This window comes from Sus scrofa, chromosome 14, assembly GCF_054392235.1.
Source record: "Sus scrofa isolate SSC_HxYL_T2T_F1_AM1 chromosome 14, Sscrofa_HxYL_maternal_Yorkshire_Landrace_v2.0, whole genome shotgun sequence".
NCBI classification, from domain to species: Eukaryota; Metazoa; Chordata; class Mammalia; order Artiodactyla; family Suidae; genus Sus; species Sus scrofa.
Genome location: NC_139396.1, coordinates 28,110,159 through 28,363,499, shown reverse-complemented (window position 1 = coordinate 28,363,499; position 253,341 = coordinate 28,110,159). Strand labels below are relative to the sequence as shown.

General features: G+C 49.0%; 1 protein-coding gene, 1 long non-coding RNA gene and 1 pseudogene across 12 annotated transcripts; all 3 read left to right on the top strand.

The window, feature by feature from the left end:
• Positions 1–32,714: 32,714 nt before the first annotated feature.
• On the top strand, positions 32,715–252,213 carry PEBP4 (phosphatidylethanolamine binding protein 4). Of its 11 annotated transcripts, XM_084993012.1 has the most exons (9): positions 32,737–33,017; positions 33,132–33,382; positions 46,161–46,297; positions 52,994–53,120; positions 155,521–155,619; positions 238,546–238,591; positions 240,854–240,967; positions 250,126–250,211; positions 251,930–252,213. In XM_084993012.1, exons 3-8 carry the CDS (start codon positions 46,167–46,169, stop codon positions 250,167–250,169), a joined length of 561 nt encoding a protein of 186 aa, XP_084849138.1. In that variant the 5' UTR covers positions 32,737–33,017; positions 33,132–33,382; positions 46,161–46,166; the 3' UTR covers positions 250,170–250,211; positions 251,930–252,213.
• On the top strand, positions 48,288–49,185 carry LOC110256618 (small ribosomal subunit protein eS6 pseudogene; annotated as a pseudogene).
• Positions 169,206–175,578, top strand: LOC146396444 (uncharacterized). Its single transcript, XR_014828316.1, has 2 exons — positions 169,206–169,271; positions 170,983–175,578. It is a non-coding gene; the product is annotated as an uncharacterized LOC146396444 (long non-coding RNA).
• Positions 252,214–253,341: the final 1,128 nt, after the last annotated feature.

Sequence of the window (253,341 nt, the reverse complement as noted above, 5' to 3'; positions counted from 1 at the left end):
AGGGATGGAACCTGAAACCTCATGGTTCCTAGTCGGACCCGTTGCCGCTGAGCCATGATGGGAACTCCTATAATTCATTTTTATCAATTGGCCTTCTTGCTTTTTGTTTTTTCTTTTTGGGGCTGCTCCCAAGTTAGGAGTCGAATCAGAGCTACAGCTGCCAGCCTATGCCACAGCCACAGCAATTGCAGATCCGAGCCACATCTGCAGTCTATACCACAGCTTGTGGCAACACTGGATCCTTAACCCACTGAGCGAGGCCAGGGATCAAACCTGCATCCTCATGGATACTAGTCGGGATCATTACCACTGAGCCACAACGGGAACTCCAGCTTTTTGCTTGCTTCTGTTAAAAAAAACCAAAAAAACAGTATTTCATTTTAAAAATATTTATCTGGTTCTATAAACAAATGCTCATTAATAAATATTAATCAATGCAGAAAACTTGGAAAATATGAAAAATTAAAAACCATTATAATTTTCACCATAAGTAGACATAGCTATAAAAAATAGACAGTGTAACTCTAGGTACATAGTATTCTTTTTTACAACTTATTTTTTCTGATTATACAGGTTCAGTTAGAAAGTAGAAAATAAATGAAGGAAAAATAGTTTGTGTTTACACTACTTTGAAAGATGTACTTTACAACATTTGGTTATTCAGGAACAGTCCTCCACCAGCGAGCAGATTCCAGGTTGTGGTCATCAACCCTGGCAGTCCAAAGATTTTCTAGTCTTATCCTTGGTCAGGAAGAGACTCATGTGCTTCCCTGGAATAAGCATTACTGCGGAGGACCCTCAGGAACCCAGCATAACTTGAAATGGGCCCACTCAAATGCCACAAAGACAAATTGTTCTGTTAAATATTTAATGAAACCAAAAAAAAAAAAAAAGAGGAGTTCCTGTCGTGGCTCAGCCGTAGTGGATCTGACTAGTATCCATGAGGATGTGGGTTCGGGCCTCTCTCAGTGGGTTAAGGATCTGGGTTGCCAAGAGCTGTGGTGTATGTAGTTCACAGATGTGGCTTGGATCCCGCATTGCTCTGGCTGTGGGGGAGGCAGGCAGCTGCAGCTCCGATTCAGCCTCTAGCCTGGGAACTTCCATAGGCTGTGGGTGTGGCCCAAAAAGCAGGAAAAAGAAAATTTAATGAAACCATCCAAATTATGTGAAATCAGTTATTTAAATGATATATAAATCGTGCCTCTACCAAAAACATTTTTCCTGAAAGTAGAAAATAAGAATATCGCCAAACATCACCATCACCGAAACCTTGTATCCCCCCCACCTTTCACTCATGTTTCACTATGGCTGAACTCTTGACCTCAGACTTTCCGCCCCTTTTCTGTATGTATTTATGTATTTATTTAAAAATTTTTTTCAGCCCTTTTTACTGAAACCGTTTGAACTCTATTTCTGGACTGGCATAAAAGCAGTGTCCACGTTGCTGCAAATGTGTTGTATTTCCACTCAGGCATGTGGCAGGCAGAGCCAATCAACCATGTACCCATTATTTCTAAACTGAGACCAGAAGACGCCTCACAATCCACAAGAAAGACCAGCTGAAATGATGTATTGGAGTTGGTGGAACACTTAGAGTCTGGTTTGCAAGGTAGTTCCACCTTGGTTCACTAGAAAGTCTTGAGAATGAGAGAGCAAAGGGAGGAAGCAGCAGCCTGGCTGGGAGGGTGAGCAGAGCCCTCCCCTGGCAGGTGGAAAGGCCAGGTGACTAAGGGAAGAGCTCCAAACTGACCTTGCCTTCTTGCCCAGGGCCTCCCTTGGCTTCCACGAGGGAAACAGAGTTGATGGCCCCAAGCCTCTGAGTTTTCCTGCATGTGGGTTGGGGGAATGGTGAGAAGACAGAGGTGGGGGCAGCAGAAGGTTCTCTCTTCTAGCTCTGCTCCAGAAACTCCTGGGCAGGTCCGGGGTGCTTTTAGCCTCTACAGTGAGAGATGGCACCATTTATAGGTTGGGGCCTTTGCAATCCTAATGGGAAGGCCTGGGGCTGGGGGAGTGGGTAGAGGGGCCAGCTGCACCCCTGAGCATGAAGTGGTCCAGATACTGGGCAGCTGGAGCTCAGCTGACCGGGCTTCTAGCCAAGCTTAAGCCCCACATGCCTCTGGAGAAGCCAGCACTTCTGGAGCATTCCAGCTAGGATGGGCCTACTATTCATTCTGCAACCCCTGCAGAGCAGATGGAGTTATTCAGGGGCAGGTAGGAGGAGGAAGGGACTGAGACAGTACCTCGCTCCCATCTGTCCCCCTTTACCCTCGCTGCCTTCCCCACCCCCACACCCATCCACCGGCCCCAGCTGCAGCTGTGAGTTCCCGCCAGGGCTGTGGCGGCTTATTCACAGGAATCTGGTGGGTGAAAGCCTCAGCTCTCCAAACTAGCCTACTTGGAACAAACCCAAGGGGCCTGCCCTGGTGAGGAGAGCATCTCATGGCTTCCTTGAAGCAAACACAAGTGAGAGTCGGGGAGAGGGAGGCCACCTCAGCTTGGGCGGCGGCCACCGCAGAAATGAGCTGGGGGCCGTTCCTCCAGACTTGCCCCAGTTCCCTCTCTTTCTATCAACGAAACAGTTCAGCATAGGTTTGAGAATAATCGTCACCACAGCCAGCGTCGCAGAGACCTTTCAGGTTGACCAGAGGTTGAATCCACTCCAGTCCACATCATCCAACATTTATGGAACTAGTCATGACAGGCACGGTGCCAGGCACTGACAGTTTGCTTTGGGGATAGGAAATGAGATTGTAACGAAAAAATATATTCTGACAAGTAGGCCTTTTATATAGACTGCAGTAGAATTCCAGAAAACACATTTCTCAATCTCAGAGGACAATTGGTAGGTGGTTTAGAACTGGAAAAGTTGTGAACAAATTCCATTGCTTTCATCTCTGCAAACAGATAAGAGAGCACACATGAAAGGAGCAGCTTAGAGCAATGTAGTGTTTTCTTTGGATTGGCTGCGGCTAAAAGAGAAAGCTAAATATAGGAGGTTTGAGCAAATTTTAAAATATTGTTTTGGGGTCATAGCTATGGGGTGAAGGGCACTTAATGGAATCAAATTGAAAGGCAAATTTGTAAATGGTATTGTTAAAGTGTTTGGCTATCACACGGTGTTAGATGATGATTCCTCGGAATTTGGAGCACTAATTTTGAATATCCACAGAGTTTGTTTTTTAAAAAAACTTGGTGTTGGACTTTAGTCCAAACTTTCACTTTGAAGATAGCTAGGATAACAATCAAAATTGTCCTGGCCAAATCAACTGTTTTTCAAAATTAGCAAGGAATTTGACGATTAAATGAATTCTTATTTCTCGTCAAACTGGTAAGATAAATACACAATTTTTCTCAATCTGTCCTCATAAATATTTTAATGTTAACAGTTGAGTAGTTGCAATCTGAAGGATTTTAATTTACTAGTAAATTTTTTTTAGCAAATAAAAATAGGTAAAGAGCATGCAAATATAAATCACTAGAAAAGGAAATAAACATGGAAGCAAACATCTTTTCAAAGCCTTAACCTCAGTTATTTTTACAAATTGAAAATTAGATCAATTTTTTAATTTCTCAAGGGAACCCTCCTACACTGTTGGTGGGAATACAAATTGGTGCAACCACTATGGAGAACAGTATGGAGGTTCCTTAAAAAACTAGAACTACTGCATAATCCAGCAATCCCACTCCTGGGCATCTATCCAGAGAAAACCATAAGGGAAACCATAGCCTATAAGGGAAAAAGAATGGATATATGTATGTGTATAACCGATTCACTTTGCTGTAACCTGAAACTAATATAATACTGTAAGTCAGTTATACTCCAATAAAATTTTTTAATTTAATTAAAAAAATTTTAATTTATCAAATCAGTAAAGATATTTTTAAAAATTGTCACACTCAACTCCTTCTAGGTGGAAGCATAATTAGTAAAGCAGTTCTGGAAAATAATCAAATGATACATGGAAGGATCCACTCAGAAACCAGGAGTTGGTGTAAAGGTTATTTTAAGCTGAAGACGTTTGAGATGCAACAGATGCTGAAAGAAGGCTCTCAGAGCTTCCATTATTTGACCAAAAGCAGCAATTTCTGGAGTTCCCATTGAGGTTCAGCAGTAAAGAACCCAACTAGGATCCATGAGGATTTGGGTTCAATCCCCGGTTTCTATCAGTGGGTTAAGGATCCGCCATTACCATAGGCTGTGGTGTAGGTTGCAGACATGGTACGGATCTGGCATTGCTGTGACTGTGGTGCAGGCCAGCAGCTGCAACTCCAATTCAACCCCTAGTCTGGGAACTTCCATATGCTATGGGTACGGCCCTAAAAAGACAAATAAAAATTTTTAAAAATAGATAAAAGGAGCAATTTCTAGGAAATAAGTCTGCCATAAATCATTTTTTCAGGGTAGACCTATTCCCCAAATAGATCAAGTAAAATTTACCCCAAATCCCTTTTCTTGGGAATTTGTATGGCCCTGAAGGAAAAAGAAATACACCTGATGGAATAAAATGTATGTTTTAAGGCATAACAAGAAAAAATTAAACATAATACTCTCTCTGTGTGTTTGTTTGCGCCTCCTCCCTCCCCACCTCATGTGCCCTGTGCATCTGCATTACACATTAACCAGAGCTTCTCAAAGATGAGACGGCCTGCTCAACCATAATGGTCCATTTATTTTCTTTCTTCTGATACTAGCAATTCTCCTTAAAAAAACAGAGTTCTTTCCCAGCTCCATAGGGGGTCATGGTGACTTGCCGGCTCACCTAAGGAAATAGAGGTCAGGAAAAGATTTACATACAGGATGTTCATAAAACTAGAAAGAGTGAGCGGGGAAATGAAGGGGAAAAAATAAACTAAGTGTCTTAGTCCATCCAGCCGGCTGTAAGAGAACACCATAAACTGGATGGCTTGTCAACAACAGAAAGGTATTCCTCACAGTTCTGGAGGCTGGGAGAGCCAGGTGCTGGCATATTTAGTGAGATACTGAATATGGTGAGAGCCAGTATCCTGGTTTACAGACACCTGTCTTCTGTGTCCTGACATGGTGAAAGGGGAAAGGGAGAGCTCTGTGGTCTCTTTAATAAGGGCACTAATGCCATTCTTGGGGGCTGCACCCTCATGATCTAGCTACCACCCAAAGGCCCCACCTACACATACCATCTCACTGGGGACTGGGTTTCAACATCTGAATTTGGGGGAAGACAAACTTTCAGTCTATAGCACTAAGTGCCAACCATAGTGGAAAGTTTAAGTAAATGATGGAATGTGTATGACATGCTCTCTCTCACACACACACACACACACACACACACAGGATGTGACTGTGTGTCCTTACCAGCTCAGTTAATTAAGAAAAACTCACATGTGAGAAAAAAGAATGAGAGAAATATCACAAAATGTAAACTGCTTTTTTCCCTAGATGTTGAAATTAAAGGTCTTACCATTTTTTTTCTGTATAATTCAATATCTTTCAGATTTTTCAAGTAATACCTTTTGATGGGGGCTGGGGAGAAGCACAAAAGGAAGTTACTAAAATAATAAAATGATTTAACTGGGAAAGAAGAAAGGAAGGAAAGAAAGAAGGAAGGAAATTTTTTTGCCAGGTCTTTTCTTTCCATTGCTTTCTCAAAAGCAACATATTTGAGCAGATTTTTTTTCTTAAGGCACAATCAGTATTTTAATTGTTTTATTGCATCTCATAGGTCAGTGATAAAAGGTAATGTATGTAACTCAAGTTGAAACATAAGGTTGCAATTTGGTATGTTGAATAACTTGGCATAAAAGACCAGTAAGGTAAATATATGCATGCATCATGACAATATACAAAAGATATAAAAAGTTAGGCAGCGAATTGCTTTTTGAAAATACCTTTTAAACTTGCTTTTCAAAGATAAGAAAACATAATAGAACGTTAAGTAAAAGATATCTTCCATGATTTCAGCTTCAGACTGGCACTTATTTTCAATTCTTCAATCTCCATGATAACATATTTTTGTACATATTTTACTTTTTATTTATCAATCATTAGATATTACATTTCCTTATCTTTCTTCTAGCCTCATGTTGTATGGTGTCTGTTATATTTTTAAACTTTTTATTGTAAATATTTGTAAACATATCAAAAAATTGAAAAAAATTAGTGCAATGAATACTCATTCTCATTACTTAGATTTAACAACTGTTAACATTTTTCCTATACGCTTTTTTTTTTTTCTTGGCCAAAGCGTTTCAAAATAACTTGGTAGACATCACGACATTTCTAAAAAATTTAACATGTGTTTTCTCAAAAAGGACATTTTTCTTCATAACCACAAAACCATCATCACATTTAAGTAAATTAACAAAAATTCCTGATATCATCTACTACCCAGTTGATAGTCATATTTCCCAAACTGTCCCTAAATATCTTTTATAGCTATTCCCCCCCTCCTTTTTTTTTTTTTTTTTTGCTTTTAGGGCTGCACTTGCAGCATATGGAAGTTCCCAGGCTGGGGGTCAAATTGGAGCTGCAGCTGCCAGTCTCTGCCACAGCCACAGCAACACCGGATCCAAGCCACATCTTTGACCTACTCCACAGCTCATGGCAATGCTGGATCCTTAACCCACTGAGCGATACCAGGGATTGAACCCACATCCTCATGGTTCCTAGTCAGGTTCTTTTCCACTGCACCATGATGGGAACTCCCTGTAGCTATTTTCTTACTCATACCTTTTGAACAGTTGCCTAGTATTACCACCTCTGCATGGAATTCACCAATTCTTCTAGAGCTGCAATTATCACGGAGCTTCTTTCTTTGCAAATGTGTTCTCCCAAGGAGTGTTTATTGAGCACCTACCATGTTCCAGTGAAGTGCTGGGTGCTAGAATAATGGGGTGAAAATCAATTTTCCTGCCTTTGTGTAGCATGTGGCCAGTAGACAAGGAGACCGTTTTCTTCAATGGAACATTTCTAAACTAGCAGAAAGTGGGAAACGGTCAAAGAGTGGGAGCTTGCCTCTTTTTTTTTTTTTAAATGCTTTCAATATGTGTAGTTTATTGGATGTCAGTTATACCGCAATACAGAATGCAGCTGTTAGACACACACATAGACACAAAAGATGGAGTTAAAAGACAGCTGGAGATATTCCCTGATAAAATCTGTGTTCTAGGGAGATGAGTCCTTCATAGCACTCACAGAGACTCAAAGGATCTTAAGGTTGGAAGGCCCTTCTCACACCTGCCTCCCCATTCCCCACCCCTGGGCATCGCCCTGTCCAACACTGGGGTCTAGAAGATGTGGGGAAGGGGTAGTGCGGGCAGACCACTGCTTGACCATCCCAGGGACGAGCCTTGTCTTCCCAAGGATGAGACTTCAGAGTTGGGTAGTGACAGCAGTCACTTTGGTGCCCAGCATCTGCTTTTTCCTTGAAGCCAGGACTCAAGCTGGGTGTCACACCGGGATCTGCATCCACGTTAGACTGCCAAGCAGTCAAGGTGAAGAGAGGGAAATCTTTGACCACCACTCTCTGAGGGTCCTCATAGGGCAAATAAGAGCCGAGGAGGACATCTGGGAGCCTGGGACATCTTGATTCGAATATTATCATCCCTCCCCCTAAGTGTGTTCTACCCATTATGCTGTTATCGAGAGAGGCAATGCTCTTGACGTTTATCCTAGTTGAAAAGGACCATAACCCCTCCACTGGAATTTCTCCCTTTTTAAAAAATTATTTTTCTTTTTGGCATATCCTTGAGCAGAAAACATGGCCTTTTCTTTATTCCTTGGTGATCAAAGTGGATTTTTTTTTTCTTCTTCCCAAATCCCTCCGTTGCCTCTGTTTGACTCTGCTTCCTCTATCCTTTCCTTTGGCCCTTTGGTCTCAGCGTCCCCACTGCCAGAGCATTCCTGCCCCTAGGGCAGAAGTGGCCTTTCAAAAGTATTTACTGCCAGGGGTCCTGGGAGACAGGAAGACCCCCTGGGTCATCTGAAGCCTGGTCTGCACTGTCCCAGTCTCAGCCCGCAGAAAGTGTTCCACACCCCCACCCCAGGAGTCCCCTGAGGGTGACAGGTAGCAGGGCTGTCATACTGCAGGGAGTAGGGAGGGAGGAGACAAGAGAAGGAAAGGGGCTGCTGAGCTGGAAGGACTTCCTTTAACTGTTTCCATCTTTTTCTCCTTACCCTCCTTGGCCCTTGTCTCAGAGCATCCCACATACAGTGCATGTACTTTGCCTTACCTACTCTGCTCCTTTTCAGGGCTGTCTTCCTGCCTAGAATGCACTACTCATCCTTTCCTCCAGCCACCCTTCAAGGCCAAACTCAAGGAGTCTTTTCGCCTTTTTTTTTGGCTGCGCTCATGGCATATGGAAGATCCTGGGCCAGGGTTGGACACTTCACCATAGGTGTAACCAGGGTCGCAGCAGTAACGATGCCAGATCCTTAACCAGCTGAGCCACCAGGGAATTCCCCAAACTCAAGTTTTAATTTTTTTCTCGTGTGTGTGTGTGTGTGCGCGCGCGCATATGTGTGTGTGTGTGTGTGTGTGTGTGTGTATTCCTTTTCTTACATTACCTTCCATCATTATCCCAAGATACTGGTCTATCCCTGAGTTAGACAGTAGGACCTCATTGCTTATCTGCTCTAAATGTAATCCAACCTCTTTGTTTTGTTTTGTTTTTGTCTTTTGTCTTTCTAGGGCCGCACCCACGGCATATGAAAGTTGCCAGGCTAGGGGTCTAATCGGAGCTATAGCTGCCAGCCTATGCCAGAGCCACAGCCACGCCAGATCCGAGCCGCATCTGTGACATACAGCACAGCCCAAGGCAATGTGGGATCCTCTGACCTCAAGTTTTTAAATCTCCTCTCACTCTGCTCAGCTTACACTCCTTGCCCAGCTCTGTCCATTCCTCCCACTCCTCACAAAGGGCAAGCGCCAACCCCCCCAGGGGAGCCCCCTCCCACTTTCCCAGGTGCTTCCAGCCAGCTCTGGTAGGAGTCGGGTGATGGTTTTGGTGTGCAGGACAAACCCAGCATCTGGAGGGGAGCCCTTCCCTAACTCCATGACAAAGGCTGGGGTCAGAAAGCCTGCTGTCTGCTTCACAGTACAAAGCCCAGACTCCCCTCCAGCAGTTCCGAAGGGATGTAATACCAGCATCTCTGGGCTGGCTGGACAAGTTCCCGTCAGGTCAGCCTCAGTTCTGTGCTTCTATGTGGAAGAGCGGGGCATCCTAAGAGTGGGGCTGACCTGGGAGTGGAGGAGGCGTGCAGTTCTGCTTTGAAGGTTTTGAATGTGCTCTATCAGTGGGAGGACGTTGTGGCGGTATGGGCTTGACTCCCAGGAAAGATGAAGCACTGGCACTGTAGGTTTTGGGGTCAGCAGCATGGGGCCAAGGTTTAGACCCAGGAATGATGCCCTTGACTCCGAGGGGGGACTATGAGAAGGGGCTCAAGTGAGAAAACGAGGATCCAAGACATGCCCCCAGGGAAGAGGGGTAAAGGGGGTGTTTAGTTGGTGAATCACTTCTGTTGTCATTTTGTCCACGGGCCACTTGAGAAGTGGTGGGAACTCTTGAGCGGTACGTGTTTGTGCACAGTGCCTGGGCCAGTGGCTCCCAACAGCCCTTTCTCTCCCCCTGCTGGTCATGTGATTTTAATTATTAACTCAGAAAGGAGAACTCCCCGCCAAGGGACTTGAAGGCCAATTAAAACTGTACTAACTGCGTTTCACAGGCCCAGGCTGGGACGCATCCTGGCCTAGCCTGGTAGATTCTAGGCCTGCAGGGAACCTAAATTCCTCCCTGACCAGTGCTGCAGTGACTCAGGTGTTCTCCGACAGCAAGGCCTCAGCAGGAGGCAAATCGGAATCGCGAAGTGGGACCATGGCCTGGGCCTGTACCTCCCCTAGGTATAGATGGACCATCTGAGTCTAGAACTTTCTGTAGCCTGATGCCCTGGGGAGGCTCACAGGCCACTTGGGTCTTGGCTCCCAAGCTGTGGGCACCAGCTTGTCTGTTTTCCTCACCCGTGACACCAAAAAAGCACAAAGAGCAAGCAGGCCACCCTGCACCCCGCAACTTGCCTCTGCCTTGTGACTGTGCTTAATATAGGTCAGATGGAAACAGCTCCCAAAATAGACCTTCTCTGAGAAGCAGCTGAGCTTGTGAAATGCTCCACAGAAAGGGAAAGGTGTGGGTGACAGGGGAGCGTCCTTCTCCTCAGGTGTTACGTAACCTGGGCTTAAAAATTGGGGCCAAATATCTGCAGAGAAAAAGCGAGTGGGCCCCTGACTCTGCCTCTCCCATCCCCCACTCCTGCCCCCTGCCCCCAGGCCCAGGGAGCAGTCCAGCTGTACATCAGCAAATTCTCAAGGAGCTGGTTCTGTCCTGGCAAGGTCACCCCTCAAAGCATCACTCTGGGGAGCTTGTCACGCATACCAAAGTGATCACATGACTCCCACCAGGGCTGGCTGGACGCCCCAGAGTGGGGAGGCCACTCCCCTGGGAGAGCTGGTGCAGGATGTGGGTCTCATCTGGCCCATGCAGTGGGGTGTGGGAGGGACAGAGAGGTTGAGGGCAGGGGGCCTGCAGGGGCTGAGGAGAGCAGGACAAGACTGCCAGCCTTGGGGAGGAGAGGGCATTCATTCAGGGCCAGAGGAAGCACCCCGAATCCTGCAGACACAGCAGCCTCTTCCTCTCTGTCCTCACCAGAGCCTCCAGGGGGCCCAGCACACCCCACCCCCATTGCAGCCTCTTCCTTTGCCATTTTGCCTCAGCCGGGAAGAGGGGCTTCTATAATCAAAAAGAGCCGTCTCCCTGGTGTCCAGTGCCCCCACTCTCTCAGGGATGCCTTGCAGAGGGCTGCCTGGGAAGGGAGGCGAACCGAGGAGGGAAACTTCCTGAAGAAGTGACTTGAGAAGAGACAGGAAGTTGGAAGGGGACCCGTGGGGCAGGGGAAACCCATGAGGGGTGTGTTGAGATGCAACCAAAATCCATACAAAGTCTGGGAGGCAAGAGGGAGGGCCTGTCTCCAGGAGAACCCTCAGTGACTGCAGGAGTCACAGGATGTCAAGATTCAGGAAGGCACAAGGGGAGACTGACAGGAAACAGAGGCCCCACCAGGAAGGGGCTTTTTGAAAGCAGGGGTCCTCCAACGTGGGGGGGGAAGGAAAGCAGATTGTTGGGCCTCATCTCAGAGCTACTGAATCAGGAACTCGGAGCCGGCTGCCTACGACATGTGGCTGAACGAGCCCTTCGTGTGACTCTGAGTCACGCTGAAGTTTGAGAATAGCTGAGCCAAAGTTGTGGAAGTTGCCTTTGGGAAGTGGTGACAATGGGGGGAGGTGGCTCTTTCAGGAAATTTGGCTGCGATGGAAAGGGGAGGGGTGGGTGGTGCTTAGCGGTGCTTGGAGAGTGTCTTCACTCGGTTCCCTGGGAGACAGAGGCTGAGATGGAGGTTTGCAGGCCTGGGAAGTGTCTTGGGGTGTGCTCCCCAGGGTGGGGCCACGTGAGGGAGCAGAGGGGGAGGGTGGACTGTGAGGCAGTGATCCAGGCCTCGAAGAGCCCTCTGGGAGCTGTGGGGCCCCCTTCACAGCTGTCCCAGAGTCAAGTTAAGGGGGCTTGGCCCTTTACTCCATGTGTTAACCATGCCATTTGATTTTTTGTGTTTTCTGATGTTTTGACATCTGGAGCTTTGCTGTTCTGGAGAAATGCCCCCCCCCCCCATCCCACCCCTGCACCAACGCTAGCAAATTCCAGAGATAGAATTGTTAGGTTTGCTGAGGGAGGAACATGCTAGGCCAAGTTAGTAAAGCAAAAGAGATTTATTAAGGCACCTGAGGGGCACAGGCTGAGCTCAAGATAGCAGCAGCCCTGACTGTGAGGAGGTGCCAGGCTTTATAAAGGATCCGAGGCAGGAATCTGTGGCTGGATGGAGTTCATGGCAGGAACTTGGACCAGAAATGACGAAGAAGAAGGAGGGGAAAGTGTGTGTGGAGGTCAGGGGTCGAGCGTCAAGTCCCTTGACAGAGGGCAGTGAATCCTTGCAGGAGGTTAATCTATGCAGGCAGTTGTTTTCCGCAGGCCATTGTTTCTTGCTGCCCAAGCTGAGCATCCTTCTTCTGGGAGAGGGTGTCCACTGCAGATCTCCAGGGTGAACAGCCACATTTGGGAGTTGGGGGATGTCTGTCTCCATCCTCCTGGGAAACTTTCAAGAGCATGACTTTCCTATGCAAACCAGCCAATCTGGGGTCCATACCCCGCTTACCAACTAGTTTATCAGGGTCTTACAGTTGGGCTGCTATCCACCTGCCCTAAACATCCCAGAGTCAGGCACCAGAGCCCTATACCCCAGAGCCCATGAAATTATTCAGACTAGCCTGTCCTTAACGTGCTTACACTGCCTTACGCTGCCTTTTTCATGGAAACCGTAATAAAGCTTCTCATATTTTCCCCCCACTCCCCCTGCCTCCTGACCAACCTTGTTGCTTCCCCTGTTACCATGCCTCCTGTTTCTAGGGATCTAGGAGTATAAATCTTTTCTTTCATGACAGTCATCTCCCAGTCTGCATGTCCTACCATACCTGCTTAAAACAAATTCCAAATACCATTAAAACACTAGAACTTACCAGCCATAGGCTACCAGCCATAGGATGGGGCCTGTTCTGGAGAATGGGTGTCACCTTGGGCCAGACAGCTCCCTGTGTCCATTCCCAGAGGGGGTTTGAACTGTGAGCTGTCAGCAGCCAGTCGAGACAGCTAGAAAAATGAATGTCTGAGTCCAAAAGGGGGCATCTGGTTTACTCATCACAGCATCAAGTACAGAGAGTTTTCTTTTCTTTTCTTTTCTTTTTTTTTTTTTTTTTTTTTTTGCTTTTTAGGGCCACACCCGAGGCATATGGAGGTTCCCAGTCTAGGGGTCGAATTGGAGCTACAGCTGCCGTCCTACGCCACAGCAACGCAGGATCTGATCTGCATCTGTGACTTACACCACAGCTCATGACAACACCAGATCCTTAACCTATGGAGTGAGATCAGGGATCAAACCCGCAACCTCTTGGTTCCTAATCGGATTCGACATGACAGGAACTCTGAGTTTGTTTGTTTGTTTGTTTTAATGGCTGCATTTGTGGCATATGGAAATTTCTGGGCCAGGGATTGTGTCTGAGGTTTAGCTGAGGCGATGCTGGATCATTTCACCCACTGCACCAGGCCGGGGATGGAACCCACACCTCCACAGTGACCTGAGCTGCTGCAGTTGGATTTTGAACACAGTACACACAGAGGGAACTCACAGAGAGATCTTTTAAAGATGGAAGCGATGTAAGCATATTTAAGTGCTAGTGGGAAGAAATAACGGATGGGCTGAGTGAGGGAGAGAGGGAGAGGACCAAAGTATAGGAAGAGGGATAAGCCTTGGACCTAGAGAGGGACACCTTTCCTGTTATGTTGGGAGGAAAGTAGAGGAATTCCAGTAGTCCTTGTCTCATTGCTCCTTTTTTTTTTTTTTTTTTCCCTGTAAAATCAGTGTACGGGACTGATGGGTTTTCTGAAGTTGAGAAACAGTTGTAGTGGGAGGAAGTCAATGAATGGGGGAGTCGGAAGGATGGGGCTGAAAAGGGATGTGAGAGTTTAGATTGCAGAGGTGGGGCAGAGTGCCCTGGGGAGCAGGTGGCAAAGACAGAATGGATGTAAGTGAGATAGTCAAAGAACTAGGCCATCATGTTGGATCACCCAGACTTGTGATGCTGAGTTGACTTAGAGGAGGTTAAGATGTGAGTAGAGAAGACAGTGAGCTGGGTTTCAAAGTCCTCGGGGAATGACGAGTTGTGACTAGGAGTTCATCAGCACGTGGCCTCCATGGGGAGGCATGGAGGGCACTATATCAAGGAGGCTGGGACAGGACCCTTAGAAGTGAGCTGTGATGTCCTGCAGGAAAGCGACTTTCCCAACTCGTTCTCCATGTCTGTACTTTACTTATTTAAGCTGTACGTTTATCTGCCTTGTCTTGTTAGCAAACTCAAGTGCAGCTGCTCGCTGCTCAAAAGCCAATAATACTTGAGACAAATGTTGGTTGGAAAGGAAAGTTTGCTTTATTGCTGAATAAAATTTGCTTTATTCAGGAGGCCAGCAACCTAGGGAGAAGGCAGACTCAGGTCCAAAACCCAATTCCCAAAATTCTGCTGCACTCTGAAAGTTTTTGAAGGGAGAATCATGTGGGGAGGGGATCAGAGTCTTCCTTATCTTCCACTGTGTGCACTCTCCTCTCATTGGCTGGTGGTGAGGTAACAGGGTATTATTGGTCCAGGAATTTTTGCTCAGCCTGAAGTTACCATGCTCCACCTGGCTGAGGGCTTTAGGTCCTTGAAGAACTCAAAGGTATTGTTAGGTCTATTCTTTGAAATAGAACCAGGACCCTGCTTTATTTGCTACACTATTGTTTCCTGACTGCTTCTCTTTTGTTCTGCATCCCCTCTTTTCCCTGATTAGCAGCTGCTGAAACCTGCCCTTTGGAACTCAGGGAAAGTCTAGGAGGCTGAATGAAGCCTATTTCCTACAAACAAGAAATGAGGGACACAGAAAGGATTTGTTCCTGAGAAGACCCCACACCGTCTTGCTCAGTTTTAGTCTCATAACTGTGAGGTCTGAGTTAGGAATTATGATTTTGAGGTCTGTTAGATAAGAATCGTGTTTCTTCTTTAAAAAGAACTCTAGAGCAAAAGGAGCTTGTGCAATCATATGATTTTACACATTTGAATAAAATCTGCAGATAATTATAGTTGGGGTGAGAATGCCAACCCCCATGAAGGACCATTTAGGGAGTTTTTTGGGTTTTTTTTTTTTTTTTTTTTGGTTGCACCCACAGCATGCAGAAGTTCCTGGGCCAGGGATTGTCCAGGCAGTGACAATGCTGGATCCTTAACTCACTGAGCCATGAGGGAACTTCTTAGGGAGCCTCTTATTATCTATTCTCTCTCTTCTCTCCATCTTATACCTATCTATTCTCCTTTCTCCCAATCTGCTTATTGAATATCCTCTGGATTTATTATAGCAAAACATATGTTCACTTTAGAACATTTTGGGGAAAAAAAGAAAAAATTAAAATGCAAATGTTGCGGGAAAGGGGACCCCTTCCAAGGCCTGAAAATCGGCTCTTGTCTAACATTCAGAAATGAACTGTCTGAGGAGACACACATGTTGACAAAGCAAAAGACTTTATTGGGAAGGGGCCCCCTGGAGCAGAGAGCAGCAGGGGGAGGGGATCCAGGAGAAGTGCTCTGCCATGTGGCTCACAGTCCCTGGTTTTGTAGGAATGGAGTTAGTTTCTGGGTTGTCTGTCTAGACATCTTGCTCAGTCCACATTTGGTCTGGCCCAGGGTCCTTGGTAGCACATGCACCTCAGCCAAGATGAGTTCCAGTGCCAAGGACTCTGGGAGGTTGGGCATCTTCTCCCTCTTTTTGGCTCCTCCCAAAATTTTCTGGTTAATTTTCAGGGTAGCACCCTGTTCGTTATCAGGGCCTCCGGTTGTGAGACAACTCATGTAAGGAGTTATTATCAACCATGTTTAACTCTATAAACATACACACTCATAAGCCAAAAGCAACCCCCCCGAAATATTTTGACCTTTTTTTAATTTTTCCATTTAGGCTTTTTACTTCATCTTCTTAAGGTGATAACCTATATATAATTTTTGGAATTCTTTTTTAAAAACAACATTCAGGGAGTTCCTGTTGTGGCGCAGCGGCAGCAAATCCAACTAGTATCTGTGAGGGTGCAGGCTCTATCCCTGGCCTTGCTCAGGCAGCCTTTCTGTGGGGTCACTTTGGGTTGCCTCTTGTGCCCGAATAAAGGCCACCGCTCTCTGTCCGGGCAGCCCACTCTGCAGGATTCTCCTTCCCGTTTCCTTTAATAGCTTCCTCCCTGAGGGCCAAGACCAGGATGTGATGAGGGAGGTGCCTAGGATGCAAGACTATAAAAAATCACTCACTTTCACTCCCACAACCCTGAAGGTGAATGTGTCCTTAAGTTTTCATTCTAAGTGCCTCCCTTACATGCCTGAAAGTCTAGAGACATTAAATTATTATTATTATTATTATTATTTTGGCTGTGCCTGCAGCATGTGGAAGTTCTCAGGTCAGGAATGGAACCCACACCACAGCAGTGACCTGAGCTGCTGCAGTGACAACACCAGATCCTTAACCCACTGTTCCACAAGGGAACTCATCCTTTACTCATTTTTGAACCAGGTTTGATGCTATTGTTGTTATTGTTGAGTTTTAGGAGTTCTTTATATTTTGTGGATATGAACCCTTATCAGATTTGCGATTTGCAAATATTTTCTCCTATTCTATGAGTTGCCTTTTTACTCTTTTGATAGTGTCCGTTGATGCACAAAAGTTTTTTCGATTTCCAGGAAGTCTAATTCATCTATTTTTTTTCTTTAGTTTCCTGTGTCTTTGGTGTCACATCTAAGAAATCATTGCCAAATAATGTCATGAAAAATTGCCCCTATATTTTCTTCTAAGAGTTTTGTAGCTTTATAGCTTACCTTTAAGTCTTTGATCCATTTTTAGTTAATGTTTGTATGTGGTGTTAGGTAAGAGCCCAATTTCATTCTTTTGCCTGTGGATATCCAGTTCTCCCAGCACCATTTGTTGAAAAGACTGCCCTTTCCTCATTCAATGGTCTTAGCACTCTTGTTGAAAATCACTTGGCCATACATGCAAGAGTTTATTTCTGGCCTTTCTGTTCTATTCATTGGTCTTTATATCTGTTGTTATACCAGTACCACACTTTTTTGATTATCGAAGATTTCGTAACTTTTAAAATCAGGACACGTGAGTCTTCCAATTTTGTTCTTTTTCAACATTGTTTGGCTAGTTGGGGCTCATTAATATTCTACATGAATCTTAGGATGGATTTTTATATTTTGGAAAAAACATTATTGGTATTTTGATATGGATTGCATTGAAATTGTAGATTGCTTTGGGTAGCGTTGACATCTTCAGCAATATTTTCTTCCAATCCATGAACAAGGGATATATTTCCATTAAGATACATTTTTAATATTAAGAATGGAGCTTGGAAACTATCAAGTGTTCATTTAGAATTGATATAATCATTTTAAAGGGATAATTACATTAATAGATTTATTACTATTCAATCATCCCTACATACCTGAGATAAAGCCAGCTTGGTCAGGGTCAACTATTCTTCTGTCATATTACTGGATTTGACTTGCTAGGATGTTTAGGATTTTTGCTTTTCTAGTCATAAGAAAGGTTGGTAATTACTCTCTTTTGGCTTTTGTTAGGTTTTCTATCACACGTGCTAGTATTGTAAAATGTATTGGGAAACTATATTATTCTAATGGTGAACTTTTTTTAATAGCATTGGAAATATCTGCAGCCATTAAGTTTTTATATCAGCTAGGAACCTTATACAGGTTCAGAGATACAGACATGTAACCGTCTTCATTCCGACATTTTAACAGATACTTAGCTGAAGACAATCCATTTCTGCTGATGACAGAAAACTTACTCTTACAAATTTTAGCCACTTTTATATGATAATCTGAATTCCAAGAGGCACTCTCATCTTTCTGGCATGAGATGAGTTATTTATTTGGTCCTGGTGTCATCCCGTCTTTGGTTCTGTTGCCGTGGGCAGGCATCTGTTAAAGATGTATCCAGCCCAATTTTAGGGTCTAGTTGGCAACAGGCCCATGAACACCTTACATCCTCGTCCTGACGACAGGACCCTCAAGGTTTGTCTCCCTGTCTGTTCACTGCTTCTCTGGACCCCTAGGGCTTGACTGCTTTCCCTGAAGTGCCCAAGGTGTAGGGAACAGTTGAGGTTGCCATTCACCCAAATGACCCACTCAACAATTTGATTTTACCGCCCTTGTTGCCTGTCCTCCAAGACCTCCTGTGCCATAGAAAGCCAGCCGATGGGCCTCTTTGCTCTGGCACTCCTTTTATTTTTTTAATTTTTTAAAAATTAAAGTATTGTTAATTTATAACATTGTGCCGGTTTCTGCTGAACTGCAAAGTGACCCAGTCACACATCTGTATACATTCCCTTTCTTATATTGTCTTCCATCATGGTCAATCCCATGTGATTAGATAGAGTTCCCTGTGTTATACAGCAGGACCCTCATTGCTTATCCATTCCAAATGTAATAGTTTCCACCTCCTAACCCCAAACTCGCCATCTATCCTATTCCCTGCCCCCTACTCCCCCCTGGCAACCACAAGTCTGTTCTCTAACTGGGACTCCTTTAAAACTAAAGGAATTTCTCTTACCTGCCCTTCAGTTTTAACCAGGAGATAGCCAGGGTGCTAGGCACTCTTCAGAGACTCTTTGATGTCTCTCAATATCACCTTCAAATTTTTCTTTCCTGCCAGCTGGTTGCTCTCATTCATTTTGCGGTGAGAATAAACTCCATGTCCTCAGTGATTTCATCTATGATTTTTGATTCATAAAGTTAAGTTTTCTTGAATACAAAATAAAAGTAACTTCTTTTGCAAAAATATAGCCCTGGAAAATCAAATGTACTTTGGAGTTCCCATCGAGGCTCGGTGGTGATGAACCCAACTAGTATCCATGAGGATGTGGGTTTGATCCCTGGCCTTGATCAGTGGGTTCAGGATCCAGTCAGTGCTGCTGTGAGCTGTGGTGTAGGACACAGACACAGCTCGGATTCTGCATTTCTGTGACTGCGGCATAGGCTGGCAGCTGCAGCTCCGATTTGACCCCTAACCTGGGAACTTCCACATGCTGTGGTGTGGCCCTAAAAAAAAAAAATAAATCAATCAAATGTACTTGGCATTCAGGCTCTGTCTCTCCAGTAAGGTAAAAACTGTTTTGAAACTCCAAGCTGAGCAACCACTGCTTGTTCTACCCACCCTGCCTTCGCCATAAAGTAGTGAGTTAAAGGTGGATGATGAGCTTCTGCACAAGTGGAAGAAACCAGGAGTTATTCGATGAAAAAAAAATGCATGCCTAATAAAATATCCTGCAATTTTAGAAATCTTTTTTCTTATACAATCACCTGGATCTTGTATATGTCTAGAAGATAATTCTTTGATAACATCCTCAAATTTTCCATTGTTCTTTGTCTCTTTGTGTTTTTTATTTTTGTTAATTAGAATAACCTATATATTCTGAAAAGCTATCATCTTTATCAGTGTTTTCAAATTTATTAGCATAGTATTATATGTGTTACTCATAATTTTAAAAAGACCTTTGTAATTATGATGATACCCCTTTCCTTACATTACCGGTCATTTCTCTCTTTGGCCTGCATCTGTCAGAGTTCAGTTGCAGAAAATAAAATCCTTCTAACGGGGGTAAGGAGAAAGCAAATGATGTCAGTGTGATAAATAGCATACAGAATTGTTGGTAACACTGAAGAAACAGATTTGAGGTTCAACTCTTAAAGATAACTTCCAAAGACACAAATGAAACTTATGGGGTCACTACTATGTACCCCCTTTCCCCTCAGCCTGTCTTTTAGCACTTCGTAAGAATTACTTGGAGTTCCCTTCATGGCTCAGTGGTTAAAAAACCCAGCTAGCATCAATGAAGATGAGAGTTCGAAACCTGGCCTTGTTCAGTGGGTTAAGGATCCAGTGCTGCTGTGAGCTGTGCTGTAGGTTGCAGGCTCAGCCTGGATCCTACATTGCTATGGCTCTGGGGTAGGCTGGTGGCTACAGCTTTGATTGGATCCCTAGCTTGGGAACCTCCATATGCCGTGGGTGCGGCCCTAAAAAGACAAAAAAAAAAAAAAATTACTTCGATGATGTCTCACAAAGACCCATTAGGTAGAATAAAATAGACCAATGAGTTCTCAGTTTCCATGATTACAAACAGTCAGAAAACTGGACACTGGGCTCTGACATCACTATAGGAGTAAAGTAACCACGGGTTAAAGCCAAGTTGGGATGGACCACTAGCTCTGGGTAGTCCTTGCGGCAAGTACCTAAGAGTCAGCCAGTAGCTAATAACTAGAACCCGAGCTCTGGACTAAGGATGATCCTGGGACTGAATTATTTTCTTGCTAGGAGAATCCTTAATTTAATTCTGCTCTAGAAAAATTAAAAATGGTCCTAAGATGTGGTTTGATGAGACTATGCCTGGAGTCTTGGAGTTCGGGGTGGAGGGAGAGTTTGTTGCGGCAGGATACAAGTAAGGTGGAGAACAAGGAAACATGTGTTGGTGTCCCTGAACCTCCCCTAAGGGGTTTTAGAAGGGTGAACAGTGGATTCACAAACCCAAGCCCCAATTATCTGGTCTGGCTTGGACCCCGGGGCCATCAAAGCTACATGGATGTTCACCATGCCTCACTAGCTGCTGGACAGTGTTGCCACTGAGTTTGTGGGATGCTGGCCTCCCCAGCTGGGGCCAGATAGAGAAATGGATCCATAGTCTCAGAGCCCTTGTGTATTTCAAATCTGTTGCCTCCTAAATGACAAATTCCAAGGTACAGAGTCTAGCTTCCTTCCTTGATTTTTCCAATGAGCTCCTTCAAGTTGCAAGCTCTCCTTACTTCACCCTGTGCCTCAGCTCACCAGCATTTTAAGGAAACAAGTTCACACTCACTGTATCATACCCTCCTCCTCCAGTCTTCACTTATCCAAGATAAAGACTAACTTCTTTAGGCGGTCTTCATATTTAAAGTTGTTTCCAGGTCCTTATCATATTTTATTTTATTTTTTGCTTTTTTAGGGCCGCACCCATGGCATATGGAGGTTTCCAGGCTAGGGGTCCAATCAGAGCCATAGCCGCCAGCCTACACCACAGCTACAGCAACGCGGGATCCAAGCCACGTCTGTGACCTACACCACAGCTCATGGCCACGCTGGATCCTTAACTCACCGGGTGAGGCCAGCAATTGAATCTGCAACCTCATGGATCCTAGTTGGGTTTGTTAACTGCTGAGCCATGAAGGGAACTCCCATATTTTATTTTTCTATTAAAGTATAATTGATTTACAGTGTCGGGCCAATTTCTGCTGTACAGCAAAGTGACTCAGTCATACACACACATATGTTCTTTTCTGTATTATCTTCCATCATGGACTATCCCAGGAGATTGGATATAGGTCCTTGTGCTATACAGTTGGACCTCATTGCTTATCCAATCTGAATATAATAGTTTGTATTTCTAACCCCAAACTCCCAGTCCATCCCACTCCCCTCTTCCCTCCCCCTTGGCAACCACAAGTCTGTTCTCTATGTCTGTGAATCTGTTTCTGTTTTGTAGATAGGTTCATTTGAGCCACATTTTATATTTATTTTTATTATTATATTTATTTAAAATATTTATTTATTTGCTTTTTTTACGGCTGCACCTGTGGCATATAGAAGTTCCCAGACCAGGGGTAGAATCGGAGCTGTAGCTACTGGCCTATACCCCAGGCACAGCAACGCAGGATCTGAGCCATGTCTGCGAACTATGCCGCAGCTCATGGCAACACCAGATCTTTAACCCACTGAGTGAGGCCAGGGATGGAATCCACATCTTCATGGATACTAGTTGGGTTCGTTACTACTGAGCCATAATGGGAGCTCCTGCGCCATATTTTAGATTCCACCTATAAGTGAAATATCTTATCATATGGTATTTGCTCTTCTCTTTCTGACTTACTTCACTTAGTGGGAAAATCTCTAGTTGGATCCATGTTGCTGCAAATGGCATTATTTTATTCTTTTTATGGCTGAGTAGTATTCCATTGTGTATATGTACCACATCTTCTTAAGCCCATATTTTATATATGTTTCCAGCTGGCTTTTTTCCAGGCCTTTGGAGTATCCTCAGGGCTCCTCCATCCTTGGGTGAGGGCAGATACCCACACAGCAGCCCAGGTGGGGATAGCACAGCTTCTCTGTGCCTGCAGGCAGGAGCCAAAAGGAAAGAAAAATGAGTGTACTTTCTCAGCTGAACAACCCAGCAGGGCTTGTGCTGACTGTCAGAAGTCATCAAACTTATGAAGACAGTGCAAGGGTGAGTTGAAAAAACAATCCGAAAACTGTAGCAGAAACAGGATAGTTGCATAATCTCTAAGTATTACCTCACAAACATTTAGTAATTACAAAGAGAAAAATAGTGAGTCTGTAGTAGAGAATCCTGGCTGAGACCGTCTTAACCAAGTGATCAAGGTCAATATCGGCAGTTAAAGGTTGACATCGTACATCGCCTGATCTGATGCACCTGAAAAGAGCAGGTCACCCCTGCGGTATCCTCCCCAATAATGTGTGACCTCGGTATAATTATGAGATGTTTTCCTCCAAAGTATCTGATCAACAGGCTTCCAAAAATGTCCAAAATCATGAAAGAAAGGAGAGACTGAGCATCTTAGTCCATTCGGGCTGCTCTTACAGAATCCCAGACTGGGTGGCTTAGAAACAATAGACATTTATTGCTCACAGTTCTGGAGTCTGGGAAATCCAAGATCAAGTTGCCTGCAAGTTTGGTGTCTGAGAGTTGCTTCCTGGTTCATAATCAGTGCCTTCTCACTATGTCTTCATGCGGTGGAAAGGGTGAGGGGGCCCTTTGGGTTCTTGTTTATAAGGGCACTAATCCCATCCATGAGGGCTCCACCCCCAGGACCTACTCACCTCCCAAAGGTTCTTCCAAATGCCTTAGGGAATAGATTTCAATATATGAATCTTGGAAGGAGACAAATATTCAGCATATAGCAGCAAGGAGCTGTAACTTAGATTGGCACCAACTAAGGAGATGTGATAACAAAACACATTGTAGGATCCTGAAACAGAAAAAAAGGGCCTTCATGTAAAAACCCATGAAATAGAACAAATTCTATCATTTAACAAATAGTATACTACTAAGGCTAATTCCTAGTTTTAATAAGTGTTCTATGGCCATGCAAGTTGTTAGTTAACATTAGGTGAAGATGGGTGTGGACAGTATATTTTCTGTAGTACTTTGTTGTTGTTGTTGTTGTTCTTTTTAGGGAAATTCATGGGCTGGGGTGGAATCAGAGCTGCAGCAGCTGGCCTACACCACAGCCAGGGCAATGTGGGATCCAAGCCTCATTTGTGACCTGTGTTGCAGCTTGTGGCAATGCCAGATCCTTAACCCACTGATAGAGGCCTGGAATCAAACCCACATCCTCATGAATAATAGTTGGGCTTGTTTCTGCTGAGCCACAGTGGGAACTCCTTCTCTGTACTATTTTTGTAACTTGTCTGTAGGTATAAAATTAATTTTAAAAAACCTGCACAAACTCACAGGGTTGGGTTGACGGGGGCTGATCAAAGGGGAGCACTGGTGCATCCCAGAGCCCTTTCCTGTGTACGTCTCATTTGGCAGTGCGCCCACATTTGTGGTTAGAGTTTGACTCCTTCACCAGCCTTAGAGGGGGAAGCTGCCGGAAGTGGCCTCCCTCCATAGCCTAGGTCCTTGGCACAGAAGGGCCCTCAAAGATTTGTTGAATGAATTGAATTGAACAGGATCCTGGTTTCCATAATGGAAGCAGAACCGGCTTCTACTACCAGAATCTCCAGAAAAATTCAAATTGCTAACATCTCTGGGTCAGCCTGGTGTCCTGAGGAATCTGGGCATGGAGCCAGAGTGAAGTACAGTGGGTTTTGAGCGAATCTCCAGCCTATGCTGTCTCTCTGGGCTCCTTCAGAGGGTTTGAGGAGCTAGTTCTGATCTGCAAGATATTGGAGGGGCAGCTAGAGTACAACTCCTGAGAAATTTGTACTCCTAGCCCCTTCCTCCTTTCTGCTGGTATATTAGTCTTTTTCTGATCTGATTTGTAGGAGCTCTTTATGAATTCTGGATGTGGAGGATGTATTGCCTATGTGCAAAGCAGTATTTTATATCTGGGTCTCTTAATGAAAAAAAAAATGTGTGTTTTAAATATAGTCCAGTTTATAGATCTTTTTCATACAGTCTGTGTCTTTTCTGTCATAGTCATAAAGATACTCTCCTGTATTTTCTTCCAAGGGTTTAAAATTTTCTATTTTAATATTTTATTTTTTAATCCACCTGAAATTTGTTCTGGGCAAAGCATGGTGTCATAATCTAATTTTATTTTTACATATGGAAATTCAGTTGTCCTGGCATTTATTGGATAGTCTGTTCTTTCTCTGCTGACTTTAAATGTCACTTCTTTCATGTAACGAAGTGTGAATAAGCAAATAAGATTATCGAGTGTCTACCATGGAAAACTGCTTAGAGCATATCCTCTTCTAGGTGTTCTGAGATTCTGCTACTTTTGTGAGTTAAGCTATTTTAAAACCCCATATATTGTAGATAATGATGTAGATAGCAGATAACTAAAAACCATGCTGAATAATTCTTGTCTATAGAGATGTGAAAAAAAAAAAAATCCTGGGCACTAGAAGTTCATTTGACTTCCCTTGCCCACTACATATTCAACACACCTGATCTATCAATGTGTCCATTCTTTGGCTTGCCCTTTGAACTGGTCATAAAGTCTTTCTAGTTCCTTCATTAATAATGAGTTAAATAAGGAGTTCCTGTGGTGCAGTGGAAACAAACCTGACTGGTATCCATGAGGATGCAGGTTAGATCCCTGGTCTCGCTTAGTGGGTTATGGATCCAGTGTTCCCTGAGCTGTGGTGTAAGTCACAGACACCGCTTGGATCTTGCTTTGCTATGGCTGTGGTGTAGGCCGGCAGCTAAAGCTCCAATTTGACTCTTGGCCTGGGAACTTCCATATGCCATGGGTGCAGCCCTAAAAAAAAGAAAAGAGTTAAATAAAAAAAAATGTTTTTGCCACACCTACGGCATGCAGAAGTTCCCGAGACAGGGATCAAACCTGAGCCACAGCAGTGACGTCATCGAATCCTTAACCTCTAGGCCATCATGGAAGTCTCAAGTTAAATAAAAATTTGGACACATGTTTATATCTGCACAGGAGATGATTTTTACCTTTTCTGAAAAGTATCGTTTAACAGTCATGTATCAAGGACATAGAGCTTTAAGAAAGCCCAAGAAAAATATTGGGTAGCCATTATTCACTTATATAAGCTCTCCCCATGTGGGCAGTTACAATAGGATCCGATTCACAAGTGTTTAGATCCTTTCTTTAGAAACACAGCCCTGAGTGCAGAGGCATGCTTTTTGCTATGATAGTGCTCTGGGTGGGCGGGGGAAAAAAACCAAACAGAATACATATTCTGATACGCCTCGTCAGTATTACGAGGAAATTTTCCAATATTGCAGTAATGGTAGAATCAATGCCGAGCATCTGGAATGCAAGTGCCTGACTCAACAGGGCAGAGACAAGAATTTTCCAGAAGCTTCCTTCCGTCCACGCATTCCTCAACAAATATTTACTCGTTGCCTGCAAGTGCTGTGCTCAGTGCTAAATGCAATAAACAAAGAAGTAAACGTCTCTTCAGTCTGGTGGAAACTGATTTCCTAACTCCAAAGGCAGAACTCACCCAACAAGCCCTTCAAAGGGAGATGCAATAGGATCAGATAAGATGACGTGGTAGGAAATGAGAGCTTTGACATGGATCTGAGCAGGTCAGAGGGCAAGTGCTGCCTCCAGCTATCCCCACTGCTGGCAAGGGCACATCGTCCCTCTCGAGGCTGTCATCTGTGAAGGCCGCAGTGGATATGAGGGCTGACTTTCCGTCCTACTGAGAAGAACCTTCTCCCAGGGCCCCAGGGGGAAGCTGTGGGGTCATCTGTTTAGTCTAAGACCCGCAGGTTCTTCTAATTGAGGAGATAATCTGGTGACCAAAGAAAGACAGTCTTATTACCAAGTGTTGTTTCCCTGGGGACCCCAAGCTCCTCATCAGGCGTTTTCCCAAGACCCCTGCCGGTGCAAAGGCATAGTAGCTGCTCTCAAGGAATACAGAACCCGCCTGAGAAGGCAGGCATTGTGTCCAAATGCAAGTCAAACAGATATGTCGGTTTAAGTGGGGCAGGTCTGGAGCAGCACTGGAGGATAGCTTGAAGAAGGAAATGGCTGTGAGGTGGGCACTGAAGAGAGGTCAGCCAGGGAGTCCTCCAAGGCCACTCATTTCATGCCGTCTCATGCCTATCAAAAAATATCTGGGTGTTCCCGTGGTGGTGCAGTGGAAACAAATCCGACTAGGAACCATGAGGTTGCGTGTGCGATCCCTGGCCTCTATTAGTAGGTTAAGGATCCGGCGTTGCTGCGAGCTGTGGTATAGGTCGCAGATGTGGCTCAGATCTGGCATTGCTGTGGCTCTGGTGTGGGCTGGCAGCAATAGCTCTGGTTAGACTCCTAGCCTGGGAACCTCCATATGCCACAGGTACAGCCCTCAAAAGACAAAAAAAAAAAAAAAAAAAAAAATCCAGGCTAGGGAGCTCCCATTGTGGCTCAGTGAGTTAAGAACCCGACTAGTATCCATGAGGATGCGAGTTTGATCCCTGGCCTTGCTCAGATCCGGCATAGGTCGAAGATGAGGCTTGGATCCCGCGTTGCTATGGCTGTGGTGTAGGCCGGCAGCTGCAGCTCAGATTCCACTCTTGGCCTGGGAACTTTCATATGCCACGGGTGTGGGCCTAAAAAGCAAAAAAAAAAAAAAAAGCCAACCTCCCCCCACAAAAAAAACCAGTATGTATGGGGGGCTCGGCTGGGCCCAGGCCAGCCTTTCAGGAAGGTGCCTTTCCTCCCATCAGATGGCTTTCCTCTCCCACAGGCTCCACTAAGGAGGGCCCTGGTGCCCTGGAGGTGACCTTGAAAGTGGAACACAGAGATTAGCAGAGGGACATTAGGCAATAAAGTCAAACGTAGCCATATTCATAAGCTGTCTAGGGTCACCTGACAGAAACACCAAATCCAGTCCTCAGGGTTGGAAAGAATGGGTCCGGAGCGTGTGGAGAGAAAGAGCAGTGGCTGAGAGTCAGCATGGCTGGCTTCAAATCCAGCCCCCCATTTCTAGCTGTGTGCCCTGGGCAAGGTTTCCATGCTCTCTGTGCCTCAGTTTCCTTGCCTGAAAAATGGGGATATCACTCCATACCTCAGGAAGTACCAGAGAAGATAAAAGGAGATAACATGTGGGAAAAATGTAGAAGAACAGATGGCAAAGGCTCAGTAGAGGTAAGTTAATGCCAATTAATCCACTGAGTTCTTGAATATTTACTAACAGAATCACTTTTCCTATATATATATATATATATATATATACACATATATACATTTCATAAGCAGAATCCTAATGTAGAAAGCCAATCAATGCCCCTGATTGGAGTGTCCCCCTCCTCAGGCCCCAAGACCTTCTGAAGCACCTCCAAAGAGCACAGGTTGAAAACCAACCCTCTAAATCCACCCTTGTCCCGAGAGCAGAATCCCTTCTGCAATGGCCCTGGTAGGGCATCGTGGGCCCTGTGTCTAACCACTCTGCTGATGGGTCCCCGTGGTTCCCCCTGTGGTCCAGCAAGGGCCAGGTCATCTCATCATCAGGATAAGTCCATCAGGATAGGTCAGTTCATCATCATTGGGCTTATGACAGGCAAAAACCTGTCTTTGGGTAGTTCGATCCATCTCCCCTCCAGAGCCACGGAGAATGCAGCTTCCCTCAGCCCTTTCACCCACATCCACCTGGGGTTGTTTTGGGAAATAATTGCATCTGTAGTTGGCACATATAAAATAAGCCAATCTTGAACTTCCCTGGTGGCACAGCAAGTTAAAGATCCAGCGTTGTCACTGCTGTGGCTCAGGTCACTGCTCGGGTGTGTGTTTGATCCTGGGCCTGGGAACATTTGCATGTTTCGGGCCAAAAATAAGATAAGGTAAAATAAGATAATAGAATAAAATAAAATAAATAAAATAATAAAATAAAATAAAATAAAACATAATGGAGTTCCTGTCATGGTACAGCAGAAACCAATCCGACTAGGAAACATGAGGTTGTGGGTTCGATCCCTGGCCTCGCTCAGTGGGTTAAGGATCCTGTGTTGCTGTGAGCTGTGGTGTAGGCTGCAGATGAGGCTTGGATCCTATGTTGCTGTTGCTGTGGCTGTGGCTGTGGCATAGGCTGGTAGCTGTAGCTCCAATTAGACACTTAGCTTAGGAACTTCCATATGCCGTGGGTTTGGCCCTAAAAAGACAAAGACAAATAAATAAATAAATAATAAAATAAAATAAAAGTCAATCCACAAGTTCCTTGGTGATGCTCTGAGTTAAGGATCTGGCGTTGTCACAGCTGTGATTCAGGTCACTGCCATGGTGTGGGTTCGATCCCTAGGCTCAGCATAGCCAAAAATAATAAAATAATAAGTCAATCCATACCTGAGTTCCCAAAGGATCCATCTTGATTCTAGCAGGTACCTTCCTACAAAGCCCCTTCCTTAGCAGTAGGCATCCTGGACAACACCCAGGAGACGAGAAAGGTAAGAAGGCCCAGGATGGCCACCTTCCTTTTTCCTCTGAAGTTTCAAACGACTTTTCCCAGCAAAGAGCAAAAGCCTGGCCTTCTCCCAGGCCTGCTCTTTACTGCTTGCCTGATATCCGAGGATGCTCTGAAACACTGGCCAGTCCTCTGGCAGCTCCGAGCAGGTGCCTGCTGTTGGTGGTTTCTGACTTAATGACTTGGCTGCTCTCACCCCTCCACCGGCAGCCCTACGGCATCTGGCCCTCAGACCCAGCTCGGCTCAGAAGGGGTTGATCCATGCAAGGACTTGTCGGAGAGGAGCTTGGGAGGCCCCAGCCACGAGCACTGAGCCAGGTCTGAGGTGTGCAGGGTGGCTGATCTGATGAGACTCTGCAGGGAACCAATCCGATGTCAAGGCTGGGGGCTCAGGCAAGGATTTCATGCCTGAGTTCTCGTGCCCCTCAAGGAAAAAGGATGAGCTCAGTAAGCAGCCTCTGAGACTCATCACAAATATCTCCTCTGTTGTGACGTCCTCTGCAATTCTGGTCTCATTTCCTTCCAGTGCCTCTACTCTTTGGCCTATTTTATTATAGCTCTTATTTAGTATAGCTCTTATCACAGGCTGCCTGGTTTCACTGTTGGTTAAGTAAATATCTCTCTCATAAAACTGTGGAGGCAAACATTGTGTTGTATTTACTCTGGAGGAGATCCCCAGAGCTTAGAATACTTCTTCACACAGGGTCGGGCCCAGTGGGTGTCAATGAACTGGCAGCTATTCCAGTCCCCTTTCCCAGAAGGGACCAGCTAATAAGTCATCACCAGACCCAGTTTAAACCATTGTTGTAGGGATTTTTTTCTTTTTTTTTTTTCTGTAAAAATTTTTTTTCTTTTCTTTTTAATAGCCACACCTGTGGCATATGGAGGTTCCCAGGCTAGGGGTCGAATCAGAGCTGCAGCTGCTGGCCTACACCACAGCCACAGCAACACCAGATCCGAGCTGCATCTGTGACCCACACCACAGTTCACGGCAAAACCAGATCCTTAACCCACCGAGCAAGGTCAGGGGTAAAACTCACATCCTCTTGAATATTATGTCAGGTCCTTAACCGGCTGAGCCAAAACGGGAACTTCTGTGTTTTTTTTTTTTTTTCTCATTGCACATTGATCTAGTGGCCAGGGCTGATGTATCCTGCACTTGGCCCAGAGAGGACCCCAGTGGTTCTCTGTCGACTGAATAAACTAGGATGAGACACGGAGGAAAGCGTCAGAGAGGGAGGATCCAAGATGTCCTGTGACCATTGCAGTTTGGAAGAACTGAGAATCAGAACTGAGAATTGGAGCCTTTTGCCAAGAAGGGGATGTTTCTACCAATACACCTTTGGAATGAAGCTGGGAAATGTAAGTAGCTCAGGACATCCCAGGATGGGTGGTTAACACAGGCTGTGGATTTGGGCAGATTTGGCTTTGGATCTGGCTCTTCTGTTTACTATCTGACACCAAGCTTCAACTGGAAAATGGGGATAACGTTGCCCATTAAACAAGAGGATTTGAAAGAGAAGTCTGGTTTCATACTCACACACTGCTTTGCAGGCAGCCAATGCTCAGTCATTGGAAGCTGTCACTGTCATGGGAATAGATGTGGTGGCCCAAGGCATCTGAGAGGAGCAGGGCACCTGGAAGTAAGAAGCAGAGATGGGAAAGACCACCCATCTCCAGTCTTCCTTTTCTGCAGAGAGGCCTGGGAGCTAGCACCTGTTGCATTTTTTTGCCCTGCAGCTTCCATCCCATCTCTGGTGGGATGTGGATCCAAGAAAGATCCAAAGCCTCTATTTAGTACGGCAAGATGATGGGGGCTGACTCTGGCTGAGCCAGGCGGATTGTGTGGCCCCTCCGAGGATCTGAAGCCCAAGGACACCCAAGTGGGGATTGTCTGGAAGAGCCACTACTAGTGAACTCTCTTGCAGGGTTTTTTTTTTTTTTCTTCCTTTTTTTTTGCCATATCCACGGTATGTAGAAGTTCCCGGGCAAGGGACTGAACCTGTGCCACAGCAGCAACCTGAGCCTCAGTGACAACACTGGGTCTTTAACTGCTGAGCCACAGAGGAACCCCCATATCTTATAGTTTTAATGGAACCTGTCTCTTTTGGTTCTCCTGAGATTTAGGATGTTTTCTGGTTGAAGAGGGAAAAAATAGAAACAAATATAACATGTGTCACCCACATGCTCCCCCTTCCCTTCTCATCTGTAGGATAACCCCACAACTCATATATTAGTTCACTCTTTCTAAGGATGAGGGAACAGGCCTAGAGATAGAAAGAAGCTTTGCCAAGATGGTAGGTTCCTGATTCGGATGCAATGTGCATGTTTGACCTCAGGAAGAGGAGCCCTCCCTGTCCGGCCCTGCAGTCTGTTCTCTCTTCCCACAGGCTCCTTAGGACAGGAATGGTGGGGCCCGTGTGAAGGGTCTTTGTCATGACCTTGTCAATGTGATGAAAGCCCAAATTGAGAAACAGGTTAGTTGGGAGGTCTTGTTAGAGACAAGAAGAGTACACAAGTCAGCACTTATTTAAGGAAGAATCAATTTCCCAACATGTGTTGGTTTCACCACCTATGGAATATTCTCTTACTTTCCTATCCAGCTCTTGGAAATGTTGTAAGGCTGAGTAACTAAGCCAGAGAGTGCATCTCATGCTGCCCCAAGATCCTCTGATCCAGCCTAAGACCCACATGCCGTCCCTACCCCCACCCCACTTGGTGTGTTCAGTGGTCCAGCAATTCCATCCTTTCTGTGCCCCAGTGCCTTTGCTCATGGGATAGGCGTCTTCTGTTCCTTTGTCAAAGACTCCTCTGACCCTCGCTCCTGCAAGATAACCAGAGCCCCTGTACTCCTGGGATTTTAATTTCTAGAGTTGACCAAGTGATGACACAGAGAGGTCAAGGCCATTGAAAGAATTTATTGTTTACAATTTCCAAGGGAAAGGGGCATACCATACCACCTAGGGAAGCACTAGGGTTGATAACGAAGCAGAAGGAATAAGGGGAATGCATGGCCCAGAGCCTTTATTGTATTTTTCAGGGCAAAGAAGGGGTGAGGTAGGTTAATCAGGGGAACAAGCTTAGAGAAGGTAGCCTGGATAATCTGATCTATAAGGTGGTCTCTAGTTGTCTGGGACCTGGAGTGATTTAGGACACTGGCTTGGTGGGTGAGAGTTACATAAAGGCGTAGTTAGGGGTAGAGAATGGAGGTTGGTAGATTTGTATGTGAAAGCTGTGTTTCAAAGAGAGTTGTTTACTGTCTCTAGGAATCAGCTAGCCCTGAGAAGAGCATCTCTCCCCAGCCAGCAAGACCCCCACAATGTCAAGCCGTCACAAAATGCCTGAAACAATAGTCATGATTTTTACCCTCCTCTTTACCCTAGGGGTGCTTCTCTGGCTGAACTCATGACCCTGTTGGCAATTTTGTTGTTCTTATCTGTTTTGATGTTTATCCTCCTTGCTCAGCTGTGAGCACATCAAGAGCAGGGTCTGTATCTTCTGCATCTTTGCACCTTTGGCATCTGTCAAGTGCCTGTCCCCAGCCTATGTTTAATACAATGATTCTTGGGCCTGGCTGTTCACTGGCATCCCATGAGAAGAAGCACCTAACAATGCTGATGCATAGGCTTTACTGTCAAAGACTGACTTACTTTGTCTGGGATGTGTGAATTCCCACTGACTCCTTCAATTTCCTGGGAGGAGTTTTCCGTAAAGAAACCAAGGTTGTGGACTCAGATGTGGTCATTTAAAACACAGCGGGGGAGTTCCCGCTGTGGTGCAGTGGTTAAGGATCTGATTGCAGCAGCTCAGGTGACTACGGATGCGATCCCCCATGTGGAACCAAGGGTTAAGAGTCCATCACTGCCACAGTTGAGATGTAGGTCGCAGCTGTAGCTAGGATTCTATCCCTGGCCTGGAAACTTCCATATACAGTGCGGCCAAAAAAAATTAAAAAATAAGTAAAACACAAGGGGAGGGTGTTCCTATTGTGGCGCAGTGGAAATGAATCTGACTTATATCCATGAGGATGAGGGTTCACTCCCCTGGCCTTGCTCAGTGGGTTAAGTATCCAGAGTTGCCATGAACTGTGGTGTAGGTTGCAGATGAGGCTTGGATCCTGCATTGCTGTGGCTGTGGCTGTGGCTGGCAGCTGCAGCTCCGATTTGATCCCTAGCCTGGGAACTTCCATATGTCTCAAATCCAGCCCTAAAAAGCAAAACAAAAACAAAAACAAAAAACACAAACGAACCCCCAAACAAACAAACAAACAAAACAAAAAAAGCCACAAGGGGAAACCCAGGTCCTATATGCCAGGGACTTGCTTGGGCATGGTCACCTGTTACGGATGCACCCATTTTGGTAGAACATTACCAACCGGACGCTGAGTCGGCAGGCCTGGCAGACCTTGGCCTTGACCCAGTGTTGTTCTTCTTCAGCTCCAGGCCATGCTCACTGGGGAAGGGGCTCTTGCTCCACCCCAAGCAAGGGTCCCAGTCCTGCTTCTCCCCTGTCTGTGTCTAAGAGCCTTTTGTTCTGAGCAGTCGGATGCTGTCCGTCCGTCTCTCTCAGGGACTCTAGTCTCTGGCTTCCCTCTGTCCCTCTGCAGCTTTTCCTCTGTGCATCCCTAGCGCCTCTTCCACCTGCTTTACCGTGTATCTTGAAAGGTAGGAGAATCACCTCTGTGATTTCTGCTCCTCTCCGTAGAGCCCTTGGAAGGAGGGGGTGCCAGAAAACCCACCCATCCTTCTTTCCTCTTCTCTTCCCATCCTATATGTTAGCTCCTCCCTGGAACTCCGTGGAACTTCCTCTAACTGCCTCCCAACGACTAACTGCTGCCTCCTCTGCTGGCAACTCCAGGAGCCTTCCCCAGACTCTCACTCGCTCAACACCACCAGCCCCTGATCACCGCAAGGGCCAAACTCTAGGGCATCCTGGAGGGAACTTGCTCTCCAACTTCTTCAGCCCAGAAACCTGCCAAGATTTCTCACCTCCCCGCAGCCACCACCCAACAGCTCCTGCACTGCTCTGGGTAAGTGACAGGGCTCTTCTCTCCCTATGGGGTATGAAGTGTGAGGCAGGGATTTCCCGTAAGGACCAAGTCAGAGCCACAGAGCAGAGCGACAGAGAGGAGAGAGAGGCCTCAGGGAAGAGAACTCAGGGGAATTAGTGTTTAAGGTGGTATTTCTGATGTCTTCATTCTAGTGTGATTTGAAGCTGCTATTCTTGGTATTTCTATGCTGGTCTCTGAGCATCAAACATTTCTCTAACTTTCCTAGAAAAGGTTCTTTGGCTCATTTCTGCCAGAGTTCTGGATTTGGGATTAGCATTACTGATTGGTTTAGGTGGGCCTTCCTGAGGAAGTTCCCTTCCTTTGTGGGCTCTTAGTTTCCCTTTCCACAGGAAGAAAGATCCCATTTCCTCCTGTCTTCAAACATGGGAAGAACTGGACATGGGATCTATTCACAAAACGAGGGGCCAGGTAAATACGAAGTCCTGGTAGGCTCTAACTTCAAGTCTCACATCCATGAGGAGGAAAGAAAATTCTCAACCTTCCAAGGACGACAAATGAACCTGAAAAATCCCCATTTTATAGTACATCTGGGGTCTTCCATTCTGTGATTCATATGGAGTTCCCATGTGGCTCAGTGGGTTAAGGATCCATCAATCGTCACTGCAGCAGCTCAGGGTCACTGCTTGGCACAGGTTACGTTCATAATGTTGTACAACTATTGCTACTATGTATTTCCAAAACATTTATTACAGAGGAGTTCCTGCTGTGGTACAGTGGGTTAAGAATCTGACTGCAGTGGCTCGGATTGCTGCTGAAGCACAGGTTTGATTCCTGGCCTGGTGCGGTGGGCTAAAGGAACTGGTGTTGCTGCAGATGCGGCTCGGATTCAATCCCTGGCCTGGGAACTTCCATACGTTCCTCAGGTGCAGCCAAAAAAAATTTTTTTTTAATTATATTACAGAAAAGAAAATCTGCAATCATTAAGCAATAACTCCTATTCCCCAAGACTCTGGAAACCACCATTCTGCTTTTTATGAATCTGATAACTCCAGGTACCTATTATAGGTGGAATCCCACAGTATCTGTCTTTTTGTGACTGGCTTATTTCACTTGGTGAAAAGTGTTCAGGGTTCATCCATATTGTACCATATGCTGGAGTCTCCTTCCTTCTATGGCTGAATAATATTCTACGGTATGTATACACCACATTTTGTTTATCTATTCATCTGTGGATGGATGCATGGGTCGTTTTCACTTTTTGGCTGCAATGGATATTGGCATACAAGTATCTGTTTCAGTCCCTGCTTTAAATTCTTGTGAGTATATGTCGGGGACTAGAATTGCAGAATCATATGGCAGTTCTATGTTTAGCTTCTTGGGGAACCAGTAGTCTAAACTGTTTTCCACAGTGGCTACACCATTTTACATTCCCACCAGCGATGTACAAGAGTTCCAATTTCTCCACCTGCTCTATAACACTTGCTATTTTCCGTGTGTGTGTGTGTGTGTGTGTGTTTAGTAATAGCCATCCTAAGGGGTATGAAGTGGTATCTCATTGTGGTTTTGATTTGCGCTTCCCCAGTGACTGTAGATATTGAGCATTTCCTCATGTGTTTCTTCTTTGGAGAAATGGCTAGTCAGACATTTTGCACAATTTTTAATTGTTTATTTTGTTGCTTTTGAGTTGGAGTTTTTTTTATACATTCTGGATATTAACCCCTATCCAACATATGACTTGCAAATATTTTTCTCTCATTCTGCAGTTGCCTTTTTATTGTCTTGATGGAATGCTCTGATGCTAAAAGTTTTAAACTTTAAGTCCAACTTATCTTTTTATTTTACCGCCTGTGTTTTTGGTGTCGTGTCCGGTAAATCACTGACAACACCAGTGTTGTGAAGATTTCCCCGTGTTCCCTCCCAGGAATGTTACAGTTTTAGCTCTTACTTTTAGGCCTTTGATCCATTTTCAGTTAATTTTTGTGTATGGTGTAGGTAAGGGTTCAACATCATTCTTTTGCATATGGCTGCCCAGTTGTCCTAGCAACATTTATTATTATTCTTACTTTGTCTTTTTAGGGCCACACCCACAGGCATGTGGAAGTTCCCAGGCTAGGGGTTGAATCGGAGCTGTAGCTGCCGGCCTGCACCCCAGCCACAGCAATGTGGGATCCGAGGTGCATCTGCGACCTACACCACAGCTCACAGCAAAGCCGGATTCTTAACCCACTGAGTAACGCCAGGGATCAAACCTGCATCCTCATGGATATTAGCCAGATTCGTTTCTGCTGAGCCATGCCAGTAACTCCCCAGGAACATTTATTGAAAAGATTGTCCTTTACCATTCAATGGTCTTGGCACCCTTGGTGTAAATCATTTTGCCATATATGCAAGGGTTTATTTCTGGGCTCTCTATTCTATTCCACTGGTCTATATATCTGTCTATGCCAGTACCACAGTGTTTTGATTACCACAGCTTTGTAGTAGTTTTTTGGGTTTTTTTTTTTTGTCTTTTTTTTGCTATTTCTTTGGGCCACTTCCAAGGCATATGGAGGTTTCCAGGCTAGGGGTCTAATCAGAGCTGTAGCCACTGGCCTACGCCAGAGCCACAGCAACGCGGGATCCGAGCCGCGTCTGCAACCTACACCACAGTTCACCGCAACGCCAGATCGTTAACCCACTGAGCAAGAGCAGGGACCAAACCTGCTTCCTCACGGCTCCCAGTCGGATTCGTTAACCACTGTGCCACGACGGGAACTCCTGTAGTAGTTTTTGAAATCAGAAACGGAATCCTCCAACTTTATTCTTCTTTTCAAGACTGTTTTGGTTATTTGGGGTCCTTTGGAATTCTATGTAAATTTCATGATGAACTTTTCTGTGAATGTTATGATCAATTTCTGTGAAAAATGTCAGTGATATTTTGATAGAGATTGCATCAAAACTATAGATCACTTTGGGTAGTGTTGACATCCTAACAACATTAAATCTTCCAATCCAGGAACACAGGATTTCTTTTCTTTTTCTTTTCCTTTTGACCACGCCCACAATATACAGAAGTTCTAGGGCCAGGGATTAAATCTGCGTCACAGTAGTGACCTGAGCCACAGCAGTGACAACACCACAGGATCCTTAACCTACTGAGCCACCAGGGAACTCCAAGGATTTCTTTTCATTTATTTGTGTCTTCTTTACTTTCTTTCGGCAACATTTTGTAGTTTTCACTGTGCAAGCCTTTCTCCTCCTTGGTTAAGTTAATCCCTAAGTATTTTTATCGCTCTGGAGCTATTCTAAGTGGAATAAATTTTCCTAATTCCTATTCAGATTGTTCATCGTTAATGTACAAAAATGCAACCAGTTTTTGTCTGTTGAGTTTGTATTCTGCAACTTTGACCAATTCATTTATTAGTTCTGTTTGCTTGAATCCTTAGAGTTTTCCACATATAAAATTATGTCATCTAAAAACAGAGATAATTTTACTTCTTCCTTTTTTTTTTTTTTCTTTTTGTCTTTTTAGGGCCTCACCCAGAGCATATGGAGGTTCCCAGGTAGGGATTGAATCTGAGCTATAGCCAGTGGCCTACACTACAGCCACAGCAATGTGGGATCCGAGCCGCATCTGTGACCTACACCACAGCTCACGGCAATGCCAGATTCTTAACCCACTAAGTGAGGCTAGCAATTGAACCTGCATCCTCGTGGATACTAGTCAGATTCATTTCTGCTGAGCCACGGTGGGAATTCCTACTTCTTCCTTTTCAATTTTTATTTTATTTCTTTTTCTGGTGTAATTGTTCTGGCTAGAATTTCCAATTGTATGTTGACTAGGAGTGATGAAAATGAGAATCTGTATTGTAATGGTTGAATTGTGTTCTCTAAAAATTCATATATTGAAGCCCTAACTCCTAGTCCCTCAGAATGTGACTGTATTTTGAGACAGAGCCTTTAAAGATGTGATTAAGTTAAAATGAGACCATTTGGATAGGCCCTAATCCAATCTGACTGGCACCCTGTAACAAGAAGAAATGGAGCTCCCATTGCGGGACCTGACTAGAGTCCATAGGGATGTGGGTTCAATCCCTGGCCTTGCTCAGTGGGTTAAGGATCTGGCATTGCTGTGACTGTGGTGTAGGTTGCAGATGGGATCCTGTGTTTTGGTGGCTGTGGTGTAGGCTGGCAGCTGAAGCTCCAACTCTGATTCAACCTCTAGCTTGGGAACCTCCATATGCCAAAGGTGTGGCCCTAAAAAAAAGGAAAAAAATTGTTAAAATAAATTAACACAGAAAAGACCATGTGAGGACACAGTAAGAAGACAGGCATCTGCAAACCAAGAAGAGAGGCATCAGGAGAAACTAACCTTGTCGACAACTTGATCTTGGACTTCCGGCCACAGAACTATGAGAAAATAAGTTTTTATTTAAGCTACTAACTCTGTGACATTCTGCTATGGCATCCTGGCAAACTAATATATTTGTTTTATTCCTGATCTTCAGGGAAAGTTTTCCAGTCTTCCACTGTTGAATGTGATGTTAGCTATGGGTATGCCATTTATGGCCTGTATCAGGTTGAGTGATCATTTCTTGTTTTGTTTGTTTGCTTTACCAAGAAAGGGTGCTGAATTTTGTCAAATGCCTTCTCTGAATCAACTGAGATAATCATGTGGCTTTCCCTTTCATTTTGTTAACACGTATTACGTTGATTGATGTTCATATGTTGAAACATTTTTGCATTCCAGGAATAAATTTCACTTGTTCGTGTTATATAATCTTTTAAATATGCTTCTGAATGCACTTTGCTAGGATTTTTACATTAATATTCCTAAAGAATATTAGTCTGCAGTTCCCCTTTCTTGTAGTGTCTTTGGTTTTGGTGTCAGAGTAATGCTGGCCTCATCAAATGATTTAGGAAATATTCCTTCCACTTTAACTTTTTAGAAGAGTTTGTATGACATTTTTAATATCTTTAAAAATTTTTTCCCACTATACAGCATGGGGACCAAATTATACATACATGTATACATAATTTTTCCTCCCATTGTTGTGTTGCAATGTAATTATCTAGACATAGTTCTCAATGCTACACAGCAGGATCTCATTGTAAATCCATTCCAAGAGCAATAGTTTGCATCCATTAACCCCAAGCTCCTGATCCCTCCCACTGCCTCCCTCTCCCCCGGGCAGCCAGAAGTCTATTCTCCAAGTCTATGACTTTCTTTTCTGTGGAAATGTTCATTTGTGCTGTATATTAGATTCCAGTTATAAGTGATATCATATGGTATTTGTCTTTCTCTTTCTGACTTATTTCACTCAGCATGAGAGTCTCTAGTTCCATCCACGTTGCTGCAAATGGCATTATGTCATTCTTTTTTATGGCTGAGTAGTATTCCATTGTGTATATATACCACATCTTCCTAATCCAATTGTCTGTCGATGGACATTTGGGTTGTTTCCATGTCTTGGCTATTGCGAATAGTGCTGCAATGAACATACGGGTGCATGTGTCTTTTTTTTTTTTTTTTTTTTTTTTTTTTTTGGCTCTTTGTGATTTCTTGGGTCACTCCCATGGCATATGGAGGTTCCCAGGCTAGGAGTCTAGTTGGAGCTGTAGCTGCCGGCCTACTCCAGAGCCACAGCAACACAGGATCTGAGCTGCGTCTGCAACCTACACCACAGCTCATGGCAATGCCGGATCCTTAACCCACTGAGCAAAGCCAGGGATGGAACCCACAACATCATGGTTCCTAGTTGGAATTGTTAACCACTGAGCCACGATGGGAACTCCGCATGTGTCTTTTTTTAAGCAAGGTTTTTTCCAGATATATGCCCAAGAGTGGGACTGCTGGGTCATGTGGTAGTTCTATGTATAGATTTCTAAGGTACATCCATACTGTTCTCCATAGTGGCTATACCAGCTTACATTCCCACCAATAGTGCAGAAGGGTTTTCCACACCCCCTCCAGCATTTGTTATTTGTGACTTATTAATGATGGCCATTCTGACTGGTGTGAGGTGGTATCTCATGGTAGTTTTGATTTGCATTTCTCTAATAATCAGGGATGTTGAGTGTTTTTTTCATGTGCTTGTTGGCCGTCTGTATATCTTCCTTGGAGAACTGTCTATGCAGATCTTTTGCCCACTTTTCCATTGGGTGGTTGCTTTTTTTGCTGTTGAGTTGTATATGTTGCTTGTATATTCTAGAGATTAAGCCCTGTCCATTGCATCATTTGAAACTATTTTCTCCCATTCTGTAAGTTGTCTTTTTGTTTTCTTTTTGGTTTCCTTTGCTGTGCAAAAGCTTGTCAGTTTGATTAGGTCTCATTGGTTTATTTTTTGCTCTTATTTCTGTTGCCTTGAGAGAGATTTAAAAAATTTTTAAGAGTTTTTATTTCCTTCTCATTTTCTAAATTTTTCTCATTTTTTAGATTTTTAAGAGTTTTTATTTCCTTCTCATTTTCCTTTCCTATATATATTTCCTCAAAATATATACGGATATATTTTGTGATCATGATGGGGATTATATATAATGTCCTAAAGTTATAATAATTTAATTTGAACTGACACCAAATTAACTTTAGTCACAGACAAAAACTCTACTCCTGTGTAATAATGCCCCCCAGTTTATGTTATTGATTTTACAAATTACATCTTTATTTGGCTGTAACCTAACACAGACAACAACAAAAAAATGTGACACATTGGACTTCATCAAAATGTTAAAAGGTTGTTTATCAAAGTATACTATGAAGAAAATAAAAAAAGGAGTTCCCATTGTGGCTCAGTGGTAACAAACCAACTAGTATCCATGAGGATGTGGATTCAATCCCTGGCCCTGCTCAGTGGGTTAAGGATCCAGCATTGTTTGGCTGTGGTGTAGGCTGGCAGCTGTATCTCTGACTTGATCCCTACCCTGGGAACTTCCACATTCTGCAGGTGCGTGCCTGAAAGAAAGAAAGATCCCACAGAATGGGAGAAACTATTTCATGTAAAAATACCCAATCCAATTCTGACACCAATTCCAATGTGTGCATTTTCCCCCCACACCAAGCAATTCTCTTATACCAGCTAGGTATCCTACAATTCGACTCAATTCTGACACCATTTACCTGGAGATCTCACAGGTTAATGGCTCAGTTCTATAAGACTGCTCCTCTTGCCCCCACCCACTTTTCTGGTGCCAAATGAAAGTCTATGTTGTCACCTGGACTTCTGACCTATTGGCTATAGATTAAAGGTTCCAACAACTCCTTCCTTGGGTTTGGTTAAATTGCAAGAGTGTCTCACAGAACCCAGAGAAACATTTACTTACTAGATTACAAGTTTATTACAAAAGGACATAACCCAGGAACAGCCTCAGATAGAAGAGAGGTGTAGTGCAAGGTATGTGGGAAGGGGTGTGGAATCCATGCTCTCTGGGTGTGCTATTTTCCCTGAATTGCCACATGTTTACCAACCCAGAAGCTCTTTGAATCCCATCCTTTTGGGGTTTTATGGAGGGTTTGTTACATAGATACAGTCGATTAAATCATTGGCCCTTGGTGATTGATTCAATTTCCAGCCCCTCTCCCCTCCATGGAGATAAGGGGTGGGAGGAATTGAAAGTTCCAACTGTCCAATCACGTGGCTGGTTCCCCTGGCAACCAGCTTCCATACTAAGGTGCTTTCCAAAAGTCACCTCAGATGTGACTTTAACATAAACTCAGATGTGGTTGAAAGGTGTTTGTTGTAAATATCAAAACACTGTTATCACTCTTTTTTTTTTTTTTTTTTTTGTCTTTTGTCTTTTTGTTGTTGTTGTTGCTATTTCTTGGGCCGATCCCGCGGCATATGGAGGTTCCCAGGCTAGGGGTGGAATCGGAGCTGTAGCCACCGGCCTACGCCAGAGCCACAGCAACGCGGGATCCGAGCCGCGTCTGCAACCTACACCACAGCTCACGGCAACGCCGGATCGTTAACCCACTGAGCAAGGGCAGGGACCGAACCCGCAACCTCATGGTTCCTAGTTGGATTCGTTAACCACTGCGCCACGACGGGAACTCCCTGTTATCACTCTTATCAGTTAGGAAATTCCAAGGGTTCTAGGAGCTCTGTGCCAGAAATGTGATAAGGACCACATACATATTTCTTAGTATAAGTCACATTATTACAATGTCTGATATCCAAAATACATAAAGAACTCATATAACACCACAAAAAGACAACCTTATTTAAAAATGGGCAAAAAGTTTGAACAGACATTTCTCTAAAGAAGATGTACAAATAGCCAGAGGCTCATGAAAAGATGTTCTAAATCATTAGTCATTATTAAAATGCAAATTAAAACCACATTAGGTACCAGTTCATGCTCACTAGGATGGCTATAAGCAGAAAGAAATAATAAGCACTAGTGAGGATGTGGAAAAATTAGAACCCTCACTGCTGGCAGGAATAGAAAATATAACAGATACTTTGGACAACAGACTGACAGTTCTTCAAAGTTAAACACGAAATTATCATATGATCCAACAATTCTACTCCTAGGCATAATCCAAGAGAATTGAAAGCATATGTTCACAAAACAAAACAAAATGTACACAAATACTTTTAACAGAATTAATTATTCATGATATCCAAAAAGTGGAAATAAATGTCTATTGACTGAGTGGATAAATAAAATGTGGTATATCCATACAATGGAATATTATTCAGTCATAAAAAGGAATGAAGTATTAGGAGTTCCTTTGCAGAACAGCAGGTTAAGGATCTGGCATTGTCACTGTAGCGACCCAGGTTCCATCCCTGATCTGGGGAACTTCCACATGCCACAAGTGCAGCCAAAAAAATAATTAAAAAAAAAAAAGAAATGATGTATTGATACACAATACAACATAATGAAACTTCAAAACACAGTGCTAAGTGAAAGAAGCCAGTGACCAAAACAAACAAACATGTAGTATAATTCCATTTATATGAAACGTCCAGAACAGGCAAAGCTACAAAGACAGAATGTAGATTAGTGGTTCCCAATCCTGGGGGAGAAAGGAATTGGGCGTAACTGCTAATGAGTACTTTGGGCTTCTTTGGGGGTGATGAGCAAGTCTGGGATTAGATAATGATGATGGCTGCATATCCTCTAGTGATTTTTTTTTTTATACTAAAATCCACTGAACACCACATGTTAAGAGTGAATTTTTGGTGTGTGATTTATATTCCGATTTTTTTTTTTTAAGTGGGGAATGAAAGAAAAGAATGAGTGGGGATTTGGTCACGGCAAATCCAGATGGCATGAGTGGAGATTCCAGATGGCATGAGTGGAGAGTTTGATGAGGGAAGGAAAGCATGAGAGGCTGTGTCTGGATAGAGAAAGGTGGTGACACTTGGGCAGTGATAGGGATGTCTGGAGTGGTGAGAGGTAGGTAAAGGAGTCCGGGGGCAAGAGTCCAGCAGATCTGGTTGTCTGGAGGGACCAAGGCATCTCAGGAAGCCAACAAGTTTAGCCTGATTGATGGTGTTGGGAGGTGGCCAGGACCTGAACGAAGGGAAAGAAGGCAGTTGCAGGGGCAGGCACCAGGGGGTCTGGCGATGGTGCTGCCAGATTGAGCAACTGGGCAAAACAGGCTGGTAATGGAAAGCGGGAGCTGCCCTCCCCAGGTTTGGATGTGGCTCCCCGATCTTGGACTCTGAGTACAAAGCCAAGTCCGGTGAATCCCCAAGGAAAGGATCATATTCAAAAACACCAAGAACCACTGCATTCTGTCAGATCTCTCTGTACAAAAACAAGCCCAAGAAGGTTACATAAATAAGCAAAAGGGATCCGGGGCTGGAGGCCAACTAGAATGGTTAGTTTCCTACTGATGTTTATGGAGAAATAGGAGCTATGATGTGAAAATAAGGACAATCAGGAATAGAAATGGCGAATTTGTCAGGCATTCAAAACAGATTTTTTTTTTTCTCTCTTTCTCGGTCTCCCAAGCGGTATGTGGAAGTTCCTGGGCCAGGGATCGAACCGGTGCCAAAGAAGCGACCCGAACCGCTGCCATGGCAAAGCGGGACCCCTAACCCGCTGCGCCACAAGAGAACTCTCCAAAAATAATTTGTTTAGCATCTAGACTCACCAGGGATTGCGCTTGGAAATCGAGACACAGAATGGGTGGAAGCTTGTAGGCTGGGGGCGTGGGAACACTGTAAACAAAGCACTAAGTAAATAACTACAACATAATTTTACAAACGTTTAAGAACCATAAGGAAATGAGTAAACTGCTCTGATTCTGAATGATGTGGATCTAATGGAGCCTGGGGGGGGGGGGGTCACATCAGTTCCTCTAAGGAAAGTACACCTCACACTCCACCAAATGGGAGGGGGCGGGGGAGGGCCAGGGGCGGAGCATAGGGGCTGAGGGACAGGCGGAGAGTAGAGAGCCGTGGCTAGAGAGGCAGGAAGAGCCCGGTCTTGCAGGGCATTGTGGGCTACCTGGAAGATTCTGGGCTTTAGTCCAAGAACAAAGTGAGTAGAAAGGGGGCCGGTAGGGGCACAGCCAAGACGCCGGGAGTGGGCGGTAGAGTGGATGAGGAGCATGAGTCAGACAGCGAGGGTTCGAATCCCAGGTCGGTCACTTATTTCCCACGTGACCCAGGTTGAGGTTAGCGAACCCTTCAGTGCCTCAGTCTCTCGCTCTGTAAAATAGGATTCTGATAGGACCTACTTCAGAAAATTACCACCATGAGGGAATTGGTGCTTAAAGCCTGGTTCACCCTGAGTAAGGAGGAATTGCTGACGTAAGCAACCTCCTCCGGAGCAGCCCTGAACCATGGACTCACCCCCACCTCCAGACAGCCGTTTGTTACCCTAATGGCCTGGCACCTGGGAAAGTTCTGGTTTCTTTAGCGGCTGCCATTTTTTTTCTTCTTCTTTTTTTCTTTTTCGGAATGCACCTGTAGCATGTGGAGGTTCCCAGGCTAGGGGTCTAATCAGAGCTGCAGCTGCCGGCCTACAACACAGCAGCAGCAATGCAGGATGGGAGCCCCATCTGTAACCTACACCACAGCTCACAGCAACGTCCGATCCCTAACCCACGGAGGTTAAGCAGGGAGGGAACCCGCATCCTCATGGATACTAGCCTGATTCTTCACCGCTGAGACACGACATAAATTCCGTGGCTGCCACTTTGAAGACAGCAGTGTCTTGGCCTTGGGTGACCACTCTGCCATCATCATCCTCCGCCTCTGGCTGCCTGTGAGCTCCTTGAATTCAGGGACCATGCTCAGTCTGTACCCTGGCTCAGCATGTGTGAGGTACCCAGCTGGAGAGCTGGATTGTGAATGAATGGCTAGGTGGATGGATCTGTGGAAAAATATTTACACTACCCATTAATTATTGAGCATTACCTCAGTGCCAGGTACCTTACTAAGTGCCTTACGTAATTCATTCATTTCAACACAACCATTTTGTGGGTTGGCTGCTAGGAGACACTGTCCAGTAGGAGGGACCTTGGGAATGATGGGGGTGGGGAGCCTTTGTCATACTTCAGGGAGTATGATTATTGAGAAATGTGTTTGGTCTGTTGCCCCAAAGAAGGGCTTTTACTGCAAGTTGGGGTCCTGGAAGCAGGAATTCAACTGAAAAGCAAGCTCTGCTGAAATGTTTCTCTAAAGATCTAGCTGCATGTACTCTCTACCTACCACCTCATCTTCCTTCGCCCGGCACAAGGGCGACAGGATCATTTTATTTGTTTTTACAAGACGTGGTGCATCCTGAAGAGGTGTGAGACAACACCCCCCCCCCTCCCCCAGCCAAGTAGTGGAGCTCAATGCAGAAACTGGTGTCTGAGGTCCCCTCCCCCTTCCCCTGTGGTGGAGGAACTGCCTTTGATCTTCCCCCTGCCTCTCTGGTTCCAATCAGAGTCCCACACCCTCCTGCCTGCAGGCCTGTTCCCTGAGGGAACGAAGGCCACCCAGGGGTCCCAGGCAAGTGTTCAACGCAGCCCTAGGCCCCCCTTCCTCCTAGTGCAGTGAGTTGTGCAAGCTTCCCCCTTCCTGAGCAGCTCTGCTGGCCTTCTTCTCCAGGGACTATTATTTTGGGAGAGTGCTGAGTTCAGCACCAGTGCAAGGTACAGCCGGGCACACCCTTCTGTCCTCAGCTGGCCCTTCAGAGCTGGCCTCAGGGCCTGGTGGCCCTCCCCTCCTCCTCCCCTGTGCAGCAGCCCCTCCTCCGCAGGGTCACCGTGTCCAACCGTGACCACCATCCGACAGCCCCGAGGCTCTCAAGACAGGTGGCAGAGGAGCTGTGGGTGGGAGAAGCAGAGCTGGTGCAAAGGGCGCACCCCAGCCTCATGCCTGCTCCTAGAAAACCCTGCAAGGTGGGGCCGTCATGAGCACCCCCAGAACCCGAAGCCTGGGGTCACCAGCCTCCCAGAGTTTGCTTTAAAGTCAAAGGAGGAGGCTCAACTGATTGCACAGGGGTAACTCGGGAGGGGCAGGGTGAGGGGGGGCTGTGTAAGAGGCTTATATAAGCCCTCCTGTGCTGCAGCCTGCTCTGCGCCCAGGCGGGCGGCAGGCAGAGTGACAGCACAGCTCTGCTCCGTGGAGGAGGGGCCTCAGCCAGGACTGAAAATTGAGTCCAGCTGGGAAGAGGCCCAGGTCCGCCCAAGGTTCTTGTGTCCGGGTACGGATTAGCTGCTGGAGCCCAGCCTGGCCGGAACTTCTCCCTTGCACTTCTCCCTACTGAGCAGAGGGTTCTGACCAGGTGGGCCCCTAGGGCAGGGGCTCTGGGGTGGGCAGAGCACCCCCTGAGGTGGGCCTGCTGGCACTGAAGGTTCCTTCCGTTCCAGGTGCCCATGGGCTGGACCATGAGGCTGGCTACGGCAGCCCTGTTCCTGGGCCTCACGATGGCGGTCCCCGGAGATGAAGAGGACAGTGACCCATGTGTGTACGAGGCCTTGTCTGACAGCGACGCTGTGCTCTGCAAGTAAGACTGGGTGGCCCCCCACTCCCAAGAGCCGAGCTAGGGGCTCGGAGAGGGGGTGCTTCCAGAACCAAGGGGGCACTGCCTCCCAAGGCAGCCTCTGTGGAAGGCAGAACATAAGGCAGCTCTGGGGCCACTCTGACGGAACATGACAGCAAGGAAAGGACTCAGACTCTTTCAGGCCCCTGCTGTCCAAGGGAGGTTCTCAGGGGCTAGGAGGGTATGCAGATCTGGTCCGCTCCCCCGGGCCTCCAAACCCAAGGGGCCCTGTGGGGCTGTGGCCTCACCCTCTGTGTTGGCACCCGAAAGAGACCATCACTTCCTCCAGCATGGAACGCCTCCTGTCCCCCAGCAAGGTGGCATTTTAAAGGAAAGTGGCATTTATTTGACCGAGGGTGTGTGATTGGACCCTCCCTATGTTTCCTGTTCCCTAACAAGGCCCTAGGGGCGTCGGGACAGGTGGGCCTGTTAGGGAGCGTGGCCAATGGACGTTGTTCAGGGAAGAGTCTGGGTGTCGAGGCCTGGCTTTGTCTCTTCCAAGGGCGCAAGCTTCTCTCCCTTTTCATCAGTTCGGCTCTCTCCTGCCTGTGGGTCAGAAAAGCCAGTCTTCATCGTCCTGGACACATGGTCATCCTCAGGGCTGCCCCAGCCATGCTGCTGGCAACCTCCTCTACCAGCTTGGTGACCGAGTATGCTGGCATCCCTCTGAGGCCATCAGAAGTGAGGCTGGGAGCAAGGACTCTCACTTCCTACTCTGTCTCTCTGAGTGCATTTGAATTCTTACAAACACTACTTTTAGAAAGAGAAATACGTTTTCCCTTAAAATTTTAGGCGGGAGTTCCCGTTGTGGCTTGGTGGTTAACCAACCCGACTAGGAACCATGAAATTTCAGGTTTGATCCCTGGCCTCGCTCAGTGGGTTAAGGATCTGGCATTGCTTGAGCTGTGGTGTAGGTTGCAGACACAGGTTGGATCCCATGTTGCTGTTGCTGTGATGTCGGCCAGCTGTTACAGCTCCGATTGGACCCCTAGCCTGGGAACCTCCATAGCTGCGGGTGTGGCCCTAAAAAGACAAAAGAAAAAAGAAAAAAAAAAAAGTTAGGCAGTTGGATCCAAAAAGAAAAAAAACCACAAATTTTGCTCCTATCGATTACATTTTTTGGCCACGCCCTTGGCATGTGGAAGTCCCCAGGCCGGGGATAGAACCCATGCCACAGCAGTGACCTGGGCTGCTACAGTGACAACTCTGGATCCTTAACCCACTGAGCCACCAGGGAACTCCTATCTGTACACTTTTGAAATCTGGTGAAACAGTCCTGGGTAAAGTTTTGTGTGGGGGAGGGAGGGAACGACTGCCCCTCACATGTGAGCAGGTGCTGTGCTTCCCGGGAGTGGACAGGTCCTTGAGCTAGGACAGTGGGGCCAGGGCAAGGCCAGGCCAGGCCGAGATTAGGGCCCCATCATGGAGTGCCTCTTGTGCTCCCCATGTTCACTGTGGAACACAGAGAACACGGTCACATGTGTATGGTCACTGGAGGGACCAGCCAGCATCCCAGCTGCCCTAGGCTCAGCCCTGCCAACATCCACATGCCGGCACTATGGTGGCCTGGGTGCTGTGGCACATGGGGAAGCTCTGCGGCACCTGGTACCTGCCAGGAGTTCTGTTGGTGATTTAGACTCCTTGAACTATTTCATTGTTGTCAGGAACCCACCAAGTAGGTGTTAATCCTTGTTTTGCAGCTGAGGAATCCCCAGAGATTAAATAACCTGCCCATAGTGTTCACACACCTAACAAGTCCAAGATCAAGGTGCTGGCAGATTCTGTGCCTGGCGAGAACTTACTTTCTGATTCATGGTTGGTGGTCTCCTTGCTGTGTCCTCACATGGTCGAAGAGGCGAGAGTTCTCTGGGGCCTCATTTAAAAGGGCACTAATGCCATTCAAGAGGGCTCCACCCTCAGGACCTCAGCACCAGCAGCCCCACTTCCTCAGTCCATCATTTTGGGGGCTTGGATTTCAACATACCAATTATCCGTATATCTAAGGGCTCCTTAGAAAACAACAGCAGCTCTTTTGTGTGGTGCCTCGAAGGCGGTCGGCCACTTCAGGATGAAGCTGAACGTCTCTTTCCCTGCCACTGGCTGCAAGAAACTCATTGACGTAGACGATGAACCCAAACTTCTTACCTTTTATGAGAAAGGTATGGCCACAGAAGTTGCTGCTGACGTTCTGGGTGAAGAACGGAGGGTTATGTGGTCTGGATCAGTGGTGGGAACAACAAACAAGGTTTCCCCATGAAGCAGGGTGTTTTGACCCATGGCCACATCCTCCTGCTGCTGAGTAAGGGCATTCCCGTTACCACAGAGGACTGGAGAAAGAAAGCACACATCTGTTCAGGGTTGCATGCCAATCCGAGTATTCTCAATTTTGTCCTCATAAGGAAAGGGGAGAAGGATATTCCTGGACTCACCGACTCTCACCGACCCTCGTCGCCTGGGACCGAGAAGGTCTAGCAGAATCCGCAGACTTTGCAGTCTAAGGAAGATGATGTCCATCAGTATGCAGTGAGAAAGCCCCTAAACAAAGAAGGTAAGAAACCTAGGACCAAACACCCAAGATTCAGTGCCTGGTTACTCCACATGTTCTGCAACACACACGTTGGCATATTGCTCTGAAGAAACAACGTACTAAGAAAAATAAGGAAGAGGCTGCAGAATATGCTAAACTTTTGGCCAAGAGAATGAAGGAGGCCAAAGAAAAACATCAGGAACAGATTGCCAGAAGACAGGGCTGTCCTCTCTGAGAGCCTCTACCTCTAAGTCTGAGTCCAGTCAAAAACAAGATGTTCTAAGAGTAACAAATAAATGACATCAAATCTTTAGAAAAAGAAAAAGGAGTTCCTGTCATGGCTCAGTGGAAACGAATCTGACTCGGAACCATGAGGTTGTGGGTTCCATCCCTAGCCTCGCTCGGTGGGTTGAGGATCCAGCGCTGCCATGAGCTGTAGTGTAGGTCACAGATGCGGCTCAGATCTGGGATTGCTGTGGCTGTGGCGTAGGCCGGCGGCAACAGCTCCAATTGGACCCCTATGCTGGGAACCTCCATATGCTGAGGGTGTAGCCCTGAAAAGACAGAAGTCAAAAGACCAAAAAAAAAAAAAAAAAAAAAAAGAAAGAAAGAAAACACCAGCAGACCCCCTCTTTGAGAAGTATGGACTGACAACACTAAGCTTGCCTGCTAGGAAAATGGCTTGTGACTAAATCAGCCTTGCACAGGGAAGCTTTGTCTTTCTGACTGCTGGAGACTTTTGTTCGTCAAAGATCATCACTGAGTGAGAACTTATCAAGCACATATCAGACCCCGGAGCAGAGATCAGGACCTCTTGCATCGGGCACCTCCCCAGGAGCCCTGCTCAGCTCAGGCATTTAACCTTGCCAGGCAGCCCCCCAAAGAGAAGCTCCTCCTCTCACGGGCATGCTTTAGCATCTAGTAGGGAGATCTTGAAGTTAGGACTCAATACTTAAAGATGTTCATCTCTAAGGGAGGAATTTTTGGTGCTGTCACAAGCAGGGGGGAAGCATAAACTTCCAGAATAATACCTCACCTGCTCCTGAGAAAGCCAGAGTGGCCTGACAGAATCAGAGTCAGAACCCTAGGCTCAGTCTTGGTAGTGAGAGAACCATGGTTGTCCAACTCGTACCCAGTGGGTGAACCCACTGACCCAGCGACTCTCCCAGGAACCGGGACCTGCCTGCCCCAGCCCTCTCCTGTGCTGAGAAGCCCCCCTGTCTTCGGACGAGGAACTCCTGTGTCAAGTTGGGGGCTACCTTTAACTGAACCCCATTCTTTCCAGTTGCGCCCCAGGCCCTGCATGGAACAAAGTAGTTTCTCTTCCTCTGGAGGGTCCTGTGGATGTTTGGAGACAGATGTCACGACCCCGCCTTCACCCGCTGCTCTTCTTCCCTGGGTGCCCTCCTCCCATCCTTCAGTTCCTCCTGGGGGGCTTGTCCTGGGCCCCCTGCCTTTGGTTGGAGACAGACCCACCATCCACGCTGAAAACCACACAGCAGAGGGTGGGGTGCCCCCTCCCCCACCACCTCTGTGAAGGCAGCCTCACCTCCACGGGCCTTTTTGTCACCCTTGCTTTGGGGCAGCTGAGATTCTGAGCCTTCTTCCTACCTGGGGAGCTGTTTTTCTCTGACCAGGTTCTTAGCAGTGCTAAAGGGACTTCGGTGACCGTCCATTCAAATGGAAGCCCGGAGAAAAAAGTGACTTGTTAGGGAAGCTGCATGCTCCAGGGGAAAGTGCAGACCCGCCGCAGCAGCCCTTCTCTCTTGCTGGACAGCGAAGTAGCCCCAAACCGAGCAGCTGCGCACATGCCTTGTCTAGCTTTCTCCGGGTCTAGCCCAGCCGGGCACCTCCAGCGCAGGCTCAAAGGAGGCTGCAGTCCAGCCACTGGATGAGACTTACAGGCGACATGCAGGCTTCAAGCCCGTGGCTGGCAGTGCCCACCGGTATGAGGGCTGGGGGACAGACCTCTTTCCTGGTCCCCTGGCATGTACCCTCTCAGGGTACTCTCTGTGGCTTTGCTGTTTCCCTCACCAAATAGCAGCGTGGTGATTTCGCTTAAATGATTTAACATTTCCAGTAATTCTGCTGGGGTAAAAGGAAGAAACCCTTTTGTTCCCCAGCAAAGGCCCTTGTGGTTCTGTTTCCCTCCTCCTTGCACCTGGCCTTTCCTCATTCTGGAGGGTCCCCTCCTTCCGCCTCAGATCTTAACAGCTGCAGTGGCAGAGGGTTGTGGCAGCAACAAACCAAATGCTTTTTTTTTTTTTTTCTTTTTTCATTTTTACCGCTGTACCTGCGGCACACGGAAGTTCCCGGGCTAGGGGTCGAATCACAGCTACCTACAGCTGCCGACCTACGCTACAGCTACAGCAACACAGGGTCTGAGCCACATCTGTGACCTGTGCCACAGCTTGCAGCAATGCTGGATCCTTAACCCGTTGATCAAGGCCAGGCACCTACCCTGCATTCTCACGGATACTATGTTGGGTTCTCACCCTGCTGAGCCACGATGGGAATGCCCAAATGGTCTTTAAAATGCCGCTGTGAAGAGAAATGAAAACTCATCCCTTGAAACACCTTTCATAAAGCTATTAAAACCTTGCCTTTGGAAAGGCAGTATTATAAACTTGAAAGGAGTTAAAAGAACCCAGTATGCTCAGCAAGCCATTGGTTCAGCTAACTGGCTGCAGTGAATAGTCTGTTTCAAGAGGTCTGAGTCCTGGTTTTGGGGATGCTGGCCCGAGGAAGCATCTTGTGTCTGTCAGGTCTGCAGGCGTGGGCTGCTTTTGCCCAGGGCAGGGCCTTAGGAACCACTGGAGGGGTTGGTGGGGATGTGGGGCCCCCCAGTGGGAAGCTGTCCTTGGACTTCTCCCAGGTCCAGACCTCCAGTGCTCCCCCTCTGGATCTACTTCCGTGATTACATACTCAAGGGTCCCCCTCAGGCATCACCCCCAGTCAGCCCAGGGTGACCACTGGCCTCTGTGGAGCCGGTCAGCCACACCGAGCTTTTGGAAAGGCTAAGTGAATCATCTTCACCAAATAAACCCTACACAGACCCTGGGCCTTGGTGATAAAAAGTGACAAGCAGAAGTTGACACAGAAATTTTTGGGTATATCTATTCGAAGACCGTTTTTCCATCCCTGAGTTTCAAATACAGGTACGCCTTTAGGTCTAACCCTGTGAAGGTGGGGGATCCGCCTGCCAGGTAAGCCTGGTTCTCAGGGCACTCGTGCAGGTCACGGGCTTCTCAGGGAGAAAGCAGATAGGTGCGTATGCACACGACAGGCTTTGTTTACCCTTGAGCCATATCTGCGTTCTGAAAGCACAGTGAATGGCAGATTGAGAACCTAGGGTAGGGGCAGTGCGGCACCCAGAGAAGCAGGTTATTTAGCAGATGGGTGGGATTTGCTGTCCTGGAGAGGATATGGGTTATTTAGGGGACAGAAATGTCTGTGCCTCTGAAGAAGCCTGTGCCATGTTGCCAAACCTTTCTTTATGTAATAAGAACATTCCAGAAAATCAATGATGTGTAAATATTATTCTTATGCACCCAGACTTATTTTCAAGACACTGACCAGATTTGCCTGAGGAGGTAGATAGATATAGATATACATATTGCTTTTTAGGGCTGCACTCTCAGCATATGGAGGTTCCCAGGCTAGGGGTCGAACTGGAGCTGCAGCTGCTGGTCTACACCACAGCCACAGCAACGCCAGATCCTTAACCCACTGAGTGAGGTCATGGATCAAACTCATGTCCTCATGGATCCTAGTCGGATTCATTTCCACTGGGCCACAACGGGAACTCCAAGGAGGATGTGTATATATTTTTTGAGAAGCAAACACTGACAGTAATGCACACTTTCAGACCACTGATGACCTTCCGGACTCTCTTGTAAACCTTGCTCTCTACTTTCCCCCACACACCAACCCTATAAATAGGTGCAATTAGGGTCCCATTGTACCGGGGAAGAAACTGAGGTGCAAGAGGTCGGGTAACTCTTGGGCCACACAGGTCACACAAGTGGAGTGGCAGGTCTAGGATTCAACCCCACTTGACTTCATTCCCAACAGTGCCAGACGAAGGCTCCCTAAGACCCTGACATGGGCCAACCATCTCCCTCTGTCCACAGGGGCCTCAAAGTGTTCTACCCAGAGTTGGGGAACCTCGGCTGCATGGTGGTTCCTGAGTGCAACAACTACAGACAGAAGATCACCTCCTGGACTGAGCCAATTGTCAAGTTCCCTGGGGCCTTGGACGTGAGTGAGCCAGCCTGGCTGGAGCGGGAGGGTCGTTGGTGTCAAGTTCCCTGAGTTTGCTCATCTGGGTGACATGAAGCCGCGTGTGGAGTGCACTGGGTTGGGTTTGGACCCAGGACCGGGGGGCTGTTGCCATAGCAGGTGCCTTCTTTAGAGCAGCCCGGCCACCTTGGAGGAGGTTGGGTGGGTGGGAGCCTGCAAACAGGGAGCTTTGACAAGGCTCAGGGGCCATTCTGCCCGGGCCTCTCCCCGCCCCTGAGCCAGCTCCTCAGTCACCTTGGGGACTAGCCAGGGTGTGCTTTGGAGTCGGCAGAGAAAACAGGGAGAGAGGGGCTTGTGGGGAGTTCTTTCTCGAGGTGCAGGGTGGCTGGGCTTTCAGAGTGACCTAAATGGGGAGGACCTGGCTTGTAACGGGCAGTGCTTCTCATGTAGGCTGAACAAGCAGAGGTCAGTACCCTTGATTCTTGGGCAATATGAGACACCCTCAGAAGTTTGCCTGGAGTAGTCTGAAATTTTAAAAATTGAAGCCCTTTAGGGATTGGAAATAACGATTCCTTTTGCTGAGAAATGATTAGTATCATCTTATTCTGGAAGCTTCCCTTGGTTTAGGGATGTGATAAGCCTGGGGAAGGGCCGTAGGAGCGGGAAATGGGGCTGCAGCTGCTGGGGAAGCTGCTCCAGTGTCCTGGTCACCGTTTTTTTTCTTTCTTGACGCCAAAGTGTTGGGGTGGAGGGTGACCCTTGCTTTGTGTGTTTTAATAGGAGGTTCCAGTGTCAACCTAGGCATAAGGACAATGATGTGTCCAGGACTCAGGCCATGAATGGGTGGAGACAAAAGAGTCATAGTCAAGATGTGACCACATGTGCATCGAGGCCAGCCTCCTGGTCCCCTCTGTGTATCATGGCAGAGAGAGGCCACAGAGGACACCATGCCTCTGGAGGCAGTCAGCATAGCCACAGAGAGATGACAGGTGTCGGAGCAGGGGGTGTACACAGATTACTCAGGTGCAGAGGGGCAGGTTTTTCTTTCTTTCTTTAACTGATTTTCGTTAGCAGGGAACACATAGGTGGTGATATGTCTCATAATGTAAGAGGCTGAGACTATGATGCTGTGACAGGCTGTGGTGATTGCAACTGTGACAAACATTCTTTCCTCTGGGAGACAAAGCAAAGCAAGTAATGAGGAGGCCTTCTGGGTGTCCTCCTCAACCCTCCCAAGCATCACACACATGCACATGCATGCACATCAGCCTTCCTCCCTGAAAAACCTTGACCAGGTCACACCCATGGACAGGGAGGAGAAGCAGAGGAAATCAAAGCCTCTGTGATGCTAATTCAGGACAGGTACAGGGCAAGAGCCCAGTCTTCTAGGGAAGAGCATAAGGCTGCCCTGTGGGAGAAGACTCTTGACTTCATCCTTAATTCATTTGTCCCTAAAGAGTGAGGAGTTTGGACCAAATACTTTGCACAGCCCATGACTGTCCCAAGAGGGAGGCTAAGCAAAGGGTGCCATTCCCACTTGCTGTTTCTACTGATGCCCACTAGATGGCAGTATAGGCTTTCCTGAGTATCTGAGTTCCTTGGGAGGAACAGGTTTGGAACAAGTTTGGGAAGTTTTGCATTTGATTGCATAGTCCTGGGTCTAGACACAAAATATCACCCCCTCCAAATCCTGAGATCTCCCATTCTGTCTCAGCCAAGAGGTGGCGTGGAGAAGAAAACCTGGAGATTTATGAAGGACAAAGAGCTGTGCCCTTGGGGAGGACAGAGGTTTCACAAAGGAAGTTTTGGTCAAAGTGGTAGAAAGAAAGAAAAAGTAGCATTCTACTGCTATAGAATTGCAGTTTATGGAAATTTGCCCTTTGAGAAGGCAGGTTCAGCTAGAGTATGGAAAGATACTATTTTTGGGGTAGTACCTACTTTATTATTTTTAAAATTTATTTTATTGCAGTATGGTTAATTTACAATGTTGTGTTAATTTCTGCTGTACAAAGTGATTGTTATAAACATATGTACATCCTTTTGATATTCTTTCCATTATGGTTAATCACATGATATTGATATAGTTCTTTGTGCCCTGCAGTAGGACCTTGTTGTTTATCCATTCTGTGTAACAGGGTTTGCATCTGCTCATCCCAGACGTTCACTCCATCCCTCCATATCCCCTTGGCAGCCACAAGTCTGTTCTCGGTGTCTGTGAGTCTGTTTCTGTTTTGAAGATAAACTCATTTGTATCATATTTTAGATTCCACATATAAGTGATCTCAAATGGCATTTATTTTTCTCTTTCTGACTTACTTTGCTTAGTATGATAATCTCTAGGTCGGGTGGTATCCACTTTTATGCTGGAAACTGTTCATGAGTCAATTCATTTAATGTTCTCGTCAAGTTGAGTATTTCTTTAGTGGAGACTGTTAGTGACAAGTGAAAAAAGTTAACGCCCACTGGCTTGTGCCAAGAAAGTGGGAAGGCACGACTGATTCACAGATTGAAAACTCCAGAGATAACCTCAGGTATCTAGATGCTTAAACATCATCACCAGGAAATTGTCCCTTTACTTTTTTTCTATGCTGTGTTTTGTGTATAGACGCTTTCCTTGTGGTAACAAAAATGACCTCATTCTCTTTATGTTTTAGTAGCTTTTTTAACCCAGTGGGAATAGACTGACCCCTGTCCAACCATTAAAAGTCCCAAGATTTTTCCTGCTTGGATCCTATGTCCATCCTTGACCCAAACAGTCATGTTGGGAAGCCCCACTTGATCTTCAAGGGCCAAGAGCGCAAGAGGATGGTTCCCCCAAAGGAGAATCAGGGTGCAGGTTATCGGAGGGGGAAAGGATGCTGGGTAGGAAACACAAGAGAAGGTCCAGTGGAAGGAAGTAATCAGACCAGGTGCAGAGCTGGAAGGGGGCAGAGCCAGGGTTTAAACCCAGGTATGTCCCGCTCCAAAGGCTTGGCCCCTGGACCACTGGCAGGAGCTCGCAGAGGAGACATGGGGCTGCTGGCTCACACGGGGAGGACTTGCTGAAGGGAACCACAGGAGGCACAGTGGTTGCTAAGGAAGGTGGTGATAAGGAGTAGAGACAGGCCGGCAGCAGTGAGAAACAAGATGCTAGCTAGAGCTTCCCTTCAAGGGTAATGGGGACAGTCACCTCCAGAGAGGGGGCACCTGGTAAAGTGGGGGAGGAAGCAGGTGCTACCTGGAAACAGGGTCCCTCGAAAGGGGGCAGCGAGACCCTGAGTCCTTAGTGATGGAGAAGGGGATGAAGGCATTTTCTCTGGGCCCAGGATCTGATGGAAAAGGGCAAGAAGTGGATGACTGGCTGTGTGGGGACAATGCCTTACATCAAAGGTGATTAAAACAATGCCACCAAAGCAACAGCTGCTGGTAGACACCCCCAGGGAACCCCGCACCAAGAAAGCCCCAAAGCCTTGGAAGGGGGGGCACAGTAGGCAGGGGCCAACACTTCTGTTTCTGACAGAGGTCTTCCTGCCTGCACACCACTGCTCAGGCCACTTCCTCAGACTTGAAGCCTGTACTTTGGGACACCCTGCCCCCACCCAGATGCGTCCTCCTCCAAGAAGCCTTCCCTGACTGCCTCGCTCTGGGTCCCACCCTCAGCCCTGGTGGGTCTCTTCTTTCTCTGAGCATTTTTCACGGCCCCTACCCTCCGAAGTTGGTGTGTTGGTATTTACTTCCCTCTGTCTTGTATTGTAGTTGCTTATTCATACCTCCCAGAGCGTCAACCAACATATAAGCTCTAGGAGAGCAGTACCATGTGTTGTATTTCTTTGAACCACCCGCAGCCCCTGCCAGCATCTCAGACCCCGTGCTGGCTGACTGGGTGGCTGAACGCATGAGTGGCAGGTGGATGGACACCTGCTGGAGTGTGAGCTCTGAGGTGTGAGAGCCCAGTGGTTTGCGCTTGAAGCTGCCCGATGTTCTGGGACCTCTGCAGGACCCAGGCCAGCACTGGTCTCTCCCCAGCCAGGGTGGGTGGGGGCTGGGGGCGGGTAGGAGGAAGCAGGGAAAGAAGAGGAAGTCAGGTAGGCTCCTGAGAAGGTAAAGATGTGCAGGAAAACATAGACAGCCCCGGCCACTGAGAGAGGCCTTGAATTAAGAAGCTTTTCTCCCCTGGCGCTTTGACAAACATTAAGAGGCAAACATCTTAAAACACATCCCTTCTCAAGGCATTGAAGACTGAAAGGCCCCTGAGACGCTTCTTGACTGGGCTTATTCTTCACCTTGAATTTAACCAGCTGGAGTCCTTTTGAAGGGAAGAAATTGCCTCTAAGTGGGGAGCGTGCATCGCATTAGAAGGAAGGAACAAAGAGCACAGCCGTCCTTCTTGCAGTCCCTGCCTTTCCAGTCGGGCCCAGCTCGGCCCTGTTCTCCTTCCCAGAAAGCCGGTGACCCTGAGTGGCCTCCTGCTGGGCTGGGCAGACACGTTCCCATGTCACTCTGGGCCTGCCGCCTCTCTGTGGCTGCCTTTGGGGGACCACCTCTTTGCCCTCATTGGCCTGAGGAAGATACGCAAGTTTTGACACAAACCATATAGAATCCTGGAAGTCTAGAGACACACGCAGGAGGTCAGGTCACAGGCCCTCCTTGCCGCAAGGGGCCTCGGAGTCCCCCAACCCACCTCCCATCCTTCTTTTCACACACAGAGCAGAGAAATGGGAGCTGCTGCCGTCATGAAATGATTAGCCTAGGCAGGACGCAGGGTCACCAATACCCAGAGTCGTTTTGGGCAGAGCAGCCCCTGACCATGCGGGACAGAGCTCCCTGGGCTCGTTTGGGAGAAGGTGGGAGGGGGAGCGTGCACACACAGGAGACAGCCCGCCTTTGCTCCTGGAAGGCAGCGGTGCATGGTTTGGTGCCGGCGATATGAAATAATTCACTTAACAAGTATTGACTGAATACAGGGCCACCCTGTTAGTGCCAGAAATTCAAAGATAAAGGACACTGTCAGTGGAGCTCCCCGTCTAAGATGGGGAGACAGCCGGCAGACCCATGGCAGGGATGGGACTGCCAGTGCTTCAGGGTGTGGGGGTGGCGGGGGGGGGAACCACAGCTATCAAGAGGGCCAGGGCAGCAGCCACGCTGAATTATGGCCAGGAGAGGCCTCCAGGAGGTGACCTTGAGCTGCACTGTACTGGTGACTAGGCAGGGGATGGGGGGGGGCATGGCAGCATGGACAGGTGTGAGTGAGGCTCTGGAGAGGACAGGGCCACTCTGGGAGGGGCCATGGGTGCTGCTTCGTGGGTCCTGGTATGGAGTCTGGATTTTATTGTGAAGCCAGGCTGGGGAGGGTGTGTATGGGGGGATCACCATTTGATTTTTAGGCTGGTGGACATGATCAGATGAGCAGTTCAGGAAGGTGACTTGGGCAGGTGACTGAGGTTCGGGGCGTGGGGGTGGGGGGCGCTGGAAGAAAGGTGAGGCTCAGGCAGGGAGAACACTTGCTGACTGGGCAGAATGGACTGGGGCGTGGGTTTGAGAAACATAGAGGAGTCCCCTGGTCTTGGAGGGACAGGGATCCCGGGGAGGAGTTTTGACCCTTGGTTTCCTTTGACAAGCAGGTGGGTGGCTAAGGGTGAAGGTGAGCATGTTTAATGTTTTTGAGAGTGAAGGGGAGGTGCTGACGAAAGACGTGATTACTGCCCCTAATGTGTTTTCACCAAGCAAGGGACACAGGAGAAGGACTGGATGGACAGGGACCCAGGGCAGTGGCAGCACCTTTGCATCACTGAGTCTGAGGCCCTTGCCTGTGCCCAGAGATAGCTGTCTGATAAGCAGAAACGGTCTGATGCTGGGAAGAGAAGGTGGCACTGGAGGCCTAGCTTGGGGTCCTCCACAGCCTGGGGTGGGGCTGGGCCCCTCTGGGGGAGAATGCAGAGCGGCCAGCAGCAGGCAGCCTGTGGAGATCAGGTCATACAGGCAAGGGAGAGGCTGCTGCGGGGCCAGGCTGGGGAAGGGCCATTGGATTTGCCAAATGCCCTGGCCCTGCTCTTGAGCAGCGTGGGAGGGTGGGGAGGATTTTTAGGACAGGGGGGCTGGGCAGAAGGTAAAGGGTCAGGACAGAGTCAGGAGTCTACTGGGGGCGGGCGGGAGGGGGATCCACCAATGTGCCACTGATGCTTTGGGGAAGAATGAATGAGGCGTGACTGTAACCCAGTGTCTGACATGTGACAGAAGCATAATAAATGGTATAGGTTGTCACATGATAAGAGACTGGTTTGTAGTCTAAAGGATAAAAAGCCCAGAAGAAGGGTTTGGGCTTCTGGAGGCTCTGGAGGAGCTGATGAGGTGGTAACAGAGGTGGAGCCAGGCCTGGGAAGGCAGGCGAGCAGAGCCCCAGCCCCCAGGGGAGGACGCATGTGTGGAGGAAAGCCTGCTCACATGACATTTCATGCTTTGTCCCCTGACTGTGTCCCACCCCAGCCAGGACCACTCAGCCATCTGGTATAGGGACATCTGCAGTCACAAGACGACAAGGTGAAAGAGTGGTGATGCTTGTCACCAGCTCTAACCTCTGCAGTCGGCTTTCGAGGTGGTAGAGAAACTTCCAGAGCTCCTTTCACATGGTCCTCCTAGCAATGTTGGGAGCCAGGCAAAGTAGGGATTCTCCCCACAACTGCTGGATGAGAGATGCTGCCCAAGGTCAAGGTCATGCTCACCAAGGCTGGGGCATGAAGAACCAGCCCTAGACAGCAAGTTCACTGCTCTTTCACCTTCACAGTGTTGCCTCTCAAACCCGCCCCAACTCCTGAAGACTAGCTCCCCATGTGCGTGCGGGGCCGGGGGTGCTGTGCATGTGTCTGTTCCTGGAGCAGCTCCTGCCCCTCTGCCGGACACAGGAGCCAGGGACATGGAAAAAACAAATCCCAGCCCTGCCCACAACAGGCATCTCATAATGGTGAGACTGATGAGTTGCTGTCGTTGTAAAGAGAATGACCTTGGAAGCACTTGTGTGACTGGTGTTTTGCTCCTGGGCACCTTTTGTTGGGGAGCTTCTTGGCCTTGATCTTCCTTTCCAGCCCTCCATCTCCTCCACCACCTCTCTTGCCATTATACCCTCTGCTCCAGGTTTACAGAACCTCTGGTCAGACCTTTCTATACAGCCGCCTGTTCCCAGTCTGCAGGGATGTTGGGTGCGCAGGCAGAAAGGGCGTCTGTTGAGCAACTGAGCATCTGATGTCGGCTGAGAGCGTCCAGTTGAGAGCTGGGGAAACAGGCTCCAGATGTTCTTCAGATCAAATAATGTTTCTTTGAAAAAACTGTGTGGGCTGCTCCACCGAGCAGGCAGATGGGGCCAGAAAGGAGAGTCCAGGAGGTTTGCATCCTGATTTAAAGAAAAAAGGTCATTCGGCCAGCGTGTGTGTTGTGTTGGGGGTTGCTGGGGGGGGGGGGGGGCCTCTCAGCACGCTTGGGATCTGCCCTCAGCAGTCTGCTGGGAGTGTGAGCAGAGGCTCCTCGGCTTTTAAATCGCTGCCAAGCCTTTGGTCAGAGCCGTCTAGAGGGGCGAGCATGTGCACTTTGACTGTAGTGACTTGTCTGCTCTCGCAGGAGAGAGGGAGGTGGCTTCAAGAGGAGTTCAGAGAAAGGTTGTGAGGCATTTTAAATAATTTATTATTTGTTAATGCTTGTGGGTTTGGGGGTGAGGGCGGAGAGGAGGAGGTCGAGAGGCCTCTGCTGGCAGAGCCGCTGCTAAGACGAGAAGCCCACTGCAGTCTGAGCCCTCCTGGGGGGCAGAGGCTTAAGGAAGGGGCTGGGGTGGCTGCTGGGGGCCAGGGGCCGGTGGGGCAGACGCCTGTCATCTGGACTTTGAACGTCTCCTCCCTCACCCATGCACCCGTGACCCACCTGCTCCCCCAGCCCCTCGTTCCTTTTTGGAGCCCATTCAGCCCTAACCATGACCACATAGGGTGGGCAGAATGGTTACTGGTGTCTCTTCTTTATAGATGCAGAAACAACAGCTCAAGAGAGATGTATATCTATGCAGTTTTTAGTAGAATTTTTTAAAGAGCCATTTAAGGTTCACAGCAAAATTGAGTGGAAAGTACACAGATTCTGCATTTGCCCCTTGCCCTGTGCTCCCCTCCCCCCCCTAACCTCCCCCACTACCAGCAGCCCCCACCAGAGTGCTACTGTCATCATCCAGAGTCCAGAGTGTATGGTAGGGTTCACACAATAGGGTGTTGGTCATTCTGTGGGTTTGGACAAACAGTGACAAGATCCACCCTTACAGCATCATATGGAATATTTCCACTGCCCTCAAAATCCTCTGTGCTCTTCCTGTTCATCCCACCTTCCCTCCAACCCCTGGCAACCACTCATCTTTTTCATTGTCTGCATAGCTCTACCTGTCCCAGAATCTCATGTCATTGGAATCATACAGCATATAGGCTTTTTGGATTAACAGCCTAGACTGCCACCCGGAGCGCCAGTCCTAGCACCTTCTTTGCTGTGCAGAGTTTCAGTAAAACTGTCCATCTTTGCCCAAGCCAGTGGTCAGTTGTCCTGTGGCTTAGCTTCCCTTCTGGGAATCGTACTTCCTCTAACTGGACACTTTGGAGTGGACAGGACCCACCCATGTCTGCCCCTGGTGTCAGGGTCACTGCCCTCACCACTTGTTCTCTTGTCTGTTTGTCCAACTACAAGATCAACTCCCTGCGGGCAGGGACCTTCGTATGCTTGGGAGACAGGTTAAGGAGACGGGCAGCTCTGGGGCTGTGAGATTCGTGCTCTGATATAGAGCTGAGTGCAAGGTGCTGCGGGCTGGGTCGTCTCTCAGTTTCAGGAGTGGAAGGGTTACAGTTTTCAAAGCCCTTTCCCCTTCACGGAGGTCCTTATCTCTGATCAGTCCTGAGAGGCGGGCCAGGCAGGGGTCTCTGACTGTGGTGGGAAACCCAAGGCCTCATCTGAGTATCATCACAGCCGTGGATATGGGCTTATTCTAACACGGAGAGATGCTAGGTGTGGAGACCAGAGCTCAGGTGCTCTGGCCCCTGTACTGTGCTTTCCCACGCTGCCTCCGTTCTGATCCCAAGTGTTTAGCCTATGGTGATGCGTACTGACTGTTCTCCATGCAGCCGGACTGTGCTGAGCACTTTGTGAACATTGTCGCACTAAAGCCTTACAGCCACCGGCACCGTAGGGGTGACTGCCTTAGTTTTACAGGTCAGGAAACTGAGGCACAGAAAGATTCCACAGCTTACGAGTGGCAGCATTTGAACCCAGGTCTGTGTGGCTTCATGCCTGACCACACCACAGCACAGCCACCTAAGGAGTACAGAGCACCCTGCAGTGCACCCCAATGGCCGGAGCTGTTTCCCCACCACCACCTCGGCCACCCGGCTCCAGCTCCAGGAAGAAACCAGCCCTAACCAACACAGGGAAGGAGTGGGTTGTGGAGTTCCTCTTGTTCTGTCGCCTCCCTTTATAAGGGGGCTCATGGAGGCCGCACAATATCGAGTAACTTAGCAAAGGGACAGATTGGGGGACCTGCAGAAGTGAGAACACTCAGGGACCGTTTCCTCCCCCCGGCCTGCAGGTCTACTCTGCTAACCCACGTAGGGTCAGGAGAATCCAATCCAATCGGTGCTTGAATTCCCAGGCCTGAGTTCTGCCCGCTACCTGGGGAATGCAGAGACCATAGGTGGGCGGGCGGAGGCAGGCGGGGCCCAGAGAGCTGGGAGGGAGCCCGCCCTGGGGTTGTGGGCGTGGTTTGTGGGCGTGGCTGCGGAGAGGGCCTCCTTTACCTCCTGGGGCTGCATTTGCAAGAGACGACACCAGGGGGAGATAGGCGACCGTCATCCGGCCCCTGGCAGTGTGAGCGGGCAAGGTGGCCAGGGTCTCAGGTGGCGGGAGGCATTGGCCAGAATGACAGGACGGTGGAGACCTACCTGATAATAGAGCAGCGGAGGGTCCCTGATTTGTGTTGAGGCTGGACACCTCTGCATCCCTTGCTCGCCTCTCCTTTGCCAGCTTGCAGTGGAAATGCCCTTCTATTCAAATACACATATGCCTGGACTAGAATTCCTAACTTGAAATGCTCTTGGGGGCCAGTCCCTTAATCAATCAGTGGGTGAAACTGCCAATTAGAATGCAGGGAGCAGGGCCGAGGCAGACCAGCGCAGAGAGAATGCCCTCACATCCCACCTGGCAGTAAAAGTTGATTTAAATTATGCTGCTGGTTCTCTGTGAGGCCCGTTTTGCTCACCTACAAACCTAACCTGCACAGTAGCAATAGTCTTGCAGGACTGAGAGTTGCTGAGTGTGCAAGCTGAGCCAACTCCCTTGGTTTACAGAGCACTTGGAACCTGACAGTTGGTATGAGAAGCATCCAGGGTCCTGGCTCTTAGATCCTAGTTTGTTGTTCATAATGCCGTGACCTTGGCCAAGTTACTTCTCTCTGAGATCCCTTTTCCACCCCTTAAAATGGGCATAGGATCCATTTCTGGTAAGATCAGTGGTTGGTTATCAATCTTAATTTTTCTTGGCCCATCAGGAGCTTTTGGCCCAACTGGCCATCACCTCCTCCTCCTCCTAGAGGCATGTTTTGTCACCTGGCGTTTGGGACCCACTTGATGGAGATCTGCCTTCTCCCTTTCTGGTCTTCACTTCTCGGTCCCCTTTGCTGGGTGCTCCTCCTCTCGCCAGCCTCTCCATGCAGGATACCCCAGGCTTCAGTATTTGGTCTTCACGTCATCTTTATCAACACTTTCTCCCTCGGCAGTTGCACCCAGTGTCGCAACTTTAAATGTCATCTACACTATGTCCTACTCACATGGCCACTGGGGTGTCTGGTAGATCCACACAGGCAACATGTCCAACCCCAGTGCCGTCTCCACTGTCCCCCAAACCTGCTCTGCGTACCGTCTTCCCCATGTCGGCAAAGAACTGCTTCCGCCTCCCTCTGGACCTCCTGGAGTCACCAGTAACTGTTCCTTCTCTCCCACCACACATCAGGAGCCCACCAGGAAATGCTTTTGGCTTTGCTCTTAGAATCTCTCCAGAAGCTGACCGCTTTTTCTCCCCTCCACATTAATGTCCTGGCCAGTCATCCCCTCTCTACCTGGATTATTGCAACAGCCTCCTAACTGGTCTCCTGGCTCCCGCACCTGCCCCAAATGCCCGGCGTGTCCTCGACAGAGCCACCAGAGCAAGCTTGTAAATCTCCAGGTCAGATCATTCTCTCCTCTGCTCAAAACACTTCCATTTCTCCCTAGGTCACCAGCATAAGTGCTGAAGAGCTAGCTCACAATGGCTTACAAGGCCCTATATCACCTGGCCCGTTGTCACCCCTCTGACCCCAAGTCCTGCCATTTTTGCCTCCGCCACTGGCTCAGGCTTCCCTGTGTCTCGTCTGCTTTTTGACCACACCAGCCATGCTGGAGGCCCCCGCACAGCGTTTCCTCTGCCCTTCACTGCCCCCCTCACCTCTGTGGTGCATGCCCTCACCTTCTTCAGACTCTGCCTAAATGTCGTCTTCTCAAGCAGGCTCTCCTCAGCCCCCTCACTCCTCTCTACTTCTTGCCATCGGTATTTGTCCCCTTCTAAACTACACATAGTTCCTGCAGTTGTTATGTTTCCATTTTTGTTTTTTTCTATTCCCACCCTCACCCCACAGCTGGGGTATAAGCTCCATGAGGGGAAGAATCTTTGGTTTATTCCCTAGGGTATCCCAAGCACTAGAACCATCTCCACCACACAGTAGACACCTAATAAATGTTTGTTGAATGAAAGTTATTGAATAGCTAGTATGGGAGATCACGGAAAGCCTATCTGCGCCAATGCAGGACGCAGTCAGTACCTGCTGGCGATGCTCTCCGATGCCCAGTGGGACTAGTGCCATCGGCAGCATGACAGCCAAGGCAGGACAAAGGCTAGAAGACATGGATATGAGGCAGCCACAAGGTTGTGGGTTTTTTTGTTTGTTTGTCTTCAGGGGGGTTAAGGAGAGACAACAGAGAGCAAGAGATGGGAGGGAAATACTCTTTCCCCCTTTGGAAAGGAATAGATCATCATGGCTGGAAACGGCGCTGGGCAGAGAGTACGTAAACCTGTGGAATGAATGCCTCGTCAACAGTGCAAAGATGACTTTAGAAACTGGGTGAGCAGGCTTGGCAAAAAGTTTTGGGGACTAGATTGAAATGGGGATGATGAAAAGCAGGCGTCTCCTGAGGCTGGACAGAGCGGGGGCGGCCTGCAGCAGCGGCTTCCCTGTGCTGTCCCTCTGCTCGGAATCACGCCCTCCTGCCTGGTCCTCCCTGACTCTCTGTGCCCCTTGGGCGATTGGACTGAGAGAAGATCCACATATCTGGGGAGTTCAAGCCCCAGGTGTCCTCTTTCTCACGGAAACCTGTTATTTGGTGACATGCAATGCCCACAAGACTGCTTTTAGTTCTTTTTTGCTGACAGAGGGACAGTTAATTTCAGGTTTGGAGTCTAACCCCTTGATTTCTAACGGGCTAAGACTGAAGCTGCTCGCTAGCTCTCCCGGTATCTAGCACTCCCCAGCCTCCACCTCCCCCATCTCAGATGGGAAACAAAGCCTCGTGAGGTGTACCTTTTTCAGTGTGTAATCGTGGAACGGCAATTTCCCTCCTCCCTGTCCGTTTCTTCCATTCGCTAGAAAAAACCAGGGCTCCATGGAAAGGTGTCCGCAAGGCTGAGATCTCCTAACAGGCAGGAGTGGCAGGTCAATTCCTGCATCTCCCTGGCAACCATCTCTGACCTGGCCCTGCAGACTCCAGCCTGAGGACCGTTAGACAAGCGAATGCAGAAACCCCCCTCTACGTGAAATCCTGGTGGTTTAGAGCAGTCAGTGTAAAACCCAAACCCCCAGGCCATCAAATGACTAGAAAAGCAACATACAGATAAATATTTATCTGATTGCATGGTAGAGAAGAAGGTCTGTCTAGGCATAAAAATCAAAAGACAAAGTCGTAAATGAAGAGAAGGATGGATGTGAGTTACAACAATATTTGAAACTTCTGCACTTTAAAAAAATGCCATAAACAAAGTAAAAATCCAGTGACAAACTGAGAGAACATAATGTGCCACAGATATGGCAAAGAATTATTATCTTTATGTATAAAGAGCTTTTATAAAGAAGGAAAAGATGAATACCACATAGAAAAAGGGGGAAAGGACATTAACAGGTGATTGTAGACAGAAGAAAGCTCATTAAAAATATGAGGGGAAAGCTCAATTGCATTTATAATTAAAATATATATGTAATTTTTAAAACCGATTACAACCTACCAAATTTGCACTTCGGGTTTTTGTTTTTTTGTTTTCTGTTTTTTGTTGTTTTTTTTTAAGGCGAGTTACATTACAAATTGCTCAAACTTTCTGGAAGGTGATTTGATAATGCATATTAAAATTATTCACATGTTCATTGTGTTTGAACAGTAATTTAAATTCTATGAATTTATTCTAATCTGGGTACTTAATCAGAGGCATATACACAAATTGATGTAAAAGGATATTCATTGTAGTGTGATTTAAAAAAGCAAATTGAAAACCATCTAAACGTTCAACAATAGATTGGTTAAATAGAATATGTTTCTATCCATATGAAAAAGTACGACGTAGCTATTAAAAATCAGGTTCTCGAGGAATATTTAAGGCTATTGAAAAGTCTTACAATGTGTTTTTAAGCGAAAGAAACCAAATGATAAAACAGTAATTTCACTATATCCCAATTTTCAAAAATTATATCTTTTTATGCATGCATAAAAAAAACTAGACGAATGTAGAATACATCAAAATGTTAACACTGGATCGCTCCGAGTGGTGAGATTAAGGGTGATTTTTATTTTCTCCTTTACACTTTTCTGTAATTTCCATATGTTCTCTAGTGAATGTGTATTACTTTAATAATAAGGAAAAAAAATGCTATTTGGGGAGGGAAAAAAAAAAGTGAATGCTAAGAGGAAAAGGCTTCAGCTACCCAAATGGTCTGAGTGCTGGTTGCTGTGGAAACTGTAACTTTGAATTGCCCAACTTTTTGTGAATTACTTCCCTGCTCTGCAGGGTTGGTGCTAAGGCTGGATTCAGCATTATCTGGGCAGGCGTGGGCATATGTCGGGGGCGGGGGTAAAAACTGAGGGGCCCTTCCCTTCAGGAGGACTCTGGGTTTCAATCTGGCTCCCTCTCCCCTTCCAGATATGGAGGGATCTGGTATCCCATGGGGCACGCGAAGGCACAAGCTGCCCCGTGAGCAAATTGGCCAGGGAACCAAGAAGAAACCCTCTGCTTCTCTGAAAGGGTTCCCCCAGAGCCCTGATGCAGTAGCTATGGTTCTCATTATTTGGCCTTTCTCCCCGCCCAGCCTGGCACCTAAGGATGGGGTCCAGCAGTGGTGTGGGGAGGTAACTATTGAAATTACCAAACAGCTGATGCGACTCAGTCCCAGGGACAGTTCCCTTATGTGGGGGCATCTAAAAGTCCCAGCCTCAGTTTGAGCCTGCTTCTCTTTACCACCTGGAGAGCAGTCCCTGCTCCAAAGGGGAGTCAGAATGAGGCACTGGCCCCAGGACCTTCCGGGAAGCTGGGAGGCTGGGTACCCTGGGTGCAAAGGCACTTTCAGATGCCTATTCTCGGAACACGAATGTCTCGCTGCCATTTGTGAATCCTGCTCCAAGCTCTCGGGTGTGGAGAACTGGTTGATTTATAGATTGAGGCAGCCACAAGTTGGAATTTTAAAAAGCAATGTGTCCTTTGAGCAGGAGCCCGGGCTGGGGGCTTTGCAGGCTGTCGCTTTGTCCCAGGGACCAGATGGAACTTGTTTTTCTGTTCACTTGGGGGTTTAACCCTTCATGCACTCCCTCCCCTACAGCCCCATTCAGGAGTCACTGCCTTTGGGGCAAGGAGTCAGCCACCAGAGAGAATCCACGCACTTGCGCCTCAAAGATATTTATTGGAAATGCCTCATCTTTTCAATCCCCTGACTTCACTGGATTATTTTGTTTCAGCACAGTGACATGTGCCAGGCACTGCTCTGAGTACTTTGGAAACATTAACCCATTTGCTCTTCACAATGGTTATTATGCCAGTCTTATTGATGAGCTAAACTGAGGCACAGATAGATTAAGCAAGTTGCCCAAGGTCACACAGCTGGTGAGTGATGCAGCTGGGATTTGAAGCCCAGCTATCTGGTTCCCAAATTTATGGCTTTAATCACAAAATAATGACTGTCTCTCAGAGAGCAGGCAAATGGATTCTACTCTTAACAGTTCGGAATTCCTGGGGTGATTCTTCCCATTTAAGCTCTGAGAGTGAAGGCACCATCGGCATAAGATGGAATCCAAGTCCCCGGGATTTGTGCCTGAAATATCACCACCACACCGCGTCTGTCTCAGCTGACCCCCCTTCAGGCTCATCACCCGATACTCCTTAGCTGCAAGGTCCCTGCAGCCTAATAGCGGAAGTCCGGGTCCAGGCCCACCTGTGCTCCACCCACAGCAGGTGTGAACCCAATGGGATCCTGGGTCCCTGAGTTTAGAACTTCTGTTCTTCTGGAAAAGACTTTGTGTCACATACAAGCGTCCTTCCAGCAGGGGTCCTGAGGCCTCCTCCTGGGGTGAGCTCTCTTGCCTATTTAATGGAGCACAACCCACAGGGCCCTGTGAACCTTTGTAAAGTGTTGGAGCCCCAGGCAGATGGAGCTGTTCGTCAGCCCAGGGAAGTCAGAGCAGTTCTTTGTCCCCTGTCTACAGAGGCAGGAGCTGGACCAAGACCGGGGCCATGAGAGAACTGCAGTCAGAGCTGGGAGTCCACGGCACCCCAGCTGTGTAGGAAGAGGCTAAGGAGGCATCAGGTAGGGTTTGTCACCTCCTCACCGGGGTCACAAGTGCACGCAGGAACACCCTGCCTCAGGCTGTGAGGTTGCAGGGATCTGGGGAACTTGAAGCAGTCTACTAAGGAGTCACTGATAAAAATGGTGCTACAATGATCCCACACTTGAGAGCGAGCTGTTCTTTCTAAGCTCACCTTCTGGATAAATGAACCTTTGTCCGTTTATACTCAAACTTAACTTTACTCATTTTTTGTGGCAGTCTTTCTAAAACAATCTAATGAACATAGTTTAACCTCTGTAAAAATGAGTCCATGTCGTCATTGTAAACATCTGTCACAGACAGTGCCCTTGCTACCTACGAGCATGTCTTCTCCGTGGTGGCAGGAGCTGCTCAGTGGTGTTCTAGCCGGGCTGTCCGCGGCTCCTAGCAGCAAAGTCCACGGTCCTGTGGGCCAGTCCAGTCTAGCCTGGAGGGGAGGTAGCCCTGATTATCAGTCCTCTGGGACCGAATTAGAACCCTGCAGGCCGCCTCGGTTGCTCTGCCATGTCTCCTACTGTGCTTCTGACACCAAATGTGGGGGTTTATCCAACAGCCGGTTCTCCAGCTCTCTGTCTATGCCATGTGGAGTCCTCCAATTCAATTCAGTCCTCACACAACCACCTAGACTCAGTTTCAGACTCCACAGGTTAAGGATTCTACCCTGCAAGACCATCCCCACTCTTCAGAAGCCTGTCACAAGCATTGGTGTCAAGGGGACCCACACTTCTCTCCAACCTGATGGAAGGATCAGTGTCCCCACTACACACCCCTTTTCAGGTTCAGTAATTTGCTAGGACAGCTCACAGAACTCAGGGAAACAGTTTCCCCACTATTACCCATTTATTATAAAGGAAACAGAAAACAGCCCAGTGAAAAAGATGCGTGGAACAATGTATAAGGGGGGAGCTCCCATGCCCTCTTCCAGAGCTCCACCCTCCCAGCACCTCAGTGTGCTTACCAACCGGGAAGCTCTCCAAACCCCATCATTTAGGGGTTTTCCTGGAGGTTTAATTACAAAGGCACGATGGGCTCAATCATTGGTAATTGGTGACTGACTCCATCTCCAGCCTCTCTGCCCTCCCTGGAGGTCTCAGGGTGGGGCTGAAAGTTCCAACCCTCCAATGCCTTGGTCTTTCTGGGACGAGTCCCCATCTGAAGCTTTCTAGGGGCCCAGCCACTGGTCATCTCATTGGCACACAAAAGACACTCTTATCATTCTAGAGACCCTCAGGGTCTTAGGAGCTCTGAGCCAGGAACCAAGGACAAAGACCAAATATATATTTCTTGTCCTGTTACCGTTGCGTTGTACAGTGTGGAGAGTGGATGGGTGGTGCTGCAGATGACTTCAGCTATACAAAGGCAGGTGGGACCAAGAAGGACACGTCCCTCTCCAGGGGTTGCAAGTTGCAGATTAACATGCCACACTCCTTCCAAAGGCAGAGGCCACTGCAAGAGGGCAGAGAGAGTCAGGCACCTTCACAGCTGAGGGTCCTGAACCTAAGACTATGCTGGCCTGTGGCAGGTGCCCGATGAGTACTTACTGATCATGTAATTGTCAAGCAAAGGGCTGTTTTGCATCTGTCACCTGGTTTCATGTTATTGTCTTCATCAGCTTCCCTTTGCTGCCCTTGAGTCTCCAGTGAATCTGTGATGCATCACTCTCTGCACAAAAGAGAACAGAAGCCTTGGTTCTGTGTCTGTGCTCTGTACTCACTGTAGACATGGAGTGTGCCCAGGATGGGCTCAGAAAGGCAAGCAGGGATCTTGAGGGCCAGGAGTCTGAGCTGCTTGGTCCAGGTGTCCCACCAACATGGAGTTTCTTTTTCTGGAAGCAGATCTTCCTTGGGAATATAGGTTTTGTTTTATTTTATTTTTATTTTCTTATTTAAAAGAAATTTTATGGGCCCCGCCTACAGCATATGGAAGTTCCCAGGCTAGGACTCACATCAGAGCTGTCGCTGACAGCCTACACCACAGCTACAGCAACGTTGGATCCAAGCCGTGTCTGGGACCTACACCACAGCTCAAGGCAACGCCAGATCCTTTAACCCACTGATCAAGGCCAGGGATCAAACCCGAAACCTCGTGGATACTAGAACGGGTTTGATACTGCTGAGCCACAACAGGAACCCCAGTTTTATTTTTATAAGGAAGGCAGACTTTTTTTTTTTTTTTTTTTAGATCGCTGACAAGTGATAGCTGCAGGGATCAAAGACATTTGTAGGGTTATTTGTTTCTACACAAAACCATCCAACACTGCTAAAATTACTCTTAAAATGTATTTTCCTCCTGTCATCTGTTACTTCTTGCTCCTGTCAATGTTGATTGGTCCCCTCATGTCCCTTCCAATATGCAGCAAGATGGGAAAGCTGATAACCAGGCAGGTCAGAATTATGTCTAAACCGAGAGTAACCGGGCTCAAAGTGAGGAAGTCAGTCAAGTGCCTCAGGTTTCACCCACGAGCTCTGTGACATACATGAGATGCCTGGGTGTGTGGTTTTCAGAGGTGGGGTCAGGAAAGCAGCATAGGGGAGTCAGAGCGTGAGCTTCAAGGTCTACAAAGACAGTTGTGAGTTCGAATTCCAGTTCTGTATCCAAGTAGCTTCGCTCGTTTCTCATCCTCTTAGCCTCACTTGGAAGCAGATGAGAACATCTGCTTTGAGATCTTGGAGCCAGTTGGAGTGCAGAGTGTGCCCCATGGCAGATGCTCCTCCTTCTCTTTCCGATGTTCCTCCGTGTTCTGGACACTTGGAGCTGTGGGAGAGGTGCCCCCCCGCCCCCGGAAGTCATCTCTCATGTTTAGAGAGCCTGTTATGTGTTTTGTGTTCCTCGTCCTTGTCTCATAATTAATGGTCCTGTGGGGTTGGTGCAGTTGGTACCACGATCCTGATATGCAGATGAGAAAGCTGAAGCCAAGTGAAGTTCAGGATCTTGCCCAAGGCCATTTGGGCAGGTAGGGATGGAGCCTTTACCAGAAGCCCTCTCTCCCGACCTTCTCTTGCTTTCTCTGTGCTGCGCCATGTGCCCCCCACGTCACAGGCTCCCCTTTCTACCTTCTCGACTTGCTCATGCACAATGTGAGCTAATAAAACCTTCCTGGCCTTCCTTGCTGTCTCGTGGGGTCCAAGATTATTTGAGATGCTGTCCCAGGCCCCAGGTGCTTCAAGAGACAGAATGCACATGAAAGCTCTTTGGAAGGGTAAAAGCAGTATGCATGTGCGTTCTGCCAGTTTTCTGCAGAATGTTAATCCCTTTCTGATAACACTCAGTAGACGAGATGCCTGCCACCCTTCCTCCCTCCACCCCTACCCCACCTTCTATCTCCCTACCCCCACCGCATGGTAAGAACAACCAGGAGTCAGAGCAGGGCCTCTCAGAAATCCCGCAGTAATGGGAAGACTCGACGGGGCTCAGCATCAGGCCCTAAGCAGCAGGGCGCACCCAAAGAGCCTTCCAGACGAGAAAGCTAACGTGCACTTTTTTTTTCAACTGCCTGTAAAAGCAAGTCCTCTTCATGCCTGGGCTTCTCAGAATTAACAATTTTGAAATCCCAGCTACCTCCTGTAAGCACTTCAGGCCCCTCAGATAGGGACACAAGCTAAGTGAGCCCTGCTCTCTCCATCATCCAGGGCCGAGACTCCCAGGGAGGGGCTAACACTTGCCCAAAGGACCTTGGGCCTTGGGCTGGGGAAGGGCCAGGGAGGGGAACTGTTGGCTGAATGCCTGGCAGCCCTGGGTTCCATAGGTCTGCGTCCAGCTTGCTGACAGCAGATTTTGCCTTCCAGAGAGAAGGGGCGGTAAGAGCTAACTCTGGTCAGGCACTGCCCTAAGTTCTTTACGCAGCATCATCCTTTAATTTCCCTAGCAGTGCTGTGAGGTGGGTGCTGTTATCCCCATTTTCCAGATGAGGAAGCGGGGTATAGCTGGCCCCAGATGCTGAGCTGCAGAGCTGGCCTTCCAACCCAGGCTATCTGGCTCTAGAGGCTGTGTATTAACCACCACGCTTCACTGCATGTCTAGGACAGTGGGCTGTAATTCTCTAAGCCACATTTCCTTGGAAACACCCACAGAAAGGACTAGCAAGGGGAGACTTGGGTTCAGTCTCTCTGCCTCCTCCGTTTCCATGGTGAGGTCTGTCCCTCTCTGCCTTCCTCAGCTCCACCCCTCTGGGAAGTAAAGGAGCCTCCTCAGGGCTCAGCCTCTCAAATTCACCCCTTTATTACCCCACAGGGCTCTCCAGCCTGCCCTGCCCTTCATCCTGGCTGCTGTATTTTAATCACAGATTTTCTCTTACAAGCCCTGTCTTATCTGCCCCAGACCCTTGAGAAAGACTAAGTAACTCCAGAGGAGAAAGAAAGGGGCTAGAGAGAAACTGACAGATGTCTGAGGGGCCTGCCCTCCCTTCCTCCTGGGAGGCGGAGCATGATGGAAACACCTGATTTCCTTGGGCAAGAACATTGATGGTTGTCTTTCAAAACTTACCCTGAACCAGATGTTAGAGCACTTTGGTTTAGATTCGGATAGTTACCATTTTCTGAGATGGTGATTTAGCCCAGGCTGCCATGGCAAAATACCATAGACTAGGCGCTCTGAACGACAGAAATTTATTCTCCCAGTTCTGCAGGCTGGAAAGCCTAAGATCAAGGCACTGGCCAATTCAGTTTCTGGTGAGACCTCTCTTCTTATCTTTTCTTGTAGGTAGCTGCCTTTTCTCTATGCCCTTACATGGAGAAGAGGGAGAGAAGAGAGAACAAGCTTTCTGGAGCCTCTTCTTATAAGGGCATTAATTCCATTATGAGGGCGCCACCCTCATGACCTCATCACCTCCCAAAGGTCCCACTTCCAAACACAATCACATTGGGGGAATTCTCCTGTGACTAGGCAGGTTAAGGATCTGTTGTCACTGCAGTGGCCTGGGTTGCTGCTATGGTATGGGTGTGGCCAATAACAAAACAAAAAACAAAAACAAATACCATCATGTTGGGAACCAGGGCTTCAACATATGAATTTTGGGTGGCCACAAACATGTAGTCCATAGCAAATTGGAAAGACTGAGGAAAAAGCATTTTTAAGGGATGGGTACAAGAACTCGAGTGATCTGATCTGAACATGCAGAGTTTAAGGTGTTCTCAGACATCCAGGGAGAGATGTTGAGTAAGTTTTTATACAGAAGAGTTTGCTGTTCAGAAGAGAAGTCCAGCCACATTAGCACATTAAAAAATGTTCAGCATCACTAGTTATTAGAGAAATGCAAATCAGAACTACGTTGAGGTCCACCTCACACAGGTCAAAATGACCATCACTAAAAAGTCTATAGGAGTTCCCACTGTGGCACAGTGAGTTAAGGATCCAGTGTTGCTGCAGCTGTGGTGTAGGTTGCAGCATAGGCTCGGATTCGATCCCTGGCCTGGGAACTTCTACATGTTGTGGGTATGGCTATTAAAAAAAAAAACAAAAAAACTACAAATAACAAATGCTAGAGAGGATGTGGAAAAAGAGAACCCTCTTACACTGTTGGTAGGAATTTAGTACGACCACTCTGGAAAACAGTATGGAGGTTTCTCAGAAAATAAGAGTAGAGTTACCATAAGATCCAGCAATTCCACTCTTGGGTATATATCCAGACAAACTATAATTCAAAAAGATACATGTGATACCTGGCCCAGAAACTTCTGCATGCCATGGGCATGACCAAAAAAAAAAAAAAAAAAAAAAAAAAAAAAAAAAAAAAAAAAAAAGATGCATGCACCCTGTGTTTATAGCAGCACTATTCACAATAGCTAAGACATGGAAACAACCCAATGTCCAGTGGCAGATGAATGGGTTAAGATGATATGGTACACATAAACAATGGAATTCTACTTAGCCATAAAAAAGAGTGAAATAATGCCTTTTGCAGCAACATGGATGGACCTAGAGATTATCATACTAAGCCAAGTAAGTCAGAAAGAGAAAGACAGATATCATATGATAATACTTGTATGTGCAATCTAAAATACGACAAAACAAAAACAGACCACGGACAGAGAGAACAGACTTGTGGTTGCCTAGGGGGAGGGGGTTAGGGGAGGAATGGAGTGGGAGGTTAGGGTTAGCAGATACAGCTGTTAAAAAAAGAGGGGGTAAACAACTGTATAGCACAGAGAACTGTATTCAGTGTCCTATGATAAACCATGATGGGAAAGAATTTTTTTTTTTTTTGTCTTTTTAGGGCCACACCTGTGGTGTATGCAAGTTCCCAGGGTAGGGGTCGAATCAGAGCTGTAGCTGCTAGCCTACACCGCAGTCACAGCAATGCAGGATCTGAGCCATGTCTGCAACCTACACCACAGCTCACGGCAATGCGGGATCCTTAATCCACTGAGTAAGGCCAGGGATCGAACCTCATGGATTCTAGTCCTCATGGATTCTAGTTGGGTTTGTTAACCACTGAGTCACAACAGGAACTCCTTGAAAAGAATGTTTTAAAAAAGAATGTATATACATGTGAATAACTGAATCCCTTTGCTGTGCAGCAGAAATCAACACAATATTGTAAATCCACTATACTTCAATTTAAAAAGAGAGAGAGGAGTTCCTGCTGGGATGCATTGGGATCCTCAGCATCGGCGTCATGGGAGTGCCGGGATGCAGGTTTGATCCCTCGCCTGGCACAGTGGGTTAAGGATCCAGTGTCGCCGAAGCTGCAGCTTAGGTCACAACTGTGGCTCAGATCTGATCCCTGGCCCAGTAACTCCATATGCTGCTGGGAGGCCAAAAAAGAAAAATAGAGGGAGAGAGAAGTCCAGACTGTAGGTAGAAATAGATTTGAAGTTTACTTCTCCAAGCCACAGTTTTCTTCAACTCTAAAGTGGGATGAATAATGCCCACCTTTTAGGGTTGTTGTAAGGTTTAAGTAAGAAAAACAAGATACCTTTGTGATGTTTTTATGCATATTAAAACCAGAGAGCTAATTCTCAGAAGTTAAATGGCAGAGAGAAGCCTGGCTAAAATTATGACGTAGTGTGTCTTTGGTACCTTGGCCCTCCTCCTGTCATGACTTTCCTGCACCTCTTTTCCGCTTAGATGTGGCAACATCCTCTTTCCTCCCCATCCCCACCCCGATCTATGTATGTTCTTCTCAAACACATCGCATCACAGTGTGGTGACTGATAGCAGCTTAAAATGTTATCTGCCTCAAGGGATATTGCATGCTAAGAAGCTGAACCGGTCTTAAATTTAAAGAAGAAAGAGAAAGAAAAGGAGAAGAAGGGGGATGGGGAAGGGCTGTATATTCCCAATTAGCAGAAAAATATAGAATTTACTCAGTATTAGGTTTTGTTGCTATACTTTCAAGTCTTTCTTAAATCTTTCTCTTTCCATATCAATGTCTACTTTAAGCTTCAGTATCTTTAGCCTATATAATAAATGTATTTTTTAGTATATTTAGTATGTTTGATATTTGATTTAGCTATATATTCATTTTTATCAGTATAGAAAGATATCTATCATGTGTATATGATAGAGAAGCAGACAGACAGAGAACTTCATATACTGTGCATTAAAACAAGTTGACAATTTCTCTGCTGAAGAAAAGAGACACTAATAGTGGGTTTTTAGGCCCCATGTATCAGGTGGTGAGATGGTTTGAGGCTTCTGATACCTCTGAAATTCTGTCCTATCATAAATTGTCACCTCCTAACCTCAATGTAATGCTGATTCTACCAATGAACAAATTAGATTGGGAGAGTCTTAATAACTGCTGACCCTCAGCTTGAAAAAGCACAGAGAAGCCAAGGACAGGTAAGGGAAATGAGAAATAGGCAATATGGTTTTCTAGGTTATCCAGAACTAGAAAATGTTACTGAACAGAATGTTAGGAGAGTTAGTTTAGGAATGCATCTGATTCAGCCCCAGGAAGCTCATGGGGGAAGGAGTGGAAGGAAACTGATGATGAAGCAAGATCAGAAGAGACTCAATGTAGACTAGGGATACTTAGAACCCCCATAACATCCCTACTAAGCATTACAGTCATCAGGTAAATAAGCCTTTAGGATGAGAATTCATAAATAAGAAGAGGCAAAACTCCAAAAGCAGGGACAAAATTCCTGGCTACTACTGGGTGTTAACCTTGACCCATACGATGCTCCAGCTCAGCCTTTCTTTATTCCACACTCAGGATATGACAGTGGTTTTGAAAACTCAGCTCCCTGTTTCTTCTCCCAGATTAGTCCATCTTCTTCCTCTGGGCTTCCACATCATGTTACATCCTAAAGGCATTTATCTCACTCTGTGTCAGGATGTGCTGTTTTGGGAGCATGTTTCATCTTCCCAACTACATCACCGGCAAGTTCAAGGACACTATCTCACACGACACATCAGCCATGCCCCAGGACAAAGGGAGCACTAGGTAGGCAGTAATTAGGCTAGGTCAGGCAAGCGGGATGGCATGAAGAAATCTGTCCATGGGAAGCAGGGTCCATGCCACTAGGCTGGGCTCAGGACTAGGTCTTATCCCCTAGGAGGTAGTCTCACAAAAATGGTAGAATCTTCATCAAGAAAAACTAGACAGGTTACTCAAATGGACCTTAAGATGAGCTTAGCAACAAATCACATATAGCAGCTGAAAGAATCTGTGAACTTGAAGATAGATTGATAGAAATTATCTGAACACACATAAGGAGAGAAAAGAAGGATAAGAGACAGACCAGGAGTTCCCATTGTATCTTGGTTGTTGACGAATCTGACTGGGAACGATGAGGTTTCAGGTTCCATCCCTGGCCTCACTCAGTGGGTTAAGAATCCGACGTTGCTGTGAGCTGTGGTATAGGTTGCAGATGCAGCTCGAATACCGTGTTGCTGTGGCTCTGGTGTAGGCCGGCGGCTACAGCTCCGAATAGACCCCTAGCCTGGGAACCTCCATATGCTGTGGGTGTGGTCCTAGAAAAGACAAAAAAGACAAAAAAAAAAAAAAAAAAAAAAAAAAAGAGAGAGACAGACAGACAGACAGAGCATCCTAGAATTGTGGGACAATAGAAAACGTTCTGTCATACATATAGTTGGAGTCCCAGAAAGAAGAGAACAGGGTAGAAGAAATATTTGAAGAGACAGTAGACAATATACTTTTTAAGTAATGAAAGGCAACAAACTAGCTTCAAGAAGCTCAGACAGCGGTAATCAGGATTAAAAAACAGGAGTTCCCGTCGTGGCGCAGTGGTTAACGAATCCGACTAGGAACCATGAGGTTGCGGGTTCGATCCCTGGCCTTGCTCAGTGGGTTAATGATCCGGCGTTGCCGTGAGCTGTGGTGTAGGCTGCTGACGCGGCTCGGATCCTGCGTTGCTGTGGCTCTGGCGTAGGCTGGTGGCTACAGTTCCGATTCGACCCCTAGCCTGGGAACCTCCATATGCCGCGGGAGCGGCCCAAGAAATAGCAACAACAACAACAACAAAAGACAAAAGACAAAAAAAACAAAAAACAAAAAAAACAAAACAAAACAAAAAAACAAACACCTAGACATATCATGATCAAACTGCTGAAAACCAAAGATAAAGAGAAATCCTGAAGACAACCAAAGAAAAAAATAACGCTGGCATTCTCCTTACCAGAGTATTTCTAGATACTCATGAAGGAAGTATAGTATGTTCTCAGACAACAGAGTTAGGGAGTATACAAGGGGACAAAAGTGTTACCTACCCCAACATTTCTGTGCTTCTCTTTCCTTTATATCAAGGAATTCCTGCCACCTCAATTTCATTTAGTATAGGATATCACTGAGTTTAGATGTCATCAGAAAACCCACTGAGCAAACTGAACCACCCCAAATGATCTACTTAATTTTGGATCTGGAATCCATATGGATCAACCTGGTCCAACCTAAGATGATCTTCTTTTATCTCTGATCAAGTACCTTACTATATATTCACTCAAATATTTCTCAGACTTCTATCAATAAATATAAGAAAACAAGTAATAATTATTTTGGTGTGAAAGTCTGCTGTTTTAGGATCAGATTTTTTTTATTTCTCCATGGGACATGCTGAAATCTGACTCTAGAATAGTTTGGGAGCAATGAGGGGTGTCAGTGTGGGCATCAGAAACAGGTGTTCTCTTGCTAGACAAGATCAGCTGTATCAGACAGGGATAAGGGGCAGCTTCTATTGGAAAGGGAGGCACAGTGGGGTCTGAGGTTCAGCCATGTGAGTCATGCATCCCAATTCACAAGGTCCCAATCTTTCCCAGTCAGTGCTCTCTCCCATAAGAAACCTGACCTTAACTTAGACTGAAATTCAGCAACCTGCAGGGTCAGATTCCATTTCTGGTTCCTGTTTTTGTTGGCCCTGAAGCTACAGGCTACTTGAAGATATTCCATAGCTCACTGAAATAGCATTCTGGTGTGTTTTTCCCCCCAAGAAGGTTCTTTCAGGTTAGTCATAAATGTCCCCTGGTTTTCTGATTGTACCTTGAGTCAATAATTTAATCCCCAAATGTGCTATTTTTTTCTTTAATCTTTCCAGTTTAGGCATAAGAAACCATCTTACTCCACTGTCTTCATATTCATCGTTTCCAACATAGTCTGCTATCTTGCAACTTCATTCTGAGCAACCACATTTGCTAAGTAAGAATCTTTTGCAAAAAAAAAAAAAAAAAAGAATCTTTTGCTATTGCATGTCATAGACTACCAATGGTGCATTTTGTAATGGTAACCTGTTCCCCCATCTTCATAAGCAATTTGATATCATGTGCTTTGGTGTCATTTCCTTCAGGTTTCTTTTGCTGGGTGTCTTGGATCTATGGATTTATAATTTACATCAAATTTGGAAAATTTTCAACTATTATTTCTTCTAGGATTTTTTTTCTGCGTCCCTCCTGCCTTCAGGAACTCTGGTTACATCTGTATTTAGCTACTTGAAGATGCCCATTGCTAACTGAAGTGCCATTCTGTTTTTTTCCTCTTTTTTATTCTCTCTTTTTCATTTTGGATAGTTTCTATTGCTGTATCTTTAAGCTCACTAACATGTTATTCTGTATGGCTAAACTTCTGTTAATAGCATTCATTGTATTTTTCAACTCAGATGTTGCTTTTTTTTAAGCCTTTCCAATCAATGTGGAGTTAAAAAAATATGTTCCATCTCTCTTGGACTATTTAAGCATCCCTACCTTCTTGAACATATGGAATATAGTTATAATAACTTTTAATGTCTCCTACTTCTATCTGCATCATTTCTGGGTCTGTTTCTATTGACTATTTTTTGTCCTCATTTTGCTTCTTTGTGTACCTGGTCATTTTTTTTTTTTTTTAATGCTAGACATTGTGAATTACTACTTTGTTGGGTGGGTGTGAGATATTTTTACATTCTTGCAGATATTCTTGAGCATTGTTCTGGAATGTAGGAAGACTCTCTGCAAACAGACTGATCTTTTTGAGGCTTATGAGCTTTGTTGGGGGGGACCAGAGCAGCCTTTTTCTAGGGCTAATTTTGGTCCACTGCTTAGTATTCTATTGCCTCATGAATTGTAAACCTTTTTTTTTTTTTTCTTTTTTGGACACATTGCAGCATATGGAAGTTTCCAGGCCAGGGATCAAATCTGAACTGTAGCTGTGACCTATGCCACCACTGCAGCAATGCCGGATCCTTAACCCACTGCACCACAGCAGACACTCTTTTTTTTCCCCCCCCTTAATCTGACTGGTGGAATACATACTGTTCCTAGCCCTGTGTGAGCCCTGAAGATGTTCCCCTCTGTTCTTTTGGGAGTTCTTTCCCCAGACTCCCATAGTTTCCTCACATGCAAGTGCTGATCAATACTCAACTGAAGACCCAAGGAAGACTCTCTGCAACTTTCAGAAGTCTCTCTCTGCACAGCTCTCTTTCAGCCTGTGAATTCTGGGCACTTTGACTTCCAGCTCTGTTTTCAACCCAGATTGACTGTCAGGCTCCACCTGGGTCCCCCTCCCTGCACTGCAGCCTGGAAGCTCTGTTCAGGCAGTAAGCTGAGGTCATTGTAAGATTTTCCTCATTCGTTTCCCCTCTCTCACTGATCACTGTCCTCCACTGCCTGACGTTCAAAGCCCCAAAACCACAGATCACATATTTTGTTGAGTGTTTTGGTTGTCTCAGGTGGTAGGGTAAATCCACTCCATCTTGGTTGGAAGCAGAAGACTTTGGCCTATCTTCAAACTGGATCAGACAGATGACCAACCCCAGTTATGCAGGTCTACTGTCCACAAGCTCTCCTAGTTCCCAAATATTACATCAGTGTTGAGTTGTGGAAAACTGAAAGCACGTGCTAGCTCTTTTAAGCAGAGAAGTGCTTACTGCAGAAAAGTAGGTGCTAACAAAATTGTTAGATGGGCTGAGGAATGGGCTCTAGTTTCAGCCTCCAAGAATGACTCCCCCAGGAATAAAAACACTGAGCTGACCTACCAGAGTTGCTGCTTTTCTGCCCCACTGAGGAAGCTGAGGAATCGGGAAGCTGTCCCTGGAGCTGCTGACCTCAAAACACACCACAGCCACTGCATCCAGGGGTCAAGAATCCATTTAGCTCCCATGAAGCCAGTAACTAGACTTGAGAACAGTGAGTCTGGAGGTTTCCATTGCTGCATCTCTTTCCTCATGAAGCTGCCAACACTGGGATCTTGCACGGAAACCCAAGTCTCCACAACTGCATCAGCCTGGGAAGTAGGAGCCGGCCTCTGCCTCACCTTGTTGTATGAGTGCATCCCATTGGTGGACTCGAATTTGCATCCAGAACTCTTAACTGCGAGAGTCTGGGAGATGTAGTTTCTAGCTTCCAGCCTCTGCAGTTCAGGATGGTACACTAGCAGGAGGTTGCAGAGGATCCCAAGAAACAATCACCAGGTGGTAAAGAAGAGTCTGATTCAGGAATGGGATGAATGTGGGAGGTTGAAATGAAATACACAGAATTATGATTTATCAGGACAAAGCTGTATTCCTTTTTTACCTTGTATCCTGTGAATAGTCTCCTTGCATGAAGTTTATAATCTGCTGCATCCTCACTGTGGTAAGTCTCACTGAGGAAGTCTCCAGCCTAGAGAGAGTAGGACTCTTGCTAACTGTGAGGAGATGTTCCAGAGATGGAGGAGGGCTGGGGGCCCTGGGCCTTCACTGTGGGGGTGGTCCCCAAGTCCTCAACTGGTGATAGCACAAGCAGGAACCAGCATATACAGCCACATCCATCAGCAAACATTTCCAAGCAGTGACATTGGGAGTCAGCAACCTGATATAAGTATCAGGCTTGAGTAAAAGGGATTGGGGAGGAAGAAAAGCAAATCCTGAGAGCAGGAGGCATACCCAGCAAGTATTTTACTGTTGGAATGCTCCACTGAAAAGAGCAAAGGCTTTCTCCAGGGCTCATCAATAGTCTGGAGACCCTGGATAGGTCTTGGGGAAGCTACAACCCCCCTAAATTATTTGCAGATTTATTTTTGCGAAGTGTTTTCTAGAGCCCATGTGTTTTTTGTTTTTTGGGGGGTTCTTTTGTTTGTTTGTTTGTTTTTTGGTTTTGCCACATTCGTGGCATATGGAAGCTCCCAGGCCAGGAATTGAATCCGAGCCACAGCAACACCAGAATGTTAACCCATTGCACCAGGCTGGGGATCGAACCTGCTCCTCAGCATCAGCCTGAGGCACTGCAGAGACAATGCCAGCTCCTTAACCCACTGTGCCACAGTAGGAACTCCTACAGTGCATATGTTTTTAAAATTCTCTTTAGGGCTTTATGATATTAAACAGTTAAGAATCCCCTGAACTGTCGTGATTTCTTCTCCAAGAATAAATTCCTTATTTCTTTTTCCTTTTTTTCCTAGTCTTTGCAAGCAGACTGTCCCAATATTGGGTTTTTTTTTTGTTGTTGTTAATTGTCTTTTGTATTTTCAGGGATGAACGCACAGCATATGGAGGTTCTCAGGCTAGGGGTCTAATCGGAGCTGTAGCTGCTGGCCTATACCACAGCCACAGAAAACCAGATCCGATCTGTACTGGCAACCTACACCACAGCTCACGGCAACACCAGATCCTTAACCCAACTGAGGGAGACCAGGGATCAAACCTGTATCCTCATGAATAGTAGTCAGATTCATTTCCCCTGAGCCACAATGGGAACTCCAGACTGTCCCAATGGTTTTTGAAATTATCTTTTTGTTAATGTCACGATGCTGTATTATCATCCCCATTTTCAAGCTATGACAACTGAAGCCCAAGATATTTGAATTTGTTTGAAATCTAAATTAAATTGGTACATGGAGTTCCCTTCGTGGCTCAGCAGGTTAAGAACCTGATATAGTATCTCTGAGGATTTGGGTTCGATCCCTGGCCTAGCCCAGTAGGTTAAGGATCTGGTGTTGCCCAAGCTGTGGCGTAGGTCTCTGCTGCAGCTGCCGTTCAACCCCTAGCCTGGAAACTTCCATATGCCACAGGTGCAGCTGTAAAAAAGGAAAAAAATTTAAATTGGCCATTGAACCATCACTTAGCCTGGAATCTTCACTTAACCCATTGAATCATGCTACCTGCCAGCATATAATTTCTAATTTGATTACCCACTGCCTGTCAAGACCACTTTTAGATGCAGAACACAGGTTTCCTGTCTCGTGTTTTGCTTACAATTGAGTCAAGGGAAACAAAAGGGTTGCTTTTATATTCCAGGGACATACACAGGAAGAGAAGACTAGAATAAGTAGCCTGAGTCAAGGAAGCTTTCTTGGGAGAGATGAGTCTTTAGGCCACTTGATGTTTACTGGATACCATCATGTGGAAGAAATAAGGGCAGAACATTCAAGATGAAGGTGTGGAGCAAAGCTCAGGGGCTGAAGAGATAGAAGGCAACTAGCATTTCTTCAGCACCTGCTCTATACCTGATTCTTATCTAATCACAGTTCCAGGAGGCTGAGATATTATTCTTTACAGTTCATCTATCAGGAAAACTGAGACTCAGAGAAATAAGTAGATTGTCCAAATTAATACATTTTTGAATCATGATAAAAATCGTTCAAATCATTTGCCTGGAATGGAGGGAAAAAAACATTCAGAATTTCAGAAATTTAATCCAGGAAATATAGACCTGTTTATATGTACCTATTTTATTCTTATTAATGCTCCTGCCACTCTTTGGCAAAATGTTACCTCCTAAATTTGGGAATTTGAAATTGATGTTTCATCGCTATAGTCACAGTGATAGTAAAGACAATATGGAAAACATCTGCATTAAAACATAACTTAGGGAGTGCCCACTGTGGCTCAGCAGAAATGATCTGACTAGTATCCATGAGGATGTGGCTTTGCTCAATGGGTCAGGAATCTGGCACTGCTGTGAGCTGTGGTGTAGGTCACAGACATGGCTTGGATCCCCTGTTGCTGTGGCTGTGGTGTAGGCTGGCAGCTGTAGCTCTGATTTGACCCCTAGCCTGGGAACTTTCATATACAGCAAATGCAGCCCTAAAAAAAAAACAACAAACAAACAAACACCTAGGAACTTTACCTTATACCATATAAAAATATTAATTCAAAATGGATCAAAGGCCTAAACATAAAAGCTGAAACTACAAAAGTCTTAGAAGAAAACAGGGAAAGCTGGATTTGTGCAATGGTTTCTTCTTTTTTCTTTTTTCTTCTGTTTTTAGGGCCACCTCCACAGCATTTGGAGGTTCCCAGGTTAGGGGTCGAATCGGAGCTGTAGCTGTTGGCCATAGCCACAGCAGCATCAGATCCGAGCCACGTTTGCTTCCTACACCACAGCTCGCAGCAATGCTGGATCCTTAACCCACTGAGTGAGGCCAGGGAGAGAACTGTGTTCTCATGGATTCTAGTCAGATTCATTTCCTCTGAGCCACAACAGGAACTCCTGTGCAATGATTTCTTGGCTATGACACCTATAGCAGAGGCAACAAAAGAAAAAAAATGATAAATTTTATTATATCAAAATTTTTAAATTGGCAAGAGGCATAATCAACAGAGTAAAAAGGCAACCACAAATGAGAAAGTATTTGAAAATCATATATCTGATGAAAGATTAATATCTAAAATATATAAAGGACTCCTGCAATTCAACAACAGCAAGAAAAACAATCCAATTGTAAAAATGAAAAGAAGGACTTGAATAGATATCTTTCCAAAGATACACAAATGATCAAACAAAGCTTATGAAAAGATGCTGAACATCACTAATCATTAGGTAAATGCAAATGAAAACCACAGTGAGATGCCACCACATACCTACTAGAATGGCTACTATTTTTAAAAAGTAAAAGAAGAGAAAATACCAAGCATTAGCAAAGATGTGACGAAATTGAAACCCTTGCGCGCTGATGATGGAATGTAAAATGGTGCAACTGCTGTAGAAGACAGTGTGATGGCTCCTCAAAAAATTAAAAATAGAATTACTATGTGGATCCAGCAATTCCACTTGTGGGTTAATATCCAAAAGAATTGAAAGCAGGATATTGATAAGGTATTTGTACACTCATGAGAGCAGTATTGTTCAAAATAGCCAAAAGGTAGAAACAACGCAAATGTCCCTTGACAGCGAATTTATGGATAAACAAAATGAGATGTTTTCATGAAATGGACTATTATTCTGTCTTTAAAAAGAAGAAAATTCTGACACATGAGACAACATGGATGAACTTTGAGGACATGATGCTAGAGGAAATAAGCCAGTCAGAAAAAGACAAATACTGTAGGATTCCACGTGTATGAGGTTCCTAGAGTAGTCAGATTCATGGAGACAGAACGTAGAATGGTGCTTGCCAGGGTCTGGGTGATGGGAGAACAGGGAGTTAGTGAGCACAGAACTGCAGTTTTGTAAAATGAAAAGAGTTCTGAAGATTAGTTGCCCAACAATGAACTGCACAACTCTACTGAACTGTATGCTTAAAAATAGTTAAGGTGGTGATTTTTTTTTTTTTTTTTTTTTTTTTTGGGCCTTTCGTCTTTTTAGGGCCATACCTGTGGCACATGGAGGCTCCCAGGCTAGGGGTCGAATAGGAGCTGTAGCCGCCAGCCTGTGCCACAGCCACAGAAACCCTAGATCTGAGCCCCGTCTGCGGCCTACATCATAACTCACGGCAATGCCGGATCCTTAACCACTGAGCGAGGCTAGAGATCAAACCCGCAACTTCATGGTTCTTAGTCAGATTCGTTTCCACTGTGCCAGGATGGGATCTCCAAAGTGGTGATTTTTATGTAAGGTGTATTTTACCACAATTTAAAAAATATATAACCAATAAATGGCATTTAAAAATAGTACAGAAAATATGTTAGTTGGAAAATTACTTTTAACTACTTTAGTACCAAATGAGCTGACTTCTTAATTTTCATTTTTCATAAGCTGATTTAACTAGGTATGACTCTTAGTCCTTCTACTTTCTGCTTTCTTGGTTTCTTAAGATATGGAAGAGGCTGTGATATATGATAAAAAAGATGGTGGGTTGGGTCAAAGACCCAATTATAATCTCAGCCTTGCCTCTGCTTGGCCATGTGAGGCAAGGACTTTATTAAGGGCCTTAGTTATATCCCTGAGACTACTCTAACATTTGCCTCCATAACCCTGAACTCTATATCCCACGTTGTGTTAAGAGACCATACCATACCTATCCATATTGCCAAGGAAGGATCCTTGTTCTCCAAACAGCTTTGACCCTCTGGGCAGTAAATTACTTGTGCCAGACCAAGAGACCATATGAGTGTTTTATGCATTGCCACTTGGGTTTCATAGGAGGGAGCTGAGGATGTGGGGGGAAGCAGATGGAGTACCATGGAAAGCAGGAGGAGCCAGGCTCCATCCCTCTCACCCAGCCTTCTGCCCTGGCTTCTTTCTGCTGCATGATCTAGTATGAGCCACTTATACTTTGTTTGTCTCAGTTGCCTCATAAGCACTCCTTCCTTCCTTCTTTCTTTCCTTCCTTCCCTCCTTAGGCAAGTGCATTCTGAATATATAAAAATGGGGAACTGGCATTTTTGAACATCTGGTTGTGTCAAACTTCTTATATATGTTATCCCATTTAATAAGATGGGGAGAGGAGTTCCAAAGTGGTTTAACATGTTAGGGATCCAGTGTTGTCACTGCTGTGGCTTGGATGGCTTCTGTGGCACCAGTTCAATCCCTGGCCCTGGAACTTTCCGTATGCTACAGGTGCAGCCAAGAAAAAAAAAAAAAAAAAAAAGATGGGTAGATTTAAGGAAGACTTTATTCCCAAGACATCAGTGAGGAAGCTAAGGCTCAAGGAGGTAAAGTAATTTGCCTAAGGTGAAGCATGCTTATCAGTAAGTGGTGGAATCTGAATTCAAACCCATTCTATCCAATTCCAAACTCTACACTGTCCACCACACTACACTGCTTCCTGTCATCTGCCAGGCATTCTCCAAACACAAGAGGTGTCTAGGCACTCTGTCCAGTAGATGACGCACTGTGAAGTGACAAGTGGAACCATAAAGTGGTGTTCCAGAGCACAGAGGAGGGAACCAGGGAGTTGGAAAAATAGAGCTAATGATATTTTTCCCATGTGAGGGTCAGGGAACAGACCAGCTCTGAGATTTGTGACTCTATGCCTGGAGGATGGTCACGGTCTAGAGAATTGCTACCCAAAGCATGGCCCATGAACCAGCAGCATCGGCAACCCCTGGCAGCTTGTTAGAAACGCACAGTCTCAGGCCTCATCCAGACCTATTGAATCAGCACCTGCAGCTTAGCAAAATTCCCAGACTCTGGAGTGCCCGTTGCTGTACCTTCTCAGCTGGATGTTCTCTGGCCCTTCACCCTTTGGCCCCTGGATGCTCTATATCACAGTCGTTGCTGGATTCCCAGGCCAGGACTTCTCTATAGTCTTCTACTTCCTGGGCCTTCTGTCTCCCTGCCTGTTGAGGGTGGTGTGTGTGGGCTCGCATCTCCCCACTCCTCCTGAGGAGCACAAGGTCTGCCAGGTAACATCTGGTAGTGCTCAGCCTCTTGCTCAGAGACCTTAATATTGCTTGGCTCAACCAAAAATAAATTGGAAAAGAAAATTGAACATTGCATCAATTTGGAGCAAGTTTATAAATTCTGCAGCTAAGCAATACCAATAGAAAATGATAGATCGCTGCAGAGCAGGGCGTCCCTGCAGTGATGTATAGTCACATTAGCTGAAATACCGTATTACATGATTCTGCTTTATTACCAGTGTTGGTGGCAGACAGAAAAACAGATTACACTTGAGTTCAAATCGATAGGAACTTTATTTACTGGCCTTTTAAAAACATATCTCTGCACTTTATAAAAACATACGGTAGATGCTATTGATAGAGCTTGTCTGCTTGTTAAAAAGCAATTTGCCCAAAACGAGGCTTTTAAGCTGTAATTTACGGCATTACCTTTTACCTCCCTTTTTCAGGGTTCTGTTCGCCTGGCTATGCTTTGACGACTTCCTTAGACTTCTCTTGCTTTTAATTTTCTCACCCGCTTATCATCTCCCTAAACTCTGAGCTCCCCAGGGCCTTGGAGCATCAAGGAGAAAGGAGCAGCTTCTTCTCTCAGTGAAGGCTGGGGTGTGTCCCCAAAGCTCACTCTTCCATCCTGAGCTCTTTCTGTTGCTCTGGGTTTTGAGGGGGCTCCTGTGGGTTCAGATGGCCCGGCCTCTCCCTCCTGCTGTTTCTCACTCTCGTAGACCCTCCTTTCTCTCTCTCCCCTCCCTCTGAGAAAGGCACGTCTCTCCCCCAGGCCCTGATTGCAATCACTCTGTGTGGCAGGAATATTTCTTCCATGCAATAGCTGTGCAAACTCAGGCTCAAAGAGACCAAACCCAGATCTTCTGACTCCAAGTCAAATCAAGTCATTTTTGAGGCTGGAAGATGTGCGTGGCAGTAAGCAGGTGCTGTGGGAATGCAGAAGGAGGCTAGTGCATGAGCTGGGTTATCCACGAGATGATGCTCCAGTTGGGGAGACAAAACAAAGGTTTGGTTCCAGACCACTGCAATAAAGCGAATATTGCAGTTAAGCAAGTCATAGGAGCTTTTTGGTTTACCAGTGCATATGAGTTACATTTATACTTATTAAGTGTGCAATATGCAATAGCATTGTCTAAAAGAACAATGTACATACCTTAATTTAAAAATACTTTATTGATGGAGTTCCTTTCGTGGCTGAGCGGTTAATGAATCTGACTAAGAACCATGAGGTTGCGGGTTCGATCCCTGGCCTCGCTCAGTAGGTTAAGGATCCAGCGTTGCTGTGAGCTGTGGTGTAGGTCGCAGATGTGGCTCAGATCCCGCATTGCTGTGGCTGTGGGATAGGCCAGTGGCTACAGCTCTGATTAGATCCCTAGCCCAGAAACCTTCATATGCTGCGGGTACGGCCCAAGAAAATACAAAAAAAAATTTTTAAATAAAAATACTTTATTGCTAAAAAAAAAGTGTTAACCATCATTGAACTTTGAAATATTTTGAGTGAGCAAACACTGTTGGAATATGGCACCAATTGACTTGGTTTACGAAACCTTCAATATCTGGGAAGCGCAATAACGCAAAGTGCAGATATGCTCGTACTTTTCAGAGGCACTAATCAGGGGTAGTACCAAAGAGTTACTGATGCTCCAGGGAGTTTGATGAAGAACAGGACAGGTGGGCAGAAGTCAGGGAAGCTTCCTGGAGGAATGAGGACTTGAGCTCAGCCGTGAGGGGTGGCTGCAGGTCAGCCAGAGGAGGGGAGAGACGAAAATGCTCCCCCGCACTCCCCACCCACAGGAGCATCAAGGTAGCCAGCAAAGCAGAGCCCACCGCATACCTGTAGGAGAAGTCTAGGCCTGGCTGTGTGCTGCAGAGAAGTGATAAATTAGCAGGAAGGGCATGGGGGTGGAGGCCCCTGGTTCCTGGCAGAGAACTGAGAGTAGATGGAGACAATGAAAGGGAGGCATCATAGTTCTTGGGCACAGGAATAGCATGGAAATAGTGGTTTAGAGAGATTTATGCCACAGTGATGTGTGAGATCCCGGTTGGAAATACGGGGACTCAGAGAAAGTGCCTGCAGCTGTGCCAGTGGCCCTTCCCAAGCTGGCATAGTCCCCTTGAGAAGGGTGCCAAGCAGTCTGGCTGGAGGTGGGCAGACCTGGGCAGCTATCTCAGGGACAGGCCCCAGCCCTGGAGCTGGGGCCCAAGACTGGTGTCTCTTCCATAGCTCATTTTTAAAGAAGTACCACTTGAAGATGTATTGCATGGGAAAGATAGTAAATGTAAAGAAGTAGAAAGCAATTAAACTTAGAGCACTAACTCCCTTTTTAGTGTTGTCATCTTGATCATCATTAAATGTTTTGAGTTAGCAGGCGTATATGGGTCACAGTTAAAAGTCATTCTTCTACTCAGCTCTCTACCTCTGAAGCAACCACTGTCATCCATCTTTATGTGTGTGTGTGTGTACCTCCTCCAGAGATATTTTACAGGTTGTTGTTTTTGTTTTAAGACAATCAACTCTAAAGGGTCATGGTCAAAGAACATCATGAAACTTCATTTGGTTGTAAAATATTATAAGAATATATATGAAGAGTTTTCTTAGGGCCCAGCAACTTGGGAGGATTAAAAGGTGAAATAAGGAAAGACAAGTCACAGTTAGACTAACAATCCCCCCAAATTCATTCTCCCTGACTTGGGAAGCACCCCTTTTAGGGGGGAATCCCTGGCCTCCCCCAGCCCTTCTACCTCTCCCACAAGACCCCCTGGCACAGTGGACAGTTCTGCTAACTGCACCCTCCACCAGCCACTTCTGCCCCTGCCTGAGGAGCCCCTATCCGTGCAGCATGCCCAGTGCGGACTGTGGTCCCGGGCCTTCCCCTCCTCCAGGCTCTCAGCCAGGTGCACCCCCATCTCCAGTCACTGTCACTGTCCCTGATGCTCCCAGGTGAGGAGTGGGGGATTTGGACATCTAAGACCAAAATAGCCAGTGCTCCCACCCAGCCACTGCTCTGGGGCAGGCAGGTTGCCTGGGGGCCACAGCCTTGCCAAGGGCAGCCCAGTGACAAGGCCCTTCATAGCTCAAAATAGAAAGGAATTGCACCTTTCCCTGCCCCTGCATCTTGGCCTTGACCTGAGACCCCAGACTTCAGAAAAGCTGAATGCTTTGTCCATGATTCCGTTTAACCCTTACAACTCCATGAAGTGGGCAAGGTTTCCAGCTGCATTTTAAAGATGAGAAAGTTTAGGCTCAGGAAATTTAAGAAATCTTCAAGGTCACCCCCGCCCCCATCCACCTGCTAGCTACCAATCAGGGTGATCAGAGGCCATGAAATTGAGGACCAGATTCAAATAGCTATGGGCTGCATTAAGTGGCCTCCTGATAACCAGGATTCCAGAAATGTGGCAACTTGCACACGGAGAAGGGGGAAATGTAGCCAGTTCATTGATGAGGAAACCCTTGGTGATTCCTCGCCCCCATGCAGTGGGTGCCATGTTGAAGCCCACTGTGAGTGGCTGCATCTGATCAGGTCCGTCTCTAAAGTGCAGAATTAGTCAGTGTAGCACTGAACCAAGGCTTCATTTGCAGCAGAGGCAAGATTTCTCTAGGAGGGGTCTTGTTACTGAAATGGTTGATACATGAGTGAAGTGACAAATAAATAGAACTTCCCTCCTTAACCTATAACTCCATGTTAATTGTGCTTAAAGATCACAGAAGAGATGTGAGCCTGGCTCCTGAGAAGGGGTGGATAAATCAGCTCTTTACCTAGGATGTGACTAGGAAATAATAAAGCAGATTCTGGGAGTGACCCGTAAGCTGGCACAAAAGGCAATTCCCAAGTACAGGTGGTCCCACATTCTTAACACCCTGGCGGTGTGCCTGGGACACAGGACTGGCATCCACAGGGGACCCCAGGGGAATACCAAGGAGAAGTATTCATTTGGATGTGTGAATCCTGACTTCATTGAGAAAATCACTAGCAACTTTACCAGAGCAGCTTCCATAGCAGCAATACTACAGAAGCCAGAAAGTGGAGGCGATTAATGCCTATGGACTGTACTCAGCTGGGTGTCTTCAGAGTACTTCTTTTTAACCCCAAAGACTAGACAGTTCAGCTTCTTTGTTTCAACAAAAAGGCAAGCGTCAGCTCCCTGAAAATATAGAGAGGGATCACGGTTGTGTCGTGACCTAGGGCTAGGAGGTAGACAATAGGGACTGGCAACTGGCATCGCTGAGCTGGGCACACGTCTCGTGGAAGAGACTAGCACCAGGCTGGGTCTTGTGTTTGGTCTTCAGAGGGAAAAGGGAGGAGGCTGGAAACAGCCAGACCTGAGTTTGGATTCTTGTTCAGCCCTGTACTGTCTGTGTGACACTGAAAAAGTCACCCAGACTCACTAAGCCTCAGTTTCCTCATCTGTAAAAGGGAGAAATAAGAGAAATGGCCTCACAAGATTGTTGGGAAGATTCAGTGAGATGATTTTTGTGAAGGACTAGACATTTATAGGCTCTCAACAGATAAGGGCTGCCTTGTTGACAAGTAGCAGGGTGCACATGCTCTAGGACTGGGTGGGACCTGTTTTCACTATTAACATCAGTCTTTACTCGTGTTGCCCAGTACACCACCATGTGCAAAGAGATGTAATAGTCTATTCTTATGTCCAAGAGGTGTGCACTTCATTTGAAAGTGTGCAGTGAATTCTTTGTATAAATGTTACCTGGTAATTATTTAACAGTAAATGCCATCATGACTCAGGACAAAGATGGCACTGCAGGGTGGGGCTTTCTAGAAAAGGTGAGCCTGGGTAAGACTTGCATCACCAGAGAGAAAAGGAGAAGGTTTTGCAGACAATGCAGGGGACTAGGATGAGCCAAGGCATGGAGGCAAAAATTCACACTGGAGGACTCTGCAAAATTGAGGAGAGGACATTGGGAAAATATGGTGATGGTATGTGGAAGTGAACTTTTCATGTGAAAGCTAGGGACAAGTGAGAAGCATGCTCCAAAAGAGGAAAAAGGAAGGTGATATGCAAGTCAGGGGGACGATATGCATGTCCACTTCTGGGCCCCGCCCCCCGACACACACCCCTTCCTCCTCGTGTTCTCAACAGTTGTGAGTTCTCAACAGTTGTGAACTGAGTGAATCTCATCAATTGGCCCTTCCTTGATTAACCTCTCTCCTGGATCCCCGAGTCAGATTTTATCTTTGCTTCCACCTAACAGCCACTGCGCCCACCCCACCCCCCAGCCCGCTGGGATCGGAGAACGCAGGTCCTGACATTATAATAGGCTCTACAGAGAGGGAAATGCTATCATCCGCCTTGGTGACAGCGGGCTCCCAGTCCTGCCAGGGAGCTTTAGCAGCGTCCTAGTCTTCCTTGTCTTGTTAATTAGGAGAGCCTATCTCACAGATTTGGGCAACGACTCTCAGATAGCAGCTCTTCAACCTCCATAAGGGCTTCTAACTAGGTGGTAGGACCAGGTGCATTTTGTGCTCATTCCAAGGAGGCCTTTGGGTTTGGGGTTTGTGTGCAGGCCCTCTCCCCAGTGTGGGAGCAAAGCAGCTGCCAAAATAGCTTGACTCAGTCCCCTTCCCTTCAGGGATGTGTGTCCAGGTGTCAGGGGGCCTTTGAACTTCAGCATCAATATTGTGCACACCAGAGCTGAGAACTGGTGAAACCAGCTGATGGTGGAGTTTTCGCCCTCTTTTTGTATTCCCCGTAAATAGTATACAGTAATCAAAGTTTAAGCCGCCCAAGATGAAATAATTGCTTAACAATCATATAAGACAAAATGATTCAACAAATGACAATGAGGCCCCGTGATATACAGAACAGATGCATTCAGTGTACCATATTATAATGTGCTAATACAAGATTGACAGCACAATAATAGGAGTGAGCAGCAATTCAGCCTATAATTCCAAACCAAATGTGAGGCTGTCCACAGAACTCAAATCCTAGCAGGCTGCAAAATTAGAGGTAACACCGCGCAAGGTTCAAGACAACTCATTAGCAGGTTGGCAGAGTGTTTCAGGAGCAAATTTGTCTGTCGAAGGAACTAATTTTGTGCCATCTTCAGCTCAACTTTTTTTTTTTTTTTTTAAGTGTGCAGATACAGTCTTCCCTGGAGAGGAATGCAGAGGTGGGAATTGGAGATCTGGTCATAGCCCTTGGGGCACAGTGGGGTCACTGCTGTCAGCTTTGGAGCAGCCAATATTGGGTGTAATGTGGGTATGTTGAGGGGTGTGCCATGGAGCTGACACTCTTCTCAACATGGAATAGTGAAGGGTTGCCCTGCTGGCTCTGGGGGAGCTGTTCCCCTATCAGAAAGGGTTTGGGTCAAGAATGTAATTAAGGGAGTGCTAAGGATCCTTCCAGATCGTGAATTTATGAACTTCTATATAAGAATACCTGCTTTGTGCAGGTACCTCCACTCTTCTTTTAAGGATGCCTGGGGTTTGTTTGAAGCAGGGCTAGTAAGGCACACAGACACAGAAATGATTGTCATAAAGGAAAAAATTTTTATATTTACAAATCCCTAGAAACTGGAGGCAGGCAATGCAGTGGGGGGCCACATGGGGAAGCCCCAGGGTCAGTCAGGGGGCAGAGGGAGTGAGGGGGACTGCAAGCCAGAGCCTTTATTATAGTTTCCACGGGTAGGAAACAGGTGAAACAGAGTAAGCAGGTTTAGGGTTGGCTAGTTTGAATAATCTCATGGGCTCTGGAGCATAAGGGCTATCCCCCACTGACTGATGCCTGCCCTGAGGTGATGCGGGCAGGGGGATGATGGCCCAGAGTGTGAGAGCCTAGTGAAGAATTAGGGGGTAAGGACTCTGGATTTGATTGGTTAGCATAGGAGAGGCATGCTCTGCTTATAGGAATTAGCCAGCCCTAGGAGGGATGGTCCCCACTCTCACCCCCAGAGTCAGTGAGACCCCAAGATAACAAAGCATCAGAATATGCTGATTAAAAGGCATGAGTGATGGACACAGTTTCATAGCCATATACCATCAGCTGCCTTCTCTCTCCTGCCAGTCTGAGGCTTCCTGCTTCCCTTGCCCCAGAGCCCAGGGCATGGTAACATCACCATCTGCATAGGACAAAAAGTCACGGTATGTTCCCTAGTGCCACCCCAATCCATGATCTGTGGGGTCAGGAAGGGAAGACTTCCACCACCTTTTGACCAATGAAGCCGCTGCCAAGCTTCTCCCCATCTCTCCTCACTCAGGGGCTGCCTGGGTCTGGACAGCACTGGACATGTCACCGGGGCTGTCTTGGAGTGTGACTCAGAAATCCTGCACCCCTCAGCTCCACCTGTAACAGGCTGTGTGGCCATGGCAACCCTGCTTCACATTTGGGGGTTTTAGTTTATTTCCCCAAAGAGAATTAGAATCAACCCGTTCTAAATGCTTCATTCCTCTGAAAAATTGGGGGAAAAGATGGGGAGAAACAGCAGAAAAGCGAAGGAGATGGGTTTTGTGTCACATAAAAGGAGTGACAGCCACAAGACCAGAGAAGCCACCCAGGTCCCCTCAGCCCTCTTCCTCCATCCATCCTGTGGAGCTGAGATTCTCCCAGTGATGCTGATGCTAATGATGATGAGGAGGAAAATAATAGGAATTCTGCCTCCCTGGAGTCTCCAGGCTTTTATGGGTACACCTTGTTTAATTCTCACAACAGCCCTAGGATAGAGCAGCTCTTCTCAGCACTATCAGACAGCTGGGGAAACTGAGGCTGAGAGAGGTTGAGTCACTTGCTGGCTGTCACAGAGACAGTAGGGAAGAACCAGGTCTCAGCCCAAAGCTTCATTCCCATTCACTGCACCCTGCCGCTCCCTCTGCCATGGACAGGATGGTCCAAAGAGGATTCCTTGGAGTGTATCCCAAGCAGCAGTAGATATTAATCCCAGGAGAGGGAACTCCTAAGAGGGTGAATGAACCCCCTAGGAAAGGTGTTGCCCCATGGGGACAGCTCTGGAAATGAAGAGGCTCGCTTCTTTCTTGCAGCAAATATTTTGTGTCCTTTAGATGCCTGGCCTGGCTCAAGGCACCGAGGACGCACAGCTATGAAGGAGACTGGGCCCTGAGTCCGGGAGCTCTAGCCTGGTCAGGGAAGGGGGCAGACAAGAGAAAGTGAGCAGGTAAATACAATAGCTGTAGAGAGCACCAGGCTCTGGCCCTCCCCGTGTCAAGTGCCAGACTCCATAGAAGGCACAAGCCCTCTATCGGAGGCCAGAGGGCCACCGCTCCTGTCAGGGACCAGATCAGCCTCCCTCAGGACTCAGGGAGTCAGCAATTGTGTCCAAACAGGAGGAATGCAGCCTAGCTGCTAGCTAGGTGCACCCGCACCCCTCAGCCCCCTTCTCAGGCCCAAGTCTGGGTGCAGCTATTCCGATTTGCAGCCAAACTTCAGCACATGCAGAAATATGAACAATATTTTCAGCTGCAGGAACACAATAAACATGTTAGGCACCCCCTTTTGTGCAAGTGCAGCAAGCCCACCTGAATGAGGTAGAATTTCACGATATTTTATGATGAAGTAAACATCTTTGAAAATATTTTTTTTCTTCTGTGGGGGAGGATGAAGAGATTTTGGTAATTAAAACTTCCATCGATCACTGCTTAGATAATTGCATTGCTGCTGCAGATGGGTGTTGAATCATGCAGTTTCGTTTTCAAGGTTGTGGGTACCCCAAGGCCTAGCCTCACACCTCCCCTGGTGAGAAGCACCCCTTCTCCATACTCACTGTCCTCCCCCACCAGCATGAGGCGGCACTGGGACACTTAGGGGAGAGTCCTGGGCCTGCCTCAAATTAGCCCTGTGGGATCATGTATGTGGCTTAACCTCTCTGGACCTCAGGTTTCTCCTGTCAATTGAAGAGGTGGAACTCAATTATCTTAAGGTTCTTTCTACCTCTTTTGATGCTTCCTGGAGTTGACCTTCCCCATGAGAGCTGACCATGTTACTGAGTCCAAGCTCATGCTACTCACTACATGACAGGCTAATCAATCAAGAGATGAGCTTGTTGGGGCAAGGAATAGTGACTTTATCCAGAAAGCCAACAGTCCGAGAAGATGGTGGACTAGTGTCCCAAAGAACCATCTTACCATCTCCCTGAGTTAGAATTTAGGCTTCTTTTATTCTAAAGGGGGAGGGTTTGTGGTTAGTTGCTGCCAACTTCTTGGTGCTGGAATCCTTTGTTCTTGTAGCTGTCCTTGAAGGTCCAGTCCCAGTGTTCCTAATTATAAGCCTCCAACAAGACAAATGTTATTCTCTGTTCTGCTACTTTTTATTTCTCTATGAATGAGAAAGTATTACACATTTAAAGGTCAGAGCCATGAGAATCAGCCATCCTGTGTATTTCAGGCTATAGGCAACATTCTTGCAGCAGAAGCAATAGAATACAAAGGTTAAAGTAAAAAAAAAAAAAAAAAAAAAAAAAAAAAAAGTCCTGTGGAGTCAGATTTGTTCTTCCCTGTTACAATCATGTCTCCACACTGAATTTTATCTCATCTCTGCTACTGACTCACATGTCTGTAATGCACTTATTAAGTCCTTGTGTGTGCCAGGCCCTGTGCTACACTTACAAGCACAAAGATGCCTAAGGTCCACTCTGCCTCTGGGAAGCTCTCAGTATGGTGGGCTGGCAGAAGCAAACACATCACAAGGAAATCTGCTGAGTGTCTTTCTCACTCTGGTTGTGTTGGCCAGCCTGTGGCACCATCAGCTGTAGTGAGACTTTGATGGAGGATTAGCTGTGGTAAAGCATTTCCCCAGGGGCAGGACCTGTCCTCTCCTTCTTCCCCAGGAGATCAAGTACACAAAGGAGATACTGGTGGATGTGCCCAGAGCCACACTCAGTCGAGAACAAGAACTATAATTTGTAACTCATGCTCTGGCCCATGGTTCTCTGATGAGAAATCAGATCAACACCATTCTAGATGCCTCTAGGATCTGGCCATGGTCGCTTGACTGTGATGACTACAGTTAAAGAGCTAGAATACTTTGGAAAGAAGGGGCATTTTCCCCTCGGCTTCCAGCATGACCTGGGCATTCAGCTTGCTGCTCTGTCCCAAGGACTCCAAGCCTCACTGATGAAGCCAGAGATACACCCTGTGTGTTCTTGCACTTCGCACAGGGCTGGCCAGGAGTGAGGAGCCCCAGAGCATGGCTGGCAAGAGGAAGGCAGGAGACCCTCTTTCTGGCTGGTTCTGACTCCAGAAACGCCACACACTCTCTGATCTACTTTCTGATCAGAACTGAGCAACCAGATGACTCAGAGCCTCAGCCAGCAGCAGCAGCAAGCTCATTAATTTGGTGCGTCAGGTAAACTGACAAGCGGAAAAGTGCAAAAGCTCCACCCAGAGATGGGAACTTTCAGCAGCACACACCCCCCCGCCCCGCCCCTTCCACCTTTTGGAGCCCTCTCCCTGAACATCTGCATTTTTTGTACAGATTTGACCTGCAGTGTAGGCTTTAAGTAGAGGTCCCTCAATCCCCTCTTACTGCTGGATTCTCTAAACTTCCATGCCAGGAACTTAGCTCCTTTCTTCCTTCCCCACCCCCTCTCTACTCCCCCCCATCCCCACTAGGAATTGCTTGGGCAGTCAGCCTCCGTGTCTGTGATGGATTCACCTGCAGACACCCAGCCTGCAGTAGCGCTGGAGACCCCAAGTGTTCTTTCCCCAGCCAAGTCTCATTCGGAGGGGAGTGTGGGAGGGGATGGAGGCACTGAGGCCCTTTGATCGTACTGCCTTCTTCCCTGCCTCCCAGTCATAGACCAAGGCAATGACAGAGCCTATGCATGTGACCATGGAGGGATGGATGGACAAATGAATGGATTGAATGGATGGACAGATGGATGGATTGGATGGATGGATAGACAGGTGGATAAACTTCCCCTCTGTAGTGGGATGGAGAAATTCTCACTCTGTATCTTTCTGCCTCTCCCTCATTCCATGTCTCTAACACTGCCAGCGTCTCTGAGGTGGTGTTTATGCAGGTAGCCCATGTTTCGCAGGACTACATCAAGAAGCTGTTGTCAATTTGAGGAAAACCCCCGGCTTCCCACATGTGCATTTGTCCCTGGCAGTTTTTTTTCCTTTTTTTAAATTGTTATTTCCCCAATAACAGGAGTGAGGAGCCCCAGGGCACGGCTGGCAAGAGGAAGGCAGGAGACCCTTCTATTGTACAGCATGGTGACCCAGTTACACATACCTGTATACATTCTTTTTTCTCACATTATCATGCTCCATCCTAAATGACTAGACATAGTTCCCAGTGCTACACAGCAGGATCTTATTACTAATCCATTCTAAAGGCAATATTTTGCATCTCTTAGCCCCAAGCTCCCAATCCACCCCCACTCCCTCCCCCTCCCCCTTGGCAACCACAAGTGTATTCTCCAAGTTCATGATTCTCTTTTCTGTGGAAAGGTTCATTTGTGTGTCCCTGGCAGTTTTGCAGTTTTGTAACTGGACTGGGAAGGGGTGGATGGGCTCCCTAGACTTGAACCACTGACTGGAAGCCCCCCTGTTGCTGCCCATTGTGTGTCTGCAGACTGTCGGTCTTGGACCTCTCAACTGGGTGTCTGGAGCAAGAACCCCTCTCCTCTCCTCTGGGTCCAGTGAGGGCTGTAATAAGTGCCTCCCTGCTCTTGCTGGCTGCACACATGAGCACAGTACCTGGGCTGTGTTGGGTTACTTAAGTAAGGGCAGAGAAACCTGACTCCTGAAGGCATGACATTGCCTGCGATGACCGACCTGCTCAGGGGGCTTATCTAAGCCTTGCATTGTCCTTCTGGGTTTGATTCTGAACCAGGAAAAGTAGCTCTTCAATGACATGTTCCTTATACACTAATAGTCCCTTTATTTCCAAGTCCCTGGCCTCATCCATACATCCAAGGAAGGGAGGGAGTGAAGGTTTTTGAGCCACCAAAACAGTTGAAATGGCTCAGAAACTTTAACTCTGAGGCTGAGAGATTCAGTTTGAGGAGGTCCCCCCCTCCCCCGCCCCGTCAGATGTATCACTAAGCCTTGTCACTTCTCAGCTGTTTTCTAATAGAAGAGCCTGGTTTGGGGAGAAAAATCTGAAACATAATGTCCACTTGACATATGTGTAAGGGCAGACAAAAAAATTATTTGAAACCCATACCACAATTAAAATAGCTCATGTTTGTGAAAGGTGTCTCTGTTCTAGACACGTGCTATGTAATCTACCTTTAGATCTTCACAAGGACTGTGTGAAACAGAAACTATTATTGTCCCCACTTTAAAGATAAGAGAGGTTAAGTAACTGCCCCAGGGTCACATAGCAGCTAAAGAGAGGATCATCAAAATCATTGGGATCTTTTTTTCTACCCTTAAAGCCACAGAAATTTGCTTACATTTTTTTTTTTTTTTTTTTTTTGTCTTTTTGCTATTTCTTGGGCCGATCTCGCGGCATGTGGAGATTCCCAGGCTAGGGGTCCAATCGGAGCTGTAGCCACTGGCCTACACCAGAGCCACAGCAACTCGGGATCCGAGCCGCGTCTGCGACCTACACCACAGCTCACGGCAACGCCGGATCGTTAACCCACTGAGCAAGGGCAGGGACCGAACCCACAACCTCATGGTTCCTAGTCAGATTCGTTAACCACTGCGCCACGACAGGAACTCCTGCTTACATTTTCTTACTGACCAAACCAGGTATTGGCTTTGCTCTGGGGAAATGTCTCACCGGAGAAGTAGCTTTGTTTGAAGAGTAGAGGAAACAATTCCTAGCTCATTCATTAACTTCTAATTTATATACTTCAAGTTCTGCTTATTTACACAACCCAAGCCCTGTAAACATCCCCTGCAATCAGTGAAGCAGGTTTGCAGTGTGCCCTGGGGCTGTGAGCTGAGATACAGATGGGATCTGTCACTGCTGCCCTGAAAACTTCCTTATCGGATAGTGACCCCCCTCCTGAGTTTCTGGTTTTTCAAGCGCTTCCAGGTAATCTCATGCAAATCCTTCCTGGAGTGGGGTCGGAAGAGACAAATCCTGAGAAGCTGAAGAATGGGTTGGATACTCTCTTCCGGGTTCAGTCTGTCCTTCCACAAACCTTAGCTGAACTTCACCCAGGGCACGCTGTACTGGTGATGCAGAGACCTAAGACGCCCTCTGTGCCCTGGAGGAACTTGAAGAAAGAGTCGCAGACGCGTTACTCTAGTGTATCTATGTATGGGCTGCAGAGGATGTACGATTGTAACAGAAGTGACTGCAGAGGAGAGAACATTTGAGCTGACTCTTGATAGCCAAGAAAACCAAGTCTAGAAAGTTTGGAAAGAGGGTTCCAGGTGGAGGGAAGAGTAAATGCAAGAACAAGAAGATCTGGAAAGCCTGGGAGAGATTTTGAAGCATAGCCTGAGACTTGGGTCTCAGGGCAGTGTGAGTGGAGGAGGACCAGGAAAGACGAGGTGGGGTGCACAGCCTGGCCCCTGATCGTCCCAAAGTTTGTAAACAATTTTTTTTTTATGGTCGTACTCATGACATATGGAAATTCTCAGGCCAGGGATTGAATCAGCCACAGCTGCAGCCTGTGCCACAGCTACAGCAACGCAGGATCCTTTAACCCACTGTGCCAGGCTGTGAATCAAACCCTCACCTCACAGGGACCTGAGGTGCTGCAGCTGGATTCTTTTTTTTTTTTTTTTTTTTGTCTTTTTGCCTTTTCTTGAGCCTCTCCCTCGGCATATGGAGGTTCCCAGGCTAGGGGTTGAATCGGAGCTGTAGCCACCCGCCTAAGCCAGAGCCACAGCAACGCGGGATCCGAGCCACGTCTGCAACCCACACCATAGCTCATGGCAACGCGGATCATTAACCCACTGAGCAAGGCCAGGGAGTGAACCTGCAACCTCATGGTTCTTAGTCGGATTCGTTAACCACTGCACCACGACGGGAACTCCTGCAGCTGGATTCTTAACCCACTGTGCCAACAGCAGGAACTTCAACAATTAAAAAAAAAAAAAAAGTCAGCTGGCTGCTATTTGAGACTATTACTGAAATAATGTTTCCTAAGGAGGGAGAGAAAGGGGTGGAGTTAGCCTTTGTGGGCAGGGAATCCTGCTTAATAGCCAGTGTGCTCACTCAGGGCTTGAGGAAGCCAGTGCATCATTTTGCGCTTGAGTCTCCCTGGTGCAAAGGTGGCTCATTGCTGGCTCCGGGGGATAAAGTCATTGTTTCACTAACAAGATTGACTCCCAAGGAGGCAAGGGAAGAGATTTCAAGGTTTTGGGGAAATGGCCTGAATAGGGAATCAGGGAAGCAGCCAAAGAGCCCACCTAGAAAACTACATCAGGAAGTAGACCACCGAAACCTCCATTTCTTCAAGCCCAGATGAACAGCTGAAAATTACTTGCCCCTGGAAAAAAAAAATAATAAATTCCGCATTATCATTTCAATGGCTCCTCACATAAATACCAAAGAATCAGAAAAGCTGGTGCCTCATGTTGCTCCCAGAACCTAAGAAATGGTATCTTTCAGTTATCGGATTTTATTTCTTTGCAGCGTTACATTTTATACATATTTATTCATGCAGAACAGAAGCGCAGCGTTATTGAGGCTGCCATGGGAGCGGAAGGAAAAGCTGTTATACATAAGAATGCACCGCATTTACATTGTCGCACTTTGCAACAATTGAACTATATGCAACTGTGTTTTTTTTTTTTAATAATAAAAAACCTCTGGTTTGCATTTAATTTGTTGATTTTTTTTCTTTCTATCTTCTGAATTTTCATGTGCCATAGCAATGTGAAGGGGGGTGGGGTCGAGATCCCTGAAGATACAGAGGGTGGGGGGCTAGCAAGGGGTGGGCTAGCAAGCGACAGGCGCTTTCACGGGGAGGGGCGGAGGATCCAGAGCAAGTTTATAACTATTTCTTTTTTAACAGATGCAGTTAACTGAACTGCCAAACATTCATCTTCTGATTTAATAACTCATGCTCCCTGCATGGAGACAGGGGTATTATAGTGCTGGATATTGCTCCTCAGGCTTTTGAGTGTCAGTGATGAATCCCATCTTCTAATAAAACACATTTTCATAGTAATTGAAATAATAATTTTTGGCCTCTTCATTTTCCCAGGTAGTTAAAAATGAGTTTTTGACTTCCTTCCCTTTCCCCTGTTCTGACCTTTTTTTTTTTTTTTTTTTTTTTTTAATTGAAATTCCTTCAGCTCCTGCAAATGCACAGAATCTGAGTTTCTGGGATCTGTGCTCTGGTGGCCTATATGCTGCCTCCACAGTCACAGCCCCAAGAGGGGCTCCAAATCCGTAGAGCAAGTTAGGGAGATTGAGACCTGGAATTCTTGGCTGGGTTTGGCTTCTCACCTGCATTTGCTTATTAGCAAACTGAGCTATTCCCAGGAAAGAACAAACACGGTAACCAGGCAGCTGTGGGGAGCCCAGAGGATCAGGGAAGGGCCCAGGCCCTACAAATCCTGAAGCTCACACACTAGGCCAATCCCTAAGTCTCCCCTAACACCCCAAAGTCAAGATCCCAGACTGTCCCTCCCCATTCTATATGCACCCCTCAGGCTGCAGGTGACCTCACCCCAGGGAATTAAAATGTGTTAAGAACAGCATTGCTTTTTGAAGAATAAAATGTAGGAGGGGTCCATGTGGGCAATGATGACCTTGCACTGAGTGTAATACACTTAATCTGCAGGTTCCTTTTTTATTTTTTTTAGGGCTGCACTGGAGGCATATGGAAATTCCCATGCTAGGAGTCGAATCAGAGCTGCAGCTGCCAGCCTACACCACAGCCACGGCAACATGGGATCCGAGCTGCATCTGCGACCTAGGCCGCAGCTTGTGGCAACGCCAGATCCTTAACCCACTGAGTGAAGCCAGAACCCACATCCTCATGGATATTAGTCAGGTTCTTAACCTGCAGAGCCACAATGGGAACTCCTCTGCAGGTTAGTTTAAATGCCGTGTTGGTGAATTTAACTGGAATGGACAAATATAAAGTTGTTTCCTCAGACTTCTTTTCCTCTCATCCCTCCTTCCATGGTTGACAATGAAGAGAAAGAAAATACAACAGATCTAAGAACAGTTGAGACACAGCCTCTCTGGTAACTGTATCCGCTTTGGGAGATTTTTCTGGCCCTTTCTCTTCATATCCACCCCGGGAAAAACGATGTTGGTGGAACCTTGCTCAATTTAAGCTAGAATTTAACTTTGCTTATAGGAACTCTCTCCTTTCTGTATCCAATCTTTCCTAATCTGGTAAAAAGAACTTGGAAGACAGGAATCAGGATTTGGAACTAGTCCCAGCCAGGAAATCAAAGTAGCTGTTGAGTAAAAATGGTCAGGGCAACTGGAAGCCCTCGGAGGCAATGCCTGCCTTTGTAGTCATGGAAATAAGTGTTTTTGCTCTTTCATTTTCTGAGGTGTTTCTCCCCTCCCCCCCCCCACTTTTTAGGGCCACACTCATAGCCTATGGAAGTTCCCAGACTCGGGGTCAAATCAGAGCTGCACCTGCCAGCCTACGCCACAGCCACAGCAACAAGGGATCCGAGCTGCATCTGTGACCTACACCACAGCTCACAGCAACACAGGATCCATAACCCACTGAACCGGGCCAGGGATTGGACCTGCATCCTCATGGATACTAGTCGGATTCATAACCCACTGAGCCAAAACAGGAACTCCCCAGGGGTACTTAAAAAAATTTTTTTTTTTTTAAAAGGGTTTTGACTTCTTTCCCTTTCTCCTATCCTATCAGAAAACTCACACAGTCCTGCTATGTCCCAAGTAGCAGAGTTCACCTGCTCTCTGCAAACATACAGGCTGCAGCCAGCATACTCAGCACCATGTCCAAATTGCAGAAAGGAATCCTGTCCTTGGGTCTGATCATCCCTAGGCCAGGAGGCATGGTTTGGCAAGGGGAGCAGGGGCTGGATTTCAGCCCCCAGCAATGCTGGATTTCTTACCTGAGGCTTCTGTGCAGTCCATCCATTGCTTAACTCTGCTGGCAGTAGATGGTAGCTTTTGAGTTCAAAAGACCCAGATTCAAATCCTGACTCCAGGAGTGCCCATTGTGGCACAGCACTCAAATCCAACTAGTGTCCATGAGGATTTGGGTTTGATCCCTGGCCTCGCTGAGTGGGTTGGGGATCTGGCGTTGCCATGAGCTGTGGTGTAGATGGCAGATGCGGCTTGGATCCAGCATTGCTGTGGTTGTGGCATAGACCAGCTGCTACAGCTCTGATTTGCCCCCTAGCCTGTGGCCTTTAACAAAAAAATCCTCACTTCACCATTTCTATCTGTGTCATCTTGGGCAAGTAGTTTGATTTAATACATAATAGTACGTATATCATAAGAAGGCTATAGGAACTAATTGAGATGCTATTTTAAATCTCTTAGTTGCTAAATCTGCCTTGACTATTATTATTCCAGAGAGGGCTTTTTTGGTTCTTTAGTACCCATGAGAGGCAGGAGTGAAAATAATGTTTACACCATGGCAGGGTGACAAAATGTGGGTCCAAGCCTGGATGTGAATTGCCCTGAGGACAGAAGTGCTGGGCTAAGTGATCTGATTAGCTAAAGACAGGAGGGGGCAAGAAAGGGGAGAAAACCAGTGGCCTATTTGACCTTGGCTTCTAGACAGAGGTAGGACTTCTGCTTCATTTCTGGGGTCATCTACCCCACCTGTCCTGGCTTCTCTGTGAGCATTTCAGTGGATTAAAGGGTCTTGCTTCACTGAGGACTTTGGGTTTGGGGGTGGGGGCAGCAACAGGAAGTCTCTTTTATGTCTCTGCCCTCATTGCCTAGTTGAGCAGGAAGGAAACAAGTCCAGGACATCTGCAGATCATCCTCCTGAGTGTCCCCCACACCCCCACCTAGGGCCATTCTTAATGCTGAGATTTTTGAGATGAGCAAGAGTTATTCCAAAACAAAGCCCCTTCTCTGGCAGAGGCCAAGGGATGCTTTGGAAAGGTGAGGAGAAGCCATTTAGAGCCCACAAATCTCCTGTTTAGAAAGACCTGTGGCCCATTAAAAAAAAAATTTTTTTTAGTAGACATTTTTTAGAGTAGTTTTATGTTCAAACAAAATTGAATGGGAAGTACAGAAATTTCCCATATACCCCATCTCTGCACATGCGTAGCCTCCTTGACTATCAAAATTCTAGAGAAGTATTAGATTTGGTACAGCTAGTGAACATGCATGGAGATGTGATTATCACCCAGACTCCATAGTTTACCTTAGGGTTCTCCCTTGGTGTTGTATATTCTGTGGGTTTGGATAAATGTATAATGATACATATCCATCATCACAGTATCATACAGCAGAGTTTTAATGCCATAAAAATCCTGTGTGCTCCACTCTTTTGTCTCTCCTTCCCTCCAGCCCCTGGAAACCACTCATTATTTTAGCTGTCTCCTTAGTTTTGCCTTTTCCTGAATATCGTATTGGAATCATACAGTTTGTAGCCTAAGACTGGCTCCTTTCACTTAGTAATATGCATTTGTCTTTACGTTGATTAATATCTATGTCTTTTCATGGTTTGATAGCTCATTTCTTTTTAGCACTGAATATATCCCATTATCTGGATATGTCATAAGTTATTTATCCATTCACCTACTGAAGGACATTGTGGTTGTTTCCGAGTTTGGATAGTTATACATATAGTTAGTTGCTGTAGCTATCTGTGGGCAGGTTTTTGCATGGACCTAAGTTTCCAGCTTCTTTGAGTAATACCAAGGAGCACGATAGTTGGATTGAATGGTAAGGGTATGTTTAATTTTATAAGATACTGCCAAACTGTCTTCCAAAGTGGCTGTACTATTTTGCATTCCCACCAGCAATGAATAAGAGTTCTTGTTGCTTCACTCCCTCTCCAGCATTTGATGATGTCGATGTTCTAGACTGTGGCCATTCTGATAGTCATCTCGTTGTTTTAATCTGCAAATCCGTAGTGATATTATGAGCATTTTTTCATGTGCTTTTCACCACATGTATATCTTATTTGGTGAGTGTCTATTCAAGGGCTTTTGCCCATTTTAAAAATTAGGTTGTTTGTTTTCTTACAACTGAATTTTAAGAGTTCTTTGTACATCTGGAATACCAGTCCTTTATCAGCTATGCCTTTTGCAAAGATTTTCTCTCAGTCTGACTTGTCTTCTCATTCCCTTGACCCCATTCAATTTTGTTCCCTCTTCCTCTGTGTCCAGCAGACCCACAGCTTCTTATCTCCCTCTAAGAGATACCAAGAAGCCAGACCAGCTGTGGGGTGGGGGGCATGACGTCCTAAGGAAATGAGTGGGCTTATGACCACCATTCACTTCAGACAAACACAGTCATTCATTCCTTAAACACTTACATTTACCAGGCACTGTTCTAAGTCCTGGGGATGCATCAGTGAACAAAACAGAAAAACTTCTGAGTCTTTTCTGAGAGCTCACTTTCTTTCTTTTTTGTTGTTATTGTTGTTGTTTGCTTTTTAGGGCCACACCTTGCGGCATATGGAGGTTCCCAGGCTAGGGGTTGAATCAGAGCTGCAGCTGCTGGCCTACCCCACAGCCACAGCAACGTGGGGTCCAGGCCAAGTCTGCGACCTACACCACAGCTCATGGCAATGCTGGATTCCTGACCCACTGAGCAAGGCCAGGAATCGAACCCACATCCTCATGGACACCAGTCAGATGTGTTTCTGCTGTGCCACAGTGGGAACTCCTAGAGCTCACTTTCTGGTAAGAAAGACATATACTGAAAAATAAACAGAGAAGTATACTGGAAAACATACGTAATTGTATAGCTTTGTAGAAGTAAGTACAATATGAAAACAAAAAAGTGAGCAGAATAAGGGAGATTGGAGGTGCTGCCTGGGGAGGTTTGCCATCTAAATAGAGTGGCAGGGAGACCTAAATAGGTCTCCATCGAGAAAGGGACATTTAAGCAAAGAGGATACCACAAGGGCAGAGAGATCAGGCAGAGGGAGCAGTCAGTACAATGGCCATGAAGCAGGAGTGTGCCTAATGTGTCTGAGAAATTGCAAGAATGTGGCTGGAGTGGAGCAGAGGAGCAACCAGGAGAGGAGTTCCTAATGGATGTGATGTGGATGTGAGAGGAAGGATAATCACAGATGACAGCAAGATCTTTGACCTCAGCCATTGGATGGACATCATTAACTGAGATGGGGAAGAGCAGGTGTAAAGGTGTGAGGGTGGGGACAGAGATCGGGTATTCTGTTTTGGAACAGAATGAGACAGCTTTGAGACAGCTTGGTGGAGACATCAGGTAGCTGTTAGATAGGTTTGGAGTTCAGGACAGTTTGCGTATCAGACTGGGCTGAGAGCTGTAACAGAAGGAAGACTAAAACCCAGCCTCTCCACCCCTATCTCTATCTAGGAATCCCTGGGCAGTTGGAGGGAGTACAGGAGGGCAATGCATAAAACACGCACACACCCAAGAAGGCAGCTCCTGCCAGCCTCCCTTGAGGCTTGGGGGCAGGCGAACAAAATCCAAGCTGTCCAAAATTACAGCAGAGAGACAATCAGGACAGCCCCCAAACACCTTAACTGCTCACTTCTAAGAAGTCAGCAAGAAGAGGAAACCAGGGTGGCATTTTACCTTACGCAGTAGCAGTAACTGACACCTCAGATTTTTTTGGAAGATTATCACAAGGGCTCCTCCTAGTCCATCTGCGTTCCCATTCACTACAAGGCAGGTAAAGGCAGAGAACGGAGGCTGAGAGGGGGCTCCTTGGCTGCAGGGCCAGTCACTTCAGCCCTCCTGCTCTCTTGGCTCTGCCTGCAGCCACCTGTCAAGAAGCCAGATCAACTTTGGATCAGGCCAGGCTGGGCTGGGTGCTGCTGTCTGTGGCCTGTGCTCGCTGTTTAAAGGGAGGAGAGCTATGACTATGGGTTCAACCCCACATTAGACCAATGTTAGGCCAAATCCCTAATATCCATAACCGAAGTCCCAAGGTTCACATGTCAGCTGTAGTCCTCATCCTGAAACAGTCAGTGTTTTCACATTAAACATCCCAAGCAAGAGCCGTGTTTTCACATTAAACATCCCTGAGTCTTTCTTTCTTAAGTGGCAGATGGTGAATTTCATGCAATGACGTGAGCAAAGGCCCCTCTATTTCCAGCCTGGAACTCAGAATCTGCGGAGAAGCTGCATCCTTGCATCCTGTACACTGAAGCTCTTAGGGGCGGGCTGGAGGGACCTGGGGGTGCGGATGTGTCTGAGAGGGCTGGGGCCAGGGAGGGAAGAGCAGTGAACTGGCCTTTGTCCCCAGTTCTCCAGGAGGGAAAGGGGAACCAGGGCACTTCGGGAAGCCTGGGCTGGATGAGGAGGACAAGACCTGCCATCCCCAACCTGAAAATCTAGTGCTTTAATAAGCGGAGGCTGATATTAGAACCGGTGTGCTCAGGGACCCCAGAGAGATAGGCAGCATGGTACAGGGGGTGGAGGGGTTACTGATGGACTGTCTTTGCAGGCTTGGGTCTGAGCGAGAGTAAAACTGAGTTATGAAAGAGGGCCAGGTTAATGAAAACATGCATGGTAACAGCCCATCCTCAGTGATTTCCACCCAGCTCTGTGGTACATACTGACCCAAATATATTGCCTTGCATCTAATGTCCTACACCCAGCCTTTTTACCTCTAAAGACAGAGAAAGATTTATAACACAATAACAACCTTTAGGAATCTCAGCCCACTCCTGGACTACTCTCTTAGATCCCCAAGGGAATTAACCCCGTGGGGAAGGTTTAGGATAATATCGGGGTTTGGAATTCTCTATTTGGAGGACTTGCCAAGAAATTCGATTGAGGCTTCACCTCCCACACTCTGGCCCCTCACCCCTAATACACAGACAGACTTTCCTGAAGTTTCTTCAGCTGGCCTGTCCTCCTGCCACACCTTTGAACCCCTGAGATCCGCTGTCCCCTTACCTGGGGTGCCCTTCCCAGCCTTCCCACTGGACTAACTCCTCTTCCATTAGAGCAAATGCAAGCATCACCATCCTTTGGAAGTTCTGCAGTCAAGCTGCACTTTAATTCCAGTTATTGCTTTTTTTAAATTATAAAATTCATGTTCAGTGCAGAAAATATGGTGCTTATAAAAAAATGAAAAAACAAAAATCACCCATCATTTAGAAGACATATAGTCTTCTGTTGTTTTTTTTTTTCCTTGAGTGTTTATATGTATTCTAATTGGGAGCATACTGTACATACTGTTTTGTGATCTGCTTTCCCCTCCTCACTTAAGGGTATATACACTTAAGCCCCAAATGGGGGCAGTTTAGTATAGTGGTTATGTGTGGGTGGGCTCTGGAGTCAGAATGTCTGGGTTCAAATCCTGATGGCACTGGCTATAGTCCTGAGACCTGAGCGAGTTACTGCGTCTGTTTCCGTGTTTAGAACAGTGTGGTTTACACCGAATTTTAATCTATAATTTGTTTTCTCTCTTTCTCACTCAACTGTGAGTTCCTTGAGGGTCAGAGAATGACTCTCGGTCTTTCTGTCCTCAGCATCGAAAATAATAAGGGTCCCCAAAATGTTAAATGCATGAAAAGACCCCAAAGAAGGTCTAGCACTAGGAGTCAGATGTAAGTTCCTGAAACAGAACCAAAGATTTGTCAGTTCAGCCTTGCAGATGCTGGGCCTTAGCTCAAGCGGGACAATGCATTGTTTTCTGAGGCTCTTGTTTGTCAAATGGGGACGCCAGGGCGGTTGTGAGACAAGCAAGACGTCTTTGTGGACCTGCTCTGTAAACTGCCAGAACTTTGCAAGTGAAGTTGTGAGCTCCTGGTATCACGTGGCTCCTCCCGGGCTCTGAATGGGGGTACTGGCATGGACCGATGTACTCAAAGGAACAAGCAAGAGGCGGGGCTGTACGCTCTGCTGCTGAGCTTCGCGGCTCCTCGGGTGCCTCCTCAAGTCACTGGTCTTGAGTCGGAGGAGTGGATGTTGGGGCGCCCAAGCCGGGAGACCCAGGGGCGCGCCGGCCACTGCGCAGGGTGCCCCTTAATCCCGGCTCGGGTACGAGCCCTCCAGACCTATCTGGGCGCCGCAGCCACTCGGGCCCTGTTATTAGCCGCCCCCACCTTCCCCCAGGACCCATCCTTCCGCCCACCAGATCCGGTTGGGGGGGAATCCTTTCCCCTCTTCTCCGGGATCCGGGCGGGGAGGGGAGGAGGGTGGTGGCTAGAACTGAGTCTTCCTTTGCCTCCTACTCTCCGGCAAAATCCGATTCTTTTCTGAGCAGGATGGGGCGGGGGCGGGGGGCCGCGTGCTTCGGGCGGAGGGAATTCCTTCTCCCGCGGGCCCGGCGCCGCCACCCGCCGCAGCGCCTGCCCTTTTTTTAGCTCTTTCCTGGGGCTCCTTCTCTGCGCGGCTGGGGGGTGGCGGCGCGCTGCGCGTCGCTGTGGGGGAGACCATCCCCTACGCCCGCCCGCCCTCCGCGCGCCCCGCCAGGACCGGGGTAACCGGAGTGGAAAGGCCAGAGACGTTAGGGTCCCGCCGCCGCTGCTTCCGCCGCGCCGGTGGGTAGGCAGCTGGTAGACTTGCTGGAAGGAGACCCGGGGTGATTCCCATCCGCCTGCAGCTCTTCCAGGGCTGCCCTGAGCAAGGAGTTGTTTCGTCATTTTGAAAAAACACCTTCCCCCCGCCCCCCAGGCTGTTTCAGAAATGGCATTGAGTCAGACCTGAGTCACAAGAGAACGTGGCCACCCCCCACATCCCTGGCGATTCTTCCTAGTCCCGCCCGCAGCCCCGCGATGGGGCCCCAGACGCCTCGGCCTCCGCCCGCCTCCTCCTCCCATCCTCCCCGGGCGAGCCCCGCCACCCAGCCCGCCCCCCCAAGCCCACCCCACCCGATGGCTGCGATGGCAGCTCATCTGGGGACGGTGAAAAGGCCACCGTCTGTCTCCTGCCCCCGGGCACGGCAGGCCACCTGCCCCTGACCTTCCCACGCAGGTGGAGCTGCTGGGGGTCGGGCTGAGCGAGCGCTCGGCGGTGGCCAGGTGTCTCCCGCGGTAGTTTACTGTAGCGCTAACGGCCCTCAAGGACTTGGTCAGCTCCTTTCACCTCTGGCTACCTGTGTCCTCATCCCTTCCACCCTCTCCTGAGCTCTCTGCGGAGAAGGTGCTACACAACTCTATTTATAGTCCTAACAAGCTGCCTGCCGGAGCGGCTTCCATCTGCAGCTCTCAGAGCCCTTTACAAATGCTAATGAATGGAAGCTGCTGCCTCCGGAGTAACTTAGATTCCCCTCCTCTCTTCCCCACCCCCACGATTTCCCAGTGGGGAAATTGAGGCCCTCAGTTAGGCTGCGGAGGTGTGATCAAGCCCAGGTCAGAACCCCTAGTTTCCTAGGCCCTTTGTTGGTTCTGCCTTGGCCACAGGTAATACAGGTCCTGGATTAAGTTCGGAGGTCAGACAGCGCCTGTCCGCAGTGCGCTGATCAGTGGAAGAGGTGAGCATAGGAACCCGTCGTTAGAGTACAAATAGGTGGCCCTACAGAACTGTTTCTGCAGAGAACATTGTAGGAGCAGAGAAGTCTCACCCAGCCTGGGAGGGAGGGGTTCTTGTAGTTAGTGGCCTGTTTTATAATCAGGAGGCTTCCTGGAGAAGACCACCTGAGCTGGGTCTGTAATTGAGAATTAGAGTTAATCAAGCAAAAAGGCAGGGAGCATCATGGGGACAAAACACAGGGTGGAGAAAGGAACAGTTCCGAGTTGCTAGCAGTGGAAATGTTCTATGTACTGAGGTGGGAGGTGAGGCGGGAGGATCTTGGTGCTGGCAGGGAAAGGACCTGGCAGACAGGAGTTTATAATACATCGTTCTGGCCAGGAGGTGGCGGGGGGGAGGGGGGGGGCTCTTCAAACCCCTGTAGAAGAGAGGAGACTGGAAGTTGGGAGACCAGTTAGAGATGATAAAGGCCTGGACCAGGTGCTATGGAGAGGACAAGGTGCATTTGAGACATGATTGACAGTTGCCTAACTAGAAATGCAGGGTGATATAATCCCTCCTGTCCCGTTAGGCTGGCAGAGCAAACCTCTTCCTGGGAATTCAACCAAGTATCACCACCCAGGTGGCACCCTTCTCTCCCTCTCTCTCTCTCCTTGACATATGGAATTGCCTGGCCAGGGATTGAATCTGAGCTGCAGCTGCAGCAATGTCAGATCCCTTAACCCACTGTGCCGGGCCCGGAATGAAACCTGCACCTCCACAGCAACCTGAGCAGCTGTAGTGGGATTCTTAACCCATTGCACCACAGCAGGAACCCTTCTCTTTTGAGCTGGATGCCTAGAGCCCCTTGAGGACAGGCCCTACCCTTGGTCTCTGCCATGGCAATTAGCAGCTGCAGACAGTTTGAATGCTGGTTCAATGAATGGTGCTTTCATCAGATAAGGTTAAATAAAAGGGGGTGGGAAATATTCTCTACAATTGCAGCTAGAAGGACATAGGCATGCAGGACCTTACACTGTTCAAGCCCTCTTCACACTTCCACAGGACGCCAACTCTCCCTCTACTTTTCCCCATGAATCAGAAAATGCTGCCAACTGCCATGAATACAGCTTCAGAAGCTGTAGAAGGTCTTCTAACCAGTTTTTAGGGCTCTGCTTTCCAACCAAAAAGTCATGGAGCACCTGAAATGCATTCCTTTTGGAGCAATCTGTGCAGAAGATGGGCATGCATGATGGCCCTTGGGATACACGGTCAGGAGGGTGACACGGAGGGACTCATCCATGTCAGCAGTTTTGCATATTAAGGTAGCAGGAATTCAAGGCACTCGGCCTTTGCTCATTTAATTCTCCACGGTGTCTGTGTTTTGCTGGAGATTCCTACTGCTGCCTTTCACTGCAAGTAGTCTCCTCTGGTCATTTCCTAATATTAAATCCCAGTGGGTCTGCTGTGGCCACGAAGAACAGTATACTAGTTAAGCAGGTGGATACCTGTCTAGGTTCAAATCTGTCTCCTCCACCCCTACTAGATATGTGACCTTAGAGAAGTTAAGTGATTCAGCTTTTTTGAAACCTCAGTTTTCTCACCTGTACATTGGGTGTATATTAGAGCTATTGTGAAGTTCAGAAGAGTTAATGTCTATTTAAGTACTTTGACCAGTACTTAACTTAGAACAACACATGGTCAGCACTCAATAAATATTAATCATTATTAATATTGCCAGAGTTGTCTCTCCTACATTTGATATGGCTGTACTTCCAGCCTTTTTACCAGATGATCAACCCATGCTGCTGCTTTGGGGTCCTATGAAGTCTTCCCTCCATCCCTTCCTTTAAGTCCTGGCTATTTAACTGTTGACCCTGTGATTGTTGAATCACTCTTCTGGGGACAAGAAAATATACTTCGTTTAGAAGAAAAGACTCATTTTTGATTGAGGGTGAGATATTCTTTTAAAGATTGACCAGGATATGGAATTATAGAATATTAAAGCCAGAAGAAATCTTGGAAGTACCAATTTAAGCTCACCCTTTTCAGAGACACAAAGAGATGGAGTTGTTTGTGTAATTTGTGGCTGATGGAGGCAAGAACCCTGGCCTCCTGCTTCCGGTGCCTCCCTGACCATCAACCATTGCTGCTGGCTTTGCCAGGCTCTTCTCTCACCCACACCTTCAGGCCATCCAAGTCCTTTTGGTCTTTGCTTTCCCCTCTCTCCCCTCTGCCTCTGGTCAAGCCTTCTCTTGTCTAGTCCAAAACCATACTAGTGGTCTGTCCCTGTATCAATCAGGCTTCAACCAGAGAAACAGGACCAGTAGGAAATATATAGCAGGGGTTTTTGGCTTACATAACTGTGGAGATGGCTTGGCAAGTCTCATGCGTGGTGTAGGACGTCAGAAGAGGCAGGCAGGAAACTCTTGGGCAGGAACTGATGCTGCCATCCACAGGCAGGAGTTTTTCTTCTGGAAAAATTTAACTGACTGAATCAGTCCCACTCAGATTATCTCCAATAAACTCCTTTACTTAAAGTCAACTGATTGGAGTTCCCATTATGGCTTAGCAGGTTAGGAACCCAAAATGTTCTAAAATTAGGTTGTGATGATGGTTGTACAACTATAAAAATAATAAAGTTCATTTAATTATTTTTTTTAAAAAAGAACCTGACTTAGTGTTGAGGTTGCAGGTTCCATCCTTGGCCTCACCCAGTGGGTTAAGAATCCCAAGTTGCTGCAAGCTATGGCATAGGTCGAAGATGCAGCTCAGGTCCAGTATTGCTATGGCTATGGTGTAGGCCTGCAGTGGCAGCTCTGATTCAACCCTTAGCCTGGAAACTTCTATATGCTGCAGGCATGGCCCTAAAAAGAAAAAAGAAGAGTCATCTGTTTAACCACATTAATCACGACTACAAAATGCTTTCACAGCAACACCGATATTTGATTGATTAACTGGACTCTGTAGCCTTGCAAAGCTGATACATAAAACCGACCACCATAGGTCCCTAGTTCCCTTGTCATTTCTTCTCCTTCTAGCCTAATATACTGCTGCCATATTTATCTTCCCAAAACTATGCCTAGCTCTCCTTTTCAAAGTTTTCCATGGTGGTCCACAGGTTACAAGAGAAAATCCAGCTTGCCAACGGTGTCTCCCACATAAATCTTCCATTTAATTTAATTTAATTTTATTTTATCTTTTATTTGTTTGTCTTTTTGTCCTTTTTAGGGCCACACCCGCAGCATATGGAGATTCCCAGGCTAGGGGTCTAATCAGAGATGTAGCCGCCGGCCTACGCCAAAGCCACAGCAACACCAGATCTGAGCCATGTCTGCGACCTACACCACAGCTCAGGGCAACGCTGGATCCTTAAGCCACTGAGCGAGGCCAGGGATTGAACCCGCAACCTCATGGTTCCTAGTCGGATTTGTTTCTGCTGCGTCATGGCAGGAACTCCTAAACCTTCCATTTTAATCAAACCCATCGACCCTTGTCTTCTGAATAGTAACCATGCCTCTGACTTTCCCTCATCTAGTTGCTTCCCACTGTCCAAGCCCCACCTCTTCTTTAAGGACATTTTGTTTGGTTCCTGCCACAGAGCTCCCCGACCCATGCCCTCACTCCCACAGAAGCCCTTCTACCCCTCCCTCAGCACCAGAGGCCTCCGTCCCCTGCACCCCTCACTGGCTGCTTAGCTAAAGAAGCAGGAGAGATGAGCTCAGGATGCAGAATTGCTAGGGAGACCAGGGGAGAGCCACTATTACTGCTTCTCCCTCCCCCCAGACCAGCCAGTATGCTGGTCAACCCCTAACGCATTGCTCCTAAGGTCTTATTATTAAAGCGAAAGATCAGGTCCAGGTTATCATAGATGGCAACTCCACTTCTCTTCATTTCCCCTGCTTACCGCCACTGCCCCACACCTTTCTGTCAAGAGAGGTTCCTAGTCCTTGATATTGCTTTTTAATCAAGTTGGCATCCCTTGGACCTAAGGAAATTCATAACGGGGAAATGGGGATTGGATTTAGCTTCCTTTTTGCAAGATGAGACAGTTCTGGAGATGGGTTGCATATCAGTGTGAATGTACTTAGTGCTACTGAACTGGACACTCAAGAATGGTTAAGATGGCACATTTTATGGCATGATATTCTAGCGCAATTGAAAAAAAAGAAAAGATGGGAAGGTACCTTTAAGAACAAAGGTGTTAGGAAAGGTAAAGGCAGAGAGTGTGGGATGTGTTGAAGGGAAGGACAATTGACTGATAGGATGAGAACTTCAGGTGCCAGGTGGGAGGAACATAGCAGGCAGTGAGGTCAGAGAGAGGCCCAGTGTGTTGAATGCCATACGAAGGAGCATGGAGGCTAAAATTTGGACTTTGATTTCATGTGTTGCCTAGATGGGTCCTCTACTGTTCTCTTCAACCTTGACCACTATAGAATCATCACGGGTACTCTGTGGGCAAGTGCGCCAAACTGTTATCCCAGTTCTATGCCAGCCCAATCTCTTCTGCTAAGCAGACCCTCAAGGCTCACCTCACCTGGGCCTGAGGAGGCTCGTTGCACCTGGATGCTTCTGGATGCTTCCTCTGCTGCCTTTGGTTTAAACGGATCCTCCCTGGAGTGTTTGAGCTCCAGCTGCACCGATAGAAACTTAACAAGATCCCAGTCTGATTAGCCAGACTCCTCTTCAGTTGAATATACATAAGCAGCCTCAGTGCTGCAAACTCCACACTTGGCAAATTACGAGCTCTGCATCAGAAGCTCCTTGGATTTCTCACCCATGACTTCCTCCTGAGGCGAAGGCTCCATGGGGGTGGGGGTGGGGTGATGGCCATGGGATGGGGTTACCTGGAGGTGCTGCCTGGCTTTTCTTTATAGGCTGGGCTCTTCTCCTTCTAAAACAGAAGGCTTGTTGAAGTAGAAATGGGCTGGCCTTGGACATTTTGGAGTTCAGTTTGTTGTCACTTTAAAGTGTTTGGATGTCAAGGGCACACTCAGGCAATGCTGACTTCTGGATAGAGCTGTGGCCTGGAGGGCCACAAGAGAGGCCCCTCAAGGTAGCTCTGTTCCTTATTTAACATAAGATTTTTAAGGTTCAGTTATCTTCTCTTAAGTCTCAGTTTTTTCATCTTAAAAATGAATGTAATAATCCCTTTCCTGCTTTCTGAGGATATCCGGAAGATGAAAGGATGCCATACTTTGAGATGTGAATGGCAGGATGAACACATAATACTATGCCTTCTTCAAGAATGCTGGAACTAAACATTTGCCAGTGAGGATTTATCATGATGCTCCTTGTCCCTATATATACCAAATGGAAACAGAGGAAGAAAATTCTTGTTCTGAGGTTGATGATAAACCTTAACATGAGTAGTCCCTCATTAAAAAATAGGCTAATTCCCTTCTTGGGCCACAGCACTAAAAACAGCTCAGCTCCTTTGATGCCTTAGCTATTTTGATGTCCAGCATTTAAGAAAGGAACTTGATAGGAAAAGCAGATATCTAGATGATTCCTTTCACCCGTTTCTTCACCTACACCCCCCAGCTTTGACCAGCTGTATCTTTTCACCTTTCTCACTGGGACCTGGGGATGAAGCCTCCTTAGTTATAATGCCAGCAAGAACAAAGTGCCTCAGTCCTGTCACCTCAAAGAATTCTACCACACGGGCCCCCACACTCTACAAAACAGTGGAGGAGATGGTTGGGATAACAACCAAGAGTTTGCCTTGTAATACCATTAAACATGGACTGTGCACTAGGCCCAGGACCACCCCTATTTCAGGTAGTCCTCAGGGATTGCTCTCCTCCTGCACCTGCTCCATCGATTCCTGTCCATCCTCATGGCTCATCCCCACTGCTCCCTGACTCAACACACTGCCTCAAATATGTACAAAATGAGACAGATTGAGAAAGAGGCCCACTAGGAATACTTCAGTATTTGATATCAGTTACTGGCTTCTCAGCTTAGTAACCTGCCTCCACCTCCCTCTTTTATTCTGGACTCTGCAGTCCACTAGAATCAACCCTATAAGCTCCCCCATCTTGGGGTTCATATGAAAGACCCACCACATCAGTCCTTGGTTCGAGAGCCCTACCAACCAGGCCAGGTCCGAGCCCACCATCTTGGCTTCTAACTCCAGTTCTGCTTTTTACTTGCTATGAATCTTTCTCTTTGCATGGGGGCCAAAATACACTCAACATCAACCCTTAACTCCTGGTGGTCCTTCAAGAGTGGTTATGAGTGTTTCTGGGAGAGTGAGAGGCAAGAAGCAAAGAAAAGGGTATAGCCTTTGGTATGCAGTGGGAGCCTCATGTGGTATGGAGGTTTTGTCTATACACTGGGAAATCTTTCTGACAGCATCAGGGCATTAAACCAAAATTAGTGAGTGTGTGTGTATGTGCACGCGTGCGCATGTGCACACACGCGCGTTTTGTAAATAACTCCAATGTTCACTATAAAAACTACCCACATTTTTAAGGAAGGAAGTGAGGGAGGGAGGGAGGGAGGAAAAAAAGAAAGAGGGAAGTGTTCTTACTCCCATGTTAAAAGATGACCAGTAACAACAGTATGAACTCCTCCAAATTTTTATATCTATGACATATCTTTGTGTATTGGCTTATAATTTTAATTTTGTTCCATGGACGAGTGCACCTATCCATGTCATCAAACACTCACCTATCATTTTTAATGGCTAAATGGTATTCCATGGGATTATGACTTTACCAGACTTCATACCAATTCTTCTTTTTGGACATTAGGTTATTTCTGGGGATTTTTTTTCCTTCACTATTATAAATAATTTGGCATCAGGAAAACCCAGACATAAGTTTTTAACTATACTATATTTTTAAATCCTTATGATAAAATCCTAGAAGAGGAATTAATAGGTCAAAGGATATGTACTTTTTCAAGATTTTTTTATATTCATTGCCAAATTGGCCCCAAGAAAATTAACTAGTTTCTATTGCCATACCTTCAATACTTTAACAACACTGGGTATTATAATTTGTTAAAGTAATTACCATATTGGTAGGTGGAAAATAGTATCTCCCTCTTTGATTATGAATTAGGTTAGAATTATTTCATATGCTTTTGGTCATTTGTATATACTTTGTGATTTTTCTGTCTGTTGCCCATTTTTCTACTCAGATTTTTTTCATTTTGTTTGGTCAGAGTTTTTAATACAATGAGGACATTATCCCCTTTGTCATTTTCTTGGTCTTTTGTTTGCTTTGTACTGTATTTATGATGTTCTGTTTGTTTTCTTTTTTTTATGCAGAGGGAGGGTACGTTTTTGCATAGTCTAATCCATCGCTCTTTTCCTCTGTAATTTCTACTTTGAAGATATTATTGGGAAGCCCTTCCCTACTCATTAGAGCATTCTTTCTCATTTAATGTAACTCTGAATCCTTGGCACCCAATACTTCGTGCTATTTTATTTCCAGAACCCTGGCTTTCAGGGATGCATTTTGTCCAAGACTCACAGGGTAAAAGACAGCTGTGGTAGTGAGGGGAATATGGAAAATGTACATTTGAACACGGAGCTCACATAATAGAGTCTTGGAGGGCTGGGAAAGGACTTTACATCTGTTCTGGTCTCCCAGTGGCAATCTGACAAGTCAGACTCTGCTTGAACATCCCTAGTTATTTCATCTGGGGATTTAACTTTTTTTCTGAATCTTTAGAAAAGTTCCCTGAGTTCAGAATAATGTCAACATCTTTCTAAGCGCCCCTTTCCCTGGAGCTTTCAGTACCACCAGAACTGTGCCCTGACATGTCCACCCTGTGCAGGGGCAGAGGTCACCCCAGACAATTATAAGCAGGAGATAGAGTAGAGGGATTGACCTCTCCACTATGAGAATAGTGATATTCCACTACTGTTACGGAACTCAGATTTGGCTGCTCATTTCTCAAGAATCCAATACTGAGAGACAGGTTTTGGGTGAAAGGGAAGATCACTTTATTAAATAGAGAAAGCTGGAAATCCAGGAAGAAGGTGGACTCATGTCCTAAAGAACTCTCCCCTTGTCAACTGGGGGCAGGATCTTTTAAAGGGGAGTTTTAGGGATCCATAAGTGGAGCAGGGGGCACTAAGTGCAGAACAGCAGTCAGCTCCAACAGTCATCTTGACATTGGTCATGCAGTGGTCTGCTCAGTGTCATCTTGATTGTTTTAAGCACAGTTAATCTTCAATTCCAGAGTTAGTTTGTTTCCATTTCCTTGAGGCCAGGTCTTGGAGTTGTGTAAGGTGGAACAGCTTATGTGGTGGCTGTAATCATGTAGTTAACTTTTTCCACCTAGTGGGGGTTTCAGTATCTGCAAAACAGCTCAGAGTATATGGCCCAGAATATTATCTATAGCCCTCGAAGAGCAATGCAATGTTTTTGACTTTGTTTAATGGCTAAACTATTATTATTTTGTCTTGTTTGACTTTGTCATTTCGTGGAGTAAATTTATTCTTTGGTTAAAGTTTTTCTACAGACAAGAGGCAAGTGGAAGACATGGGGGTGGGGGTGTCAGTCCCGGGAGGACCCCATAGGGTCCTACTCAGTTATGCTATTAGCTATGGAAATACTGGCTGCAAGGCTTTGTGCTTTCATACCTGGGCCATGATGCCTCCACCAAGGTTTGAAAATGCCTTTTTTTCCTTTGTGTGTGTGTGCGCATGTGTAAGCACACATATACACACTCACATGAGCTTGCAGACACACTTTCTAACTTCCCTCTTCTGGTGGTTAATCCTAAGTGGGAAAAACTATCTTTATAATTTTGGAGAGGGGGGTGGGGCTGTGAAGCAAACAAAACCTTCAGTAGAAAAAGTAAGAAAAAGATGTGCATTGAGCATGTGCAGAGTAATTTTTCCTCTGCATGCTTTATTAAAGAATTATATGACATAATTACACGTTATAATGTCTTTACACATATTTATGGTAATTATGTCAATGCACATTTGATGTTCTGTAATTACAGTAAATACACAACAATCCTGACAAATCGCTTGATCAAGAATTCAAATTCCCTAAGTGAAGACTGGGAGAAAAGACATTAACCCTTCCGATTCCCGATTGCCCAGTGCCTGATTTTTCCTTTGCCTTTTCCTGGCAGTCTTGGAGGTTCTAAAAAGAATAAAGGTCTCTGGGTGTCATCAGGGTGCAGTTACATTTATTTCCATCCGGGATGTTCCTGAGACATCCCTACAGCTACATCACATCACTTTTTTTGTCTTTTCTATTATAGTTTATTACAAGATATTCAAAATCACTCCCTGGGCTATGTAGTAGGTCCTTGTTATTCATCTATTTAATATATAGTAGTTTGTACCTGCTAATCCCAAACTCCTAATTTATTACCCCCCCCTTTTCTTTGTCTTTTTGCCTTTTTTAGGGCTGCTTCCCGCGGCATATAGAGATTCCCAGGCTAGGGGTCGAATCGGAGCTGTAGCCACCGGCCTACGCCAGAGCCACAGAAACACGGGATCTGAGCTGCATCTGCAACCTACACCACAGCTCACGGCAACGCCAGATCCTTAACCCCCTGACCAAGGGCAGGGATCGAACCCACAACCTCACGGTTCCTAGTTGGATTCGTTAACCACCACGCCATGATGGGAACTGCCCCCCTTTCCCCTTTATTAACCATAAGTTTGTTTTCTATGTCTGTGGGTCTATTTCTGTTTTGTAAATAAGTTCATTTGTATCATTTTTCGATATGTAAGTGGTATCCTATGGTACTTGTCTTTCTCTGACTTACCTCAGTGTGATAATCTCTAGGTCCATCCTTGTTCCTGCAAGTGGTATTGTTTCTATTTCCTTCTTTTTTATGACTGAGTAGTGTTCCTTGCTATGTATATACATGGACCACGTTCAATCCTCTAGCTCCCAGAATCATGCACTGGGATTTTCCTAGCGAGGCCCTGATACTGCCACCAATGTACGGCACTGCAGGCATTCATTATGCCAATAGCTAATTTTCTTCTCTTATATGAATATTTTCCACTATTTAGTCATCTCTCAGTTCTGGTTTTGCAAACTAGGACCAGTGGCCAGTTTATCAAAAACAATCAGCAGTTGACGTAATTGTTGTCCCAACCAAAGTGCTTCTCTTCTGTCCATCTCAGTTCCTGCTAAAGTATGGAGGAAGTGTTTCTTTTCCTCTGCCCTGACAAGATAAGAGCCATCCTTAGAGTTCCTGCTGTGGCACCGTGGGTTAAGAATGCAATTGCAACAGCTCAGGTCGAGGTGGAGGCTCAGCTTTGATCCCTGACCTGTCACCGTGGGTTAAAGTATCCAGCACTGCCGTAGCTGCGGCTTAGGTCACTCCTGCAACTTAGATTCAATTCCTGGCCCAGGGACTCCATATGTCACGGGTGCGGCCATTAAAAAAAAAAATCCAGGAGTTTCCATTGTGGCTCAGCAGAAACGAATCTGGCTGGTATCCATGAGGATGCAGGTTCGATCCCTGGCCTCCCTCAGTGGGTTAAGGATCCGGTGCTGCCGTGAGTTGTGATGTAGATTGTAAATGCTGCTCGGATCTGGCATTGCTGTGGCTGTGGTGTATGCCAGTGGCTACAGCTCCAGTTAGACCCCTAGCCTGGGAACATCCATATACCATGGCAGCGGCCCTAAAAAGACCCCCCCCCAAAAAAAAAATCGTCCAGATTAGAGCCACTTGTGGATTCAAATCATAAATCATTTTAGCCCAGAGAAGATGCGCTGAGCTTTCAGGAGGTAATAGAAGAAACCAAGTCCAGGAGTTCCTTCCGTGGCTCAGCAGTTAACGAATCTCACTGGAATCCATGAGGATGCTGGTTCCATCCCTGGCCTCGCTCAGTGGGTTAAGGATCCGGTTTTGCTGTGAGTTGTGGTGTAGGTTGCAGACGAAGCTCAGATTCTGCATTGCTGTGGCTGTGGTGTAGGCTGGCAACTGTAGCTCGATTCGAACCCTAGCCTGGAACCTCCATATGCCGAGGATGAGGCCTTGAGAAGCCAAAAAGAAGAAGAAGAAGAAACCAAGTCCAAGATGTGGAATTCAAATCCCCAAAGAGACAGAACAATGGTTTTCTACACTGGGTTTCCTCCAGTGGAAGGAATTTACTATGAGGCAAGTTATAGAAATGAAAGTACCCAGGGCTAGTGATGGGTGACCTCTCTTGGGAGAAGGGTACCTGTCTACCTACTTCAGGGCCCTTGAGTCAATAGATGTTGAGGGGTTTGAAAAGTTAAAAGCTTTAAATAAATGTAAGGAATTTGCAGTAAACTCTTTCCTGCACCCAGCATTGCTCTCCCTTAGTATGGAAGCAGGAAAGCCCTCCCTACTTGCACCCACTGATTCCATCCCACCTCTGTGACCGTGAGAAGCTAATTATCCCTGGTACAGGTGCTCTTAAAGAGAAATTTCACTTGATCCCCACAGGTGGAAAAAAGAAATCTGTTACACTGGTTCAGACCAGTGTGTGACAGGACCGAAGCGAAGGCTGACTAATGATTCCTATAAGTAGCCAGCTTATTGACTAATCTATTTCTTAGTCATGAAGTAGCCATAGTCCATACATACTGAAATCAAAGCAATTACAGATTTAAATAAAGCTGGAGTCCCTAGTGCAGAAAATGCTTGTTTTAGCCCAAGATGGAGGCTAGAGGTGAGGGACCTGTTACTCCCCCGGTAATGCAAGCGCCTTGCTTCTCGGGCTGGTAATTGCTGGGGGCTAAGGTAGGCATCTCACTGCACTAATGAAGCCCTGTTCGTTTTTTTAAGGCCTCACTTTCTTTGCACGCAGCGCCTGTACTGCCCAGAAACACAGCACATCTTAGCATTTTGCATTTTTCAGAAATTTTGCGTCTCTTAGTCTTCTTTCTTTTTAATTGTTCATCGCTTAGGACCTGGTAAATTTAGACGCATGTCTCATCCATGTATTGAAACATGTGAGCAAGTGAAATGGAAACAGATGTAGCATTTTCTTTCTTATTTTTTTTCTTTTTCGTGAGGACTTTGCATGGCCAGGAACCGTAATTCATATTTTCTTCACACTCACAAAAGATTCTGCTGGAACCAAGTTTGTGTTGGGAAACAGATTTCTCTAGGCTCTTTCTGGTTGAGCGTTGTGGTGGTGTGTTTTTCACTGCTGTTCATTTACCAATGGCTAGAAAAGGTGGGCTCAGAGGGGCAGTGGAACAAGGCTTGCTCCTTTAAACGTGGGTTCAGAAAAGAAATCGCAAAGTTTTGTGCTCTTGGAAGGTGGGAAGGAGGGCAACTGACCAAGATGCGTTCGTGTAATCAGAGCAAGGCCATTTCACAAAAGCAATTTCTTGCTTGGGAACAACAGGTAGGGGGGAGAAAAGAAGAAAGAAACTCAGCTCTTTCTACTTTCTAAGGGTTGATGCTTTGGAGGTGGAGGGCAGGAGTTTGAAATTAAATATTCGGAAGAGAAATCAGCAAGAGGCAAAATCTCCAGCAAAAGATGTCCATTAAGTCTCAGTGATGGGATTGCCCATAAAGTCAGTTTCAGCCCCCATCCCCTCCCCTCCCTGGCCTCGTCCCCACCAGCCGGTTTGGGAGTTCAATAACTCCCCTGGAGGGACTGCACTTTATTCTCTCCAGGTCTGTATAATCCTTGGCTGCTGAGCCACCAACTGTGGTCCCTGGGGATTGAAAATTAATTTCTTTCCCTGCCCCACGCGTCTGATCCCAGCTGGCCCGTGGCTCAGCTGGGAGTTGGGGTCAGATGCGCGAGACCGCCAGGTGCTTGGAGTAAATGATCAGGGCCTTGGGCCCAGAAGGCTTCTAACAATACAGAAATGGCATTTTCCACTTAACTCAATTGCAGTGCGCCTGGCCGTCTCTCTGCACCAAGATTCAATTATCGGGGCCGACGTGTGTCCCCCCTTCCCCTCAGTCCTCGCCTGTGCTTTCTGGGGAACTATGTCGTGTCCTTTTTCTGGCAACTCTGGGTGATGGGATTCCAACAAGCAAGAAAGAATTTTCTGCTGGTTGTCAGCTCCAGAGCCAATTCTAATGTGCTGTGGGTGGTGCCGTGGCAGAGTGCTGGAGTGTTCTAGCTGTGTGACCTTGGGCAAGTCACTTAACCTTCCTGAGCCTCAATGTTCTCCTCTGCACAACAATAAAGTTATACCAGATGCTCTCTGGTCTCAGAGTCTAGTTTTAAAATCCCAAGGTATCGGCATTCCTTGGTGCCTCCACGGGTTAAGGATCTGGTGTTGTCATTGCTGTGGCTCTGGTTATTGCTGCGGTGGAGGTTTGATCCCTGGCTTGGTTGTGGCCAAAAAGTAATAATAATAAAATAAAATCCCAAGGCATCTAAGCACATTTCACTGAAGGTCCCAAAGCACTTTCTTGTCCAGGAGTGTGTTCAGTCTCAAAAATTAATTCAGAAGAAACTAGACTACAAAGGTATGAATAAAGGACATTGCAGGACCCAGAAACTGGTGCAGCTGGAACTCAAGTCAGGTGTTTGGGCCTCTAGCCCAAAGTCTCATGCATCTCCTTCCTCAGTCGGCCCAGTGGTCTCTGTGGAGCTCTGCTTGTTAGAAGTTATTAGAGGCCCCTTGCAGGCCAGAAATGGATGGGGCTGGGGAGGGAAGTAGAGACTGTCACCCAAGGGCAAAACTCGCCTGGCATTTGTCCCCTGGGGGCTGCCTTCCTAGGTCCCCAGCCTCTCGCTCTTAAGCTTGGGAAGCTTTGAATGGAAACCGGATCCAAGTGTTGCTGATTCAACGATGTTTGCCCAAATGCTGTTTCCTAAGAACTGTTGGATGCCCAGGATGCCTTCTGAGTCTGTTTTCTTTTTCCAGCAAGCCCGTTTCTTTTCCTGGAAGTGGGACATGGCATGAAGCCGGTGGAATCTGAACCCCAGTCTATTCCAACTCCTTTCTAAACTTGGATCCCACTGCACTGAGAGGCTCTGGGAACCCAGCAGCGGCCCCTTCCTCCCACCCTCCCTAAGGGTCCTGGAGGCAGTAGCTCTTAGTAAGCACTGAATGCGGGCAGCCACCTTCCTGCCCCTGAGCGAGGCTCCGCTCCATACATGTGTTTATGTCATCTTCAGACCACATTGGGAGGAAGGTGGTGGTGCCTCCGTTATGCAAACGAAGACCAGAAGTTGTGGATGGCAGGCTTCACCTTCAACCCTCTGCCCGTAGCCCTTGCCCTTTCTAACATCACACACACACACACACACACACACACACACACACACACTTGCTGTGAAGATGTACTCCTTTTTAGACCAAGGAGAACTCCTCCTAGGTGGCACAGCTTTGAACCACTTTGTTAAAAAGGCAGCCCCAAGTCCTGGGCCAGATCAGAGCTGCTGTCTCATCGTTGCTTGTCTTCCTGGTTGTTTGAACACAACTTTCTTCTCTGGCTTCATAGTTCTCCCAGCAGCCTGGCTCGATCCAGGAAGGAAGCCCTGGCTTTGTTCCTTTCCCAGTCCCTGCTTGGTCCCTTCCCACTGCTGGCCAGTCCTTTTGTCTTATTAGTCTAATTTGAAACGCTAGCCAGGAGTTCCTCCTGTGGCGCAATGGGATCGGTGGTGTCTTTGGAGTGCTGGGATGTAGGTTCAGTCCATGGCCCGGCACAGTGGGTTAAGGATCCAGCATTGCCACAGCCACGGCTTAGGTCAAGACTGTGTCTTGGATCTGATCCCTGGCCCGGGAACCCCATATGCCGTGGGGTGGTCAAAAAAGAAAAAAAGAAAAAAAAAATCTTTGAGCTCTGAAACACTAGCCAATAGGTCCTAGCTGCATCCCTCCCACCTGTCTACAATCGACATCCTTTTCTGTGGCCCCATCCACCCTGACCCTAAAGCTGACCCTAAAGTGGGGGGGGGGCTTTGGAGGAAGAAGGGCAGTAACCCTTGCTTTATCACTCACTGGTCCATGTCCTTGCACCCACTGCTTAGCCTTTCTGAACCACAGATCTTTCTCTTAAAAAGGGGATCATAATAACACCTCTTCTCGGAGTTCCCACCGTGGCTCAGTAGTTAACGAATCTGACTAGGAACCATGAGGTTGTGGGCTCAATCCCTGGCCTTGCTTAGTAGGTTAAGGATTCGGTGTTGCTGTGAGCTGTGATGTAGGTTGCAGACTCAGCTGGGATCCCGCGTTGCTGTGGCTGTGGCGTAGGCCAGCGGCTACAGCTCTGATTAAACCCCTAGCCTGGGAACCTCCATGTGCCAAGGGAGCAGCCCTAGCAAAGACAAAAAGACAAAACAAACAAACAAAAAACCACCTCTTCTCTCAAGGGTTTCTGGGGATCCAGTGAGTCAGTATGTGTGGAGGTGCTTGGTGAAGTGCAGATCACCAGGTCAGGTCAGACCAAGTCCCCCTGCACCCGCAGCCCCTACTCTCTCTCGCTCCCTGTTTCTTGCCATCCAGCCTTTATCAAATGGCCACATGTGCGGTCTCCTTCTCAGAGTACACCCCGGTCCCCTCTCCCAGCCCCAGCCACAGGCTGGTGGCATTCCATGGCAACAGAAGACAGACTAAAGCCACAGACACGTGGATGTCTGGGGTTGGCTTCATGCAAAAGAGATCAGAAGCCCTGGATTTTGACATCTTTCAAAAAATATATACATATATATATATATATATATATATTTTTTTTTTGCATAAAAAGTACATGTGAAGAGTGAAGAGTTGTAGTAACACCCCAGGCCAAGTAGCACATTCAAGACAGCATGGCAGGTGACACACAGGATGTCAGAGAGCATGACAGAAGCACTGGGGATGTGAATAACATAATGCCGCACGTCGGCATCGCCGGCAGAGCCAGGAGGACTTGGCAGCAGGCATGGAGATGCCGTCTGGGTCAGAAGATGCCAGGAAGAGCTGGTGTGTGAGCAGTAGCAGAAGCAGCGCTCGATCCTCATGCCTTTATCTCAGCTTGCTGCCCTTTGGTCGACCTCAGGTTGGTCGCTCTCTCTCCCCACTTTCACATCGACACTGTGACGCGCCTTAAAGGCAGGGCCAGGTCTGCAAGCCTTTGGTCTCCACCAGGCACAAAATAGGCCTACTAACCAATCAATAGCCATCATTTCTTTTCTTTTCTTTCTTCCTCTCTCTTTCTTTCTTTTCCTCAGTGCCTCTGTAAAATGGGAGAAAAATTCCAACCCTCTTCTAAAGCACTAGTTTTTGTGTTCCTGGAGGATGGTGAAGCCATCTACTAGGTCTGCCCTGTGCTCATCTTCATCCCTGAAGGATGACGACCTCACCCCTCACTCCTGCCTGCAGTCAGTGTGGTCCCAGGCACTGATGGGAATTAAGATGCTTGGTGCTTTCCGGATCTCTGCTGGGGGACTGTGTTAGGGTGAAGGGGAATAACGAACCTCTGACTCTCTGGAGTGACACTGGCTAGTGCTTCTGAAAAAGAGACCAGTGGAGTTTCCATCATGGCTCAGGGGGTTCCGAACCCGACTAATATCCATGAAGATGTGGGTTCAATCCCTGGCCCTGCTCAGTGGGTTAAGGATCCGGCATTGCCATGAGCTGTGGTGTAGGTCGCAGACACAGCTTGGATCCAGCGTTGCTGTGGCTGTGGTGTAGGCCAGCAGCTGCAGCTCTGATTCAACCCCTAGCCTGGGAACTTCCATATGCTGCAGGCGCAGCCCTAAAAAAAAAAGAAAAAAAAAATTAGAGACCAGAGACAAGGCAAGGCACTTTTGTCTTTAAAGGGAAACTGTTGCAGTCTCTCTGCCATCCCACCTTTTTGCCAAACCTCTTTTTTCTTGGTGACACTCATCTCACCTAAAAAACACAGCTGAGAAAAGGAAATTTCTCCTTCCTCCCTACCTGCTAAGGCTATTACCAAACATCTACTGCTTCCACCTGCGGGACCCCATCTCCTCCTTTCCACTTGTCTATTTTTCTCTGGCTACCAGACATTCAAGATTGATCTGTTTCTCATGGCTCCAAGTGGAATTTGACTCTGAGCATGGAAACAGCCAGGCAGAGCTGACAGCGCTGTCAGATAGTGAGCATAGCTCCTGACATACGTGCATGAGGGTGAGCGCATGCACCCTCGTGCGCGTGTGCGCGCACACACACACACACACACACACACACACACACGGCTTCTTCACAGGATTCCCTCTCCACCCTCCTCTGGCTGGTCCCACCTGTTCATCCTCCCCTGGTCCAGCCCAGTGCACCATCTTGGGGCCCGAACTCCATTCCAGGCTGGCCGACAGCCCTCTCGTGCCTTCCCCTCCTCACAACCCCAGGACGGGCCCGGGGAGCTACATATACTCCGCTGGATAATGAGTTGAGAACTCACAGCCCCTCGTCTCTCTCTGGCTGATGACTGACACAAATGGAATTCATCTTTAATCATCTGTTAACTCGTTGTCTATTATAGCTCTTTAATAGCACCATAGATATTCTTAATGAAGCATGATTTAAGGTATTTACAGCGCACGGACCGACAGACATCACTCACGGTGTGCAGGTAATGAGGCATAAAACGGCTTTTGAATTCCCCCCAAAAGAGAAAGCGACAGACACAGAGAGAGAAAGAGCTCAGCACTGGGGCAAGGAGAAAAAATTAAGAGCCTTGTGTTGTAAGGTTTGTTTTAAAATGTTTAGGCATTTGAAGTCATCTGAGCTCTTTCAAGGTGTTTGGCTCACAGGGTTCAACAGCTACCCCCAGGGAGAGTGGCAGGCTTGGCTCCCGAGAGTTCTCCGCAGCCACCGCAGCCCAGGCCTCTCTCCCGGTGCATTTCGGGGCTCTAGGGGTGCTCCAGGCCCCAAGTGTTCCTCCATATGCTGCGCAGGCCTTTGTCTGGTTTCCTCTGCTCAACCCAGTGTTCCCTGACAGTGTTCCTGGGCATCCCGTGTTGGAAGGAACAGTGATAGAATGGGTGGCCGCTGTCCCCACAGGGAAGGGGCTGGGGTTGCCTTCCCATCTGGCAGGCAGACTGCCTGAGGCTGGTGGCCTCTGCTCTAGCACTACTTATGTCAGGCCTGAGAGAGACACAAGACCTAGAATATCCCCTCTTCCAACCCTTCCTTTCACCAATGAGGGGACTCAAAGCTAGCCAGCTAGTCAGTGGCCAAATCAGAGTGGAAACCAAGGTCTTCTCTCCCTGGGGGTCAGACACCCCTCCCAGTGCACGGCGGCGCTCTGCAGCCCCTGCAGACCCCACATAACCATAAAATAGGATCTAAAGGGACCATAGAGACTGTGCAGGCTGAGAGACTTCTGCACAGGGCGATACCTTAAAGGTAGAGATCTCCAAAGCAAAAGCGACCCCTTCAAGGGCTGTGTGCCAAGGTCTGACAGCATAGAAACTACGGGACCTGGCTTCCAGCTCTAAGCCTTGCATCCCTTCAGTGGGCCTTTGAACAGACTTCCCAGCACCCTGTTCCTTTCTCTTTGCCCCAGAGGGATTGGCCCTGCCTGCCTCCTCTACAGTCTAGGTGCTTTGTAAAGAAGGCACATGAAGAGGTGGGGGGGACGGAGATGAACAACATCGTTCACAGGGATGGAAGCTGTGTGATTGTACCTCGAGGCCCAGGTCACCAAGGGTCCCCTCTTCGTGCTGCCTCTGCTACTGTACACCGTCTTTTCCACATGCGCTGTCTGTACTTGGTCTGAGCCCGAGGCCAGGGCTGAGCTGATACCACGTTGTCCGCATTCCTGTGCATCGCGTCCCCTTTCTGCAGCTGACTGTTGTTGGCCACTCGGGTGGTGGTGGATACAGGCAGGGGCAGGCACCCCCAGGCTCTTCTGAGGAAGCAGACTTGGGATGCTCTGGAATGGGTGCCACGCCCCTTAACTGGCTTTGCTGGGTGTAGACGGAGGCTCCCTGCCCTGCTGGCCTTCTCTCTGGAGAAAGCAAGACGTGGGAATGGCAGTGGATGGCTTCAGTTACCCCTGGCTCAGCAGCCGAAGGAGAAGATGGGGTGGAGGTGGGACGGGACAAGATCCCCCAGGCTGGGGTGTAAGGATGCCCATGTCGGTTTGACTAAGGTTACCAGATTCTCCTCCCACTGAACCAATCTGCCTCCGCATCTGCTGCCTCTTCCCATGACTCCGAGGAGCTGGTGACCATGGGAGGGAGCCAGACACCTTGATTTATGTGTGCATGTGTGCGGCTTGGAGGGTGATGACATTCTGAGGACATGGAGAAGAGAAGGGGGTCCCCAGCACCTGCTCAAGGATGGGGTCCCTATAGGAGAAGAGCATCGAGCTAAACTCAAAGGGTCTGGCATTTCTACCCCTTTTCCATGTGTTCCTTCCTGCCCGGCCTCTGTGATCCAAGCAGAGAGCTGAGCCACCCCTCATTCATTCACATACAGATTCATGCATTCATTCCTGGCCAGACGTGGCACTAGGTGCCAAGTGGAACTGTGCAGCTTGCCCAGAGGAGCTCATGGTTGGGTCAGAAAACAGAGCCCTACTAAAGAAACGATGTCTCACGATGGGTTGGGGGTAATGGCAGTGAGAGATGCCTCATGGGACAGGAGAGCAGGATGAGTCTGGGGAGGGGGGAACCATGATATTTAGGATAGATTCTCACCCTTAAGGATGGCAAAGCATTGCTTATAACGGGCCACGGACCAGCCTTCTAATACGTACAGACTCGAGGATGGCAGGATGGGAGCAGGCCTTCCAGCTTCTCCTACAAAATCCGCACACGTGACAGTGAACTTACCCTTCTCCCCCACCCATCCCCGACTCCCAAGCAGCCCATTCCACTTCTGCTCAACACTGACTCTAGAAAAGTCCTCCTTTAGGCCACACTGACATCTGTGCCTAGGTCCCTTCCACCAAGGCGCCTGCTTCTACCCTTCAAGAAAAAGAAGGCTTATGTGGGGGATTTGTGAGGACCGGACAAGGGGTGGAAGACTGGTGGGCTCCAGGTGGTCCCAGGAACAGAACTCCCACTGTACCATTGTCCTCACCCTGGTCACTCTGTCCCGTCATGAGTCTTGCCTCCGTGTGACTTTGATTTGCCTTGACCCTGACTCCTATCGCCCCTGCTAATGCAGCCGGTTCAGAGTACTGCTGAGGGTAGAAGAGGATTGACCCAGCCCAGCTCTTCTCATGCCAGAGCACACACTGGCTGCTTTATGGCTTGCCTGCCCCAGGTCAAGTGTCCACCACGGGTCACTCAACTGAGGACCAGGGGTTGAGATCAGAGAAGGGGGTAGGGGTCAGGGTTCAGATATACTGGCCTCCTGCTGAAGGCCAGGGTGGCAGGTTAATGGGTTAGGAGCACATTTCCAAAACCCCTCGGCTGGAAGGAACTCCTCTCTCTCTGAACCCCCAGAGCCGGTATCATCCCCGCCAGAGTTCATCTTCTAAGCAGAACAGAAAAGAGCACACTGAATACAGTTGCCCAGAAAGGGAGGAAAAAGCACGCTCACCTTTACTTACGGTGATCCTTGAAATTTTCCAACTGGCAAGGATTTCCTAGGGGGCTCGGCCTCACTGTAATTTACAGTAACCTCCATTCTCTTGGCTGAAAAATGCCAGCTGAGAGCTGTGTAAGTGTCTGTGGAGAATTTCTGGGGCCTTGTCTTGGTTTTTCTTCTGTAATTATTTCTGGGATAATATGAGCCTGAAGTTAATGATTTCTGTAATAGTGGTTTTTTTTTTTTTTTCTTTCCCAACTGTGTGGATAAGGCTGTGCTTTCTAAGAAGGATATGAAATAACTTGCTCTGAAGATGGAGAAGCCAAGGCCCCCAGGAGTGAGTGATTGTTAGAAATGTCACTTGAGTGTGGTGATGGGAGGGATGAGAGGCACAGCCTGGCTAAGGGCTCCCATGAGTGTCTTTTTGTTTTTTTTTTCTTCTGTAATGTCATCCTCACCCTTGATTCAGAATCGGGGCTCTTCAAGCTTCCCAGAGAATGCAGGAGTGGCCCTTGTCACAAGTAAAGTCATTACTTAAGAATGTTTCTGAAAAATACAAATGTCTGGGGGGGAAGAAGAAGGCTGCCATTCTACCACCAAAATCTATTTGAGACCAGGCCCATGAAGGCCTATTTGTTCCTCTTTTCTAGGTGATTCTGCTGAGGGATTGGCCATACGGCAGGTCTTTGAGCATCATCAGGTGTGTCCCAGCCTCCCCTGCGCCCGATCACTCTTGTTTTAGTGCCTGCCATTAAGCAATGCTTTTAGCAAAGCATGTGTGTGACACTTAGATGGAACAACTAGTTGCCTAGGAAACTGTCCATTCTATACATGTTCCACTTCCTGGTATCGTTTGGGTCCAGCTGCCTCGATTGGCCTTCTTCCTTAACCTTCCTTTGCCACCCCCCCCCCCCATTATTAGGCCGGCTGCATTGCTCCTAATGAGGGCCAACTACATAATTTCTGGGGTCCAGTGCAAAATGGAAATGCAAGACCCCTAGTTGCGATTTTTTGAGAATCTCAAGATGGCAACAGTAGAGCATTAAACCACACGCTGCCCTGCTCCTTATAGCAGTGAAAAGGACCCTGTACACACTTTCTATGGCTCTGTAGGATTACTGGAGTCCTGGCCTGGTGACAGAGACACGCCCCCTTCCACATCATCATAATAGCTTTCTAAAGCACCACATGTTCAACCCCCTGATTTTTAAGCACCGCCCCCATTAGCCCCCTCAAAGACAAAGCTCCTATAATTGTAGGAACCAGGAATGACTTTTTGTAGATCCTCTTTACCCTACTCAGAATATAGGCATATTTCTTACCTCCTTCACCCCTAAAAGAGCCTCAGAATTGGCAGTCTGTTCAAAACGAAGCGTACTCTGTCCGGCTGCGCGTGCCGCCTCTGGCCACCGCACCAGAGCCTTTGAATCCTCCTAGTCCTTTCTGCCGTCAGGACCTAAGGACCTCCTCCTCCATCACAGTCTGCCCAAGGAGCCGTTGTGAATCAATAGGCCATAGGTTTCTCCAAACCTTTTGAATAGCAGTTTGTATTTTCAGTCTGTCTCACCTCTTATAATGAAGTCGATGAGTTTACCACCCAGTGTGTACACTAACAGCTCCTTTCCTTTGTATTAACTGCCTGCTTTTCCAAGTGTCAGGAGTTCCCCCTAGTTCCTCCTGCTAGGATTTGATGACCAAGACTGTGTTTGGACATTTGTACTCTTAGCAACTACAGACTCTTTGCTCCTTCCTTATCCTCCCAGCCTCCACTGGTGCTCCGTCTCCCGTTCTCTTTATTTGCCTAGTTTAGTGGCCCCCTCTCTACAGCACTCAAAACTGAGGACAGCACCACCATGCAGGTATATGATGGTTCTACGCAAATGCACAGCACTAATTTATGCACGTTTCCTTCTAGTTAAGCGCAACCTTTGCTGTCCTTCTGGCTCACAGCGGCCCCTTGGGTGTCTCTAGGGAATAGCCTGTAGCAACTCTGCTGCCTTTTTCTTAGTTTTTCTCCCCGAAGGATTTTTTTCTTCCTAGGAACTCATCTGCCCCTATCTCTGCTCTCACATAGCCTCCCAGGGTCAGCCGGGATTTGTCCCCATCCGGTGGCATTGCCGCCTGCCCAAGGATTTCCTGACCATCTGAGGGCTTGGAGGTTCATTGCATGCTTCCTTTCCCAAACAATTTATACAAAGGTGTAGAATAAAAGGCCTAGAACTGAGCCCCCAAAGACTAATTTAGAAGTGAACAGAGTGCTTTGTTTGTTACTATCTCTAAGCTGTTCCCTATGAATGGAAAAATATTTGGCACCAAGTTTTTTAATTTTGAAAGTAACCTTGTCAAAAGCTTTTGAAAGACTAAATGGAATTTTCTTTCCCACTAATTTATTTACCCCCTCAAAGAACTATAACAGCATAAGGAGGCATGATTGCACATTAAAGAAATCCTACTTTCCCCTCAAAGGGCAGCAGAACGAGGAGCCCTGGCTTTGGAATCACACAGAACTGGGTTTGATTTTTGCCATTGCCACTTACTAATAATGTGCCCTTAGGCAAATTACTCTATTTCCCTAAGCCTCAGTGTTCTCATCTTTAAAATGGGAATAATGGGGAGTTCCTGTCTTGATGCAGCAGAAACAAATCTGACTAGGAACCATGAGGTTGTGGGTTCGATCTCTGGCCTTGCTCAGTGGGTTAAGAATCCGGCGTTGCTATGAGCTGTGGTGTAGGTCACAGACGTGGCTCAGATCTGGCACTGCTGTGGCTCTGGCATAAGCCAGCAGCAACAGCTCCGATTAGACCCCTAGCCTGGGAACCTCCATATGCCATGGGTGCAGCCCTAAAAAGGACAAAAAAAAAAAAAAAAAAGACCAAAAATAAATAAATAAATAATAAAAAAATAAAGTGGGAATAATGGTGCTGACCTTGTATGTTGGCTGTGGAGTTAAATGAGGCAAGGGATCTGGGATGGCTGGACTATAATGGGGCTTCAGTGAACAGTAGCTATTACTGGTTTGATAATCTTTTTTTACTGATTGCATCAATTTGTACATCCAGGGTTCGCTTTCTATGGAAAGGTGTTTGGTTGGTGGTAAAGTGCTTGGCTCTTTGCACCATTAGTTATGTATTTTGCTCATGTGTCTTGCATGCCCATTGCTGTACATCTCATGTATGTAGGGGACAATAAGAGCCAGCCCCAGTCCCAGCCTAGAGGAGCCCCTGAGATAATGGCAGAAACAAAGGTACCAAAGCTAATACAATGTAAACTAGTCCTTGACACAGACAGTCTCTCAAGAAACTGATTCACCTTCTTTCTAATCGAGTCTTTGGCCAAAGGAGATTTGTATTTTTCCAAGATACCGCTGAAAATTTGTCACTAGGCAGGAATAGCTTAAAACCCTCCCCTTCCTCATTTCTGAATATTCTCTTATATTAAAAGAACTAGGTTTTGGGGACCCCTAGCCCACAGTGGCACATTTCATCCACATCCACACCTGTGTATTTTTATTTATTTTTTTTTTTAGGACCATACCCGCCGCGTATGGAAGTTCCCAGGCTAGGGGTCAAGTCAGAGCTACAGCTGCCTGTCTGCACCACAGCCATAGCAACACAAAATCTGAGCTGAGTCTGTGACCTACACCACAGCTCACAGCAATGCCCGATCCTTAACCCACTGAGCAAGGCCAGGGATTGAACCCGCATCTTCATGGGTACTAGTCGGGTTTGTTAATGCTGAGCCACAAGAGGAACCCCCCAACTGTGTATTTTTAAAAAATCTTTAGGGCCCGCAAGTCTCTGTGATTCACTGGATCTAGTTTTAAAGTAGATCCAAAACATCCTGACCCATTTTGAGTGTAATTTGAAGTGGGTAAGAAAGGTAAAATCTGTGTGATATCTGAAAAATATTTTATACTATCATCATCAGAATTTTTTTTTAAATGGGTTTGGAGTATAGAATCCTCCCCCCCCCCCAATTTTTTTTTCCCCAACAAATGTCTTATTTGCAGCTGACCAGTCACACTTCCTGGGTTTCTTCTAATGAACACACTTCTTGGAATTGGGAGAAGACTTAGAAGTCACATGCCTGTACTCCCTTCATTCATGTCCTTCTTTCTCCATTCAGTTCACTCTTTGAAAAGCACAGCAGTACCTTCTCCATGGCCATTCCAGCGGGAGTTTAGGCAAGGGACTGAGGCCACTATTTTCAGTTTCATAGGATGAGACAGGACACTTGGTGGTGGGCCTTTGGGTGGACAAGCTGGGTAGTGGGAAGGAAGGCACCAGAACAAGCCCCCACCCCCGTTATTGTTCCCATGCATAAGCCTTGCTTAGCAGCCTGTGCAAAGAGGAAAGAAAACCCCACATGTCGTCTTACAAATCAGAGTGCTTCAAGTATTTGGTTTGTGCTTTTATTATTTATTTATTTATTTCGTCCTTTTGCCTTTTCTAGAGCTGCTCTCGCGGCATATGGAGATTCCCAGGCTAGGGGTCTAATCGGAGCTGTAGCCACCGGCCTACCCCAGAGCCACAGCAACGCCAGATCCAAGCTGTGTCTGTGACCTACACCACAGCTCACGGCAACGCTGGATCCTTAACCCACTGAGTGAGGCCAGGGATCGAACCCGCAACCTCATGGTTCCTAGTTGGATTCATTAACCACTGCCCCATGACAGGAACTCCTGGTTTGTGCTTTTAATAGTTATCGTTTCATACACCATGTCTTTTTTTTTTTTTTAATGATTTTTATTTTTTTCCATTATCGCTGGTTTACAGTGTTCTGTCAATTTTCTACTGCACAGCAAGGTGACCCAGTCACACATACATGTATACATTCTTTTTCTCACATGATCATGCTACATCACAAGTGACCGGACATAGTTCCCAGTGCACACACCACGTCTTAATCACCCTTTGTAGTTGTCCTAACCCTCCATCAGAGGAATTCTTCACATTTTGCTTTTGTTTGTGTTTTTGTTTGCTTTTTTATTTTTGCTTTTTAGGGCTGCACCCTCGGCATATGGAAGTTCCCGAGCTAAGGGTCGAATCTGAGCTACAGCTGCCGGCCTACACCACAGCCACAGCAACACCAGATCCAAGGCGCGTCTGTGACCTACACCACAGCTCACGGCAATGATGGATCCTTAACCCACTGGGTGAGGCCAGGGATCGAACCCACATCCCTGGCGGGTTCTAGTACCTGGCAGTACTAGTCGGATTCATTTTTGCCGCACCACAGGGGAACTCCGAATTCTTCACATTTTGTAATAACCCATTCATTCGCCTTCAGGGAAGGTGGTCATTGAGACAATCTCCTCCCTTTTTGCATGTGGGGAAACTGAGGCTCTGACAGAACCAGACATTTAGCTCAAAACCTCCCCCTCCCACCAGTCCTTCTCCATTCCAGCATTTCCTCCAGGCCTTGACAGCATGTAGCCCCCATACCAGGACACACCATGCCACCATGCCAGTAAAAACAGCTCTGTCTCTAGGTCCCTAAGGGCCCCACCCCTTCCCAGCACCGCCTTATTGGGTCACCTGACCAATAGGCCACTGCCTCAACTGGGGCCAAATCCCAGGGGACCAACACCACTTCCCAAGGCTGAGCCACCAGCCCAGCCACTCACCCCCATCTGGCTGGGCTCGGTCACCCCCAACAAGTGTGAAAACGCCACCTTTGCAGGCCGGAATCCGCAAGAAATTGGAAACCTGCTGTTAGTTCCATTCCCACTCTCTTTTCATGTTTGCTGTTATTTTTTAACACTTTTTTTTTTCTCATAAAAGCACTATCCTCTTCCCCAGAGCTTGCCTGTAGCGAAGGCATGGTCTGTACAACTGCAATTATTTCAGAGAACAGATGGAGTGAGGAGCAGAAAGTCTGTTAATAGTAATAGAAATGCTACATGTTAACCTGGACAGCACACGATGACAGTCCCATGACTACCCGTTCTGTTCCCACCAGCTGGGCCACCAAAGTAGGAATGAGATATTCACAAACACAGCCATCAGCCACGTAGCCACCTAAAGTTAGAACTCAAATTCCTTCACACCAGGGGCCTTGGCGACGGCGGCAGCTCAGGCCGAGAACAGAGGGGGCCCGAGCCACAACTCAGCACCAGGTCAAGCAGAACTGCCCCAGCTCTGCTTCAACGGCTAAGGCTTTCTGGTTCAGCAGAGGCCCAGGCCCAGTTTTCAGGCAAATGTTGAACTTGCCGACTCTACCCAGGAGCCGATTTAACCAAACGTTTTCTTTGGTCTCTTGGGAGGCAGCGTTAGGTCTGGCTGAACTGATCTTGACTCTCCTAGGAGGCAGTGGGTGAGTGAGAGGCCTGGCTGCCCCAGGCTGAGGCCAGAAGGGTCCAGGCAGAGGCGCCCTAGCAAGAAAGCTGGTGTCGGGACCAGCAATACCAAGGGCTTGTCCATCTCTGGGACCAGAAATCTCTTCCCCCTTCTAGAATGTAGAAAAGAAACCAGTGTCTTATGCTGGCAGAGGCAATGGGTAGATTTACTTCAACAAACATTTCTTAAGCACCTACTATGTGTGAGACATATGCTAGGTACTTCGGGAACAACAAGGAAATCATGGTCCCAGCCTTGAACAAAATCATACATACATGCAAGAAGGACCAAGAGAAGCCCACACATAACCAGATACATAGTGATATTTATTGGAGATAAGTGCCCCAGCAAAGGTACAGACCGAATGCTATGGGGGTGCAAATAGTAAGGTCATCTTATCTGGCTCAAGGGGCTCAAAAGAGGTCTTCATAGAGGAGTGGGGGAGCATTTGAGGTGTATCTTGAAAAATGGGAAGGATTTTTCCGTGAGCAGAGAGACCAGTACAAATAAAGTCACAACAGTAGGGAAGCAGAATCACATTGGAGACTTGATGCGTCCCCAGTTTGCGTGCACATGTTGGGCCATGGGATCAGCTGGGCAGGCTGACTGAAAGCAAGCTACCGAAGGCCTCTGAAGCCAGGTTACAAAGTTTTACTGAAACCCTACATCCAGGGTGAGACAGGTAATCAGACAGATGATCAGGCAGTTGTGTGCTGGCCAGAGCCAACTCTGTCCTCCTCTTTCCAGTTCTGGATTCTGTGGCCTCACGTTGGCAACTTGGATGGGCCATGGTGTGACTGTTTACTGTGGAAATGGGCAAGGGCTTCAAATCAAGACTTGTTTTTGTTTGGCTGTGTGTTTGTTTGTTTGTTTGTTTGTTTGTTTCGGGAGAACTGGTCTACCAAGTCAGCTTACTCTAATACAAGCCAACAGCACATCAATGGGAAGGGAGGCAGAGAGGTAAGAAGGCCAGTTAAGAGACTGTTGAAATAGTAGGGGCGAGAGCTAGTTCAGATCTCACCCCAGGGTGTCAGAGAGAAGGAGGAAAAGTGAGCATGGGTTTTAGAGAGACCTAAGCTCAGAAATCAAAAAGAATTCGGCACCGTTGGAGAGGAAAGAGTCAAAAGATGATTCATACTTTTAATTTGGTGGCTGACAAAATGGTAGTGCCATTCACAGAAATAGGCAAGTCAGAGGAGGTCTGGTGAGCGGGGTGGACATGAATGTAGCTTTGGAGATAGACACAGTCATCCGACAAATAATTCGATCAAAGAAACGAGCCACATGCCCTGTGTTGCTTGTGAGCCCTCTTTTCCTTTCCCTTTCTTCAGTTCCCTCCTCTCCCTGCCTCCCATGCAGTCTGGATAATATCTCAATTCATCACTCAACAGGCAGTGATCTCTGCTGCCTGCTTAGCTGTGTATGAAGCTTTAAAATTTAAATAAGTCCCTCAGCTTTAGGAAGACAGAAATGTGGCAGTGGACCAGAGTGGGGGCTTTGAGGAGTGGGTAGAGCACAGTGAACTCTCCGGGATTTGAACTCACCACTCAGCTCACCAGCGCCCCCTTGGCGTGCAGCCAGAATCCCACAAGCCCGCCCTCCCCCAGCCATCTTGAGTGGGCAGATGCTGTGGAGGGACCGCCATCCCCAGAGGACTGGGCAGCACAGTGGCAGAAGGCACTTGATTCAGAGATGCCGGAACACGTTGCCAACAAGTACATCTTTGTAGTATGTATGTTTTAAAATTATACAAGCATCCAGAGACCTAGGTGTGGAGGAACCTGCGTCATGCAAACAAATACCGTACTGTTGTGAATAAAAGTCAACGTCAAATCTGTCCCTCTTCCTCCTGACCTGTGCCTGCCCTTCTGTGTAGGGAGGAAAGGGTGGAATTGGGAGACGAGGGACATGATTTCAAATCCCAGAGAAGCCATTCACTTGCTCACAATGGCTGGCATTTACTGATTGCTTAACATGTGCCAGGCATTCTTCTGAGCCATTTAACTCACTTAATGTGCATAACAATCTAAGAGAAAAAGCACTACGATGATTATTATCTCTCTTGTAGAGACAGCAAATCTGATGCCCGGAGAGTTTAAGCAGCTTGCCCAAGGCCACCCAGCAACTGAGTAGAATTCACATCACTAAAGCATATCCTCTAATGCTGAGCTTCCGTTTTTCCATCTGTATTCTCAGAATAATACTCTCTATTTAGCAGATTTTCCCTGTAGTGGCACCTTGTTCCCAGTAACATGACTCTGGCCACAGCAAATGATGGCCTTGACACTCTTGGAACCTATATCACCCGCTACCTCCAGCCTCCACATTCAGCTGTTGCCAAACCATCCTTTATTCTTCATCCTCAACTACCACCTTCCCTGTGAAGACTGACCTCACCACTGCCCCCATTCTGCACAGAAGTATTTGGTCCCTGTCCTGTGTTCCCAGAGCCCTTTGTGTAAGTCTGTCCCAGCATGACATGCTGTAGTTGTTTACTGTGCCGTAGTTGTATACATGCCTGTCTCCCTCGTTAGTTTGTGAACCATTCAAGGACATCTCTGTATAGACAGTGTGTGGGATGCAGCCCTGGGGAGCTGAACTAGTTGAAGAAACAGAGCCCTTTAGCCTCACCAGAAGGTCACTGTGAGGCCGTGGTAATTGCCTTCAAATGTCTGAAGGGTGGCCATGTACAAGAAGGACAGGCCTTGTTCCATGCAATTCTCCAAGAAAAAACAGGAACAGCTGTGAGATTTAAGGGCAGATTTTCGCTCCATGAGACGTAGCCCTTTCTAAGAATCTGAGCTGTACGTGAATGAATCGCCTCCCTGAAGAGTGAGGGTCACCCACCGCTGGGAGTGCCATGGAGACGCTGGATGCTTGCTGGCTAGATTTGCTTAAGGAAACTCCTCCAGCACTCCAGGGTTCTCTAATCTGTCCCACTCCCACACCAACTTTGCCTTTGTTTCAGGCAGAGATCCCTTCCCTGGGACTTTCCTTCAAATCTCCTTGGCCAGAATATGGCCTCCCCTTGGTGCCGAGAAGCTGGGAGACCCCGTGTTGTAGCCCTCCAACCTCTATGGCAGAGGAAGGCAAGGAAGGATAGCTACCCCACAGTGACTCTGTAATGGCATGAGCCCCGTCTTCCGGGTTGAGGTGCCCCTGTCCATGTAGCCCAGGAAGTGGGCAGTTTTTGTCAGCAGTTATGGAGAGAAAGGCTGTTCTGGATGCCAGCCTGAAATGTGAGTCAGTCCTCAGGGATGAAAGGCATTAGGCTCAAGGGGCAACACCCGGACTGCATCCTGGCGAGACCATCAGCCCTGGTGAGGAACAGCTGTTACACTCAACCTCCCCCAGGAAGAAGGCTCTTAACTAGATTTCCCATACAGAACTTTGTGGGGGAGGTTCAAACACAACCAGCCCACCATAGGCTAAATTTGTATTCCAACCAACCTTGTAATGAATAGTGGGAGAGAAGGGTGACTTGTGTTTGTGACTTCAGCTTCTTGATTCAGTGCTCAAGCCCCTTGGTCTTCAGGTCCCCAGACACAAGGGATCCTGGCCAAGGTTGGGGGGAGTCTGTCCTCTTTTTGCAGAGGGCACACAGTCTTCCCTGAAAGCACACGAAGCAGAGGAAGGATCCCTGGGTTTTAGTCAGTGGTAGATTTGGTCAAGTACCTGGGGGAATCAGCTCGTAGAGTTGTAACTTTACGTTCGTGTTACCTGGGAAACTTTCACTTCGACACCAATGCCTGGTCCCCGCTCCAGACCCCTCAAGTCAAGGGTCCAGCCTTGGTAGCTTTGAAAACTCCTTTGGTGATTCTACTATTCAGGCAGGGCTGAGAACTACTGCTTTGGAGAGTATGGCTCTCCACTCACCTTGACAGTGAACCTTATCAGGGCATTAGCTCAGTTCTCCGTTCTAGGACAAGTGCTGTAGGCAACAAGCCACAGACATAGTCACATCAGAACATGAGAGAAATGCAACGCTAGATACCCCCCAGGTTCCTGCAGTCTCCACATGGGCTTGATGGATACCAGAGTCATAAGGAGTCAAGGGGCTTGTTCTGAAGTGTACCTGGGATTTGTTTTCAGTAGATATGATAAGACACGCTGGCAGAAATGATGGTCATGAAGGAAGAAGTCTGTACTCCCAGATCCCTGAAGACAGGAGTCACAGCACACCATTGGGGCCACATGGGGAGGCACCAGAGGCAGAAGGAGTGAGGAGAAAGCTTGGATAAGAATCTTTATTGTGATTTTTTTTTTGAGGGGGGTGGAAACATTGGCAAGGGAGAATAAGCAGGGGAGACCTGATTGGGATTGGCTAGATGGAATAGTTCTGATGGGTTCTGGACCATGGGAGCTGCCCCTGGTTGTTTGGAACCTGACCCCTAAGTGAGTCAGTCAAGAAGAGTGGCTCAGGCCAATAAAAGAGATGGTGTAGGAGTTCCCATCGTGGCTCAGTGGTTAACGAATCCGACTAGGAACCATGAGGTTGCAGGTTCGATCCCTGGCCTTGCTCAGTGTGTTAAGGATCCGGCGTGGCTGTGAGCTGTGGTGTAGGTTGCAGATGTGGCTCAGATCCCGTGTTGCTGTGGCTCTGGCGTGGGCCGGTGGCTACAGCTCCGATTAGACCCCTAGCCCAGGAACCTCCATATGCCCCGGGAGCGGCCCAAGAAATGGCAAAAAGACCAAAAATAAATAAATAAATAAATAAATAAATAAATAAATAAATAAATAAATAAAAGAGGTGGTGTAGGGGACTGTAGGTGATGGCTCCGGATTGGTAGGTTTTGCGCCTGTAGGGCCTGCTCTCTGGAAGTGTTTGCGCTCTCTGGGAACTGGCAGCCTCTCCAGGGACAGCAAGACCCCAGACATCAAAATATCAGAAAATAAAAGACATGATTCATAGAAGCCCCAGCTTCTCAGCACTTCTAGGACTTAGAACTGTCTACTGAAATCTTGTCATACTCCTTCCAAAGACTGCCTTTCAGTCCTCCTCTGTAGGAAAGGCAGGGCACACAGACTCCGTCAGTGGCAGGGTGGCTAGAGGGGGCCACGGAGGTTCCAGAGCACACCCGCACGTCAGGAGGGCCCCTCTGACCGGGCATTTCTACGTTACAGAGGGTGTAGCATGCTGCCTGCCTCTAAGGACCATTCTTGTGCTGTGCTGACCCATCCCTCACCACATCAGCCTAAAAGCCCCCACTGGATGCCACTCTGTCCACCTGGATCCACCCCTCACCCCACCACCAGCGGAGCTCTCTCTCTTTAACCCATCTCTGGCCATGTCATCCCCACACCCCTACTTAGAAACCTCCCTGACATATCCATCACTTTGCTGGCCTCCTCTGCTGCCCCTCCAGCTCTCTGTCCCTCAGACTTGGGGGCTCCATGCTCCAGACACAGAACAACTTGTTGCTCCCTTTCATATCTCATGTCTTTGTACTTGCTGTTCCCAGTGCCTGGCATGGCCTTCCCTCCTGGGCAAATTTCTATTCATCACGACCCAGCTCATCCCAGGCAACATCCTCTGTGCGGCCTTATTTGGTCACCCCCTGGCAGAGCTAACCACCTCAGGGTCATTTCTGCAGTGTTAACCTTGTGCCTGGTTGGATCCCGAAAGGTGCTTGGATTCTTTGCATGTGTATCCAGCTCCCCATCACACTACCACCTCCTCAAAGGCAAAGGCCACATTTCTCTCATATCTTACCCTCAGCCCCTCTCATGGTGCTTAGTGAGAGTGCAGTCAATGCTTGTGGAATGAATGGATGGATGGATGAACAAGTCAACAGTGGAACCACCTGGGCCTGGCAGTAATTTGTTTCATCTACTCATTCAAAAATATTTATCGAGTGTCTTCTACATGCCCCGACACTAATTTATGGGGGTATAGTTGTGAGCAGAAATAGACACAAATCCCGCTTTCAAGAAGGTTCTAGTCTTTCTAGTCTTGTGGAGAACACAGACACAAATCAAAACTTATGCCAATGCACGTATATTTAACTATCAACTGAGATTGGTGTCTGAGGGAAAGAAATGTGAGCATGGTTAACAAAGGAAACTTAACCTGCAACAAGGGTCAGGGGACGCTTCTAGGGAGAGGTCACCCTGAACTGAGTTCTGAAGTATGAACAGGAGTTCACTAGATTCAAGGGGATAGGGTGAAGTGAGGAAATGTAATACAAAGACCATGGGATAGAACAAAAAGGCACATGAGAGTAGAGTAAGGAGTAAGGGGCACGTGTACACGATGACAAGGAACAGTAGGAAGGGCCAGATTATTCAAGGCCTTGAAGCAGGAGGATTACACAACCTTACTTGTATGTGTTTGGTTTTGGTTAAAATATAGCTGATTTACAATATTGTGTTAGTTTTAGGTGATCACAGCAAAGTGATTCAATTTTATAAAACTTTTTCAGATTCTTTTCCCTTATAGGCTGTTACAAAATACTGAGTGTAGTTCCCTGTGGTATTCAGCAGGTCCTTGTTGGTTATCTATTTTATATATAGTAGTGTGTATATGTTAATCCAACCTCCTAATTTATTCCTCCCCCCCTCCCCTTTGGTAATCATAAGTTTATTTTCTCTATCTGTGGGTTTATTTCTGTTTCATAAATAAGTTCATTTGCATCATTTTTAAAGATTGCACATGTAAGTGATATATGGTATTTGTCTTTGGTTTACTTAGTATAATAATCTATGTTGTCACTTAGGTCCATCTATGTTGTTGCAAATGACATTATTCCATTCTTTTTTATGGCTGAGTAGTATTCCATTGTGTATATATACCACCTCTTCATCCTTTTATCTATGGATGGACATTTAGGTCGCTTCCATGTCTTGGCTATTGTGAATAGTGCTGCTTTGAATATAGGGGTGCATATATCTTTTCAATTGACCTTACTTGTGTTTTGAAAAGATGTTCTGAATCAGGGTGAAAAGTTGATTAGGGGATCAAAACAGATATGAAGAAATCAGTTAGGAAGCTGTTACAGGAAAACAAGACAAACAGTCGGGGGGAGAGGTGGGGTGTGAATGCACTTAGGGCTTGTAGGCTCTGAGGCAGAGCTGGAAGATTTTGTCATATGATGGCTTCAGTTTACTCTGAAAAGTTATCACTGAGAAGCGTAGACCACATATTCTATGACTCCATTATGTGAAATGGTCAGGTTAGGCAAAAAGGAGATTATAGAGACAGAAAGTAGATTAGTGGTTGGCTGAAGCTGGGAGAAGTAACAGGAAATGATTGCAAATGGCACAAGGATTCTTTTGGGGCTGATGAAAATTTTCTAAATTTAGATTATCGTGATGGTTGCACAACTGTTAATTGACTAAAAATTGTTGAAATGTACGCTATAAAGGGGTGAAGTTTGTGGTATGGAAATTAAACTTCAATATAGCTGTGTAAAAAACGTCACCTGGACAAGCCCAGATCTGCTTATCCCTCTATGTTGTCGTCATCGTGTCAGTGTACCAGGATCTATTGACATGGCTTCTCGTACCTTGCTCACGCCCTGTGCTACAGAGCCCAGGGCCCTGTTTCAGCAGTTTCCCTTACCCCACTGTCCCCCCAAAATGTGATGAGGATTCCCCAAGCTCTCCCTACCTCAGAGGACAAAGCCATCCCTCTTTACCTCTTAGCCAGCTAGAGAAAGACTAGAGACCAGCATCTCTAAGATAATACTATGTGATTACTATACATTTCACTTTCTTCTATAATTTCAGTTTATTTTTAGCAGGTAATATATTCACATGGCTCAAAAATCGAAATGAAAGAAGAGGCACATAGGAGAGATTTCCATCCCACCTCTGTCCCATCTACCCACAACACCACTGCCACCCACATCTTTTTTTTTTTTTAAGTATCTTTCTGGAGTTTGTTTATGCAAATACAAACCAATGTGAAGAAATAGCTTATATTTTTCTTTCTTATGTAAAAGTAAGGTGCTAGATATACTGTTCTGCACCCTGCTTTTTTTCACTCATTTATCTTGAAGAGCTGTCAGATCAGATCGGAGAGCTCTTCATTGTTTTTCGCAGCTATGAAGTATTCCATAGGGGGTAGGTATCAATGTTTATAAACCAATCCCCAAATGATGGACACTTGAGTTATTCCCAGCTTCTGCTCTTACAAACATGGCTGAAATGAATACCTTTTTTATGAGTCACTTCATAAATGTGCAGATATTTTTAGGGGGAAAAGTTACAGAAATGGGATTGCTGAGTCAAAGGGTAAATTGCCCCATTTTTGTATTCTCAAAATGCAAGCCTCCCCACAGCCTTGCCAGCAGATCACACTGTCGAGGTCTGGGGTTTGCAGAATGCTTGACAAGGGCATGGATTCCATCCTGCTTTCTTCAAGCAGGATTACCTTCTTTTTTAATTAAATTAAAAAAAATTTCTGTGATAGGAACATGAGATTTACCCTCTTAACAGATTTTAAAGTGTACAACACAGTGTCATTAACTACAGGCACCAAGTTGTACAGCAGATCCCTAGAACTTATTCATCTTGTGTAATTCATACTTTATACCTATTTAATAGCAATTCCCCCTTTCCCCCCTCCCCCTGCCCCTGGCAACCACCATTCTGCTCTCTACTTCTTTGCCTTCTATGAGTTTGACTATTTTGGATGCCTCCTACAAGTTGAACCATGTAGCATTTGTCCTTCTGTGACTGGCTTAATGCAGTAGCATAATGTCCTCATGGCTCATTCATGTTGTCATCAACCACAGGATTTCCTCCTTTTTTGAGGCTGAGTAATATTCCACTGTGTATATAAACTACATCGTCTTTATCCCTTCATATACTGATGGATATTTAGGGCTGTTTCCACATCCTGGCTGCAGCGAATTATGCTGCCATGAACACGGGAGTGAAGATAGCTCTTCCAGTCCCTTATTTCAGTTCTTTTGGATAAATACCCCAAAGTGGGACTGCTGGATCTTAAAAGCAGGATTAGTTCACATTATATCCAGACACCCCAGAATCCACTGAATGGCCGTTAGAACCTGAAGGAAAGGAAATATCTAGCTCAGTGCCCTCAGTGCCCAGAGGGGAGAAAGACTTAGCTGAGATGCCCAGCCCGCAGTGCAGTGTATTCGTGGATACCCAGTGCATCCCTGGCATTTGCCTGGTCTGTGTGATACCCCCAAAGAGGTAGAAAACAGTCTCCATCTCAGGCAAGAAGACGTGTGGCAAGTACAGAACTCCCTGGAGATGAATCCTTTGGTGACCGTGTTGACTGCACATCCCTCTCTCTTGGCTGTGCTTAGAGGCTGGGCCGCCGTGGTCAGCCATCAGTGTGCATAGCAGGGGACTGGCTCATCTCCTTTACCACCACCCTCCTCTGCCATCCTGTCTGCTCCGAGGACCTGCAGAGCAGGTGAGAGCCTGGGTCAGACTTCAAGGAGTCTGGCCCAGAGCCAAGTTCTTGAAAAGGCTGTTTGCAAATTTATCTGGTGAATGCCACCCTCACCTCTGCCAAATATTTGCTAGGGTGCCTCTGTTGGCAATTAGGGTCTTTGAAAGGGCTGGGAACCACCTCCCAGATTGCACTGAGAGAGAAGGTACAAGACCATTGCCACGGAAGGCTGCTCTTTCCTGCTGAGTTTTTGAGGAGGTCTGCTATGGGGTTGCTTAGCAAGGAGGAGCTCTAGGTTAAACTTCAGGATGTAACTGCCTCAGGGAGCGCCATGCAACAGGGGCTCGTCAACAAAGACCAGTCTCCAGCTTCACCGAGTAAAGAAGACACCAGTGTAGGAAAGCTGCCGGTGGGGGTGGGGAAGGGCAGGACAAGGGGGTGGGAAGGAAGAGGAGGCTACCGGCTAGAATTCCCCTGGGCGTTGTTTAACCAGGAGAAGAATGAGGGTTCTGGGATTGCTTACAGTGGCATTTTTTTTTTTCAAAGTACAAATCTTTTTCTCTAAGCATAAAAGCAATGCATTTTATTGCAGAAACTTTGGAAAACACAGAAAAGCACAAAGAAGAAAATGGTTCATAATTATCCCATCACTTAGAGATAATCAGTCAACATGTCAGTTCCTATTTTCCTGGTCCTCTTTCCACTGAGGAGTATATATGTGAATGGAAATGTATGTTTTTGGTTGTCTTCTCTTCTGGTTAACCAAGTCAGTGAGATCGTATGTTACATAAGATTTTACAACCTACCCATTATTTCTGCATGCCTTTAAAACTCTGGGAGTAGGAGTTCCCACTGTGGTGCAGTGGGTTAATGATCTGGTTTATCTCTGGCATTGCTGGTTTGATCCCTAGCCCTGCGGAGCTGGCATTGCAGCACAAACATGAAAATATTATATGTCAATTTTATAGGCAAAAATGGGATTTTATTTTATAATCTCTTCATATGTTTGTTGATTTGTATTTCTTATCTATTTTTCCACTGGGTTATTACTCTTTTTCTCATCGATTTAAAGAGTGCTTTATAGGAGTTCCCATCGTGGTGCAGCGGAAACGCATCCGACTAGGAACCATGAGGTTGTGGGTTCAATCCCTGGCCTTGCTCAGTGGGTTGGGGATCCGGTGTTGCCGTGAGCTGTGGTGTGGGTTGCAGACATAGCTCGGATCCTGCGTTGCTGTGGCTCTGTTGTAAGCCGGTGGCTACAGCTCCAATTAGACCCCTAGCCTGGGAGCCTCCATGTGCCGCGGGTGTGAGCCTAAAAAGACAGAAGACAGAAAAAAAAAAAAAAAAGAGTGCTTTATATATTAAGGAGCTTAAACTTTTATCATACATGTTGTGGCTGGGTTCTCCCAGCTTATTGTCTTTGGATTTTATTTCACTTTTTTTGTCATATAAAAGTTTCAGAATTATATCTAGTTAAATATATCAGTCTTTTCCTTCATGTCATTCACTGTTAACAGTTTGGTGCATACTTTTCCAGACATTCTCTGTGCATATACGAGTATATCTATAAATATATATGTAGTTAGGTATGTAGTTTTCCTGCACATTTCAAATGATATCACACACACTATTCTGCAACTTATTTCACTTATTAGTATATTGTGGATATTTTCCATATTAAAATATAAAGAATGATCTAACTCTAACAGAATATTCCATTATATGAATTTACTATTCTTTGATTAAATCAATTTTTAAAGATTTTTTTCTCATTTTTCACATTCATTCAAATCTGGAGGGTTTGGGGTATGAAAGAAATAGAGACTGAAGTTCATTTTTTCCACATGGTGAGTCCATTGTGTCAATAGCATTTGTAAAGTAGACTGTTCTTTCCCCACTGATTGGAAATAACTTTACCGTAACTTGATCATGTATTAAATACATCTTTATGAAGAATACAGGTTTCTCTCTAAGTTTTCCATTTTGTTTCCTTGTTTATTTCTTAATCAATACCACATTGCTCTATACACACACACACACACACACACACACACACACACACACACACATTTTTTTTCTTCTTTTCTAGGGCTGCACCTGCGGCATGTGGAGGTTCCCAGGCTACGGGTCAAATCAGAGCTGTAGCCGCTGGCCTACGCCACAGCCACAGCCACACAGGATCCGAGCTGCGTCTGCAACCTACACCACAGCTCAAGGCAATGCCAGATCCTTAACCCACTGAGCGAGCCAGGGATCAAACCTGAGTCCTCATGGATACTAGTCAGATTCATTTTCCACTGAGCCACGATGGGAACTCCTAACTTTACAATATATTTTAAAATCTACAAAATCAGTACCATCCCCTACTTCTTTATCACTCAGTATTGCCTTGACTATTTCCCCTCCTCCTCCACCTTTTGCTTTTATTCTGAGCTTTAAGATCCTTCCATGAATCCCTCAAAGTATCTATTAAAGAATTTTGATTGGAATTGGAATTGTGCTGAATTAACTAATTAATTATGTATTGACATATTTGCAAATGATTGTCTTAACGTAAAAGCATAGTATGTTTCTCTCCATCTATTCAAGTTTTCTTTTTATGTATGTTGGTAATGTTTGGTTTCTTATTTAGCCTTGGATTTTTTATCAGTTTTATTCCTAGATGTTTTTATATTTTTATTACAATTGTAAGTGAGATTTTCAAAGTATACTTTCTGACAACTCTTAGTCTTTAGGAAAGTACTGATTTTGTGTGCGTTTTGTAACCACCTTACTGATTATTAGTCTAGTTTCCAAACTGCTTCTTTTGGATTTCTCCTGTAACCAATCTTGTCATTTGCAAAACAATTAATTAAAAGACAGAAAGAGTATAGATGGATTTTTTTCTTCTTTTACAGTATTTACACTTTGTTTCTTTTTATTTTCTTGTTGCTTTGGCTAGAACCAATTCTTGGATGTATCAGTTTTTTCTCTGTAGGATTCTACTGGGACCACACACACACACACACACACACACACACACACACACAGGCTCCTTGGGATATGATCCTACTTTTCCCCTAATATTTTTATCTCTTTATCCTTTTCTTCTGAGTTCTTGGTGATTTCCTTGGGCTTTATCTTCAAATTCTCTCACTAAATTTCCCATAACATCTAATATGTGAGTCACTTCTTTTGGATTTTAACATTCAACATTTTTTTTTGGTGGGGGGTGGGGCCGTGCCCACAGCATGCAGAAGTTCCCGGGCCAGGGACCAAACCCACACCGCAACAGTGACCTGAACCACAGCGGTGACAATGCTGGATCCTTAACTGCTATGCTACCAGGGAACTCCAACAAAGAATATTTTTACCTCTAAACTATCTGTCTCTGGAAAGTTGCCAGTGATCCCCCAGTTATAAAAGCCAGTGCTGCTTTGTAGTGCTCTCCCTCGATGACTCTGTTTCCCTGACCCCATCCGCACTCCTTCCTTGAACCCTTTTTTCCTCTTGGCGTCTGTGATACACTGCTTCCCCGGTCCTCCCCTAACTCCCTTCCCCTCAGTGTCTCCCCTCCCCACCTGCCTCAGTTCCTGAGCTCCACTCTAGCTGTTCTGCTCTCACACTGTATGTTCTCCCCAGCAATCTCATCCATCGCTGAGCCCACTACCCACATGCCAAGTCTTGGGAGAGTTCCAGCCTCATGGCTCCATTTAAGGCACATCTCTGCCTAAATGTTTCAACACCAAGCTCACTTTCTCCCACCTTGTCTGCTCCTACTGTTCATGGTACCATCATCCACCTAGTTGCCCAAGATGGAATCTCGGAGTCCTTCTGGACCCCTCCCTCTCCCTCACTCGCCCTATCGAGTCACCTCATGCTGGTGATTCTATGACAGAAATGCTCCTCCTTTCTCTCTGTCTTGATTACTGCTTGAATTTCCAAGCCCTGGTGATCTCTTTTCAGAGTGTCCTAGTGATTTTTTTTGCACTGCTTTTAGTCTTTCCCTCATCTTCACCATGTGCCTTCCCAGAGCACGCTTTTAATTGTGTCAGCTATCTGTTCAAACAACTTCAGTGTAAACGAATTCTAAAAACTTTAGGACATGTCAGGTTTTTTATCGTCTGGTCCCAGTAACCTTTCAGCTCCATCACCCCCCGTTCCTTTCTAGATGCCCTGTGTTCCAGCACACCAAGATCCTTGCCCTTCCCCAGACCCTCCATGCCTCTGCCCGGACCCTTCCCTTTGCCTGTAGAGTCCTTTACCTGACCCCTTACCTGCTCATCCTTCAAGATTAAGCTCAAAAAACAACTCCATGCAGCCCTCCTGGATTCCTGAGGTGGAGGGTGTAGACTCCATCCGCTGTGCTCCCACAGTATCTGATAAACCCACCTCCACTTTGCCACTGCACGTAATGCACTACAGTTAGGTCTATGGCTGTCGCTCCCTCCAGAGCAAGAGGAAGCCCAGGTCGCTCCTTATTTAGCTTCTCACTTCTTACCCTCCCACTTCCTTCTCCTCTGTTATACTCGCAAGTGTGTCCATATTGAAGCCAAACCCAACTATGACCCACTTATTCCACATCTGCATGCGAATGGTTAAAAAGAACCCAACCACAGAATGTAATATTACCCAGTAACCTTCCTACAAACCCAGGGAATACTCAATTTCTTGCTTCCCCAAATGTCTATTTCACACCTTCTCTGTCCCCACACTTCCTATAGTCCCTCTTCCCCTGATGACCTTGCCTCTAATTCACTGAAAAAATAGAAGTAATCAGAAGTCTGCTTCCTCATTCCTCACCAGCACACCTTCCAATGCCCTTGCACCCGGACCTGTATCCTGTGCCCCTACAAAGGCCAGGCCCTCCAATTTCGTTCTGGATCCTGTCCCTTCTCACCCTCCCAGAGTCCTGGCTCTGCAACGAACCCTCTTCTTTCTGACATCTGTGCTTCCTTTGCTGCTGGATCACTTCTGTTGACCTGCAGACATGCTTGATTATCCTCCATCTCCTTAAAAACTTAAAAAGAAAGAAATCCCTCGGTTCTTCCTTGTCAGCTGTCCTTCACGCTATAATTTCTTTGTTTTTTAAAAATCATCTTTGGTAACTACTTTCAGTTCATCATCTCACATCTCGTCTCCACCTATTCCAATCAAACCTCAGTCCTTTATACCTCACTACACCGGTCTTGCCAAGATATAGGGATCTGCAGGTTGTCAAATTCCATTGTTATATCCGTGTCCTCTTCTTGTGCTACCTTTCAGCAGCATTCGACACAGCTGACCTCCACCACACACTTCCTGTCTCGGTTTTCATGATACCCACCTTTTAGGTGGCTCCCCTATCTCCGTGGTTACAGTCTCCTTTGCCAAGTTTCCCCCTCGCCTCTCCATGTTAGTATGTCTAGAGTTCACGCATGAGACCTCTTTTCTTCCCCAAATCGAATCCCTCCATGAATAATCTCATTAATCTATGGATTAGGGACTATCTTGGGTCCTTGGGAGTCAGTGATTCCAAAAGTTATATATGCAGTCCTGATCTCTCCTCCAAACCCCAGTCTCTGACTTATATACTTTAAGAGGCATTTCAGGAGTTCCCGTCGTGGCGCTGTGGAAACGAATCCAACTAGGAACCATGAGGTTGCAGGTTCGATCCCTGGCTTTGCTCAGTGGGTCAGGGATCCAGCATTGCTGTGAACTGTGGTGCAGGTCACAGACGTGGCTCAATCTGGCATTGCTGTGGCTGTGGTGTAGGTTGGCAGCTGTAGCTCCGATTCGACCCCTAGCTTGGGAACCTCCATGTGCCGCACATGCGGCCCTAAAAAAAAAAAAAAAAAAAATGGCATTTCAAATGTAACATATCTGAAACAGAGCTCTCAATATCCCCCTCAGGCATTCTCCTCTCCAAGTCTTCCCCATGGCACCATTCACCCAGTCACTCAAGCCAAAAACCCCAGTCATCCCTGGTTTCTCTTTCCCTACCCTTCCTCCCCGCCTTACTGTCCAATCCATTAGCAGATTCCACTGATGCTACCTAGAAACACTTCCCCAGTCCATCTACTGGTTTGTCTATCCATCGCTACCATTCTGGTCCAAAATGCCATCATTATTCCTTTTGCTACTGCAATAGCCTCCTGACTGGCTTGCTGCCTCCTCTCTTCCCTCCCGCCCACCATATACTCTCTACCTAGGCACCAAGACAGTCTTCAAAACTTAAATCAGAGCATATCATGCTCCTGGCTAAAAAACCCTCCAGTGACTCTGACTGCACTTAAAATAAAACCCTATCCTCACCCAGGTCTGCAAAGCCTTCTGCGGTCTCCACCCACCTCTCCAACCCTGCATGTCCACTCCCTGGACGTGCTTGCCTCCGGCCACGTGGCGCTCTTTCTGTTCCTCAAACCCTCTCTTGTTCCTACTCGAAAGCCTTTGTAGTGGTTGTTCCCCCCTCTCAGAATGCTTACTCCCTCCAACCCCACCTGATTTTCTTTTAATCATAGCACTGATCACAGGTTGGCATTTCCTTATTTTTTTATTGTTGATGTTTGGGTTTTTTTTTTTTTTCTTTTTTAATATGTGTCTTTACCTAGAATAAAGGCTTCCTGAAAGTATGGGCCATACCATCTTGTTCTCTGTCGGATTCCTAGCACCTGGAACCATTTTTGGCACAGAGTAGATGTTTGGTAATTCTTGTTGAAGGGCCAAGTGAATCTGAGTCCTCCTTGCAGTTGACGCAGTTCCTGACACAGGGTGAGCCTTAGCTCCTGTATTTGCAGAATTAATGGACATGTCACTCCAACTACACTGTGAGCTTTTGGAGAGCAGAGCCCTGTTTTAAACTCTTTGTTTCTTTCACAGCACCTGGCATGATGTTAGGGACTTCCAGGTGCTGAGTAAATATGGTGGTTTGATTTATCCTTCTTCATAAAAGGAAAGCCAAGCTATTAAGCTGCCTACTTCGCAGACTTCGTTTCTCTGAGAATAAACATGTGACCCAAGAGGAATGTCATGAGAACAAGGATGAACGGAATAGGAAGCCATAGGGGTTGGTCAGCCACTCTCAGCTGGAATTGACATAAAAGGAGAGTCTGTATCTTGTAGATTTCCTATCCAAACTCTGGCCCTGATGCTACACTTCTTTCTGGTGAATGTGTTACAGGGTGCAACCTATATCCTGGTGATGGTGGATCCAGACGCCCCCAGCAGGTCCTCTCCCAAAGCTCAGTTCTGGAGACATTGGCTGGTGACAGATATCAAGGTAAGCAGGCCAGGAGGCGCTTTCTGATTCCTTGGGGATTGTGGTTGGAAGATTATTGTTCCTTGCGGTTCTCGGCTCTCATTCAGGAGGTTCAGGGACTCTGATGAGTGAGCATCTGTGTCAGGTCCCCCCCTCCCCACCCTGCCCAAGCACCCAGCCGTCACAGCCTCACCCATGTTTTCTAATAATTCCAGAAAATGTCCCAGGATCAGTGATACGCAGGTAAAAGGTTTCCATGATAAATAGGGAGAAAGCCCGGATTTGTAGTGTTTGCAGATTTCTGTAGTGTAAAGACTCCCACCACGGCCAATTTTAAGTTACAGTGATGCAGTGACTCAATCACAGGTTTTCTAAAAGTGTAGCAATTGCCTCCAGCGAACCACTGCCAAGGGCCTGGATTTGGGGAATACCAGGTGAGTCTGTGCAGTCCAGGTGGCAGGACTGGCCAGGGCACTCTTGTAGGACACCCCCTCCTGGGCCGAGGGGCCTGGAGAAGTCACATAGAAATAATTATGAAGGAGCCTGGCTCTGTCTTTCCACGGTAGTTCTGAGGAACACAAATATGGTGACTTGTTAATGGGCATTAGGTGAAAAAAACCAAAAAAACAAAAAGGCTCTGTTGCCAGATGTGTTTTGGAAACTCTGGGTTAAACTGTATTAATCCCTTTGCTTACCGAAGGGCTTTTTAGAGCTTTTAATATCCTAGTATGCGTTATATAACATGCATTTATTTTCCATCTCACTTGATTGAATCTTTTGTTCACGGGCACCTGGCAGTGCACTTTGGGAAAATCCACACCGGTGTCAGGCATCCATGCATCTATGTCTAGAAGCGAGCGGAGTGGGGGTGGGGTGGGAGGGCGTGTTGGGGTATGGATGGCATGGATGGCCTTTGCGTATTGCTTGTGCAAAGGCACTGATTCAGTAAGATAGTAGGAACCCAGACCTGGGAAGACTAAGTGTGGATCCAGGTTTGGCTGGTTCCCAACTCAATGGTCTCCATCAAGTCATGGAATCCCTCCTGGCGTTTCATCTTCATCCCTAAGATGAGGCCCTCCTTACGTGGTTGTTGTGATCATTCCATGAAAAGGCAGAGTTGGCAAAACACAGAGCACACTACAAATATAAGGCATTTCCATTTTTCCTCCTAGAGCTATGGGGCAGAGGAAGGGGTATCGGTCTGAAATAGCTATTGACTCTCCTGGGCCAGGTGGGGCTCTTACGACCACCAGAGGTGAAACATAGTGGGGGAGTTACCCTGGGAACCAACCCCCCTGACAGTGACCACAGGCCCTTCACAGGATGCCTAGGGGACAGCCCATTCAGAGGCATCCCTCCAGGGCAGCTCCTGGGACGGAGCCTGAGCCGGGCTGCTGAGGGGCAGGGCTTCCCTGGCCAGGCACCCCTCTTGGCCTGGTGAAGAGCCTTGGAAGCCCTGTAAATATGCAGAAGGGAAGAGCTGAGGGCGACCCACACTATGAGGGCACTGAAAGGAAGACAACACAGAGCAGAGCCGCTTTCTACGCTCAGGACTCCCCAGCGGCCACGAGAGGGGAGCTTTCAAGGAAAGGACTGCTCTGGTCTCATATTTACAGTCCGCCCTGAACAGGGCTGCTTGGAAGGAGGTTTTCTCTCAGGAAATTCTGAGGCCAGACTTCAGACGCTGTGGTGGATGGAATCATTTCAGAGTGGAGGAGGCCTGGGGGCTGTGAGGCTGCCTCTCTTCCAAGCCTGGGGTCTCCCCCCACTGCCACCCTCGCCCCAATAAAGGATAGGACAGCTTCCCAGCACGAGCCTGTGGCACAGACATGAACTCGGTCTCAGCAGCCCCACTTTGAAGCAGAGCAGGTGGCAGGTGGCAGGTGGCAGCTAGCTGGCGGGGTCGCTAAGCTGCCGAGCTTACCAGGGCCACCTGCCCGGGTGCCCGCTCAGGCCGGAGGAGGCTTGGGTTTCAGTCGTGTTTTCACCCCGGTGCCCTGCTGCAGGGGTCCAGCAGGAAGCAGCGGCTCTTCTCAGCTACCTCACTCAGCCTGCCCGCCAGCCCCCGTGTTCCGCCAGCTGCACAGCCAGTATAGAAACCAGGCCTGGGTAGGTCTCAGGCTGTGGACCTCAGCCAAAGGAAGAGAGGGCTCTGACCAAACCCAGAGCACTTCCTTTGTGTTGGTGTTAGCTGAGTTGGTCTCCAGCATCAAAGCACGTTCAAAATCAGCTGGCAAGCTTGTTAAAATGCAGATTCCTGGGCACCACTTGGGTCAGTCTGAAGGGGACAAGGCATGGCATGTGCCTTCAGGAGTTTAGCAGCTGGAAGAACTGAGTTTGGTGTCTGAATGGCTAGGTCGTTGTTACCGTCACCTCTTTGTGGCACAAGAGAAAAGCACTTTTGAAAGTTCCTTTTGATCCTTGCAGTCACTCAAGAGGTTGGGTCTTTGATCCAGGCCTCCCAGCTTCAAACGGCCATCCTATGTGGTCGGTTCGAGTCCACTGTGGTGAGAGGCATGTCACAGTGCCCTTTGGGTAAATGGAAACTATAATCTCTGCGGTTCCCCATCGTCCCTGGGCTCTGTTTCTGCTTAGCTGTTATGGCTGGATGCTTCCAGGAAACCTCCCCAGGGAATGCTGTCTTGGTGAATGAAAGTAAATCCTATGTATTAGCGTAACCCTTAGCAGTAAGTGGCCTCAGCAATAAGGGAGGCCATAAAGTCACTGCAGATAGAGAGAATATCAATGGCCCTGCAGTGGGCCCAGAAGCAAACTTGGTGAATCTTGGCTGGTATTGTTATTTTGTGGTGAGCTGGGCCACGCCAGTGGAAGCCCCTCTGTAGGGACAGTTTTTGGACTGTCTGAAACAGAACATCAGGCATTTCTTAGGAATACATAAAATGTCTACAGCCCCCCAAAGAGAGGCTGGGGTCTAGGATAGAGTAGGATAAAGCTCTATTCCTTTTTTTTTTTTAAGGGCCGCACCTGCAGCATATGAACGTTCCCAGGCTAGGGGTCCAATCAGAGCTGCAGTTGCTGGCCTACACCACAGCCAGAGCAATGTGGGATCCAAGCCACATCTGTGACCTACACCACAGCTCATGGCAACGCCAGATCCTTAACCCACTAAGCAAGGCCAGGATCCAACCCTAGTCCTCATGGATACCAGTCGGGTTCTTTATTGCTGAGCCACAAAGGGAACTCCAAAGCTCTAGTCCTTAAAAAGTAGGAACTAGAGTGAGATCCACCAGGAGGAACCAGGCATTCATGGTACGTTGTTCATTTATTTCAACAAGTGTAGATTGACCATTTTTTGCTATGACGTAGTGTTTCAGGGCAAGGAATCTGGAGCTAGGCTATTGTGGTTCCAATGTAAATCCCCCAGTGTTAGTTTTGTGTCTTGGGGTGGGGGGGTGGGGGAGTTGCTCGATGTGTGTCTCAGTTTGCTCACTTGTAAAGTGGGGATACCAGTTGTCTCTACCTCACACAGTTGTGGTGATGTTTAAACGAGTTTTCTTAAATCCTTAGAAGAGGACCCAGGACACAGAGTAAGTTCTATGTAACCACCGTGAGTTATCATGATTGCTCAAAGTTAGAGGCTCTACTGGCACTGGGGTTACAAACACAAACAAAATAGGGGGCGTTCCTGCCTCTAAAGGCTTCTGCTCTTTAGAGGAGGAGAGGAAGAAGGCTGCAGTGCCTGGGTGGGATTTCTCCCTATACTCGTGGGTTCCCGTTCACTCAGGAACAGGACCGGACTTTAGTCCCCAAACCTGGCCAGACCATCGCAGGCAGGGACTGGTACGTCAAGCGTGCTTTCCTTCTGGGCCCCCTCTTTGAAAATCTCTCATTGAATGAAAGCAATTTTGAACAGAGCATTGACACATAACGTCTTTTGTGCCACATCCTCAGCTTTTCTTTTAAGATGATTTCAGTTCTGATTCAATGTAATTAATAATCTTCGTGCTAAAGCCTAATTAAGATATCAATTAGTTTGCATCATTCATTTCAGAATAAACGCTTATTGGTGTTCATCTTCGATTTGTCTCTGAAATTAGTGCTCAGGGCTTTTCGTGCAGACATTTTCATTAGATTTTTTTTATTGTTAATGGGAATATTGAACACAGGAAGGTAGTATATTAATACTTTCCACAAAGAATATCATGATTGGTGACAGAGAATGCTGAGAACAATTAAGGAGACAAAAAGGAGTACCTTTTTTCTTCCAAAAAAGAAAATCTTCCTAGAAACCGTCAATGATTCTAAAATTTGTCCTGAATATCTTTTTTGTTTTAAGAAAGAAAAAGAAATGGCAAGTTCATGTTCCCTTTTCATTCAGTGCCCTCAACCTTTGGCAGCTGTAAGTGCAGGCAATTCTGGGCTGCATGAAAAGGACCTTAAGGCTTCATTACTCTGTCTGCTTCTCTATAGAGTTGGATTTGTCCATAATGAGAGGTGGGTTTTTTTTTTGTTTTGTTTTGTTTTGTTTTAAGAGGACCTCTAAGTGTGTTTGGTGAATGAGATAAATGGCAAATCCAATAAACAGGGCTGGGATCATAGCCCCTCACTTCCCAGCTATGTGGTTAGCACGTGTCAGGACTCGTGTTGGAATTACTGGTCCCGCCACTGAGAGATCTCAGGCAAGTTACTTGATCTCTCTGAAATGGTGGCTTCTTGTCTGTGAACCTGACACGAATCCTTACACTTCAGGATTGAGACAGGAAAGGGGAAATTACATATGCCAAGAGGAAAAGCCTCCCTAGAGAAAGGCACTATATAAAGCAGCAAATTTATCCTTGTTCCTAATCAATCTAGCAGATCCTATAACAACTTAAATATATATATAATTATATAATCTGACTTTCTCTACACTCAGAAGCAAGCTAATGATAATAAACAAAAGAAGAATAAGCGATCTTTATCCCGACCACAAGTTCAGATGAAAAGGAAATAGTGTTCATTAATTTTTTAATTTAGACCTGAAGTTTTAGTTTTGCTGCTGATATTTGTATACTCGTCCTTGCATTCTTTGCCCTGCCCTGTGAGCGTCCATTTCAAGTAATAAACACCTGGAAGACATGACTTACGGTCCCTACGAGCATGTAGATTTGGACGGAGGAACCCTAAGGAGCATTTGGTGATGGGGACAGTGCAGCAGGGCCCTGGTTATAAACCAGACATGTACATGGCCGCTCTGAAGGGAGGGGGAAAGAGCCACACTGTGGGGTCAGATGAACCGGGGGAGGATCCAGGCTCTGCCACTTCCAGTTGGGAATCTCGGAACTTCAGTGTCTTCTCCTTACAATGGGTGTGATGATACATCTGTTTCCCAGTGTTCAATGAGTTTAGGTCTCATGACACAGAAGAGTAGAACCTCGATCAGTGTGACTCTCTCTCTCTCCCTCCACCCCCTCCTTTAAGATTTAACCACGGGAACCACTTAGGATTTCGTGACTTCCCTTAGGCTGTTGGACTCAACGTTTTGCAAAATAAGAATTCCAGGTAATGCCCCAATACGAAAACCCAGTGGTAGGAGCACTTTGGCCTCTCAAGTCTAGATGGATCCACATCTTGGAGTTCCCGTCGTGGCGCAGTGGTTAACGAATCCGACTAAGAACCACGAGGTTGCGGGTTCGGTCCCTGCCCTTGCTCAGTGGGTTAAGGATCTGGCGTTGCCGTGAGCTGTGGTGTAGGTTGCAGACGCGGCTCGGATCCCGCGTTGCTGTGGCTCTGGCGTAGGCCAGTGGCTACAGCTCCGATTGGACCCCTAGCCTGGGAACCTCCATATGCCGAGGGAGCAGCCCAAGAAGTGGCAAAAAGACAAAAAGACCAAAAAAAAAAAAAAAAAAAAAGAAGTGCACATCTGGCTGGGAGGACCTGGCCTGACCCTGACTTACTTCGGTGGCAGCAGCAGTTGGGGGAGCGGGGGGTCTGCCCCGCCGTTCAACATCAGGGAACTGCCCTGTGACCACTGGATCACAGCCCACTCTCGGGGCTGGGCTGCAAGCACCAGCCAGGCCTACGGGGTGCTTCCCACGGGCAGGGCTACACTTCATCCCAGCCCCCTCTGCTTTCATTTTAACATAACCCAGCACCCCTCACAATTTCCTTGCCGCTCACTGTCCTCACTTGGCTGTCATTGTCCCACCACATAGATGCCTTCGCTCCCTTTCAAAACAATTTAAATAAAACATGGCTACAAAGCAGAATATTATCTTTTGATGAATGTTTTTAAAGCCCTTTAGGTTTTCATGGTAATTTGCGGTGTAAAATTATTTGGAGATAAGAGCCAAATTAGCTCTCGGATGCCGAGGTCGCTGTGTCCTGTTATCCATGTGAGCACTGTTTAAATATAATCAGCCCTTAGACTAATGCAGCATAATTGTTCATTTGAAATAGCTTTTTTTACTCCATTCAATGAGTCATTAAAATATTCAAGGGATAATGCAGTGAATTGGAAATGAATTTATCATATTATCCCATACATACTGTAGTGCTTCAGGTAACTAAGGAGAAAGGGAGGGAGAGAGAGAGAGAGAGAGAATGTGAATATAACGTGCACAGGCGGGAGGGGGGCAGGATGTACAGGAATACGGGAAACAAAGCTTTTTAGGTGGTTTATGGAAAGTGTGTATAAAGAGGCTGACCGGGAGAGGTGAGAAAAAATAGGGAAATGCTGTTCTTTGAAGAGCGCTCGCCTTCTCTCTCTCTCTCTCTCTCTCTCTCTCTCTCTCTCTCTCTCTCTCTCTCTGCACTCTGAGAATCTGTGCTCCACCACAGCTCTGCTGTTAACTTATTTTTATCAAATATGTTTATATCAGAAAGTCGTTATGGAAACCAGTTCTGCCATCCAGGAGAATTCCTGGATCAGGCAGAAAACTCACTCTCTCTCTCTCCCTTTCTCTCTGTCTCTCTCTCTCTCTCTCTCACACACACACACACCCCTCACTCGTGCATACACAGCCACAGATGCACCGAAGGAAACAGCACAGTCTTGTTCACCCAATCCTGAACTCACCTCTGACAGGGACAGAGGGTGGCGCTCCTGGCTCCCCTTGGTGGGCAAAGCTGTGAAGTGGCTGAGACTGAGACCAACAGCCCCCACACACCCTGCTCCACCCCACCCCACCCGCCCTGACCCAAGGAACCTGGGCTCTGCACCATCCACAGCATCCCAGCCCCGCACCCAAGCACGTGCACTGAGGCAGAGACAAAGAGGGCCCGTGGCAGCATATTTGACACAGATTTTTATCTCCATCCCAGTATAGGACACAGGTCCTATTGGCGTGCGTCCTATACTGCACCTGGAATACTGTCTTCTGTTCTGGCCACAGTATTTTAAGAAAAGTGCTGAGCAGCACGAGCAAAGCAGCCAGAAGGGTGAGGCTCTGTATAAACCCCAGCAGGGGAGCAGAGATGGTTCTCCTGCTGAACCGCTAAGCGAAGCCATGAGAACTGACTTTCAAGAGTCTTTAAAGTCTTCCCTTAAAATTTGAGCAAATCAAATTGGAAAACAGGAGATCCTGCTGTGTCCTGCTGGGGAGAATTAGAACCAGTGGGGGAAATTTACATGGAAGTCAATTTTGGCTCCATGTAAGAAAGAACTTTCTAAGAATTTGAGCTGCCTGAGAACTGAGCTCGTACTCCACAGAGGAGGGAGTACTGAGCACTTAGGGTGCTTATGCACGGGTGACGGAGGAATGTCACCCTGTGTAGAAGGTAGAGCAGTTGACCTAAGATGTGCCCCACTGGCATCTACAGTGTTTCTGCCTGCCCTGCTTCCCCTCCTGGGTAGAATGACTCTTCTTAGAGCTTATATCCTCATAACATGGTAACAACAATAATAATTAAAGAAGGAAGAGGGAAGAGGAAGAAAGATAAAAGATAAAACATTTGCACACTTGGTGTGTCGTGCTGGACACTTTGCCTTCGTGAATTTCTCATTTCATCCTCACAAAAGCCCAAAGAGGAAGGGAACCACAACAAGAAGATTGATGCCTGAAGGGCTAAGCGACTGTCCAAGATCTCCCCGCTGGCAAGTGACTGACTGGGATTTGAACCCAGAGCCTGCGTGCATAATCGTATTCATCTCCTTAGTTTAGGTGGAGTCCAGCCCTGCTAGCCAGGCCCGGTTCCTGTGACAGTATATGTCAGGCCAGCTGTGGCTGCTAAGACATGCTGCTGTGAGCTTCCTGGCCCTCTACCCTTAACCTCCATCCTTGGCCATGCACACTTCCACCGCAGCATGACCTTGACAATGGGCAGCTTCTCTGACTCACTGTGAGCAAAGTATTCACCTCCCTGAGTCTGTTCCCTCAGCTATAGAAGACACTAGGCAAAAAAAAAAAAAAGAATATCACAAGCCACATAGGCATATATGCAAAAAAGTATCATTAAAAAAAGGGGTGGGGAGACGCTAGCATTGAACTCACAGAAATATGGTGAGGACCCTATGAGTAAATTACCCACCACCTGGCACTTAGTAGGTGCTACCTATTTGCCAGTTCTCTACCCCTTCCATCTGCTATCACCCTAAATCCTCCGCTAGGAAGCTTAGAAAGTTGAACCTTTGGCAGAAAGGAGCATATGTCTCTCCCAAGAGGTAGGACAGGGCCTGGCAGGAGAATGAGCTGCCCACGTGGTTACTACTTAAAAGACCTTAAGAGAAAAAACCATCACAGGCATAGGACTTAATAGAGATGTGCAGGAACCAACAGTTGAACTGCACTGTGTCCAAGACTATGGCTATTAAAAAATAATAAGACAGGCAGATGATAGATAGCTTGATAGATAGATACATACATAATTTGATGAATAAATGTCAGTGAGTTTAAAAAGTGTTTTTTCTGGAGTTCCCGTCATGGCTTGGTGTAAATGAATCTGACTAGTATCCATGAGGACACGGGTTTGATCCCTGGCCTCGCTCAGTGGGTTAAGGATCCAGCATTGCCGTGAGCTGTGGTGTAGGTTGCAGACAAGGCTCAGATCTGGCATTGCTGTGACTGTGGCATAGGCCAGCGGCTACAGCTCCCATTCCACCCCTAGCCTGGGAACCTCCTCCATATGCCACAGGTGACCCTAAAAAGACAAAAAAAAAAGTATGCTTTTCTTGCTCCCCAGTTGGAAAGACAGGGCTAACATACAGGAAGCAGAGGGTAGAACTCACAGTTAGCATCGAGTCTAACCGGGACCTTTAGACTCAAATAGCTGTGACGGTTCAGATCACTCTCCCCTTTGCAGTGAGGCAACCACACCTCCTTCAAGGCTCAGCTCAAATGTCACCTCCACTGAAAGGCTTGCTCTGACGTCCCCAGACAGAGTTAGTCAGTCCTGCCCTGGGCTCCTACCGCACTCAGTTACACGTCTGTTGGCCTCCTTGTCATGTGGGTTTATGATTAGAGTCTTTTTTTCCCTTTTAGTCCATGAGTTCCTGGAAGGAGAATTGTGTCATATCCTCAGCACTTAGTGCAGTGTCCAGGACTCAGAAGGCCTTTGGTCCATGTTGAATAAGTCAGTGAATGAAGGCATGAAGAAATGAATGAATGAAAGAGTGAAGGAAGGGATGGATGGGTGGATGCGTGGATGCATGGTGGCTGAGCAGGTGCATAGGTGGCTGGATAGGGTGATATCACATTGTTATGACTTCACAGTGGGGACAGGAGTTGTGCTGGGCCTTAAATTACAAACAGGCCTGGAAAAGTCAAAGGATATGAGAGACAGCATTCCAGGAAGAGAGCAGAATAACTAAAAGCTCAGACATTTGAATGGAGTAGGAAAAAGAATCACAAACATAGAATTAAAAGCCAAGATGGCCGAGTTAGTTAAGGCCTTTATAACCTCTCCCTAGATGGTTATTGCAAAAGTCTTCTAACTAATCCCCCTCCAACAGTCTCATCCCCTACAAAAATATCTGTCTGTCCCTCATGAGGTGATTTTTCTAAAATTAAAATATAGTCATGGTACTTCTCTACCCGGTGATTCCTCAGTATCTCAGAACATATTTCCTATCTAGTCGGTGTATTATTAAAGGCCTTGGGGCTCTGGCCCTGCCTGTCCCACCAGCTCCCATGGGACTCCTGCTGAGATGCATGTGGTGTCTCAAACCTTCTATGTGATTCAGGCCTTGATGGACCATTTCTTGCTCTGGTCCCTGTTCCTCAGAAGCTTTTCTATAATCTGCACTTAGGTGCTTTATAGGAGTTAAGACTTCTAGAAGAATTACATCTTTAAGGTCCAGAGAGAGCTGAGATTTATGATCACAGAGTTCACTTCCAGAAACAGGAAAGGGAAAAAATGTGGATTCCTGAATTTAGGTTGGTGAGTGTAATATCAATTCTATATCAACATTCCATGACCGTTCAATAAGCAGATGGTCTGAGACAACAGAGAAAAACACTGAACGCCGCACAGGCTCAGTAAAAACAAGTCACACCTGACTGTTCAGACTTCCTTCCAGTGATCAATGCCTTTGTCCAGTGGACCAAGAGAAAGCACTAAGCAATCACAGTACAGCTTGACTGACCAAGGCTTTAGACCAAGTCAGTCACGGTATCCTTGTGGGCCAGGGGGAGAAATATGGCTTCAATGACAATTGTGTTTGGTGGGTTTGTGGCTTGTTAACAAACCGTCCTAGAGGAGTTCCTGTCATGGCGCAGTGGTTAACGAATCCGACTAGGAACCACGAGGTTTCGGGTTGGATCCCTGGCCTTGCTGTGAGCTGTGGTGTATGGCGCAGACGCGGCTCGGATCCCGCGTTGCTGTGGCTCTGGCGTGGGCCGGTGGCTACAGCTCCAATTAGACCCCTAGCCTGGGAACCTCCATGTGCTGTGGGAGCAGCCCTAGGAAAAAAAGGCAAAAAGACAAAAACAAAACAAAACAAAAAAAAAACGACAAACTGTCCTAGAGAGTGTTGACTGATAACTCAGTGTCAATCAGCCTCAAGAGCAGTCCCTAGTGATATGCCACAGGATTCTGCTGTAGACCCCACGTGTTCAGTATCTTTGTAGATAGAATGCTCACTGAGTTTTTAGGGCACCCAAAATTTCAAGGAACTGCTATATGAAGTGTGACAAAAAGGGTAAATTTCAGCAAATTTTAAAGGATGGGCCTGCATTAAAAAAAAAAAGAGACAGAGAGAGCGAGCTCCCATCATGGCTCAGTGGTAATGAACATGACTAGTATCCATGAGGACACAGGTTTAAGGATCATTGGGCTAAGGATCCAGTGTTGCTGTGAGCTGTGGTGTAGGTCGCAGATGCGACTCGGATCCCACATTGCTGTGGCTGTGGCCTAGGCTGGCAGCTATAGGTCCTATTCGACCCCTAGCCTGGGAACTTCCATATGCTGCGAGTATGGATCTAAAAAGACAAAAAAAAAAAGATTAATAGAGATTAATCTAAAATTCTATATTTAGTTTCCAAATCAGTTGCACAAGCGCAGAATGAGGAAGATTTGGCACAGCAGAAGTTCATGAAGGGAAAAGATCAGAGGAGTTTTCGTTAATTTTTAAGCTAATTTTAAGCTAATAATAGAATGTCAAACCATAATGCAGGAGTTAAGAAAGTTAATATAATCTTAGATCCATCAATAGAAGTAGAGGCTTTTAGATCATTGAAGATTATAAATCCCCTTTTCTGCATCAGTCAGACCACCTCTGTTCATTCATTCATTCATTCATTCAGCATATGTTCAGCGCATCTTAGGCAATAGGTTTCATTCAGGCATTACAGGCCAAACGTTTATAAAGTCAGATCCTTCCAGTGGGGAGCGCCTTGTCTAGTGAGGAGAGCAGAGCAGTAGATCAGTGACCACAGTGCAGAGTGGAGAGGGTTGGGATGGAGTTAAGTCCCAGGAACCACAGGAGGAGAGAAGGTGGGCAAGGAGGAAGGCTCCACAGAGGAGGTGACCCTCGAGCAGATTAGAAGCCACCAGGTGAGCAGGTGAGGGAAGGGCTTCCAGGCAGAGGGAGCAGCAGGAAGGCCAGTGCTTCTGGCGCAGAGCAGGCAAGGGGACGTGTACAGGGGAGAGCCTGGTGAGAGCGGCCAGCAGGTGAGAGAGCAGAGGCCCTTAGCCCTGACTGTGCACCCATCTGAATCACCTGGGAGGTGGCACCCAGACCAGCTAAATCAGAGCCTCTGGGAATGGAGCCCAGGCATTGGGTTATGTAAGGTCCTGGGTCCTGCAGAGTGCATCTGGGAGCAGGAGAGGAAAATGGGGAGTTGTCATTTAATGAATGTAAAGTTTCAGTTGTGCATGATGATAATTTTTAGGGGATCTACTGTACAACATCAATACTGTACTGTACCCTTAAAATTTTAAGAAAGTAGGTCTCATGGTAAGTGTTTCTGTCACAATAAAAAAAAAAAAGAGAGAGAGAGAAAGAAGAAAGGGAAGGAAGGAGGGAGGAAGAGAGAGAGGGAAAGCAATCAAGCATCTGGGATTGACAGCCACTGTTGTGGAACTTAGTGTCCAAACTCGGCACATGGGCTGTTGGAGGATTTTAAACAGGAGAATGAAAACCACCTTGTGTTTTTGTTTGTTTGTTTTGTTTTGGCCATGCCTGCGGCATGCAGAAGTTCCCAGTGACCCAAGCCACTGCAGTGACAATGCCAGATCCTTAACATGGTGAGCCTTAACATGCTTTGTGTAGGGGGTAGCAGGGTGGCCACAAGAGGCCCTTTGCTCCTCAGAGAGAGAAAAGGGTGGCTTGCACCAAGGCAAGAGCAGTGGACATGAAGAGGACAACTTTGGATCTTTATTAAGAACCAGCAGGACTCACTGATGGATTCAATGTGGAGGGTGAAAGGGGTCCAAGGACAACTCTTAGACTTGGGGCCTGAGCAAAGGGCAGTGCCTTCACTTGATGGGGAACGCTGGAGGATGGGCAGGTTGGGGCGTGCGGGTGGAAATCTCAAGTGATGTCCTCAACATGTTAGTTCTGAGATGCTCCTTAGACCTCCAAGTGGAGATCTCAAGCAGAAGATTGAAATGAGTCTGGGAGTTGGAAGAGACGCCCAGAGAGGATGCCTGACTTTGGGCTCCATGGTGCGAGGGGCATTGACAGTTATGGGGTTGAGAGGAGACAGGCAATGCTCCAGAAGGCGCCATCTGCCAGGGACGGGGCCAGAGCTTGGGCGCAGTGGTCTCTGGGCTACTTCCTCCAACTCTCGGCTGCCAGGCTTGTATAAGTGAGCCCGACACCAACCTGCCTGGAGCAGAGCACCACACTGGGAGGAGAAAGGCAGTGAGGCGGGAGCTGTGCAGGCTATTGGAGGCTGTGAGGAATCTGTGCTCTTTAGTCAGAGACTGGGCATCCCTCCGGAACTTGCTGGCTGGGAGATGCTGGCTGGGAGACGCTGCCCTGGGTCTGCCCCTCTGTTTTCTCACCCTCAGAGTAAGACAGTTGGGTGGGCGATAAGGACCAGCACGGAGAGTCTGTGATTCCACACTTGATCCTCTTATCAGCAGTCCTCAACCTTTCTCTCTGCCAAAACATTATTCTCATGCACAACACACTCCCCTGGGCCTCCCGGCACATAAAACAAGCTCCAGATTCCTTGCAATTCCCCTGCACTTGCCCTTCCGGTCAACAAAGCGTTTCGGAGCCCAGAGCACCCAAGAGAGTGCGTTCCTTAGAAGGGGGATGTGGAAGCTGCTCCCATGTATTTTAAAAGGTAAGTCACTTGAGAGAGCTTTATTATTAGCAACACCCGACTCAGAACTTACTTCCCTAGTGATTTACCATCCAAGGTTGGGACTGGTGTCAGGTGGGTGTTGCAGAGCTCAGCCACACACCTCAGGGGACAGGAGTGGGCCAGTGGGCAGGGCGGGGCCCGCACAGCTCTGGGTTGGGATTGTCAGCCAGCAGCCTCCTGCAGCTCCTGGAGGAGGACTGCCCTGTGGCAGGAGGCGTGCTGGGGCCGCTGCAGGAGGCCAGGCACCAGAGAGAGGGACAGAGGGATGGGGAGGAAGGGCCAGTGGCTTCCCAGCGCTCTCCTGCCAGTCTCGGCCCAAAGAGGCAGTGGAATGGGTGCGAAGAGATCAGAGGCCAAGGGGGCAGGAGAAAACGAACCCCCCCCCACCCCCCACCCCCTCCCTCCCGCTGCAGTGGGCTCTGCTGCTTCCCAGAGAGATGGAGAGGAGGAAACCACAGTCCTCGGGTGCTCGGGAAGAATCTGGCTGTGAGGGAGGGGCGGCCAGGAGAGACTTAAATAAGGTGGAAGGACGGCGCCCAGAGCTCCTTGGGCTGCTGGCCTGTCAAGCCCTTGGCTAAGAATGAGCTTTTTCCTTTCAAAGAGGGTGGAAGTCACTGTTTTCTTGTCTCACTTGATGAACAGATTCTGGGTGGCAGGAGTCACCATAGAAACAGGTGCTATCTTAAGCAAATGAGCCTTATTAACCTTAAGAGTGGTGGAGTTTTCACAAGATTGCACATATAGGGTAGGAGGGAGAGCAGGGTTTGGTGGGGGGAGGGCCGACGTGGCTGGGGAGCCGTGCTGGGATGGCTCTGGGTGTGGATGTGTGTGTACGTGTGTGTGTGCATGCACGTGCATGCATGTCTACATGTGCTCTTGCAAAACTGTTTCCCAGGAAGCAAGCTCATGTTCTGTCTTTTCCCTAAGAAATGCACACATACCCCAAAGAAACTGCAGCCTTCTTGGGAACTGGCCTCCAAGTAGGAGCAGCCAGAGCCCTGCCTCCACCCCTGACTCTCCCAGCACTGTTTCCAGTCCCTGTGTCTCTGGCATGTCAGGAACAGATGCCCGCCAGGGCCTCTGCTGCAGGAGGCAGTGCGGTGCAGTGGTGGAAGCCATTCTTATGGCCGCTCTGTGATTCTGAACCAATGACCCACCTCCTTGAGCCCCAGTCTGTAAAAAGCAAAAACACCACATGCTTCACGGGGCTGATGCGATGACCTGGGTTGATGTGGAGCACCTCCCCCGTCCCTCCCCCTGCAATGGGCCTCCTTTCTGGGGTGAGGAAAGGAGTGTCTCCTCCCAGGCACAGTTGCAACCTCACAAAGATTTTCCAAAGCCAAGGTTAATCTTTCCTGGCACTATCTCATCGCATAGGTTTCCACTCCTACTTGCTATGATGTTAGGACAAATTGGCTGCCCTCAGGGAGGTTCCCATCGCTGGGTGGGGAGAGGGAGGATTTTAAAACCAGGAAGTAATGAACTTGGTAGAGAGAAGAGCTATAGCAGCTCAAAGGTGGGGGGCAGGGGGCAGCAGAGGAGGGGTGGGTGGGGCTCTGAAGGCCAGGTAGGACTAAGGTAGCATGGAGGAGATGTCCAAGAAAACGGGATGTATATTCACCTCTTGAGGCAGATGTGGCCAAATTCTGGACTCTTCCTGAAAGTTAAATAAATTGGCACTCTCCCACAGGATCTGGGAGTTGTGCATATTGGTTCCAGCAAGCTCGTCTGCTGCCCTCTGCAGCCCCGCCTTGGGCAGGACACTCAGCCCGCTCCTGTCTGGCTCCAATTCCAAGAACATAAACCTGAACTATATCCCTGGGGCTCCGAGGACCAGCCCCACGAGGCCCCAGCGTGTGTACTCTGCAGACACAGGATGGAGCCAGCCTGTCCAGGGACTGTGGCCTGCGAGGGCACAGCAAGAGGAGACTGTTATTTTCCTTTGACTAGAGGAGTGGAGGGTCCTAACACACACCTGAAGCCAGGACAGGGTTGGCAGCCTGGCTGAGGGGTTATTTCCTGCCTCAGAGATTTCTGGATCTGCAGAACTGGAAGGGCCCTCAGATGCGTGTGGTCCTGCTCCGCTCTTTTACACATGAAAAAATCGAGACCCAAAATCTAACCCCATTGGCCCCAAATTGAAGAGTCCCAACTTTTAGTCCGACTGCTCTTTCCTGTCACTGTCATGCTTGTTGAATGAGAAGCCACTGATTGGCTCGTGCCTAGCGGGCCTGGAGCGGTCGCTGAGTGATTAACCAAGTCTCCAGGGGAGGAGAAAGGAACATTGATCCTGGACTCCCAGCTCTCACCTCCACCCTATCTCAAAATCAAAGTTTGGCATTTTGTGAGCTTCACCTGGCCAAAGCCAAGGGCTGCAATTTTAGTGGTTCTGGGAAAGTTCTACCAATCCACCCATCCCTTTCTCCCAAGTTATCTTCCCCATTGGCTTCAGAGGTACCTGGAATTCCTTAATAACAGGGAAAGCATCATACTGCAATTGAAGGTGAGGCTTGAAGGTGAGGCTGAAAGGGCTGCTTAATGGAACTGACCTAAGGTCCAAACTCCAAGTGGCCGTGAACAATATTGGAATTTGGCTGGGCCTCTCAGAGGAAAACAGAGCAGGAGGTCACTGGGCAGTGAAGGAAAGTGCGACATGGGGAGATGGAGTGGGAGGGGAGAGTCAAAGCAAAGGAGGGGGATCTGAACCCAGCTGTGTCTCCCCCCAAGGTCCATGCTCCTTTGCTCTGTACCAGCCACTCCAAACACTAGGGCTATTCCCCTTCCTAGTGTTACACCCAGAATTTAATTTATAGAAGTGACTGGGTGATGATGCAGAGAGATCAATGCCATTAAAGGAAGTTTTATTACTCACAGTTCCCAAGAGAAAGGGGGCGTTCCAGACCATGCAGGACCACACGGGGAAAGCACCAGTGTCGGGTCAGGAGGCAGAAGGAATGAGAGGCAAGGATGGTCCAGGGCCTTTTCTGTGGTTTTTGTGGGAGGGAATGGGTGAGGCACGGTAGGCAAGTTTGAGCAGTCTTAGGATTAGAGAGTTTGAAGAATATCATAGGGCTCTGGGCTGTGGGGTGGTCTCTAGTTGCCTGGTACTTGGCCCTGAGGTGATTAGGACAGGGAAATATTGGCTTGGTGTGTGAAGGTTAGCTACAGGAGGTGGTTGGGGGCATGGGCTTCAGGATCGTTTGGTTTGTAAGTGAAACGCATGTTTGCAGCCAAGTTGTTTGCTATCTCCAGGAATTAGCTAGTCCTGGGAAAGCAGTCTCTCCAGGATTAACAAGCACCAGGATGTCAAAGCATCAGAAAATACGGAAAATGAAAGACATGATCGATACACCTGGCACCCCCTTCCCTCTGAAAGCTGCTGTCTTGTAAATATTCTGCTCAAAACCCACCTTGTCAGCCTGCCTTCCTTGTGACTCCCCGTCTGTGGCCTCCCCTTTAGCACTTGGCCTGAGCCACACAGTTTAGCACTCTGTCTTCTTTCCTGGTTGTCCCATGGCACATGCCCTGGTTTCCCAGTCTCCAGGGAAGGCTCTGCTTGCCATCTTCCTGCCCTGGTGCACATCCGGCCCTCTACCCAGAGCATGGCTGCTGTTCTTGGCATCAGCCCTTGCCAGCCACCCACCCTTCTCACCCTTCTCACCCTACCCTTCGTGCTTTCATCCTCTGGCCAGGCTGTCATGCTCCACTGCATTGTTCCCCCCATAGACAACCGCAAGGCTCTCTTCCTCTGGTCCTCTGACCACATAGACCCCACAGCCTCCTCCAATGAACACACCCCCTCCACTGAGTGCCACTTCTGCTCACCACCAGCCACCTGCTCCCACCTTCAAATCTCTTCTCTTGCCATCACCCTACCAAAAGTATCCTCTCTTTCCTCCTCTCCCAAATTGGAGCCGCCTCCATTTCCAAACTCTGCTAAGGCCCCCGGCATCACCTTCTGAATCACACTGAACTCCTACTAGTAGTTCACTGACTTTGAGTTGAGTCATTCCTCTCCCTGGGCCTCAGTGACCTCCCAGGTAAAATGCGGAGTTGGCCGGCATGGTCCCCTAGGCCCTTTCAGCTCTAACAGTCTGGGATACTGACTTTCTCCATAGAGCTGTTCCTTGCAATATGATGAGTGTGTCTTCTTAGGTAGCATGTAGGCAAAGAATAGGGTTCTTAGGCCTGGCACGTCCTCTCCATGCAGCCAGTGCAGAGTGGCCTCCTCAGCTGCTTACTAATGGCCAAACCATGCACATATAATGGCTAGATAATCCCATTAAACTCAACCATGATTTTCTGGGCACACCTTCTGAGTTCACCTCTCTGCGGGGCATTGTGGCAGCTCTAAAAGAATAGGATTAAAATCCTGCCCTCAAGGAACTCAAAACAGTGGGGAAATGAATTACACACATACACACATATACATACCGTGTTAGAGAATTGGCAAGGGAACTGGATGAATTTATAGGTTAAAGAGCCAACTTGAGTCACCGCTTTAAGTCCTTACTTTGAACTTGCCAGTACCGGACTCTTAAACATCTGACAACATGCCAGTGTGTGAAGCCATCATAAACACTGAGGGATCACCCGAGTGCAGGCAGAGTGGCTACCTTGGGCTCAGAGGTGGTACCTTTGGGATTTGGGCAATATGCTTCCAGTTTTAAGTTTCCTTACCTTATTGTCCTTTTAACCAGAGGATGCTCAGAAAGTTTCACATTTCAGCACACAGACTGTACCTCTGTAGTGTATTGATCACTAGTTTATTGATTAAATAAACTATCCAATAAATGTGAAGAGTTTCAATTAAAAAAACTTTCATGGGAAGTATGAACAACTTTAATATATAGAGAGATACCAGAAGTTCATAAATCAGTATTTCCCAAATCAGTTTTCACATGTGCTCCTTGTTGATAAAAACAGGATTTTTATTAGAACTCAACAACGTGAATTTCATTGAAATTTAAGGTTATCTACTTCTAGATATTAATACATGTTTTAAAACTAGAATTATTTTTGGAGTTCCTGTCATGGCGCAGTGGTTAATGAATCCGACTAGGAACCATGAGGTTGCGGGTTCAATCCCTGGCCTTGCTCAGTGGGTTAAGGATCCAGTGTTGCCGTGAGCTGTGGTGTGGGTTGCAGACTCGGCTTTGATCCCCGCGTTGCTGTGGCTGTGGCCTAGGCCGGTGGCTACAGCTCCGATTGGACCCCTAGCCTGGGAACCTCCATATATGCCCCGGGAGCAGCCCAAGAAATGGCAAAAAGACAAAAAAAACGAGTTATTTTTAAAAATCACACTGATGATGGAGTTCCCATTGTGGCGCAGTGGTTGACGAGTCCGACTAGGAACCATAAGGTTGCTGGTTCGATCCCTGGCCTTGCTCAGTGGTTTGGGGATCTGGCGTTGCTGTGAGCTGTGGTTTGGTTTGCAGATGCGGCTTGGATCCTGTGTTGCTGTGGCTCTGGTGTAGGCCAGGGGCTGCGGCTCCAGTTGGACCCCTAGCCTGGGAGCCTCAATGTGCCACAGGAGTGGCTCAGGTAAAGGCAAAAAGACCAAAAAAAAAAAAAAAAAAAAAAAACACTGATGAAAATATGCACAGACATATCATTGAAACAGAGGAGAAAGGTCTAAAAAATATTAAAATACCCAATGTCTGATTAAGGAATAATTTCAAAACCAAAGGGAAAGAATTGATTATTCCATAAATGGTTTGGGGATGATTTGACTCATCATTTAGGGGGAAAAAATGTTGAAGCACTTTGTCATAACGTAAAATAAGTTCTAAATGGATTAAATATTTAAATGTTAAAATTTGGGGAGTTCCTGTTGTGGCTCAGCGTAGTGAGCCAACTAGTATCCATGAGAACGTGGGTTCGATCCCTGGCCTTGCTCAGTGGGTTAAGGATCTGGCTTTGCCATGAGCTGTGGTTGTTAGGTTGCAGACCTAACTCCGATCCTGTGTTGCTGTGGCTGTGGCCCACAGCTGCAGTTCCGATTCAACCCCTGGCTTGGGAACTTCCACATGCCCTGAGTGTGGCCCTAAAAAAAAAAAAAGGAAAGAAAAAAAATTGGATGGTAAATGAATACATACACACACACATATGTATGAATATGTATTTCTCTGCTATTGAGATAGGAAAAGACCTTTTAACATATACTTGCAGAGGCAGAAGTGAAATAATTGATCCATTTGACCTCATAAAAACCTTCAAAATTCCATAGATCAAAACCTCCTAAGTCAAAATTAAAGCACAATCAACACATTGAAAAAAAAAAAAAGGATATATACAATAAAAAAAAATAGGTTACTATTCTTAACATATGAGTCATTGAAAATCAATAAGATAATACTGTAATTGTCCATTACTCATGAGCTGTTAAAAGGAGTAAAGGAAATGAAGTAGTATAGAAACTGCTTAGGGCAATGCCTCGCTTACCTTCAGTAAATGACATACACTCAATAAATGTTAGCTGTTCTTACTTACTTACTTACTTTATTTATTTATGTCTTATAGCTGTACCCGTGGTACATGGAAGTTCCCAGGCCAGGGACTGAATCCAAGCCACAGCTGTGGCAACACCAGATCCTTTAAGCAACGGAGGATCCTTTAACCCACTGCACTGGGCCAGGGGATCTGAGCCATTGCAGTTGGATTCTTAACCCACTGCACCATAGTGGGAATGCCTATTAATTTATGTTTTAATAAATAGGAAAATGGGCAAAGGACAAAAATAGGAAATTTTTTTAAAAGAAACACAACATAAACACATGAAAAATGAAGATTTACATTGGTAGACAGAAATGCAAGTCAAACAGGAAAGCATTGATATCTCTCCCTCCTGCACACCAACTGTGGCCATTAAATTGGCTATGTTTTGGGTTTGTTTCTGAAAATAATAATAATGATGATAATAATAATAACATAGTGCTGATGGGAGTATAAATGATTGAAAACCCTTTTGCAGCATTATTTGGCAGTATGTTTCAAACACCTTTAAAATGTATGTAGCCTATGACCCAACAATCTCCTTCTAGAAATTTATACTAAGAAAATTATAATGTATGTGAGCAACAATTTGTCCACACAACAGTGTTGCTTATAATAGTGAAATATTAGAAACAACCTATTTATCCAACAAGCAATGATTGTCAAATAAATTACTGTCTGTAGAATACTATGCAGCCATTAAAAGGACTGAAGATGAATGTGTAAGGACATCGATAAAATACTTGTGCCACATTGTTACATGAAAAGGAGAAGACTAAAAATAACCATATAGAGCACAATCCAAAATTTCCCCCCAAATTGGAAAGTGTATATACCAAAATATTCATAGTAGTTAGGTCTGGGTAGTAGAATTATGACATAGCTTAATTTAGCTATGCTCTTTTAGCTAGCTCTTTTTCTAAATTTTCTATAATATGTATTTGTTATAATCAGACTTGAATGTTGTTTTTAAAAATTAAATTGCAGAGTAAGAGAATCTGATGATCACAGCTATGGGGAATATAAAGAGAATTAGGTAAGATCCCTGTTCCAAGGAGTCTGTGGTTTCTTTGGGGAGCATTTATGCATTATCTCCACACCACAGAGCCCTGAGAGCCTCCTCACTCCCCCCACCCCACCCCAGGCCTCCCATTGCCATGCCCCTGTGGTACCCAGGGCACACCTCTCTGATACATCTGACACTTGTAATTACAGGTTTGCACTCCTGTCCTCCTACTAGGCTGGAAGTTCCTCATAGCAAAGCCAGGGCCTTTCATCTGTGTGTCCACCAGAGCACCAGACTTGGCACTGAGTAGGATTTCCCCAAATGTTCTTTGAAAGAGTAAAATAAACTTAGAACAAAACTGATAGCTACCAACATAAGGCAAGACATATTAAGTGCTAAGGAATTGCACAGACAGTGGGGTAAGGTCATAGAGGGAGACTCTGGTTATGACTGGGATGAGCAGGGAAGGCTTTGTGAAGGAGGAAGATGCTGAAAAACACCCAGAAGCATGGATAAGATAAGAAGGTCCCACCCACCCTGCCCTACCCCCAACCCCAGCTTTTTCACCTCCATCTTAAAGCCACCAAAAAGTATTCTGCTGGAGCCCTAAGAGGTCACCCATTCAGGGAATCCCAGTGCCACCCTTACTTGCCACTATTCCACCCAAATGGGCTGGCTTTCCTGTATTAGAAGAACACTGACCGTGAACGTATCCCACCAGCTCGCTTGATGCCTGTCTATATAGATTTCTGCACATTCGTAGGAAACCTGTTTTAAGACTCCAGTGGATTTAAACATTAGCAGCCCTAAGGTAGGGATTTTATCTGACTTGTTTATTGCTTTACCCCCAGGGCCTAGGACAGTGTTTAATGAGTAGGAAGTGCTAATTAAATGTTTGTTGAATAAATTAAATATGATAGCTTAAATATTGGCTTACAGGGCTCTGTGCTATATTACACATATACGTGATAACTACACACACACACATACATACTTCTGTAGCTGCCTTGTGAATATGCATTGTGTGTTTGTACATAAGGTAAGCAGAGAACCCTAAAACAAGTGCGCACACGTGAGCACACGCATGCACGCGCACACACATGCACATAAAATTTGGGAACATATCAAAAGGAGAAGCCCACAGCTTTCTCAGGAGTCAATTGCATCCTTTGAGAAGAAGCTTCCAATAAAATAGAATTTGGATGGTGTCACAGATAAATTTGCCTTTCTAAAAGCTCCCAAATTAAAATTTGTGAGAGGCTTGAGCACAAAAACAGGATGGCAATGACTAGAGATGAATTTGCTTTATCTGCGTAGCTCAGAAATCCTCTCTGTGCCATTTGGGTTGAGGAAAGAAAGCTGCTGACTGGGGGTGCTGGGCGCCTGTACCTGGCTGCCTCCAGCCTCCCTCTCTGCCCCACACACTGAAGTTCTCAGGGAGCCCCTGGGAGTGCAGCCCCTTCCTCCCTCAGCCCCAGCCCACCCCCAGAAGCCCATGTAATTCAGCCTTCTCTGAATGTGTGTGTCGAGTGGGGAGGCTGGTTGTCTGCATGAAGGCAGTATTTTAGGTTAATGGTGCCTGTGAAATTACCCGGCTGAGCTGACTATTCTTCTGGGCCTCTGGCCAATCAAAGGGCGCTGGCAGCACCCTCCCCCACCACCCCCCCAGTAAAAAAGTTACTGCTGTCATATTGTTCCAGCATCTTAAGCCCTGGGGGATCATTGCGTGTCCCAATCACTCACAGATCCCAGCGCCTCATGCTAAAGACTGTATTTAAGGGTAATATAAACAGTTTGATCTTTAAAGTACCCTGGATGCATAATATCTATACATAGTTCTTGAATTTTTATTCTAAAAACAATTAGCCAAAAAGCCCTTTTTATATGATATTTGCAACTACACTGACAGTAACAGCAATTAAACCCCGTCTGTTTGCTGAGAAGGGAGCCAACTCTCCATTTCTCCAGAAGCCTGTAAAATGTACAAATTCAGAGCTCGAAAACTCAGCCTCTGAAGGTAACCACAGGACCCTTCAAGGTCAGGCCCCAGCCCAGCTTTTATCTCCCCGTCAATCCCACATGAGCCCGTCATTCCAACCAGAAGTGCTGTATTCCCAGGGTTTCTCCCAGTGCTGAGCCTGTAACAGAATGTTTTCCTTCCTCTTCCGTCTTGTAACCTGCCCATCCTTCAAGGCACTGTTCAGATGCCCCCTGACTTACCTCAGCCGTCCTCTGACTCCTGCATCTGTCTGTCCATTAAGAGAAGCTTCCGCAAACCTGTGGGGCAGTCAGCTCCATACATCCCTGCTCCCCTCGTGACTGCAGTCTCCTTAAGGGCAAAAGAGCATCTGGCTCTGTGATGTGTTGAAAAAATGAATGAGTGAGTGAATGAATGAGTGACTGAATCATCCAACAGCCCACACAATGGAAGGCTGACAGAAGGAGGCTTCCAGATATCTGGAATAAAGACTGTGCTGCCAGGGCTGAGGGTCAGAGATGGGGGTGTGGGGGCAAACTTTAATTTAGACTCCAGCCAGGAAGCTTACCCCCAAACATCTTAGTGCCTCTCCCTGAGGGCGATCTTAAGTTTCCTCTGTATGCTTTCCTGATAGGAACATGTTTTTCCTATTTTTAACTTTTACCTATTTTTTGCTTTCATTTGACGAATATATTTTAAGCGGTCACTCTGTGTCCCTCTATTCTAGGCACTATGGATGAATGCATCAGTGCACCAAACTAAGGTCCCTCTCCTCGTGGAGCTTACCTTCTAGAGGAGGGAGACAAACAAGCCACAAGAGCATAATAAAAAAATAATCTGCGAGTTCCCATCGTGGTGCAGTGGTTAACAAATCCGACCCACGAGGTTGCGGGTTCGATCCCTGGCCTCGCTCAGTGGGTTAAGGATCCGGCGTTGCCGTGAGCTGTGGTTCAGGTTGCAGACGCGGCTCAGATCTGGCGTTGCTGTGGCTCTGGCGTAGGCCGGTGACTACAGCTCCGATTTGACCCCTAGCCTGGGAACCTCCATATGCCGTGGGAAGTGGCCCTCAAAAAGGCAAAAAGACAAAAAAAAAAAAAAAAAAAAAAAAAATCTGAAGCATTAGAAGAGGTAGGGGGGCACACAGTTTGCAGAATTAAAACTGTGCTCAGGAAGGGGCTCACTGAGAACATGAGATTTGAAGACTTGGGAGAGGTGAGGGACAAAGCACACAGAAACTTGGGAGGAGAGCCCTCCAGGGAGAGGGAGGAGCAGTGCAAAGAGCCTGGGGCAGGTGCACGTCTGCTGTGTTCAGGAAAGAGCTGAGAGGCCAGTGTGGCTTCAAGGGAAGCAAGAGAGAAAGCGTGGAGAGGAGTTTCGGGAGGTGAGGGAACCAGCCGTGCAGGGCCAGGCTTGCTCTGTGTGCAGTATGTGGGGCGGCAGTGAATGGGTCCTGTGAGCAGAGGAGGAGGGTGTCGTACATGGGTTCGAGCAGGATCCCTCTGGCTGCTTCCGGGGAGAAGGCAGGAGCAGGGAGACCTATCAGGAGGCTAGGCAGTAGCCTGGGCAAGAGATGACAGAGTGGCTGTGGTAGCTGACGGGTCAGAGAGCCAGAGAAAAGGCCAAGCCTGACACCCTCTATTCTGCATTAGAAAGAGAGTGCAGTGTTACTGCGTTAACATGAACAAAAGGGCATGCGCAGCCACCTCCCCCAAGTTCATCTGGGTGACAATGAAATGCTACAGTAGCCCAACCCAGCCTTGAGGTGCCCAGGCCCTAGGGCTTGCAGGGCATGGAGGAGCCCATGACCCCCGCCCCAGAAGGCCTAGGAGTGGGTCAGTGGGTCTCTCTGAAGGCAGCGTGTTGGCATAAAACCAGGACTTGTTCTAGGCATGGCCCTCCAACCCCATCCCCAGCAAGTGACTGCCCTAGACTTCCTGCTAAGCTTGAAGTGCTTCATTTGAAAGGTGAGGAGTTTGGGCGCCGTGATCTCCAGGGTGAATTCCACTTCTGAAATCCTCTGCTTTCAGAACGTCTCCACTTGGTTGACTCCATGACAGCTTACGTTCCATCCTAATGACTTCAAAACTCACATGAACATGCTTGGTGTATAACTCTGTCTTTCTGTTTAGTTTTTTAGTTACATTATTCCAGATAATACTCTACTTGCTTGCCAAGAGAAGGGAAAAAATGACATTAATTAAAGATTTGGTCTGTGTCCTAATCAAAAATTTAAAAAATGAATGTATCATACTGTACATTCTGTAACATAGCCTGCTTTTTTACTTAGCAATATATCATTAACATTTTCCCATGTCAACACATATTCTTCTAAACCATGATTTTTAGTGCAGAAGTAGTTTACCATATGGATGTACTATAATTTACTCAGCCAATTCCTTACTATTGGACATTAGGTTGTATCTATTTTTTTTTTATATATTATTACGAACGCTACAATGAACCAAGTTGTGAATAACCACTCTTTATTCACCTCTGTCATGACTTTGTTAGAATAAATTTTCAGGTCAGAGGTTTCACACATTCAAAGGCTTTGAGGTACATATTTCTAAAATGCTACTCAGAATTTAGAGTTTCTCTCAATTTGAAATCCATCTAACATAGTAGCATATGAACAAGCATCAGAGGACGATCGGGTTTTAGAGCTGAAGGGAGACTAAGCCATGCAGTGGTCCAGGTCCTTCCTCTCCCAGGTGAGGAGACTGAGGCCCAGGTTGCTGTGGGACTAGACGTGTGTCCCAGGCCCCCTGGTGTGTGTATGAGACTTCGAACCCAGCTGGGAAGCAGCAGATGCTGCGTGTGCCCGACCCTGTCAACCCCAGTCCTCACTGCTAGAAACAAGAGGACCCCAAGGCCCCCCAACTCCAGCACAGCCACCCCACCTTTCCCAGCCACGCTGCTCCTCAGAGCAGCCTGCCGTGCCCTCTTTCCCGCTTCACCCCGTGTTCATCTTTGCCCTCATTGAAATGGTCCTGGCTTTGACCCTCTCACTGCCACATCTGGCAGAGGCTTGTCATTTCAAATCCCAGCCGCATCTCTGTGACCGTTAAATGACATCTCCCATCTTGAAATGCTTCTACCGTGGTGCTTCTACCATGATTTTCCTCTCGGGTTCTCCTGGCATCCCTTTCCCGTTAGGCTTTCCCAGGATGAGCTTGTCCATTCCCCCTGCTTCCAACACACTCTGCCATCCCTTCCTGAGCCCAGACCTGGGTGTCCATTACCCGTGTGTCTCTCTGGTGCTCCGCAAGCCCACTCTCAACGCATTCAGCATGAGCTGAGCACCTTCCCCTCCTCCACTGCCCTCCTCCCGGCCCCTCCCCCTCTGCAGCATCGCAGCCACCCCACCCGTCCCCGAACCTGCCACTCAGCCTGGAGCCTCCCTTCTCCCCACCTCTCTCACTCTCCAGCCACTGCCTCACACCCCCGGAGTGTCTGGAGCGGGACAGGGGACTTCCTAACTGGTCACCTGCTTCTGTCTTTATACTCCCAAGTCTGTCCTCCAGCCTGTCACCAGAGAATCTTCCTAAGAGGGGCTGCTCTCAGCAGACCACTCCCCAACTTAACCCCTGAACACTTCCCACACAGGTACACCCAACACACGGCCTATAGGGCCCTCCCTGACCTGCCCGAGCCTCATTTCTCACCAGTCCTGCCCCCGGGTCCCCTATTCCCGCCCCAGCAGTAACAGCCTTCCCATGCTGCTCCCTGGCAGATCTACGGGTCCTCCCTTCCCAGCCCTCAGCTCAACCCCAACATCTGCTAGATGGTCTTCTAAGGCTGAGCTTAGACATCTCGCCCTGCGCCAGGCCTTCCTGTGGCCAGCCTTCTTTCAAGAGGCATTGAGCCCATCTTCCCCAGGAAGCCACCATGGCTCAGATGTTACTCCATCAGGGAACTTAGCACAGGAGTGCATGTAGCAGCAGCAATCGTAGCAGGACTTTATCTTTCTCACTCCCCAGCTAGACTCATGTACTTGGGAGTATACGCTGTGGTTAATCCTCATTTCCAGTTCATGTTTGTTGATTGAATAGCAGGGGCAGAAAAGAGCAGATGTTATCATTACTAGTTAACACCTCTTTGCTATTACTGGCCAACTAGAAATCTGTAGTTTCTGGCTGAAAGGAGAGGATATGAGTACTACTGAAACAAAAGTGATCCACCTGGAGTTCCCACTGTGGCTCAGCAGGTTAAGAATCCAGTGTTGTCTCTGTGAGGATGTAGATTTGATCCCTGGCCTTGCTCAGTGGCTTAAGGATCCTGCACTGCCGTGAGCTGTGGTGTAGGCCACAGACACGGCTCAGATCTGGTGTTGCTATGCCTGTGGTGTAGGCCGGCAGCTGCAGTTCCAATTTGACCTCTAGCCCCAGAACTTCCATATGCCGCAGGTGTGGCCATAAAAAGAAGAAAAATAAATAAAATAAAATTAAGTGACCTGCCAGACAAAATGCTGGTATCCTGGCCTCATCCACCTCTGCAGTTCCCAGACCTGGAGAACAGCCACCAGGCAAAATCAGTTTGAGATTTCAAGACCCTGTGTGATTCTTGTCCTCCTGACCATGTCTACAGTACCAACTCTGCCCGCTGACTTAACTGACACATCTAAAAACAGATGCCAACTCTTCAAGTTCACTCGCTTGAATACTGCCCCTCTTCCAATCTAGCAAATCCTGCACCCCTGCCAGGATAGGCATCTTGGAAGTGTTCTCGAAGGAACCCACCCCTGAATTAGAGGGAGCAGCCGTCTTCCCTTTGTATGACTCCTGGGGCATCGGTCATCAGCTCTCCCCATCGGCTCTCTTTCCCACGCTGCCCGCCATAGAGCTGTGTAAGGAGTGTCGGCTCTGATGAATAACCTTTGATCAGTCGGTTGAAAATCTGACTGTTAGAGGGACAGAAGAGAGATTGTTTGCTTTCTTCACTCTCAAAACTGCTGTGGCAACTTTTTTTTTTCCTTTTTTGGCCGCCCCGCGGCGTGTGGCCTTCCCAGGCCAGGGATCAGAACCAGCCTACTCTGCAGCTGCGACACCACCAGATCCTCAACCCACTGTGCCAGCCAGGGATCAAACCTGCGTCCCAGAGCTTCAGAGATGATGCAGATCCCATAGATCCCGTTGCGCTACAGCAGGAACTCCTGCCATGGCAACTTTTCAAAAACCACCAAGAGATGGGTTTTCAAGTCCAGAAATAAATCTAGCATTTTCCCGAAGGTCCCATCCTAATTCTGGGGAAAACATGCCCCCAGTACTATAATGAATTAGAGGACTCTTTTCTTGGTACTTCTAATCCAGAACCCTCCAGAATGGACAGTTTAGAGGGTCTCCTGCTGGGAGACAAAGATATGGATGACATGGGTGGGAGGGAGAGCAAGGACTTTTTCAGTTTCTAGTCTGCACTGGGCACTTTCTGCACATCCGTTATCTCATTCCATCCTCACTCAGCATTGCAAGATGAACATGAGCACTCATGGGCCTGTGAGGAGACTGGGATTTGGAGACATTTATTCTGTTCTTCTGGGTCACATAGCTAGTAAAGAGCAGAGCAGAAATTTAAGCTCAGCTCCAGGTCACCTTGGAGCAGCGATGAACCCAGCAAACTCCGCTCCACGTTCGTCCATCCTGTCGCTGCCCCCTCTGTGGTCTCGTTAACAACCTACCAGATGCCAGACAGAATTTGTAGATGTGATCTCTTGGACTCCTCACAGGACCCTGTGTGGCAGCTAGTGTTCCCACTGAAAGCGAGGAAGCAGGCTCAGAGAGGATACCGGATTCCCCAGGTTACCCTGCCAGCCCTGGCTCCCTAACAGGCCTTTCCTCTCCATCCCCTGCCTGATAACACGGAGCAGCATCCATGGTGCAGCATCATGCAGCGGTCCTGTCCCAAACCAGGCTTTGTGTTGAGACTCCTCCACCGTCATCCTTGCCTTTTTAGTCTCTGACTGCCCTCTGCCCCACCCCCACCCTGGAAATGTGGCCTTCTCTGAAATGCCTGGAGGATGCTTGGGATCCTACAAGGCTGGAATGCTGACCTGGGCTGCTGGGCAGGAGGTGCTGAGGAAAGGTCTGGGTCAGGCTCCCACAGATGTCTCAGAAGTTCAGGGAGTATAACAGTTCCATTGCCTAAGGCCTGGTGACCTTCGTGGTGGGCCTTTGAGGGCCAATGGCTTTTTTCTTTAAAAAAAAAAAAAAGAAAGAAAGAAAAAAGAAAAAAAAAGAGTAATCAAGACATCACTGAACATTTTCAGTTTAGAGTCCATTTTTCTGGAAACAATCTCCAAAATAAACTCCTCTAAAAACATTAAAAAAAAAAAAAAAAAAAAAAAGACATCACTGAACCCCTGGCCCTTGCTGTGTCTTCTCACAGTTTGAAGGAAATGCCGAGAGACCTTCCCTATTTAAAGCTGATGCCATGGGGAGGCTGAGTCCCCCATGGTCTATGCTAAACTGTCTTTTGTCCTGAAGCAGAGCCAGGCAGGGTAACAAAGTGTTCTGAGTACCCTGGGGCCCTGAAGCAGGCCTGGCCACACCTCACAAGCCTACAGGGCCTGTTTGTGGCCATGGGCAGGCACTGCATGGCCCACCTTGGCCCCCTGGCCTAGGCTGTGTCTCCACATCCCCCCTCCCCAACCAAAGGTGGCAGAGCCCCAGAGGGAGCTCAGAGCGTCTCTGATGCCCCACTCCCACCCGGCTCCCTGCCTTTCTCCTCGTGTCATCCCTGTTGACAGAGAATTATGTAACCTCCGAGGAAAGGAGGCCTGGAGTGCTCCCCAAAGCGGCGAGTGAATCTGTTCTTGCTGCCGTCATTTTCTCAGCAGGAATCTGCTCCATGCAGACTGGATTTAGGGGTTTTTCCTGGATGCTTCTGTTTCATTTAACATGCAAGGGCTAATAACTTGTCACAATTCAATAAGGCGGTGGTTACAAACACCCAGGCGGCTGCTTATTTAAATGCAGGTTTGTTAATTAGCTTCTCTTAACAAGGCGTGTGCTAAATCAGGCACCCGGCTGGCAGCACCCAAGCCTGGCACGTCTCCCAGGATGTGAGGTTGGCTGGGGGGTCACGTCCAGTGGCTGCAGCAGGGTCAGAATTCAAGGCTGGGAGGCCTGTCCTGGCCACTCCACTGCCTCAGTTTCCTTAAAAACAAGGTACTGATAACAAATCTTTAAAAACAACTGCAAGACAGTCACAGTCTGCCTCTTCCTGCCGGCCCTGGTCCTTTTTCCTGCCTTTGTGTCCTGAGCGCCTCCTCCCCTTCAAGTGTGTTGTTTGTCTTTACTTTTGTTGCTGTTCTATGTGGTCCCCATATCGTCTTCTGAGTCTTCCCCCTTCTCTGGCCCCCAGATCCCCTCCCATGTCACTAGGTACTCAGTTTCGGTAGTGGGGTATCAGTGATGGGACAGAAGAAAACGACAAGGCTGGAGTGCCTGCTGCATGCCAGGGTCCAGGAGGGCACTTGGCCTGACCCACCTCTGTCATCCTCACAGCGGCCTAGAGATAAGGTGTCCTTGGCCCCCTGGGGCTCAGAGAGGTCATGTAGCCTTCCCAGGTTCACTCAGCAGTAGGAGTCGCTCTGGGCCTCACCCTCCCAGCCTGGCTCTGCCTTCTGTCCTCTCCACTCGTGATGCACATGAAGAGCTCAATCAACAGGCGGTGAAGGATCCTTCGCCTGCTGTCCTTGTGGTGCAGGAGGTTAAGGATCTGGCATTGCCTCAGCCGCGGCGCAGGCTGTGGCTGTGGTTCGGTCCCTGGCCAGCTGACTACATTAGCAGCCAACAAACAAACAAACAAACAAAAACAGGCCTTGAAGTTAGTGCTTCTCATTGCTGCCTCACAGTGATCCCTCCCCTGAGATCTTGGGGAGCACAATGACCTTGGTTGAATCCTGGAGTCTGATTCTACCCAGAGCCTTCAGGCCTCTCCCGGGCCCGTGACCACCAGCCACAGGAAAGCTGAGAGAGCCCATGGGAACAGCAAGAAAGCACTCTTGGGGTGGCTGGCCCCTCGTGAGGCCCTCCAGGGCAGCCCTGGGCACCTTGGCCTAGTGAGGAAGCTGAGCTCATGTGAGGCCAAGGCCAGAAGGAGCCTGCTTTCTGTAGACTCCTGCCCCTCCCGATTGAACTGCCACACCCATCTCTCCCTGCAGGGAAGGAGGATTAAAAGCACAAAGAGAATTGCTAGGCATCATTCCCTCATTCTCAGGAAAGGACTGAGAAAGGATCTAAATATAGAAAGGAAATCAAGTGAGGTGGGAATAGGGGAGACAGAGCCTTAAGAAGCCCCAGGTTGCCCAGCCCTTCCCCAAAGAAGCAGGAGGCCAAGCCCACATCCCTGGACCCAAACCTGGGCAAGCCCAGCTCAGTGGAAAGGCCAGGCATGGCTGTGCGTGGACCACCCATCCAGCACCTCTGGTGGAGGTTGGACTGGATTCTGAGCAGAAAGGCTGGGGACACCAAGGGGGCTTCCTGTAGCCCTAGCAGAGGTGAACACTAGGGTCCCAGAAAGCTAATCAATAGGTCCCAGCATTCCACACTGACCCCAAGGTGTGCTGGGGGAGAGAGGAGGGGGTGTGGGGGCAGCTTCACTCTCAGACATCCTGAGGCAGGCTGCTCCCACAGCTGGGCCAGCCTCTGAGAACAGGAAGGGTCCTTAACCCTTGGAGGATCATGGGCCTGTCTCAAGAGAAATAGAAAAGCAGGCATGCACAAATGTACACAGTTTTGCAATCTCTGACCATTTACAGACCCACTTGAAGTCTGTTCATGAATCCTAGGTTCTGAACTCTTGCTTAAAAAGGTCCTAAGAGACTTTTCTCCTAATTAGAACTCCCGTGTGTCCAGATAAGATTTTCCGTAGGTGATCCGCGGACCCTGTCTGACAATTGAAGTGCTCTAGAACTATCTGATGGATGGTTTGAGTATTTTCATGCCTCAAAGGCAGAGGTCTGGACTGGATAGTTTGCACAATGCTTAGCACATGCTGCATTCTCTACAGATTCGTGTTGAGTGAATGAGCGAGAGGTTCCTACCTGCTCTGTGATTTGGTGCCACATTGTTTTTGTAATTTACACAGTCATCCTTCAGAGGTGGTGTTGAACCCACTGGAAGGTGCCTCATGTCATCAGGACTGACATCGGGACCTCTGAGTGGGAATGTGGGAGGGTGTGCTGGGCACCACCCCCTACCTCAACCCCCCCGCCCCCCAGCGCACACACACCAAATCTGTTCCCCAAGCAATTGGGCATCTCGCTCCAGTCCAAGCTGACACAGACAATATGGAGGGACCGGGAGGGGATGGGAGGAAGGATATGACATCCCAAATCCTCCCCCACAGAAGACACAGATCGAGCAGACCCGCAGGCCCTGTTCTTAGGGCATGGTCTTCCTAGGCCCAGGTGTCCTGGGCCTGGCTGCGGAAGGCCCGGCTATGCCGCCTCCCCCCGGAGCAAGGCAGTGACAGGAGCCTGCCATGTCTAAGGTCCAACATGACACCTCCAGACATAAGCTGGGAGCTGGAGCCAGAGCCAAACTCCAAGCCTGAAAATGTGAGGGTCTAGAACGGACTGATGCCAGGCAAGGCGTTTGGTCTCCCATATTCCCCCGGTGGCTGGGCCACCTGACATCGCCAACTGAGGCGGGGAGTGGCTGTGTGGGAGACCTGGGTACAGGGGGAGGGAACTCCTACCCCCGCCCAGGCCTTGGATCATTTGAAAGGCAAATGTGCTGGGTTGCCTAGGGAACGGAAGAAAAGGGACTTCCCTAGCACCGGTGACTAGTAAGGGATGGAGATGGGAGCTGTGATGCTGAGAAAATTGTTTCCAAAAAAAAAGTAAAAAGCGGTGACTAAGCAGCCCTGGTTATGTAAAGCGATCCCTGAGGAAGTGTGGGGAAAAGCCTGGAACCCACCCCCGTGTCCCTCCTCCCCATTCCCAGCCTGGTTCCTGCTGCCTTGGGGAGTTTCCACCAGCCCCTGCCCCCTCCCCTTCTCCCCGGAACTCCCTTCTCCTCCACAGGACCTCCGGGAGGCAGGCCCCAATCCCTAGGGTGGGGCTCTCATTCCCCAGAGCAACCAAAGGTGATGGGCAGGCGTGGAAGAAGGAATGCCTTCCCTGACCCAAAGGGGACCCCTTGGGGCTATTCTGGGACCTCTGCTCAGAAGAGAGCACCAAGGTGGCAAAGGGTCATTTGCCAATCCGGAACGGGGGGCTGTTCCATTCCGAAGACAGGAGTTCCAGATTTGAGCCTCAACACAGCTGCTTGCAACTGTGAGCCTGAGCAAGTTATTGAACCTCTTTGAGCCAGTTTCCTGAGTCGCAGATGGGCGCTAACGTCTACCCCACAAGGTCATTGGAGTAATGAACGAAGACACCTCTTGAGCAGTTTCAGGCACAAGGCTGATGCAGGGCAGGCACTTGACACGTGTTGTTTCCTTTCCCCTAAGCCAGGAACCCTAGAGACCCTCTGATCCTTTTACGGAAGGGAGTGTGTTGCTGATCATTAGACGTGCTGGGGATCCAAGGAGTCCAGCCATCCCTGTGTACCTCTGCCTAGTCTCCTCCAGCTGATCCCAGCACCTTCTCTGCCTGGAGGGCCTGTGGCAAGGTGAGCCTGTGCCTCCAGGCTTCACATTTCCCACCCCAGGTGTCCTCCCTGGTCCTCTCAGAAAGCTATAAAAAGGTCTTGGGAACAAGGGCCTCTGTCACCAGAGTAAGTGACCAGGCCTGAGTGAGGAAGGAAACCTTAATCCATCACCTGCCACAGGAAACTGGGAATTGACCCCACTTTGAACTACACCCAGCAGACTTCTGTGCCTCCCCCTCTCCCAGGAGGGTTTCATGTCCAATCAGAATTCCCCAGGCTATAGTTTAAGCCCTATTTCCTCCCATGTACCCTCCTTGGACAATAAAAACAGCTCATCCCTTCTGTATGCTTATACTTCATAAGCCCCAAATATGAAGAAAAATAGCGTTTAGGGCTCAAAGCTTGAAACCTAACATTTTCCCAGAAGCCCAAGGGTTTGGAAAAGCCTTTCATTCCATTTTAAGCACCATCCCCAGCACTTCTCTTGGAATGACCCTTAAAAGGCTCCCCTAGGTCACATGGATGGACTTGCCAGGCCTCTGGAGCAACTGCGCTGACCCCACAGCAGCAGAGGCCCAGGGAGAAGAGCAGAGACCCCCTCAGCAGAGGCCACGGCAACCTCGGACCCCCCCTCCCACTGCCCACTGGCAGGTCCTATTTTGCTCTGCCCCATGCTGTACTCACGCTCTAGACTCTGGTTCAAATCCACCTTCTCCCAGGCCCAGCGAGGTGGACTGGAGGTTTCCTCCCGGGATCCTCAGAACCTCTTCTATTGGCTGTTGAACTTCAGCTGAACCTCTCCTCGAAGACCAGGCCTTCCCCATGCTTCCCAAGGCGAAGTGCGAGGCCTTCCGCAAGTAATGGATAGGTGTTTGCCGGGCCAGTGAAAGATCCCAGTGGGGACTCTACCCGACCTCCCAAACCACTCTTCCTGCAGTGGAGAGGCCTTGGGGGGCCAGGGTGCCGTCCCAGACCCCAGCCTGGGGCTTTCAGTCCCCCTCAGATAATGGTGGAGACTTGAAGCCTGTGCCCTCCATGATCTTAGGGCTCCGTGCCTGGCTTCTGAGACGCCCATGAGGAGCACAGGCCTTGCAGCCAGAGACACACACACATCTAGCCCGACCCCTCTTAGCTGGGGGACCTCCGGCAACAAGTCCCTTACGTGTCTGCACCTCAGATTCATCATCTGTACATTGAGGCCGATACCAGTGACCTCAGGGTTGTGGGGAGAAGGGGTGCCTGGGACACCAGAGGGCCTCAGAAAATATCAGGTGAGCCCGAGGTGGGGCACCTTGGACCCCACAGGGGCGTAGAGTTCTCCTGCGGGGAGTCTGGGTCCCCTGGGTTTCCTTTCTTGGGATCAGACGGCACCTGGAGCCAGGCAGCTGACTTGGTGAGGAAACCCCGGCCCCCGCCTCCCCCTCCTCCCCCGCCCACCTTCCCACCACCTCCTCCCCAGAGGCTCATAATTGGTGTTGTGAGGATTAGTCACCATGCCAGCGCAAGGCTGCCTCCCCCACAGCCCAGGCCCCCCACACAGGCAGACGGGCTGAATGCTTAATTGGAGTTCCTCACACCTCCAAGGACAGCCTCCCACAAGACGACAGGGATGCAGAGCTGGTGCAGGCCCTGACCCTGGAGTGGGGCTGACAATGGGCCGAGGACGTTGCTGTCCCCAGAAGGCACCCTTCCCATGACCTCAGCAGAGCAGAGAAAGAAGGCTGGGAGCCTGTCTCAGTACCCAGCACCCCGGCAAGACAGGGCTTCCAGAACCTTCTCCTAAGAGGCTTGCTGGGAAGTTCTCCACCTGGGGCCTGCTCATCTCAGCAGAAGGGGCATCAGCAGAGGCCTCTCTTCCCCTCCTGAGATCACAAGAGAGAAACGGGGGCACAGGAAGGCAGGGAGAGGCCACTGGGTAGAGGAGCTCCTCCACCGTGCAGGGCCCCTGGGTGAGGCTGCAGGTGGCCGAGGACACACCCACGCTGTGTCCCCCTACACACATGCTCCTGTGTGCCCCATAACTGTCTCCAGAGAGGCTGAGAGAGGCATCCCAGAGGCAGCAGGACCTGGGCTCACTGGTTTGTCTGCCCGGGACAGTTAGAGGCTGTTGGTCCCCGGGGAGTGAGGTCACTTGTCACCTTATCGGTGCTGACCTGAGTGAGATGGACACTCGCTGGGGAGCACAGGTGAGCTCAGATCAAGCAGGAGAGCCCAGGTTCAGGTGGGCACCAGCTCAGGGGTGCTGCCAATTAGGGACCTGCCGTGGTGGGACTCTGTCTCCCTCATGGGGGAACCGCCCCCCTCCCCGAGTTAGGAGGGAATGGGGGATGGGAGGAATCAGTGTGCTGGCCCTGGGAAGTGGCGTGAGGGACCAGAATGAGGAGCAGGCTGTGATTTCTCATTTAGGGCCTGGGGAAGCCAGAAAGAAACCTTCTCCCACACACCCTCAGCCTCCCAGCCTTCCCATCTAATTGGATTTCCTCGGCCTCCCACAAGGTTATCCTTTGCGCCAGGAAAATGCCTCACAGTTGGATTCTCCCCCCCTCCCCACCCCCAAGAGGAAGTCTGGGGCTTGGAGCAGCTCTGCCATTCACAGCATTCCCCCACCCCGACCCCCCAGCCCCAGTCGCCACCCTCGGCTGTGAGGGTGACAGGAGTGCCCTGCGGGGAGGTGAGGCAAGGAGCCCCACAACTTCAGGGCAGACCCGGGGCTGCCCCTACTCTCCTCCCTGCCCCTCTTCCACCCCAGGCCAAGGCCACCCTGGCTCAGGCAGCTCCCACAGCCTAAAGGGATCCCACCCACGCCTCATCCTCCCTAATCTACTCGTCCCTTGGGGCTTGCCCCTCTCTGGAACCCACAGCACCCTGACCGAGGCTGTTCTGGTGGAGTGTCCCACAGCAACTTAGCCCTTGGTCACTCTCTGGGCTTCATGTGGCCCCAGCTAGAGTTACCCTGAGGATGAGGCCAGGTCCTGCAGTTCTCAGACCCCTCCAGAGCCTGGGCTCAGGGGAACAGCTACGTAATCCGTGAGGTGTACATTCTGAACCCAAGGCTTCTGTCCAAAGGGTCTGCTTAACCCCCCGTATCTCAGGGAGCACAGAGGGGAACTTCTTTCTGCCCACGGGAATCCATAGAAGGCAAGGTTGGTGCCCTAAGGGATCGATACCACAGCTGATGTCACATGTTACACGTGCTCAACACAGAGAAGGTGCCATATCGCTGCCCCTCACCTTGTGGTCCTTGCCGTGTGACTGCTGTCCAGGAGGATAGCCAACCTCAGCCAAGCCTCTGGCCATGCTTACCTGTCCCCCATTATAGCCCAGTGCTGTGTCCCTGCCAACCCCCTGGGCCCAGCAGGGAGGAGCCCATCGTCTGCCTCATCTGGGTCATCTGCAGTCTCAGGTCCAGACAAAAGGGTCAGGCACAGGTGCCAGACACGGCCCAGGCCACACCATCATCCCCTGTCTCAGCTCTGCCACCAGCTCTGGCTGTGGAACTTGGGCGAGGTTCTCACCTGTCTGAGCCCCCAGTGCCTCTGGCAGCAAAAGGTTTGATTTACAATGTGGATGCTCAGAAGTACCCTTTGTGCTAAGTTTGCCCCACACTTTGGTCTCCATACTCCTTGCCTTACACCTAATTTAAGCAAATATCATTTAAAAAAAAAAAAACTTACATAAGGCCTGAATTTACCATTTTAACATCCCCAATCCTCTGCCTTGCACCTTCTCTCCTCCCTTTCTTCTCCTCTGATCCCCTCACCTCCCCGCTGCCCTCCCCCTCTAGCCCTGTGCCTGAAGCTATTGTCTCCCTTCCATTTTCTGTGAAGGATCGGGAAGCAGAGGAGAGAGAGGCACGGGGCTGCAGCAGCCATCCTGTCCTCCTGTGCAAACCCTGAGCTTTCTCTCTTTTGGCGTCAAACTGTGAAAGCGCATTTTCCCAGCTGGGTGGCAGGTCTTGTCCCCTTCTCTATCTGGGAAGCTGTCCTGGAGCAGCTGCACCCCTTCCATCCTGAAAGTGAGAGATGTTGGGGCTGAGGGAGTGGGGCGGATGGAGGAAGAAGGGGGCTGGATCAGAGTGGAAGCAAAAGGCTGAAGAAAATCCGAGGAAACAGGAAGGAGGTGCGCCTGCCCTGCGGAACGCAGAACTCGAACTCGCCTCCCAGCCTTTCACTCCTTCTCTCTGGCCCATAGCGCTTGTCTGCACAGTGGCTTCCTGCTCGTCCCCCTCCCCTTTAGACCTCAGCCGGTGCTGATCCCTCCCCCATCTCTCCTCCCAAGCCTGCCTTCCCCTGAGACCCATTTTCTCCACCCACCCAGAGCCAGTCTGTGCCCCCAAGCCCGTCTTCAGGTAGGCCTGGCTCCTGAGTCTAGCACCTCCTGGTGCTTTGAGAAGAAAGGCAGAGGCTGGGCTTACTTAGCCCCCACCCTGGGTGCCTGGATCAGAAAAATGCCCTCACACCTTCTCTGTCTCCCATTCTATACCCTGCTCCTAAGTTGGTTGCCAAGTGATTGAGTTTGAACCAGTTGGGAAATAGATGGTGGGATCAGAGTTAGGGTGGAATTGGTGTTTGCAGATAGGGAGAGAAGTAGCATCAGGGAGTTCCCTGGTGGGCTTAGTGGTTAAGGACTCAGCATTGCCACTTCAGTGCTGTGGGCTTGATTCCTGGCCTGGGAACTTCTGTATGCTGTGGGCGTGGCAAAAAAAAAAAAAAAAAGCAAGCAAGCAAGCAAGAAATAGCATCAAGAAAAGCTAAGGAAAAGTACAGGGAGGACTGATGGGAAAATCAGTGGTGGAGAAGGGTGGGAGAAGATAGAGCATCTGCCTAGATGAGAGGCCAGTGGTTTGAAGGCTAAGGGCAAGGAGGCTTGCATGCAACCAGCCCAGCTGCAATTCAAAGCGTGTCCTGTGGGGCACGCATAGGAAGTCCCCGAAAGTCCCCTGCAAGACTGTATCTATCAGCTTCAAGATGGATTGCTCTTTGTACCTTAGAGAACTTTCATCTTTTCTCCCATCTATGAGTAAAAGGAGGAAAGAAGAGGTAGCAAAAGGTTTGAAATGGCTTCTGGAGGCCCAGGTACCCCACCCCCAACTCCTTGGCGTGATCCTAGCACCCAACACGTGAACTTCAGCTTCGGTATTTCAGGATTCTGTTCTTCAGAGAAGGGACTACCCGTGAGGCTTTCCATGTGCTATTCTGGCACAGGGGTGAAGAAGGGGAGGGTCCAAGTGGCCCCAGGCCCTGCAGAGGTGATGGCATCTGTCCTGGGCAGCCCTGGCCGCAGACCCACCTGCCTGCCCGGTTGGAGACACCCTCGGATGTGTCTATGAACCGCTGTTGTTTTGGGGGTGAGCCCAGATGACCCCCGCTGTCCCTGGTGGGGACAGATGGGCCAGAGAAGCTACCGCCAGCGCCTCCAGAACGGGAAACCCCCCAAGAGCCTAGGAGTCAGGCAATCCTCCCTGCCCACTCAGAGATTCCGGAAGCCCTTCAAGTCTGGAGAACCCGCCTCCCCAACCTCTCTCGCGCTTCCTCTGTCTGTCTCCTTCCCGCGACTCCTGTGAGTGCACAGGAGGGCTGAGGGAAGCCCCGTGTGCCTGTGATGAACGGAGCTAATTTCTGGTTTGCTGGTATGCCGCAGAGACGCTGCTGCCTCCGTTCCCCTCCTTCCCAGCAAACCCTCTCCCACACACAGACAAATAGGCTGCATATTTAATTGGAATTCCTCACACCTACAGGGTAAAGCCTTGTCAGTAGAAATAGAGCCCACAGCCAGCTGGCTTCCCCCATTCCACCCACCTTGTCTCTTAAAAAGAAATCCCCCCCCCCATACGTGAACACCCACCCACGGGCCCTTGCACGTCCCTCCCAGCATGGTTGTAAAGGAAGGATTCATTGGCAGTGACGCTCCTTTCCTGGGCTGCTCCAGCTGGGCCCACCCGGCAGAGACCACCCAGAGGCTTCTCCCTGGCACACGGGCCCTGGCTGCCTTCTCATCGCCCACCTCGGGAACCCCTGGCCTAAGCTCTTGGGGCTCTGGGGTCCTTGAATGTGCTGAGAGGTGCTGGCTGCTTGGGTATGGGAGCTGAGATGAGGGGGAGAAGGAAGGCGAGCCCTGAAACCTGAGAACATTACCTAGAAGAGACCCAGTTCCCCATTCTAAGGACACCACTTTGCCCCTTTCTCTCTGGCATCTCTCCCAAACAGGGAGGGTAGAGACAAGACCAAGGAAGAAGGGGTCCAGGGGAGGAGCAGGTGACAGACCGGAGGGCCCAAAAGGGCAGGGGACAGAGAAGGGGTGAAAGACCCCCAGGAGTTCCTATGGGGGTGCATCCTGCTCGGCTTATTTCCCAAATGGCAGCAGAGGAAGGTAAAGGTGGAGGCACCTGGGGAGGCTGCGCTCCTCTGGACCGCCCCAGGGATGCTCAACCCGAGCCCTGCCCAGGAACCGCATCCTGGTGGGGACAGATGGGCCAGAGAAGCTCAATGCCAGCGCCTCCAGAATGGGAATCGCCACCCCGCCCCGCCCCGCCCCGCGCATTCAGGGTCAGCAGCCTCAACCAGGCTTGCAGGGCCTCCTCTCCATTGGTGATCTTTCTCTTGGCACCTGTCCCCTGCAGGGCCTCCTTCCTCCCCGGTTACCAGTTACTGCTTCCTGTCACAGTGAGCCTGGCGCAGGGCCCCACCAAACCTGTGTGTCAGTGAGCAGACAGCTGCCTATGGGGCTCTGAGGAGCGCTGTGACATCCTCGTTCTCCCCCACAAAATATCATCTCAGTTTGCTGAAAGTTCACCATTAGTGACTCATTTCTTTGGGTTAAACATAGCCCTCCCTTTTTAAATGCAGCTGCTCTAGGAAAGGGTAACTCATTGAGTTCTTAACATCCTAGCGTGAATGGGGATATAGATGAGATCTAGGAGTCTGCGAGGAAGGGAAGAGGAAGTGGAGAAGGAGACAAAGAGGAGGGAAGGGAAGCTATTGAAAGGCAAGGAGAGACCAAAAAAAGGAACGGCCAGAAGCAGCTCAGTTCTACCTTGAGTGCCTTTTTCACAAGCCAACCAAGTTCCATAGCGAATTAAAGAAGCCCCTTTATTTAGGTGGACCATCTGTGATTTACAAAGGACATCCACGCCCATCCCCAGTCCATCCTCACAGCTCTGGGAAACCAGAAACAGGGAGGTTGTTGTGCCCCTTTTACAGTTGAAGAGACTGAGGCTCTTGGACTTTGGAGGACCTGCCACCTAGCCAATGAGCAGGAGAGCAGGACTCTGCCTGCTTTGTACAGAAACCAGGCCTCTAGTCACAACAGGAAAGGTCCCAGTAGAGAAATAAGAATGAAAAAAAAAAAAAAAAAAAAAAAACTGGTAGGAAGGGGGCAGGGGATGGAATGAGCAAAGGCAAGGCCCTCCACAGTGGGAGCAGTGAGCACACTCCAGGCCCTAAAGCCCTCGCCCCGAACTGGAACAGAGCTGTAGAGGGCACAGCTCCCCACTTGCTCGCTGGTGACAATCTGAGGCCAGCATCCAGAACAGCCCACGGATCATGGAGTTGGCAGCCTTGCTCCCCAAGCATCCATGCAGGGGCCAGGAAGGCCTGCGGAAGGCTTTGCTGGCCTTGGGTTTGAGGAGGTTGTGGACAGAAGGGGGTAGGCTGGACGCGGGAAGGTCCCCAGAGAGGGAATGAGGGAAGCAGGAAGAGACCCCAGGTGTCCTGCCCAGAAACCCCACAAGCTTCCAGGCCCAGCTTTCCTTGCTTCTCTCCTCGCCCTCCTTCTGTTCCCGCCTCTCTCTCGACTCACTGTTCTGTCTTCCAGCTTTCCACCCTGCAGGACGTGGCCTGTCCGCCATATTGAAACTGTCCCCGTGCCTCCCTCTTAACGAGCCAGGTTAAATATGCTGCAATCAGAGTAATAATACACCTGGGCTGGTTCTCGAGCGAACTGCCTTTTGTACGGCAATAGGACATTAATAGCAATTATTCTGCTTTGTAATTGGAGCTTTAAATACTAATTCAAACAGCCAGAGGAAAACCAATTAGTGCTAATTTATCTCTATGTGTTTTCCAGAGCTGGTGTCTGTCACACTGTGAAGAAATAGGTTGGTAATTAGTACAGTTGGGTGGTAGATAGAAGTAATTATCAGATTCTTTCATTTTTCTTTGGGGAAAAAAAAAAAATGGTGGGGGTGGGGAAGGCCGAGATAGGTTCTGTAAGTCTTTGTTCCCTTGGAGTTTAAAGGGAGGGCCCGCATTGGCTCTGAGATCCCAGTTCTCAGCATCCCAACTGTACAGGTATTTCTGAGAGGCAGGTGAGCTCTGGCGGAGGCTGCGCTGAAGGCCTTAACAAGGAGCCTCCAGCTAATAGGCTCATAGACGTACCACCAACAGCTTATAAGAAGCAGAGCGTTTCCAGGGAAATGCTTGTGAGCCCCCAATCTAAGCTGACCACAGAGGAAAGGGGACAGTGGGGCCTGGGTCCCAGGCCAGCCTCTCAGTCTCCAGCTGTGTGGCCTGGATGGAGGTACTAAACCTCTCTGGACGTTGGGTTCCCCGTTTACAAAATGGACAGAATAACACCTGTCTCACAGGGTTGTTGTTAAAATTAAATCAAATAATGTTTATACTGAGCCTAGAACCCAGTAATACTAGATGGGAATTGTTGAGTGCTAACCATTTGTCTGGGACTCTGCTAGATGACTTTGTGTATATTATCATCTCTAACCCTGCAAAACCATGGGCCAGCTCACTGTGCTTGTTAGTGTATTTCCCTGTCCCCTCTCCTGTCCATACCTTTCGCCAGCCGTGTGATTCAGGAGATATTAGTAATCTCACTAAGCCTCAGTTTCCTCATCTATGTAAGGGGGTCATAACAGTTCCTTCCTGAGAGACTGATTCTGAAGAGGAAAGGAAACAGTGATTCTAAAAGCTCTTAACAGAGGCCCCCTTATCATTATCAGTATTAAATCGTTGTTTCATTGCATATAGTGTTGCTGTCCTCTACACAAACCCTCTATTGAGAGATATGGCACTATAAATACATTTTATTAACTAATCCTCAAGGACTTATCAGATGTGTGATACATACTCACTACCAGAGCAGGCCTGCTCACAACCATTTCTAAACACAAAGCTAGCACACCCTGAACGACAGAAGATGGGAGAATAATGGCATTTCACAGAGCTTCCCAGGTTACACAGTGCCTTCACAGATCTGATTCCAGTGCCTTTTCACACGTCTCAGAGGATTCGAGTGAGTTGCTCGAGAACATGGTAGAATCAGAATCCAAACCCAGGCTGCCGGCTGCAAAATCTGCCTAGGCACGACTCACCAGATGCTTGTTGAATGGGCACGTGTGCTTTCCCCTAAACCACGCAGCCTAAGCTGCCGAAGGGTGTCACATTCCCCTGAGTGAGGAGCCAGGCTGCCAAGGAGAAGTGAGACGGAGGCACGGAAGTCAGAGGCGCCAGGGGCCATGGCCGGGCTGGACAGCTTTGCTCAGCCTGGACGAGGCTTCTTAACATATGGAGTTAGTAGGCGACAGTAAAAACTTGGGAGACTGCATTTAAAGATCTGGGGTGAAGATCCGGCCACCCAGGCTGTCTCCTGTTGTCACCGATCCCATCCCACCCATTCAGGGGATCTGCCTGAACGCTGCAGGCGTATGAGTGTGCCCCCTGGGCTGGGCCTCTGAGGACAGCAACTGTGAGGTGGGAGAGGGAGGAGGGTGTAGGGGGTGTAGGGTCTGCAAAGACCCCAGGAGGGGCCAAACACACCAGCTCAGGAGGGGAAGTGCTGGGGGGAGGGGGCCGTGGTTGGGGAGGGAGAATTGGCCATCACATGGCAGAGGGTGAGTGCGACCAGGGCCACCACCGCTCCCACAGAAAGCGCAAGCAGGGCTTTCAACGTAAGGAGCACCCTGCCCACCAGCCGCTCACTCACACAGGGGCCGCCTCGCCCTGAGGAAGCGGAGCCTTCTTCCCAGTCACGCAAAGGTCACACCATGCTCTGGGCTTTTACCCAGAGGGACACCTCTTCCCTGGGGGCTTGCGGCCACCCTAAGTTTGACTTGTTTCGAAGGCGGTGCTTGAGAAGGTGAGGCTGGTCAAGGTGGCAGGGTGGACACAAGAGAGGCCGGAGAGCCTGAGGGGAGGAGCGTGTCTCCGAGGCGACCACGGCTGGAATGGGGAGACATGAAAGAAAGAAAAGGGTGCGGGGATGTAAGAATGAACAAGGGACTCACTGGGCGTTGTCAAAATAATAATAGCAATTAGCTATGACTGGAGGGTGACGGGTAATTTTAATTGTCTTCTTCCTGGTATTTTCCAAATTTTGGTGTCGGTATTTTCTAAATTTTCTACATTGAGCATAGTTCTCTTTCATACTAAGAAAAACAATGAAGCTTATTTTTAAAAAAGGAAGGGACATATGTTGGAGACATTTTGAAGGAAGAACTGACAGAATTTGATAAGTGACTAGATAAGGGTGATAAAGGAGAAAGATAAATCAAAAATAACTTGGAGGTTTTGAGACTGGGTGATGCGGAGAATGACAGGGAAGGACAAGTGGCGGGGGGAGTTGGATCGTGGGTGAGACCGTGGAGGGCACTCATTCATGAAGCAGAACAGGGGGCATGCCAAGAGGAGCGGGCTCTCCAGACTGCATGCTGCCCTGGGGACACCCTTACCCCAGCGCCCAGCCCCAAGCTGCACACAGACCCGCCTTTCTTGGCAGGACGTTTAGAAGAGAGGCACCCAGTCAGGACCCTGCGGCAGACCCGGCGGTGACCAGCCGGCCCTCCCTGCCTTTCACCTGGGCAGGAGCTTAATGCACGACAGGGAGCAGGGCTGTGGCGTGAGGATGGAGGCTGCAGAGCACGCTGAGCATGCTTGCTGGGAAGTCCCCAAGAGTCCCTGTGTCACTGGTGATGGCCATGTAGGGATGGAAAGCAGGGGATCTCATCTCTGGACAATATAGGAGCCACTCCTCACATTAAGAAGGGTCTTCCTGAATCTTAGTTCACAGCCAACCCCCTTCACCTCCAGTTGTCCACAAGTGCACTGTTAGTACCGAGAAACCCTTTCTGCTGCTCCTGGTTGACTAGTCTGCAGAGGCTTTGGACCTACCAGAGCCTCAGCGACTGGCTGTTCCAGGTCACAGGAACACCCAGGATAGGCAAAGACTCTTCACTCTGGCCTCTAAAACTCTCTGTATCTGCTGGTAACTCGGCAGGGGTGGGTCTCCTGAGACTCTGAGTGTGAAGTTTGCATCCTGACTAGTGCTGGCCAGCGGGCCAGCCACAAAGCTGCTGCCTCTTCCACCAGGATCACCCCGACTCCCTGCCCGCCCCCTGCCCCCCTGCACCTCCTGCACCAGCCCTCTGGGCACCGGGCCGCCTCACTGAACCACCATTGCCTTAAAAGACTTCGCATTGACTGAGCCTGAGGCCCCACCCGAGGCTGCGTCACTGTTTCCTTGGCAACCAAAGGGGTGGGTGAAAAGTAACACACAAAGCAAACAAAATGAGCTCCACACGGGTGGCCGAGAGTCAGCTTAGCATCCTGGGGCCACGGATTACAGGGGGTGTCTGCCAGACTCCTCTCGCTGAGGCTGGCCAGTGGGGGAGGCACCTGAGAGCCCCCCATCCCAAAACTCAGTCAAGGAGCACTTCACAACAGGCCACAGCCACAGGCCTGCTCTCCCTCTGCTGAGAGCTGTCTTGCCAGGAAAAATGAGATTATCTGGTGAGGGTCCCACTTCTGTGAGCACTGGGCGCTAATGAGACTAAGATGTCAGCCCTGAAAAGTTGTCAGTCAGGAGGAGCGCAGAGCACCAGGGAGCACTCTCAGCCAGCCACCGCCTGCCCGAACTGGCCTGATGCAACCTGGGCGCTCCCAGGGTTCCTACAGCAAAGATCTTACAAGGTCCACTGAAGGAAAACCCTGACAGGTGTGTGCCTGAGAGTCCAACGTGCTTTTCAAAAAATTTTTTGTTAGGTTCTAAATATATCCATCAAATACCCAGATCTTAAGTGTAAAACCTCTTTTTTTTTTTTTAACCTATTGTCTAAGTCTGGGCTGCCATGACAGACCATAGACTGGGTGACTTATAAACCACAGACACTTATTTCTCAGGTCCTGAAAGGCCAGAAGTCTGAGCTGAGGGTGCAGCATGGCAGGTTCTGGTGAGGGCCTTCCTCTAGGTTGCAGACAGCCCACTTCTCAAAGTGTGCTTACTTGGAGAGTAAGGAGGAGGGGAAGCCGGCTCTCCCTGGGTCCCCAAAGGGCACTAATCCCCAAAATGGGGCCCCACCCTCCTGACCTCATCTAATCCTGACTACCTCCACCAAACCCCGCCTCCCAGTACATTGGAGGGTAGAGTTTCAATGTATGCGTTTTAGGGAGATACAGGCAGTTGGTCCACACCATGTCACCACCGCCAAGATCAAGACGTGGACTGTTTCCGCGCAAAGGCTCCCTCTTCCCAATCCATATCCCCCCCGCCCCCGAAGGTGACAGTATTCTGACTGCTGTCACAGTCATTTGGCTCATTGTTGGCTTTGGTAAATAGAACCATCTAGAGTACGTGCTCCCTTGTGCCTGGCTCCTGCATGGCATTCTGTCTTGGGAGTCAAGCACGTTGTCACCAAAGTCAGGGGCTCGTTCTTTTTCTTTCTTCTGTGCAGTGTACCTAGTGCTTCGGCAGGTCTCAAGGCTTTCCAATGTGTGTTCTTCCCCAGGTCCCTGACCTGCAGCTGTTCCTTCCACCAGGCCGCAGGTGACCAGGGACCCCGGTTGTGCTCAATCCCAGGTGTGCCCTTCTCTACCCCACTGAGAAGTCACGTAGGGACCCGCATGAGTGGGCATGACCCGGTCCTGGCCATAACCTTGAATTCCCTCTAATCTACCCCTGCAAAGAGGGGGGAGATTATTCGAAAACTGCGGCACTTTATTATTAGAAACATTATTTGTTTGTGATACATCTCACAACTGCTGGTACCACACCAGCATGTCACAGCTTTTAGGCTGAGAACTGCTAGTCTAAGTGGTGTGTTTTCAGAAGGAAAGGAAGGCCATTTCCTGCCCCCAAAATATCTCTCTCCCCTACCCCACTGCTTCTCTTCAAGTTTCACGTAGTTAATTTACTGTGCTGTATCACACGGTCCCAGTGTCCTCTTTTAAAATGCAAGCGCTCCTGAGGGGAGAGAATCCATTAAGCCCACAGTACCTTCACGTGGCTTCCAGGGGCACCCAAAAGCACGCGTTCTGAGGGCTGGCTGTGCACCGGGACCTGTGCAAGGCCTTTGCCCACACCTCCTCTCCCCACCCAACAGTAAGGTCAGGAGGATGGTCTTCTTAGGCCCATTTTACAAATGAGGAAACTGAGGCTTGGAGAGATGAAATAACTAGCCTAAACTAGCCATACAATTCTTAGGTTGCAGAAGCAATCCCTCAGACCCAGTTTAGCCTCCTCCAGAGCCCATGCTGAGACCCAGCTGGGTGGCTAGGACATACCAGGTATTTACGAGCAAGGAGAGAGAAGGACATGGAGAAGAGAAGGGCCAGACACTGCCGAGGAGAACAGTGACAATGGGGCTGTAAACCAAAGTGTCAGAGGAAGAAGAGACTTCACAGTGGAATCCACGCTCTCCCTGCCACTGCCCCAGAGCCATTAAGGCAAACTGACCACCACCAGGTGACCCCACACCTTTTCCGTTCTTGGGGACCCTCAAAGGATGTGTCACAGGCACCAGGTCACACTTGTACAGAGATGTGCACAGGCCTTCCTGACTCAGAAGGGCCAGTTTCCTCATGTCCCTCCTGGGGCACAGAAGAAGGCCCAGTTGGAAACTTCCTGGAGCATTAACTCCATGCCAGGCACCCTGCATGAAGAATTTCAGTCTATACAGCAACCCTGGGGCATCGGTATTCTGAGGCCCCATTTGTAAATGAGAAAGCCAGTGCTCAGACAGTTGAGTGCATTGCCACGAGGCTGCAAACTCCATGAGGGCAGAGATCACATCTCTACAGGGTGTCACCTACTGCCAGCATCTCCCACTCTGCCTGGCATGTCCTGAGTGCTTTTCTGCTTGGCATGGCACCTGCCTGTCAGTCCCTCAGAAGTGTGTGGCCTGGTCTTCCTGACTCTGGCAAGGACGCCCTCATCACCAGGTGGCCTTGCAGCCACAGGACTAGGCAAAGACCCAGGGCAAGGGTGAGGAAGGCCTGACTCCAGGAATGGAGGCATGGCCTTCCAAAGGAAGAGGGTATATGTAGGGGGTCCGTCAGGTTAGGCCAGGAAGCTGGCGACCCCGATCTGTGGTGTGAGGTGAGAGCACTTCCTCAAGAATAGCGCCTGCCATGATTCCACCTGTATATGTCCACTGCTCCTGTGGGTATTAATACTCCCTTGGGTGTTAGGCACTGTGTTAGGCTGTGAGATAACAATAGGTGAAACGTGCTGGTGTCCTCAGGGTCTAGAAGAGGAGAGATGCAAAGCCCACCATGGCCACAGGCTGTGGAGGAGCCCTCCCAGCTGTAGAGCTGACACCTGTGAGGCCTCGGGAGCCGTGCTGAGCAGGGGGCATTTGTTAGACACTCACAAACTCATGGGCACGTGTCCCAGGAGCTTGCGTGGGGTTTTGAAGTAGACCTGGAATCTTGTGGAGAAGGTTTCAGCAGGAGGGTAAGCAGGTCGCATGTACTTTGTGTTGTGCTGACCTCAGCAGCGTCAGTGGTGGGAGCGGGGGGACATGGGGGTGGGCAGGGAACTGACCAATGACACGTGTTATGGAGGATTCACACATCATCAGCTGACACCCTCACATAGCAGGCAGTACCTCAGCCGAGAATACCGAGCTTGAGGAGGGACCCCGGGAGAGGGTGGGAGTTAGCCCTGAGGAGAAGGTGCATCCCTAGAAGGAGGCAGACGCAAAGGCAGCCTCCTCAACTTACCCAGGATGGGGGCCTGTGGGTGTGCAGTGGGGTGTGTGTGTGCCCATGCACATGCACACACACACACACACACACATGCACACACACGTATTGGATTTAAGAATGAAGAGCTGGAGTTCCCATCGTGGCTCAGTGGAAACAAACCCTACTAACATCCATGAGGACTTGGGTTTGATCCCTAGCCTTGCTCAGAGGGTTAAGGATCCAGTGAGCTGTGGTGTAGGTCGCAGATGCAGCTCGGATCCCACGTTGCTGTGGCTGTGGTATAGGCTGGCAGCTGCAGCTCCGATTTGACCCCTAGCCTGGGAACCCCCATATGTCATTTTAGGGTGTGTCCTAAATGACAAAAGACAAAAAAAAAAATTAAAAAAAAAATAAAGAAGAGCTTTAACGAAAAAAACCCCCATAGCTGGGCCCCATCCACCCAATGGAATCATGGCCTTGTGTGTTTGGATAATGAACACAAGGCATGCCCTGGACTGAAATTCAGATTTACTGTTGTTTTTTTCTTCATCCCTGGTGTATTGCTTTGAATGATTTCACATAGGAAAAGTTGAGACCAAGCAAAGAAATTGAAGAGCATTTACCCTGAGGAAGCAAAGCTCTGAAGAGAGAGTGTAAATCCTTCCGGAGTGTACGCTCCCTGAGGTCAAGGAGCAAGTCCTTTCCACGTGTCTCTCCTCTCCTGGCACTAGGGACCTGGCATGCAGGGGTTGTCCAGCGACAGCTGAACAATGCGTGAATGACATAGTTGAAAACAGTCACACAAGAAGAAAAGTTCATCTTATTCTGTGGGCCCGAGCTACAACCATGGAAGTTATGCCAGGGAGCTAGGTGAACTTTCTAACAATAATAATAGCTAAGCTTAGTTAGTTTAGTAGGCTGGGCACTGTTTGACATGGAGCATGTCTTGTCACTCTTGCAAAACCCTGCAGGGCAGGGCCTTATATTATTCCCATTTTACAGAGGAGGAAGAAACAAAAGCAAAGGAATGGTAAGTCACCTATCCAAGGTCTTAGAGTGACAGTGCAGGATTTAAACGCAGACCCTCTTGCATCCAGTGTGGACTGCTCTTAAACACTTCCTTCTAGCCATGAGAACTGCATGGCCGTCTGACCACTGCAGGAGCGGCTCACCAACCCACCCATCCCCAGAGGAGCCAGAGCCAAGAATGAACAAGTCGTGTTCGGGGACATCATGAAGGGGATTCAAGCAGCAACCCAGGGGGTGGACTGGGTGACTTTCCAGGCTTCTTCCAGCTCTCAGAGAAGGTTACTCTGTATCTCAGTCCATTTGGACTGTTATAGCAACTTCCACAGAATGAATGGCTCAGAACACAAACATTTATTTCTCCGAGTCCTGGAGGCTGGGAAGTCCAAAATCAAGGTGCCAGCATATCCAGTGTCTGGACAGCTGCCTTGTATCCTCGAATGGCCGAGAGAGCAGAGAGAAGAAGCAAACTCTCTCCTGCCGCTTCTTCTAAGGGCACTGATCCCATCGTGAGGGCTCCACCCTCAAGACCTGCTCACTTCCCAAAGGCCCCACCTCCAAACGCCATCACACTGACACCACCAGGGCTTCAACATGTGAATCTGAGGGGAGCGTGAACATTCAGTCCATAGCACTCTGTCATTTTTTTTCCTTTGCCCTTGGTCATCTCTGTGAGGGAAGGGTTGCCTGCTGTTATGCTGTTCGAAGTGGAAAGAATGCTGGCTTGGGTGTCAGGACCCCGGGTTCTAGCCTGAACTTCAGGGAGCTCTGTGCTGTCAGGTGAATCACAAAAGTCCCTTGCTGAGGTTTTGCAGCTGTAAAACAAAGATGGGAAATCTCTAACCCCTTCAACTCTGAGGTCCCACAGTCCTCTGATGCGGTGTCGGGGAGGAAAAGGAAGACCACTGTAGGGAAAAGGGACCCCACTTTACTTTTTATGCAAAAATAATTCTACCCTTCTGGAACCCTGCAGTCCCTTTGATCATTAGAGGCATGATTGTTAGAGGGCTGCCCAAGAAGAAACCAGTCAGGTTAGGATCAGGCCATTCATCGCCATGGAAGTTGGCCTTTTTGCCCTTCAGGACAGAGAACCTGACAATCTAGGGCGTCTCAAAGTTGATCTTGCTTTTTCTCAACCATGGGCAAGAGCTGATGCCAGAAATACCCAGAAAAACTGATGGAGCAGAATTCTGGCTACATCTGCAGTTAGGCATCTTGAAGGGCCACCCTGCATTTTTCAATGGCATGCTCCCTGCCACATGGTTTTTCCACCCCTCGGTTGCTGTTAGAGAAATATATTTATATACATGTAAATATCTCTTTCCCTGAGGGACAGTGAAGCTCAGCCAAGTGGGAATTCAGTGTGATCCAGTAGAATTTGTGATGAAGGAATTTCACTGGGTCAGGGAGCAGTGACTTTTATTCAGGGCATCACCTGGTTAACAAAAAAATTGCACAGCTCCTGGAAACACATGAGATTTCCTTTCCTGTTTTTTTTTTTTTTTTTCCTTTAAATTAACGGAGGGTATGTCATTTCTCCCATTTTTGCCAATTTAAATTGCAATTTTTTGGAGACAATAAGCAAACTAACAGTAGGGGTTAAATAATTTGTTAAAGGGTCGGGGGTGGGTACAGAGGAGTTGGGGTTTGGAAAGGGGGCTGGGGGCCTGGAATCTGCCAGTAGCAGCAATAAATGCAGAGTTATGCCTCAGGCATAATATATCAAAGAAAATATAATGCATCCAGCTTAAAACTAATGATTGCCATATAATTAGATGAGAAGCATTGTGCTATAAATGTGTATTCTTTAGCGTGCTGTGATTTTACTGTAAAAAAAAAAAGAGAGAGAGAGAGCGAGAAAGAAGGAGACAGAAAAACACAGAGCCCAGCAACATACTATAAAAAGAACCTTCTGTTGACTTCTCTACTGTTTAGTATTCCTTGGCTGTTCTCCCTTGGGAGTGTGTAATTAGTACTTTATGAAGAGTACATTTAAAGCAGTTTAATATTCACCTCATTCAATCTGAAACAATGTGATCCATGCTTAGACAAATCAGTGCTCCTTGCTGACATAATCTGTCAGAACATTACCTCTGAAAAGACCTTTCAAGAGGTTTGGATGTTAATTAGTTGTCTATCATGTATAAACAGAGCAGTGAGCAGAAGGGGCTCCGACAGGCCAGAGGGATACGTTGGGAAATGCATTTTGTATGAACGCGGCTTGCAGGGGGGTCTTCTCTCTCTCCCCGCCTCCCCCCATCCCCTGTGTCGGCAGCCACGCATGCTTTGGACCTCTTCCGGGCAAGGAAAGAGTTTTCCGGTGGTTTCAAGGGGCACCACCAGCCCCCAGAGGGTGCTGGGGACACTCAAGGGGTTCCCTCACATACTCTCCCACCCTCCCCCGCCTCTGACACCTGCTGGCTCCCTCGGACCAGGCCACCTGCAAGAGTGACAGGAAGCATGACCTCATAGGCCCACCTGGCTTGCTGGGAGGCTCTAGGCCTTGGCACCTGGCTGGTCCCACCTCCTGTGGGTGGAGAGAGCCCGGAAGAACTGGAGGAGCCGGCAGCCTGATGCCCATCGCCCGGCTCACCTGGAAGCTCTGCTCTTCTGGGCAGCCAGGCCACTGTAAACAGAGTGGCCGGTGCAAGAGAGAACTCCCACACATGGCAATTCACGCAACTTCCTTCAACACCCCGGCTTCTCATGGGGCCAGCAGGGTTCAGAGCGTCCAGGGCATAGAGTTCAGACCCAACCTCCAGGGTGAACCTTTGCCACCATGCATCCTGCAAGGACTGGGGTGGAGACCCTCCCTTTGGGAGCTATCTAGGCTTCTGAACTAGCTGCCCCTTTACTCTGGACTTAGAATGCCCTCGTGTGAAGCACTTCCTAGTTCATCGAAGATGCTTACTTAGTATTGTCAGGACATCATTCTGTTCTTGCCAGTTTTAGGATTCCAAGATGGCATGGCTGCTGGCAGCAGGACCCTGCTTCTTGCCAAGGGTCAAGCACCTCCCACCCACTCAAATGTTTCCCCCACCTGCCTTTCTTTCCCCACTCCCAGCATCCCACCTTCCTGCAGTGGGCTCAACCCCCACAGCCTCTGTGTTTAACATTCATTCCATAAGCAGCCACTCAGCACCTATTGCACTGTGCTGCATTCTAGGGCAGCAAAGATGAATAAGTTGTGGTCTCAGCTCATGAGGCATTTACAGACCTATAAACTTATCATTACAGTTTGGGGTAGTTATAAATAGTGTAAGGGAGGCAGTATAACCTAATGGTTAGGAGGGAGGGCACTGGGGTCATACTGCCTGGATCCAGGTCCCAAACTCATCACTTAACACCTAGGTGACCTTAGGCAGGTTATTTAGCTGCTCTGAGCCTGTTTCCTGATTTGTAAAATGGAGATAAGACTATTTCATAGGTTTTTGAATGTTAAACGATGTAATTCAGTAAAGTGCCCAGCGTAAGGCTTAGGATGTAATAAGTGCTCAGTTAATGTTTGGCTCCCCAAACAGTATAACAATCGGAGCGCAATCAAAATTCCTAGAGTGGAGTTCCTGTCGTGGCTCAGTAGTAACGAGCCCGACCAGCATCCATGAGGACACGGCTTTGATCCCTGGCCTCCCTCAGTGGCTTAAGGATCTGGCATTGCCGTGAGCTGTGATGTAAGCCGCAGATTTGGCTCTGGTGTTGCTATGGCTATGGTGTAGGCCAGCAGCTACAGCTCCAGTTCAGCCCTGGAAGCTTCAGCAATTGCAGCCCTAAAAAAAAAGAAAGAAAAAAAAAATGCCTGGAGGTAGTACAGGGAGATAATAACTGTGCCTAGGTAGTCTTAGAAGGCTTCCTGGAAGAGATGACATTTGAGATGTGTTTTAAAGGACTGAGTAGAAGTTTATCAGATAGAGAAGTAACCCAAGGGCTTTCAAGATACAGGAACAGTGAATTATAGGTGGAAGGGTGTTTGGGTTGTGAAGGCATGGCCCCTGTGCACTGTGTCACACTGCTGAGTTCCAGCCAGGAAGACTGTGGAGGCTGCAAAGTGAAGACCTTTCAGAACCAGCTGTGCGATGGCACAGGACACAGAAGGGAGTGCTCCAGGTTCCACGGCTGGGTGATGATGGGGTTCTTCCAGCAGCTGAGGAACTGGTCCTTTTCACTGTGTTTCTCAAAAAGAAGAGTCAAAATCTCAGACATCCCTGAAACCTGGACCCACAGGCCGAGCTAGGGTGCCAGGAGGCAGCAGGACATCAGAGAAAGTAGGACCACCAGCTCTGGTCAGTCGTGGCCCAGCTCCAGTGCCTATAGCCATGAGCCTTCCCCTTCAGCATTGCCCAAGCTTGCCGCATATATTTACTACGTGGGCCTTTTCAGCAGGTTTGCCAAGCTCTGCCCTGGAGCCCATGGGGTCGCTCAGGGAACATTTGAATCAGTACCAGATGTTGGATACCAGAGATTCCAAATGGAAAAGCCACAGACATTTGGCCGGGATAATCCTGCTGTGTGACCTGGTGCTTAAAAGCCATTTTTTTTTTTTTTTTCTTTGTTGGCTGCCCCAAGGCATATAAGAGGTCCCGGGCCAGGGGTCAGATCTGAGTTGCAGTTGTGACCTATGCTGGATCCTTAACCCGCTGTGCCAGGTCAGGGATTGAACCTATGTCCCCCTCGCCCCAGAGGAACCACCGCCGACCCCTTTGTGCCATGGCGGGAACTCCTCCAAAGCCATTTGTAAAAAGGTCTCTAGGAGAGATGAGCTGGAGTTAAAGGGAACACCAGTAGTTTCTCTCTGTGGGCAGGCTTGATCGTTGTTGATGAAATTTTTCACACATGAATGTCTATTTCACGGAGTTAGTATCCCCACTTTTTGAGTGAAAAATGGAACAGCTGAGAGGGGAAATGACTAATTTAGGGGTCCCTAGTGAATATCTTCCCCAGGTCCCATGACCTCAAGGCCAGTGTTCTTTCCATCACACAGCATGGCTGCGGCTGAGCCCCAGGGCATCCGGGAAGGGAAGCTGGGGGTTCAGGGCTGTGGGCGACCGGCCAGGAGGGGAGCACGTGTGCTGACCGTTAGTCCTGGCGCCTCTTTCTTGGCATAGAGACTGCCTTTATGTGCATCTCAGATTTCATTTTTTACCACAGGCCTAGCTATCTTGGAGCTTTTTCAGCCACTAAGTCAGGCCTCAAGAAGCGCACCCCAATTTGCTGTGTCTCAGGAGTGATTCTAGCCCACACCCGTCAAGCTCACTAACTGCCTTCGAGGGCAGGGATGCCTGATCTCCAGGCCCAGCTCTCTCACCAGGCAGCTGTGCAACCTAGCACAGGCCGCCTTCCCTCTCTGTGCCTCCCTTTCCCCCCTGGGAAATGGAGTCAGCAATGCCCACCCCCTCCGCAGCCCACATGGGGCGCTGGGAGAGTGGATGAGATCATGTCTGTGTGCTACTTGGCGGAAGGAAGCAGCGGGAGGAGAACAAGGTAGTATTCTTTTCTGGACCTCACTGGGCAGTTGCCATGAAGTTGCTGTGATATACAAGCCTTTCAAAGGCCTCTGGAACCCGTCCCAGGAATGCCATGGGAAGGCAGTGTATCAGAACCAGCTTGGGCTTCCGAGTAGCTGGGGGGGTGAGTTCAAAGCCCAGCTCAGCCACTTACCAGCTTTGGCAAACCACCCAATTGCTTTCGGCCTCAGTTTCCTCTCCTGTAAAATGGGAATAACCCTAACCACAGAAGGTTGTGTGGTTAAGGATTAAATAAAATAATGCCCGGCATTCATGACTAAGAACGCTGTGGGCCTTGTCAGGACACCTCTTTGTGTTTCTCCCTGGACCATCTCCAGATAAGCACAAATGTCCTACCGCACCCCTTCAGGACAGCCCTCAGCAGGAGGGACGAGCTGGCCTTACCAAGCTCCTCCTTTTGAAAAGTGAGAACCGGGGCAGTGAGCACAGGCCTTTCCCAGCATTGCCCAGGCAGCCTGTGACCCACAGAGTGCAGGGTCTGAGGCCAGAGGACTGGGTGAGGCCGGGTGGTCCCTGGAGCCCTGTCCCCTTGGGCAGTGGGGGAGGGGCCCCAGCCTTAGCACCCAAAACTCTCAGCCCGGCCAGCTGTCCAAGGGCAGCAGGCCCCAACACCCTTCACCTCACCAGGTGCAAAGTGAAGGCCTCAGTGAGCCCCAGGCAGAAACGAACTGTCCTCCTGGTCTCTTTTTGTAGGACAGGAAGGGACACAAAGTTGGGGGATTGGACGCATAAAGAAAAGGTCTCATTGGAAAGGAGTGGTGATGGGGCCGTGGTTGAGGTTGCAGCCGAGGCAAGCAAGGAAGCTGAGAGATCCTTCCAGCAGAGGGTGTGAGAACCAGCCACAAAGCGGCTGAGGCCTCCTGCAGCTCACACCAAAGCTGCTGAGCCAATCTGGCCGACGGTCTGAATTAGTCACCAGTTTTGACAAGGAGTTGCATCAGTTACATAACAGCCTCCCTTGCTCTCCAGTGGGTCTCCTGAGCTGGGCTCTCTCTGGGTGAAGGTGCTGGCTGGTGCAGGGTGAGGGGGTCACCATGTGAGAGCGCCAAGGGCCTAAGTTTCCGGCAAAAGTCCTCCCCAGGCCTGCTCCGGCCCTGCAGGGCCAGAAGGAGGCGCCAGCTGTTCACCTCCTGTCTGAGTCTTTGCCACCCTGCCTCCTGAGCAATCCCACGCTAGCCTTGCAACCCTAAGGCTCTGTGCTCTAAGCCTTAGCAGGAAAGATGCCTCAGACGAGGAGTTAAATTGTTCCTCCACTCACGGCAGCTCAGAAGCCCTCGGAGCACTTCCCCTGCTTAATTGGTTATAAGACATCATTATAATAATTATTATCAATAAGCATTTAGTGAGCACCTTTGGTTGTGCCCTGTTCAAGGTATTGGTGGGGCTACAAAGGTGAATAAGACACATGTATGCAGCAGCAGAAGTAACTTGAAATTATAACGCCTTTCCTCCAGAAGGAGAGCACTTTCCATGAAAGAACTCAAAGCCATGACCCCCACTTCCTGCTGAGGGTCAGATGTGATCCCTGCATTGAGGGCTGGAGAAACCAGCCTTGACCTGAGAAATGCCCGGAACAGTGTAGGCTTCTCGTGATCGAGTGGATTTATCCATCCACTGCTCATGGCTAAGTGAAGAGCAATAAATGTTTAACAGTATTAATAATGGGTGATGGTGATGATGATGACAAAAATAATGTCAGAGGAGTTCCCATTGTGGTTCAGCAAATTAGGAGCCCGCTAGCATCCATGCAGATGCAGGTTCAATCCCTGGCCTTGCTCAGTGGGTTAAGGATCCGGCATTGCCATGAGCTATGGTGTAGGTCAAAGACGAGGCTCAGATGTGGCGTTGCTGTGGCTGTGGTGTAGGTCGCAGATGCAGCTCCAATTAGACTCCTAACCTGGGACTTCCATATGCTGCAGGTGCAGCCCTAAAAAGCAAAAAAAAAAAAAAAAAAGAGCAAAATAATAATAACAATGTCAGAGAAGAGTACATGTGTCCCATTCTGCCCCCAAGTCCTTGGGACTTCAATCCTTCCTTCCTTCCTATTGGCTTTTCTGTTACACTCACAAGATAATAGAAACAAAGGATAGAGGCTTGGGAAACATTTAAGAATCATTCACACAGACTCCAAGCAGGACTTGACTAACTGGTCCAGGAAGTCACCATTACAGCAAGTGGGTGAACACAGGAGTCCTGAGTGAGGTGGGGGCTTCTTGGGCCCATCCTCCCCTTCCCAAGCCTGATTTAAGGGATAGTCCCCAGCCCAGGCCCCAGGGGATAATGGTAACTTCAAAGGCCCATTCCCTGCCAATCATCCTTCCAGATTTGTGACAATTAAGAACCAGCAGAGATCAGACCTCACTGGTCCAGCCTTCCCTTTGTACAGCTGGGAACACAGAGGCCCAGACAGGAGAAGTGACTCAGTCAGGGCCACACAGCAGAGCTGGGACTCCAACTCCCACTCTTTTATCACACTGTGAAAACCAGCAGAGGTGATGGAGAGGACGGGTGAAGGGGCACTGTCAGGGGCCCCCACTTGCAGATTCCACATGACCCACAGTTCCTGCCTCTCAGGCTCCATAGCAAGCAGGTGACAGCTTTGCACAGAGGAGGAGCAGCTGCCCCAAAGAGGACATGTGAGTGGCCGTGATGCCAAGTCAGTGTGTTTCTAGAACAATGAGCCTTTCCTCCGTGCTCAGCTCCCTAGAAAAGAGCTGAAGGGGTAAACTACCCTTAGGCCCACAGGCAAATTCCTGGTGAGAATCGAATCCAGCTTCTATCTCCCAGCAATCTCTCCGGGTATCTACTTGAGATGAGCTTTCCCAGCAATATTTACAGCCAATTAGAGAAAATTAAAGGACTAACTGGGAAACCTAGTGTCAGTCTAGGCCACACAATCGCTCACTCATTCAACAAACTTCACCGGAGTCTCTGCTGTGTGAGGATCCACTGTGAAGAAAATAGGGTCTCTGATCTTAGTACCTCCCCATCTAGTGGGTAAGACAGGAAAGGAGCACGGGGAGAGAGGGCCATCTGGAGCTGGGAGGCCAGGCAACTGCAGAGCCTGGGTGCTGGGCAGCTGCTGAGAAGCCAGGCTGATGCAGTCCCGTCCATTTGCTTTCGGTTTTCTCTTTGCCCATCGTTCTTCCTCTCCCCCAAAGCACAGATTGCTTTTTTTTCCCCCATGGAAACATGCCCCCTCAGCATCCTCTAGCTCCAGCCTCTGCCTTCAAACTTTCCTTTCCCATCATTTTCCCCATTTTGGACCCAAACTGAGCCCACACCCTATTGATGAATGGATAGATGTAGAGGTTGTGGGGAGGAGCCCCACCAGACTCACCCAGACAGATGTGCTCTGTCCCCCGCACAGCTGTCCGGGCAGCCCATCTGCACTCACTTCCTGCCTCCCAGCTCCAGCCCCTCACACCTCCCACGCAGGGGCGTGGGAAGTCTGGTCCCAAAGCCAGTGTTGAGCACCCCCACCTCCAGCACAGCAAAGCCAGTAGCCCAGGACCCCGGCTCCCACCCTCTACCCTCCCCCACTAGAAATGGTGGCCTGGAAACGACTTCAGCAAGGTGGCTCTTCTGGAGGGCTCTGCCTCAGGGTTCAACCTCAGGCTCTGGGCAGCTGCGGGAGCCGCCCAGCTCTCTCGTTCTCCCAGCGCCATCTGTCTCTATGAAACACTCTGCAGCATCGCTGATCTGATTTCATTATTTGGTCAGAACTAAAGTGCTCTGCTTTGCTCTGGCCAGGTGTCTCTGAGGGAAGGGAAAACTATTTTCAAAAAGTTTGGGGCGCTCCCATGATGGCTCAGCAGGGTAAGACCCCAACATTGTCTCGGTGAGAATGCAGGTTCTATCCCTGGCCTCACTCAGTGGGTTAAGGCTCTGGCGTTGCCCCAAGCTCCCGTGTAGGTGGCAGGTGTGGCTAGGATCTGGCATTGCTGTGGCTGTGGTGTAGTCCTGCAACTGCAGCTCCAATTCGACCCCTAGTCTGGGAACTTCCATATGCTGCAGGTGCGGCCCTAAAAAGAACAAAAAAAGGTTTGGTGTGAAAAGATGTCCCAGCTAAAAGTCTACCCCAAGACCCCTATACTGTTGACTCATTGTCAAAGTCCGCATGGTGCCGCCAGTTTCGATGCTGGGAGGTGGGAGGAAACGGGAAGTCTCGAGAAGACATGACTCCTCTGGAAACCTGTAGGTTTCTGGGATGCTCTCAGTTCCCTCCTGGCTCCCGAGCAGGGTGTGTGCATTCTCTGGGGCTAAAGGGATGGTTCAAGCAGCTCTGCAGCTCCCTTGAGCAAATAAATAAATAGGAGTTCCCGTTGTGGCACAGTGGGAACAAATCCAACTAGGAGCCATGAGGTTGCGGGTTCAATCCCTGGCCTCGCTCAGTGGGTTAAGGATCCAGCGTTGCCGTGAGCTGTGGTGTGGGTCGAAGACGCGGCTGGGATCTGGCGTTGCTGTGGCTGTGGTGTAGGCCAGCGGCTGTAGCTCCAATCCAGCCCCTAGCCTGGGAACCTCCACATGCCATGGGTACAGCCCTAAAAAGCTAAACAAACAAACAAACAAACAAACAGAACTGTAGCCCTGTAGCCCCCAGTTCTGGCTCTGTACACAGTAGGCACTTTTAAGGGTGTGCTGAACTGGACTGCCAGGCTACTCCCTGGCCACCTGCTTGCATCAAACAGGCAGTGGGGAATCTAATTAACCTTTTCTTGCTCTTAGGAAATTCGAGTTGTGCAATCAGGAAAAGGAGAGACATGGCTGTGATATGTCTCCATGATGGAAAATGAGGATGATAGACTATTAGAGGAATGGGAAATTTGACTGTAAAATTAACAGGTATCTCCTACTCAACTCAAAAGTTTTTCTTCAATACTGTGTCCTAAGGCAGTGGGAGTTAGGGAGAAAAAATGATAAATTGTTCTCTTTTCCTGGAAACAGAAATGTCTTGGGAGTGTACGCAAACCCTAGAATCCTACACCTCATGAACAGTGGGATTGCCCGGGTGGGAACTGGCTTCTCCAGGCAGAAATGAGCCCCAGAACAAGGGCTGGTGCCAAGAACAAGAGCAAAGAGCTAACCCGGCCTGTCTAGTTGCAAGAAGGTTTTGTCTTCCCTGACTGCCATTTTTAAATGAAGAGAAATTCCAGTTCACCTCACTCTTCCCATCACCTCCACGGACATACACAGCCTTTGTATGTGACGTAGGTCAGGCAGCACTAGCCTTCACCAGGCTGGAAGCCCATTAACCAGGGATGTTGATTCAGGTTTTTCAAACTGCTCACTTAAGCTGCCTCAGGGTGACCAGACAATTTTAGAATTAGGTTACTTTATTTTCAGTGTTTTTCTAAGTATCTAGGAAAGAAAATCTCTTTCACAAAGACATTCATGTCACCATTTTCCACTTGACAAATCTGGCCACCATAGCTATGGCAGAGTCTTTGAAATTCAGTCCCAGCCTGAAAACTCTGATCACCTGATGCTTCTGAGCCTCATGTAACAGAAAGAGAAGGTGGGTGAGAGATGGCTGATGACAAGAGGGATGGATGACAGCTGGGCAGGAAGGCAGGCTGATAAGCCTGCAGCAGGCAGAGCCCCAATCTTCTCCAGGGTCTTTGCAGTAGGCTGCTTGGCGAAAGGAGAAGCACCTTTGTTTTAGGAATGGTAATTGATGCCCCTGTAGTTTTAAACAAGAGCAACTCAAGGTTTTCTGTAAATATGTGCGCGCACACACACACACACACACACACACACACACACACACACTCCCCTCCTCCTCCTCCAAGGCAAGGCTCCTTTCCACTAGCCCACCAGGGATTTGGGACTGCTCTCCCTACTGCAGATTTAAGAGAAAGAGACAATCCATGTTCACCAGTTCACCCAGATTCTTCCTCTGGTTCATCATGATAGGGAAGCCGTAGGACCATGTAGATGTTCCTGGGTATCGGACCTGAGTTCCTCAAGGCAACTGGACCTTGCTGGGAAGGGACAGAGCTTCATTCTGACCCACAAGTGTCACATGTAGTCTTGCGGGTCCTTGGAGACCACCATAGGGGTCATAACAGCCTCTGTAGGCTTCTGAGTTGAGCACCCTGGGCTTTGCCCTCCTAATCTAGGGACCTTGGTTCAGGGTGGCCACCCTCACCTACCCCAACCCTGACTAGAAGCAGGAGGCTTGACCTTAGAGCCCCTGCCTCACAGATTCCCCGGGACAGATTTCACAACCCAGCGCCAAGTTTTACTACAAGTTTCAGACAAAGAAGGTGTGTCAGAGCCGAGAGCATGCGTCTGCCCGCTGCGTGGGCGTCAAGTTCAATACCTTCTTGTCAACACTTGAATGTGTTGAACATCACTCACAAGGGCATTCTTTAAGAAACCTATTAACTTAATTACCCAGGCTTTTTTTTTCTCTCTCTCTCTCTCCCCCTATCCATGCATCTCGTATAAAAATTTGGCTTTCTTCCTCTCTGAGATACTTTTGATGTAATTCCTCTCCCCTCGGCACAATACCATCTTGTTTATTTCTCTTAACAGTTCATCAGGGTGGCTGCCCTGGGTAGACTGACTCCTTGGCTGGGGCTTAGTGCTGCGGGAAGCTGGGAGAGAGCCAAGTGTGACCTTAGTGACGGGGGAGTGGGCCCTCTGGCATCCTCCTTTCTAACTGCCCAGCAGGAGTGGGAATGGCGAGCAGGAGGGCAGTGATGGGAAGAACCAAGCTCTTACAGGGTATGCCCTTGCTTCTTCCAGAAGGGGAGAGAGGGGGTCACCCCGAGACCCAGGTCAACCAACAGGCATTTCCTGAACACCAGCCATGTATGTGCCCAGAACCATCCACTTAGATCTTGGAAGACGAGAAAATTCTGCCCAGCTGTTTTTCCAAATCCCAGCCCCATGCACATCCCAGCCCCTGGGAAAATGAAAGACTCAATTTGTTGTAAGTTATCTCACACTGAGACTCAGGAGATCTAGGCTGTAGAGCCACACTGCCTGTACGTGGTGGTACTGTGGATGCCGGGGCCCTGAGTCTTTTCCTCGGTAAAATGTAAAGATGGTAGACCTCACTAAAGATCTCTGAACTCCCATCAGGTCTCATGCAGGGCTCATCCGCATCCCGTCCCACCCCCTCACCCCCCACCCCGCCCCTGCCAGCTGTCAGCAGCCACCCCCTCACATGGGGAATCTGCTCAAAGGAAGGGAAGGAGTGGCCATGTCCAGAGAGGCAAATGGCCACCACCCCCAGAGAGCTGGTCCATTGCTGTGTTTGGTGGCCAGGCCCTGGAATGATGACTCCTCTGTCCAGGGAGGGACGAGATGGGAAGGCGCCAGGGCCAGGGCAGGCGTGGCTTTCAGCTGTAGTGGGGTAGGTAGAGGCCATGAGCCCAGGGAGGCAGCTGTGCTCCTAGGGCTGACATTACATAGAGAGGGCCTCTTGCCCCCCGGGCTTCTAAAGCAAGAAGAGCTACACCGGGGCCCAAGGGACATGTGGCGGAGGGACCAACCCTCCAGCCCTCAGCTCCCATTCACTGTATTGTGGGAAATCTGGGCTGCCAGCTATGATAAGGCAAGGACACACCCCTTAGCTTTCTTGCCAAAACCACGCATGACCAAAAGGCCATTTTCAGACCTTTCCAGCCATCCCCATTCTCCTTCCTCCTTCTAGGGAAGTGAAAACACTGGAGCAAATTTAGAAGCTCTGGCAGAGCTCTGTGGGATACCCCCTTCTGACCCTACACCTCAGATTGTCATTTCCCTAGTCCCAGGGGCCCCCCTAAACTCTCTGTGGACCAGGGTGAGTTCGCAGCACCAAGAGGGCATGGCAAGTCATCTGGGTGGAATTACGGAGTTTTAAGGGACCCAATGGGTCCTCTGGTCAAAATCCCCACCTTCAGGCAGGTCTGCTGCTAGGTCACACTTGCTGTGAGCTCTCCCAACTATATGGTGATGGCAGAGAAAGGCCTGGTCCACAGTCAGAGCCTCAGGGCTTCCGAGGCAGGGAGGTTGTTTTCCCAGGAAGCCCTTGCTCGTGAGGAACCCCAGGACTACCTGCTCTTTTTCCCACCCACCCACCCTGACTCAGGGCTGATTAAAGGCTGGTGACCTCTGATTCACACCCCTGCCCCAATCGCCACTCATCCCCGGCCACCCCTCCATCTGAGTGCAGCTGGAGAAGAGGAGGAGGGCTGGTGGAGGCTGAGGGTTTGACCCTACACCCGAAGGTTGGAAAATTAGAATCACAAGCCCTCAGTGTCCTCTTCCCAAGGCATCTCCCAAGTAGTTTCGCTCTGATGCAACTCTCCGCCTAGCGGGTTCTGTGACCTGGGATCCCCGAGGCTTGGGCACTTCTGGGGAAGAAGAGAAGGCACCCTCTGCTCTCCACACTGTGGCCACGTCCTGTTACATTCCCAGCTGGTGGGCTTCTCTCCCCATCCCCAGAGGACTCCTCTCCTCCATCACGCCCAAGGAGCCTCAGTCAGGACACCCTGTCTTAGGGATTCCCCTTTCTCTCCAGACATGGGAGGATCCAGGCTGGAGGGAGGGCAGAGTAGTGAAGGCTGCTTTCTCTCCCTACCATACCTCCCTACACAGTGTGTACACAATTTGTGTGTGTGTGTGTGTGTGTGTGTGTGTGTGGACACATGTGCATATCCAAGTTGTTGGAGTTGACTAAAAGCCTAAGCATTGCATAGACCAGGGCCTGGATCCAGGCAAAGCCCCTCCTCCCCCCACTCCAAGCTGGGACAGTCATCTCCACCAGTGCCAGGGCCCACGGCTCTGTGGGAGAGCGCACACGGCCTGGGGCTCCTGCTCTCACACTCCCTGAGAAAATCCCTGGGGCCTCTGTGGGAAGGCTTTTCCGGGAGACTTTTATGGCCAAAGAGGAAGTCTGGGGCATCATTGAAACAGCCTGGGCCAAGGAGTGGGCAGACACCCAGCAGGAATAGAGTCAGGCCGCAGCCTTCTCCATCTAAGGAACCTTTAACCCCTTTCCTAGTCTCAGGCAGTTCAGGATCCCCAGGGTCTCACTGCTGCCCCTCACTCCCCTCATGTGCACACACCTGTGTGCATGCATGCCAATACACATGTATAGGTAACACACACACAGAGCCTGCCCTCCTGCTCACATCACACTGACTCACACAGATCTGATCATAGCAGGCTCTGGCCCAAAAAAGCACTGAACTTAGAGCTGGAAGGAAGCCTTGAGGCTTGGGCATCTTCCTCAAGAAGTTATCTTTAGTAGTTCTCTTGTGGAGCAGCAGGTTAAGGATATGGCATTATCACTGCAGCATCCTGGCTCACTGCTGTGGCATGGGTTCATTTCCTAGCCTGGGAGCTTCCACATGCCAAAGGCATGGCCAAAAAATAATTATCTTCATTATTTGACAGAAGAGGCCACTGAGGCTCCCAGATTCAATGTCCAAGGTCACTCAGCTCCAAGCCCAGAACCCAGGTCTCCAGAGCCTCTCACGGGTCACAGATGGGGAAGCTGGTTCTACACAAAGGCTTGGAGGAGAGGCAGGGTCTAGACAAGGAGGGGAACCTCCAGGGGTCCTGCACTAGGAGGTATCCTTTAGAGCTCTGATGTCCAGTTCAGTAGCCATGAGCCACACGTGCCAATTTAAATTAAAATTAATTAAAATTTAATAAAAGGTTTAAAAGTTCAGCTCCTCAGCCACACTAGCTGCATTTGACGCGTTCACTAGCACGTGTGGCCAGCAGCCACTGTAAAAAACAGTGCAGGTCCCGAACGCTTCCATTCCTGCCGAGTGTCATGCTGACCGGATGGTGCCCATCAGGAGGAGGCAGACCAGGGGAGTGATGTAAAGAAGCCTGTTTTCAGATGGAAGGCTGAGGTTCATGGAGGAAGGAGAGGAGGAGAAAGAGAAGAGGGCAGAAGAAAGGAAGGAAGAGGAGGAGACCAGAGAGAGGAAAGAGAGAACAGAGGAGGAAGAGGCTGCAGCGAAAGAGGAGGGCAGGAGGAAGGCACCGGAAACCTTGTGGCCAAGAGCGGACCTCTCCCCCAAGGCTGGGGACCTGCACCCTCCCCGTTCTACTCCATAAAGGCCAGAGAACAGAATCACAGACCCCACAGCAAGGGCCCACAGCCAGGGCCTCTGGTGGTTTTCCAGAGCCGAGGAGCCCAGCCTGTCCCCACACAGATCAGTCCTGGCAACCAGGACTCACTTCTCCCAGGGTGGCTTCCACACCTGGGCTCCTAATTCGTAGAGAAATGGCCGTGCTCCTTCTGTTGGTGGGAGGTGGGGGGCATCTACCAGGGACATGCTGAGGCCCTTCCACAGGTCACTGCAGCAAAAATGCTTCTAGGAAAAAAAAAGAAGAAAGGAAGCAAGCAAGCAAACTGAATCTAGCGAAATGTAAATGTTTCTTCTGCCACAGGTTGGGTGCATTTTTCTTTCCTTTTTTCTTTTTTTTTCAGGCCGCACCCATGGCATATGGAAGTTCCCAGGCTAGGGGTCCAATCAGAGCTGTAGCTGCCGACCTACACCATAGCTCACGGCATCGCAGGATCCTTAACATACTGAACTAGGCCAGGGATCGAACCCATGTCCTCATGGGTTCTTAACTCACTGAGCCACAATGGAAACTCCGGGTGCACTTCTCAAGCCAGAGGACAACGCCTTGACTCAATTGCATAGACACAATCCATTTCATCACTTTCTCCCATGGTCTTCTATGCAAACATTTGAGGGACAGCATTGAGCTGGGCAAAGAGCATCACGTCTGAAATCAGCAATTCCAGGATTTAATCCCACCTGTGCCACCTAATGACCTGGACAAGCAGCGGCCCTCCCCCCACCTTAGTTTCCTGCCTTGCGGGGTCATTGGGATGATCGAGAGCATTAATGAACGTGGAACGCCTGGTACCAGGCCATCACTGTTGTGTGTCAGTCCTTCCCCTCTGGCCCCAGGAGCCAGAGCAGCACGGGGACAAGAAAGATGCTCTGGAGGAGCTTAGGGCCAGAGGGGATGCAGAAGAGCAGGCAGCTGCAGGTCTAACAGAGGGAGAAACCCTGGGGGAGAGTACCTGCGGAAAGCTTCAGAGCAGAAGAGAAGTGGATACTAGACTGGAAAGATGAGAATCAGAGGAGAACATTTGAGACAGAAAGTACAGAGCCAAGTTCACAGGGAAACTGAGCTCTTATTTGTTAAGCCTGAGGAGCTCTCAGCCTTGCACGGGTAAAGCCTCCAGCCAGAGGGCGCCGGTCCCACCCCAGGCCACCTGGCCATCCCTCGTCCCTCCAGGTCCCACCTCCCCGTCAGGTTGCCAATGCCTCTGCAGGACCTAAGGTTAGTAATATGTTGACTCACTACGGCCCATGCTCACCTCGGTGCCCCCTTGATGGCACTCAGGGTCCTCTGGGTCAGGAGGGCACTGGAGAAAGTAGCCTGCCCCTTTCCGAAAGGTTTCCTGCCCCCAGGCCTGGGTGTGACCCAGAAGAGATCTAGGAAGATCCAGAATGGTCCTTCAGCCTAATTTGAGCACATCTAAGGTCACTCGAGAAATTCCAGCAAAGGGGAAAGAAATCATCTCTTCCCTTTAGAACTGACTTCCCCAACACAGCCCGCTTTGTTATGAGGTGCAGGCAGAGTAACCGTGGACTATGAGTCAGGAGGCTTAGATCACAGGCCAGAAGGACACCTGGATTCCATTCCCAGATCGGGGCTATGATCTCGGGCAAGTCACTTAATCTCCCGGGAGTTTGGGTTCCCCACCTTTAAATGGGGGGTGATAAGCCTTGCCCTTGCTGCCTCTTTGTGAAAGAGGGTTAAACGCTGCTCCCGTGGCGTGAAAGTGCTTGATAGGCCTCAAGAGAGGAGAGTGGCTGACACGCGTCCTGAATGGTGGTTGTTACTGTCTAATAACCACGACACAGCCTCCAAGTGACTCACCTGTTTGCTCTCGGCACCTCTCTTCAAGGTGCCTTTTCTACCGGGGTGCCACCTGCCTAGAGCCACATGTGACCCGGGGGCAGTGCTTTTCCTGCCCTGCATTGTCAGGGGGGCCTGTCTCCCAGGAGAGGGCACATGAAAATGAGAGGTTGGTTAGGGGCCCGGGAACCTGCATTCGTGGGATCCTCTGCCCTTCACTGACCCCAATTATCTGCAGATGGCCTGGAGGCAGGGCTGGGCCAGCGCCCAGATGGGAACACTGAGGCTACAGGCTGACTCATAGATGAGTTTCTTGCCACTGGCAGACCTTGTCATGGTGGCTTGTGGCTCCTCTCCAGACTCTGACCAAAAGACCACAGTTCGTCCACAGTTCTGGAACTCTGGGGAAAGCAAATCGGCCTGTTGCTCCTTCCTCCAGGACATGGGGCCTCTGAATTCTGCCCATCTCACTTGCCTCAGATGCTACCAGCCACCACGACCCCCTGGCTACCCCCAGAGGCTTGTCCGTGGCAAGCAGACTGAATTATTTCCACTACCCATCATATCCCAAGGGATTTCATGTTCTCCTGACCAATTTCTACACTCAAACTGGGGAGCGGGATGCGGGGTTCTCAAAGAAAAACCTGAGCCTCTCAGTGAGCTAATCCTGGGAGCACAGGGGCAAGTATCTCTTTAAAAATACTCCCTGCATGGCAGGTCACTGGCCTGCAGCCACAACACCCAGGGCTGTGATCTCACCAAGCTCCAGGAAACCAAACAGGGTCAGGCTTGGCTAGTCCCCAGCGAGCAGTGAGACCTCCCAAGCAAAACACAGGTGTTGCTGGTGATTCAGCAGGCAAGCCCCTCCCTCCCGAGTCTAGCTCTTCTCTCAGGTGAAGGGAGTCACACTGGGCTGATTCCCCAGCTCCTATCAGTACCAGGCAGAGTAAGGGGCAGGATGCCACCACAGTGGCTAGATGCTCTTTTCTCTGGGCCACGTGTTACAGATGTCGACACTGTTCTTAAAAATCAGGGTGTAAATGCTCCCTCCCTCTCCATCTCCTGGCAGCTTCCTAAAGCCCTAAGGTCACTGTCAGGCATCTCCCTAGACTCCTCAGGCTGTTTCAACCAGATGAGGGATGGAGGAGGGAAAGGCAGCCTCCATGGGGCCCCAGGCCCAGGAACTAAGGGGCCCCCAACCCAAACAGCCACGGTCTATGGCTGCCACCACGATCCAGGCCTCAGTCCCCAGGATGGTCCCTTCTGGTTTGGGAACAAGTGAGGATGAAAGGGGTCCATTAAATGAGGGCGGTCATTAGTCTGTTTTATGAGCACACAGATATTCATTACACCCCAACCCCGTCATTAGAGGCTGCAGTGAGAGAGAGCTCGGGGCCCCTTTTTTATTGCTGCAGATACTGAGGGGGTTTCTCATCCAAAGGGAGCTCTGCCTCTGCTTCCCAGCAGGGGGCCCTGCTGGGGACAAGGTCAGTAGCCTCCACTCCCAGCCTGACTCTCCCTTTCCTGCTCCTTCATCCCCAGCACCCCCTCCCTCCCCCAGGCAGCCCCAGGGGAAGGTTCAAGCATCTCAAGGAGAGTTGATAAGGGTCTGGGGTTTCTTGGGGATGAGGAGGCCCTGAAAGAGCCCTGGCCTGGCCGCTGGAGTCCAGAAACAGGGGCCTACCTTCCCCTACCAAGTACCACGGTCGGGTGGAGAGCCTATTCATGCTTCCTCCAAGAAGCCCTCCCTGCCGAAGACTAGGCCCTCTATAAGTACTCTTCTCAGCACTCATCATACCTGTAATTACCTCCTGACTCTCACGTCCCCGCCAGACAGTAAGGCTCACTCTCATGGGCACGGCCCTTGGTACCCAGCGGGACCTCAGTAAATGTGGGCTGTGTTGGCATTAGCCAGGAGCCAGAGTCAGTGAACTGGGGTAGAAGAGGAGATTTCTCCTAGCCCCAGTTCCTCTCTGCCTTCTCCCACAGTGCAAATGACCTGATGTCCTGATCACTTGCTCAAGGCCGCAGTCAGTAAGTAACTGAAAAACATCTGCCACATTGCCCCCAGCTTCCCTCCTAAATGTAATTCCTTCACTCAGATTCCAGTGAGGAGCTATCTGGCCCCTTCCTGGGGGGGGCTCACCCAGGGCCAGCATCCAGTGGGCCAAGCCCACTCCTCCAGGGCCAGCCCCTCATGAGGTAGAGAACTACTGGCTGGGGGAGGTGTTGGCAGAAGAGGGGCGGGGGCTCACCCTCTCCCCCATTAGGGCTAGAAGTGCCAGTGGTAATAGGTTGGAGCCCACCCTGCTGGTGCAGGCCATCAGGGCTGAATGGAGCGTGGCCAGACCCCACAGAGAGGAGTGGGGCTCTGGAGCTGGCAGATTAATCAGCTGTCGTTTGCTTTCATTAAAGGCCCCTTGCTCGTCACGCAGCCTCAGATGCCAGGGCGATTAACTGCTCACAACAAAAAAGTTATGGGGAGAAGTTTGTCCCAACTCCCCATGGCATATCCTAGGGATTGGCCTGGCATCCTAGGACACCAGACTACCAGTAGAAGGCCTCTGAGGTCCAGCCACATGGGCAGGGACTGAAAGGAGGCAGGCTGAACCCCCACCCCAGGAGCCTTTGCAGTCAGCAGCTATGCAGGCCCGAGGTGACGGGCCCCTTGACCCCCTTTGGGCTTCTTCCCTGCCACCACCCCGTCCCCTTTCCTCCCATCTCCTTATGGCCCTGGGCACTGTCACCTGAAACTGCTGGGTCCTCTTCAAGTTTGTGCAAAGACCCATTTCAACACATTCTGGGACGTGATGATCCTGATCGGGCCGGCAGCCAAGCACCACAGCCGCCCTGAGCCCAGCTCTCCACCTGCCAGGCAGGAGAGTGGGCACCGGGTCCCCTGCACACGGACCTTCCCACCGGCCTGTGGGGCTCAACTGAGTGGCCCTTAACAGATGCCACTCACTAAAGGGGCAGTATAGCAACCCAGGCTCAGCTGGCCCTGCAGGAGAGGGCCGTGGATCCCCTTCCTTGGTGGTTCCCAAGCATTCCAGAGACGTATGGGACCAACTGTGAGGTCAGGGTGGAGTTTACTGAGCTCAGTCTCATTCGTTTTTTCCCTGTGATTGCCAAGCCCCACAGATTGGCATTTGCCTGCCGGGCACAATAAAAGGTGACACAACAGCGTGAGAGCAAGCTCTCAGCCTGGCTGGCAGCTGCTTGGGCCTGGACCCCGCAGACCACCAGTGGGCCACGTTCTCTGTTCCCTTAGCTGTGACACAGTAGGCAGGGGCATGAAGGCCCACCACATGGGCCCTGGTGTGGCCAAGGAACACAAGGGCAGACCGGCAGCTCATTGGCAATGGCAGCCTTGCCCAGGCATCTGTGAAGAGAGATAGCTGAGCAGGTCACTTGGCTGCAGGCCTCCTGCTGGGGTCAGGGCCCTAGAGCAGACAGCCCGCCACCTGGGCCACCTTACACACCTGCTCTGGTCTTTAGTCTGCAAGAAAGAGCAGTGTTCTCTTGCCTCCTCCTTACTCGGAGCCTCTGAACACTCAGGGGATAAAAATACCCCTCTTCAATGAGACCTGGGAATGGGGAGCATGATGGGGGAGAAGGAAGCACCAACGGATGTGTGTCCAGCACCTCCTGGAGCACCCGCCAAGCAGGGCACCCAGGCACGATCACACGGCTCCCCGATCAGCAGGAGGCTGCCTTGCCCATGTCCAGAAACTCAAAGGTTCAGGATAGTGAGTGACGCCAAGACTCACTGATGAGGCCTGTTTTCTGTGGCTTTCAAGCGGCGGTGCAGGGAAGAGGGGGTACACACCAGGCCAGGCCCAGCCACTCCCCACCTCCTGCGACCACCCAGGAGCCCAGCCTGTCAGAATGATCTGACTTGAGAGCTGGGGCCACCTCAGCACCTAAAGGTCAGCCAGGTCTGGGGAGGATCAGCCTGGTCAGGAAGGGTGATCCCATGGGGGTCTGGAACCTGGAAGAGACCTGGAAGGGGGCACTATCAGGGACAGGGGTACAGATGGCTCCCGCCATTGCTGCCACCACCGTTCTGATGAGGAGCCCCCTGCCCATGCCAGAGACCCCAGGGCCCTGAGAACAGGACTCCAGGGAAGTGCTTCTCTGACTTCATTGTGCCTGCAAATCACTGCGAGCTCTTGTTAAAAGAAAAATTCGGATTCACACTATGGCTCGGGTGGAGCCCAAGATTCTGCATTTTTAACACATTCCCATGTGATACTGCTGCTGCTCTTGAGTAGCAAGGGGCTAAGGGACCAGGGCCAAGTTCACTGTTAGTCCTTCCAAAAAGAGCAAGATGTGATTTGAAAGAGAGACTGTTTCTGCTTATTGTCACCCTTTCTAAGGAGCGTAGGCTTTCACGGAGCCTCCAAGTTTGCCAGCAGCTTTTCTTGCTCAAAAGTCCTGATCCCCAAGCTTTCTTCCAGAAAGTCCTTCTCTCCTTCCTTCCTTCTTTCCTCCCTTCCTTCTTTTTCACAAGGCAGCCCTGGGTCCAAGCCCTTTGTTGGGGAAGGGGAAAGAGGCCCCAAAGTCCAGACTACGCTTTATCTTCCCACTGGAGCCAAGTAGGGAACGTGAAATGGGGCAAAGGAGGGAGACAAAGCAGAGGACAGAGCCCAGGAGCTGGATCGAGAACCTGCCAGCCTCTGGGGCCTGGGTTCTCTAGGACAACCAGCAACCCACAGATGGGACACGGGGAGGACAGAGTAGCACAGAGACAGCAGGCTATTTTCTGGTTGGCAGGAGAGAGCAGGATGAGACAGGCTGGGGGAATGAGGGGCACCTCTTAGGTAACAAGAGGAGACGGTAGGACCAGTGGGGCCGGGAGCCAGAGGAGGCTGCTGGGCCAAGCACCCTGAGAGGCCTTGGCCATGGGTGAACGCTGTGAACCTGGGAAGCCCCGCCATAGCTCTTACAACCACCTGTGAGTGTTCCAGACACCAGAGATGCCTGACCACTCACAAGCCTTGGAGTGCCGCTCCCCAGGCCAGGAGGGTGCTCTGGGCTGCCAGGCCCCCTTTGCCCAGCTGGAGTTGGGGAGCACAGGTCTGGGCAGATGGCCTCCTTCTGGCTTATAGGTCGCCTCATCCTACCCCGCAGCCCCGCTTTCCTCCTGGCCTTTCCTCCTGGGGCTGCAGCTCCCCGGCCAGAAGGACTGGATGCTGGAGATGGAAATGCAGGGGGTAAGAGCTGGCCCGAGGCTGCAGCCCTGCAGCTCCCTCCCCTGGGGGGCGGGGAGGATGCAGTTTCTCAAGCCCTGTTTGTTTGGGGGATTAACTGCAGTGTTTCCTGGTTGCTCTGCTGCTTCAAGGGGACGGGCAGGCCAGCCTGCAGCTCCAACTGCAGCAGGGGTGGGAGGGCAGGGGACACGCCCCACTCCAAGTTGACCCCTCTCCCACCTCGGCTCCCCTTCCTTTCCGCATCTCCACCCTTTGGCGCTCAGGCTCTGGAGGGTAGCAGAGAACAGCTCAGTTCTTACTCACAGACCTCAGTCCTCATCGCTCATCTCTTTGGCCTGGTCTCCTGCCAAAGGCCCGGATATTCCCACACCCGCTCCTCCTGATCCCACAGTCCATTAGCCACCGGCCCCCTTCCCGAACGCCCCTCATCCTGCTGCTCCCCTCGAGTTCAGTCCCTGACATTCCCATCAATGAAAGGCTGACCATGTGCGAGCGTGTATGTGAGAGTGTGTGTGAGTGCGTGTGTGAGCACATACCTGTAACAGTGCCTTGCAAGTGTGCATGAGTGTGTGAGCATGTGTATATGAGTGCATGTTGTGTGCGTATCGATGTGTACGTGAGCTTGTGAACACATGTGTAAGTGTGTATGTTGCATGAGTCACGAGGTGGAGGGCTCTGTGTATGACCGTGTGAGTGTGTGTGTGTGAGACTGTTGTGTGTGTGGGCATCTGTGCATACGTGTGCAGGTGTGGGGCTGTGTGAGAGTGTGTGTTGAGTAAGAATGTATGTGTGTGTGAGCACATGTGTGTGACTGTGGGCATGTCTGTGTAGGGGCTTATGTGCATGAGTAAATGTGGGGGCTGGAGGCTGCATTAGCAGGTGTGTGACTGTGAACATGTGTATGTGTGAGCAGGTGTGCATAAGTGTGCACATGTGAGTTGAGGGTGTTGCGCGTATATAGGTGAGCATGCACGTGAGTGCACTTGTCATGAGTGTGAGTGAGTGTGCATAAGTGGGGGGCTGTGAGTGTGTGGATGTGAGCACGGGCGAGCCTGAGTGAGTGAGCCCCCCTTCCCTCCTCCAGCTCTCACCCGGCCACCCCCCCCCCCCGACCCCAGCCCTACCCCCGCCTTCTCAGACTCGAGAGTGACCCGCAGGCCTCTGGTCTCCCTCCCTCCTGCTCCCATCCAGGGCCCTGCCCCAGCTCCAGCCTCTCCTGTCTGGCCCCCGCGGCTCCCACCCTTCCCAGCAGCTTTGGAAAAATCTTGCCACCGTTTGGCTTCCCTTGCTCCCGCCCCCAAGCACTTTCTGGCCAAGTTTCCACCTGAGAGCAGAGCCAACAGCATCCTTCCCTCACCCCGATCCTTTGTCTGACCCATGGCCGGACCCCCCTGCAGCCCCTGCGTCCTGGGACAGATCTGCCTCCTGTCCCTCCTCTGGGAACCCCGAGTCTCTGTCCCTGAGTGGGTGTGTGTCTCCGCGGGATGGGGGAAGAGAGAGGAGCAAGAGGAGGAAGGAGGCCGGGCTCAGATGGTGTCATTAGGAGATATTAATGCCTCTCATCAAGGCGTATTAATAAACATTATGTGCCACGCGCTCCGTGCCCCCCGGGTGAGTGCAGGCCCAGCGGGACAGGCCCACGTTCACAGCCGAGTAACCTCCAAGCCCACGGCACAGCCATTAGCCTCATGAGGATGACCCTGCCAGGAGGCTTCCTGGGCCCATCACGGCAAAAGAGAGCTCACAGGATGGGTTCTGAGGGCAGGCAGATGGAGGCTGGGGCAGCAGCCCTTGCTGTCCTCCTGCCCCCACCAGCAGCAGCCTCGCCCCTCTTGTTCTGCACTGAGCCGGGGGAAGGGGAACCGCCTGACCTTTACACTTGAGTGGCACCGCCAGACTTCAGACTACCCCATTTCCTAATTCACAAGTGTGTGAGGAAACCAGGGCAGGTATCATTATGGTTGCCTATTACAAACCCAGAAACAGAGATGCTGAGAAGTTAAGTGTCTTGCTCAAAGTCATACAGCTAATTGGTAATGACATTGGGCCGAAGCCCAGTCACTGATCCAGTGGGGCTGCTTTTAACTGGGTGGTACCATTTCTCCAGTTCTTGCGGCGCCAGAAGCCAGACCACAAAGCTCAGCTCCCTCATCAGGGACCAGGGCCTCCGTCCTGCCAGCGAGGAGGGGGCATCTCCCGAGGGTCACAGCACCTTAGCAGGAAAGGGGCTGAAAGGCAGCGATCAGAGCGGGGCTAACTTGCATAAAGATGCTGGAGAAAATGTCTGCCACATCATAGGCACCCTGCAAGGGTGGTTCCCTTTCTTTATGTACTGACCACGACGTCACTATTAAGTTATTGGACCCTGAGGAGGTGTGAGCAGGTGGAAGGCTGAATGGCCCGTTCTCTTTGTTTTTCAGCATTGCAGAATTATGCTGTAGCAGGGTGCAAAACTGGTTATTCACTGTGACAACCACAATGCTATTTAAAATTACACAAGGTGTTCCCCGTGATAAGAACTAGTGTTTTAATAAGATCGCTATCCAAAATAGTTAAGATGAAAGGAATTGGGGAGCTAAAAATATAAAATCCGAGAGATTGGGAAGTGTTCTTATGAAAAATACCCAATTTCCTACCTGATTCCAGATAAATGAGGCATTCAGGCAAGATGTTGTTGATACTGAAAGCTTCAGCGGTTGTTCTGTGTTATCTAGAAAATGGCAGTCCTTTGCCTAAGCTGACATTAGCTATCTATTCGTGATATTTTGCCCTCAATCCATCTTAATATTCTGTCTTAATATTTTATTGGCTATTTCTAAGTGGAACCTGTGGCATATGGAAGTTCCCAGGCTAGGGGTCAAGTTGGAGCTGCAGCTGCCATCCTACACCACAGCCACAGCAATGCCAGATCCGAGACTTCATGGCAATGCCAGATCTTTGACCCACTGAGTGAGTCCAGGGAGCAAGGCTGCATCCTCATGGATAACTAGCCAGGTTCTTTACTGTTGCGCCACTTGGGCAACTCCCCTAACCCTATCTTGATGCTACGTCCAGAGCACGGGTGACCTGTGACAGGCAAGGGTCAAAGAGGGGTGAGGGAGTTCCCGTCGTGGCGCAGTGGTTAACGAATCCGACTAGGAACCATGAGGTTGCGGGTTCGGTCCCTGCTCTTGCTCAGTGGGTTAACGATCCAGCGTTGCCGTGAGCTGTGGTGTAGGTCGCAGACGCGGCTCGGATCCCACGTTGCTGTGGCTCTGGCGTAGGCCGGTGGCTACAGCTCCAATTCAACCCCTAGCCTGGGAACCTCCATATGCCGCGGGAGCGGCCCAAGAAATAGCAACAACAACAACAACGACAATAACAACAACAACAAAAGACAAAAAAAAAAAAAAAAAGAGGGGTGAGCCTACCAGCTCCTGCAGCCCAAACCAGTCTCTGAGCTCCAAAAACTGGAAGTAACTAGGGCAAGTTTCCCCAAGCAAGGGGGTCAGATAGGAGTTCAGCCAATCCAGATCCCAAAAAATAACAGGAACTCGAAGCTGGTACCTGCGTGACAAGAAGCTTTGGGACTCAAATGCAAAGAAGAGAGCCTGTGGTGTTCTCAGGGTGGCTATCTCTGTGCAGAAGTGATCCAGCAGATGATTTTTCTGTCCAGTTTTTTTTTTTCTGGGTCTTAATTTTTTCTGCAATGAAAATATTGTACTTTAGTGACCTGAAATAAAAAGTTATAGTTTATAAAAGGGAGGTCTTGGGGTTCAGGCGTCCTAGGCTCACCTGCTCTGAGTAAGGCCATGGTCCCGGAGTTCAACTCCATCTATTTCTGACCTGCCACATGGGCACTGTCCCAAAGCCTGGCACCACCCAGATTCACAGTTGCTGAGCATTCAGAAAACAGAAAGCCTGGTCTGGGATCTGTGGACCCAAAGTTTGGGTTGCTGATAGCTTCAGTTGTCAGGTGTTAGAAACACTGCCTGCCATTCAAGCCTAACCCCAGCCTACATTTCCAGCCTTAACTCAAGCTTCTTCCAGACCCATCTATTCTTTTCATACCTTGTTTACATTGCTCATACAGTTTCCTCATCTTAAACTGCTTCTCCCCTATCCTATGCACTGGAAAACTCCTATACACCTTTCAAAGCCCAGATTGAGTACAACCTCCTTTCAGTAGCTTTCCCTGATACAGCTTCCTTTCTCTATGCTCCTCCATCGTTTCCTATAGACTTCAGTTATTTAGGCCTAAAATAAAATACAGTTATTTCTTTGTCAGTGTACCTGCCCCACTAGAGTATGAGTTCCTCAATGCTGTAAAATGAGCCTTAATTCCTATTTCTTAATTCCTATTTCACAGGCCTTCTCATTCATTGATTCATTATCTCCCCAGCCATCATCCCTCAGGGCCAACTCCGTGCTAGATACTGTGACAGACACACAGGTGCAAGACAGTATGGCCTACTTGGGAGCCACACCCACATCCACTTGGGCTGGAACAAAAGGTTTGGACAGCCTATACTGTTTAGGCCACAAGCAATCTGGACCCCAGCCTTGGGAAATCTTGCCTCTTAACCCAATGTCACAGACAGTGGTGAGGCCCGGGTGGAGCCCCTCCCTTCAGGCAGCCCCTCCCTCCAGGAAGCTGATCAGCCACACCTCACCCCAACCCATTTGGCATCTGAACACCGAGGGCAGTAACTGACTGAAGATCTGAAGCCAAACTGGGAATCAAAACCCAAGGGTCCCATTGCCAGTTAGGGCCAAATACCAGAATCTGCTGGCCATCCATTGGCGTTCTCTAAAGACGGTGTTCACCATGCAGTCCTCTGCCCATGAAGGTGCCAGGAAGAGACCTGCCAGGTCTTTGATGTTGTCACTTCTTGAGGGAAACTCGTACATAAAATAACTGGCCATGTTATACCCTGGAGTCTGGAAGGAGGGCTCAGGTCTCTGCCTCCCTCTCACCATTTCCCACGGACTCCACTCCACCCTCTTCAGTGGCCAGCCCTCCTTTTCCCAGCCCCAGGGCAAAAAAAAAAAAACAGGCCATGGGATTAATTGATCGCAGCCTTTCCCTTGGAGCAGCACAGTCTCCAGGGCTGGGTCCTCTCCAGGCTGGCATTGGGCGGCCTGGCAGCCGCAGCCCCAGGGGATCTCAGAGCCCGGGAGCTGTCAGTGCCTTCCACTTACTTACCCCTTGTGAACTGAAGAATCCACAGATTGCCGGGTGCCACTTTCCCATCTTGTGCCTTTTCCTAGATCCTTTGCCACTTGGCAGCTTGCAGGCAGCTGTGCAAAACTGCCAGGAGCTCTCTCGTTTAGTGCCAGTGTCAGAGAGCCTGGAACTCTGGCCTGTTTTCCTTGTTTTCCATTTTCCCCCAAGTCCTCTGTTTTGCTCATTTCTCCTTCCACTCTCTCTCATCTCTTCGACATCTTTCTGCCCCTCACCTCTCAAGTTCAGGACTCTCCAATGGCCCCGCTGACCCGGGGATCACAAAGTGAAACTTTGCCCTCTGACTGAGCTTTGAAGCCAGCAGAAGTGATTGCCTCCTCCAGTCCAGATGGGAAGAGGTGGGTGAAGAGATTAAATCATCTCCCGAGCACTCGAGGAAGTGTGCTGCTGACCCTCTGCTCGGGAGGTCAGCAAGTCCGAGTACCTGGGGCCTTCACATAAGCCCAGGTGGGCGGGCAGTTGTCTGGAGGTAATTGAAGGGGAACGAGGAAACTGGGCCGGCCTCCCTGCTGGGACCAGCGCTGAGCCAGGCCCATTCCCCACCCTCCAGACCTCACCACCCAAATCTGGCCACCTTGTCTTATAGAGCCCCACCAGGCTGGGGGTGGGGGTGTCTCTGGACTCCCTCCCCCAATCAGGCTGCCCCCAAGGGGACAGGAAACCAAGTTTAGAGGTGACTTCCATCTAGTTGGCTCATCTGTTTGTGGTTCTCCAAGGAACCAGGGATCAGGGATCACTTCTGTCAGGGAATTCTGGGACCTGGCCCAGGTGGGCAGAAGGATCCATGTCCACATAGCAGAAGTGTGGCCTTAGGAGAAGAGGCCAGGACCAGCATTCCCTGGTGACCTAGCAGTTAAGGGCTCAGCTGCTGTCCCTGCTGTGGCTTGGGTTGCTTCTGCGGCTCAAGTTCAGTCCCTGGCCCAGAAACTTCTGCATGCCATGGATGAAGCCAAAAAAAAAAAAAAAAGAAGAAGAAGAGGCCAGGACCAAGAGTCAGCTACTCTGACACCTTGAACAATGCCTTCATCCATCTCCCCATTCATCCCATAAATGCCTTTTGGACCCTTACTGTCTTAGCTTGGGGTCTCCCAGAAACAGAGCCTGAGACAAGGATTTTAGTGCAAGCAGTTTATTTTTAAGGGGACACAAGAGAGCACCAGTCAGGCAGTGGGCAAGACAGGAAAAGGAAGACACCCAAGGCAGGTTCACGGGCAAACAAGTTCCACTGTGGGTACCTGGAGCCCTTATACACCACTTCCATCAGCCATTGGTTAAGAGCTATTGCCAGGGCCTGTTAATATCCCAGTACATTTGCCCTAATGCACAGGGGTGGGGGGTAGGGGGTAGGAAGCAGGCTCTGGAAGCCAGTGGTGGCCCTGGGACCAGGAGAAGCAGGTTGAAAGGGAAGCCGGTGAGCCGAGGGATGCGGCAGGGCACAGATAACATCTGCTACCCCTACTATGGATAAACCACTTAGAGCCTACAAAGATGGAGGATCCTGTCACTGCCCTTGAGACGCTGAAGCATCTCTGGGTTTCTCTCCAGTCGAATGGGGAGACTGATCTCTGCCCTTCCCACCCAGGATCTGCTGTGAGATCCATCAGTTAGACAGTGACCTGGGGATTAAATGCTAAAAACTCCTAACAAATGTAAGATGATGGGGGTAGGGTTGGCTCCCAGCTTACAGCACTGTGCTCCTTACTTTTTCTGAGACAAGCCAGTCGTAAAAACTCTGCTAAGACAGTCTGCATCACCTTGGTCCAAGAATAGGGTTGCTATGACTCTCCATGGAGCCCCAACTTTTCTTAAGCATCTTACATGCCAGTTCCGAGCCTAACAAGAAGCAAGAGGTTCTAGGGTGGGAGAGAGCTGGAAAGGAAATCTCACGTTCTTTAAACCAGGAAATTCTTCCAAAGGGCCCATGGAGTTGAGCTCCTTCTCCACAATTAGAACAATTTGTGCCAATTCCTATGCCAGTCAGCCCTATACACACCCTTCATGCGCACGTGCGTGTGCGTGTGCACACACACACACACGGATGCAGGAACCCACACAAGCACACATTGGGGACCAACAACTAAGAAAAAGGAGAGACTGTCTTAGATCCTGAGCACTTAAGGGTCCCACTGAGTAATTCTGCACCCCTTCCTCTGCTCCCCTTGCTAAGAGGGTGATGGGTGTCAGGCTCCCCATTTCCAGAGGATGCTGATAAGGAAAGAAGATGCCTTCCCAAGGCCACTCAGTCTGTGTGACTTAGAAGGGCCGGGACATCCTCGCACACACATTGACACCTCTGGTGCTTCTGTCCTGATATCCTAAAACCCATCCTGGGCTCCTCAGTGTTCTTGAGGATTAAAAAGAAGCCCAGCTATTGTTACGCTGTCTGTAATTTCTGCAATGATTTCCTGTTTTTAATCAGCATTTAGACAAGTTCCTTTTGAAAATGCCCACCTCTCTTAGCTGTAGTAAGAGGAGGGAGGGTTTGCTGTGCCCGGGGCCCATCCTAAAGAGGAGCCCTGTCCCTGGGGGCCGGGGAGGGGGTGGAGGCGAGGAAGCCGAAGTGTGGGGGCTCTCAGCAGCCCCTGCCCTCAGAGGCTCTCCTCCCAGAGCTCTTCTCTGCTCAGACCTGGCAGGTATGGGGTCTGGTCCTCATGCCAGGCTCGTAAGATGCCATCCTCAGTCTGATCTCCCTGGGAAGGGTTCTGAACATTAGATTTCTGCCCTCCCTTCTCAAACTGTCCCCGGATCTCCTCCACCCCCAGAGATTTCCCACTTTCTAAGGTGACTTCAGGCTACTTGTGATGGTTTAGCTCGAGATGTTTTAGGAGAGCTCACGTTTCCATGTGGGGTGTGGGGCACCAGGGCAGGAGTAACCATGTCCACGGCAGCGTCAGCTGTCTGGGTAATTTCTGTACATTAACACTGGTCTTCCCCGAAACGCCTCCCACAGGAGGGACACAGTTGCCATGATGTCAGAGGAAGCACAGGTCAGCACTGTGGGTCAAATGTCAGAAGGGTCTGGGGCCCCTTCCTCCTGGAATATCCTGGGGTTCTCCCCCTCACTGTCTTGTGGCTCTGGACAAGTGGTCTGATCTCTGTGGCGTCTCCATTCTCTGACCCTTTGGATTTGGTTGCACTAGGTGTTAATTCTATAGCAGAAATTTTAGGCCTCCAGGACAGTGAGGCAGGTTTCCAGCCAGAAGGGAGCTGAGCCACTTCTTAGCCCAGTGCAAATGAATACCAGCGAGTACATAGGAGTAAATAGCATGCTGACAGCACTAGGGCCCTTCTGCAGCCTGGTCCTTCCTCAGCCTTCCCTCCAAGCTTTCCCTTCCAGCAAGGCCCAGCACCCATCCATGGGACACGCTCCGGAGAGACCCCAAAGGCTCCTAAGGCCATCAGTGCCCTCTGCTCCCCTCTGCTCCTGGCAGCTCCGGCAGGGAGGCCTTACAAACAAACGAATCCTAGAGTTTGCGCGTGTCTTTGCCAAACTGGCCCCAGCTGATGAGAAAAGACTCCCCAGAGGGAAAGGGAGGAGACGGAGAGCCTTCCCACCCTGATCAAGGCTCCCATCAGACTTTCCACACCGCTCTGACCTGACGGGCCCAGGGCCCATCCGCACCCTGGCCCCCTCCCTGCACTCACGCCCGGGAGAGAGGTCTGTTTATCACTCTGGGTGGGACCCAAGCCTGTGGGGAATTGAAGAGAAACAGGCAGCTTAGGTTGCTATTGTTTTGTTTAAACAAACCACTGGCCGGGCTGACTAGGAAAGGAATGGGGGTGGGAGGAGGCTGGGCTGGGCTTCCCTGGCTCAGCCCCCATCTCTCAATCTTGCCAGGGTGGCCAGAGAGCTATCTGGGGAGAGCGGCTGTGAGGCTTGAGGCTCGGACCCTCCCCGCCTCTCCTGGGAGAGAAGGGGATCCAGGGGAGGGGCTTCCACGACCCCCGCTACCCTGCATCCTAGTGCCCCAGTACCTCAGCCCCTGGCCACATGGGGCTTCACACTAGCTGTGGATAAGGCCAGGCCTGAGAGGGGAGCAGGGCAAGTGTGTTCTGCTGTGTCTGAGGGGCTGAATTTGAAAGCCACCTGGATGCTCCTGGGCAGACAGGATGGGGTGGGGGAGTGTCAAGGGGTGAGAAGGAGACAAAGTGGGGGAGGGGGCTCAAAGCGGGGGTCCGTCCTTCTGCAGTCTCCCACCCCCACTTCCAACCCAAAATAACCTAGTTGAACATGGAGGAGCCTGGGGGAGAGGAACATTCTGGCAAAAAAGGCCCAAAGTGAGAACAGTGAGCAGGCAAGCTGCAGCCTAAAAAGTTAGAGAACTGGGGGGGGGGGGTCTGGAATGGGGAGAGGGTCTTACATTTTGTAAAAAGTAAACCACACTAGGGTGGGGTCATTCAGCTGACTCCGAGAATCTCTGAAGAGAACAGAGAAGAAACCTCAGGCTCCCCTACCCCCACCCCCACCTCCACTGTCCCCCATTTCCCCCTCCGCCCAGAGCACCTCTGAGGAGAGGAGCAGGGGCAGCACCGGAAGGGCTCGGTGGAAAGGTGGCCAGGGCACAGTTAGGTGTTGGCAGAATCAATGAAGAGCCATGCTAATCACCATCATTAAGGCTATAAAACCCCACACCTAGGGGCCGCAGGACTCCCTGGCATGGCCCGGGGCCCCGAGCTGTGGCACGGACCCAGGGGCCCAGCTCCAGTGCCTTTCATCTGAGCATCTCCCGATCCTGCACAAACAGTAATTAGCACCCGCCCCCAGGCTCACCTCATTATCCCACAGACACTGAGAGAAGAGGAGAAGGAGGGAAAGGGGAGGACGAGAAGGAGGGAAACTGAGGCCTTCCCAGGGGCCCAAGAATCTGCCTGGGCTGTGGCTGAGTCCAGACAAGGCTGGGGCAGTAGGTGCCTCAGATTCAGGCAGCCTGGCCTCCTCCGGCCCTTCCTTGCCCTTCTGGTTGCTCAGACAGCCGTTGGCCTAGTTTTCTGAAGGCCCCAAAGAGAGCCTGAGAGGATGAGCAAGCCTCTGCCTCCATCTGACCAGACCCCACAGGCTGCATGCTGCGTCCTGCACCCAGCCTGGGGACAGCCCTTGTGAAAGTGTCCTCTCAGGCTCTCCAGAGGTCAGAGGGTCTAAACCTCATCACCAGGCCACCCTCAGCAATGTCTGTCTGTCCTCTCTCCCCAGACACCCCGAGGCACCATTCCAAACCCCACAGCCCTGTTCAGGCAGCATCCCCCAGGACAGGCAGCTGTCCCCTCCTCTTCCGTCCTGCTCCCTCAGAGAGAGAACTCAGCAGCGCCCGCCTGGTCTGAATGTGATGGCACGGTCTTCTGCTGCCCCAGGAGTAACGCTTGCCCTGCCTGTCTCTCATTTTCAGGGCACTGACATAAGGAAAGGGAAGATACAGGGCCAGGAGTTATCACGTGAGTAAGACCCTCCAGCGCCCCTTCCCCAGCCTGGGCAATGAGGGTGATCCCAAGAACCATGACAATTCAGCTTGCTGGGGACATTCCACAGTGCTCAGAGTTTACTTGGACATTCTGATTTAATCTTCGCAACTGCCTTTTAAGGTCACTGCCATCGATATCTCCTTGTGGATTGAACCCATGCCACAGCAGTAACCCGAGCCGTTGCAGTGACAATGTTGGGTCCTTAACCCACTGTGCCACCTGGGAACTCCATTATCTCCATCTTAAAGAGAAGGAAGGTGTGGCACAGACCCACCTGCCCCATGTCACGCAACTATTAAGAGATGGAGCCAGCATTAACTTGCAGGGCGCTGCTGGGAGAGAACCTGGTTCCAGAGCTGCCCCAACCCCACCCCTTCCGGGATTGGCAGGGTCGCTCCCTTCCCTCTGCCCCCTTCCGGTTCTCCCGCCCTAGTCCCACTCTGTGGTTGCATGTGGCTACATGGACCTCTCTTTTCTCTGATGCCCTCCTCTTCCCACCCCCCATGCTCATCACCAGCTCCCCGCCTCCCCTCCCTCTGGGATCCCGCCCGCCCGCAAGGGCATGCCCTCCACACAGCTTGAAGGGAATGCTCTGGTGGTGAGCTGGCCTCTGGCAAAGGGCTGAGCAAGAAAAACCAACCAAGCATCGTGGTTCCATGAAGCAACTCGGACTCAGGCGCCAGATAGGCCTGCATTCCAATCCCAGCTCCCCAGCTCTCTGTCCTCCTGACTTAATCTCTCAGAGTCTCAGGTTCCTCATCCAGAAAATGGCCATGGTGCCCTTGGTAACACCCACCTGACCAAGTCGCGCTGAGGATTAGGGAGATGCTGTAGGGAGAGCACGTAGCCAGGCCTGGCCCTGGAAAGCAGCACATCATACATTATACCCCTTCCCTTCCTCCTCGTGCGTCTCATGGCTGCGTTGGGAGGGGGGCCTGTTCAGCAAAGCCCTAGTGAGAAGGAGTTCCACCTCCATCCCCCCGAGGATAAGTTCCCAGCTACCTAGAACCAGTGAGTTCCATCCCTGATTGGCAGTGTTTGTGAAGAAGCATCAGTTTACCCACATTTCCCCAGAGACCTTCCAAAACAGCCCTGGCACACACGCACACCGGCTCCCCCAACACCTGCACCCGCCCCAGTGTGGACGGACTCTGGTTCACAGAAACTCACACGGCTCCTGGCACATGCTGCACTGTTCTCATTTTGCGCATGCGTGTGCACACACACACCTGATCTGCAACCCCAAAACCCAGGGGGAGATGAACAGTCAGGAATTCCACTGGCTGTGGGCAGCGAGAGGCCCCAGTGGCCAGAAGTGCGCCGTGAGGACCGCTCCCCCAGCTCCAAGCAGCGTTTGGAAGCAGGAGGGGGCCACGGTGTACCCATACCCCCTCCCACCAGCATCCTCCTTGCACACAGTCCATCCCCACCACCCCCAGGAAGACGCGGGGCTCCCTGGAAAGGGAGAGGAAGAGGGCAGAGGAGGGGGGCGAGGCACCACACTTTTGGAAGGAAGCCCAGCTGGAACAGGGCCCCACGTGGACTTGGGGGAAGGATGAGAGATGTCCCCCTCCCTGCCCTCTGGTTGCTCAGGCCGCCCTTGGCCTAGCATCCTGAAGGTCCCGCTCTCCCCCCGGAAAAGGGTGCCTCTTGCAAGGGAGGAGGATGTTCTCCTCCGGAAGCGGCTCCCGGCGCCTCGAGCACCCAGATCCTCCAGCTTCCATGATCAAACCTTTGAACCGAGTCCCACCCACCCCCGTAACCACTTCCAGATCCTCCGGATCCAGCCAAGAAATTGGCTTCTTTGGGGATTGAGTTCATAAGGAAATGCTGAAAAAATAAATAAAAATTCCCTGCCAAACACACTCACAGAGGAAGATGGCTTTCTCTTGAGGCAGGAAATCCATCAGGATAGACTGAAATACAAAGAGAAGACAACGCCAACACCCGCTAGCCCAGAAAGGCCCAGGAGCCCCGCCAGCACCCAAGACCTTCAACCAGCCCACACCTCCTCCTCCCCCCACCACCCAAAATTATGTGCTTCTTAAATGAAGCTCCTGAAGCTGAGGTCCTGCCCAAGGTAAATCCTAATGGTTTGCAATAGGACTTTAGGAGGGTCAGCAGGGACCATGAAAAGGACCAAGAATGACTCTCTTTCCCTCCTGCCCAGAGTAGCCAGGAGCCCCTCGGCACGTGGGATAAGGAGCCCACTCTCTCTCCTTTTCCTCCCCATAGCCTACCAGCCTCCCTCCCCACCACCAAAAAGTGGCTTCCATCGCTACCAGTTCTTCGTCTATCTTCAGCAGGAAAAGAGCATCTCTCTCCTTCCCAAAGAAAACAAAACTCGAGGTAAGGCCTTCCCATTCTTCAATGTCAGGGTGAATCTGCGGATGCAAAAGTGGATGCCTCGTGTGTTCCTAGGGAAGCCAGGACCTTCACCTTCCCCATGAGCCTTGGAAGCCAGGGTCAAAGGGTGGTGTTTCTTGAGAATAAACCAAGAGGTGTGTCCTAAACCAAGAGGCGTCTAATTTTGGCACAGACATGGTCTCCCTTGGAAAAAACAAGTCCCGTCATCCAATATGGTGGCTTTAGCCGGTGCATAAGTCTACACAACAGGGTCCCAAAAGGGAGTAACTGCAGCCAGAGAGAGCAGCATCTCCCTGGGTAGCTTCAGATGGCATGTGCAGGCAGCTACCCCACGGCGCTTTTGCAGGTAATTGTACCCTGTAATTGAGTCTGATCTGGGCAAGAGGGCCCTGGAATGCCACCTTGCCAGTCTGTCTTCATTGGTCATTAATTGCGCTCTCTGCCTGGTGCCATCTCAGTGGTGGGGCAAAGACTTCCCTGGCTGAGCCCCCGCTACCCTGTAGAGGACCCATTCCCCGCAGCCTCCTAATGGCTCACCCAGCCTGCTTGGCCTTGGTCTTCCTCCCCCGAGAGCTGGGGAGCTGGGAACACCACAGGCACCTGGCCACTGCGATGCCACAGCAAGTTACATGACCCGTGTGTGCCACGTCCCCTTGCTGAGCCTTAAGGTTTCCCTCTAGGAAAAGGGGGAATAAAACAATCCCTGTGCGCTCTCTCACCTCCCCGTGGTAGGGAAGGGAAGGTCACGTGGGATGCGCACATGCCAACTCAGGAGCACAAAGAGCACATCCCCAAGGCTGACGGGAGGGTGAGTGGGTGGGTGGGTGTCATCAGCCATTTCCTCTCACCCAGTGACCCTAACCAACCTCCACCCACTGGGAAGCTGGAGAAGGTATTGTTACAAGACTACTGCCCCGGGCCCCAGAGGAGAGGAGGGGCGCACGGGGCCCTTCAGATGTGCTGAGCGGAGGCCGCCAATCACAGAAGGCCCTGGGCTGCCCTGGAAAGGGAGCTGGTGCAACCTTTCCACTGGTAAACCTTCCCCAGGTGCCCCCCGCACCTTGCCAATCTGGAAATCAGTCTGAACGGCTTTGCCAAAGACACACTTTCAAGCTTGGAGACAGAGAAAGAAGGGAAAGAAAAAGATGTCCTGCCCAAGCCAAGATCAGTTTCCCCAGTTCTCTGGGTCCCCGTCTCACCACAAAGCACCTTCCACTGTCCAGGCACTGCGATTTCTTGGAGCTGGAAACCAGCTCCTCGGCCTACGATGTTTCACCACATATGAGAGTCGCATAGAGTAAGGCAGGGCCTCGGAGCCCCACGCTAAGCATCAGGGCCCCAACACCAAGGCCTGGGTAGGATTGGCGCCCAAACAACCCCCTGCAGAGGCCTCCCTCAGGGTCAAGTGCTTTCCGAGGGTGGGACGGGGGGGGGGGGGGGGGAAGAAGCATTAGGCGACGGGGAGGAGCAGTGAAAGGGGCAAAGGAGGAAGAGAGGCACTTGCCCTGAAGCCCTGTTCTCACCCTGCCACAGCTCATCCTCCAGAAAGCACAGTGGTCTGGGTGCCTTTCCTATGATACTGGCAGCAGCGAGGAAGCTGGAAACCTCTGGAAGCTGAAACCCATTATTAGTCCCTTTGGATCTTTGCCAGCACCCCACCACCACCACCACCACCATGCCTTCTTCCATCTATGTGAAAACTTAGGAATTGGACTTGCCCCCAGGCAGAGTTCCTTTGACTTCCATGCTATTTTGTTTGCTTCCAGAAAAGCAGACAGTAAAATTATTCTCCCAGATGAAAGCTCCAGCCGGGGTCCAGTCCCATCCTGGGACGCCTTCCACACGCCCTTGGAGTGTGGCTTCAGAGAGGCCACCATCCAGGTCTCAATCCAGCCCTCAAGAGGCTTACAGTCGACTTTGGAAACACTTAAAGAACGATGCAGAGCAACATATAATTAAGCACTTAATGGTGTGCTTCTGTCTGTAAGGACAAGTGGAGACCATGTGGACTGAGGGACAGTCCTGCCCCTTCCCAGGATCCCCTTCCCCCCAGGAGGACACCCTCTTCAGCCAGGAAGGGTGAAAGGAGTTTTGCTGCAGAGGGAGGAAATGTTGATGTCCAGTCTCTAGCTACTGATTTGACTTTGGGGCAAGTCACCTAACGTCTCTGGGCCTCATCTGGAAAAGGAGGAGTTGAATTTAGATGATCTACAAACCCATATGGTTCTGGAGCTGCTTGGAAGAGGCAGGCATGGACCACCAGGCCCTGGAGAAGGAAGAGTTAAATCCTTGAGTGGAAGAAACAGGGAGTTCTGAGCTGGAGAAACCAAAGATGCAGTGTTTTTGTTGGTTTTTTTTTTTTGTTTGTTTGTTTGTTTTAAGTGAGAAGTTCCCTGGGGCCCTAGCAGTTAAGGATCTGGCAATGTCACTGCTGTGGCAGGGGCCCTGCTGTGGCGGGAGTTGGTTAGATCCCTGGCCCAGGGAACTTCTGCATGCCATGGGTGCAGACAAAAAAAAAAAAAAAAAAAAAAAAAAAAAAGTGAGAAGGAGGCCCCCGGTGATGGCAATGAAAGGAGAAAGTGGGAGAAGGTTGTGGAGGGTCTCGAGAGCCCGGCAGAGGCATGACTTTGGCGGGTGCCGTGGAGAGCTGTTAGAGATTGGCCACAGCGGAAGTAACACACAAAAGCCACTCTTCAGAAATGACTGCTCTGGAGTGGTGGGCAGGATGGACCAGAGCGAGAAGGCAGGAGGCCATCAGAGGCCTAGAGATGTGTGGCGTGGTAGAATCCAAGGTGACGGTGAAAACAGAGGCAGCTGCGCACAGCACTGGAACCCCAAAGGCCTGGCGGGCTTAGACGCACCCGCAGTGTATAGCCCTCAGGAGGCCAGGATGAGGAGCCCTGCCGGTGAACATGTGCCCTGGGGCTCACTTTGATCTAGTTTTCTTTCCATGGAAGGTGGTGGGGAGTCTTAGGATATGTGTGACACAGCCAGCCCTGGTTCTGTGTCCCCTAGATGGAGGGGGGGTGGGGCAGGGGACCGTGTCCAGATGTTGGAGGGGAAAGGTCAGGATGCAGGAGCCCAGGTAGAAGGGCACACAGGAGGGTTAACCTGACCCAGCCCTGTGGAGTCGCTTCTCTCTCTGGGACTTAATTGTGAATGACAAGTTTAAGATGAGAAGGGCGCATAAGATTATTCTTTTTTGCTTTGTTTTATTTGGGAGGTTTTTTAAATTTATTTTTTGGGGGGGTCCACACCTGTGGCATGTTTAGTTCCCAGGCCAGGGATCAAACCTGCACCACAACAGTGACCTAACAGCAGCAGTGACAACGCCAGATCCTTAATTCACTGTGATGCAAGACAACTCCCAGGGAGCATAAAAGTATTCTTGTTGAGTCTGTAGGACTGTGTTGGGGGTTGAGGTGGAGGTGGGTGGCATTGCTCAGAGCCAGGGACCAAAACCCTCTTGAGGCTTCCTCGTTGTCCTGCGACCCCAGGACGACATTCAGGGGGTCAGCAAATGGGAGGTTTTGACGTCCAAACTCTCGTGGTGTGACCTTGGACAAGCCACTTCATATCCTTGGGCCTCAGTTTCTCCATCTTCAAGACAAGGAGTTGGATTAGCTGGTCCATCGCTGAGTGACCCAGCTCACTGCTCTCCCACCAGCGAGTTCCGCCAGACAAATTGGGACGTGATTCCCGCCAACCCCACATGCTTCTGAGAGGAGCCCTTCCATCAGATACAGGACCCCCAGGATCACAGCAGGGGCCTTGGAAGGGGACATGGAGCTACGTGACTCTGGTTTATAAGGTCCTGCCTTTCAGGCCGCTCCTCCTGCCTTTCTTCCTGGGGCCACTTCCCCGGCACGCTTGGCACGATTCACGAATACCCTGTGCGTTCACTCAGATGCCGCTTGGTGTTAAGTGTGCTTGAGGCCCCACTTTCGGTGCTGTGGGTACAAAAGTGAGTCAATTCCATGGATGTGTGGAGTCATCCGGGTAGCTCTGCGGGTACTAAGAGCTGATGGAGAGAGTGGAGGGGGAAGCTGAGGCATGACCACATCCCACGTGGCAGAGAACACTGAGCCCACTGGGCCTGCACTGCTGCCCTCTGACAAGGGCTGGCCCAGTCTCCCTGACAGGTGTCACAAAGGCCACATCTCACCTTCCCAAATTTGGAGCTGGCATGATCTTGGGCCTGAAATACACCAGACTTCCACCCTCAGCCTCCAAGTGAACTCCCCTCCCCCAGCTCTAATCCCCACCCTCCTACCCACCATGCAAAGCCCAGAGTCTGGCCTATGGGTTCATCTGGGAGTCACGACCTCTGGGTCTGGGGGAAGCAGCTGAGTGCATGGAGAGGCCCTGCTGGGTCACACCCTCCTGTGCCACACCCTGCCAGAACACCCACTCACCCCCGCTTCTTCGCTCCCACCAACCTGCCCACCACCTCACCTGACGCCTGATTCGATTCACCTCTGCCTGCCCATCTGGACAGACTGTCTCCCCCGTCCTCCAAACCAGGGACACCTTCCCAGCTCCAGGACACCAGTCCCTGGCGCTTTTCCAGACTACCCCGCAGGGCTGTCCTCTCTGTGAGCCGACTCACCGGCCCCTCCTGCTCCTCCCGTAGGCACTCCTTTCACCTGCTTGTACGTCTTCTGTGTTTCCTTCGTTCTCCTCTTGCCTGGATCCCACTTCCACCTCGAGATTAAAGCTCTCTGGAGGGAAGAGCTCAGCTCTGTCTTAGATTTCCTTTTTGTCGCCTGACCCTGGGGTTATTGTGGATTTTGAATCAATGAGTGTACTTGTTTAGGGGACACACCCATCTATGCCCATTTACAAGCCAGTCACACACATGCGCACGCGCGTGCGCACACACACACACACAGATCTGCACATTCTCACACCACCAAGTCACAAACACAAATACGCCTTGTGGTCAGTTTCCTTTAACACCTACAAAGACAGCCGCTTCCCTGTCCCCACTTTCCCTGTCCTACTGCAAGGCTGGCAGGGCCACACATACCCAGCCTCTCTGCCAGCGTGCCCTGTCCCTCCCCAGCCTGCCCCTCACCCACCCACCTGACCATGTGGGGGGACCAGACAGTGGCCAGCATTCCTCCAGGCGAAGAAGGAAACCAGAGCACAGAACAGCAAGTGGTTTGGTTGATCAAGGGTCTGCAATTAACAGCAAGTTCATTTGCTTCAGCTTTCCAGGACAAGGCTCTTTGCAACTGTCACCAGTTCACCCACATTCCCTCTCCCCCAACCCAGACCAACAGACTTCTGGGACCTGGTGTGGGGACAGAGAAAGAACAAAGCCATGCTGCTGCCCTGAACGTCCCTTGTCAGCAGCAGCAGCTGCCCAAGGCGATGCACCTACATACCCCTCCCCTGGAGGGGTGGCCAACCGCTGCATGGAGACTGCAACTACTGGGAGCTATGGTCTGTGCCATGCCACATCTCAGCCACCTCGCCCAGGGGTGTCAGCAGCCGGCCTCACGCCCCCTGAGGGTGATCCAGTGGAATCCCCTCTCTGCCGCAGCTCTCTCCAGAAGCCTCTCCGAGGCTGTGAGTGAGCCCAGAACCATGCGGCCACGCCAAGGAGGTAACAGGCCATGCCAGGCTCATTCCCGCCTTACCAGGGTGGCCTTGGGGAATTGCAGAGAGACTGCTCCCTGAACAATGGGACAGAATAGGCGGAGAAGGGTCCCTGGGCTCTGGACCAGCCAACCAGAATCCACTCCCCAGCACCACAGGCAACTGAACTGAGCCATCCACCCACAAGGGTCAGAGAGAAGAAAGGGACAGAAGCTTGCCACACAGTGGGGTTTAAGTCTTGCTTGTGGCATCTGAAGGCCTGCAGGGCACCGTGGGTGACTGAGATAAGGGGTGCTGTGGGGAAAAGTTTGAAAGCACAGGCCAAGGGCATGAAGGCAGCAGAGCTCCAAGCAGCATCAACAGTCAGAGGCCTCAGCGAGGAGGGACCAAAGCTGGGAGGAGTTCCACCAGGCCTGGTGGTGGTACAGTGCAGGCCAGGAGGCCGGGAAAGGGGCCCTGCCTGGAGAGCAGCCCAAACACTCACAGACAGACATAAACACATATAGCCCCTCCCCCACCGCCCATGACCTCCCATGGTGGTTCACCTGGCCAGACCCCAGAAGCCCCGGGGCCCAGCCCCTGAGTCACTGTGTGGGCTTGTGTCAGGCCGCCCTCTTCTGCCTCCGAAGGGCCCCACCCACCTGGCAGAGCTGGTAGGACTGGGGGCCTGGCAGCAGCCCAGATGGGGCCACCCTGGGCAGCTCTCAGACAGGCGCCCTGGCTAGGCACTGCCTGCTGTCTCCATGGGCCCCAGCCCTCTTCCAGAACACGCCTCAGTTGAGCCACACACCAGCTGTCCAAAGCTATAGTGAACAGATCATCAGGAAACCGCAGATAATCCCCAAATTTCACCTGGAACTCCCGCCAGCCATCACCACCACCAAATGTTGGAATTGATGACCGGAGGCTAAATGGACAGTTTGAGTCTCCTCTCTTCCCTTCTCCACCCACTCCCCCTCCTCGCCCCTGGCCACAGGTCAGAGGGAGGAGGCCTGGGCGATCCACTTACTGGATAATTAGGAATTGCACTTCTGCTCTCCAGCTCTCCTAGGTTCTCCTCTCCAGAGGAGTGGGGAGTTACCCCTCTCCACCTTGGAAACTCCCCCTGGCAGCCTGCCCTCTCACTCCCTCCAAAGTCAGAGTGGTCCCCTCTGCCCCAAGCCTCTCACGACAGCAGGATCAGCCACTCAGCAAATATTCTGCAGGAGTAATTGGATGTGATGGAACGAGGGCTTTTCGGCTCCTGAGTGGAAGTCTCTGGATGTCATTTAATGGCACAAAAAATAAAAAGCCCAGGCCTCCCGCCCACCACTGCCAGGACATCATTAATCTCAGCAGAAAGGCATCAGCGCTCCCATCACCGCAGCCAGCCCCACGAAGAGCCAGACAAATTACAGACCTGAGCCGGGCACTCAGTGGGGCGCTTATTAGTCTGGTGTTCAACTTTTGTCTTTTCTTCACGGCCACTGTCCCCTGACAGGAAGCACCAGTGCCCCTGCACAGGGGGAAGGCAGGGAAAGGCCAGGGAAGAGGGTGACCGCCTTGATTAGACGCCACTCACTGATCTGGGATGGCGGGCAGCTCTGAGCAGGGCGCCGTGGGTCCCAGCAGAGGCTGAAGGACTCACCCCAAAGCTCAGAATCCTGCCTACCTGAACGGGCCTCCGTCCCAGTGAGAGGGGACACTGAGGACCAAATGACAGGTCAGGTGGGAGCCAGGACACACACGGAATGCCGTCCTATGCTGTTGGGAATCTCAGGAGCCGCCCTGCCGGAGAGACTTCAGGGCCACTGCTAGGGATGGGCCCTCATCTGCAGGGGCTGCAAACTGCACTGCTGGCCGAGGCCACCCTGTGAAGGCCCATCTTGTTATTGGTCCAGTGTTCATCGTCTAATATTACAGACTCATTGAGGACAAGAGTAGGGCCTGGATAAAGCAACCCTCTCCTCCACCTGGCAGACCCCAGAGGCAACTGTCAGTGTTGGGAGGCCTGGATCCCCTGGCCCAAGGTTCCCTACAGCTCAGAGCTTCTGAGTTCCAGCCACGGTGCTGTCTACCTCATTCTCCAGAGTCCTGCAGGGTTTGGGGGCAGAGGAGAGCTAGACCAGGTAGCGTAGAACTTTCTCAGACTCGTGGATGCCTCTTATCCCTGACAGGCCTGAGGGGTAGTCCCTCCCATGTGATGAACCACTCCCAAGCCAGCCGCACAGATCTGGGAGGCTGGAAATGAAGAGACGGACCCGCAGGGACCTATCTCAGGGTCATTCCCAAACATTCCAGCCTTGTGGTCCCTGGGACTCAGAGGATAAGTATCTGTAAAGCTTAGAACCTCTCTCTCAGTTGTTGAAGACAGGGTCGTTCACCCCCTCCCAGGATCTAGCAAAGATGGGGTTCAGAATGCCCCCTCAAAGGGGCTTTAGATGAAGTGACCTAACTCTCCCCACTGCCCGCCTCCTGGCCCATGTCTGGAATTCCTCTAATATCTGACATCTCTCATGGCTAACAGCTTCCCCATCCGCACTGGGCAGTAAGTGAGAGACTAGCTTTTGTGTAGGATTTGCTGGATGGAAATGGCACCCCCTAGAGTTGTGCAGGAGCCAACCTGCACATCCTATGAGGCAGCTCCACCCCGGGGTCGACCAGGTCTCTGGGTTGAAGCTGCTGGCACAGGAGACACCCCCCTCTTTTCTCCCTGCAGCCAAGGGGGCTCCTGCCACGGAGGCGTTTGAAGCACACTCCCCACCCCTGTCCTCATCCCAGGGAGAGCCCATCCTAGGCGGGTCCAGGGCACAAGGGGAGTGGCCAGGGCACAGACTGCAGCGCAGCCCTCTTCCTGAGCGGTCCAGCCTCCCTGCAGCTCAGGGAACCAGGCAATGCCATACAGGATGGGGCTTTCCTCCGTTCGGTGACCACAGAAGCCACAGCCTTCAAGCTCCTGTCTCTCCCTACACACCCCTCAGGGCCTGACTCACCCTTCTTCCCTCTAGAACTTGCACTGGGTCAGTTCCTCCCGCCCTCTGTGGCAGGAAACGGAGGTGTAAGGAGTCACGGCCAAGCCAGGGGAGGAGGCCGCGGAGGCAGCAGCAGGCAGCACTGTGCCCGCTCTCCCGAGGGATGGGGTTGGTTTGAGGAGCTGCCCCACAAGCCCAGGAACCGCAGGGTTGTCGGAAATGGGACCCAGAAGGAGCGGCAAGGGCCCCAGGGCGCTCCGGGCTCAATCAAGAGAGCAGACTGCTAGGAGAGGGGAGCAGGTCTCCCTGGGCGCAGGGGATTTCTTTCCGCCAACTTGCCCTGACCTCGTGATGGGTTTCAATTCCCTCCCTGCCACCAGGTTCCTTCCTGCCCTGCTCCGTGGGGAAGGCCCCCTTGTCCCCGTGCCTGCCACACACCAGTTCATCCACGAGCCCTTTTCCTGGCACACACATGCAAACACACACACACGCACACACACACACACGCATGCAAACATACAAGTATGCACACATGTGCGCACACACACGCATATGCGCCCACTTTCCCGGGTCGTTCTTTTCCAGCCAGCCAGGCTCCCTGGGTGCAGAAGCAACAGCCAGGCCAGTAGCTGCTCCCTCCTCCCTCACATCCTCGTGGAAGACCCCCAGTGGTGAGTCACACCGCCCAGCAGCAGCCCAGCCCCTGCTGCCCTTCCCCCAAGAGAACTCCTGAAGCTCCGGTTTCCTAGCCCGCAAAGGCTTCGTTTGAATACACAGTCACGGAGCCAGATAAGACTTGAGGGGACCGGTAGAGGCCCTTTCCCCCATCCCCGCCCCTAAAAAGCTTCCTCAGCAGAACCTGGTCTTGTGACCCCATCACACCATCTGTGCACAAGGAATAAAAACCGTCTCCCCTTGTGAGGATTAAGTGATTGTGTGTGGAGTTTCTAGAACTATACCCGGCGCAAAGGAAGCACTACCTCGTCGATATCACAGCTGTTACTATGACCATCATTATTATTTGCATTGTCATTGTTTTGTTTCTTTGGATTAAAAAGTCCTCTCCTTGAGAATATCTTTGAAATGCAAACAGCCAGGGTGGGGGGAGGTAGAGGGGATTTACTTTATTCATTGTTAAAAAGGAAGGTGGGTGCCAACCAAGGGCTACAGGGGGGCAAAGGGGGGCGGCTCAGGGAGGAATTCTAGGCCCCCAGCCCTCACCTCATCCTCCGGTGTTATAGGTGACTGCTTTCCACTGGTTTGGGATATATGGCCACTGCCCAGCTCTGCTCTGGGCAGGGTCTTCCCCCAGTACTTCTTTCACCCAGAGAAGGCTACTAGATTTAGCAAGAGAGAGGGAACTGATTCATTCATTCATTCATTCAATACAGGATGCCCAGTTCAGTTGGAATTTCAGAGAAACAAGGAATAACTATTTAGTATAAATATGGTCATGAATTTGTGGGACATAACACTATTAGATTATGCGTTGTTTCTCTGAAATTCAAATTGAACTGGGCAACCTGTGTTTTATCTGGCAGCCATCCACCAAGGGTGCCTGAGGCCCAAAGTTTGGGAAACAAGAGCGTGGGAATGTGCCTCTGACCACTTCCCTCGACCGCTCCCCAGTGCCCTCCCCAGTGCCCGGGGCCGTGCCCTCCTTGCCCTCCTGCTAGGCCTGTTCACACTTGTCCCAGAAGGTGCACCTCCCCCCCACCCCTGTCTCTGCTCCCCTAAGGAGGCCCCTCTGCCCTGGGCCCCCACTGGACATCCCCGGCATCCAGGCTGGGGTCATCTCACCCACAGTTGCTCCCCTCCAGGATCCAGGTCCTCTGGGTGGGGGGAAGCGGCCTGGCCGTGTGCCCTGCCCCTCACCTCTGCCACAGCTGAGGAAGGAACCCTGTCACACCACGTCTCCTGGACCCCGGAGGAGGTGGTCAGGGTTCTGGGGAGGAGATTGGAAGAATGGCATAGACACTTCTGCCGATCTCGGGGTGACCAGGTATGAAGAAAAGAAGCATTCGGGCCTTAGTCACGGGGTCGGGAGAGCCTGCAGGAAGAGAGGGTTGGGTGGAGGAAGTGGGTAGCCCACCTGACCAGGCCTTTCCCTTCTGCATATGAATGAGAAGGCAGAGTCAAGTCAAATAAAGGCCTGGGGAAAGAGACCAAAGGCTGTCCAGGTTCAGTCTCCCTTGTCCCCTGGGAAGCATCCTTCCTGGATCCTGCTGACATCCAGAGGCTGCCCCTGGGCCCCTGCTGCCCTCAGACCCCTGCTGCCAAGGTTATCACCTCCCATCTCCCCTCCCCACAGCTGGCCTCCCTCTCTGGCCACCGCCAGCATTCAAGTCCATGGCCTCACTGCCTCCCGGTGGTCTGTTTGTCCTTCCAGGTTCTTGGAAAATGGACAAATTTCTGAGCCGCTTCCACCTGAGCGAACCTGAAGCCAGCACCCAGTTCATGACCCAGTATTACCAGGACTCACAAAAGCTCCAGCCAGGGGAAGGAAGTAGTGAGCCCAAGGACAAACCCAAGCGGAGATAACTGCCCGCCAGACCTCAGGCTTCACGTTGCAGGTGTGTCTACAGTGCTCACCGCCCTCGGTCTGGGTATGCAGCCCCCTCTGGGTACAGAACCCCTTCTCTTCTGAATTTAAAAAAAAAAAAATCATCCAGGGTTTACTGGTCAGATGTTTCATTTCCGAACCTGTCCTCCTTCCAAAACCAGGAAGAGGCAATCAGTTGATGTCCAGGGCTGGGGCCTGGGACGTTCCTATAAACGCAGGTGTTGGCGGGCAGGGGAGGTGGGATGGATGGGCAGGCAGAAGGTGGGATTCCTAGCCCTGAACCGTCACTGAGGGCCCGTGCGACCTTGAGCAAGTCCCTTACCCTCTCTAAAATTCAGCTTCCTCAGTTGTGAAATTGAGGGAGGAAGAAGCGGTAAGGGGCAGTTGGTTTCTCACCTTGGTCCTTTCCAGCTCGAATATTCATTGAACAAACATTGTGGGCACCTGGTGTGTGCCTGACTTCCTGCTGGGTGCTGAGGATACGTGTGTGTGACCAGGGCAGGCCACACAGGAGGCTTGCTTTACGGAGCTTCCTGTCCAATATGGGAGGGAAAAGTTCATCCAACAACCACAAGAAAATTCCACCAAATGTGGCAAGTGCCATGCAGGTGGAAAAGGGACCTGCTCTGTGATGGGGGGCGGGGGGAGTGAAGGGGTGACAGAGGCTCAGGAAGGCCTATCAGAGGATGTGATGTTTAACCTCAGGGCTGAGAGGTGGGCTGGGGCTTAAGCGTACATGGGGACAGGGGTCAAAAAGGAGAAAGTACACCCAGAGCTCCTGTAGCTCACAGGGGCAAGGAAAGGCCAAAACAGGTGGTCAAGGGCTAGGGCAGGCTAGGCCTGGCAGCCACGTTCAAGTTTTGGATTGTACCCTGAAAGCGATGGGGAATCATGGACTGATAAGTAGATTAGAGCAGGGAAGGGGTATAATGGGGCAAATGCTTTTGGAAAGCTGTGAAGAAACTCCTTGGTGTCACCAAGGAGAGCATCTTCAGCGCACCCACAATCTAAACCCTGACTCCTCAGCTCCCCCACCCCCATGCCAGTCCTCTCAGCCCCACCCCTGCCCCCTCAACTGGCCTCTCTCCTCGGTTTCCCTCCAGGAGTTAATTACTGCCCCCTCCTTGGCTGGAATTCAGCACCCTGGGTGACTCATGCGTGCAGAGTGCCTGAGCTCCCCATTGAAAGGGGCGGGCTGAGCACGGGCTTATTACCTCCTTAGAGCCATGGCCCACGTT

What these genes read in the sequence shown, in the direction of transcription:
- PEBP4 (XM_084993009.1), top strand. Translation starts at nt 33,125, where the DNA reads ATGTTAGCTCCTCCCTGGAACTCCGTGGAACTTCCTCTAACTGCCTCC. An exon ending in CAGCTCCTGCACTGCTCTGG is followed by an intron (nt 33,383 to 46,160) that starts GTAAGTGACAGG and finishes CTTCCGTTCCAG; the next exon opens with GTGCCCATGGGCTGGACCAT. An exon ending in AGTTCCCTGGGGCCTTGGAC is followed by an intron (nt 53,121 to 155,520) that starts GTGAGTGAGCCA and finishes AATGTGTTACAG; the next exon opens with GGTGCAACCTATATCCTGGT.